General features: G+C 41.2%; 7 protein-coding genes and 3 long non-coding RNA genes across 30 annotated transcripts; 6 read left to right on the forward strand and 4 right to left on the reverse strand.

The window, feature by feature from the left end:
- The first annotated feature begins 4,671 nt into the window (after positions 1 to 4,671).
- On the forward strand, positions 4,672 to 22,763 carry C1H21orf62 (chromosome 1 C21orf62 homolog). 6 transcript variants are annotated; one of them, XM_054193777.1, is made up of 4 exons: positions 4,732 to 5,564; positions 13,638 to 13,807; positions 15,595 to 15,774; positions 18,945 to 22,763. In XM_054193777.1, the coding sequence occupies exon 4, from the start codon at positions 19,015 to 19,017 to the stop codon at positions 19,687 to 19,689; it is 675 nt and encodes a 224-aa protein (XP_054049752.1). In that variant the 5' UTR covers positions 4,732 to 5,564; positions 13,638 to 13,807; positions 15,595 to 15,774; positions 18,945 to 19,014; the 3' UTR covers positions 19,690 to 22,763. The 6 variants fall into 6 exon arrangements, with proteins under 6 accessions (XP_054049716.1, XP_054049752.1, XP_054049725.1 ...); XM_054193741.1 differs by having other exon boundaries at positions 4,672 to 13,807; positions 19,289 to 19,385; XM_054193750.1 differs by having other exon boundaries at positions 4,732 to 13,807.
- Positions 22,764 to 23,759: 996 nt separating this feature from the next.
- Positions 23,760 to 50,486, forward strand: PAXBP1 (PAX3 and PAX7 binding protein 1). 2 transcript variants are annotated; one of them, XM_054193722.1, is made up of 18 exons: positions 23,760 to 24,321; positions 26,027 to 26,155; positions 27,122 to 27,298; positions 28,608 to 28,829; positions 29,429 to 29,532; positions 30,385 to 30,605; positions 31,545 to 31,734; positions 36,523 to 36,646; positions 38,958 to 39,057; positions 39,508 to 39,623; positions 40,915 to 41,114; positions 43,208 to 43,352; positions 43,517 to 43,638; positions 44,161 to 44,237; positions 44,502 to 44,568; positions 46,162 to 46,308; positions 46,682 to 46,836; positions 48,964 to 50,486. In XM_054193722.1, the coding sequence occupies exons 1-18, from the start codon at positions 23,865 to 23,867 to the stop codon at positions 49,079 to 49,081; spliced, it is 2,871 nt and encodes a 956-aa protein (XP_054049697.1). In that variant the 5' UTR covers positions 23,760 to 23,864; the 3' UTR covers positions 49,082 to 50,486. The 2 variants fall into 2 exon arrangements, with proteins under 2 accessions (XP_054049697.1, XP_054049702.1); XM_054193727.1 differs by having other exon boundaries at positions 28,608 to 28,703.
- Positions 46,770 to 55,871, reverse strand: LOC128906538 (uncharacterized). Its single transcript, XR_008465205.1, has 3 exons — positions 55,712 to 55,871; positions 54,718 to 54,872; positions 46,770 to 47,588 (listed from the first exon to the last, which is right to left on the reverse strand). It is a non-coding gene; the product is annotated as an uncharacterized LOC128906538 (long non-coding RNA).
- A 61-nt stretch (positions 55,872 to 55,932) lies between these two features.
- Positions 55,933 to 126,093, forward strand: SYNJ1 (synaptojanin 1). Of its 12 annotated transcripts, none has more exons than XM_054193707.1 (32): positions 55,933 to 56,055; positions 57,421 to 57,566; positions 68,789 to 68,875; positions 69,270 to 69,537; positions 71,990 to 72,215; positions 73,951 to 74,034; positions 74,824 to 74,885; positions 75,472 to 75,568; positions 76,886 to 77,055; positions 79,271 to 79,352; positions 82,183 to 82,335; positions 85,511 to 85,676; positions 87,408 to 87,431; positions 91,786 to 91,977; positions 92,118 to 92,202; positions 93,399 to 93,539; positions 93,921 to 94,113; positions 95,416 to 95,574; positions 98,429 to 98,585; positions 98,935 to 99,052; positions 99,169 to 99,384; positions 100,224 to 100,302; positions 101,345 to 101,507; positions 104,151 to 104,357; positions 105,339 to 105,467; positions 106,087 to 106,125; positions 112,920 to 112,958; positions 113,053 to 113,123; positions 117,526 to 117,634; positions 118,342 to 118,562; positions 120,963 to 120,986; positions 123,095 to 123,219. In XM_054193707.1, exons 2-31 carry the CDS (start codon positions 57,443 to 57,445, stop codon positions 120,981 to 120,983), a joined length of 3,882 nt encoding a protein of 1,293 aa, XP_054049682.1. In that variant the 5' UTR covers positions 55,933 to 56,055; positions 57,421 to 57,442; the 3' UTR covers positions 120,984 to 120,986; positions 123,095 to 123,219. The 12 variants fall into 12 exon arrangements, with proteins under 12 accessions (XP_054049682.1, XP_054049650.1, XP_054049642.1 ...); XM_054193675.1 differs by lacking the exon at positions 106,087 to 106,125 and adding an exon at positions 111,186 to 111,233; XM_054193667.1 differs by lacking the exon at positions 120,963 to 120,986 and having other exon boundaries at positions 123,095 to 126,093.
- Positions 126,094 to 126,496: 403 nt separating this feature from the next.
- CFAP298 (cilia and flagella associated protein 298) lies at positions 126,497 to 137,675 on the forward strand. Its single transcript, XM_054193798.1, has 7 exons — positions 126,497 to 126,860; positions 128,732 to 128,899; positions 131,246 to 131,313; positions 134,423 to 134,581; positions 135,069 to 135,200; positions 137,057 to 137,152; positions 137,253 to 137,675. Exons 1-7 carry the CDS (start codon positions 126,722 to 126,724, stop codon positions 137,361 to 137,363), a joined length of 873 nt encoding a protein of 290 aa, XP_054049773.1. The 5' UTR covers positions 126,497 to 126,721; the 3' UTR covers positions 137,364 to 137,675.
- An 11,426-nt stretch (positions 137,676 to 149,101) lies between these two features.
- Positions 149,102 to 190,482, reverse strand: EVA1C (eva-1 homolog C). 2 transcript variants are annotated; one of them, XM_054184365.1, is made up of 8 exons: positions 190,029 to 190,482; positions 173,561 to 173,757; positions 170,049 to 170,172; positions 166,840 to 166,992; positions 156,266 to 156,409; positions 151,789 to 151,860; positions 150,938 to 151,027; positions 149,102 to 149,625 (listed from the first exon to the last, which is right to left on the reverse strand). In XM_054184365.1, exons 1-8 carry the CDS (start codon positions 190,153 to 190,155, stop codon positions 149,231 to 149,233), a joined length of 1,302 nt encoding a protein of 433 aa, XP_054040340.1. In that variant the 5' UTR covers positions 190,156 to 190,482; the 3' UTR covers positions 149,102 to 149,230. The 2 variants fall into 2 exon arrangements, with proteins under 2 accessions (XP_054040340.1, XP_054040346.1); XM_054184371.1 differs by lacking the exons at positions 170,049 to 170,172; positions 173,561 to 173,757.
- Positions 190,483 to 193,677: 3,195 nt separating this feature from the next.
- On the reverse strand, positions 193,678 to 200,045 carry LOC128907298 (uncharacterized). Of its 3 annotated transcripts, none has more exons than XR_008465559.1 (3): positions 199,677 to 200,045; positions 198,182 to 199,502; positions 193,678 to 195,925 (listed from the first exon to the last, which is right to left on the reverse strand). It is a non-coding gene; the product is annotated as an uncharacterized LOC128907298 (long non-coding RNA). The 3 variants fall into 3 exon arrangements; XR_008465553.1 differs by having other exon boundaries at positions 197,581 to 199,502; XR_008465558.1 differs by having other exon boundaries at positions 197,581 to 199,502; positions 199,607 to 200,045.
- Positions 200,046 to 200,097: 52 nt separating this feature from the next.
- Positions 200,098 to 254,198, forward strand: URB1 (URB1 ribosome biogenesis homolog). Its single transcript, XM_054195972.1, is given in 40 exon segments — positions 200,098 to 200,303; positions 200,625 to 200,764; positions 202,165 to 202,316; positions 204,359 to 204,491; positions 206,662 to 206,758; positions 207,917 to 208,002; positions 209,876 to 210,001; positions 211,792 to 211,922; positions 213,083 to 213,278; positions 214,558 to 214,695; positions 215,088 to 215,261; positions 215,904 to 216,054; positions 218,548 to 218,670; positions 220,779 to 220,891; positions 222,103 to 222,222; positions 225,558 to 225,674; positions 226,334 to 226,472; positions 227,557 to 227,727; positions 228,945 to 229,141; positions 229,690 to 229,914; positions 230,456 to 230,635; positions 231,670 to 232,525; positions 233,761 to 233,962; positions 234,169 to 234,346; positions 235,509 to 235,567; positions 236,324 to 236,520; positions 238,202 to 238,312; positions 238,406 to 238,469; positions 240,271 to 240,442; positions 241,003 to 241,105; positions 245,408 to 245,568; positions 245,948 to 246,059; positions 247,031 to 247,137; positions 247,599 to 247,742; positions 248,544 to 248,653; positions 249,541 to 249,717; positions 250,634 to 250,875; positions 252,560 to 253,162; positions 253,798 to 253,967; positions 253,969 to 254,198. Coding segments are annotated over 40 exon segments (6,873 nt in total). The 5' UTR covers positions 200,098 to 200,140; the 3' UTR covers positions 254,002 to 254,198.
- Positions 254,199 to 254,333: 135 nt separating this feature from the next.
- Positions 254,334 to 273,892, reverse strand: LOC128907291 (uncharacterized). Its single transcript, XR_008465550.1, has 3 exons — positions 273,592 to 273,892; positions 268,184 to 268,283; positions 254,334 to 260,127 (listed from the first exon to the last, which is right to left on the reverse strand). It is a non-coding gene; the product is annotated as an uncharacterized LOC128907291 (long non-coding RNA).
- A 952-nt stretch (positions 273,893 to 274,844) lies between these two features.
- On the forward strand, positions 274,845 to 279,552 carry MIS18A (MIS18 kinetochore protein A). The gene is made up of 5 exons (XM_054214256.1): positions 274,845 to 275,162; positions 275,244 to 275,310; positions 276,424 to 276,546; positions 277,802 to 277,895; positions 278,602 to 279,552. Exons 1-5 carry the CDS (start codon positions 274,856 to 274,858, stop codon positions 278,680 to 278,682), a joined length of 672 nt encoding a protein of 223 aa, XP_054070231.1. The 5' UTR covers positions 274,845 to 274,855; the 3' UTR covers positions 278,683 to 279,552.
- The last annotated feature ends 7,241 nt before the right edge of the window (positions 279,553 to 286,793 follow it).

The raw sequence follows: 286,793 nt of genomic DNA on the forward strand, positions 1-286,793 counted from the left end.
GGGATATTATAATATTCCATACTGTGGGATATATGCTCCGTTCCATAAAACCTCTCTGCTACTTATACTCTCGCAGAATTGCTGCTTATTTTTATTGACCTAAGGCTGCAGCATTTCTGATGCATTATAGGATTTATCTTCACATTCACAGGAGAAGAATGCACAGGACAAAGGGAAAATGCAGCCCAATCTCAAGCCTTCACATTCTCCCTGGAGGAATACTAAAACTCAGAATAATTTCCCAGTTCAAGAAGCTATACATATGCACACGTATGATCATACACAGAACAGCTAACAGCTGTATCTCTTTTCCTTCAAAGACAAGTGGGAAAAGGTATCAGTCATCTTATGCAAGGGCTTTTGTAGCAGTCCACTTTGTACACAGATGGGAACATGTTACCATTCCCCGTGATGACATCCTGAGAGATGCCGGACATAAGCAGGAGCACTGCCGGACAAAAGCCACTTGGCTCACTTCTGAGTCCATAAAACAGAGCTGAACCCAGGAAAAGCTGATATCCATCCCTCAGCCTGGCTCTGAACCCATTAGAGGTTGAGTCTGATCCTGCAGTGTTGTGAGAGCTGAAATGACAGAGATGGGAGTGCCTGGCATATTACAGAATGTGGCCCTCAGGGAAGTAACTATCAATTAAGAGAAGAAGAAACCACTGCCTAATGTACTATAGTACTAGAGTGATTGGTGGTTGCTTGTGGTAGCCCCGTGGCTGAGCACAAGTAGAAAAGAGGTCACGGTCCTGCTGCAGGGAGTCAGAGGGAAAAGGCTTAAGGAAGGCCAAAGGTTGGGCTGGATTTCAGCCATCATCTTGGCAATGTCAAGTCTAGCAACTCGGCTTAGGAGCACAAGGCAACAGAGCTGTTTGTTCTGGAAAAGGGAAGACTCAAAATTACCATTTTAAAAATTGTTTTTAAAATATGTGGTCTACTGAGAGTGAGGGGAAAAAAAAGAACTTACTTTATTTGCAGGTTATATACTCAGGAAAACTTTCTAATGATGAGTTTGATTAAATACTGAGTTAAACCGGAAGGCATTGGAATCTCTTTAAGTAGAGATTTTAAAAAGATGATCTGAAGTTGCTTTACAGCCTAGGGAATGGAGTATACAAGGTTTTCAGCTCTGCCTTTCTGGGTTTCTGTTATTCATTTTAATGTGCCCAGGAGAGTCAGCTAACCTCTCCAAAGCTAGAGGGCAGCAATGTGGGCAGTGTCTGTGGAGCAGGAAGGTACAACTGAACCAATGAACTCTTGACCAGTTTCATTGTTTTATTTTAGTTTTTATATAGTTCAGAGACTTAGTTGGAATAATGAGACTTTTCTCCAGTGTGGGCAGGAAAAGCTTGTCGTCAAGGATTATAGTGCAGGCAGACATGAAGGAAAAGATGTTGTCATTTAAATGGCAGAGCCCTCCAGTGTCCCCTCCACTCCACTGCGTGATTTCAGGAGCTCCTCTTGGGTCCCTGTCTCTTTCTGGACCCTTCAGGGCAGGGGCCTCCTCTCGGTTTGTACAGCAGCTTGTATAAGTAGCAGTGTGATCTTAGCTGGGCTCAGAAGATGTTACTCCAATTCAGATCTTAATAACTGGTACTAATAGATGTTCGAGACCCGGCTTGTGCCCTGCGGCAGCCCACGGGCAGGCTGCGTGCCACAGGATGGCAGCCGTGCACCTTGCACCGAGCCGTTCTGCAGCCACCATCTCTCCTCATCCCTCTCCCCCTGCGAGAAAAGCGGCTCGTAAAAAGGGTCTCTAGAGGGAAAGCACAGACGTTGAAAGCTGCATCCCCTGTGGAGCTATAGCCAGGTACTGAAATCTCACTTCATAGAAATTCTCGGTATTTTTAGCATAGACCTGAAGCTACCGGTGTTTTGTTTCACCGCGTTGCCCAAATGCTTGGGTTTGACAATTAACATTTCCAGAGATGAAGCTATACAGCAACCTGAGGCAAACAAACACTGTGCTGAGCTCAAAGACTGGGGTGAATAATTCAATACCAAACCAAGCAAACTGTAGGGATGAGTCAATATGCTCAAGGGCCAGGCTGTCACTCAGAGGGACCTCAACAGGCTGCAAGAAAGGGTGACAGGAACCTCAAGAAATTTAACATGGACAACTACCAAATCCTGCACCTGGGAGGGAATAGCCCCTTTCAGTGGTAAGGGCTGGGGACTGCCTGGTTGGGGACAGTTCTTCAGAAAAGGCCCTGGAGGTCTGGGCTGTCAGCAAGCTGAGCATGGGCCAGCAGCCAGCCCCAGCAGCAGAGAGGGCCATCAGCATCCTGGGATGTTTGAACAGGAGCACAGCCAGCAGGTCAAGGGAAAGGATTTTCCCCATTTACTCAGCATTTGTTAGACTACATCTGGAGTAATGCTTGTAGTTGTGGGATTTGCTGTACAAGAAAGGCATCAATAAACTGGGGCAAGGTTGGGAGAGGGCCACCAGGATGGTCAAGGCTGGAGCACTTGTCCTGTATAGAGAGGCAGAGGGAATGGGGCTTGTTCAGCCTTGAGAAAAGAAGGCTACGGGGGGACCTAATAGCCACCTCCCCATATCTATTGGGAAGTCATCGAAAAGATAGAAATAGGCTTGCTACTGAGGTGCACAATGGGAAAGCAAGAGACAGTGGGAAATACAGGAGGATGCAACTTGATAGAAGGGAAAAAAATTCTCCAACACTGGAACAGACTCCTGAGCAGTAATGGCTGAAGAGCTGGCGATGCAAAAGCTGGCTCTGTACCTCTTTAGGTGCATAGCTGGGAGTGAAGAAGATAAGCAAACTTTTTAAAAATGTCAAAAATCATATGTGCAGACACAAGTGTGTGAGAGACAAAGGAGTCCTGACCAGAGCTGCCCATTGCTCCCACCTATAATGTGAAGTTGCAATATCAACCTCTGTGCAGGTGATGTCTATTATGCAAGTTCTCAGCAGCAAGATGAAATCACTTGTAAGACTGTGGGCCTCATCTTGTTTTTCTTGAACATCGAACTCTTGAGCATTGCAATAAAAAACTTCTTTAGAAATCACTAGAGTAGAAAAAAACCCTATTTCATAGTTAACATGAGTGGCATGCACATTTTGTAGTGTATATGAAAGCAACAAACAAAAATCATGAGAAAAATCCAATAACCTTCAATAAACTGTGTTTTTATAATTGACAGCATCTTATATGTTCACAGCGAGGTCCTTCAACGGAAGGATCTTTTTTTGTCTTGTGCCACAACATGGCAGTAGCAACATAAACAAACAATGTGGTGTGTCAAGGTGGAAGAGAGAGAAGCTGGCAGTAACTCAACTTCAAATTCTCTCTCCATTTGCCCCAGGGACAACTCAGGAAGGATGACCCAGCCTTAACAACCTATCATTTTCTTCTACATTGCTTGTGCCAGATGATAATGTCTTGCAAGAAAAGATTACAGTCGGGTTAAGGGAAGGCTCTTCATTGGTTTACCCTTTTCTCATGTTTTGTGCTGTTGAATGACAAGGGCAAATAATGCTCTTTTTGAGGATGTTCATTCAGAGTTCCTCCAAACCTGTTGGTTCCTTGGAGTGGATGTGCATACAGGTGACAAAACCAGGTTCACTCAGTTTCTATAGCTGGGCTATTGAGCTGGCTGCCAGCCAAACCCTTTCTTAAATTACTTTACAACACCCAGTGGTCCAAAGGAAGACTGAAATTACCAGAAACAAAGGCACTTTATGTTAGCCCTAAAGGAAAACATAAAGCTAAAGATGGTTTGAAGCAAAGAGAGAATGAAGGTCTTCCCATATTAGATGCATCCAAGAAGGGCAAAATAGGTTTAAAGTGGAGTTTATCCTGAAATACAACAGACCGTGTGATAAGTGTACACAGTCAAATTTGCCACTACCTTACAAGTGATATAAGTAAGGCAAAGTGTCTCTTATTGTGTATCATTAACAACAGAGAAGAACTCTAGTGAACAGATCCTATACGCTCCTCATATTTGCCTGATGCCCAGCCCATGCCTTTATTACAAAACAGGGTTCCCCCGAACAGGAGCTATTGGGCATCTCCGTCAGGAGCTGAATGGGTATCTTGTGAATTCAAGCATCTGAACGGACTTCTGATGGGCAGAGAGCGAAATAGTGCTCTTTCAATTCTGAATAGGGGTGAGAGGGGACTGAAGTTTCTCACGCACCAGCTCTTCCAGGGAAAAAAAAAAAAAAAGTAAGGACACAAGTCCCAAATTCACAAATCAGACAACTTGCCTGAAATATCGATAGTATAAGTGGTTGGATTGTTTTCCTTTACATTTGCATACGCAATACAACTCATAAAGGAGTAAGGTAGGGCTTGAATCACAGCAACATTTTAGTGTCTGACTTCTGTTGGTTCAGTGATGATAAAATGCCCAAATACTTCTCTGGGTTGGACATAAATGACACTCTAATTCCTGGATTTGGCAAAATGCCCTTACTGAGGTAACAGCACTGGCAGTTCCCAGAGGGCTCTTGGGCATGTAAAGGCCAGGTGTTGTTTTTGGAAAAGCAGCAAATACCTTTTCATTTGAATCACAGCAATTCTTACTTTTCATTCCCCGCAGGTGCCCTGCCAGAATACCTTTGCCCCCAAAGCATGTTGCATCATTGTTTTTTTAGGATGCTCTTACTACTGCATTTCTGTGTGAAGCCGCTTATGACTGGCCTGTCGTTACAAATAGTCCCGCTGGTTATTCAGGCTAGTTAGTACCAGGCTAGCTGTAGAGATCCTAGCTTTTGGTAAGTATTCTTCTGTGGCAATAGCATTGTAAAACATGCCACAAAGATGATGTTTTCCATGCCGGATCACAGAGAAGCACCCACAGCATTTGAGGCACGGCTGAGAGCTGCATTGCTCTCAAACTCTGCTAAGGTTGAGCCTGTGTTTGAGCCTCTGCTAGGCTGTGAAATGAAAATTTCCAGTTACTCTTCCCAGTTGGGCGAGTAGGCTCTCAAACAGGACCTGGGTTTTTTGTTTTAAACCTACACACAAAGCCCCCGGAAAGCGGGCAGAGCAGAATCCACCCCATGGGGATGGTCACAAGGCTCCCCAAACGGAGGGCCAGTGCGGTGCCAGGAGGAGAGCACAGCACGCTGGAGGTCCCATCTCCCTCCCTACGCCCCAAGCTGACCATCCCCCTGCGAACACGGGCCACCAGCTCCCACCGCTCAGCTACACCCCAGCTTCCCTCCTAGAGCAAGCAGGGAGGCTGTTGGTCACCTCTGAGTGTTTCCAGGCGAGCTCTCTGTGTCTGACGGCGCACCCGGCGGCTTGGGAGCAACGGTAATAAAGACAGGTAGGGAGATCCTGCCGCCGTGGCGTTAATGATCTGGGGTAGACCTTGGACCGCTCTCCCGGTTGTCAGGGGAACAGCATGGGTTGCCGGCCTCTGAAGACATAAAAGAGCAGCAGCGGGTGGGAGAGGAGGCACTGCCGGCTGCCCCACAAGCTGACCCCGCTCCCAGCCGCAGCCGAGCATCCCGGACTCCGCAAGCTCGGCCAGGCGAGAAGCCAGGCAGTGACAAACCCATCCGCCGGCATCCGGAGAAAGAGTAAGTCGCTGTCTTTGTTTCGGCTCTGAAAGAGGTAGGGTAAATAACCAAAGTACGTTTAATAGCTGGTATTTTTATTAATAAGACTGTTTCTCTTCCAGCATAATTATTTCCTTGCCATTAACTCTGTTCCTGGCAGGTGTTTTGTTTCAGATTTGTTGTTTTGTAATCACGGTGAAATAACAGGTTCTGCAAAGTTTGTCTTTCATATGTTGCAATTGTTTATACGCTGTATCTGCATGCCTTAGGTAATAGTTAACAGCTCTATGAATAATAACCACAAAGCACGGTGGAATGATTTTGCTCCTTGTTGCAAATACTTCTTTAGGCAAATCTTTAAAGGTGACAGAAGTGTTGGTGGGAATTATTCCAGCTGACAGGAGTTGAGTCATTTTATTAAGTTAAAACTGCCTTGAGAAGAGCAGTGGAAGAGGAGGATGAGGGAAGGAGCAGCTAGGACCTGTGTTTTATTCTGCCATTTAATTTACCTGTGTTTTGTTTTGCCATTTAATCTGCAAATCAAGTCAGTGATACAGGAAGGACACAACAAAGTAAATATACCATCTCTCTATAGCTCTGGAGTCTCAATGGCAATGACAACCCAGTGAATGAACGGGAGCCAAGATACCCGGCACCAGGAGGCCCTACTCCAGAGTTTCAGTCTCCAGCTGCTTAGTCACCATTAACATTTCATAACAGCTTTCTACCCTGCAGCTTTCTCCTCTCACATCTTTATTTTTTCTTAGTTTAGGATTTGAACAATAGAAAACAAAGTATCGAAGTACGCTTTTTACACCATTTTCATTCATGAAGTAAGCATTATGTTTTGGGCTTGGCAGATCTTTAATTTGGTGTAATGCTTAACTTCAACTTTTATCCCGGTCAGGCTAGGAAGAGCACTGGGAAATAATAACAAAAAGTTGCAGTCAAGCTTTCTTTCCTGAAGTACACTCAGTGTAAGAACCCTTGCTCCAGGGAGTAGTTGGTTTGATGTTAAAAAAATGAGAATTTTAAAAAGTGGCTTTAAAATTAATTTTAGTACCTCAGTGTTCAAGTACTCAGCTTGAGCCACCCAGGATAACTCTGGTTTTCAGGCAGTGCTGACCACCCGTCCTCAGGACACCTGATTTCCCAGAAGGGGTCCCTTCCTGAGGACAGATGAATAAAGAGGGATTTGATTGCACATACCTTACAATTATTGTTGTATGAAAATGCGATGCACTCGTGCATTCGTGACCATACAAATTCAGGCTTTATGCATGTATATACTTTTTTTTTTTCCAATACTGAGACTTTAAATCACAGGAAGCACAACCCCCCTAACACTGTAGCTTACATACATTCAGTGCACTCAGAGTCAGCACCAGTACTGGAGGAAGTTTTATTTGCTGAGGCTTCTCTTTTACAAAAATAAATAAAATTAGCCTATTGGAAGGAAAAAGGCTAGATTGTTCAAGAAGCGAACAAGGAACTTATTGAAAAGTACTAATCTATAATTTAGAGTAGAAGTAAGATCTCTTCACAGTGTAACATATAACTGTATACTCTGGGCTTTCTCTTTAACAGAAAGGCAGGGCGTGATTTTGGATTCCTGACACCTTTTTGGTACAGGGTGCACTTATAAGCATCAGGACAAGAGTTCAAGCTGCTAGCACTTCTGTTGTTTGAAAGCTGCAGAAGGCACTGCAGGGAAATATCCAGCAGTCAACAGTCTGGAAGAGCTGCCTGGTTAGATATCAACAGGAAGAAACTTATTTTTCTGTAATGCCTTCCCTCTGAGACTTTTAAAGGGCTTCATAACCACTGAATAGAAAACTGGGACTTGTAGTCCTAGGTTGTACTAGCAGGCAGGATGGAGACACACTGCCATAAGGCACTGCTAGAAATAAAATTCTGATTTTCCATTGTATTAGGTCAGATTTATACCACTGATTTCAATCCCGTTGCACAGGTGTAATGAAAAATCCTGCCTATGTTGCTCGAGTGGGTAAGGTGTGTTTGAGCTGCTTTGTAAAGCTGTTGCAGGACAGTGCTCTTCTCCTGAGTTGGTAGAGATTTATACCGCTTTCGTCTCACTTTTCATTTGTGTAAATGCTTATCCTGATGCAATTTAAAGGTGAATACCCAGATCAGTGTGTGTCAGCCTTCCCAGACAGCATGTACTGTGCCCACCTCCAAGCTGGAATAGCTCCAGATCTGTTTTGGCAGAGCAAATCCTGCCACTCATCTTGGTCCCCCGCTCTTTATTAGGAAAAGCACAGACTGCATGTGTGAAGCAGGGCATGGAAATGAAGGCCTTACACATCCATCCTTTCTGCTCTCTCAGGGTTGGGAATAATCAGGCTGTGACCTGCCGAGGGTGACCTTCATCCATGGGGAAAAGGGAGGTACCACCACTCCCAATCCTTTGGGAGGACAGGACTTCTTCCTTTCCTTTGAGTTTTCTCCTATTAATCTGCCTCCCTGCAGTTACATGTCACAATCTTCCCTGCGGTAACATTTGCCCCCAGTATGGACAGAAGTTTTGCATGGGATAGACAGGATTGATGATTTTGCAGAGGTGTTTTTAGATGAATTGTCCGTCCCGGAGCCTGTGTATACCTGAATACCAAAATACCCATACGGGAACATTTTCAAGGGTCTGTGTGTTGTTCAAGTTCAATGAAACAGAGTTGCCTATTTTACCTTGCATTTTTATCATTGCTGGGAAGGAATTTGTTCCGCTACACTCGACGGCACCACCGCTACAGCACTGGCGGCTCAGCCAAATGACAGCAGCCCAGGCTTTTGCAGCACAATCAAAGGCAAATAAAATTTTCAAATTATTGACAACAAGCATGGATCACACTGCAGCCTGGAAGTCTGTAGAACAGCAGCTTTTATCACAGAAGTTATTTTTCTACCTTTATCTGTGGAGTAACTAAATATATACGGCAATTGTTTAAACAAAGAGATGGAAAAAAAATACCTCTCTTACTGCCATCAGCCCGCTTAGGGAACTCCTGAAACTCCCACAGAGTAAAAAGGTCAAATCTAGCACTTTGCTTCCCTCAAGGCTTGAGCCTCCCTGGGGCTTTCTGGTCAGATAATGTAGCTGTTTTGCAGCGAAGAGTCAGATTAGACTTATTACGGGACCGACTCTTTTTATTTTACATAGCCCTTTACATTTTCCTGTAATCTCGTATTTTAACACCTGCTTAGTTCAGTAGATGTTAAAAGCTAACCTCACCCTTCCTCATGTGCATGCCGCTCTGCAAACCAGAGGTGTTATTTTTTTCAGTTACAATTTAACAATAAAAGGTGTGTGTTTTTTTCCCAGAAGATCCGATAGGCTTTCAAGCAAATTGTTAGTATTATCTTTGAGGGAAAAAAAAAAAAAAAGGAAAAAAAGAAAACAAAAAGGAAGATTTCACTTTACTCTTTCAAATGCCAAAGGAATTGCACTTCAAAAACCTCCAGTTAGTCAGGATGCGTGCACAGCACAGCCACCCAATGGCAGCCCTGTGCAGCCTTTAAAAACCCCTTTTTCAACAAAGATTTTACAGGTTAGACTGGTATTAAATATAATTGAAAGACTACACAGATGAAGGCAAGCCTGGGGCGTGCTTTGCTCCTTAGAGTGATGGGAGCTTGTCTGGGTTCCTCTTCCCCTGCCTCCCTTTTGAGGTCTCTGTGCGGTGGGCGAGTAACGCATCGGCCCCGCTGAGGCCAGCCCAGTTAAGCTGCTGTACCCACTTCCTTCCTCCCACCTTCATGCCAAAATGCAATGTATTTTTTTTTACATATCCCTCTTTCCCTCCCTCCCATACCTGCATGCAAACAGGAAAAGAAAGAGGCAGTCTTCGTAGTTCTTCCAAATGCTTTTGGTCCAGCCTTTCATGCTATTTTGGTCTAAATTGGGTGGTTTTGGTATTCATCCTGTGTACATTACTCAAGCTGCACAAGATTATATGGATTTAAGCTGCTCTTTGCTTAATACAGCACTTTCACATAGGCACATGTTAACACAAGTGATCAATGAGGGGTTTTAATTAGGTTTTTTTCTGAATAGAGAATGGAAGAAAGCACCCTGTGAAGAAATTAATTGTATAGGCTTGGGACTTCCATTGAATAGGATTAACTTTCCTTGAGACAGTAGCATTCTCACACAACAGTCAAAGGCTTTTTATTGCTTTTTTGCAGTTTTCTTAATACACAGATCTGCAATTAGCAAAAAAAAAGAAAATAAAAAATAGTGATCAAAGCAAATTCAGAAACCTGAAATGACACTATTACTAAATAAGCATTGAAAATCTCCTTTAGCTATCAAAACCTGCAAAGAAAAAGGAGTGGGGACAGAATCTTGTGCTAGAAAACTTTTGGGATAACATGTAATAAAACAGGGGTTTCAATGCAGGAAAGAGGACACATATCTGAAAACACGCATGGCTGAAGCAATCAAACTGCAATCATTTTCTGCTGGTATCTATGTCTAGTCCGATTTTCACTTGAAAGATCCCCCACTTAGGACAAAAATGAGCAAATGATTTGCCAGATTTATATCACTCAAAAATATTTTTTCAGAAGCAGGTTATTGCTACCGGCAGCAAGTAAGATTTCCCTAAAATCATTAGGATTTTTGTTTGCTGCTAAGCAGGCAATGCAGCTGCTTCTTCTCCCTATCAGAGATTGCAGCTCCAAAGCGGTGGCTGCCTTCCCTCCTCCCCAGGCCAGCACTGCAGGCTGGAGGGACTGGAGGGGCTGGAGGGACTCCGAAGCAGCTGTTGGCATCTTGGTTTTCTCCAGTTTTTGCATGGAAGGAACAGCTCAATACTTAACAACGAATATTGGATCAGGTATAAACCACACAAATTAGGAGCCAAAGCAGAAGCAGAATGGGTGTCTCTTCTAGAGAAATGTTGTTCCTTTTCTTTTACTTTCTGTCAAGACATGCTTGTAAAGTTAGCAAAAAAACCCTGCCTCAGTTTTGTACTCTCTCTGTATGTTCTGCCCTATTAAAGAGCTTCCGGTTAGTCTCACCTTCGTCCCTGGGAAGGTAATGGAGCAACTCGTTCTGGATGTCATATCCAAGCACATTCAGGAGCAGGAAGTTATTGGAAGTGGTCAACATGGATTTACCAAGGGTAAATCATGCTTGACCAACCTCATAGCCTTCTATGATGTTATAACTTGTTGGCTGGATGAGGGCAGAGCAGCAGATGTCATCTACTTTGACTTCAGCAAGGCTTTTGACACTGTCTCTCATAACATCCTCCTTAGGAAACTGAGGAAGCGTGGACTAGACGAGGGGACAGCGAGGTGGATTGAGAGCTGGCTGTGTGACAGGACTCAGAGGGTTGTGATTAATGGAGCAGGGTCGAGTTGGAGGCCTGTAACCAGTGGTGTCCCCCAGGGGTCAATACTTGGACCAGTATTGTTTAACATTTTCATCAACGACTTGGATGAGGGGATAGAGCGTATGCTCAGCAAGTATGCTGATGATACCAAACTGGGAGGGGTGGCTGACACCCCAGAGGGCCGTGCTGCCACCCAGTGTGACCTAGACAGGCTGGAGAGCTGGGCAGAGAAGAACCTAATGAGGTTCAACAAGGACAAGTGTAGGGTTCTGCACCTGGGGAGGAAGAATGTCAGGCATCAATACGGGTTAGGGGTGGACCTGCTGGAAAGCAGCTCTGAAGAAAAGGATCTGGGGATCTTGGTAGACAGCAAACTATCCATGAGCCAGCAGTGTGCCCTTGTCGCCAAGAAGGCCAATGGAATTCTGGGCTGCATAGGGAAGAGCGTGGCCAGCAGGTCAAGGGAGGTCATTCTCCCCCTCTACTCTGCACTGGTGAGGCCACAACTGGAATACTGCATCCAGTTCTGGGCTCCCCAGTTCAAGAGAGACAGGGAACTACTGGAGAGAGTCCAGCATAGGGCAACAAATATGATTGAGGGATTGGAGCATCTCCCTTACGAGGAAAGGCTGAGAGAGCTGGGACTCTTTAGCCTGGAGAAGAGAAGGCTGAGGGGCGACCTTATTAATGTTTACAAGTATCTAAAGGGTGGGTTTAAGGAGGATGGAGCCAGACTCTTTTCAGTGGTTCCCAGTAACAGGATGAGAGGTAACAGGCACAAGCTGGAACATAGGAAGTTCTGATCAAATACACGGAAAAACTTCTTTACAGTGAGGGTGACAGAGCACTGGAACAGGCTGCCCAGGGAGGTTGTGGAGTCCCCTTCTCTGGAGACTTTCAAGACCCGCCTGGATGCAGTCCTGAGTAATATGCTCTGGGCAATCCTGCTGTAGCAGGGGAGTTGGACTAGAGATCTCTAGAGGTCCCTTCCAACTCTGAAAATTCTGTGATTCCTGATTTGCTGAGGAAGGCTTCCTCCTCCTCCCTTCTCCTTCATTCCTCCATCCCTCCATCTGGGCTGCACTTGACTCTCCTCCACCCAGCCCCTTCTCACCACCTTTCCCCCTTCTTCTCTCTACAGCTGTGTCCTTCATGCACAGCTACCTCCTTGTTCCACCATACAGGCTGCTGGGATTTCCTCCTCATCCACCTGCATCTGCTGAGTCTGTGCTCTGGGGTTTAGGTGCTGTGTCCAGGTACTCCTAGACATGCTTTACTATAGATTTATTTAGTTGTCATGGAATTGCTCTTCGTGCTTAGAGCTGATGTTTCTTCCCTGTTCTCCAAGTATTCAGCTAAACAGGTCTGGTTATAACAGAAAGCTCTCCAATTTGGGGTGAAGCAAGAGCTTCCCCTCAGTGTCAAGGAAGATTTTCTACAGGAGTCTATGAGGAAAACTGGGTGGTTGCTTTGGACTTCAGACAGCTTAAATGCCACGTGAAAATCAAGATGATACCAATCATCAAAGTCTTCTTGATGATTAACATCTTCAGGCCAGTTAAGAATCTCTTGATCTTGAACGTATCTCACTTCCACCTCCCCATTTCCCAGAAAGCCCTTGCAGTGGCAGAGTTTCTATCAGTATGCTTTTTGTAATGGCTGAATCTTTGCCTTCTGATACCTGAACTGAGGTATCTCTTCAATTCATAAAAACCAAAATCCACACTTCAAAACCATTCCAAGGTGTTTTAATGCTGTAATTGGCAGGTAACCACTGGAAAAACACTGTCAGCTGCTTGGAGGAGAACTGGAACAACTCTCAGTAATTCCCATGGGGTAGGGGTACTCTACCACTGCTCAGTGAAGTCGGGTGACTGCTTACCCAGGCATAAGAAAAAGCAGGCATAAGGAAAGACCTCTGGGGCAACACAGTCTAATTGCTACTCAAGGCACTGAGCCATTCTCATACACTTATTTAATTTTCCACTTCATTGTCAAACATTAAATGCTTACCACATTGTGACTCTGGACAGCAAGGTGGTGTGGGGGGCATGACCCAGCAGCTATTTAGCTACTAGCTTTACTCGCCCTTGTTTTTTTCACTTCTAATTGTATTTCCAAAACTGGACTATGTCAAGATGGAAAGGGAAGGAAAGAAGACTTTATCTCCGGTTTACCGGTGGATTTGTTGAAGGTTGCAGCTGTAACAAAAACTGACCAGTAACTGACAAAAGGAAAAGTTGCAATCACAGTGCATAATTTCAAAACACTGTGTAAGTGTTAGCTGACTGTATAAGACCAACTTAGAAAAAGTATCAGTGCAGTTGGGTGAAGGGCATGTTATTATATCCTACTTATGCCTCATTTGAAACATGGTTGGTTGGGATGTTGTTAGGAATAATACCATCATGAAGAGACCGTGTTGTTGGAATCAACCATCATCTGTTTGGACTAATTATTTCTTTGCTGCATTGGACAAAGAGATGACCCCAAAGTGGTATTACCTCTGCGGGAGGTCATCTTGCAGCCTGGTAGAGCTCTAGATTCTTTTACTCAAAAGCTCAAACCAAACCTTCAGCAACAGCACAAGACTCCCACAGCGCATACCATGTTTAGGCTACAGAGCCATTCTGTGTTTTAATCAAAATGTATTTGTTAATCAGCTCACTGCAACTGGTTAATGAACAAGTTCAATCATTTCTGGTATGAAAATGTGTTACCATTTTTATTACTGCAGACACTTTCAAGGACTGATGAACATTGGGTATAAGGTTGGACAAGAACAACTGTCTAAAACAGCTGAATTGAGCAATTATATGGAAGTAAAATGCAGACCAGCTCCTTCTTAGCTTGAGCTTCTGTAGACAATGGAGTTACTCTTTGCACCAGAACCATACACAAAGGCAGGTAGGTTTTGGTTACCCATCTGTGAGGGAAGAGCTAATTTGCCAAGTTCAGATTTGAAATACCATTCGCGTTTCTTGAGTTCAGCAATCTTCTAGTATAAACTGGGAAGCTGAAAAATGCTTACATTATTTTTATAGGACCGCCATACCTGCTATGCTATGTTATGCAAGGAAATATCAAATGGCTTACGGAAACAAGTTGTAAAATCCATTATGTCAGGTGGATGAATCTTTAAAAAGCCATAGATTTTTAAAGTTTTAAGTAGAAACAACACCCATAGCTGTTTTCTTCATAGCTGCATGACAAGCCTCCTTTTGCCAAAGTCGGTAGCATAGTACACGAGTAAGACATAGACTAAATCTGTTGGGTTGTTTTATCACTGAAATGCTGTCTCCTAGCCATAATCAAGGAAGAAGGCTGCAGAACTAGTTGTACACATGCATATTAAATGCATATGATATGACTGTTGCTTAGTCTCTGAATATGTACTGAGCACATTGGAAGCCTTGATTTGAAAATTAGGGAAGAAAAGGCGTCATACCCACCAATATTCCCTAGAAAACTGTATGGAAATTTGTAACATTTAGCACGATCTGACGAATTCTTTGGGTTTCTATAGGTTATATATAAAAATATTTTAGTGAGCTCAATGGATAAATTATCTCTGTTAAGGGGAGTGGGTAATCCTCAGAGAGGGAGCATGGTGGAAAGATGTATCCCACAGCCCAAATTCTCCAGTTTTATGAAGATGATCCGTCATTCTTTGTAAATTTGGAGATGATGGAGAACAGAGACCCAGATTAGGCATGAGAATCACCCCATATTTTCTTTAACTTTATGGCAGTATTACAACAAAGGGCTTTTGTGTATCTCCAAGAGCCCTACTGAAGGCATCTTTGCATTACAAGCAATCCAAAACATAAAGAATATCTGCGAAGGAGGAAGATTTTTTAAAATAACTCTGTTAGCTTTTGCAACTTCAAAAGCACTTCCTGAGAGACAAAAGGTTTATTCTTTGCGTAGCTCACCATGACATCAACACACCAAGTTAAAAAAACACCAACATTAACAAATCTGTGTTTCAGTCCTTTCAATGATTAAACTCAGATCACCTCAACCATTTTGCTTCATAATAACAAGATGTCGTCCTGCAGGTGCATATATTCAGGCCCTGGCCCTGTTTTTCAGACCCACGCTTGTCTTTGATCCTCTTTCTTTTCCCCAGATCTTTTACCCTGGCAAAGTCCTGTCCCTCAACTGCCATGTCTGTGACTATTGCTTCACATTCTTATCTTCCTTACTGAAACTCAGACTGTTTTGAGCCAGAGACAGAGCTAGAGAAGACAAGCTAAAGACCTCTCCCCAGACTTTTAGTGCAAAGAACCTCTTGCTAAATTGTGACCCCCTCCCTCCTAACAGTGCCTTGACAGCACTAATAATTCAAAAAGATACAATTCAGAGTCATCAAATTAGTGTGGTTAAGTTTTATCTATGATTTACCTCGCTTCTTCCTTGCAAGGCAGCTCCCCCCACCCCTAAAATTTGAAGCCAGCTTTTTCCCAAGCCTTAACCAGTGCAGACAGCAAAATAATTTGATTAAGAGCCATATAATGCACATTTTTCTGTAGATAATTGGTAGCTTAAGTAAAGGTGCATTGCAGATGACTTGGACATTTCATGGACAGACAATGTGCAACATATATTTTGCTGTTTGCATACCACTCACCAAAGCCACACAGAAACAAAATACCGAGAATGGAATTGATAGGAATGTTTCTGCGTTGCAGTGAGAAGAAGACGATAGCAAGTATTTCTGGAGATAACATTTCCTGGAATGCCAAGATTTAGGATTTTGTTTGTATTTTGATGGACGAAGCCCAAATGCTATCAGCTAAGCTAAACTTGAAAGAGAATTTTCTTTGGTTGGCTGCAAGACAGTAGAGAACTAAAGGATCTCCACTCTTCAGGTACTGAAAAAAAAATATGAAAAGGAATCAAGAGTTAAAACTAATGAGGATGCATCGAAGTATATTATTCTAATGTTTTATGACTATTAAGTCTCACATGTTATATGGAAAAAGCAGTATCACCCCTTTTGACGCAGGTGGGAGTCTGAAATGCAGAAGTTCTGAGTCTTCAATTAAAATCTCTTTTACTTAGTTCAAACTCATATTGTTAACATCATCTAGGAATTCTTCTTGCAAATATTACCTCCAAAACAGATAAATCCAAATAATTTCACTGAGTTGTGAAATAGAGGTGATATTACAGGTTTCTGATTCATCACAACTGTTAGCCATGGTTAACGGCTGAGAAAACAAGCACAGCATGGAGGTTTAGTAATAGGATTTTCATTGTGATGCATGATTAGATGCTTAGATACTGGAGACCAAATTAACCTAGCAGTAACAACACCAGAACAACTACAGCTTGGATGAGTCTGACCTTTGAAGTTAAACATTAGCTAACAGTTGGACTGGTATTTCTGGTATGTTCCACAACATGGCTTAAATATTTGATTTAAGCATTACAATGTCTGTATCCTCCATTTAGGAAAGCAACATAGTAAATTGAGGGAGTACCTACAGAATTAAATCACGTTTGAGTCAGTTTGCATGCATTTACACTATTTATTTGCATGCATTCTTATAGGTCTTATATATGACCATAATCTGTCAGACCACAGATCCATCTAGTCAAGTAGCCATCTCCATGTGCAGCCGTAAGAAGGTGCGTAGAAGAGATTTCACATAGGACAAGAACATGTGATACTTACCGCTATAACTTTCTTTGCATCCAACTATTTTCAGCACAGGGCCTTCTGTAGCCAGGTGTGGCACCTGTGTACATGATAACTGCCATGGACATCTCCTCACTGAACTTATCCAGTCCTGCTCTGAATTTGTGAAAACTTTTTGCACCCTCCACATGCTTTGCTAAGGACCAACGAGTCAGCTGTGACCCTCCTGGTTTTATTTGAGAAAAATAGTCTTGCTCTTGTTCTTGGAAAAACTGATTTTTACCCACCATCTCCATGTTATTAGTGCTGTTCTAGATCACCACCATATCCTGCCTCAACTGTCTCTTCCCACCTAGACTCCTACCCTTCCTAGTCCCACCTTACTTAAAGGAAGCCCTCCATCTCTCACCACTCTTGTTGCTCTTCTCTGAACTTCAGTCCTGTGATATCCTTTCTGAAATGGTGAGATCTGACCTGCACACAACAGGCAAGTGTCATCAAACAAGTGATTTATGCAGTAGCTCAACGGCACTGTCTCCTTTTTTCCATCATTTTCCTATTACATCTTAACAACTTAATTACTTTTCGACTGCTGTTAAGCAACGAGCTGATGTTTTCATGCAACTGTCTATCACAAGCTAAACATCTAATTCCTGGAAAAGATCTGGTGGTAATGTCTGGCCCAGAGTCCACCATTTCTTAGGTGCAGATTTTTCTCCCATGTTCACGTAACTCCCCTTTTTTATCCTTTTCCCATGGATGGCAAAGTCCTGGTCATTTACAAACCATCACAGTTTCTACAGATTCACTGACAAGAGACTGAATTTCAAAGAAAAAAGGCAGACTAGAGTACTATATCCTCTATAAGTGAGAAATATGGGAAGCGGGACACAAACTATTCTGTTAAGATGCAGTTTTGGGGTTGTTTTTTTTTAAATTTAGTATTAGTCAAAGGACATTGTCACTTGAATTTTCAGCAGGAACTGAGCTTAAAACATTTAGATCTAAATCACATACCTGGTAAGCTACCAGGCATATGATAGTGCTAATGATTACGAGAACCTTAGTGTGCTCCTAAAGACTCTTTCCTTTAATTGTCTGTTAAATGACCATGAAGTTTATAGCAGAGGACCCCACTGTCTAATGATGGAAGACTGACTGAATAACAGACAAAAACAAATTTTGTTTTTATTATTTTGCTTTTTATCTGGTATGTTTCTCCAAAACTGCAGTTGTATTGCCATGTTTTCTGAGGTGCTGGAGACATGCATCAATCTTTTCACATACCAAGGACCAAATTCTGCCCACTGCATGCCCTACTGCTGCCTTCACTAGGACCTGACACCTTTTGTCAAAATTTGGCTCTAGTGTCTCTCGGTGCTTCAAAACAATTACAATCAAATCAGACAAACTTTCCAACACCTTCTAATTTGTGTTGAGAAATTACATTCTGCATCGTTGCTTGTACCATCACCCAATAATATGCCAGGAGAACCCAGAAGCTCCTGCTAAGATCCAGCCCTGCTCTGAAAACCAAAGGGCTGGTAGCTGAGAATCCAAAAGTCCCCACCAAACATGCTCCCAGCCATTTGAGGTGGAGCATGGCTGGGATGGAAACTCGCTCCATTGTCATAAGCGTGCATGGAGGTGCTACTTTGCTTTGCCAGGTTAAATGAAGAGAGGAAGAGCAACCACCAAAGCCAGGATCTAACCTATGCTAGTTGCCATGCAGAGACACAGTGAGAGATGGTCCTTAGTCCCCAAAACTTACAGGCTAAGGCTGGAGCAGATGTAGCTTCATATGGATCAAAAGCAGGTTTTATTGGCATACCGCATAGCTCAGGATATGTACTGCATCTAGCAGTGCTTCTGCCCTTAGCCACCCTTTCTTTCCCTTTGCCCAGTATATCCCACACGCAGTTTAAAGGGAAGGTTATCACAACCCTTACTTAGTGATTCAGGTGTAAAACAAAACGCTTGTCTTTAGCCCTTCTCAGACTGCCTCACTCGGTGAAGTGGAGAACAGGGTCATTTGTCACCCCTATCTGTTGGAAAGCGGACAAAGAAAGCAGAAAGGAGAAATGAGCAGGAGGAGTCCTGCCCTTACCTTCACAGTGGGCAGGCTGAGGAGCTGCCTGGCTAGAGAAGAGGGCGTCCAAGCTGTCCCATAGGCAGATGAAACCATGTAGAGCAAAAGAGGAGTGAAAGAAGAATCCCAAACATGGATCACAATTCATTTTTCTTAATCAATGTAGCTGTGCTTCCCCTCTAACGCAGGGCAACCTGCAAAACTGCAATATGGTTCTGAATAGATGAGACAGATAACGAGTGGGAAAAGCAAAGTAATATGAACCGTTAAGTGGTCTTTAGTATAATAAAGAATTTGTTTTTCCTCAGTAGGTAAAGCCAAGTGATATAATTCACTGAGTAAAAGGAGGAGACACTTGGCAGCTTGGCACCAGTACTAATGAAGCCAATACCCTTCTCTGCTTTCTCCTTTTGGCTGGGTCTCATTTTGGCCGGCTTCCTTAGCATACACATCACTGGCAGTTTTGTGAGAAGTCAGAAGAACCACACGCTAATTTTCACCAAGGAAAACACAATTCGCAACTGCAGCTGCTCGGCGGATATCCGTGATTGTGATTACTGCCTGGCAAACTTGATGTGCAATTGCAAAACGGTGCTGCCTTCTACCATGGAAAAAACCACCTACAATAACCACCTGACCATTTGGTTCACAGACACCTCCCTGCTGGAGATGCTCCTCAACTTCACAAGGGTGTGGGATTTGAAGCTGTCCTTCTGTGGCACCAATCCTCTCCCAACAGAATACTTGGCCATTTGGGGACTTAGAAAGCTCCGGGTAAATAAGGTCAAGGGACGATTTCCAGAGCAGAGCGTAACCATCTCTAGCAGCAGCAACAACGAAAAAGAAGACTCACTTGCATTACACAACAAAGACAGGCAAATGCTTGCATATATTTCTTTTCTGGATACCTCGCTTTTCAATGGATATTCTTTGCTGAAGTCATACAGTGTGGAAAACGTCTCTAGTATCACGGAGCACTTTCCCAGCCTGTTGTACTCTGATGTTTTCTCAACCCCAGATAACAAGAGCTATGTTGTAACATTCATTTACTGAGTTATTTAACATATTCAGTAGTCGGAGGCACGGCAAACTGCTAAGAGAGAGATGGGACTTCTTTTAAGTCTGTTTGGTTTGGCCAGGAGAAGCTGTTATGGGATGAACAGTTCTGACTGCAATAGCACTCTACAAGGAGGTGCTTAAAGTAAGACAGACTCATCAGACTGATTCAGTAAATGCTTTCTTGAACAAAGAAAATGTGAAACAACTGTTTTAGAAAGCATCAGTACAAATTATTTTTATACATTGTAAGCTAAGAATTGAAATCTGCAGATAAATTTTGTTTCAAGCTTGTGCCTCAGACAGAAAAAGTCATAACCATGTACCGCCAGTTGTAGAAGAACCTGAGCCTCCTGGTGAATCACTCGGGTTAGTGGGCAGCCTGGGAGGTCTCCAGTCCAACCACCTGCCCCAAGCAGGACCACCTCTGGAATCAGACCAGGCAGCTCAGAGTTTTCTGCAGTCGGGTCCTGAAGACCCCCAAGGATGGAACCTGCACAACCTCATTGGGCAACCTGCTCCACTGCCTGCCTGTCCTCATGGGGAAACTTTTTTTCATGTATTAACCCCAGCCTTCCCTTCTCCAGGCTGACCAAACCCAGTTCCCTCACACTTTTCTCACAGCCACATGCGCCAGCCCCTGACCATCTTGGTGTCTCTCCACCAGACCACTTCAGTTGATCCATATCCTTCTTGCACTGGGGGGGCCAAAACTGCATGCAGTACTCCAAATGCAGTCTTGTAAGTGCCGCGACAAGGGGAATAATCTCTTCCCTCCGTCTACTGGCTATGTCCCTGCCCATACAGCCCACTGCTGTCAGGTTCAAGGGGTGCAAGGTGGTTACAGGTTACTCAGACTGGGAGTGCTGAGCTGTCCTTGTCCTCTGCTACTCAGTCAGAGCTGGGAACCCTCTGCTCAGGCTGGGTGACGCAGCCTCTTACAAAAGCAGGGACGGGCAATGCCGGCAGCCTCCAACCTAAGCGCAAAGTCAAAGGTGTGTTTGGGGATGACCAGGAAGCTGTGACCTCTGCCAAGCCACAGCACACATCATGGGAAAGCACTGGGCAAAGAGGCCACCTCACAGGTGAGACACCATACTCACAAAGGTGTTTTTTCCCAGGGACAGGCCTGTCTCTTGCACATTGAGTGTGCTGATGACTGCAATTTCCCCAAATGCAGGGAACCTGACTTCATCTTTTGTGATAATCTGCTCATGTTCTCCCCTGTGAGAGAGGAGAAAGACCCCATCCGAGACTCTTGTCTGATAAGGAAAGCAAGGCTTCTGGCAGACATGTCACAAACAATTTTCAGACACGTTGCGGGAGAAAGATTGCCACCCCCACATCGGGACTATTTATATAGCCCAAAGTCTGTTCCTTGCCCATGTCTGCAGGATTTGCATTCTATGAGATATGATTAAGGCCAGGATCCATCCATACAGTACAATAAAGGCTTCGGAACAGCAAGTCCTAGCAGTCTTGCACTGCCAGCAAAGGATTACATGAAATTGGGATAAAATACGTGTACTGAAGGGAACGGCTATCAAGATTCTAAGGAACCAGTGAATTTGCTTCAACAACTTTAAAGAAAGACTTTTTCTATAACTGCAATCAATGACAGATCAGTTTTGCTAGGAAGCAAAACTTAATTTTTCAGCATACTTAAATACATGCATACCTTCTATTACTGTGAGCTTTCCCACTGAAATCAACAATGCAGTAACTATTGAATTAATGGGGTCTATTTGCAATTGCAAATTAACAGATTTAAGCACGTGGATGTTTGAAGGCTAGGGAACTGAACTCAATTTAACTCAACCAGAGAGCTATTAAATCAGCTGCTGCAAAGACGCTGTTTCCTTTGTCAGCATCTTGGCAACAAACTGTAAGCCTCCTCTCCAAATCACAAATATTTCTAATGATACCTCTCACGATTGTGTCACAGGTTACAAAATGGTTAGGAACTGGAGCTGGGCTAACAGAGATTGGCAGGGGAGTGCGTGTGTGTGTGTGCGTGCGCGTTACATGCCTGGAAGGTATTACAGACACAGGCAAATAATTCATATTGTCTGTCCAATTGTCTGTGCAAAAGTACTAACCTTGCCTTCACAAACTGGCAAGTCACTAATCCTGCACAGCATAGTGTTGTAAAAAAAAAAATAAAAATACAGCTGTCACACACAAATGTATTGATTTCTAAATGTTACCAATCCTCTCTTTAAAATCTGGGAAAATCAAACCGAAATGATCTTCAGCGAATTCACTGAGGCTCTGCTGCCCTCTAGTAAAAAATGTGCTGAATAACACAGTACTTCCACATTGCCAAGACAACACCGGTTGGCTGCTGCTATCGCTCAAATTTCACACCTGCAGCAGTAACTGAGAATGTATGTATTCTGGCCTTGTTGGGAAGAAACCACGAAATTAATAAATCCATGGGCTTTCTAACACTGCAAATCACAGTTTTGGTTACTTTTGCCACTGTAGTGTTTTAAATAAGGCTGACGTAAAAGACCTTTTATTTCCATGCCCAAGTAAGCATGGCAGAGATTTTCCTGGAATCAGGCAAGAATTCTCCTCTTGATTACTGCACAGCAGAAATCCACAGCACCGATACTGAAGTGATCTTTTCAACTTTGATGTTCTTTTCTAGCAGATACCAAGAACCTGATTCTCCCAATTTCAATTTTATATGTCTTTGCCACATTAAAGCACTGCATTAGAACCTTGCAGAATTTCTTCAGAGCAATGCATACAAAATATATACCACATACATGGCACATTTTATTAGTTCTGTTGGTGGAACTTTGTTTTGTCTGCATATAAACTACACACAGTAGTACATTAAGCATCACTTTGCAGAAATAATTACGTGATTTTATGAATCTGTTTTAAATCACAGTGTAAGATACTCATGCTTAACCACACTCAAAACCCTACAGTATTTTATATTTACAGCAATTAATATTTACATACACAATGGTTTCACTCTCCACACATCAGGTTCAACCTGTGTTTGTCAGTCTTTAACCTGGATGCATGACTATTGCATGTGCCAATGAATGGAAACCGAGCTGGTTTTTTTGCATCAGAAAAAAAAATGGAAAGAAGAGCTGAAAATTTACAGTTTTCCTTTCTACTAATAACTCTGGTGTGTCTTTGGGAAGTCAATACAGATTGAGAACACGCACAAAAGTAATGCAATGCTTTCTATGGGAGATCTTGCCACAGTGAGAGGCTGCAGGAGACCAGCCAGGCCCCCTGCACGTCCTCCTGGGCAGACTACCAACGTGGCTGGCAAAGCCAGGCTGCAAGGGAGTCTGGTCCTCCTGATATGGCGGGAAGGCTGGAAAGAGGTCCTTCCAGCTCCCAACACTTGTACCTGGAAAGACTGTCTTTAAAAAGGCCACCAAACTAGCAGTTTTTCTTTCAGTCAACACAACAGCCACTAAGACCGGCTCGACTGACTTCTCAGGATGCTCCCAGCCTAAACCGAACCCCGAAGATGCCACATGAAAGATGCCACCGTTTATCACTAGCGAAGAGGACAACCACGTTACCTCCCCCCCTCCACGCCAGAAGCCAAGATTTCCTCAGCGAGGGCGCGGGGTCTTTCCCGCAGAGGCTGTGCTGAGCCGGGGAGCGAGACCCGGCTGAGGCGACCACCCTGGCCGCTGCCTGTGGAAAACAAGACCCCAGCGGCGGAGGTGGGGAGGCGGAAGCTCGGCACCCCCCTTTACCCCGTGTGGCACGACATCACCCGCTCTCCCGCCATGGCGCACTCCCCCAGGGGCCGCGCACACCACCTCCTCCCGCCCCGCTCCCCGTCTCGACACAAGATGGCGGCAGCGGCGGCCGCTGGGAAAGGAAGGGGAGGGGGAGGCGGGCGGCGCGGCGGGCCGCTCTAGCCCTGGCTCTCTACGCTCCCCGCCGCGCACTCTCTATCCCCCGCCCCCGCCGCCTCTCTATGGTCGGGCGGCCGCTCGCTGTTGGCGGGTGGGCGGCGGCGGGCGGGCGGCGGTAGGGGGCGCTGTGGCGGCGGGCGCGGCGGCGATCATGCTCGGGGAGCCGGGCCTGGGCCGCGGCGCGGGCTGGCGGGAGCGGGCGGCGCCGGGGCCGGAGCGGCGCGGCGCCACGGCTGGTTGTTTTCGTTGTCTGTGTCCGTTGGCGGGATGTTCCGCAAGGCGCGGAGGGTGAACGTACGGAAGCGGAACGACTCGGAGGAGGAGGACGAGGAGCGGGACGAAGAGCCTCCTCAGGAGCCGGCGGCGCCGGCGGCCGGGGGGGAAGGGCCCGGCGAGGCCTCCATGGCGCTGGCGGCGGGCTCCGGGCTCCTGCCGCTGCCCGCCGGCTGCGTGCCCCTCGCCCTGCCCGGCAGCCCCGCTGCCTTCGCCTGCGCCGCCGGCTACGGCGCGGCTCTGGGCTTAGGGCTGGGCTTGGTGGGAGGCGACAGGGCAGGCCTGGGGGCTCTGCCGGCGACCGCCCTCCTGCCCCCCCCGCCGCCGGCGCCGCAGCAGCAGCAGGGCAACGGGCTGCCGGCGGCCGGGCGGCCCAAGGAGAAGAAGCGGCCGCGGGAGAACAAAGAGGTGCCGCGGGCCAGCCTGCTCAGCTTCCAGGACGAGGAGGAGGGTGAGGAGAAGACGGGGGGGGGGGGGGACACGGCGGGGACGGGACTGCCTTCGCCTCGCTGCCTGCAGGGCTGGGAGGGACCGGGAGCCTGTGGGCCTGCACCGGGCCTCTACCTGTCGTCCCGAAGAGAGCCGGGAGCCTTGCTTTATTTTTTTGTTTTAAGGCAGTCGGTTTGCCCGGTGTGGCATGAGGGTGATGGGTCGCGTTAGAGACCGGGGCGGTGAGAGGGGACACGGGCAGGGAACGCCCCATCGGCAGACGCCTTGGTCCCTGGGCCCGACCCGGCTCCTTCGGGTGCTCCCGGCAGCGGGGGGTGGTGTCCCGCGGGTTTCATTCCGGTTTAACGGGGTAGATTTCTGCCTCTGCGTTGCTGGTGCCCGGCTCTTCCACCCGTGTCGCCCTGGCTGCAGCTGGGTCAGAGCGCAGGCTTCAGCCTGACCAGGGTCTGTGAGGCACCGGGCCCAGCCCCTGTGCAGCCCCCCTGATACCCCCCAGAACCCGCAGTGCTGGTCGAGGGGCATCTTCCCTGCGGCTTTGCGTGGAATTTGCCTTCATCCGAGGTGGCTGGTGTTCACAGGTGATGTTGGACTGCCTGTCGTCGTAGCAAACTCCATGTGAAGCTACTGGTGGTTTGGGGTTGTTTTTTTTTTTTCAGAGTTAGTTCATCTGGCCATCCACAAGGTTTATTAGATGAAGCTTCACAAATAGCGGAAAAAGTGGTTGAGAGGTTTCTGGGCCTCAGCTTTTGGGAAAATGGCATAGTGCGTTTGTGCAGTGTTTCAGATAATAGTTCTGCTGGACTCCAGCAGAATTAATCCAGGACTCATTAATCGGTCCATTCACACTCAGATAATCTAATTATGAATAATAGTTATTATGTATTAAAAATGATGAAAAAACACTCCTCAAACTCCAGAGAGTTCACTGCATCCTAGAAGTTTAGGGTGAACAAAATGAGGAGCTTATTTTTGTGTTATCTTTTGTCAGCAGGAGAATTAGTATGTATTTTGAATTGTCTTAGAAGGAATTCTCTTGTAATCACTGGAACTTGGATTCTAAGACTAGTGATTTGAAATCTTGACAGAAATACCAGAAACATGGAATTACACTAAAGACTTAAACAAACAACAACAAAAAACCCCAAACACTTGTGCATTTCCTACATCAAACTTTGATTTTATTTTTTTTCTGTGCTGTTTAGTTCTTTAACTTATTGCACAGCTTTTGGTAGGTTGTAGTGCTGCAGGCATTTGAACTGGTAATACAGTCAAAACCAGTTGTGTATACGTGTGGCTGTGAAAAGACTGTTGACCCAAAACGTTGGGGCTTCTTGTTGTTTTCTTCCAAATGCATAGTCACAGTGAAGGATCGGGTGGTTTTCCTTTGTTTGTTTGTTAAAAAAAAAAATTACTACAGTCAAATAAGATCAGGCCATGTGGGTACGTTTTTGTGTAACTTCTGCTTTGTTTTTCTGCGACCCTGCTGTGAGTGGGATGAATACGCTTGAAAATGAGCGCAAAAAAACAAGATAGACATGAATCCACATGAAAGCCTATGGGATTGGTTTTGTTGCAACAGTTGAAATGCAAAGTTGAATTAAGTTATGTTGTTAGTGTTAAATTCTAGGTACAAAATTAAGAGATTTAATAGGTAAGTATACTTCTTGGCAGGTCTAATGAAATGTTTCCCAACTTCTCTTTTAAAGAAACCGAAGAAGTTTTTAAAGTGAAGAAATCAAGTTACAGCAAAAAGATTGTAAAACAATTGAAGAAAGAATACAAAGAAGATCTTGAAAAATCAAAAGTTAGAACAGAGGTCAATTCTCCAACAGATGGTAACTGCAAAACCAACAGTAACTTTTGTAATGGCATAGATTAAGTGTTTTAAATGCAAACTAGTTGTTTTCAAAATTGTTAGTCTTTTTAGAGGATTTAGCATTTAGAACTGAAGTCAAGTATCCATTAAATGTGTTCATTTGAACCTCACAAATGCTGTTCTGAAGCTAATAGAGAGTTCTTTGATTCTCTGTCATGTGAAAGTGAATGTAGAAGGATGAAACTTCTCAGAGACGTATTCGGTTGTCAGTAGACCTCAGTAGTTTCTGTGTTTCAGCTGTTTATGTCAGATGAGTTTCTTCCTATTGAATTAGGAACGAATTAAATTAGTTTAGAACTGTGTCTGGTGCTTATCTGACAGGATGTGTCCTTGTAATGCATCTTCTTGAAAAGGAAGATTTTGGGGGTGAGCAGTGTGGTGTTCTTTGTTATTAAGTGTTATTCAATAGCTGCCTGTTTCAGGACTTGGACCTTAGAGCAGACTTGATGATTAAGATGACAGGACGAAAGCGTTGGAGCAGAAGGATCTTTTAACGACGTACAGTACTCTAGAGCTTGGAATAGAGCCTGGGATTTCAGTTTCATTCTACTTCTGCTGTTGGTTTTTGGGAAGCTCATTGCTTCATTCAAAGTGTAATGATTCCTTTTCCAGTTAGGTTTTTGTGTAATAACCTACAAAGCTATGAGCACAAGCTGAGAGATTGCAATGGTATAGCTGAAGTGCATGAGAGTTGAACGTGGTCCCATGCAGAAAATTGCCCTTAAGTTAATTAAATTAGTCTTTTAAAAATCTTAAAGATTTTAAAAAGGCTTTGTCTGCATTTAAAAAACCCACAAATTCTATCTTATTAGAATCTTTAAGTTGCCTATGCAGTGGTATGGGGCATTTTTACTTTTACCTTAAAAAAATATTTCCGAGTGATCTTTATAAAAAGAGTAAAATGTGGGCTTTGTTGTCTTACCAGTCGAACCACCACTAGAAAAGACAGGACAGATTAAGGATATAGGTCAAGAAGATGGGACTGCGAACAGTGAGCATGGTGAAGAAGAAATGGAAGTTGAAAGTGAGAAGGAAGAAGAAAAACCAAAAGCTGGGGGGGCTTTTTCAAGTGCTCTGTCATCACTGAATGTTCTCCGCCCAGGTTGGTTATTGTAATACATCTGATATGCTAACAAATGCTTTATGCAGCAATTACAGCAGACTAATGTATTTGAGAGATTAGGAAACATTTTCCAGCAGTATATCCAGCATCTGACAATTCAGGAAACTGCTGTTTGCCAGGGCTGTTGAATTTTACAAGAAAACGTTTTACTACAGAATGCTTCATCTTGATGTCAAAAGCAAGAATTTATCTCTCAAAGTGATGACAAACTGTAAGAAAATTTAGGTTTGGAAAAAGTGACTTTACGTTAATTTTAACTGCTTTCAATTAAAATTCTGTCTTTAGTTAGAATTTCTCAATTACAGGTCTGCAAGGTATCTCAGATGTTTTTCCTGTTTCATTTTGTCTAATGAGGTTCTAGTCGGGCCCCGAAGCCAAACAATTCAGTCTGAGAAAGTATTTTTGAAACTAGTTTATCAGTTGTTAGCTAACTTGTGGTAGCCTGCTCTCCAAATAGAAGATGGATGTCCTGGGTCCGCAGACTTGGACATATTTCAAGGGAAAAAGAATTTCTTAGTTGACTCCCAAATCATTTTTCTTTTTAGGGTTAATTGCAAAATGGTGAGATATGTACGCTATTGCATCTCCAAAGATATTGCTGCCTTGAATAGAGTATCTCATGTCAAGTATAAATTGAACCACGCCTAATCAAAGCAGTGATAAAAATTATTTACGTTTCAAAAATTGATTTTGGTGGACCATTCTTTATATGACTTATTTAAGTTGCATTAATTTTGTGCTAGGGATTTTAGATTTTTTAATTAGGTCTGCTTTTCTTGTCTCCCCTTGATTGTACAGTCTTCTCATATTAGCTTTGTCCGATTTGGTGTGCTCTTCATCTCTGAGCTGTCATCCCTGTCAAAATGGCCAGTGTTCTTATTTTGAGGGAACAAAAAAGAGTTGAGATTGATATCAGGACAGGAAGTGACACAGTCAAGAACCTAGTTTTCTCCCTCCCTTTACAATAGTCAGCTCTGTAAAGGGCTACCTCTTCTTTATGAATATTTCCCATAGGAATGTCAGGCTCCTGCTCTTATGGCACGTGAGTTGTTGGAAGTGGAGCCAGACATTTTGGGAAGGATCCCAACTTTGAGGGTTTTTGGTCAGAAAGTTTGCATGTGTAGCTTATAAGTTGCTTGCAAATGTTTCTGTGAGTATGGATTTTTTTTTCCTCTCATGTTTTTTTCTATTTGCAAAGATGGTTTGGTAGGGTGGCAGCGATGAGTAATAAGTCATAATACCTGTATTGTTGAAGTGGTTGTTTAACGGTGCAAACATCTATCTCTAGGAGAAATTCCAGATGCTGCTTTTATTCATGCCGCTAGGAAAAAGCGTCAAATGGCTCGTGAACTTGGAGACTTTACCCCCGTTGACAGTGAACCAGGTAAAGGCCGCCTTGTTCGAGAAGATGAAAATGATGCCAGTGATGATGAAGATGATGACGAGAAGAGGAGGATAGTTTTTGCAGTGAAGGAAAAATCCCAAAGGCAAAAGATTGCTGAGGAAATAGGTAAAACCTTTTTAGAAAGACAGCTGATAAACATTCACACTGTTTTCACTGCAAGTGCTCCCATTCACCATTTTTAAACAACACATTTTTTAAACAGGCATGAATATGGAGTTATATTCCATTTCTAAGGAAAAGTACTGCATAGTGGAATCTGTGTATAAAATTTTGAGCACAAACTATGTTCCTGTGCTTGGAAGCACACAGCTCAACTGAATCTGATAGAAACTTACATGAAGGATCAATTACTATTGTTCCTGTACTTTGTTTTTGAGGAAGTACATAGTTATGAAAAGAAAAACATTAGTTCTTTGGTTTCTTGCTGACAAGCAGGTAAAATAACCTTTTGGAAAAGGGCAATTAGTTATATATATAGGATTTCAACATTAGAGGGTTTTACCAGCAGCTAGTTGCAAATTTACCCATTGGATTTTTAAGTGGAACCTCTGTGATAATAATTCACAGGCTAGCGTCCTTAATTCCTTATGAAGAGGAAAGGAGGATGCACTGAGATGTTCCCACTGAAGCGTGGTCTCTCAGCCTCTTACTATGAATACATTATCTTCTCCTTTTTGTTGCTTGTCTGTTTTACTCATATTAAGGTATTGAGGGAAGCGATGATGAAGCACTGGTGGCAGGGGAGCAAGATGAAGAACTCAGTAGATGGGAGCAAGAACAGATACGGAAAGGAATCAACATACCTCAGGCATGTATTTTGTTGTGAACTCTTTCTGGTTTGTTTCTGCTTATATTGGCTATATCTATTACAAACTTGAATAGTTTACAGAAGGCTGTTTCATCTGAGAAGTTCAGCGTGTAACTTCTGATAGTCTTTAAATAGAAATGAGAGGTCAGATTTTAAGTATCCAGTGGTATCCGTTTCATTCGTCTCTCTATTCTGGGTAGATACTGATTGTTTGTGGTGGTGTTAACCAGCATTTATTTGCAGCCTAAAACAGAGCTAAAATAATGCCACTTTGAAGAGACTTCTGTTCTTGTTTATCATTGGGTTTGTAGAGTCTGTGTAAACAATGTGTGCTTCTTGGCTGTTTCTGTATCTTGTGTTGCAGCATGGAGTTTGAATTTGTAGCAGGTTGTACCATGTGTTGTCTGTGCATTCGTAGTGAAGTTGCCAGTCAGTTGAAGAGGATAGTTCGTTGGTTTTTTTAAAAAAAACATTTCAGCAAAATCACACTGACTCTAAGAACCCATGAAATTCTATTAAATAGTCTTAGCACAATTTAGTGTAGTCACAAACACTTGGTTATCGTAGGAGCTATAGGCTGGTTAAAATTGTCATTTAATAACTGTTATAAGAATAAATATTTAAAATCATAATGATACTAAGAGTTTGTCCATTTAAGAAAGTGCTTCTGAGGGAATTTGTTTCTTCCACCTAAGGTGTTGGGAGTTCTACACTTAAGTCCACTTGATAATTACATTTTGTAAATATACCTGCCTACATTTTTCACTTTATAACATTTGAGATGTGAAAGAGAATAAGTTTCTCCTTTCTTTAAAGTCTAATATAGTACAATTGCATTTTCTCTTCCATTAGGTTCAACCAAGTCAGCCTGCTGAAGTGAATAATCTGTACTACCAGAACACTTACCAGACACTATCTTATGGTTCATCATATGGCATTCCATACACTTACGCTGCATATGGATCATCGGAAACCAAGTCTCAAAAAACAGATAATACAGTTCCTTTCAAAACTCCCAGTAATGAGATGACTCCTGTTACTATTGATTTGGTAAAGAAACAGCTTAAAGACAGGTAGGACAGACCATCTTTTTAGACTTAAAGACCTGTTCCCTAGCTTTCTGTTCCTCAGGCGTCTTTTAGTCTCGGTGAGCAAACACAGAGTTTCATCGCTGGAAAAGTACTGACTGGCACATCAAAAAAAAAAAAGGCAAACAAAAAAAGCTCAAAGTGAAGATGACATTGACACTTTGTTCGAAAAATCTCCTTGGATTGCTTCTCTGGAAGTGAAGCTTTAAATATGAGGCCATTGATCTTGTTGAAGACAGGTCTGAGTTGCGTCTTCTGGACACTGCATAGTCTTATAGTCAAGAATTGAAAGGCCAGTGAGGTGTTTAGCTTGTCAAGTCGCATTAATTTAAACTGTGAATCAGATTTTTTTCCCCCTTCAGTAGATAAAGAATTTTAGTTTATATAGGGTTTTTTTGCTTTAAACACTGTAATCTGCTTGTCGGGTACGCAAAAGGTCCTACTGAATGAATAACCCAATTGCAGTGAGAAATCATTTGTAATGAACAACTTGCACTTTACATGTCTTCAAAATTGGTTTGTATGCCCCTTGTAGGGTTACAGCCTTTGACAGTGAATCAAGTTAGTAGAGGAATAAGACTGCTTTGTATAAACTATAGTTTCCCAACCCTGCCCCCACCGAAACCCTTCCTCCCAGTTTTGTTTTAGGGCCAGCCTTGTACTATTCTAAGTGCTATCGGCTCCTGTAAAAATCAGTAGGAGTGGCCAACGCAATGCACTCACCGTAGTCTAGCAAATTAATTTAAACCATTAGCCTTGCTGTTTACGTAGAGAGGGGAGAAACCGTCAAATGAAAGTTAGAGAATATCTTTGCAGTATTTCCCATATATAGACTTGGTACTTGCACTGTCTGTATAATTTCTCAACAGTCTGAAATACATAGACTTTTGGATATAAATTTGCTATTTATCCGTTGCCCTTCAGGTTGGACTCTATGAAAGAATTGCACAAAGCTAATCGGCAGCAATATGAGAAACATCAGCAAAGCCGAGAGGACTCTACCAAGGCAATTGAAAGATTAGAAGGGTCTTCTGGGGGTATTGGTGAACAGTATAAGTTTTTGCAAGAAATGCGAGGGTATGTCCAAGACTTGCTTGAGTGTTTCAGTGAAAAGGTAAGGATGCAAACGTGTTCATCTTTTTTTAAAAAAAAAAAAAAAAAAAAAAAAAAAAAAAAAAGAAAAATAGGGACTCCTAGTACATGCCAGACACCACATCTCCCCTCCCTCTGTTTCCGAAAAAAGTCCCCTGAGAACATATTCTTCTAAAGGTTTGGTTATTCGAAGGTTGAAAAGATAACTTCATCATCTTAAGTTGGTTATCAAAAACCTCTGTTTCACAGTGTAAGAGATCACTGACTTTAGATCACCTAAAAACACTTTTAGATTATATGTCTTTAGGATTTTGGTAGATACTCTGGCATTTCAGCTTTACTCAGATGCTGCTTTTTACTTGTGTTGGATATCAGGTTAACAAAAATAAGGGCTGAATTACAACATTGCTAGTTTCTGGAATGCTTTGTGAACACAGTAACAGAGACTTGTATTTTGTGTGAGGGTAAACTTCCTCCTGCCAGGCAGTTTCACATATTTGGTATTGTTCTAGTGACCGAAGGAGGAAAGTTTTAAAAAACTAGTGTAGCTGTCTGAAGACACACAAACTTAAAAATGTACTTCTTTCATGTAATGTGGTACTTACGTGTATGTCTAAGTTGAAAACTCGGTCTTTCTTTCTTATGTTATTAATTATGCTTTAATTACTTAATTTGTTGTAAATATAGTTATTTAGAGATATAGATAGATACATATATAACACACAAAGGAGCTATAAAATTCAGTTAGCAGTACATAGGCTATTTCTTCAGTGTCTTCTGACTTTAATACAATAGTATAGTATCTTCTTAGTACATTAGCTGTCAGAATTAGTTGACTATTTGAAGCTATTGCTTACCTAGCTTGCTAGGTGTGGGGGAGAAATATTAAAGCATTCTGGTTGCTAATCGGTTAGACATTAATTGTTCAGCATTAGTGATATTGGGAGAGTCCCATCTTCAGTCCTGTAAGTGGGAGAATAATTGTGTCGTCAGCAAACCCAGGAAGTGTGGACCAGTTAATTCACACAGCTAATTGATTATTTACAATAGATGTTGTTTACTGAAGAAGCAGTATTCCTGAGTCTGTATTGGCGTTAGCTATTGAGGGGTAGTAAAGGTACTTTCCTTTGCAGTGCTGTCTGTGCTGGTTGCCCAGATGCCTAAATTCTTACTTGAAGATAACTTTTTACATTCTTTCTCTGTGATAAATCTGTATTTCAGAAGACAAATTAAATACCTGTATCTCTATTTAGCATTCGCATTCAAAACACCTCTTGTTAAATTTCTTTTTGTGATAACTATAAGCCATGTCTGGAGGTTCTCTTTGATAGGCCATGCTGTCTTGTTCAAATATTTTCTTTAAGTGAATTGTTCTAGAATGTACCTTTCTGAGTATAAATCAGGTCCTATAGTCTCCCAGATTTTGTATAAACTAGGAGAGTTTCCTGTTAACTAACAGTGTAATGAGTTCAGTTCATAGGAAGGTTATTGACCTATCTAGCTATACTAGTAAATAAATCAATTCCAGCTGTTATACAGCAAATTAGCCGCTGATAATTTACCAAACAGCCTTGTTAAAGTTGCTTTCTTACAATATACCTTTGCTTTCCTGGTAGTTGGTCTTTTAAGGATTCTACACCTTGATACCTTCCTTCCCCTTCCCACCCTTCCCATACTCCACCTGCCATTACAGTCCATTGAACTTTTAAGATGTGGTTTTTATCATCTCATGCTTCTTAAGGGTATTCACAGTTTTGCTGTTTTCAGTTGGAGGCTGCTGCAGTACCTGTATGTACAACGAGTTGCAAAATTAGGAGGTGACATGATCACTTTAACAGGAGCATTACATTTATTATGATGTCCTATATAATCCTCAGTTCTTTGGCCAGATAATCTGTACTATCAAAGTACTATCAAGTTCAAAAACAGCAGTCCACAGGACACCACATGGTTTTGTAAAAAGGAGATGGGGGAGCAAACAAAATAAAGCAATAAAATCAGTATCAGTTTTTATTTACATGAAATAAGGAAATGCAGCAGGACAGTAAATTCTTCTTATTTTTTGAATGTAGGTATAAATTACTTTCAGCTTTTTTCTAGAACCTTTGGCCCTGAGTATTTTGTATTTAAAATGTGTGTGTCTTTATAATATATAATGTACATAGTTGTTACAATATACGTAAGCATATAAAATGTGTATCCGTATGTGTAATAACAATATTGTGTGTGTGTGTGTATATATATGTGCACACACATACATATATGAAGACATATCGTAAATAAGTATAAAGCTAGGTCCCTCGCTGTCCTTTCAAATAGGATGCTTTGATGCTTTCTCTTTATTTTATTAGGACTAGTCATGGTTATTAGTCAAACTCACATTGGTACTGATCTGCATGAGAAAGTGGTTTGTTGAAGAAGCACTTGTCCACTCCAAAAGAATCCATTCCCTAGAGTTTTCTTGTATGTCTATTGTCTTAGTTTTGGAGACCAGAAAATACCATAATGAATTAGGCTCTCTTCCCCCTACGATCTTACTTCTGCACCTATTCACCATGCTCAACCCTTTGTGACCCCCAATCACGCAAAATCATTTTGTTTGTAGTGTTAAAAGCACTCTACCTATTGGTAAGGTGCAGTGGAGAGTATAATAAGGCAGCTATTATGCAAATTTTAGAACCATCCAATAGAAATGAGAAATTCTCTATGATTTTTTTTTTCCCCCCCCATAAATGATAAAACCAATGGAGTGGAAGGTGCTTGTATGACATCCATCACAAGTAATTACTGTAAAAATTATGCCTTCTGAGAAGGCTAGAAAGTAGTAACGATGTCTGTACAATTTGAATGTAGGAATATGCAAGGGATACAGAAAGATTAAATTGTTCCAAGCCTATCTTTGACAGCACAGTTAGGTGAACTGTTATTTTTTACCTGCAAAAGCGAATTATCAAAATGCACTGTGAGTGTCAGAGAGGAGGACTGTAGGTTAAAATTATCCTTGTCATCTAAATGTTCAGAGAGCTTTCCACTTTTCCTCTTACACTGTTCACAGTGAAAGCGAAGGAAAAAAAACCCAAAACATTGAATATAAGGTATTGACTAAACAAAACACAATAAATGAACTGTAACTTTATAGTAGTCAGTGAATTTGTTAGTCATTCATGAACCACAGTATTGATTATAGAAGAATAATGGCTTCAAGTCTCTTGTGTTTTAAATAGGAAATATTTTGAGTGAATTCATGTATCTGAATACATAGCTGTTTTTTTTTTTTTTTAATCATGTGACAATTACAGGAAGAACCTCTATGGATGCTTTAAAAAATTTTCATTTAAGTTTTCAATTTTAGAATTCCCTTTACACACTTAAGAGAAGAAGCTATATTTTATATGGTAAACTGCAGTAAAACTAGTATCTTTTAGTTATTATTTCTGTTTTCAAGATTGTTTTAAATTCGAAATATACACTTCCAGCGCTGGGATATTCCTTCCTCCTATTTCTCGCTACTCTGTTTTCTCCAAAAGAAAGTTGTTCATATGTTGAGTTGGTGCAGAGTTGCTTTCATTTTAATCCCTGTAGCCCAGTTTATACCACAAAGAGTTAGTATGTCTTTCCTTTTAATATCTCATAGATTCATAGAATGGTTAGAGTTGGAAGGAACCTTGAAGACCATCTATCTGTGTGTCATTTTCAGATAGCTGAAATGGCCCGTTAGCTATAATCTCATGATCTTATATTGTACTGGAGGAGATTCTTTAATAGCTGCTGAGTCACATTCTAAATTACATCAGGAAACAAGCTCTGATTTTATCTTTTGTTTTGAAAAAACCCTTAATCCTGGACGGTAGGCAGCAGTGAAATATTTGAGCTAAAAGGCTGGAAGACTGTGGACTAAGCATATGTCTCGGAGGTAAGGAGGATATGGCTTAAGTGTTTATACCAAAAGGACTTGCCTTTCCAAATTAAGAGATTGTGAAAAGTTCTGGTTTGCATTTGAATATTTATAATAATCTAATTTTAACTTTAAAGTGAGCAGTGAATTAGTGAGCTCTTTAATGTCAGGAAATTCATAGCTGTTACAATATCATCTATTTTTGTTATAGTTGCCACTGAAAATTTCATCCACTTTACAAAAAAAAAAATAGTGGCAGGTCTGATCCAACTTAAGTCTGTATTGTTCAAAGGTTATATTTAATGCATAACTTACACATATTGTACAATTTTAATTCTAATGGTAGTCTAGAGTTGTTGGCATAACGTGCTTATGCACTGTTTTATTGCATTTCAGTAATAATATTTCAGCATATGTTAATAAGAGTTATAGCAAAACAATACCTGCTGGCTTCATGAGGTTAGGTTCACGCTTTGTTTTTTCACTGTATACAGTCAGGTTATTTTCTCAATGAAATGTAGAGTACTACTATGTTCTTGTTTAAAAATAGGGAGGAAACAGCGAGGTCTGTGAATTCTAAGCACTGTAACACAATATGTAACACACTTGGTAGAGAAGAGTACTTGAAATAACATTTCACGCTCTAAAATGGTTGTCTTACTGAGTAGACTCATTCAATCAACTGAAGTTATTTTCAGAATGCTATTGCTACAGTTGAAAGCTGTCAACGTTGTTAAATGCATGCTGCTTCTTCAAGTTGAAATATGTACTGGTCAAAATGAAACAAATGGGTAAAAGGAAACAGTTTGTGGTGCTAGAAGTAGAATGACAGAATTATGCTTCGGAATAGTATGGTACCCCAGAAACTAAGCACCTGAAGAATTTGATATTACGTAGTGTGTTATATTTTTGCAGGTGCCTCTGATTAACGAGCTTGAATCCGCAATGCACCAGCTGTACAAACAGCGAGCTTCCCGCCTTGTCCAAAGACGACAAGATGATATTAAAGATGAATCTTCGGAGTTTTCAAGCCATTCAAGTCAGTCCATCTTGAAGGTTTTTATTATTCATTAAACAACCTTGTTTACTTAGTATGGCTTAATTTAAATGTAAATGTTTAAAGTATGACTGTCTTAAAGTTTATCCTTACTCTTGAGATTGGTAGAAGGAAGTTTAGATTAAAAGCTCTCCAATCTATTTTGTTTTAAACTCAAAGCCACTCTAACTCATGACTTCATCTCTCTCTTCTGTTGCTCTTAACTATATTTTCTCTTTCCTAGCACTGAAAACGTACACACGGTGGCAGTGGTAGTAGTGGTAGTATGTGACTCCCAATTTTCCTCTTATGTCAGGACTTTTTTCTTTTTTTTGTTTTTAACCTCCTTGAATCTATAAATTTCCTATAACATCTACAGTTAACTCTGTACAAAGCTTTGAAGCACTGGGCTAGAGTTGACTTCTGTCTAATGCTTTAATTTGTAGGCAGCATACATATTTCATTTCAGACCCTTAACTGGTAAAGCTAAGGAACTGGAAGAGGCTGATGCCATTGTTAAAATTCAGACTAATACAAAGTGACCCCATATGAAATAAAGATTAAAATTAGCCAGTTAAAATACCTGCTGCTTACTGTGAGTGTGTGGATGGGGGATTCTCATTGAAGAGTTTTCTTCTGGTGATTACTCTTCAGTATGTAAAACTCTACAAAAGTACAAATGTTAACTTGGACGGAAGTATACGTTCCTTGGAGGAGGCTTTATTCAGCATGTTACAATGGGTAAATTATCTTATTAATAGCAGTTGTCCTTCTACTTCGGAGAGCTTCCCATTTTTAAAAATGGCTGTCTTGTCTGTTCTATTGCTGACCTAAAATCCTATAATAAAAGCCATTTCCTATTCTGTCACAGTGTGTTCAGAGATGAAGTTTTATTAATACCATTAGATAGAACTTACTGAGTGTGATAAAGCATTAGGACATCAGAGTTGGCCATCCCTTTACAGTGTGTTTAGCATACATGCTCCCTTCAGGACTTTATTTCGAGCCCCAGACATCACATGTAGGCCTTACAGTTTTACCATAAAAATGCTGTTATGAGAACTAGAAACCTAGTGTACTAGAAACATATTTCCTAAAAGAAGCTTAAATTGGAATCTTTTAGACTGGAGTTTAATGGCGGGATGGGAATAGTTGTCATTGTCAAAGCTGGGTTTTAAAGAGATCTTATTTAGTATCTGGGAGCCTTAAGGGTGAATTTCACTCTGTCTAGAAATAGTTCAGTTCTGTCCCTCAAATTGTCACAGAAACTAGGAATTGATGCCAGCCTTTGATTTGGTGTGTGTTGCAGGCGTAGACAATCTGCTTTTCTTCCCACCATTTCAGAACACTAAAGGGATGAATTTGTCTGACAACTTTTACTTAATTTCTACGTATAGACAAGTAGCTCAGCTTTGAGTAACATTTTAAAAAATTGGATAAATGATGGCTTCATCTGTATGTTAAGGCTCTTGGTAGTTCTGATATAGAATTGGAATACTGACATAGAACATCATTAATTTTTTCATTGATGGATTTGTAAAAAGTTTTAGTTAGAGCATGTAAATTTACTTCCAAAATTTAGGTAGGCTTTTGTTGAATCTTCCATGTTTATATTTTAGTGGGTGGACTTGAGCGTTGGCTAACATTCAGTCCACTTTTAAAAAATTTACCTGAAAAAGATGAACTGGAAACATTCTTGGGTCTGCCTGCTGGTGGCTGGTCAGCTTCACTGGTTAGCTGTGGTGTTTTCTATAATCGGGAACATCTATAATGAATCACAACTTAAAAAAAGAGGGGGAGCTGATTTATTTTCCTGTAGATTTTGATGTGTATTAAACTTTAGACAATCTAGAGCATAGAAACTTAGAAAGCACTATGACTAGAACTCTGAAATATATATTCCTGCTCCAGTCACTCTTCTCTGCCTTTCTTTCTGTTCATTTTCTTTTCAAAAGATAATGGTGAACGTGTTTATATAAGGAGCACTTTTTGTCTGGAAACATTCAATTCAAGCAATTTCTATTAAAGCTGTTGACTTTTATACAGTTGGACACTGTTGTGAGAGGGACAAGAGAGAAGTATTGTGAAAACTATTTGATGTTTAAGTGGAGATTTTTCCAAACTCCTCTACTTCCTCTTTTAACCTCTACACCTGTAAATTCAGGCTTCTGGGTGCATCTTTTTGAAAACTTCGACTTTCTAGTTCAAATTACACTTAGTTTAAAGTAGGTAAAAGGCTCTTACGAAACTGCCTACAACACGTTTATATAAATCTTAGATAAGCATTTTAATTTTCTTCAATGTAATTTTACAGATAAAGCACTGATGGCACCAAATCTTGAATCTTTTGGACGAGACAGAGTGATCTATCAAGAGCAAGTAAAGCGTCGGACTGCAGAAAGAGAAGCTAGAAGGTAGAGTACTGAGATTTCTTGTCCATTAGGAGTCTTTGCCTGCTTGCAGAATACAGTTGTCCTGTGTGATGTACTAACGTAAGTAGCAGTGGTTGCTCCTTTCCTGCAGAGGAAAGAAAACACTTTAGCTGGTATGCTGGGCAGGAGTATTCTTATATATCCCAACTCAGCGTGCAAGTGTACAAAACAAGGCACCATTACGCGATACTGATGTAAACATCACTAAAAGAAAGCATAGCAAATCCATTCCGTCTCTGCTGGTTTCTCTTTCTTCCATTGTTTGAGGCAGCGATATAGTGGATTGTTTGAGGTTGTGACATAGTGGAAGTTTTTTTTCAACCTGGATTTCCTTACTTCAAAAATCACGACAAGCTTAGGCAGTTCTTTTTTTGGCTGGGTGACGGGGTTGGGGGAAGTAATAGCTGTTTTTATACTGCCGATTGTTTTCAGAGCTCGTCGTAGACAAGCAAGAGAGCAAACTGGGAAGATGGCAGATCACCTTGAAGGCCTTTCCAGCGATGATGAGGAAACTTCAACGGATATTACAAACTTCAACATGGAGCGAGGTTAGAAAAGCTACTGAAGCTTTATGTAACAAAATATAGAACATTTGGCAGAAAAAAAAAAAATTGATCCAAGTGCAGCCCTGTCTGTATATTTGATCGTATTTTGGAGAAAGTTTAGAAACTGTTCCTTGATGGATCATCAATGTCTCTTACGCCAACCTGTTGTGCAGCTTGCAGCAAACTAAATACCCCATCCTTAGTGAGACTTTTTTTAATTTAATTCAAACATTATTTTGCTAACTTTGCGAAGTTAAATGATTTAGATTAAAAATTCAGTGTGGCTGAATTGCTCTTTGTAACTTGGCACTTTTATGTGTACAAAAGCGTTTTGTAGGAGTTTCAGCAGTTTCTGAGTAAGCATAGAATTTCTAAAGCTTTTTTTTTTTTTTTTTAATCATTCGTAGCTCTCATGTTAGTCCAGAATCAGCAGTGAGCTATATGGAACAGAGGGATGCAGTTTAGACCTGCGAACTTTATTTGTAGCATCTCTTCTTGACCCCAGTGTGAAAAGTCATATGTTTATATGACATAATCTCATGTTCCATCAGCTCTGTCTCTACCTGCTGTGTGTACTAGTTATGTTAGTTGTGTGCAGGTTACTGCTGTAACTGAACATTTAAAACTGTGGCTGTGGCAAAAAAGACTGATTAAAATGAAACTAATCCTGGGAAGTAGAAAAGATGAAAGGAAAATAATATAGAGAGAAGTTTTGGACTGCATAGAATATTGGTACTGTAAATACAAAAAAAACCTGAGGAAGGTGCTGAGGGATTGTAGCAGTTGCCCGGTGCTAACAGCATGTTATGTTCAGCAGTTTAGTATGGTGTCTGCCAGAACCCGCTCTGTCTGAAAGGCAGATTCGTATGGCTGATTTGAGATGCCCTTCTGTACTTGCACTTGGTTGAGCACAGTTGCAAAATAATTTGGCTTGGAAGGGACCCGGAGATCAGCTGTTCCAAACTCCCATGCAGAGCAAAGTCAGCTTTGAAGTTAGATCCGCAGTATTCTCTTACCTTTATGAGTATGGCCCAGTTCATCACCAGTCCAATGTCTGGTAACTGAAAATCATTGTATGAAATGTTTAAAGCAAGACCTATGATAAAACAGTATATTAGAGAGTACTCATGTTTTTTATTGCTTCATATATTTGAGGCAGAAGTAAGAGAACTTTTAAAGGTGATGCTTTTTTGGTTGTGTTCATAGGAGTTAGCTTAGGCCAGTGAGCATCAAAGTCCCTCTTGAAAGAGGTATTACGGGTGATTAATTTACTGCTATTTTCCTCCCCCACCAGATCGTATATTGAAAGAATCCAGCAAAGTTTTTGAAGATGTTCTGGAAAGCTTTTACTCAATTGATTGTATTAAGTCACAGTTTGAAGCTTGGCGCTCAAAGTATTTTGCTTCTTATAAAGATGCTTATATTGGTCTCTGTTTACCAAAGCTGTTTAACCCTTTGATCAGACTTCAGCTGCTTATCTGGACTCCTTTGGAGGTAAGGTCCTGTGCAAGTATCTTCTATGTAAGCTTCTGCATAGTAATTCTTTTGCTCTTCTGCAGAGCAAAGTGAATTGCGCCTTTGATGTATGCTTCTCATTAATGCGTATTCTAGGTATGAAGTTTAAAATGGGCACCTCTATTGGAGTGAAGCTTTTCTGTGCAGGAGTCTGGACTGTTGTCCTCTGTGTTGTCAGCAGGCTGAAGTTCAATTCAGCCCATGCCAGTACCTTCTCAGTGGGTGGTGTAGACCAAAAAGTCAAACAGCTTCTTAAATCACGCATTTAGGTTTTAAAATACATAAGAGAAAATCGTGATTAGTAGACCAAAAGGCCAAACAGCTTCTTAAATAACACATTTAGGTTTTAAAATACATAAGAGAAAATTGTGATTCTAGAGATGTTGTTTCTTCAGAAGTGGAGCTAAGAAGCTTGTTTTTTATTTTGATTTACAACCTATGTCTGTGCATTATATATCTTTCTCTCACCTATGCCTTCGTACCCTGTAGAACTCTGGTTTTCGATTTCCAAGTCTTCCTCATAGTACTCATTGCCCAGTTTCTAGGTAGGGAACATGGGAAAAGCAGGACAGCGTTGTTGCAGCCCAAGTATTCCTGGCACGTGTTCATTGTCCAGGCTGCATATGTGTGCTGACACGAGTAGCCAGCAGGACAAACAGTTCAGGTAGCTTTTGACTCCCACTGTTCTTCGTACCAGTGAAAGCTCCTGGAAGGTGTTTCTGCTGCAGTCAGGTGCTTGTTTTCACGGTACTGATAGGAAGTTAGCTTTTTTTTCTGCCATGTTGGCTTTTACTGGGGAATGGGAGTGGGTCAAGGCACGGAGTAAGTGCAATTGCATAAGCTTGTTTTTTTAGGAAACTAGGCTAATAAGGCAGACTGTCTTCTCCCATTTCAAAACTTAGCTAAGCTACAGCACGTTCTGCAGATGTGTCAGCCTGTCTCAGAAATGACTGAATCTCTCCATTTTTTCAGAAGTGGTTTTTTTTTCTTGACTACTAAGAGGATATTTGTCAAAGGAGATCTTCTGTTGCCTCTGCTCTGATTGCAGAGGAAGGGAAGGAAGAGTCAAGCTCTGGAGGGCATTCAGAGTATTAAATTTGAATAAATGATGGAAAATTTATGAAAGCTGTCCTCAATAAATTTAAAACTGTTTTTGTAAATTCTCCCTTTCCCCATGCTGTTTCTATGTGAGTTCCCAGGCTGGCAAAACAAAACTCAGATTAGTTGGAGACATGGTACAGAATTCTCAAATCTAATCTTTTTCACTACTTTGTGTTACTGGTCCTGTTAATTTTTCTAACTTAACAGAATGCTTATAAAGCATTCGTAAAAGGAGATTTTTTCATCCAGAAAACTTGATTTTTTTATTATGCAGCACAAATGAACTATACTTCTCACTTTGACCCTAATCTGTGGGGTTTTATTTGGCTTAGGTGTGATAAGAAGTTAAAAATCCGTAGGGCAACAGCTGCCAAAAAGCGCATCATTTTCGCTTTCATTAGATCTAGTGATTGTGTGGTTGTAGAATACATTGGTTCATTTGGCTGATTTATGGAAAATTGACCTTGTTCCCCATCCTCTCCCAGGTTTTAGTTGGGTTGAGTTGTCCATATATACACTAATCCAACTGTGATGGCAGGATTAGTAGTGTCCAGGCAAAGAGGCAGAACATTTTCTCCATTTCTCAGGAATCAAGCTTGCCTGTGTTTCTGAAGGAAGTAGTATATCACTGCTTCAGAAGTAGGGGAGCCAAAGCAGGAGGTGAAGTAACTTGCCTATCCTTGTGCGAGGTTAAGAGACTATTTGGTCTTGAGTCACAGTATATTGGGTTTTTTTTATTATTTCCAGTGCGGCTGAGTACCTGACACATAGACAAAAAGGACTAGATTTTTGAGTTGTTATTGTGCTCAATTGATGCTTACCCTGCCTGCTTAGCACACTTGGTAGACTGTTTTAAAGTAGTTTTGTTCTGGTTTGTGAGTGTATCACGCTCGCTTATATAATGTTTTTTTTTAAGTGTGTTGACTTCAAATCTTTGTTTAGGAATCTAACCTCAATTCTTTTTTTATTAGGGCAAGTGTCGAGATTTTGAGACTATGTTGTGGTTTGAATCATTGCTGTTTTATGGCTGTGAAGAACAGGAGCAAGTGAAAGATGATGCTGATATTTCACTATTACCTACCATTGTAGAAAGAGTTGTTCTTCCTAAATTAACAGGTATAGCCTTAGAAAGAAAAGGGGGGAAAAGGTGTGTATGTGTGTGTGGAAGCTGGTGCTTGCTTGTGCTTTCAGATTTTACTGTTTTGTGAATTACTGTCTGACTACTTAGTACCTGTATTTGAGTATTTGGAAAGTGGAGTAATTCTTTAATCTCTTAACAGTGATTTCTGAAAATATATGGGATCCTTTTTCTACAACGCAAACATCTAGAATGGTAGCAATTGTACAGAAATTAGTAGATGGATATCCTTCGGTGGTAAATGCAGAGAACAAAAATACACAAGTAAGTTGTTTGTTCTTAAATTTATCTTGGATAAGTTAAGGAATGTGAATGTTTTTAATACACTGTATTGGAGAACACAACATGCTTAGTGAGGAGCAAGAAAGAGAATTTAACAATTATTTGATGCTCTGCAGCTAGTTACAGAGTCAAGTACAGTGATAAATTAGGAGGAGGAACTCAGTGAAGTGTCCCCAAAATAGGTGCTAGAGATAAAGAGTTCCCAAATGTACTAAGACTTGTTGGTCTGCAGTTTTGCTTTAAGGGTCAGCTACAAATATTCAGGCTTTTCTTTTTTAGATCTTTGTAACCTTTTCAAATGCATTGCCTTGAAATGTGATTGTTTTACTTACCTTCTGTTAATTAAGTCTCCTTCAAGACTTTATTTATATGTGTACTGGAGTATGTATGCCTTTTACTATTAGGGTCACAGATGTTCTTTGTTGCTTTGAAAATCAATTTCTGAGTGGTTAAGTACTAATCAGTGTTTTGGATGCTTTTCAAAACAAAATTTTTCTGTTTCAGATGCTTTTAAAGGCATTATTGCTCAGAATGAGGAGAACGCTAGATGATGATGTATTCATGCCCTTATACCCAAAAAAGTAAGTTTGCTTTCAACCATGGTGTTAGACCTTTATTAGCAAGTTGGTGTCTTCTGTCCGTAGTTGATGGGGGGTTTTTTCCCAGTATTGTTCACTGGCTGGATACAGGAGATCTTTCATTAGCATGCTGTGAGGATTGAGCAGACACGTGCAGGATGGAAGGGAATATTTATAAAAATGAACTGTGTGTGGGAAGGAGAAAGCCAGCAAACTCCAGACAGAGGTGGTCTTGGTTGCTCATTAAAGAAATCTCTTACTTTCCAGCATCTTAGAAAACAAGAACTCTGGTCCATATTTGTTTTTCCAACGTCAGTTTTGGTCCTCTGTTAAGGTAAGTCAGTAAATACATCCGGTAAAACTTTGGTCTAGACAGTGTAGCAATAAAATCTTCTTCACATTTGTGAAAAATTAAATGGAAATTGCTTTAACTTTAGTTGAAAGAACTTTAAATTAGGATTCTTAGTCTTTGATAATGCACTGTGCCCTCTTCAAAAGATGGCCAAGTGAAAGCACCATCATTTTAACTTGGGCATTGTGGGTTTACTTAGCATACTCAATCTGTATTTTTTAATGTCATTGTTCTTGTCAGAATAAAATACGATGCTTTTATTTCATTTATGTGGAATGAGGGAGCTTGTTTTGTGGTGTTTTTTTTAATACATGTAGTGTGAGAATCTTCATGAAAATAACTTGGCCCCTTTCGGAAAGCTCACTGCTATTTGTAAAGTATAAGAGCATTTGTAATCTTAGTTTAATTGAAACGATAAAGAGCGTGACAGAAAAAATCTCTCGGTGTGGAGTGTGCCATGTAGAGTTTGCAATGGTCTGAGAAGCTATGAGTGATGTAGTTTATTTCCAGTAAAAGGCTATGAAGAAAACTAACTCCCAACTAAACAGGAAAGTAAAGTATGAGACCCACGTCAATTGGGCTGCTGATCTCCATGATCGTGCAAACAGAACTCTTATCTGGAATTTTTTATTTAAATTGCAGCAGTGAGGGAGACTGTATTCTGAATAGGTTTGCAATCACTTCACTTACTTAAAATACTTGGCACTGAATCCTTTCACTTTGAAATAAAAGTCAACGTCTTAAATGCTGTCTAGAGCAAAAAATGCACAAAGCTCGTTTATTAAACTACTGTTGTTAAAAGTGAAACAGATTGCTTGTTTAGGGCTTGTGTCTCTTTTAAAAGCGAGATTGCCTGCTTCTGCCAGTATCTGTAAGAGCCTGGGCAGTTTAGAGCTATGCATGCTGTTACCACTGTTTTATTTTAGGGAAGCATTAAAAATACAGCTCTCTTGCGCTAGTGAGTCAGTTATAGCATCACAGACGTGCAGAAATAGAAGCTGGGAGGCAGGCCCTCGTTTACTGTTTCCTGATGGTCTGCCTCAACAGTAGGCTGCTGGCTGCGTTCATTTGTACGAGGGTGGCAGCAATTCCCCACAGGCCATACGCTGGTGGGGAATAACAACTGTACTGCTGGCTTAGCCAGCACTCCCCCCTGACACTCTCTGTGTCTCTTGTGTCACCGTGCCTTGGAAACAAGGATATGCTGACAGCGTAGCTGGGGATTTCATTGACAAGCGGGCTGTGAGTTTGTCCCTGTGTGGCATATGCCAGCTCTGACTTGGCTTGACATTGACATCAAATTCTGAGAACAAGCCGGCTTAAAACTTTAATTCTTTTTTCTGATTTCTTGTGCAAAACATGAGCAAAGTTGTGGTGGGGGTGGTTGTACGAGAATTCGTAACACACTAAGCTGGTACTTCATGGATTCTGAATAGTTTTGAAACTAATAGAAGGCATATTTCCACTGCTTACCTTGGCCATGCTGTTGCATTTGAAGAGGCTGTAGAGTGTTTGATGAACTTCCTGGTTTCAGTAGACTTTTAAATACTTATTTTCCCTGTGTTGTATTTTCAGTTATTAGGAAACTTTCTCCAGTGGTATGGAATCCTTTCAAATAAAACTCTCCAGGAGCTGTCAATAGATGGTCTGCTAAATAGATATATTCTTATGGCTTTTCAAAACTCTGAGTATGGAGAGGACAGCATTAAGAAAGCTCAAAGTGTAAGTAAAATCAAACATTGTTTAAAATCACGTGAAATTTGTGAGTTAAGGAAAAATGTAGTTAAAACTTGAGGTTACCTATAAAATCTTGGCTTTGATATATCAATATTGTAATGTCAGTGAAAAAAATTAGATTTCTTTTTTTAATACGCAAACTAAAGAAAGGCGCTTCTCTGGCTCATACCTATAGATAGTTTAGGTATGGTGTAGGTTTCAGTGTTTTACTGCTTGAATTTTGGATCTCTTTGCCCACAGTTTCACTCAGTTGGACCTTGTCACTGCAGTCTTCCCTGGCAGACTGTGCAAATCATGTTAGATAACTTTTAAAATTTTGTTACGTTTTGTTTAACTTTCTTTTTCCTGTTATGTCTAGGTAATTGCTTGCTTTCCTAAACAGTGGTTCGCTAATCTAAAAGGAGACAAGACGATTTCTCAATTAGAAAACTTCTGTAGATACCTTGTTCATCTGGCTGATACAATTTATAGAAACAGCATTGGTTGCTCTGATGTAGAGAAGAGAAATGCAAGGTAACTGGAGTTAATGCAATTCTTGCACTGCAATTCTTGTGCTTTGTGTTATTTTGCTCATGCATGCAAACATAGGTAAATATCTCCAAAAAATACTATGGTATGGGGAGATTTTTTAAGGTGTCTGAAAACAGCAATTGCTGGAAATCTTCAACATTTGCAATGCATTTTGCGCTACTGCTTAGTGGCCCCGATTCCGGCAAATTTTGTTGTTACTGGATTTGGACTGTTCCACCTTGTGAGCCTGTGGCAAATTCCTGCATAATGACTTCTAAATTACAAATTGTGCTTTTGTATACAGTACAAAAGTTCTAGCTTTATTTACACAACCGACTAGATGAACCTGTTTTCCCCTAGATCGAAGAGTCATTTTACTTGTATCTGCTAACCAGCATAGTTAAAAGTTTGGATTAGATGCATAAATGTTACTGCTGGCCAAGTAACCTGCAGTGCTATGGGCGCATCATTTTAAGCAACGATAAACTTAAAAACCAAAATGTTGCACTCATACAGGGGAATATAACAAGACCGGAACATTGTTTACTCCTGTGCTGTTGCATAAGAAGGAGAGATTTCCAGGTCAATAGTTCAGTTGTTCCAGCAAACCTGAAACTTGGAAAGGCGAACCCTTGCTACCGGCATTAGTCATTCTTGATAGTTGAACTTGCTTGAGCCATTGTTGAGTTACTCTTCAATTATTGAGGCTCTCCAGGGGATTAGATCCTTCTCTCTTTTTGATCTTATGCATAGCACTGAAACACAGAGACAGAAATTTCCTTTAAACCATAGCAGAAAAATCTCGGTTAAGAGTTTTGGGTTCTTTTCTGGTATCAATATTTTTTACATTTACCATGTTGGTTGTTAGACACTTTCCTGTCTTTAGAGTCACTTTTGACTGCGGGATATGAATCATCTCATTTTAAGAGAACACCAGGCTTTGTGCCACGCTGGGTTGTGCTAAACAACTTTTTATCCACTCTCAGGTTATGGCTCAGAACTTTGTGTCCAAAGTATAATAGCAATGTCACATACCAATTTAAATTTCCCCATGATCCACATTCAAAGTAGACGTTACTTCTCTGAAACCAAAACGCCTAGCTCAGCATGATGCTGGAATTGAAATGAAGGAGTTGAGAGAGAATCCAGTAGAGATCAAACTTTCTCTCTTTCAGTAGCCTGTTTCTAAATTTGAAAGAACTTTCTTTACCAGATGAAATGATAACCCGGTAAAACTTTGTATTGGAGAAGAACCGTCCAATTAATTCTTTTTTTTCATAGTGAGTTCTAATTTAATTTCTATCTTCTGTCCTCCTGCTTTTTCCCAGCATTTAAAAAGATCCATTGCCATTGCCCCCATTAAGCAGATAAAATAAGTCTGCAGCAGAAATACTACTCTTTATAACTGAAGAATGCCATGTCTTTTCATATGAAACCTGGTACAGTTGTTTGAAACAAAAATGCGTTAATTTCTGCTGAGAGGGAAGTGTATCTTTACCCATGTCTGTTGGTGCTAGTTTTTCAAATGTTGGATGCTTTTTTATGGATCAGCTAGGTTCATTTTTAAGATTAATCTTGAACTTCTGGTATTTTTTGTGAGATTGGTCTAAATTTCATGTCCATCCTCCTAGCAAGATAGGAAAATTGTTCCGGATGGCTGAGGAAGTACAGTCTCCTAGCAGTTTGTTCACTCTAAGCTTCCTAGATTGACCTGAATTGTAATGCAATTCATTGGTGGCAAGCCTTATACCTTTTTAAGGCATGCATTAAAGCATACTTGCTGCCTTGATTTTATTTTTCTTCTTGGCTTACACATTAGTTACCAAGAGAGCTGTGACTCATTGCACAGTACCGTAAGTCATCCAAGACTTTTTCTTGAGATTATACCGCATCTAGTATTAAACCATAATGTATGATTAATTCCTACTCCCAAAATAAATTTTTCAATTTCACTACAAAGCTGATAACCAACTTGTTTTATCAGACTAAGCAAGTGGAGGAGAGAAGATGACGTGAAATTATCTGAAACTGATTTGCTATATGGATTCATAATGTAGTCTTCTGTTGAAATATTAATACTTGCACGTAAGTGTTCCGTTCCTGCACTGACTTCTCCTTTCTCGTTTCTAGGGAGCATATAAAGCAGATCATAAAGCTTCTAGCAAGTATTCGAGCACTGGATCATGCTGTGACAGTTGCGAATGATCACAACGTAAAAGAGTTAAAGATTTTAATAGAAGGAAAATAGACTTTTCCGACAAGTCATTTTGAGCTTTAAAACCATTCCTGATGTGTAATTTATGTACATATGTAAAGTTTCTTAAACTGTAAAGTATTGATCTTTGTTTTAATACAAAGTGCATTCTTATATACAGCATCCTTAAAAGAAAAAAAAAAAATTGACTGCTTTGAAAACAAAAACAGAATCCCAAGATTGTCATATTTCCAGAAATCAGATTTTCCTTAAAGTTTCTCAAAATCTTGTTTACAAAAATACTTTGTACCCATGATTAGTAGTCATCTACTCCTGTTAATTGTTCCATGGTTAACTGGAATGTGTATAATATATTATGTGTAATACAACGTATGCGTATATTTATACCACCATGTTGCTTTCACACTGGATATAGAGATCTTGTACTGTTGGAATAAGCTTTTCATTTGCTAAAAAATACTTATTTTGACAATAAAATGATCATATTATTGGTCAAAAGGGCTGGCAAAACATTTAAATATGTGAGTATCATTTGAGCTAAAGAATAGAGAGATTTTCAAATGGAACCTGACCTTTAAAAAGCAGCTCTGCTGCACTCAGATTGGAATAGCTAAAAAATTATTTGCCTTCAGAATATGGAACTCTTAAGACTGTTCCTAAAACAGAAAGGAAAACACAAATCAATGCTTAATTTTATTTTTATTTTTAATACAGGCATACAATGAGAACTTGTGATTATTGCACAAGTATACATGACAGCACTTCCTGAGCCCCAAACACCTTTCATTTTGGAGGAGTAAGAGTTTACCCGTGAACTCTGGACCCTCGTTCCTTGCAGAAGTTGGTTAAATTCACTGTTTTTTTCTTTTTTCTCTTTTTTCTTTTTTCTTTTTGTAACTTCATACATAGAACCCGTTTCTTCTGATTGGTATGGCTAAAGATGTCAAGGAAAATGAAGGTGAAGAAAATTTTGTATCCTATGATTTGAAGTATTTATATTGTAGTTAATATTGAGATGTTACACTTCCCACTAAATACCGTCTAAGAATAGTCTTGCAAAAGAGCATTTTATTTACATCTAAAATTAAAAGAAAACGCTTTAAATATCTGGTGATTTACATTGAAACACTAGCGACTTGATCTTAGGGTCCAAGGCGTGAGAACAGCCGTAATAGCCTTGGATTGAGAGCTATTTCCAGGTGTGCTCTACTTTTGGGGGGAACTGCAGCAATAAATTGGCATACTGAGTAACATTGGAAATCATTGTATTTTATGCTCATGTCATGTGGTATAGATGAGTATATAAAAAATGTACAATTTGTAACATGCACACTTCATTTGGACACTGAACAATTGTTTTTCCGAACTGTTGGGATTGATGGAGTATTCAGAAATATCTGCTTTTAAAAATTGTTTCAATAAACTGGTCTGTCAAGGAGCTGTTGCAGTGCAACTTGGTAAACTTTATTCCTTTAGGAAGGAATTCCTAAAGGAAATGATAGGTGTGCTGGTTGACTCTATTTCCATATATTAACGTAAGTGTGCATTGTGTACTGTCGAATTCGTTCAGAATCACTACCTCAAATGGCAAAGCTTTTCAACGGTTTTTCTACATCCAGAATTTTGACTGCCATCTAATACTGAAGCCGCAAGGTGGCAGATTCAAAGGTTTCAACACTGGAAAATAAGGAAAGTACTTGACCAGGAGGTGTCAGAGTTTGGATTTTCAATTACGAAATTTTTCAAACACTTGGGGGTAATAAAGCTAGAGAATGCAGGAAACAGGTTGGAAACAACTATTCTCTATTGGCGTGCCTCTGTCAGGTGCCACCTTTGACAGGTGCCTCTATCAAAAAAGGTGGCCCCTTCACAAAAGCTGGTCAACAGTAATCCATCGGCTCTGACAGCCCGCTTCAGCCTTGCTCTGCTGTACAGCCGGTCTCCCTGTGGTGGGGCTGGGCTGGGCTAATAAAACAACAGTAACTGGACTTGGTTTTGGAAATCATGTTTATTCACGCTCCCAGCTGCCTCACTGGGAAGGATGCTTGTGATGAGTCATTCCCTCACTCTCTCCCTGGCTGGAGTTCAGGGAGGAGAAAAGCTGTAGGTTCAAACCATCAGCTACCATCTCCAACTTTGCTTTTCTTCTAACAGTATATATATATGACACTACAAAACTTAACTGCAGTTTCAGTAGGTGTGCACGCTACTAATGGAGCTCCAGACCAGCAGAGCAGCAAAGCTCAAGATATTTATTATTAAAAATCCAGGCGTTTTGCTCCATTTTGGATTGTGACTAGGAGTGTAAGGGAGGGAATTAAGAAAGTATCTTCCTTGTAACCTCATTATAAATTATAGCTACAGAGAATCTTTTTTCAGGATAGCCTGTAGTAATTTTCCTAATTAACTGCTGCGGAAGACCAGCTATTCATATTGCACTTAGCCCATCCTCCCTCTACTACAATGACACCACGTGGCTACGGTGCCTAAGCCCTGGCACACTTGAGGAGCTTCTCCTTCCTGTCCCCATACAATGTCACATTTGGAGAATGATAACACGAAGAAATTTGCAGCAAAGTATACTTACGGGTGATAAATAATCTAACTTCTCCTTTTGGGCAGTGTGGTGCCTTTCTTATGTATAAATGGTTAGACTTGTATAGGCACTTAAAGATTTTATGTAAATAATGTTACACAACTTTATTTATAAACGAAATAACCACTTTCACTTCTACCATTTCACCTGTATCTCATTTACTGATGCAAATTAAATGCTGGTAGCAAAGTGGTCATACTTCATATGATGACCACTAAACAATGTTACACAACTGCCGCTTGGTTGAGGTATAATCCAAGGACAACTGCTTTAACATTATTCTCCCACAGTTTACTATGTGTATCTCACTGTTCACTATCAAAATTAAGAAATAATTAAAACATGTTAAGGGACTGATGCCCAAGATGATGAAATCCCACATGCAAAGGTACTAAGACATTAAGTGACATGGCAATCCTATTTCTGCTCAGAACACTCCAGGGACTCTTGAGAAAGTCTAATAACCTCTTTAGTTGTTAGCGTGGTTTAGGAAAAGGAAAGATGTAGAACATGTAAGAAAAAATTGCATGTAAAATTGTCAGTCTGACATTTTTATGAACAGGATAATATGTTACAGACTTATTACAGTTATTTAATTATTATAATTATTTTATTATGCAGTTATATATGATTACTTTTACCCCAGAGGTCACCAATAGCAAAGGGAAAAACTTGTCCTGTACTATAAAGGAAAACAAAATTAAATCTGAAAAGTGAAATGGAGAAGTTTGAGGAAAAAATGTGCAGATACAGGGAGCCACGTGATTCATCTTTCTCCTCCTTTCAGAAACATCTCATTTTCTGCAAAAGTTTGCTAATCACTGGTTCTGCTTTCAGTTCTCCCTAAGTTATTCTACAAAAACGGTGTTTTCTTTAGAAAGAACCTTTAGAAAGGGATATGCCCCCTGCAGTTTTGACATAGCTTTACTAGAAAGACTTTGTGAGGTTTATTTGAACAGGTTGAACTGTCCCATTACGCGTGGTGGTGCTTAAAAGCAGTATCCTTGTCATCTTAGTTGCCCAGTGAGAATTACATGTCCTGTGACCAGCGCTCTAAAAGGAAATGACAATTCCTGTGACCTGCCCGTTAGCTTTACCAGTGAAGTCACAAGCAAACCATTCCTGCAAGAGTTAGTAGTGGCCCACACAGAAAAGAGAACTCTGAGGAGGCTGCAAAAATGGTTGTTGCAAGGAGGGAGGATGGTTGTGGTTTTTTGAGAAGCTCACACACGACCAACAGGATGGATGAGAGTTGAGCAGTTTTGCCCTGCATGGGAGACTCCAAACATCAAACTTTGGCAGCCTTACAACTGCTAGTTGAATTAGTCTGTCTGCACCATGAAATAATGTAGGATTTTTTTTGTCCAAGAGTACTTAATTTCTGTATGTAACTAAAACTCTTGCTCTAAATATGCAGAAATAAATGAATGGGAATAAAATAGTTGCATGGAGACAAACTTAATAATACAAGGGCCGGCAGTTTAAGGCTCTGCTCCAAACAATGACTTAAGCATACAATTTTGTTCAAATATGTGAGCTGTCCCACTGGCATCACTTACATTACTTTTGTGCTTTATGTGCATAGTTAAATGTTTTCATAGAGCAGAGACCTGGAGTGAAGCACAGACATATCTCCAACATGTTTCTTATGTAGTAGTATTTTTCTTTGGACTTAAGCCCAAATTTTCATAGCCCAGGTGTCATACAAGTTCTTGAGCATTGTCTATTTACTGTCTTAAAACTTTTGTGATACCTAGCTAGTGGGAAACATTAAGTGGGATGTAGGTTCAGTGACTACGGGCCTCACACACTCTGGGGACACATGGCTTAAAATCATTGTATTGCACTTAAATTACATATTGCCATTTTACCCAAACACTCCAATCGGGGTGAGATGTTCATTGAACTAAAGATACTAAAATTATAATGTACACACTTGGTTACTATCTCAAGGGGGTAGCAGTTCAGAGAACAACCTGCACCTGCAACAAGTGGTGAGCAAGCTCAGCTTGAAAGATTTAATAAGCGGTAGGAGTTTGCAGGAGTAAGGCCTAAGATAAGTGCTGGAGAAGGATATGCAAACTAAATACAATTTCCAAACTTTCATTTATTTGCTGGTGATGTGCCAGTGTAGCGCTGCACAGCACCACAGATGGGCCTGAGAAAATGGTGGTTTGAACACTTGGTGGGAAGGGGTAAAACTGTGGGTGGCCTCACTGCCAGTGGTGCCTGTGCCCTGCTCTGCTCTGAAGCCCAGTGAAGTCATGGTGGGTTGACCTTAGGGTGCAGCCAGAGGCCCACCCAGACACTCCCTCACTCCCCTCCTCAACAGGGCAGGGCGAGAAAATGGGATGAAAAAAGCTAATGGGTCACAGTAAACATTGGGAGATCACTTAACAATTACCATCAGGGGAAACAGACTTGACTTGGGGAATTAATTTCATTTATTGCCAATTAAAATAGATTTGGATACTGAGAAACAAAGACAATTAACACAATACCTGCCCCCCTGCCCCTTTATCCCCATCTCAACTTCACTTCTTCATTCCTGACTCCTCTACCTCCTCCCTGCTCCCTGAGCTCCAGTCACAACGTTTCCATAGATTTAAGGTTAGTGAGATTCTGAAATTCAGTTGGCAGGTGGGGAAAAACTAGCCAAACCTTTTAATACACAAAATTTAAGAACAAATTAAACTTTGTAATATGTTTTGCTATATTATGTAGTATACTACACTGGAAATTAGAATCAAATATTCATTCTCCTTTTCCATTAACTTAAAACCAGCAGTATTTTCTGAAGTTAATAATAGCTTTATCAAAGCTTGCACTATTGGATAGCAATACATATTTTACATTCTCAGCTGATGTAAACTGATAGTGGTGGATGAAAAATGGGACATAAGCCAGAATGCATGCTTGCAGCCCAGGCAGACAGTTGTATCTGGGGCCACCTAACAAAAAACGTGGCCAGCAGGTGGAGGGAGGTGGTTCTCCCCCTCTGCCCCCCTCCATGAGATCCCACCTGGAGCACTGCGTCCAGCTCTGGGGCCCCCAACATAAGAAGAACACGGACCTGTTGAAGAGAGTCCAGAGGAGGGCCACGAAGATGATGAGAGGGCTGGAGCACCTCTCCTATGAAGAGAGGCTGAGAGAGCTGGGGCTGTTCAACCTGGAGAAGAGAAGGCTCCAGGGAGACCTTATAGCAGCCTTCCAGTATCTGAAGGGGGCCTACAAGACAGCGGGAGAGGGACTTTTTACCAAAGCCTGTTGTGACAGGACAAGGGGTAATGGTTTTAAACTGAAAGAGGGTAGGTTTCGATTGGACATAAGGACAGTTTCAGATTTTGGGTTTTTTTCTACTTCAGCTCTCCACTCATACTGCCCTCCTGGCCCCAGGTTACCTGAAGAGCAGCAAAGCCCACTTCTCTCTTGACTTCAGCATGTAGCTCTCAAGCCTGCCTTCTATAGTCTCCTCAGCAGCTTGCAATGTATCACCAACACAATACAGTGAAGCTGTACTCCTCCTCCACTTATAGCTTGCACAGGCTGAATGGAAATTTCTAAAGAGATGCTTACGGTCTGTCCCTAAAACTTTTGAAGCCTGTCAGGAAGAGGTAGGTTTTAGCTGTGATTGAATGCTCCCACCGAACCGGAGGCACCCAGTGAGCACCTGCACTGGCAGCTTCTCTGCCCATGGCACACTCACAGCAGGGTTTTTCAGTTTGCACCGCTATTTGTGAACCTACCCCTAAGATTTTTCTCCCTGCTGCACCTGCAATAAATACACAGCCAGGACTGGGGCTGACTGTGTTTTAACATAGCCTTTCTATGCACCCGTAGCACATTTTTCAACTTTGAAGCGTGCAACCCAGCACTGCCATAAGACAATACAAAACCAGAAGTTATTCTAAGGGCTCTCTTCTTATTTTTCCCCTAAGGGGGCGGGTTTCCTCAAGCTCTCCCCGACAGGCTTTTCCCTAAGGGGCGAGGTTTCCTCAAGCTGAACCCCACTCTCACAGCGGTGCCTGCCCGACGCGCTGGTTCAGCGTGTCCCTCACAGGGCCTACCCGAGGGTCGCCGCTCACAGGAACCGGGCTCTGGCAAAGCCTCCACCCAGCCCGCCGTCGCTGTCTGCCGCGGGCCAACACCTCCTTGTCCCGCACGCCCTGCCGATCAACCGCCCTCCCGCACCCCCGCGGGGCGGCCGGCAACCGCTCTAACGGCTGCTCCCCCGCGCGCACTACCCTGTCACCCTCCCCCCCGGCGGCGACTCCCGCCCTTCACGCCTTCTACCGACTTCCGGTGGCGGGAGGCGCAATGCGGAAGGGATGGAGGGGCCGGAACGGAAGTGAGGTCCCGCCGGCTCCCGCGGCGCGGAGCAGAGCGGAGCGGCCGTTGGCGGCAGCGGCCGGTGAGGGAGGCGCCGGTATCGCTGCGGCTGGGGGAGGCTGGAGTGGGGGGGGGGTGGCGGCGGTGGCAGCAGCAGCAGCAGCAGCAGCACCGGGGGGCGCTTGGCACCTGTCAGTACGCGGCAGAGCCGGCCCGGCTGTCGCCGTTGCGGGGTTCGGGCCGCGGGGGCGCCAGACAAGATGGAGGCTCTGTCAGCGTCGTGGGTACCGGCGGCACCGGGCTGTGAGGGGGGGCGGTGCGCGCCTGCCCCGGCCGGCAGGTGGTAGCGAGGCGGGTATCTGTTGGCCCGGTGCCGGCCCCGGGGCTGCCATTCGGCCGGGAGGCTTGGCGGCCTCTTTCCTCCTGCCCGGTAAGGGAGAGGGGCTTCGGGTGAAGAGCCGGGCTGGGGCCGCTGTTCCCCGGGCGGTGCTGGACCCGCAGGGGCTGCGCCCGAGGGTGGGGGCCGACGTGTTCCTTACGGGCGGTGTGAAGTCTGTGTCCGCCCTAGAGGTTACGACACGGAGTTGAAGGGAGGGGGGAGGGTAAAAAAAAAACCCTGCTCCGGGCTTTCGGGAATAATCTTCCCTCGCTGTATGTTTCCTGAGCTTAAGCCCTTAAAAATTTGGCTATTCTCGTGTTTGTTTATAGTTTCTTTTTGTTTGGTAGTTTGTTTGTTTGTTTTTTTATTGTTTTAAAGGAAGATCTTACCTCTATAGCTTACAGGCAGTTTCATTACTACAATGCTGCAATGTTTCAAGTCATCAGCTGCTGCAGGGGAGGGTTTAAATCCCAATAAAAACCTGCTTTCTTTTAAAAAGGGAAAACAAAATAGGCTAACGTTTTTGTACAATCTTTTGAAATGTCTTAACAGCTTTGCTGTCTAAAATTTGCTGTCCTTTTGTACAAGGTCAGAATCGGTAAATAGATCTAAAAATTGAAGCCTACTCAGGCTTCTGGTTGTCTGCATTTGGCATTAGTTCATGATTAAGATAGTTGCCACTCTTATGTATTTGTGGTGGCTAGAGAATATTATTTTAATTCTTTTTTTTTTTTCCCCTAAGAAGAAATCCTATTTATGAAGTGTTGTGAAAGAAATTCTTGTTGTCTCTCAGAAGCTTTCAAATAAATCATTTATATTGAAAGATGTTTCTCTGGGTAATTGTGTTTTTGAAACATTGTTATGTTGTCTTTAGATAGTCCCTATATTTGTTCTGGAACATGAGATAAAATAAGTCTCATGAGGGAGAAAGAGCGAGCAGGTCTTTTTGTGTCATTTGTTTTTGTAAAACGTACAAAATCCCTAGGAAAGGATGCAAGTCAGACCTGTTTTGCAGAAGGTATCTGGAAGCATAAGAAGGTTTCACTAACATCATCTTGTGTTGGACAGGACTGCCTCTGATAAAGGCAAAATGGCTTTCAGTAAAGGATACCGTGTCTATCACAAGCTGGATCCACTTCCATTCAGTGTAATAGTGGAAACCAGAAACAGAGAAGAATGTCTCATGTTTGAATCCGGAGCTGTGGCTGTCCTCTGTAAGTCGATATGTTTTGATAACTACAATATAAAAAGTCATCAGACTTGACATTGTGTAAGCTGTTTATTTATGGAATGTAAAGAAGCAACTGTTGTGTTTCCTTATTTGCTAATGGAGAGGCTTCTTATTTAAATGGGGGGGGAAGACATTTTCATATCCTCATCTGTTGAGAGAGAATTTTACACATTTAATTGCATTTCGTCATGCATGTATGTTTTCATGTATACTAAATTTTCTTCTTCTAATAGCTTCCAACAACATCTGCTTATTTCTTTGGTTCTGAACAACCTTCTCCTTTTGAATACATAACTCATTGAAATGCTAGTTCTCTGTGTTGTATTTCATAATAAAAAATTCTATATTCTTAAATGGTATATCATCTTAGTTTGGTTTTCATCTCATTTTGTATCATGATTTTTAATGGCTTTTTGATTTTTAGCTTTATTTTGTCCCTGTATTTTTAACCTATCTTGAGACTCTGTATTGATTTGTCTTGTAATAAAATGAGTAATATTTGGAGCAAGGTGTCTTGCATTGCAAAGTTATTTTTACATGTTTTCAGTGATAAATGCATTAAATGTTTCCCTTAAATTCTTTTTGCCCCTTCCCCCCCCCCTTTTTTTTTTTAAGTCATAGTTGAAGGAGGGCACTAAAATGAGAAGTGCAGAAGAGATCCATGAAGCCTACAGATAGGGTTTTAAAATATAGTTTGATTTGTATTCTTCAGAAAGTCTGAGCACCTGGTTCCACAGGGTTTCTAAGCTTGTTTTTGACTCTCTGATAGAAAGTTTTTATAAGGTGGAAGTAATTTTATTTTTTTTCAGTCAATAACTTTTTTGATAATTCTTTCTGGTACCTGTTTGTGGTTTTCTAGCCTAGCTATTCTGAGCACCCAGTCAGAAAATGGGAGATTTGATTCACTGTCTGAAGTCTGAGTGGACTCAAAAACCTGTCTTTCAGGAGGATGCTCTGGCTTTGAGATTGTGGAGTAGGCTGAATGGGGAGTGTGTTCTCTAACAAGACTCAGAGTTAGAAACATGATTTCCAAAGAAGAGTGGAACTTGAGATATGTTTCCTTTCTTCGGTATTTGCCGTTGGCTCTCCTGTACGTGAGCGTGCTCATTGGCAGTGGCATGGCCTCTTTCTGAGGGACCTGACTGTCCCTGTGTCCTGTGTAAGGTACTTAGCAGTCGGGCCATAGAACCATCTGTACTGGACAGGCTGTGTGAACAAGTGCTCTCTAGCACAAAGCTTAGTCCGCATCTTTAATGTGCGATTAGAACAAGCTGCCATTAACTGTTAGAGGCCTAGCAATGAGACATGCCAGCATGGTTGACATTATAGCTGCAATTGTATGATGATCCAGGTGAAAAACAATGAGTGCTTGCCTCCTATTTTTGAGATTATTTTTTTTTTCTGATACAGTTTCTTCTTACTATGTATGTAAGTAATCTCATTGATTTTGCCAGCAGTATTTGAAAGGCATTGTGTAGTGTGGATTGGGTTGGGAATAAGCATCCAGTCATAAAGCTAGTGAACAGGTTTAATGAAATCCGTAAAATGGGGAAAAATGCTTTGAAGATTTGTGGAAAACTTTATTTTAGCATGTATTTAGTAATTTTGAACGTGTTTAGGCTACTTAAGGAGCAATAATAATTTATTCCTGAAAGTTACGCTCAAAAAGGACAGTAAGTTAGTAGCTTTTTGTACGGCGATACACTGCAGGCATCTGGATAAACTTTCTTCTATAAAAATTAAAAACCATGTCAAAGTTTCTGCCCTCTTCTATGCCTCACGTTGTTAGCAAACAGAGGAAGTGGAACCCAAAGGAAGTTTGAAAGCCTCTCTCCTCTTGGATTCTGTACTTAGTAATAGCATGTTATTAATCTGTAAAGGTTTGTCCTTGGTATTCTAATTGGTAGGTTACAACATAGTAAACATTCATACTTAGCTAGAAGTAGTTACTCTGAATATTGTATTCAGTAACCTTAACCAGTAAACTGCTTACTCTTTTTCTATGTGGTAAATGGGCATATTTTCCTGATGCACAACTGTGGCATTTTGCTTTAATTCGCTTTTTGTACCTAAACTCTTTAGGTACTGAAACATGATTCTTTTGTTAATGGCTGAAAGATCACAATCATACCCTTGAACTGACAGGAGAAAAAGTGCTGGAGTTCCCTAGCTCAGGATGTTTTTTTTTTCCTCTTTCTCTGCTTGTGGTTTGCTTCTGTTATCTATTCTTTTTAATACATATTTAAAGGAGTACAATTATTAGTGCTTGGGGAAGATTGGTAAAGTACTACTTCTCCATCTCTCTAGTCATGCCACAGAAACCAGTCAGAAGATTCTAGGCTGTAGCCTTACAAACTTCTGGATATTGGTACAAATCTAAAAGCCAAAGTTAATGAAAGACTGGCCCTTGGGGAAGATTCCCCAGATGTTTGTAAACTCTGTGTGAATAGATAGAAAAATGGTCAGATCAAGTATATATAAATTTAAATCCGGAACAGCATCGCTTTAACTGTCAAAAACTTGTATTTTTTGCTGATGGTGCTAACACGTTTTAGACTCTACAAAAATTGACAATACTGATCTCAAACTGTTAGACATTTTTCAAAAGACTTTAATAAATACTGAAGATAAAATAAGGCGTTAACCTTATACCCAATCATAGTTCTTACCTGTGTGCAGAATGTATAATATAGGCACAACCTAGTGAAATACACTTTACTATTAAAAGAGATTCATGTGTTTCAGTTCTGAGAGCCTTAGTGAACTGCACCTTCTGGGGTCTCCATATATAGAAATTTGGATTTGAAATGGACTAAGAGAAAGGAATGAAAGCTTACTGATCCTTTAAATGTCATCTTAAAGGGAGCACATCTGTCGTTTTGCTGAGGGAAGGATAACGGTATTAACCTTCATCCCCTTTACATGCATTGAAGCATTGCAAGATGATTCAGAGGGTTTAGTTAGGCCTCTGTATGAAATGCTATACAACTCAGATATTGTGTGATTTGCAGTGCGTGTTGTATGTGCATGGAATCTGTTATTCAAGTCAACAAAATAAGATGGAAGAAAGGAAGAAAGGTCAAAGGGATAATTCACAGAGGTGGTTGTTGCACAATTATTCAGTCTGAACGTGGAAGCAGCCCAAGCCATGCTTCTGCTGGAAGTGTTCTATGTACTGCTTTTAAGGTGGATTAGCTAATGTTACTGTGACCAAAAAGTCTGATAAATACTTTGCATGCCTTTATATATTTAATACCTCTTTTATCGACTTACTCCTAGTATTGGGTTAGCCCAAGATACTGAAGTCTGAGGGGACCCTGCCAACTTGCTTCTCAAGGCCTTGTAAGAGCACTTAGTTTTAAATGTCATCAGCTTCATTACTGGTTTGTTTAGAATTTAGTGGGAGGATGTCATAAATCTATTTTTTCTTATTTGACATATAAAATAGACAGTATATTTATTCTTTGAAATAGGACTCTCTAATGACATATCTTACCTGTAAAGGTTTCATTGACTGAGCAGAAGGGTGTTCTCTCTCCTGTTCCTCTCTGGTGAGTCATAATGAAATGAGTGGGAAGCTATCTTTACTCCTGTCGCCTGTGATGAGTAAAGGAGAATGTTCTGTCGTCTGGGAATATACTGAGCCCCGAGCGGAGAGAGCAGAAGCTTCGTGCGCATCCTTTGACTTCAATCTTATGGTAAAGCTGAGAAGAGAGCAGGTGTGAACAGGAAGAGGCACGATGCCCACACTGAGCTTTCTGTAGAGTTTTCTGTAGAGCTAGATAAAGTAAGAGCTGTAATAACCTGTGTGCAACAGGCATCTTGGTATTCAGTTATGTTTAACAATGCTACTCTATCACCCATTCACATTCCACTTCTTTTTAAAAAGAAAATTCTTCCACATTGCATTCTTGTGGGGGTTGGGGGTGGGGGGGGGAGGGAAGGGGGAGTAGGTATGCTATTATCTATCCACAGTGGCAGGTGGGATATAATAATTTTGCAAGAGATTTTAAGTTGATGTGGTGCTTGATGAAACTTAGACACGCAGAAAAGAAGCATACTGACAGATACATTTGATGAGCACCTGCTATATGTACATAATTATTAAGGAGTCTATATTCTGTATGCTCCCAACCAGAGGTTTGTTTTCCTTTGGTGTTTGCTGCCACCAGTAATAAACTGCCACTGTGTGATTCTCTGCCCCCATCCCCCCAATAATTGTTTATACAGAGGTTTGAGTGGAACCACATTTCTTTAACTAGGGAAGGAGGAGATTTCAAAATGAATTACTACATTCTGCTTTTCATTATGGGATCCTATAAAATAAGCTTAATATAAATATTTTCCTATTTTATATACATATATAAAGGTATAAGAAGAAGAATTAAAATTCTTCAGGCAGTAATTTGTCCTCTGGGAAGAGTGTCTTTATGGTAGAGAGGAAAGGTCAAATACAGGCTGTATTTTGAATGTATTTCAGTGTAATACTATATTAATCTGAAGCCAATTTGAAGAGACCCATGTAAAGGGATTAGGATGCAAAGGCAAATAGGAATTTCATCTTCCCGTCTTATTACTGTTTTGGCTAAGTGTCATCTTCTGGGCTATGTCTTCCCATTAACAGTATCTTAAAACAGTTAAGAAGCTGCAGGGAAGCAACAGCTACAGTGGATGCTAAGGGCAGCCGTGCTGGTGGAGGAGGCTGTAAGCAGTCCTCCTGTCATCAGGTGCTTTTCCTAGGGTTCTGCTAGAATTCACCATCCTTTCAAATCAACTGGGAAGATGTTCCGCTCATTGCTTTCCAGGCATTTTCAACAAAATCACATGGTTTAACAAAGAACACGTCTGCTAGCCTAGCATACTTTGCAAAGTGTAAGAACTACAGTAAGAATCTTCCCCAGGAGGTCGGTGGAGGCAGTAACTCTTGCCTGGGAGGACTATGACCTCTTTGAATGGCGCAATGGATCTGCAAGAATTTGGTTCACAGTTCTGGAAATATTAAAAAGAAATTGCATACAACAGAATCTGAAGGCTTTTTGCCTCTTAAGGTAGACTAGCTTTACAGCAATAGTAAAGAGTATTCTGTATGTGTGCCACAGCCTTTTGCATGATTTTAACAAGGGATTTCACTGGCAACAAACAATTCTCTTTATGAATGTTCCCTTTTCAAGTCAGTAAGTTTTCATTTCTATGGTGGCACACCTGATAGTAAGAGTCTTGGTTTTGTTCTACTGGACATCTAGTGAATGATAGCCCTTTCTAATTAAAGGTCTGTAAGAAGCCTAGTTTGCATACTTATGGAATTACTCCAACATAATTTAGAGAAACTAACTAGCATTTCTACATTTCTGCTAATTTGGCAGCTTTTTTGCATACTAGCAGGTATTTAAATTGAAAATTTTGTAATTTTGTGAATTGACTTGTACGGGCAAAAATTGCAACAGTTGACTTTCATGTAAAATAACTATATTTTAATCAAAGCATTCAGTATTGGAGGAAAATCTCTGTAGATTATTGGTGCTATAAAGTTTTGTTTTCAATGGAGAATGTGTAACTAGGTCAGAAAGCCCAAATCTGATAGAAAGGAAGTGCTTGTAGGCTGTTGCATAGGTCAGCTTTGTTTTCACACTTCTATTTCTCAATTTGGTTTTTTCCCCCCCCATCAGTGTTAGCTGAAACAATAGATTTTGTGAAGTAAATTTGCATAGTATTGGAATATAGTGTTGAAGCAACCAAGCCTTTTATTTGCTCATCTGTTACAATTAATTTTTTTTGTTGTTGTTTGTAACTGTGGGTTTTTTTCTGCTGTGTAGTGCTTAAGTATAATTGCTCACATCTAGAGATGTCTGGGGTTTTTTTCATTGCTGGGTAGAGGTGATTTGTTATTTGGGGGTTCCTCCCCATAGTCATAAGATATGAATTGATTATAGTAACATATAAATGTCTTTGTGAAGTGAATAGTAGTACTTCATAATTTGAACTAGCAAATAGAGTGGGGAAAAATTGTCCTATTTATTCAAAACAAGCTTCATATGAATTATGGCAGATTTAAATATCAGTTGCCATCCAGTTTTCTGTGCGTCTATTCATGTCAGCAAACTGTCAAAAGTAGTAAAATGGTTCTTCAATTGGTTGATTTATAAATGTAAGTGGTGACTCCACTCTGATTTTAATGTCACCTACGTGGTAATATTAAAGTGTTAGCTTTAATTTAAATACCACAAGTTTAACTGTCCCAATTTGACAAAAAGCTTGAAAATATCAATCTTAAAAGCTCAAAACCAAACAGTGTAAGAATAGTTTATAAATTTTTCAGTTTTTAAGCTTTTTAAAGTGACAATAGCATGAGCTTTTTCTCACCTAACTTAAATGAGAAGTCTTGTTTCTGAAGGAACTGCATATAATTTCTTGAGCGTGTCTGTGTTCCCAACTCGGTGTCCCATGTTCCAGCTGGGAATTGTAGCCACTAACTTAACAATATGTCATCATGGCACCTTGTGAACCCACCAAGAAGAGAACATAACTGTAGAAAGCCTAAATGATAACGTTTAACGTGATCTTAGCTTTATAGTTGTTAAAATGGCAAAACTAATTTCTGATCTGCAATTAAGCAGAATACATGTTGAACCAAATTGTCCTGGAGGCAGGATTTTTTAATGCATTCCATTTGTGTAACAGTAAGCAGGCTGACATAATCCCTTTAAAATAGTGTAATCGGTCACCTTTCTTAAATGAGTCAGTGATTGATAAAGTGTGATTATTACAGATGCGCACTTGTGATTTAACTTGAAACAAATGAGATGTTAACATTTAAAAATACTATGACCTGATAATTTTTAGTAAAGCATGACTTAAAATTATTTTATTCTTTTTCTCTTGACACCGCAAATGAGGCTTTTTGGCTTTCTACAAGGATGCATTACAACTTGACCTGAAAACCACATTAAAAGTGTTGTGGTTTTGTTGGGGTTTTTTTTTGTATTGTTAAATAGCAAGTCATTATTTCTGTTTTAGAAATTAATAAACTTGAATCTAATTAATGCAGTCGGTTAAGCAGAAGCTGCTTTTAATTTCCTTTCTGCATAACATCTGAACTGACACAAAGTAATGGAAGAAATACTGCCTCATAATGTTTTGTGTCCATCTTTATACACAGACATATGTTTGCTTGCATTGTCTACTGTTTAGTGCTCTTCTACAGTATAATTTAAAATCTGTTAAGTCCAGTGGTATGGACAAAAGTTGTCATTCCAGCTGGCAGTTTCTGTCTTTAGAAGTTGCATGTCTTAATTCGTTCTTCTTGGTGAGTGACGGTGTTTTATATTTTTTTCAGACAGCCTTAATTGTGTTTGCTTACTTCCAGCTATTTAAAGATGAATAAACAGAAAAGTCAATTTTTCAAGAAGTAGGTTCATTAATTTGTAGGACTTTATGTTTTTCTGAGTGCATATTTATATTAGCTGCATTTTTTCAAGATACGGAGCTCATAAATCAAAGTCAAAAGGGTTCTCATGGCTGCAGGCCAACCCACCATTCTGGGAAGGGATGTTCTCATTCATTAAGAATGTTACAGAGGAAATGAGGAAATGCTCTTGGAAATGCTCTCTCCTTCTGTCAGGATTACCTTAGCCTTCCTGCGGTTTAACTTCTAAGCTGCAGTTCACCCCGTTGGTAATTTCATCTATTCATAGAGGAAACAGAAAGTTGGCTTTGCATACACTGAATATATGATATTATAGTGGTGGGGTGTTAGCCATATATTTTTGTACTTTCAGTGGCTTTTGCGAATCCAGCTGCATCCGATGACTTTGCATGCTGAATGAAGTGAGAGACCATAGATCTTCCTGAAGCTTACTGCTTCGGTGAAGAAGGAAGAGTTAAATGTGATACTTATGGGGACTGTCTGGGTGGTTCCAGAGCACTTACATTGTAATTCATACTGTTTGGTACGAAGTGATATGAAAACCTGTAAATTTAATTCTGGTATCTTCAGAAATGGGAAATGCCATGTGCAGTGACAGTCAGTCAGTAATAGATTACACGCTGGCCCACAGCCCAGGACACCATTTGAGTCCCCTCAGGGCTGTCAGTCCCTGCCCCAGCGATGCTGCAGCAAAGTGTTGGTCTCCAGCTCTCCCCAGCCCTGCCCAGCCTGGACATGGGCCCTGCCAAGCCGGGCTGATGTCCCAGCCCAGCCTTGGCCTGTCCCCATGGCCTGCCTGGCCATCCTGGGGCTGTATCTGGCCCCGGTTACCCTCATCAGGCCTGACCCTTGCCCGCAGACTGACATCCTGGCCTGTCCTCAGCCCATCCCCATGGAGATGCCTGATGTCCTGGGCTGGGGCTGCCCCCAGCCTGCCCTGCCTCCATGGGGGAGCCCCCAGGACTACCAGTGCCTTGGCCCCCAGGGAGATGCTGGTCCCCATGGTGTCCTAACAGTTCAAATGGAAGAAAATGGAAAGGAGTGTGGTGCAGCTGTGTCTTGTTCCTGATTTTGTTTTGGTTTTTGGAAAACTCAAGTGCCTTTCCTTAATATTGTAGCCGGTGGGAAGTCCCTCATTGTGCATTACGCCGAAAGCAGCCTGAGCACTGCTGCAGTCAACCACCCGAAACAACCCTGCGTGGCACGGGTTGGTGCTGCTGCAGTAGGGAAGAGGAAGCAGTGGGGTGCTGTGGAGTTGCTCCCTTTTCTGCTGTCAGTGCTACTTTGGTGACTGCTTTCATTTTAACTCTGTTTCTTAAGGAAAAGGAGGTTTATGTGATAACCATTTTTTATCCCTCTGTATTAGCTAATATCTGTCATCACCAAATCTCATAATTCTTTCAGGTTTCATGAATGCTGACTGATAGAGGCTCAAACAGGTGCCCTCAATGAAGGGGAATCTGGTTAAGAATTTCTGTTATGAAGTTGTAATTTGTAGTAGGTGTGATGTGCCTTATGGGAGGGTGGTAGGAGTGTGTTGCAGGTGATGTCTTCTGTGTCCTGGCTGCCTGCCGCGGGACCTGATAAATGTACCTTGCGCCTAGGCTCGGGCTCTGCAGAGGCGGTGGGTGAGGATGGGCCAGGGCGGGATGGATGAAGCGAACCTTCTGAGTTGTGTGATGTTTACTGTTTTTCCATGTGAATTTTGGCCTTAAAAAAAAAAAAAAAAGACGGGAAAAGTACAGGCAGTGCAAGATAGAAATACCTACACGCTCACTGTGGAAAAGCTTTGCTCAGACTTCACACTGTATTAGATCTAACGTAACTGAAAAACACGGCATGAAAGTCTTTTGGTTGGTGCTTGGGTGCTTTGTTAAGAAAATAATTGGCTAGCACCAGTAAGTTTTTCTGTTTCCATTTTTTGTTTGTTTGTTTTCGCAACCCTTTGCGGCTTTATTAGCTGGGACCTTTTTTGTTGATCTGAATTTGCAAAGCCCATGTTAACTTAATTTTCTTTGGGCATTTGCTTATTAAGGCTTAGCAAGGATAATGGGTGTTTTATGCAATGGAAAAAGAGAATAACTCCATAGGAGACAGAAAGGCCGCTGTTCTGAAATATCATTAAATACCGGCAGGCACTTTTAAAAAAAATCCTGCAAAAAGTTTGAAACTAAACCTCTTCTTTCATTAATAATTTGAAATGTGAAAGAAGAATGTAGCAGTTCTCTGGTTACCAAAAATTGAGTTTAGAAGAGCACGTTGACATCATTAAATGCTTGCTGGAAAAATGGATTGAAAGAACCAGTTTTTGAAGTTTAGAAGTTGTTCTTTCCATCCCGATGGTGATCTGGTTAAGAAAAACATGGTTTAGTGCTGCTGACAAAATCACTGTCCATAAACAATATATTTAGATTGGCTGCAAGTCTTAACACTTATTATGGGTGAGGACTCTGGAAATAATCATGCTGCTGTAACTCTCTTATCTTCAGCATCTGGATTACAGGAATACAGCGTATCGGTGCAAATAGTTAAAGAAGCTTTTTTAAAATGCATTTAATGAAACATTGAATAAGCTTAGATTTCAGGCTGAGGTTAAATAATTGTTTCATCTATATTGGAGTTTCTGATCCACTTTAATAATAGAGCTGGCGGAAATTTGGACAGAAGGGCTAGGCTTGTGCACAGGCAGGGCTATGCTAAGCTTAGGGAATACTCAGAAAGATTGACAACAGATATTCTGAAGAAAATATAGCTAATATCAGAGAGAGCATAGCAGAATGCTAGGGCAATAGGCATTTCAATTTATGGTTTTCTTTTTGTCGAATTCTGATTTTTTTTTTTTTTTTTTTAGTGTCAAAGTGAAAATTAATTAGCAGATAATTTCTGAGGAGGGAGAAGGTGCAAATCCTTGGTGACTCAGAAATCTCAGTCCCCATGGGTCCAGTGGCACAGCTGGAACTGTCGGTCTTTGCACTTCAGGTGCAGTCTCAGTCATGAGCAAAAGCTCGGGACGGGTGGGATCCTGTTTCTGCTCTGCAGTATTTCTGTCACCTGGCTCTGCAGTCAAGCTTGTGGGCCTGGTTTTTCAAGTGCTGATTAAAGTTCTAAAGTGTACGCTATCATTAACTCCTAGTTGAATAAGGGTAGATATACTTTAATTCCTTCTAAAATATTACAAATTTTCTTTTTTCAAAAACGCCTATGAAAATTGTGTTTTCCTTATCTAAGACATGGCTTTTAAATACCATTATCTTGTGGACCTACAAGAGTTTTGATTTGCTCGGAATATATCTAAAACTATTTAAAATGCACTTGTGGTAATCTTGTTTACTTATCTGGAAACGATACTGCCACATCACAGTTTTATTCTTGGAGAAAAGGGATAATTTTTTTCATGAAAAAAAAAGCAGCATTTAGCACTACTCTAATTTTAACTAATTACAGGAAAGCATTCTCATGCAACTCATTTGCCGGTGTTTTAGATGCTTTTTGTATTAGGAGATGATGATGTTAAAATGCCGACGTTCTCTTTTAATATCACTTGGAGTTTTTACAAGTCCTTTTTTTGTTGCATAAAAACATAGTGTGATCATACTTCGTTATAAAATCAAATACTCGTTTTCCGTTATAAAATGCCATATGCTCATACATTTTGGTTTCTTTCCAGAAGCTTCACGTAAGTGCTACTTTTGTAGTCGCTTGGATTTTCAGTTTAGAGTGGACTCATTCTCCCTGCCATAGTGGTCTTTTACATCATAAAATCTTATGTTTTCTCTCCATAGCTTCTGCAGAAAAAGACACAATCAAGAACACCTACTCCAAAGTAATGGATGCATATGGGCTCTTGGGTGTATTAAGATTAAACCTTGGTGAGTAAAATATGTACAACCTTAATTTTTCATTTGGGAAAGAAAATTGGGCTGCTTCTGTAAAACTGCGCAGCACAGGATCTTCGCAACAGGAACTGGGCTGGTTTTTTCTTTTTATTTTTTGGCTTTGCAGAGTAACTTGCGAGTTTGAGCGCTCCCAGAAATAAGGGAGTGGACAAAAATAACTTCCGTTTTCACAGTCCCTGTTATTTGCAGCAGTTTCTCCTGTTTGCGTTTCCCTTTCTTCTGTAGCACTTGAGAATGAGTTCTTGATCTTGGTTCTTTGTGTACTTTTTTCAGGCAAACTGGGGTCAGATTGCGTGCATTTAGGTCTATAAATACATCAACTCCACTAAGACACGTTCTGTTACCTGTGCCTTTTCTTGTTTTCCAGGAGACACGTTGTTACATTATCTGGTTCTAGTAACAGGATGCATGTCTGTGGGAAAGATTCAAGACTCTGAAGTTTTTCGAGTTACTTCCACTGAATTTGTATCGTTACGAATTGATTCAACAGATGAGGATCGTATTTCAGAAGTGCGCAAAGTTTTGAACTCGGGAAACTTTTATTTTGCATGGTCTGCGACTGGTGTCAGTTTAGATCTTAGTCTCAATGCTCACCGCAGCATGCAGGAGCACACCACTGACAATAGGTTTTTCTGGTGAGTTCATAATGCGTTTTATCAGACATTATATAGAATAATGCATGCCTGGACAAACTAATCTGTGGCAAGTTTTTATCCTTGTCTTTATCAGCTCTTAAAGGTACACCTTTGTCCCACAAATGTTGATGAGATACGATAGCATTATTTTAAGGACTTAAGTGTGTTATTAACGATACAATGTTTCCATGGCCACTTGGAGTTTCTTAATTGGAAGGCAGATTTTCGCTGCTTATGGTGTTACACTTTGATCTGAACAGTTGTGATGTTATGTTTCAGCTTAAGAGACACCATTCTCTTAATTCTTCATCAAATGTGTCAGTTTTTTTTTAAAATGAGTGTCGTAATGGAGCTTTAAAGAAAATTGTAATCTTTTGAACATTCTGGATTCTAAAATGGTGTGGTGTTTATGTACAGTTTCCAAGTGAGTTTCCAACACATGAAAGGGCTTTAAAAGTTTTATTACACAGACAATTGTCATGTTGCTGATTTCGTTGAAACAGACCAGGTAGGGTATGCTACAGTGCACATTGCTTGGATGCTGAACTCACTGTCTTTTTACAGAAAATGTTTGAATAAAGCATAGGTTTTCACATAGAGAATCCTTGGTAAAAGGAATACTGCTTTTTCTGCTAATAAGCAGCTTAAATAATGCCAGTGATGCATACTGTCATGTAAGAAATTCTGCTCTCATATTTTCAACCTTCGTTAAAAATGGTGTATGTGTCTGTGAACCTTAGAAGGGTCTGAAGACTTGGCAGTATGTTGCTAGAACAGGTGAAAAGCTGCGTCTGCCCCACTCTTCTGTCCAACATACAAGACACCAGATCAGCTCTGGCATGTGTGCCAGTGCTACTCTACTCTTGGCAGCTATTTTGGTGAGATAGAGGAATATGTTCAGATTGTTATATTAGAGAAAATATGTGTATTAAGAAAATAAGCTCTAGTTTTCAGAAACACATCTACCTTGATATAGGTTTACAGGAGTTATAGGAACCTAGTTGTTGTCTCTCTGCATCTGGAAAAATACTGTCTCTGTGTTGGTAAGTCAGTATTTCAAGGCTTGAGAAAGGAAGATACGTGTTGAGCCTGTCCAGATAAGCTTAGCTGATTTTGACGCCTGTCATAAAACTTCTTAAGTTACCTGGCTCTTTTTTTTTCAGTAAGAATCAGTCCTCGCAGGAGGTAGATGGAATGTCCTAGATTCCAAGATCTAGAAATGTAAATGCTAAAAGTCAATAACAGAAAGTATTCTGCTTATGCACTTGAGTAAGCTTTCTTGGGCCTTTTCTATTCAAAAGTTCCAGTCTCTGATTGCCCAGGGAAAGAATATTGTTTGCTTTCTCAGTCTTCTATTGTAATGCATCTATATACTTTTCTGTAAAGTGAATGCATACTTGATTCATGGGATTTGAATCTTCATTAGTGATTGAAGTGAAGTGTTTGCTAAGTTACAGATTTTTTTTGTTTTGAAATTGGAAATTTAGAATGAAAAGGCTAAAATAAAAGTGAATAGCTTCAACCTTTATGCCATATATGTTATTTGCAATTATGGTAGAATTTTCTGGGCGGTGACGAAACCAGCCGTCTTACTAGAGTTTACTTTTCTTTGCTATGCAGAAAACTTTACTTCCTTTTTATACAAGTGAATGTTTCCGAAGAAGATCAAAAGCCAGGCCCCACTAGAGTGAGGTAAAACAAAAAAAAAAAACATTCACAAAACCCAAACTTTAGTTGTATTTACTTACTACACTGTTGATTGGTACTACTTAATGCACAGGTGTATCCAAACTGTGGATCTTTCATTTGAGCAATAATTGGTATTAGAGAATGATATGTGCAGTATATAATGTACCAAGACTTAACCCTGAAATTGATATTTACAGAAATTTGAAAATCAGTTGGCTATGAATGTGTTCCTGGAAGCTTGTCTGGGCAAGTGATGTGTTATGGTGATGTATAATAGAAATAATCAATGTATATTGACAAGAATTTTTTTTTCTAGCTTTATTTTGTGATGTTGTGAAATTGAATGGTGCTTTACCCATGACAAAAAGTAACCCCATAATTGGAATTCTGGCTTGCTTTTCCCAGAGTCTGTAATCTTTGGCTTCTCAAAGCAAGGCTGAGTGGAGAAATATAAACAAGCTTGGAGTGTTGTTTTTTGCTGGGTGAAGAGCAGAGGCTATAAGGGTTATTTTTTTAAGGTCATTAAAATTCATGACTTCACCCCATATTCTTATTGTGTGAGCATTTAATCTGTTCTCTTGTAAACTTTGCTATTTCAAGTACGTTTAAATAAGAGTTATATCATAAAATTATAACATGAGTATTTTTCTTTTCTTATTCGTAGTAGTGGGTGTAGAATATAAGAAGTTAGTAGCTGGTGTAACAATTTGAGCTATGTTTTATTTCCTTCCAGTAATTATTTTATTTTTTTTTTCCCTGACAGGAACCAGTCACTGCATTTACATCTGAAGCACTATGGTGTGAACTGTGACGACTGGTTGTTACGTCTCATGTGTGGAGGAGTGGAGATAAGGACAATTTATGCGGCTCACAAGCAGGCAAAGGCTTGTCTCATTTCACGACTAAGCTGTGAACGGGCTGGCACCAGATTTAATGTCCGGGGGACAAATGATGATGGTCATGTTGCTAATTTTGTTGAAACAGAGCAGGTATGTTACACTAGAGTGCACATCGCTTGACTGATAGATAAGATATGTGTGTGGATAATTTTTTGCCCTAAATCAACAGATCACAACTCGAGTCTGTAACACACAGATATCGGAATAGTTCCTTTGCTGCTAAATAAGGAATCTAAGTCGCTTACATAATTTGATGATCTTGGTGTAGCTTAGGGTAAGAACATGGATGGGTCTTGAGTTTCAATAGCTTAAGAAGCTGTTATCCATCAGCTGAACTGTTGCAGGTGGCTGTACGTCCTTTTAGCCTCCTGAGCTGTAGGTGAGTGTGTACTTCTTTTGGCCTGAGCAAATAGCAAAGTGAAAGAGCTTAGAAACAAGCAAGAAATTTTTGGCAAATACACAGTACCATGTGGTTCAGGAAAGATAAAAGCATTCCTATGATTACTCAACACAGTTCCTCTGAAAGGTAGTTTTTAAAGCCACTGCAATTCCACTGCATTTCATCGCATATCTTTGCTCTTATTATAAAGAAATGCAAGAAGCTGTTAAATCACTCTGTGCTGGCCTTTCTTTGCTCACTTCTTACGATAATTTAGTTTCCAAGCTGTTGTTCCTGCAAAACTGTATTCACGTGAGTAGGTATCTTTGGTTGACTCACTGACTCATTGCAAAGCCTAGGTAGTTCAGTAGGATTTTATCCAGGAAGGGTTTTGCTTGTACACATCTGTCATGGTTTAACCTCAGCTGGCAACTAGAACCATGCAGCCACCGACTCTTCCCCCCAGGAAGGGTGAAGGGAAAGAGGGGAAAAAGGGAGGGGAAAGGGAGGAAAAAACCCCACCCTTCTGGGTTGAGATAAAGACAGTTTAATAGAAACAATAACAGAAAAGGAAAAATAACAATAATAATAACAATAACGGCAGGGGTCACTCTCACTGCCTGGTGAATTGGCACCGTCCCAAGCAGTGATCATGGCTTCCCACCCCCTGGCTAACCTCGATTTATATACTGAGCATGAGATCCATGGTATGGAATATTTCACTGGCCATTCCATCATTCTGTCTATTCTTCTATGTGAAACTGAAAACAGTCCTTGAATAGTGTAAACATCCCTTAGCCACAACTAAAACCAACAGGTATTATTGACATTCCTTTCACAGCAATCACTAGAAAGAAAATTAACTCTTTCCCAACTGAAACCAGGGCAACATCCCATTTCAGGAGTTTAGTCAGAACACTGTTACAGTTTCTCTGTCCAAGTTTCTTGGCAGGCTAATGCCACTAGATGACTGTGGCATATCATTCCATTTAAAGTTTCCTTTCCTGTATACTTAATAGACCATTGTATTTTGGATTCTGTTACATAAAATCTGTGCAGGTGTTCTGAGTATGCTGTATTTTTATTTTCTGTTCCTTGATGTACATTTTGACTGTTCCTACAGGAATGTCTTACCAAGTTATTTAAAACAAGTTACTCTTAGCACAGAAGTAATTCAGTCCCAAATAATAAAAGCCTGCTGTATTTTCTTAGATGTTGTGAATCATGATTCTGCAAGGAAGCATGGGAGTGACAGAACTTCTTTTATGAATTGTTCAGAGGGGATAGAGAGAAAAGTTTAGAGAATACAATATTTTAGCTTGTGGTGTAGAATATGTAATACGTAAATAAGTTTTCTTTCCTCTATATTTTGCTAAAGCTAAGAAACCTAAAACCTTACACTCTATAAAACCTATTAATACCATGCTTTTCTTTTTTTCTTAACAGGTCATATTTTTAGATGACTCTGTGTCATCGTTCATACAGATTCGAGGATCTGTTCCATTATTTTGGGAACAGCCAGGCTTGCAGGTAAGCAGGAGGTAGATTTAAATATACAGATAATTCTTATTCGTGTCTTTTTAAACATCTTACAGTTACTTTTAGGCTCTTCTGCACAGTTACTGTCAGGGTGATGTTATCCTTTGGAAGTGAGTTGGTGTTATTGTTTAATTCACCAAGCCTGCTACTCTCGAGTCTCTGAATGCTGTTTTGCACAATATTTGAACGTCCATTGCTTTTTAGATGTTTTCTCTTTGAAATTCTGAGGTTTTCTGTTTGAATTGCTATTTTAAAATAGGTTATCTAAGGGCACCCAAAGGCACTATTTTCTTCTGAATTGTTCTTGAGCATAAGTCTTTTCAAGAAGTCAATATGGATCAAGAGTTACTGTAATATAATTTTATCTCAGTTTTCTTGAAAGAGGGATTGTATCAGCAGCTAACACTGCGATACAATTTTTACAGGGAAGATAAAAAAGATTTCATGCCTCACAGTGACTCAAGGTTCTCTAAACTAGACATATAAGCATTTTGCAATAGAACTACTGAAACCTTTACGTGCCTTTTACTCAAAACAAAAAGTAATTAGATGATAGAACTAAGTATATTAAATGAAAAAAGTGTTTTTTAGAAAAAAGAAGAGGAATTTAAGAAAGCTTATAAAAAGAATGCACACTGTAGCAAGCAGAATTAATTTTGGAGATTTCATTTAGCAAATGAAGGGAATTCTCAGATCATATTTAGGATCAAAAGAAGTCTTTGAAGAATGATTAATCAAATGTGTAAAGACAAATAATTTAATGTGGTCTCCATGTCATAGGTGGGATCCCATCGTGTCAGAATGTCAAGGGGTTTTGAGGCGAATGCACCAGCTTTTGACAGGTGAAAGAATGTCTTAAATTTTGGTAATGCACTACAAACCTCTGATAAGTGATACATCAGAGGGATGGGATATATTATTCCAACTGGGAGTCTATAAAAATGTGTGATTCAGCAAAGCAACGGGCTGCTTGGGCAGCTTTTTCAAACTTCTACAGGATTGTTTATGCCTTTGAGTGCTTTGTTGAAAACATTGAAGAAAATTTAAAATAGTGAAATATTTTGTTAAATTGAAAACAAAAAATGTAGCATGTTTACATTGAATAACCTGTATTTGTCAGCTGCCGTATAAAAGTAAAGTTTATATTTTGATTTTATTCCTGCCATCACACTTCAGCTTCACAGCCTTATGGTTTTAACTAAACGTATGTTGTTAAATTGGTGCTGTTATGCTAATTAAATAGCAGTCAATGGTTGTATGCTATTATTGAGTTGCATTGATTTGTTTGGACGTGACATAATAAAAGGCTTGCGGCAATTATTAGAGTACCCAGTACACTTCTGCAGTGTCTCAGTCAAGTGTTGCAGGTGTTCATGTTAATTTTCTGCATGCCAGAAAATGAGTGTGGAATTTTTCTTTTGTTAACAGGCATTTCCAAACTCTTAAAAATTTATATGGCAAGCAAATTATTGTAAATTTACTGGGGGCAAAAGAAGGGGAGCACATGCTCAGCAAAGCTTTTCAGGTGAGTATGACAATTCTCTCTCTGTGCATATCATTGGAATTTGCCTGTTTGCGATGAAGCTTTTATGTAGATTTCAAAAAAGAAACAGCTTTGCTATGTTATGGAGCTATTACCACTTGTGGTTAAAATTGTATTTATCATAAAAGCACTGCTTAAGATATATAATGTGAAACGAATTTTTAAAAGCTCTCTATATAACTAGTGTTTGATTATGTTCAGATTGGTTACTTTGCTGAAAAATTGTAACAGCAACATAGACAATGTTGAGGGATTTTCAGTTATTTTCATATTTCATGCTTATTAGTGGCTTACTTGTAAAATAAATATTTTTTGCACTGTAAAATTGGTGAATAAATGAATGATTCTTTGTGGTGTTTAATACTGTGATGTTTCTTTTTAAAAATCTTTCCCTTGGGATTCCTGGATATATTCCTTAATATTTTTTTAAAAAATCACAAATTAATTTATCAATTTAAACATAAAAGCCGCTTCATGATTAAATAGAAATGTTTCTTCAGAAGATGTTAACTGTAAGTGGTCATTTTCATGAACTCCTGCTAGTTAGGTTAAAAATAGCTGTCACATTGTAGTCCATAAATACCGACAATTTGAGAAGTTCTGTCTGAAGCCAGAGAACATGTCAATAGCCATCTGTTGTTTGCCTTTCCCTTCTTCCTTTTCCCTTTGTATTGTAATGGTTGAATATCTTAGACCATTCACTGGTATTTTTTCTGTATCTACTTATCCTGGCGGGAGACGTTAGTGCTCCCAGATGCATGTCAGTGCCCAATGCGGATCATAGCTTTGCCAACAAAGATTGTGTGAGCACTTCAGGGTTTTTCAGGGAATATTAGGGAAAGTTTTGCTCAAGCCACCCTCCACAGCAACCCAAGTAATTTGTCTGTTTTTTTCAGTAGTATCTTATGGAGTGTTTACTCGGTCCCCGTTGCTGGCAGGTATATCTAAAATGGTGACTGTTAGTGAAAGGCGTTTCCACTGAAATAGCTCTCTGCAAATTGAAGTGTTTTAACAGTAGAAGAGGCTGCAGACTGTCTTAGTGACCCCTGGGATAGTAAGGAAAAAACTGACTTTGATCGTGACAAGAAAAACCACAGGCAAAATATGAATCAGTTCTGAGTGATTTGTTGAACAATAGTGGTAAAAATGGTTTAAGTTTACCTAAAAGAGAGCATGCAATAAACAAGATAGCTAATAAAACAGCTTTAAAAATATATGTAGCCTCTTATTTAGCTTATACTACTCTATATTCAGTTATTGGTATATTTATACTTTTTTCTTCTCTTTTTACAATGTCAGAGCCATTTGAAAGCATCTGAACATTCAGCTGATATCAAAATGGTGAACTTCGACTATCATCAAATGGTTAAAGGTGGAAAGGCAGAAAAACTACACAGTGTGCTTAAACCTCAAGTCCAGAAATTCTTAGAGTGTGGATTTTTTTATTTTGATGGAAAGGAAGTTAAAAGGTTTGTGTGCATAACTTCCGTAAATTTCTTCAAATTAAATTATGATTCCAGGATGTTTTTGACCCCTTAGCAAAAAGATAAGAGAAAAAATATTAGTTCTGTTATTGTGGTTTTATTGTATCCAAGATGACGCTCAGCCACCAAAAGAGAACTTACTTTTACTTTATTAAAATTTTGTCTCATTCTGTATATGCTCTTAAAATCTTAATGGAAAATCTCTTTGAGAAACTGATGGGGCATGACTTAATTTCAGGCATTTGACCTCACCATTTGGTGAAAATGGGTAATTGTCTTTTTTCAAGAGTGCACATGGGATTAAAGAATGAATATTTTTCCATCTCTCTGTATAATGCTATTCATGTTTTCCTCAGCAATGGAGCATACCATGTTCTGTCTGTTGTAAATGCTGGTGTTCAGTGCAATCTTTTTCTAAATCTGCTTGCACCTGGATCCTCATTTGTGAGATTCAATTCTCCACAAAATGTGAATGGAATGCGTGATTTCTGCCCTGCTCTGTACCTCCCAGTCCTGCTCTACTTGTACTTCTGTCCCTATTTCCTCACCCCGCTTCCTAGAGCAAAGCTTGTGCTTATCTCAACAGGAAAAGGGAAGCAGAGCTAGAAACAGGCAACATTCCTGCTCTTCTCCCTTCCACACCCTTCCTCCTTTTAAATTAATACCAGAGCAAACTGCTGAGTGAGGTTCTCCATGAGAAAGAGAATTGTTGAGTGAGGGGATTGTGCCACGTGCAGTGGGGTTTCATCTTCTAGTGCAGCGGGAGAGGAGGGGAGGATTCCAGTGCCACTCTCTGCTCTAACCTGGCTGTGGGATTAAATCCCACAGAGGCAGGTTGTGGTAGGCCTGAATAAGACTAGATTTAGTGGGAGGGTGCTTAGGTCCCACCTCCACCTCAAAACATCACTGACCATCCTCCAAAAAGCTTTAAAGTGGTGTTGACACTTTGTGTTGGGAGAACACCATTTGGTCTCAGTGGAGAACAGAACAAAAGCAAAACAGGCTGCGACTTGTGATAGCTTGAAGAATTGTGTTAATTAAAAATACAGTGACGATCAGTGGTGAGACACTGGAACAGGTTGCCCAGAGAAGGTGTAGATGCCCCATCCCTGGAGGTGTTCAAGGCCAGGCTGGATGGGGCTTTGAGCAGCCTGGTCTAGTGGAAGGTCTCCCTGCCCATGGCAAGGGGTTGGAACTAGATGATCTTTAAGGTCCCTTCCAACCCGAACCATTCTATGATTCTGTGATTTTGATAAGTTCATGGACCATCTCTGGAGAATGTCAGGGGTTTTCCCTGTTTTTTCACGATAGCAAGTTGCTTTGTATTTCAAATCCAATACGGAGATAGTAATATAAAAAATGGTCTTGGAAAAAGTTCTTCAAAACTTTCTACAGTTTATGGTTAGATCTCCAAGTAAATGTGATGAAGCATTACTGACTTAATTGGACAAAGTGTGTAGTGGGAATGATGAAAGTGAGGAATAAGTGTGTATGATTCGGAGAGGCATCAGAATTTTGTACTCCTAGCCAGGCAAGAAGAACGTGGATGTTGCCTAATACGGTCCTTCTTGAGAGCTTTATAGCATGAGTTAATGGCCTTCTCTCAAAGAAAGGGGAGCAGCTCAGAGTGCCTGAGGATCTCAAGCATCTGTCGAGCTGGGGGGAGAGGCTTATTTTTCATTTTTATTTGGGGAGGAAAGAGAAAGTAATGAGGGGTTGAAATTGGCTTTAGTTTTATCACAAATTCTTGTTACTTTTAGTTTAGTTAAACAAATCCTAGAACTGTCCTAATTTTTTTTCCATTTTTGTTTTAACTAAGTGTTGTTATTTCCCTCTGAGATTCTTGGGAAGTGTGTTAGTTGGATTGTTTGAAAAGAAAACATAATCCTGCATAACACTTTAACCAAGAAAGCAAGGAGAATTGAGAAAAACTGAAGAAGAAAGACCACGTTATTTACAGAAAATAAATTAGTTTTGTATAGCGAACACTGCTGCAAAATTCACTGCTGTTATTGGAGCTAAGCCTCTATTGCCGACGCCTTTATAAACATACTTGCGATGGCAGTAACGTTGCACTGACAATACCCTGATTTACTATTCTGATTCAGATCTTGATGTCCCTGTCTTTGTTGATGATATCTATGTTAAATGAGTTATTTCAGTTGTTTTCTCTCGCTGTCTCTCATTGTCCTTGGCACAGATCTCAAAGCGGTACTGTCAGAACAAACTGCTTGGACTGTCTGGATAGAACAAACAGCGTGCAGGCTTTCTTTGGCTTAGAGGTAGGAAAAACAGTGTCCAGATACACGACTGCTCCCAATGCTTCTGTGGCAATGTAAAAGTAGCATTACCTTCCCTATGAAAGATTAATTAAAATGTTTTGTTGATGGCAGTTTGATTTATAGCATGATACTTTCCTTGTCCCAGATCTCAGTAGCTGCAGAAGCAGTAATTGTGCAGTAGTTGTAATTAAACAGTAGTCATGCAGCATTATGAAAAATATTCATTCTTTTTTAGGTGTCAGTTTCTTATGTCAAGTTTCAGGCTTGCAATTCTAGAAGAGGTAGCAGCATTGTAGTCCTCACAAACCCACTTGCATTCACAGTTACTCTTAGATGAATTTCTTCAGCACACAGGATTACTGTTCTTAGCATCCGCCAGTGCTGTGTGTTCATATTTTCACAGCACTGTGCTGTGAATTCTGCATGGGAATTCATGGGATATCATGGTTGAGGCTTTGGCCCCCGCTCAGATTAAGTAGCTGGAAATTAACCGTGGGATTCGGCTCTCCTGCAGGGTTGTACTTCAGCATACTGGCTTGCTATTGAAACCAGGGTTCTGGCCTGCAGGCTTATGAAGTAGAGCTTGAACACATGAACCTGATCGAAATTGATGGAGTAAAATAGTACCAACTGGGCTAAAAGAGCAGCTCTGAAAAACTTTTGACAGCTCCACTCATCTTAATAAGCTGAGTTTGACTCCTAAAGATAAAATATTTGTCATGTTTAAAAATGAAAAATTATGGGTGCTGTAACATCAAAGTAAAAGGATTATTCTTTTGTTTTCTGAGTTTTATTTAATTAAAATGCTCTTGTTTTAGTGTCTATAGGAGGAATTTCTGTGAGAACTGCAATATCCATCGGCTGTAGAGCAAACATTTCTGATTCTGAAACGTGTAGTGATTTGCTGCTGCGTTTACCTAGTGAACACTGTTGCCAATTCATTGGTGTTTTAGTCAAATAGAATACTGAACTGTTTACCCTCATGCAAATACTCTGAAAATTTTTCTCTTAACATTCAACGTCAGTACACACTGTAGCAGATACAACACAGTTTGAGAGATCTAATGCCTTTTTTCTCCATTGTTTCAGCTCTGCATGTACCATGGGGGGGTCACACCTTTTAATTACTAAAATGAAGAAAAATAAGCACATCTCTTAGTACCTGCTAATTATACAAATTCTGGTGGAATTTAGGATTCTTATTATTTTCTTTAGTTCACTGTGTGTTGAGTAGTGGCATGTTTTGAAAAATCTCACAGCATTTTATTGCATTATGTAGTTTGTATAGCTGTCCGTCCTATATTGACTTTACCATGGGAGAGACAAATGATTACCTTAAAGCCTTTCCTGGCCCTAAATCTGTTTGCTGGAGTTTAACAGTTCACTGTAGATAGAGATGCAAGCTTTAAGTAAGTAATTAGGTTATCTTAAATAAGCCATGCGAAACATTGCCTCTTGTATTTTGACTGATAATACAGTAGTTTGCTATGGCATAAGAACAAATCTTTATACACTTTTAATGCGTATAGTACTTACATGGCAAACTTAGCTTTGCAGCCCTATGTTTTCCTTTCTTACTCTTTAAGAACTGGATTAAATATTGTCGTCTTTTTTTTTTTTTGGCCAGGTGTGCCAAATTTTCCTTGGTAAGAGCTGAATTATGATTTCAGCTAGAATATGAGAGCTAAAAGTATAAAACTAATTAACTAGAAGGAAAATGGTAAATTCTAATGAGCTGCTTGCTTAATTTTAAATTTCTATTTAAATGAGATATTTAAATTCTTACTTTTTTAACATGATAGGTACCTCATGTAACAAGTACTGAGCTCTGGATGACCACCTAAAATTATGAGATGAAGCACCCAATTTCTGAAGCTTATTTTCTTGTTTATTTCTGCTTAATTTTGGCTGCAAGTTTCCTTTTGTAACTTTTGTTAATTCCTGCCCAACCTTCAGAATTTTGTATTTATGTCATTTTATGCTCAGCTTTTTAGACTATTCCTTCTTGCCATTGGAAACCTCAAGGTTTTAAAGATTTTTTTAAAAGCTCTTGAAAATAGCTTTTTTTTATTTAGGTTTTTTTTAAATTTGTTTTCAGTATTATGTTGGTAGCCACAAACACTAGAAACTTACTAGACTTTTTAAAAATAATCGTGATTCCATAAACCACTATTTCAAACAAGGTCCAATGTCCCATTCTACTTCCGTGAGCATAATGCTACCTTTAAGTAATGTACCTAAATGTAAAATAATATGTTTATATATATTATATGTATACAATTTAAATGCATCTAATGTAGACTGGGCATCATGGAAAATTAATTCAGGTATATTGATTGGAAGGGTAAAAAGGTAAAGATTACAGTGTGTTACGCATGAAAACAGAGTGAGTGACAGAAGCTGTTGCCGTTTCACTGATCACAGAGCTCTATTGCTGCTGCATTTGGTAATAGAGGTCAGTGTGCTTGGTATTACACTTTTTTGGGAAGAATATGAATTGCCCTAATTATAAATTATGTAAATAGAAAAACTTGAGGACCAAAAATAGCTTACCTTGTAACTAGTAAATTTTTAGTTGAAAATATTTGCAATTCAACTACATAATTCTTTTCCTATATTACTACCTATCTTTAAAAGAATATGAAATACTGGTGCTAAAGTTACATGTACGATGCAGCCTTTCAAACATAGTGTCAGTTTGTTCAGAATGATACATATAAACCAAAGATTATTTTTTTTGTGTGCGTATATGCTGAAAAAATATGATGTACCTTTTAATGAATACATGTAAAGATTTTTCTTTTGCAAATGTCGTCTTCAACTGTTGCAGATGCTAACAAAACAACTGGAGGTATTAGGATTAGCTGAGAAACCTCAGTTGGTTACTCGCTTTCAGGAAGTTTTCCGATCCATGTGGTCTGTGAATGGTGATTCTGTCAGTAAAATTTATGCTGGAACTGGAGCCCTCGAAGGAAAAGCTAAGGTAAAGTACATTTTAATAAAAACTTTAGCAGTATTCACTATGGGTTTTTAAAAAATCTGTCATTAATATAACAACTATGAGATTTTATTTTTTAAAATATGCTTTTGTTGTAATCCTAAAAAAACCAACCAAACAAAAAAAATAGCATAAAAAGGTTGGTTATGTTGACAACCAGATCTTGTTTCAGTACATCCATTCTCAGCCATGTCCATGCCTCCCAGATAACACCATTCCGCAGGAAAGGATGAGACTCAAAACTTTTATTTCTTTAGATCATAGTTCAGAAAAATGTATATTCAAATCAGCTTTAGTTCCTTTGAATATTTTCATTTTTTGTCTCTGTACCTCTAGCTCCTATTGTTTCAGTTTCATTCACTATATCACCTTTCTTTTAAAATATGTTTCACTGGATGTTGTTGTTCATGCTTTTAGCATTTGTTAACAGTGTCAAAATCAAACAAGTGGCAGCTGGGTGGTTTTTGTTTGCATGTTTCTCCAGCTGGTTTTTTTTCTAGTTTTGTGATTACTGAAAAAAAACCAAATTCTGTTTCTACCTTGCTTTCTAATGTTGTGATAACAATTCCCTACTACATGACAGTGTAATGCTCTGTTTCTCATTGACTGGTTTTGTCTTTGTTGATGCCTGAGTTGTTCAGGTTTTTCTAATGCTGTCTTTTATTTTTTTTCTAACGATGTTGCTTTCTTTGTTTCCATAATTCTCTTTGTTTCCATAATTCTCTCTCTTATCAGGTGATACCTGTCAAGACAAACAAATGTTGAACCATCGCAACTTTTGCCCTTAGTTCCTTCAAGAATTTATTTTCGTACCATTCTTTTTATTTAATAATGCGCTGCTTCTCATTCCATATTATATACTATGTACTTCTAGTCGACTGTTTTGTTCTTCCATCACTTGTTCATTCAAACCATATCAGGGACCTTCTCTGCACATGCACAAGGCATTGCAGTAAGCTACATAAACAGAAAATAAGTAAAATAGATTTGTTGCTTATTCTACCCTTTGCTGATGCATACAAGACTTCTTCATTTGGAAATTGCTTGTATTTTGGTATAGAGTGGAATCTGGTTAAAGATGTTTAGTTTTATTTTCTTACAAAAGTATCACCCAGACCATCTGGAAAACTACAGTAAGTACTTAATGGGGTGTCTCCCCTTCTCCTGACCTTCTCATTCAACCTTAATTGTTTCTTTTCCTAAATTAATACTTTTCTGCCATTCATTTGGCTACCTAATTTTTTTCTCATTTGTCAAATGTATTTACTGTATTTACACTTCCTTTTTAAATCTGTAAAATACAGAGTAACGTTTACTCTGCTGTCTTTGTAATAATACAGAGTAGTCAATCATTGTCCCAGGCATCCCTGCCCTGGTACAACTATTAATGAGTACCACATCTCATAAATCAAACACAGCGTCCCTGATAGAAGTCCATCTATTTGAAGAGGGTCTTTAACGCTTGGAAAGCCATACGATAATTGCCATTCTGGCAATGAAGCTCGACCAGGTCACTACTCAATACCTTCTTGAGTACTCTGATAATATGTTTTAAAATGTGGCTTTTAAGTTGCATTTCTTATTCTCATTTCTCAAATGAAAAGTTTGATGTTTGAAACGTTTCCATTTCTTGTTCGTCACTTTGATTCTTCAGAGTCCAAGAGAACTTAGAAGTAAAAATAAGGAATGTAGGATAGGAGAAAAAATACTTTAACTTTAAATGTGTTAATGTACATTTCTATACTGAAAACCAGTCCTTTTTAAAGTATTATAATACTCGTTACATCTAACTCCTTACCTACTCTTTCTTTTGCTTTCTCTGGGTTCCTTTCAATTAATTGCCTGATATGTGAATGGTGAGTGTGGTTTTTTTTGGATCATGTCATAAGTTACACATTTTCTGACAGAAAGGGAGCAGCATCCTATTAAAATCCTATTGCAATAGTATGCTCCCCAACACCTCATCCACATTGTCTTCCGAAAATCATGGTGCCAGTTTACTACTACTTATGCTTGACAAAAGAGTAGTTTCTTTCTTGTTGTCTGGTACAATTCATAGAACTAAATGATGGGTTGGTTTTGTAGTTTTCTTAAGCTTTTGCCTTTTTTTCTTATGCATTCAAGAGACCTTCATGAACAATGCAAGCGGTGAACTTTGAGTATTTTTTTATAATAATATAATACCATGCAGCATCCCTGATGGGTTACAGTCTGTATTTCCTGTAAATGTAATAGCATGTGTTTACATACACCTCACAGGCAAAATACACATATAAGCACAGTAAGCCCTGTAATCAAGAAAATGTCTCTGTGTCTGTGAGGTCATTGTCAGTGCTGTGTACACAGATTAACGCTGCTGGGTTTTGAGTCAAGTATGAGACTGCAGGAGATGTTGATTACGTTACCCTGTAGGTGCCTGACCCACAGAGAGTATCTGTAGTAGGAATACATCTCTTGGAGATTCTTGTTTAGGTCAGGTAGTTGGACACTGTTCTTTTGGAGCACTGTTCAGTCGTGTCACTTGTGTGCAGTGTGTGCAATGACAGTGTCTTCGTACATATGGAGCTAGAGATTAGTGTACGTGTTCCTCCTGGGATACTGCATGAGACTTGCATGTTATTTTCAAAAAGGTAACGGGTCTTAGTAAGTTGAAGCTATCCCTTTTTTAACATGGATATTTCAGAACATAAATTCTGAACTAATATGCTCGTATGTGCATATACATACAAATTCACGTATCGTGACATTTGGACTCACGTGCTTGCTCATCTCTCACTATTTGGGGAAAAGCCCAAAATCCCGTATCACGGTCTAAACATGGCACTATACCAATTTAATTTTTGAAGACCAAGGGTTTAGGGGGAACAAAAAATTATTCCCCTTCCTGCAGTATTTTGTTAATTTAAAGAATTTAAACTGGAATAATCTGGTTGTTAGATATGCCTTGAAGGTATTTCTGTGTTGTTTATCATTTGTGGGTGGTGAGGGAAAGCACACCTAGTACAGTAGGCTTGGAAGACTTTATTTAACACTTAAAGAAGGAAATTGCCTTAGATTTTAAAATCATTAATGCAGTTTACAAATATGTTACTGAATATTGCTAATGTTATTGTAAGCAGTGTCCAACATAAAATATTTTATACGTGTTCCTCCCTAACAGGCTGGAAAGCTGAAGGATGGTGCTCGTTCTGTGACCAGAACGATTCAAAATAACTTTTTTGATAGCTCCAAGCAGGAGGCCATTGATGTTTTGTTATTGGGAAATACCCTAAATAGTGATTTAGCAGATAAAGCACGGGCTCTCTTAACCACCAGCAGTTTACGCGGTATGTGTCTTTCAGGATTTTAATCTGTCTGATAACTATTTGGTGTAAGAAAGCTGTATGGAGTCTGTTTTCAAAGCAATATTGGAAAGTATAAATGCTATCTTATGTTCTGTTGGCTTATTAAAAGATGAAAGTTACTTCTGCTTTACTAATATTACCAAACTAACATGCTGCTGTAATTTCTTTAATGTTTATATTTTGTTCATGTCTGGTGGTGTAATAGGTAAATATCTGTAGAGCATATTTGCCAGAACTTTACGGTAGATGTGTGTTAGATATGTTTTGTTCAGTTCTTCAAATCCATTTATAGCAAGTGTTAATCATGACAATTATGTGCTGAATTTGGGGGGGGAAATCCTGATTTATTAAAATACTAGGGCTTTTTATTGTTTGCTAAATGCCTTCCTTAATTGAATCTGTCATGTCAGTGAAGAACTTCTCACCATGGTGTTAAACTAGATAGAAAGCATTTAGTATTTTCTCAAGCTTAAGAATGTTGGTATTTATCTTCATTTTGGTTTCTAAGGTACTGAGTAACAAAAGGGGATTTGGTAATGGAAGAAAATTTAATATAACAGGAGCTATCAGAAGATTCCTGATGAATGATTTTCCATTGCAAAATGTCCTTTTCGTGAGAAGAAGTCTTCCCCAGGAACGTGCGCGCTACAAAAGCTTGTCAGGCTATGGGTGAAATTTTACCTCGAAATCAGAGAGATTTCAATAAGAAACCCTGCTTAGGCAGAGTAGCCATGTGGGACTTGAGTGGTCTGGTTACAGGAAGGTGGTTCACCTAATCAGAACTGGGAGCTCAACCACAGCATCCTGCGTCCCCAAAGAGAGGTGTAGCCTACATGGACCCCAGGACTACAGTTACGTCCCACCCTTCTGCAGGTCTGGTGGGCAGGGCAATAGTAAGTCGGCCGGGTTTAGGGCTGTGTTTAGACTACTCTCCTGGGATATAAAAAAATAGAGGAGCTGATTCTTGGGCAAAGAAGGAACTTAAATTTGAGTCATCTTTAGAAGATCCCAGGCAAGAGTGTCTTAAATGGGGGGTTATTGCCGTTTTTAGGGGTTAATAACATTCTTAATTTTTCTTTTTTTTTTTTCTTCCCCCCTTTCTCCTGGACATTTCTCAAGCTAGAATGAGAAAAATGTGTCAGTGCAAATCTGTAGCACAAGAAAAAAAATTCTTGCCCAATTGTAGTCTTCATCTTCTGGGTATTTATATATTTCCTATGTGGAACCTGAAAGACTTGTTTTCCTCTCATTTCTTTACCACAAGGTTTTGTGTTATTGTAACTTTACGTATCTGAAACCTGCTAAATCGGCCTTGCCTCAAAATTAGTTGAGAGTCGTTTTCATTTCTTCTCACTTTGTCTGTGAATGCAAGCTGTCCTTTCAGTATTTGCAGCTCCTGTCAGCTGAGGATTATTAATCCCTCTTCACTGAACATAACGTCTTTGCAGTGTCTGCTAGGTGGTGAATTAACTAGAGAGATACTTCATCATAAGTAAATCCATTATTAAAGAAGCAAGGAAAGAGAGTTTGTTAATACTGTTGTGGAATGTTTTAGATTTTGCAGCATAAAAGATGTGCTTTAACTGATGCAAATGGTTGTGTGTAATAAATGGTATGTTACAGCATGTTCTCTCACATATTGCTGGAAAATTTTAAAAAACAATTACTTACTTGACTAATTTTTTTCTTGTTTCCTTCTTACTGCATCCATAGTCTCAGAGCAATCGTTACAATCAGGTATAGTATAGTAAATTAAGCTGTAAATATCTGAGCAGCTATTGTTCTTCTCTGGCTTTTTTCTTGTGCCTGTTTGCATAGTATTTGGTTGTGGGCTCACATTTTCCTAGTAGTGTTTGGATCTGGCATTCCCGTGCCCTAAATTTCCTTAATCTAGGAAAAGCTCTGTAATACAAGAAAAGTTAAAATATAAGGGGTGAAAAATGTTGCAGTTGTGCTGGGGTGTGAGTTATGAAAAGAGACAACCAGTTCTTTGGGGTTTATTTTTGCAAATGCTTTATCCTAGCTGTAGAGGAATTTGCTTTTTTTTATCTGGTTTGGGAGCTTCTTTATTTTTATTTTGTCTAAATGTTTTGCTTAGGATAAGAGGTAAAATTCTTCAGCACAATTTGTAACTGCATCTTATTTGCCGTTAGAAGGCTCTACCGGCTTGTGTTCTTGTATGAAACAGACTGATTTTGTGATATCTCCCAGCAAAGGTTAATGTTGTACTGGAATGGTCTGAAATAACGTGCTGGCACTTGTGTTTTGTGGAGCAAAAGCACAGCCAAAACCGCTGAGGTACAGCTACCTCTGCACGTGACACAAAATTAAAGTATTAGAGCATCTATTTAGGTAAAACTCTTGGAGAATCGAAGGCCTGAAGAGGGAACTTTATAGTTAACTCCTAATCTTCTGCTTTGAGACATTGCCGTAATATCTTGACCAATGTCTGTGATGTTGATGCCTAAAATATGAAAGGCTGGCTTTGGAGGATTCAGCAATACTGTGAACATGAAGAAGTGTTACGTAGTAATAAGAATGTGTCAGCATGAGCCAGTTAGAGGAAAATGGCATGAAAGATCTCTTCAGTTTAAGAACCTTCTGAAAACTCTTAGTTATTATCATTGCAAGTTAGTAACCTAAGTGACATAATGCCTTTGAACTTTGTTTTCAAAATTCTCTAATTCTTAGTGGAAATTCTCCTTTTTCTTGTAATTTAAGCTGTAATTTAACATGAAGCTGCTCCATTTGGAGAGATGTGATATATACATATTCCATATTTTTAAAAGGCAGGGCTACGAGTACTTGTCAGCTGTGCAACACTGCATTATCTCCTTGTTCCCAGAAACCATTATTGAAAATAAAATATTCCTAATGCTCCTATGTTCAGATTTCACTATGTGTTGAGAAAATTTAAACGGCTGTTTCTGAGCCATTGCCTTAACAGGATTCATTGTGCTACCTCTTGGAAGCAGGTTCAGTAAAACCAGATCACATGCTTGGTTTCTGCGTGAGAAGAAAAAAGTACATTCTTGATAAGACAAAGGGAGAGGAGGAGGAGGGAAAGAAACAAGGAAGCTCTTAAAAATTGTTCAGATGAGTCTCCCATTTTAAGAGAATAGCAAAACTGTGCACAGTATCCCCTGAAACTGTGTGCTTGGGTAGTAGCCACTGGCCCCACGGACTGAAGATTGACAAGGGATGATCTTTAGAAGAAAGCATTAGGATTTGTTGTTGGCTAGATTGTTGTTGTTCAAATACATCTGAAGTGTTTAAAGCTTTTTATTTTTATCCCCCCCCCCCTTGCAAAACTATTTCATCTGTATTTTTGAGCTTTAAATGTTGGGGTTTTTTCCCTTTACATTCAGCTTAGCTTTGCTTTTGCTATTAGTGTTTTACTGCATATACTTAACTCTTACTGAGTACTTAAATAATGAAATCTGAGTCACAGGTAATATACACATGAAATAACTGCTTCACTGGCATTTTGTCGGTGTTAAAAACTGTTTATTGGAATAAACAGTCACATTGTCACTTACAGTGTTACCACCTGGACTATATCAGCCCAGCCCACAACTGATGAAGAGTCATACATGTCAGCTATTTTTTAACTTCCTGATGTAACATTTCGCTGTGGGTTCCATCTGGATACAAATTCCATATTTTGGAACATATCTACAGTAATTTGGATGATGTAGTAAAATAGTTCAATCAAGTTCAGTTGCACAGAATATCCCACCAAGAATTTTAAGTTAATGTTCCCTTTGTAGAATCAATTTCCAAGTGTCTGCCTGCCTAGTATGAACAGCAGTTACAGTATTTTTGCTGCAAAATAACAGAAAATGTAATGGATTGGATTTTTAACATTGTAGAGTGAGACACAATTTTCTTGAAAAGATAAAAAGCTAGAAATGTGTAGGAAAATAATGTATGTGGGAGGCTCAGGAGCTCGGAAAAACAATTGGCTCATTCAGTATTTTGGAAAACAGGTGAAAATTTCACTTTTAAAAAAATGTATTCTGATTTAGAAAAAAAGTCATTCTACAATTTAGAAAGCTTGCTAGTTTAAAGGTATGAATTTCGTGTTTGAAATAAGCATGTTGTCAGTTCATTTCTAAAGATAGATTCTATCCTAGTAAGATTTTTCCCATTAAGGGTTCATGACACTGTCAGGAGTTAAATAGGCAATAATTCAATTTTACCGCTTTTCTTAACAGCTGCTTCGTAGCAAATATGAATTATTTGGAGTAACTATTTAAAATTAATCTGAAAATTGCTAAATTTGCATAAGAAAGAGAAGGAACTCAAGTGGAGAGAATAAAAGTCCAAACTCTGCTTTTAAACTTGCTCAGAGTACTACGAAGGCTGATCTGTGCAGATCTTCAAAGCTCTCTGTGATGCTATTTTGGGTTCCTCGGGTTCAGCTAATCCTTTGGATGATTTGGGTCCTCGTATGTGTTGTGGCTACAGCATTTCATGGATTGGTTTCTCTTCAGTGGCCAGGTGCTTGGGTAGCTTCTGTCCTTGAATATTGGAGGCTTTTCTGGCATTTGGTGGACTTCTTGAATTGACTGTTATCTAGTGTGTAAATGCGTTCAGAAGTAGACTCAGTATTTGGCTCTCACCTGAAGGTGTAAAGTGTTCTGTTGGCTCCTTGCTCTTTTCTTGGCTTCACTTACCTGGATTATGATAAGGAAAGCACGATCCCAAGCGTGATCTGCTTGTTAGTACCCCTAGGAGACACTGGTCAGTTCATTGTCTTTTATGTGTGATTAGCCCGTGTATGGATATATGACCTGTTCAGCAGTCAAAGTGTTCACAAACAACAGATACAATATATTTTTTTCTTCTATTGTTTCCAGTTTGTTTCAAAACCATGAGGGCTAGAAAATCTCTGATTTTTGTTTTAATTGGGTAGCCAAGATTCTGTAGCAAATTTAAAGGTTGTAAACTTAAAAAGAATAACTAAAAAGACAACAACAGCTCACTAATCATCCTATTTGGGGGATTTGAATTAAAATATTGTGTGAATGAAAATAGCTGACCATTTTGCAAGATAGCACACAGTGAAGGGAAGAATTCTATCTGATACTGTTTATATGATTCTCACAGACCCGTAACCCTGAGAGTATTCAAAATAGGTAAATTAATATCACTTAGATAAAGTACAATGCAAACAATACAGTTTACACCTGATGCAATTTTTATTACGCTGAAATTAAAGAAAAAAAGGAGCGTAATTTATAAAAATATCAGATCTGCTCATTTGCATTAGGAAATACATCTGTGTGAGTATATTATGCAGCTGATTTATGAAGGGGCTTTAAAATCTCTGTAACTCTGGCGTCTGACCACTGAATAATCCTTTTTGTTTATTTGTTACTCACAATGCCCTTTACACATGGGTCATTACTCTCTCTCCTATCTGGCAGATAGAAACAAGACACAGAGGAAGGCTGGCGTTACAGAGAAATGAGTTTAATTGTTTTGAATCGTAGCTTACTTTCCTCACTAAAGCAGAATTTTAGGAATTCAACTGATCTAAAGAATAATTCAGATTTGTGGCTTAGACAGACATACTCTAATACGCTAAAATAATGTACCTTGTCTATTTTAGTAAATGTGGTATATCAGTCATTTTTACACTTCTAGAAATTAACGTATCTGTAAGTTGTTTTTGTAATGGAGATTGAATTTCGTAAATGTAATCTGTGAAAATGAGGTAGATATCTGTGTTGGCAGGTGTGACAAATAAAGGTTTCCATAGAGAATCACAGATAGGGCGAAAGAATGACAGATATTTATAAAACATAGAAATTATGTTTCTTTTATCTGCTATTTATTTTTATATATATTACTTTGAACAAATTACTGCCGTCTTTCATTCAGTCAGTATCCTACCCAGACAAGTAATATATCTGCAAATGTACTTTCCCTCATGAAAAGCTGCATTCATCTTGCTTTCACAGTTTAACTTTCTATATGTCTGTGCATGGATTTGTTGCCGCTATTTTAAGGGAAAGATCTCATTGCCAAGTTTTCTGAAGAAACATGCTATATAAAAATAACGTCTTTTCAAATGTTTTTGCAGCATCTGTAAAAGTGCTAAAGAGTATGTGTGAAAACTTTTATAAGTATGCAAAACCGAAAAAAATTAGAGTCTGCGTTGGGACATGGAACGTCAACGGGGGGAAGCAGTTTCGAAGTATTGCCTTTAGAAATCAGACCCTCACTGACTGGCTTCTAGATGCACCAAAGTTAGCTGGTATTCATGAATTCCAAGGTAAGATTTGTATTCTGTCAATTTTTTCTTGAAAACTCAGATTTTCATAATTAGATCATAAACATTAAAATAGAGATGTGAGGTCTTGGTTCTTAAGTTAATTATAGATGACAAATAGCTTTTTTAATATTTAAATGCAGATCGCAAAAGTAAGCCTGTAGACATATTTGCCATTGGATTTGAAGAAATGGTGGAGTTAAATGCAGGAAACATTGTGAATGCCAGGTAGGTGATACAACCTATACAGTACTGGTTTAGTTGATAATCACGTTTTCTGAGTGAATTTTTTTTTTCTCCTGTTTTGTAATGGTTGGGATTAGTCTGGATTAATTTTTGACTGTATTCCAGTTGTCTCTGGCCGGTTTCTGTGCCAGGATTGCAGGCTTGACTTAGCTTTCCCTAGCAAAGCTGTGATCACTTAGATCATGTCTAATGTAATCTCAAGAATCCAAACCGTCAGTACTTGACCGTATTTTGGATTGCACCTTCAGCAGCCCCTCAACTTTTTCTTTCGTTTAACACTTTAATTTACCTCCAATGCTTGTAGTGTCCTTCAGTGTCTGTCTTCCCACTGCTGGGAAGAGCGAGTCCTGCGAATTTCCTTCCAAAAGCATGTATTGTTGGTATGCCTTTATATAGTGTCTTGTATCAGATTTTGTTCTGTATAAAGCAAGGCTTCCTTCTGTACTGACAGTTTTCACTGTCGTGCCATGTATTACATGTATATATTATTGTGGAGTTTGGATTTTTCAACCCTAGCAAAGCAGGTTATGAAAATATATTTTTACCAGTGGTGGGTGATACCAGTGATGAAATCTTTATGTGTAGTCCTAGGATTGTATTCCCTTTGTCCATTGTTTTGTCTGCCTATTTTGCATATTTTCTGGTGTTTAGCAAGCTTTAACCCATTGGAAAAAGCATCTTCACACTATGTCTAGTTAACGCTGTTTCCAGGTCTGATATTTTTCATTTCTATCCAACGCTAGCTCTGAAAACTGTAGTCTGTTAGGTCTCCAAGGAAGTTTCTTCTTGATCTAAGACCGTGGAGATCTCTGTATTTTCCAATATTGACTGAACTATAGGCTAGGAAGTAACTCCTTAGAAAAATTCTTAGGTTTTGCTCCTCTAGTCTAGCCTGAGAAATACAGGAAAGGTAGCCCTGGGTCCTAACATTGTCTGTGGTGTTGAGAAAAGTGAGGCAGCATTTTATGAGGCTGATTGCAATGATAATGTCATGACAGCCTATAGCTTGTGTCTCTGCTAAAGAGAGGCATTTGAGCCCCATTCACAACTTGGCTTTGGCGTACTACCCCAATGTTTAGTTAAGATTATTGTATGATGTTTATTCAAGCAGATCAACAGTTTAGGTACCTGCTTAATTTAATTTATTTTAAAACTGGCATTTTTAATCTCACTACTAGCACAACCAATCAGAAGCTCTGGGCTGCTGAACTGCAGAAGACTATATCAAGAGATTACAAGTATGTGCTGCTGGCTTCTGAGCAGTTGGTGGGCGTCTGCCTTTTTGTGTTCATCAGGCCCCAGCATGCTCCTTTTATCAGGTCAGTGAACACACAGCTGTGCCCAAGCTGGGTCACCTTCAGTTTGCTTTATATTACAAGCTAACAGAACAAGTGTACTAGGAAGCGTGTGGGGCTCTAAAAGAGCTGTTCCATCTTCTGGGGAACTAGTTGCTTAAATTCTTTTATCTTAGTTTTTAAATGGTTCAGCAGTTGCCAAGAAAGCTTGAAAAGCTGAAGTGTTATGTTGTTACCTGCTGAATAGCTGTTGGCATTTTTTTTAAATATCCCAGTGGCCTTACTGCTGAAAAAACAATGTGAAAATGTTCTTCTACCAACATAATGTCATACTCAGACATAGTTAAAGCTGTTAATTTCTGTGCTATTGTATTTGAAGTTTTAATAGTTGTTTACCTCTTTTAGGGATGTTGCTGTTGATACTGTAAAGACTGGCATGGGAGGAGCCACTGGTAATAAAGGTGCAGTAGCAATTCGGATGTTGTTTCATACATCCAGTCTTTGCTTTGTCTGCAGTCATTTTGCTGCAGGGCAATCACAAGTTAAAGAGAGAAATGAAGACTTCGTAGAAATAGCTCGCAAACTCAGTTTTCCAATGGTAAGCAACAGTGTTCAAATTCCATAATGAATGAGAAGTTAAACCCTTTGAGCTCCAGCAATGTCATTCAAAAGCTCTGTTTATTTTTTTTCCCCTCCCCAGATTCCTGTGGAAATCAAATTTCCTTGGGTTAGAGGCCTCAGAGATAATTAAGTTCCCACAATTTTTATTAAAATAGATGACTGCAGAAATAATAAACCTTTCCAGTGCGATGACTGATAGAGATGATGAAGCGTAAATTCACTTGCATTAGGCATCAAGGATTTAGCATAGGAAAGAGACCATATAGATTCCTGACATGCAGTAGAACTTCTGTAGGCACCAGCATTAATCAACTATGAGAAAAAAATCCATGGGAATCCATGGGAAACAGCACTATTTTCAATACACAGGAACGATTTTAACTTCTTATTTACTCATTTTTGTCAATTGGATTGTAAAGTTCTGTACCATATTCTCAGAAAGGATTATCAAACACCAAGTAAATACTTGATAATTTTATCAGTGCAACAAAATGCTTCCTTGAGACTTAAAGCTGTCTTAAATTTTGTAGTCCAACTGTCATTTGTTTCTATGGCACTGTGCAAGAGTCTGACATCTGATTTTACAGGGTTTTTTAGTTTCTAAATTTGTCCCCATGGTCATGTCTCAGTTTTTCTTGAAAGTACTGTATTCTTATGATGCCCAGAAACAGTTTCCTAAACACCACTGTTTTAATCTCCCAGTGTATCTGCTTTGATTTACTTAAGGGCAATGGAAAAGTCAAAACAAAGGCGAAAGTAAAAGTTCTCACCTAAAACCCTAGGCTTCGTTTAAACTAACAACCCTTCTGTCTCTCCCTAGCATGAAAATTGTATGTAACTGAAAAGTCTTCAATTAAATATGAATAATAAAGCCCTTGATTTGCACTTTTTAAGGATATTGTGCCACAGGATCCCAGGGTAGTGTTTTGTTCTCCTTTGTAAGCTCTTTGTGACACAGGTAGCAGTCATCATCTTAGACTTCTAAAACAGGAGTAGAAAGATGAAGAATTTTAGAATCTAATTCAGAGGATTCATGTTTCTTTAGAAATGCAAACTATGTAAGAAACGTTACTACTTTCATATTCTATATGTGTGAATACCATACAGTTGGCTATGTTGTTCTAACCATCTGAGCACTAAATACTAACATGTATTTCAGTTGTCTTCATCAGCTAGAAATTATGCATATTTTTTAGTTATAAGCTGAACTTCTGCACCTGGAAGTAGTAAATTCGTCACTTGGTTGTTTTTAACTTCATTGCATGCTGCTGTTTTACAGGGAAGGATGCTCTTTTCCCATGACTATATCTTTTGGTGTGGTGACTTTAATTATCGAATAGATATTCCAAACGAGGAGGTTAAGGACCTAATACGACAACAGAACTGGGATGCCCTTATAGCAGGAGACCAACTTATCAATCAGAAAAATTCCGGACAGGTATCTAAAAGTGTCATCACACTTAAGAATACTTTATTTTTCTTTTTGGCTTTAGTAATTTTCTGTGGTGCTTGTAAATCTATATCCTCAGCACGTTTTACTTACCACTTTTTTCCAGGTAGTAGTATGGAAGGATGGGACATAGCAACATTTAGTAACTTAGCAACATTCAGTAACCTATTTGGAGTAACTGACCTGAAGAGGCAGTGATACAAATACAATGACTAGCTGAAGGATTGAGGGTTTTTTTTCTCTCCTGAGAAAAAAAAAAAAAAAAAGAAGCTCTATCATCTTTTTAGAACCTTGTGTTGGAGTTTACTAATTACAATATTTTTCTTTTTATCAGGTGCAACTATTTAAAAATACGTATAGAAGTAGTATAGAAGACCTATGGAAGTAATAGGTCTAATGCTGTTACTGTCAGTCTGTTGGAAAAAGGAATAGTCCAAACGGTAGCATTTTTACTTAAGAAGAAAAAGAGCACGGAATAACAAAATCTGAAGAAAGCTTCAGATTTTAGATTTTTAGGGTTTCTTGGGAGGCAGCATGTAGCCATTAAAGGAATATTTGTAATGAATCAAATTTTGTGTGAAAGTGTGTATTCTTTCTTTCCAGCTTTACGTGGGAATGCTCTGAGTAGCAAAATGAGAGTCAATCCTCTGGTTTTAGTTTTGTCTGCTTGCCGGTACTTTGATCATAAGCAGTGTTTTTTCTGAATTAGAGTTCTCTTCCATTTCTGCTGGTGTCTTGTGCATCAGAACATTTTATTTTTTTTTCTAGCTCAGTTCCTAGAGAAAAAGAGATGTATGTTCAAAAGGGCAGACAGCATGACTGACCAGTAATTTGACCAAAACAAGAGAGGTGTAGGGGACACTTACAACACTTGGGGACACTTACAGCAGTTGCGAAGCTGAAAACTACCAGAATAGAATCATAGAATCATAGAATGGTTTGGGTTGGAAGCGACCTTAAAGATCATCTAGTTCCAACCCCTCTGCCATGGGCAGGGACACCTCCCACTAGACCAGGTCCCTCAAAGCCCCATCCAGCCTGGTCTTGAACACTTCCAGGGATGGGGCAGCCACAGCTTCTCTGGGCAACCTGTTCCAGTGCCTCACCACCCTCACAGGAAAGAATTTCTTCCTGATATCCAATGTAAATCTACACCCTTTCAGTTTAAAACCGTTACCCCTCATCCTGTCACTACGCTCCCTGACAAAGAGTCCCTCCCCATCTTTCCTGTAGGCCCCTTCAGGTACTGGAAGGCTGCTATAAGGTCTCCCTGGAGCCTTCTCTTCTCCAGGCTGAACAGCCCCAGCTCTCTCAGCCTGTCTTCATAGGAGAGGTGCTCCAGCCCTCTGATCATCTTTGTGGCCCTCCTCTGGACCCGTTCCAAGAGGTCCATGTCCTTCTTATGCTGGGGACTCCAGAGCTGGACGCAGTGCTCCAGGTGGGGTCTCACCAGAGTGGACTAGAGAGGTAGAATCACCTCCCTCAACCTTCTGGCCATGCTTCTTTTGATACAGCCCAGGATGCGGTTGGCTTTCTGGGCTGCACGTGGGCATTGCTGGCAATGCAATATGAAAAAAACTCAAAGTAGTTTCCTGGCTGAGGAGAAGAAGGGGTGGTATTGCACTGTTGGGGTAATATTCCATTATTTGGAAGTGGCTGGCTGGGCAGCAGGGGGTATCAGCTGGCTAACCAAGGGTAGCTCCACAGTTGTTGCATGTGGCTATTAACTGATATATCTGCTGTCCAGGAAAGGTGTTTACATAGCAACTTTCCTTGTAAAAGTGGGTTAAGAAATAATTATTGAAGGCAAATAAATTAATTGTCTCAGAAGTTGCGGATCTTCTGACATTCTGACATTGATCTTCTGACATTGATTTTTTTTAAATTGACTGGATTTCAATTTATATTTCCAACAAGAAAAGCAGGCTAACCTGTGATTGATGCAGACTTGACTGTAAGATATAAGTTACATTTATATTTTACAGATCTCTGATGTGAAGTAAAACTGCCCATATGAGATTAAACTCAAGACTGGAGCTGGTTAAGTTAACTAAAGGGTTTTAGCTTATGTCTAATTTAAACATCTAATTTAAAAACTTAAGGAGTGAGCAAATCTCCTGGCCTTCTAGGGTGTTCTGTCAGCTGGCTGTATCTGTTTATATTGCAAAGTACCTAACGGATTTTTCATTCGTTTAAATTGACTCTGTATCTCTAAATACCATATGTACTCTTGGCAGATAATTTCACATAATATCTCTTTTTATTCTGTTTTCCTATTTGCTTGAGAAAAAATGGTGATGTTATGCCTCTAATCTTTCAGTTCATATTGAATGTATTAAGTACTCTTTATTTTTCTTCTCCACACACCCTCCCCCACCCCCTTAACTCCTATTTATTGGTGGGGCATCTTGTGTCAATTTGGGGGAATGCTGTGCATGTTCAGATAGGTACCTAAAATATAAACCGTATTTCCCAACTTTTGCTGACACATGAGCAACTAACCAACTAATTGAAGTGCCGTGGACATCATCTGTGTTCTGGATGACCTCAAGTTTTGAATGACACTGGAAGAACAGTAAGTTGCTCATGAGCCTGGGTCTAAAGATATATATGTTGACATACTTCTGTTTAACGCTGATCTGTCTGGGTCATTTTTAGTCTTAGGGGCAAATGCAGAATGTTTTCAGCGGATAAAATTTGGAGAAGGACTCATTGTCAAATGACTTTTTTTTTTCCTGAGATGTGTTTTCACTGTTAGAAAAGAGAATTCTGATTAGTTTCAAGCTGTTTCCCATCTGTTTCTGTCTTCTGGCATGACACGTAACTGCTTTGTTTCTTACAGATTTTTAGGGGATTTTTGGAAGGGAAAATAAATTTTGCTCCTACATACAAATATGATCTGTTTTCTGATGACTATGACACCAGTGAAAAATGTCGCACACCGGCATGGACAGATCGTGTTCTTTGGAGAAGAAGAAAATGGCCTTTTGACCGATCAGGTTTGAGTGCTTCCTTAAATTGTTTAAAATATTACTTTAACTGGCTTGTAGAATCCATTGAGTGACATTTACAGTGCCAGTGATTCTGAGCTTCTGTCCCTGACTTTGTGTGAGACAGAAAGCTTATAATAGCATCTGCAATAAATACAGTGATGCTGAACAGGATCAAGAATCAGATACCAGTTACTGATATTTCAGTAGTTCAAAAGGAATTTCTGTTGGTTTTTTTTTCTGTAAAACACTAGGTTTTGGGTTACTTTTTCTCTTTTTACAAATAGCTTGGTTTTTAAAGCATATTCTTGCAATCACTGTGGTTTTCCTCTTTTCTTTTCCTTAATACTGAATGTAGCTGAAGACTTGGATCTTCTGAACGCTAGTTTTCACGATGACAGTAATGTCCCTTATACATGGAATCCTGGTACTTTGTTGCACTACGGAAGAGCAGAGCTGAAAACATCTGATCATAGGTTTCAGTTTTATTTTATACATTACTTCCTGATAATGGAAGATTTAATATTCATGCTATATATTTTGTTGCTCAGATACTTTGCTTACAGGTTTTTCTCGTGTATTTTTTTCCAAGGCCTGTGGTTGCATTGATTGACATCGACATATTTGAAATTGAAGCAGAAGAGAGACAAAAAGTTTATAAGGAGGTGATTGCAATGCAAGGACCGCCTGATGGTACTGTAATGGTCTCCATCAGAAGTTCTTCAGCAGAAGAAAACTATTTTGATGATAACTTGATTGATGATCTTCTTCAAAAATTTGCAAGCTATGGTGAAGTCATACTTATAAGGTTAAAAAGAATTTTTACTTTTAATCTCTATTCCTCTTCATTTTTCCCACCTATTTCCTGAATATGGTTACTTTCTTAGCAGGCATTTCAGTTACGATCTGCTTCATTTTTAACATTTAGATTTCATCTTTAATGTCTTTACAGTTGAAAATTAGTTTTACATACCTGTTTGTGTCTCAGTTTTCAGACTTAATTTTTCCAGATACTCTTTATTTTTGAGATAGAGTATCATACTGACTTTGTCAGAAATCAGTCAGATTTAAAATTTGTTATTTATGCAATTTTATACAAATTTTGTATTCTAAAATTAGGTTGGTAGTTTTAAATGAACTGATGATGAGAGGATCCCTGAGACTGTTGCATTTTCACCAAGCTGTTAATTGAACTATAAGTGTTGTGGTATTTCACTTGGCATTTTTGTTTGGGTTTTTTTTTGGTTTGGTTTTCGTTTGTTTTTTTTTTTTTTTTTTTTTTTAGAAGACTAGGAGCATAGTCCCAAGTCCATAGTGTGATGTAACATGGAACACCTAAGACAAATATATAACCTGTAGCCACACAATTACTATTGAATGTATGTAACTGTAGTCACGTAATTTTTAAGAGGACAGTGCTTTTGCTGTGTGGTATTTACCTTGTTCTATTTTGCTTTTTTTTTTTTGTTTTTTTTTTTTCTTGCAATGATTCAGTTAAAGCTTATTAGCCAATTATATATGTTTTAATGAATTTAAAATAATTCTTCTCCATCAGGTGAAACATTGAAAAACCTTTAAGATAAGAGGCTTTAAAAGTTAGTAGGGAGGATAAAGTATTTTAATTATTGTTTCCAATGGACTTTGCAGGTTCGTGGAAGACAAGATGTGGGTAACATTTTTGGAAGGAAGCTCTGCTTTGAATGTTATGAATTTGAATGGCACTGAGGTAATGTAAAAATTACTGAACGTTTGTATAGCAAGAGAAAATCCAACTTTTTAAAGAATACTTGGGTGGGTTGGGTTTTTTGTTTGTTTCTTTGTTTTTAATTCTTAAAAGTTTTTCATGTTGAGTACTAGACTGTTGCATCTAGTCTTTTTTCTTTTTTCTTTTTTTTTAAATTTCGATAACTACATAGCATTATGCTGAGTTTCAAAAGCCAGCTGAGAGAAGTACCAAACAATTTATTTTCATGAGGAGGACTCTTAGAGACATGAAGATCCCATATTGAGGGGCGTCTTCATCAAATCAGGGATTTAAAATTTTTAAAAATTATTTAAAATGCAGAGCTTTTACCTTGAGTTTGTAGTATGAAAGAGTTTATCATATTTATAGCCTGTAGTTATTTAAAAATTAGCACTCCCGTACTGCAATCACATAAAAACATCAAAAATTCATCTCTCTCTGACTTCTGTAGGGCCAGTATTTAATCTTTGTAAAAGTTTTAATTTTCATGTTCAAATTTTTACTGATCTATGTTCCTGTTAAGACTTGGATTCTGTAATGTGATGTTTGCAGATGGATCCTTGCATCTGCTGAGAGTTTCACTGACAGTCCATGCAGGGTAGGGGCTCAGTGTCATGTGTCACTTTGCAGAATGAAGGCCTGCTGTTTTATTAGTATCTAAAAAATGACTTTACTAAGTCATTTATTAAGTCTTTCTCTTGACGAAGAGTAGTTTTTCTGTTGGAATAAAGAAACCAGAAGCTTTCCTATTAACTGAAAAGGAAAAGCTTATGAGACAAATTGTTAGTTTTTCTTTAGAAAAATATTAAATACTTGTAATTAACAGTTTAAACTACGTATATGTACTTAATTATCAAAATGAAGTGAAAACCGTAATTATTTTCCTTCTGTGTCACTGTCGTTGTTTAGTCCCAGGAATTCTGAAAACCTTATTTGTGATACTTTCAGTAATACTTTTTTCTTTTTAAATCTCGAGTGCTGAATTTTAATGTTCTGTTTTGTGCATACCTTTTTGGCAATTCAGATATTAGGAAGGATTATAAACATAAGCTTGAAAAATCCAGATTGGATCAGAAGTTTGGAAGATGAAATGAATCTAGAGAAGATTAATATTGGGCTGCCTTCATCAACAAGCTCCACTTTGCTTTGTGAAGATGCTGAGGTTACTGCAGACTACGATATGGAAGGTTTGTTGAAATAACGTATTCCTCATTTTGAAATGAGTCCTAAATAATGCAGTTAATTTAATGCATATATCAATATTTTAACTTAACAAGTTTATCTAAAACAGATAAGTTAGAAATCCTTTTATTTCCAGCAGTATCTTGACAACTTGTTGGGCAGTGTCGGTTTGCACTCTGTCTCTAGGTTTTACTAATTTCCTGGCACTCTCTTTATTCCTCTCACTTTTACCCTGTGACCTGCCTTCTCAGGGTCACTTAATTCAGGCAGCTTTTACTGTTCACGCTACAAGCAGGATATACACAACTTCAGAGTGCAAAACAATTATTTTTTTCCCAATAGTTTAAGAGGACTAATGAGCTCCCATGCTAAGCATTGATATGCGTACCACCCCCAAGAAGACACCTGGTGAGCCTTTGACAGGCAGGCACGTATGAGTCAGGCAAGGAAACCTTCAGCCTCTGTTGCTGCTTGGAACAGGCTGATCTTCGGCATTGATGAGTTGCTGTTTCCCGGTTCCCTGGTGTCATGGTTTAAGCCCAGCCGGCAGCTAAGCACCACGCAGCTGCTCACTCATGCCCCCCGCAGCGGGATTAGGAAGAGAATTGGAAGAGTAAAAGTGAGAAAACTTGTGGGGTGAGATAAAGAGAGTTTAATAAGTAAAGCAAAAACTGCTTGCACAAGCAAAGCAAACCAAAGAATTCATTCACTGCTTCCCATGGGCAGGCAGGTGTTCAGCCATCTCCAGGAAAGCAGGGCTCCATCATGCGTAATGGTTACTTGAGAAGACAAAACGCCATCACTCCAAATGTGTGTCCTCCACTTCCTTCTTCTTCCCCTAGTTTTATATTCCTGAGCATGACGTCATATGGCACGGAATATCCCTTTGCTCAGTTGGGGTCAGGTGTCCCGGCTGTGTCTCCTCCCAGCTTCTTGTGCCCGCCCCAGTCCACTCGCTGGTGGGGCGGTGTGGGAGCAGAAAAGGCCTTGACTCTGTGTGAGCACTGCTCAGCGGTAACTAACACATCCATGTATTATCAACGCTGTTTTCAGCAGAAACCCAAAACATAGCCCCATGCCTGCTACTATGAAGAAAATTAACTATCCCAGACAAAACCAGCACACCTGGGTTTTGTCAGTTTTGGTTTTTCCCTTAAGTGTTTTTATATCTTTTCATGTCATACTTTTCTAGCAGAATCCTCAAGTTGCTAAATATCACTGTTGCAGTAATTGTGCCTCTGCATTTTTGCTTTTCTTTACTTGAATATTTCTAATCTGTGTACTTTGTCACGGCTTATTTTTTAATCTAGTAATTAACTTTTATGAAAGGTGCGCTCCATTCTCTTTTACATTAAAATATGTTCTTCTTATCGTTGGCAAGTAAACCAGCTGTTTTTTGAACAGCAGCAAAAAAAACCAACCACACCTTACCTGCTGACACTTCCTGGGTGTATTGCATTTCCATATGTATTTTACAAGGTTGGGTTTTTATCATTTCTTGAACAGATGTACTTTCTAGATGTAGTCATTGTGTCTATATTGATTTATTCGAAGTTTGAGTAGCTCATTTGCTTTGAATTTCTGTCCAAGCTCCTTAGTGGCAAACATTACGTTGCAAAAGTTTCAAGAAAAGAGATGGCAGCTATGTTTACTGGAAGGAGTAGACTAAGGGGTTTTTTGTACAGGTATTTCATAAAGGAAGATACATTTTGGTAAGGGTACAGATATGGGAAACCTTTATGAAAAGTTGGAATTTGCGTTAGTCTGGGTGTCGTATGGTGCTTCATCTGTTTTCCAGTGCAGGTAGAAAACGGAACTTTAACAGTTTAGACACCTGTATGATTGGTTGTTTTTATTAATAGTCCTACATGAAATGGTATGATTCCCTTAAAATGTGACATCTCAAATCTCTTAAATTGAGAGCTAATGTCTAATTAGCAGCCTGGTTACTCTGTTACTGCTGAGCAGCGCAAAGTTGAAGCTGGAGCTTCTGTAGAACATTGTCTGTGGTTCACGTACCTCAAGAGAGAGAAGACTTGAAGTTATGGAACAAAGGATTACTATGGTCTTACTCTGGAGTGTGATGGAATAATTGTCTATTTAGGCATTTTGAATATAAACATAAAAATATTCTATATTGACTGTTTACTTTTCAAAGGCACGTCCATGTTGAACCTTTTATTTTAAAGATCCTTAGACCTTTTCAAACAGAAGGCATTATAAATAGCAGATATCTTGAAATCCCCTGCCCAGCCCTCTGCAGAATGATAAGTGAAGCTTGCCATCTATTGCAAACCAGGGAAATAATTTTTGCAAAGGTCTTCTTTGTAAGAGCTAATTGTTTCTTAGATTAAGCAACGTAGCAGTTGCCACACTATTATAATTACCTGTAATATTTATCTGTAATATATATTGTGCATCTGGAGTATTTCCAACCAGCTGGAATACATATGCATTCTTCATGGGTGATTTTATGATTTAAGGATCATACTTTTGTTGTTGAGCTAATTCCTTGGAACTTGAGGGCTTTTTGCAGAAAATCCCATGCCCAGAATCAGTTTATCATTTTCCCACTTTTAAAAATAAGTATCTATTGTTCTCTTTATTTTACATGCTTTTTCTTTTTTGGGGTGGGGTTTGTTATTTAGGAGACATTGATGACTATAGTGCTGAAGTAGAAGAAATCCTTCCTCAGCATCTACAGCCCACTTCAAGCTCTGGTCTTGGAACCTCCCCAAGCTCTTCACCGCGTTCCAGTCCCTGTCAATCCCCTACGCTGTCAGATGGACCTACGCTCCCGGTGAGACCAAGCCGAGCACCCACAAAAACTCCCGGACCACCAGTTTCCACACACGGTGTGTATTATATAGCTCGACTGCCTCTATTACTACTGTACAATCTGGCAGCTGTATGGCCCGGTGGTAGAATACTACCTTGTAGATTATTTTTAATAGAGCTTTTAGATTAATATAAAAGGCTATTCTTGTAATTATCTTAGCACTTTACGCGTAAGTGGCCTTGGGTAAATCACCTCATCCTTTGTGTCTCAGTTTTCCTAATAGGCAGTGGAAGCGCTTTGTTTCCTGAGTCTTATTTAGTACACTGTCCACTGATCTACGCCACTGCAAACTACATAACTTGCTGTAGTTTTTTAGTGCTTCATCATGAAAGAGACATCTCAAAGTTATGTGATTAATAGGATAAGTTGATTTGTTTGAAACCTTTGTTCAAGAATTCTGTTGCAATGTGTCAGTATAATCCTAGTTCACTTTAGTCATACTCTTCAAATACAGCCCATCTCAGTTAATGCTCCTGTCAGCTGCAATATGTAAATTGTAATCAGCAGATTTGTAGATTGGGTGTATAATATGAAAGCTTCTGTTTAAACACAACTTTATTTTAGTGACAAAGTGGACATTTAGAATTACAGTGTTTGGAATGGCTTCTAGAACAGTTTATTCCAATGTAATTTAGAGTAACTTTACAAAGACTGCTAAAATGCCTCCAGGATTTGCCTTGTAACGTTTCTTTCCAGAGCACTTAGTTCGCAGACTAGTGTCAAAATCAGCATTTGGAACTCTGCAATTTTTAAGAATGTTTAGGATTCCATGAAAAGCATATACTGATTAAAGCATATGAGACAAAAGTCTTGGTTTAGGAAATCTGCTTGTTTTCACCGTTGGTTTATTCCTCTCTCAAAACCTTTTATATCATTGTTTCCAGGGCTGGGGACTGACTGTCCTCTCTGTGAAAATAACTTGCTATTAGAAAAGCTTTATTGTGATTAGAATGTATAAGTGATTAATTTTTGCATTGTTTTCTGTCACATTCTCCAGGTGAATTTCAGCTTGGTACCCAGCAGAAAGAGTCTTCTCAGAGCTTGGAGCCTAAGCGTCCTCCGCCACCTCGCCCCGTTGCTCCTCCTGCACGCCCTGCTCCACCGCAGAGGCCACCTCCACCATCAGGTAATGCGGTGATGTATATCAGGAGGTCAGAAATATTTTGTTTCAAGTCTGTGAGATGAGCTTTGAAGTTCCACGCCCAAACTACGTATTATATTGTTGGTTTGGGGCTCAATGGAACATACCGGTTTTTCACTAAAATGTTTAGTTGGTACATTTAATAGCAATACCAGCATGGGAAATAACAGCATTTTCCAGTACCATTTAAATATTATTGGCTTTGCTTAGTGAGTAAGTTTTAAAATTTTTATAAACTTATTTTCACAGTTTAAAAATGTGGAGTTCCTACAGCAGCGTTTACTCCACATTTTCATTTTTATAACATCTTCATTTTTTAAACAAAAGATAAATAATCGTGTGCATTCATTGATTTATATTGCTTTAATTTTGGCATCAGTATGTATGCATTTTATCATGTCTGAGCTTTTAATGTAGAGTTCATCTGGATCATCTGAAAATATAAACAATTGAGCACTAAGAAACTGGATGTTCAGAAGCATATGGGCAACACAGTTACTAACAAACTGACCCTTGTCATTTTTAACTTTCTCATTCTTTTTCTTCCCTCTTACTGTACTGATATTTTTCATTATTGCTGCATTCATTTCTTAAATACTGTAAGGCGGTAGGAGTCCTGCACCTGCTAGAAAAGAATTTGGAGGTAATGATTTTAATTGTTTTCGATATGACTACATAGCAAAACTACTATGGTGGTCTGTTGTGACAGTACTTAATATGATTATGTCCAAAGGTATAAAAATCCGTAATTCTTAAAGATCAATGTAATTCTTTTCTCAGGGTTTGTATCCTCTTCTGAATTACATTTGACTTCTTAGTGAAAAAATATTTCTCCAGAAGTTTGTACATTATAGTCAGATAGATTAAAATTGTTCCAGGTTTTTATTACTTTGTGCTGGTCAAAATACACCCAGCTAATTTTTCTGTGAAAGTGGAATTTTGTCTTTAGTTGTGAAAAGGCTAGCTTTTTTCTCTCAGTCCATGACAAAGAGCATTGAAAAATGGGTTGTGATTGTAGCTACTTGCAGTGATTATCCATTAATTAATTGTTCAAGTTGAAACTACTGCTGGTCTTGGCCCAGTTTCCCCCAAACGATCACCACTTAACAGAGAGCTCCAAATCACTGAGCTGTATTAGTCTCATAGCTGAACACTAACATATGGATAGTTTATTTTCTGTTTCCAAGTCTGAAATGTGCTCCTAAGTCCTTCCTAGGGACACAAAACATCCTCCATAGTTCTTGGAACTGGCACATAATTCAGAAACATAAACTTAGCAAAAGAATTTACTCAGTTACTTTGAAGGCACTCGGGAGCTACAGGTCTTTACAAAATAGCAAAATCCTGAAATAATTCTCCCCTAATTCCTTCCCTTTTGATAATGCTGACGGCCTTATCAACCCTTAAGGCTAGTTCTGTTTTTTTCCAGCTTGACCTGCTTTTGCAGATATTACAGTATATATTGCATATAATGACTCACGTGTTCTCAAAAGTGCTTCTTCTTGAAACTAATCTTTGTCCTTCTTTGTCACACACTTCATAGCTGAGCTGTCCTGCTTGGATTTAAATCAGCTCATTAATACATGGGATAGAGTGAGAACAGTTAGTGGCTGTGAAATACTTTATTAATGGCTTTTCAGACACTGCCACTAGGTAGGAAAGAGCGTTTTTTGAGAAAATAATTCAAAAGTTTTGAGCAATCTCAGAAAATAAGTAGACTATTTTACGTAGTATATAAATATCGGCTAACTACTTCTGATGTCGCGCAGAGATGTGCATGGCTCTTAGATGCCGTTGAGGGGAGGAGGTTGTACCAAAGGCACAATATTTCCAATTAGTTAAAATGCTTAAGTTTTAGAAAATAGACAGTTTATACATAACGCACAACATATGTGGGATTTAATTCATTGTACTGCTTCAATCCTATATAGTTTTATGTGCACTGACACAATCCTGTTTGCCTAGTTTGTCTCAATTGTGCAAAGACCAGCCTTCTTTTTTTTGCCCTCTTTCCCAGCATAGCTTGCCATGGAGAATTGTAGTTGCATAAAAAGCAAGTTTTATGCAATCTTTTAAAAGAGATTGTAGTACATTTTTTTCATATGTTATTCTGACCCAAAGCTCATCCTGCTTTTTTCTCTCCTCTTCATTTTCCACTCATGGCGTCCGTTTATAAGGCATAATGCTTTGCTTTTCAGCGGTACCTGAGCTCAGCCCTGAGCAAGCTGGCACAGGACTGGAAGCAGTATAAATGTCACAGTGTGTCACTATGCTTGGGAAAATGGCATCTGTTTCTCTTACCTAGAATGAAGGCTCCTAAAGCACAGTGCAAATACCTCTGTGTCCTGTAGAAGCATATTAAACTTTGTTTTTAGACTTCTGTAGCACATGCAAAGTGACATTCGGTCATGTTAAAATGTTGTGCGTTTTAAATGTTACTTTCTTCTTCTTCCCCATGCGTCTTAACCTTTTTTTCTGGGTGCTTCACTCCCTTCAGTGCCCATAACATTTCTTCTAATGGCTCAGTATGCTTTGAAGATGGAAGCAGGATTTGGGCACCTAAGTTTGCTTTAGAGTTTGGTCATATTTTACATCAGAAGTAACTCACAATTCAAGGAAACAGGAGGTTGCAAAGTTTCCTTGTTTTCGCCTGCTAATACGAAAGATTTCCACTGAGGATTTTATAAGCTCTCAATTGTTTAAAGTTAAAAATGAAAACGTTGCACTCTGTTTAAAGATTATTTTTTTTTTAATACACTACAGAATAAATTCTTACACAACATTAAAAATTATAAACGCTACTAATTGTCAGTTACTTGCAGTTAAAAAATAATGTTTGTTTTCTTTTGTTTTTTTCTCCTTCAGTAATATTAGTCAGACTTTTCCTGATTGATGCAGGAAAGGCTGATAGTTGTCTTTTATCATTGGTTTAAACTGTTAAAATGGCGTTAAGATTGAGAGAATGCACAATATTTTCAGTATATGCAATAATTTGGGTAAAATGCACTAAATGAAATGTGATTATCCTCCAAATAAATAAAGTAAACCTAGAAAATACAGTAATAAAGTTGAAATTAAAAGAAATGCAAGCATGTTAAGCTATGGAAATACATGCACCCAAGCAGCAAGCACTTATTAGTGTATGCTAATATTTATTGTCAAACATTAAACTTAGCCTTGCAAGGGCCATTCAACATCTTTGGAGCTTTTGCAGGACGGAGTTCAGGTTGTTTGGGTGCTTTAGGATATGGCAGTCATTTCGAAAAAGCTTTTGTTATTGGTTGTGTTGGGTTTTTTTTTTCCTAATATGGGGAAGAGCACCTTTTTTTCTTTTCTTGCTGAAGAAAGAATGTTCAGTAATAGATGAAACAAGAAGCCTGAATGCTAAAACAGTAAATGCATTGTTCAAATGGCAAATGGCCTAGATTTTATATATATATGTGTGTGTATACACACACACACACGTGCGCATATATGCACATTTTACTTTATGAGAGGTTGGGGTTGCTTTATTTTCCCCTTAAGCTAATGTGTCAATGTAATCTTTGCAAAACATGCAGTTCTGTCTAAAAGATGTCACGGGATAAGTTACAGGTTGTTTCTGTATAAATCCAACCCCTTTCCTTAAAATACTATTTAAAACAAGTATGTGATATCTTTACTTACAAAATACTGTCTCAAACTGAAATAGAGATTTCAAGCTATATACAGATTACAGTAACAGTTTAAAATGATACTCAAAAATGTGTTTCAGGTTCAGATGTACATTTTTCACTGTCCTTAAGATTAAAATCTTCCTATAATGCCAATTGTAATAGCATTATCACAGCATCATGATTTTGTTTCATCACTGTTGAAGAGTATTGTTAGTAAGTAGAGTTTGGGGGATTTGACCTTTATGCCTTTTCCCATATAATGAAAACTTTTAAATTTGCAAAACCTTTTTAAATCCCGTACAGAAGTCTTCCTCTGTATGGTGCACCAACACAGGAACATGTCTATGTGCCGTGGGCCAAGAGGTTTTCTGCCTTCCTTCTCCTGAAAGGAGTTGACTTGATTAATAATCTTGCAAAAAAACCCATTTACTTAAAAAGAGCATCCTGAAAATACCTATTCAAAGTATGGGCTGAGTTGAGCTTTGGGAGGAGAAAGTGCAGGAGGTCTGAGAAATGAACAGGCTAGTTCCCTGCTCCTCGAGGGGTTTTATTGTGTCTATTTCCATTAATACGTTGAGACAAACAGCTTTATGTCTCTGTAACCACAGAGGGTTCAGAGGAGTGTCCTGTACTCTATTGGGCTGCTCTCCACCTCTGTTTTCCACCAGTTAGCAGGTAGGCCTCTCATAGCTAGGAGTTACCACTTTCTTTTCTCCCCCAGGGTTCCTCTGGGTTGCATGGGTGAAGGGCAGAGCTAGTACCTGAAAGCAATGAAACGTTCTCAGGCAGTGCTTTCCTCCTGTGCCTCCTCCTCACAAACGCTCTCTGTTCATCCCTCCTCAGTGCTGCTTCTCTCGTGGAGAAGTTCACTGTCAGAAACTTTTGCAATGGAAGTCTAAGGTTAATTGGCAGAGCCTGGAACTCACCCAGAATATGACATATGCCAGTATTTAACATCTTTGAACCAGATGTTCAGCCAAACCAGAGATTTGACATCTCTGGAGACAACCACATACCAGCCTCATGTGCAACCTTCACTCTTCCTACTCTGAGTGACACCTCCACCCATATCTGACAAAATTCACAGCACTCTTTCCAGATCATAGAGAGCTCCTGAGCAGATACCACACACTGGCACATGATGAGAAAGCATGAGGCTGTGTCATCGCTAAGGCAAAAGTTGCTTTTAAGGTAGGCTTCTTGAACGCTGGCTCCCTTTCCTTCCTCTATACTTGAGCCACTCCAGAGTTGCCAGATATTTCTGTTACTTATTCCTATGCGCATGCCTTAAGGATTTCTCCTTGCATACCGTCTAGTGCTATCTATGTCCTGCCATGTTTTTACCATACAATTTTATGGACCCAGCATATGCTTGATCACCTTGCAGAAATAAAATAATTCAGCATGGTTATGCATGATTGAAAATCTTCTTTCTCTCAATCTGAACTGTAACACCTACTACGCGCCAGTTCATACAGCATTCCCAAGTACAGAGTGCTGCTTGGAGATAACTTAATGATACAATTCTGTAGGATACAATACATTATATAAATTGGGAAATGTTTTTATTCCATAAACTTGTTTATTTACATGTAGTCTTGGCAGAAACATACTACATAGTATTCTCCTGAGTTACAGGAAGCAGACTTAATGTTGCAGGGTATAATTGATGTACATTTTCAAGTGTTTGAGTATAGATATGCGCTCTGCTTTAGAAGAGTTTCAAGACGGACTTTTAATATCATTCTGAATTTTTAAAAGTTTGTGGAGAGTGAATACTGAAGAAATGAAATTCTCTTTCAACTGTCATGTAAAATTGAAATAATAGTATGTTTCTAAACATGATCATGCTTGCTGATCTCTAATTTGTATCAGTCTGGTTTCCCCATGCTGCTGCAAACAGTTATCTCCTACAAGTAACTACAATCTAGCTAGGCCATTTTTAAATTATGTAAAGCTGTCTTGTGGCAGTGTTCTTGCTGGTTTTACTTTCTCAATCTACTGCTTTTCTTATGCAATGTACAGCTTCTCTTCTTTCTCTGAAAAGGTCTTGGAGCTCCTCCCAGTCCTGGGGTAGCTAGGAGAGAAGTAGAAGGTAACATAACAATTTTTGTATTCTAGAAATGGATTTCTAATTTAATACCTGAGTAATACTATTGCCCTTGTGATACTAAAGGTGGTTTCATGGAGGTATTTATTGTGTAGGAACTTTTTTCTTTTATTTAACATAGTTTTCAGACAGGCAAGCTGCTTGCTGCTTTTCACTGATAGTGTGAATTGTTATAGAAGGCAGTCTTCATTTATGAAAAACTAAGTGAAATCTTAGACTGCACTAATCAAGAAGAATACTTTGAAGACTGAATCTCACAGGAAGCTGTAACTGACTGATTGCTAGAGTAAATACTATTCCTGTAACTAAATCAGGAATCTAGGAAGCCTACTTTTTCTATAAAGAACTACATATGTTCATATAATTCAGGGAAATTTGCATTTAAATAATTTAGCCTAGAATTTAATATTTTTGTCACTTCCTGAAGAGATGTATGTACAAAATACAGTGTATGTATTTTCATGCTGGTGCCTAAATGTATGTGACATACATTTATGAGAAGCATCTCTCTTGCATTATTCTAGTTGGAGTATGTGCGTATAGCTCTGAATGGGTCCTGTTCTAGCCATGCCAGCGGAGTTGTGGTTTTGGGTTTCTTCTTAATGTGACCCTTTGTAGCAAATACAGGTACAGCAGTGAAAGTCCTAGTATAGTCACAGTCAAGATGCCCTCCTATATACTACAACTAATTTTGGCTATATTGCTGGTTCATTTTTCTAAATTGGCACAATCACTATATGCATAGGAATAGTTCAGGTTGGAAGGGACCTCTGGTGGTTATCTACTCCAACCCCCTGCTCTCAGTAGGGTAAACTGGTGCCAGCTTGCTCAGGGTATGAGTTGCATTTCTGAGAACTGTACTCAGAAACCCATTCTAACTCGTTCTAAGAAAGCAGGGCTGTCTGACAGCTGGAAGTCAACTTGATAAACTAAGTGTCTTATGTACCACAGAGTATTCCTTCCAGTTACTGTAACTGACACGGTGATTTTACCTTCCTGGGAAACAGGCAACAGAAACACGAGCCAGAATCGTAAACTTCTTTGCCTGTTAGAAATTGTGCACTTTTCTGAGGTAAAGGTAATTTTTTCATATCTTGCACTTCACAACTTGAATGTTGCGTACAAGGCTGTCATTAGCATCAGCATGTAAATGTTGAGGTTGGTGCTGTAATATATTTATCCCATAAACAAAGAGAGCAGGTTCAGGAACTGTGGTGTAAACTCTGTAGGTTGCTGAACCATGTATAATTACAGATGTACTCTTCCGATCGCATGATTTTTTGAATCAGCACGTTACATAAGTTCTCTGTGTTTTAAAGACTGCTATTAGAATATCTGCAGAATATACTACAAAAGAAAACAACTTCTTCTAGCACGATTGAGAACACAGCGTACCTGTACAAGTGGGCGTCTTTAGCTTGCAACAAATAGGTGATTTGACTTAATTTGTAATTAAAGGGTCGAATTACTACTTCATGTGTGCCATGGGATAAGAGTGTGCTAGAGTAACAGCTTAGTTGATGGATAGACTTTAATATGTAACAACTTAAAAAAAAATCACTAATGTCTTTTTGCTCCCATTTCCATTAGTGATAATGTACCATTACCGTATATTACCCATTTGTAGTTAATCTAACAAAGATAATCTAATTTTTTTTCCATGCTTCAAAGCACAAAAAAGCCCTGGAACACAAAGAAAAGATAACTTAGGTAATACAGATACATGCTTTGTACTAATTATAATACAGAAAGAAGTTGATTTTGAAATATGTTCTAAGTCAGCGATCTCTAATATCTGTTCCAGTTCGTAATCAGCCTCCACCTTCAACTGGAATTTCAAGCACAGGAACTGCTGGATATGGTACAACCAGACCGGTAGGTGTTCTGTCTTAAAATAACTTTCCTCCTAAGTTTCTACAGTTTATTACACCGTCAGTGGGTTTTCTTAAGTCATAACAGATGTAAGTAAACTGTAAAATTTACTAGTCACTTTACAGCTTATATGAGTTAATTCTCCCAGCAATTCTTGTCTCGACTAAAAATATTTCAGAATATATGTACCGGACATGACTTTATTAATAATTTTGCACTCTATGCAGTCACTTCATAGGCTTCCAAATAATAAAACATTTTATGTCCACTTTCAAATAACCACACTGTTATTCTTTGTATTACATGTTCCTGTTGACTACATTGCTGATTTGGTATGATGAAATGTATTATCTTCTGGGCTGAAATGCGTATCCTGGCGGCAGTGAATTGCTTGCAGGCAGTTAATGTATTATATAGGCAGTTGATTGCTGATTATTTGGTGTGTAATGGAATTTCATACCTTGTTTTAAAAATTTATAAGGGTCTTCATGTAAAAGTGAAACATTCAGCTATTTCAACAAAACATTCAACAAACATTAGTTGTGCATTTCATTCTTTATTTGTGGAACTGAACCGAAGGAACTGAATGAAGGATTTACGGGCACTTGAATGCTTCACTACAAGCAAGAAATCAAGAGATGGGAGACGTCTGCCTTATTAACAGCAGTAAATAGAAGCCTTGCATTAGGGAAGGAGAAAGCGTTTTAATGCCTTAAAGACTTACTAAGAAATGGTATTGTTTGTTGATAATGCTTTAGACTTTGCAGCATATTTCAGAGAGAATTTTTACAGCAGCATGAGGGACTCTTCGTTTCTTTCTATATCTACATCAACCACAGTATTTGTGCTTAATTTGTTCCCTCTGCTGTGGCATTTCCAGGCTCTTTAACTTAGATCATACCTCTTTATACCTGGATCTCTCATAGACTAAAAAGCAGCAAAAGTTGGCTCTTTCTTATTGGTTTCTTGGTCATTAGAGAACTCTGTGACCTCTCTTCTCATTGGGATAATGTTCACAATGACACTCACAGGATGGAGAGCACAGATACAAGTCTTTAGTAAGGCTTAAAAGCATTCTGCTTGCATCAATGTCAGTGGGATAGATACTGATGAGGTTTCTGAAATATCTATAAATACGGCACCTCTTCTTCGACGCCATATCATTCTTTCAGGTAAAGTGTTAGACCAGTTGTTGTGAATGAGAGAGCGTGTGAAGAAGCCATTAAAATAAAGATGCAGCTAACTAAAGAGTTTAAGTTAAATCCATATAAATTTGTTTTATAAAAGGTTCTAGAGTCCCTTTCCACCACTTAAATGAGCAAGAAACAAAAGAGCACTGCCAGCTGTGCATAGATATCACAGTTTTTGTAGAGCTTAAGAAGCTCTTAAGTGAGGCACTGGAACAGGTTGCCCAGAGAAGTGGTGGAGGCCCCATCCGTGGAGACATTCAAGGCCAGGCTTGATGAGGCTCTGAGCAATCTGATCTAGTTAAAGATGTCCCTGCTTACTGCAGGGCGGTTGGACTAGATGATGTTTAAAGGTCCCTTCCAACCCAACATATTCTATGATTAAAGGAGTTGTACGTTACTGCTATTGCTGTTTCTTTTGTACTCTTGTACAGTATTGAAACTACTGAAAACTATTGTTGAAAGCCACCATTGAAATAAGTTTTTGTTGATGTTGGTTTTCTCAAAGACGTTGATTCTCACAGTGAACAGTTCTTGATCTTTGCACTTTTTTGTTATTTTCCCAGAAATGTAAAATGCCATGTTCTAAAATCTGGGTAAAGAAAACTTGGTAAACACAGGAAAGAATGTATTCATTTATCACCATGCGCCTCACTTTTTTTTTTTTTTGGTAATCTGAAGCCAGCATAGGATTTGCCATTTCTAAATCAAAACAATTCAATAAAAAAAATCTGGTGTACAGAAGACACTCCACCAGTATCTTGGAACTGGCATAAGTGCAAGAATTTTTGTTCATATGAACAAGAAAGAAAAAAAAGTAGTACTGTTCTCTTGTGTTATGTTTCTCAGCACCCAGGCTGGACTACAGTTAGAGATGCTTACCCTTTTCCAGAAAGGACCGTGATACAGCAATTGCCACCATAATTTGACAAGACAAAGCTGACTGCATCTCTTCTTTCGCAGATGTTGAGATTTTCTTTAAAAAACAAAACAAAACAAACAAAACAAAACCACAAAAACCCAACCAAACAAATGCAATAGAAGGTCTGAAAAAAACATCTCCTAAGATCTGCTTGGCTTTTCAAGCCCTAGCTCAACGCCTGTTTGGATTTCCTAACTGACATTGCTGCTTCCTTTTTTCTCAGGTTGTTTTTTGGGCAGCATTTAATTTCAAGGATTTCAGGACCAGGGACAGTAGCCACAGCGGCCGCCGCTTCCCACTGAGCAGTCTCGAGGATTATTTTAGAATTCCTTTCTGTTTCTTTTTGATTTTTTTTTTTTAAATACATTTTGGCATTCAATCCAACCATCCTTTTCCCCACTTTCAGAATATTTAAAGAAATGACAAAATGCATCTTGGCAATTAAAGAGAAGACAGATATTTCAGAGGTTAGGTGGTTTAAAGCATTTAGAAAGTTGTTAAAGGGACTCAGCCAAGCATAATGAATCAGACGTTATACAGTCTTTGAAGTAGAGTACATACATCTAGTAAAAGTAAGATCAAGGATGATACTTATTTTGTAGTGGTGAAGTTTCTTTGCTTTTTTTTAAATCATGTTTGTGTAGAGAGTTGTGTAAATAGGGTTTGCTCTGAAACCCATTTCTAGACCATCCACTGTTACTAAGATTTTGTCAGAATATACCAAATACACAAAATTATAGAGGAAACAAATCTTACAAACTATAGAATCATAGAATGTGTTGGGTTGGAAGGGACCTTTAAAGGTCATCTAGTCCAACCCCCCTGCAGTAAGCAGGGACATCTTTGATTAGATCAGGTTGCTCAGAGCCTCATCAAGCCTGGCTTTGAATGTCTCCAGGGATGGGGCCTCCACCATTTCTCTGGGCAACCTGTTCCAGTGCCTCACCACCCTCACAGTAAAGAACTTCATCCTAATGTCTAATCTAAACCTACCCTGCTCTAGTTCAAAACCATTGCCCCTCATCCTATCACTACATACCCTTGCAAACAGCCCCTCCCCAGCTTTCTTGTAGGCCCCCTTCAGGTACTGGAAGGCTGCTTTAAGGTCTCCCCGGAGCCTTCTCTTCTCCAGGTTGAACATCCCCAACTCTCTCCGCCTGTCTTCATAGGAGAGGTGCTCCAGCCCTCTCATCATCTTCGTGGCCCTCCTCTGGACCTGCTCCGATAGATCCATGTCCTTCTTATGTTGGGGGCTCCAGAGCTGGATGCAGTATTCCAGGTGGGGTCTCACGAGAGCAGAGTAGAGGGGGAGAATTGCCTCTCTCGATCTGCTGGCCACAGTTCTTTTGATGCAGCCCAGGATGCAATTGGCTTTCTGGGCTGCAAGCACACATTGTTGGCTCATGTCCAGCTTTTCATCCACCAGTACCCCCAAGTCCTTTTCCTGTCTTGCCTCATGATCTTTTTTGGTTTGGTTGGTTTTTTCCTGAAATCTAGCATTTTTATTCTAACGCTTTACATTCAGCTTTCAAGTGTGGTGTTTGTAACTCACTCAGCTTCAGTTGTAATCTGGAACAGTTTTCTGTTTCTCTTTAAATACAGATGTAGACTTTTTAATTTTGTTTTATGAGAGCAATTCTCTTCCCAGCATATTAACTTCTATTCCAGCTAGTCTGGGAAGACTCCAGTCTTCAGATGAGGCAGAATGTATGTTTTATTAATCCTGTTCGCTGAGGAAGACGAGTAACTGCCTCACAATTAGCAAACATAAGCTTCAGAGAAAAGAACTAACCATTGTCTTTTATGCATATCTTGGACTTCCACTATATAAAAGTGACTGTGGCTGTTGGTTGCAAATGGCAGGCTATAATTATAGCCTAAAAGGTAGATAGTTTCTACAGTCTGCATTGATGGTGGGTTATCAATGTGTCCTTACAAGATCTGCAAATAAACTAGTTGCTGTTGTTGCTTTTGTTGCTTACAACAATTCACAGGCTTAGGTAAAATTAATTTTTTAATAGTAACAAAATAATAAGTGTTTCTAACATTGTTGCACAGGTAAATATTTATATAAAGTTGAAGACTGCTGTAAAAATCCTTTGCTTTGAATTGAACCTTCACCATGTTTTGAGAATATATTCTTTGCTTTTATATGTGCATAAAAAATTAGTTCAGCAATTGTTATCAAAGAATTTATTTTTCACAGAGTCCTAATTATCCTGAATTATTTAGCAGGAGATGACTACAGATCCAAAGCAAAAGTAAAATACTTTCTTTTTCCCAATTATTATGTCAGACTGTTCCACCTCGAGCTGGAGTTATTAGTGCACCACAAAGCCATGTCCGTCCCTCTGGGGGGAGACCAGCACCTGAAACTCAGACCAAACCAGCTGAACCACCAAGGGGTGAGTTTACTTTAGAAGTTAAATATAAATGTCACTATTCAGTCAAGAGGTACTGTCTCTGTTTTGAATGCTTTGCTTTCAACAGATGTCTTCGTTTTTCACTAGAAATTAAGTTTCTTGAACGTAGTAACATTTGACAGTTTCTGTTAACCATCCACATGTATTGTAAACCCTTATCAGATAATAGGCAGCAGTCGAATGAGATCTAGACCCATAGATTTCATGCTATCAAGAGAAACTTTGATCAGATTGCTGTGTTTCATTCTTGAGCACATTGGTGTGTCCTATCATCTGTGTTGACTGCTGGACTGTTCTCTGCGCTGGTCGCTCTGTAATCATATTTGGAATAATGTTTATGTTTAACTCTCAAAGACACTTCCTAAACTTAAATATTTTTTTTAATTGTGTTAATATCAAAATATGCATTTTATAATAGTGACTTCCAAAATCCTTTTAAATACAACTGAAGTACATTTAAGAATGACATGGTTTCTGGTTCTGTATTTTGTATCTGCGGCAATAATTCTTAATGGATATATGCTGAGCTTTCGATGACTTCTAATCTAATTGCCATGAACACCTGCTGGTCTTACAGCTCCTTCTTCTGCAGTTCTGGTGCTTCTGCAGTCACATGTTTTCATTCACTGCATTCTTAACATTTCTATTACAATTCTTTACAACAAGAAACACTGCAAATGTACTTGCAGGCTCACCATTGCTTCCTGAACCACTAAAGCCTCAGGCTGCTGGACCTGCTCAGCCCACCACTCAGCCACCGCCTGTGCTAAGGATGCAGGAGCCTCTGATACCTGTGGCATCACATCCATCTCAGACAAGTGCCCCACAAAGTCTGGAACCCCCACAACCGCCTCCTCGCAGCCGATCATCTCACAGTTTGCCTTCCGAATCTCCTCCTTCACAGCAGCAAGTAAGTAAAAAAACCCTTGTATATATGTTTTTTCATTAGGTAAATTAACACAGCTTGTACTGATTGCTATAGATTTTTGAGAAACTCCTAAAGCAAGCAAATAAACAAAAATAAAGATCAAAACATTGGATTCAAAGATCATCAGGCTCTAGTAGGATAATACTTAATTGCTTATGTATTGTCCATGAATAACTAACATCTTAAATACTAAACATTTAACTTAAGATTTCTTATGACAGACTTAAAACTTATGGACAGCTTGTTCTTAAAATTATGTCGTAATTTGATAACTTTGTATGGAAAAATTCTCAAGCTAAGATATTTAATTTTATAATGACACGTGCATGACTTATAGTAACTAGCTAGCACAGATTTTGCTTATAAAGTAAGCTTTATGGACCACATGATGTAGTGCTCTATGTTGATGATAATTGATTGCAGGAAGACAATACTGATAGATACGTAATAGAAATATATTTCTCCCCATTCCCCGGTGTCAATTAAAATGTAGAAACGTATCAAAATAATCTGAAAATTTAACACAGTAACATTAATATTCTGTTCTGTGGGATCGTTTAGAGTGTTGTTTTCAAAAAAAACCCCCATTTTTCTAGGAAAAGCCATAGTTTCTTCCTACTGTTTAAAAAAATGCAGAAGTAGGTTTTCAGTGTTGTTTATATATACATAAGGCTAAACTTTTTCACTAAAGGCCAGTGCTGTTAGTTTTTACATTATCAGGTGCTAGGCCAGATAATAATTCTACTTGAATAAAAGCACAAATTAATTGAAGCTGATGGGTTTGTGCTCACCTTTTACAAAGAGTAAATTTGTGGGTTTGTTTTCTGGTGTTTGTGGGTTTTTTTAAACATAAACTCACCTGTGGATATTTACAACTATGTAAGTTTTCATCAGTATTCTAGATTTTAGCTTATCTCTACATCTGTAGGCCACTTTCACTAAAGCAGTTAGTTAATACCTATTTTGTACCACAACGAAGCTGCCAAATTCAGTCCTCAGTGAGCTGATTTTGAATTCTAATTGAAAAATCTTTAAATGCTCTTCCTTTCTTTCTGCTGAACCTCTCTCTCTGCCTGTTAACTTTTTTTTTTGTTTGGAAACTTAGGCTAAAAAATGGAGGCTATTTTTGAATACACAGATAGAATATCAGGACTTTTTGTCATTTGTTAGAAAGCATTGTTGCCAGCAGAGAATATACATGGAGGCATAAGGTACTTGTGAATGTACCAATTTTGTGATTAGAAAGAGGTTGCATTGTGTCACTCTTGAAAGCCTTACACTTTCTAAACGTAGTTTTACCACTGATCATTTTGTGAAAGAGGTGCAAGCAGTTCTTTCAAAATCATTATGAAAATTACATTTATCTGTGTGTAGACACAGCAATCACAAATATGCTTACGAACACCGTGAACAGTTTTTTGAGCTGCGTAATGCTGTGGCTATATTGTTAACAATATCCAAAGCAGACAGTTTAAGACCAGTTCAGGGAGCTACAATTTTCTCTGCAATCAAATTCCTTTGATTAATGCAGGCTGTGCAATCACAAGGGAGGCTCACTTTGAGCTTCATTTATTGTCTCCAGCTTAGGTTTTTTATTTCTGTTTTCTGTTTTTTTTTCCTTTTTTATTTTTTAGTTTAGTTAAACGATGTTTATTTCATTTCTTGATTATCACTTGTAAATATGAAGTTTTCTGAGAAAAGGTCTTTAAATAAATACAAAAATCTTTTGAGAGGTAGTAGATTCCAAGCCCATCCTTTGATTCAAAATGTGACTGTGATATTTAAGAACGTAAATCTCTCCTTATAAAACTAATTTCTTATATACAATGGGAATATTCAGGATTCTATAATTACCAGGCAATACATTAAAACAGAAAAGTAGTTATCGTAAATAGATTTTATTTGTTGTAAATTAAGGAGATTTTGTTTTTTGATTGAATGAGAAGGCTTATGGGGTTTTTTCAGCTTGAAAAACTATTACTATAGATGGGTGATTATACCAACACAGTTCCCAGAATGAGGGCTATAGCGCATTTTGTGTTAATAGATGGTTCGAATTAGACTGTCAGTAACCCAATTCTTACAATCAGTCTTCAAAAAATAGCACAATCAGCTGCACAATGAATGTCTGTATGGAAATAACAGTAGAACTGGCTTGAGCTGGGTTTTTTGTCTCTTAATGGTAGCGCTTATAAGTCTTACGATAGAATGCAACAGAAATTTAAAATTTAGCAGAGTGTGTAGTAAGTATTTTTGGTTTGTATTCATATCTCAAAAAATGGCTTTGTGAAAACTTAAAAGTATTGTTAATATGAGGTTGCTTTGTTACTTGGATTTTCTTCCTAATTTTCTTTCCTTTGATGTCTGTTTCTCTTTCACAAGCAGGAGCAACCATCAGGGTAACAGGTATCTGACTATTTACCAGTCTTGTATGTGGTCTCCATCTATTCAAGCAGAAAAGATGTATGAATCTTGTTTTCATACATCTGCAGTCTCATCCACGTTAAAAATCACCTGTCCGCATTAATGAATTGACTGTCATACCATAGTTTGCTTTTCCCTTTCATAATGCAATTAAAAATGATACTGATAACTGTATTTATTAGCACCATAGCAAATATTTTGCCTCATCATCTTTTATGAAACAATTGGAACCTCACGTATGTCGCTTAGTCACTGCTGAACCTCCTGGTCTCAGTCTATTTGGAAAGAAATGAGTAGGTGCTGGAATTAACATTTCTCTATGATACAAATAAATCCTGATGCAATTGCACTGCCAAAGTTTTTTCGAAATAAAACCCGTATTTCACATTTCTCAAAGAACAGAGAACTTACTATTACTCAAAGTAAAATATACTGTTTGCTACAATTCTAAAAGCATGTGGTTACACAATTATTCAGAGCAAATTTTTACCTACAATAGAGAGCAATTGGGGTTCACAGTTTCCTTGGGATCTTGTACTTTTTGATTACTTGGTTAATGAACGCAGGACTTAACCAGCTGGTGCCAAGCTGCATTTGATTTATATTCTTTCTACAGTTCAGTCTTTCACATTTCCCCCCTCATTTACTCGATGCCTTTGTTTTAATATTATTTTCCAAAAAACTTAGTATTTACATAAAAAATACCAATGTTTAACTACTCTATTTATGGTTTGGTAACATTAGGCCTCATCTATTTTAGAAACTCTCTGAGGGAGTAGTACCAGGGAGGCATGTAACAGACATTATTGTTTCAAAAAAACCCACCAGAGCAAATGCATTGTTGTCCACATGCTTCTTTTTTCTTTCCAACCAATTCAAGCTACAACCGCAATTTTTAAAAGAAATTGCTATGCTGGATACATTGGGAGAAACCTACAATATTCTTATTATTCCTGAGAGTCTCTAAAGCCCGTAGACTAATTTTGCATAGCTGATTAGGCAGTGGATATGTGGAGACATGATTCAAACTATGCACGATAAATGCAGTAAAACCAAGACCTTTAAAGACTGAGGTTAGGCTATAATAATGTTGTATCTTAGTTGATAGTTTTAGCCAGCATCCTAGTTCAACAAAACATTAGTTAACAGAATTTTCGTGCTAAATATCCAAACTATTTGGGTATAATAAGGTGATGTGTTAAAATGACACATTTGTTTTTAAAATTTGGATTCTCAGAAGCTGGTTCTAACTTGAGCGTAATTCTTTGTATTCATTCAATAAGGGGAAGCTCCAAACTGTTCTGTCAGTGTGATGACTTGAACAAAGGTAGATATTCTACCTTTTTGGACAGTTGTTACGAGGTATAAAAGCTGCACTGTTGTTTGAAGAAAGGTATAAAAGCAGGAATAATTTGTTTTATTTAAAAGATGAGAAGTTCTGTGGAGAAAACTCTGTCTTCTCCATTTAGTATTATTCTAAACAATGATAACTTGCCATTTTAAAATATTACAAATGGATGACTGTACCTTCACATGTCAAGATGCACTGGAGATGCCTACGGATGCATATGTCTACATAGAAATATTTGAAGTGCATATACTAATTACACTAATTTTTCCTTTCATTGTGATGCTTAAATATCGCTTGTAACATCAGTGTTATAAACTCTCAAACAACGAAACGTAGAGCTTTTTATTTTGTATTTGTGCCAGGTTATCACTTGTTTAGAATATAGCATCATTTCCCAAGTTTCTTCAAGATTTTCTTACACAATGTCCACTAGTGCTTTTGGCTAGGATTCTGACCTGCATGAAGTAGATTCAAGCTGCATCAACCAACACGGGGGAAAACTATGTTTAACAGCTAGTAGGCTTTTGTCCAGAAAAGGGGGTTAAGGGTTATTGTTTTCCAGAAAAGAAGCAATCATTCTACTACAAGTGCATTGTGCAAGTTACAGCCAAATCGTATTGAAGTTTCAGTTTAAGCGCACGAGCTTCTTTTCTTCGCATAGGAGAGTAAGAAATGGGGAGTTAGTAGTAATCTTACAACAGAAGCTACGTGATTACTAAGCACCTTGTTTTCTTTCCAGATTAAAACAAATGGAACGTACGGCACTAAACTTGGAACACAGTTAAACAGTGACCCTTTTGAAGATTTGTCATTTAAGCTGCTTGTGTCCAAGATGCAGACATCTGTTCGAACATCACCCGTTACAACTTTAAACCAAAAGGAGTTGATACAGTTGCCTTCAGCAACACAAAGAAATGCTGATACTTTGAATACTGTAAGTTGCATGCCAGCAATGCCTCCTATTCCAACCTTTCACGCATCCCAGGAACATAAGCGCAGCTCTCCAAATCCATTTATCACTGGACTGAACTGCACAAATCCATTCACTGAAAGAACTCCTAATGCTGGAAATCCATTCAGAACGGAGACGCGAGAGTCTGAAATAACTCCACATTTACTAGAAGGACATGCCGCTTGCAATCCTTTCCCTTCTCTAAATCCCCCCAGTTGTAATACAAGCAAGCCTGTATTTTCTGTTGATGCACCTGAAAACACTTTTTGCTTGCGAAGTAAATCTCTCATGGTAAAAAATGTACAGCCAAAAGGATGGGTAACGTTTGACGATGAGGAGGAGAATTTCAACGTAAAGCTAAAGCCATCTAAAAGTGTTCCAGATTTTAAGCAAATCAGCTCCAGGAAGTCAGCTGGATCTCCAGATTTGCTGGGCACTGAACAAAATACTTTTCTTGGTTCAGACTTTGACTTCGATAATGACTGGAATAAAAGTTCTACTGATTGCTTCTATACAATGCCAGCAAGAAGACCACCTGCACCTCCTGTACCATCAAGAATAACCAGCAACAGCTCCCCCGCTGATCCTTTCACTTCTTTGGCACCTAAGGTGTCAGCAACGCAAGATTTTACAGAAAGATAGATGTTCAAAAATATAAGAGGTTATATTTGTTGCTACATTTATCCAGTAGAACAATTAGGCATTTGAGATTATTCTGTGTGCAATAATTAATTGTCAAGTGCACTGAAACTTAACTCTACTCATAAACAGCCACTATTGTTTGTGTATAAATTTTGAATATGTATATACGGTAGAGCACAAAAACCTATCTGAAATTTATTAAAATCCCGATGTAATAGTATTTGAATAGACAGAGAAAAAAAAGATGAGCTACTAATCTCATTAAAATACCCCAATCTTGCAAATAGTTTTGCTTAGGGAGCTCTCTCCTTTCTGTTCCCCTTTGTGGAATTTCAAAAAAAGAGGCTCCCTGCTGGTAGCCTCCCCGCTCCCTTTTTACTGTTTTGTTGATTGATATTTATCAGTATTTACCAAAGAGCTGCCAAAGTTTATTGAGATTTGAATGTTGACGAGTATTGTTTAGAAGTTGTTTAATTTATAACAGAGGCTATGGATATTTGTAAGGCTTATATTTGAACTTGAGGCACAACAAAAATAGTTTAATTTCAAGATACAAACAAAACTTTGCGTATTAATATATTCAATATTTGACTTTAATTTTCTGTGTCAGTACATTTCAGCTACTAAATCTTATTGTGACATATACTCACTAGCATTACTTCAGAACAATTGTTCCATATCTTCCATTTATGCATTACTATTTTAAAGATACTTTTTTTTCCACAAATTGGAAACAACTGATAGAACAAGCTTTCCCTCAACCTCAGGGAAAAAATTCCCCTTGGGTTTTGAGAAACAAAGCAGCCTTTACCAGTTGCAGACAACGTGTTGAAGCTGGCTCGTCCCAGTCTCCTCTTTTGCAGGCCAGGAAGGCTTTTTTTGTCCTATGGAAAGACCCAAGCGAGGGAGTCAGCAGCCACGTTACAACATCAAGAGGAGGAAGTTGTCTTGTGTGACTGGCCCGTCTGCCCAGCATCCTCCCCATCTACTAGTCTAGTTTTTAAAATCTTACTTTCAAAGTAAATGGGAGAACAGTAATTCTCTGAGCTGAACAATATCATTCTGTCGCTTTGGCAGTTCAAACCGAGTGACTCTTCCTCGCCCAGAGACAGGGACCCTCCTCTGTGTGGTGCTGCTCTGAGGCTAGTGAAGGCTAAGTCACGGTTCTACATATTATGCTATAAAAACAGCAACTCTTTGTGCTTTTATGATTTTCTAAAGCTCACGTGAGATTACATAAAATACAACACGTTGTCATCTTGAGGCAATTTAAAATAACTGATTTCCTTAGCTCCATTTATGTATGCTTATAAAACCCTGCGGTTCTTAAAATTCGCAGTGTCTGAAGACATAACTCGTAGAGGCAGCTGCGTGCTTTCATCCAGAGCTGAATTTGTCACAAGGTTGTCACCTGCCGGGGGACTGCAAATACACGCCTACACGCATTGGCTTTCTTGCGAACAAACTCTACTGGTTCTGCACAACCAGGGACTGCAACGCAACACACTAGCGTTATAGTAGCAAAAGACAGGATGACAGTACCTTTTTTTTTTTTTTCCCCCCCTTTAAATTCTCAAATGCTATCGAAACACTCTTCCTTTAAACAGTATATGCTTAGCCATGAGCTGCAGTTGGACGGAGGAGTGACGACAGTGAGTTTTATATTGTGCTTTTTTCCCCCGTTCAGGTCATTAAACAGTACTTGTACATTTTAAACAGCCGTGGTACTTACACGCTTTGTGCTTCGGTGTGTGAATGACCTTGTTTTAAAACTGTTGCTCTGCACATCCATGTGATTGGTGTTTTGGTATATTCTTACATTAGCAAAACAATTTGGGGGGGGGGGAGGGGGCCAGGGAACTTTTTTGCTAGTGGGAGTTACGTGATAAATATGTTCTTTGTTGAATATTTAATTACAGTGATGAAAAACTACTGTCTAAAATGTACCTGGTATACAGCACCTCTACACTTTACGGGATTACGGAGATCGACGGCAAATTACTGCAGAGATCACAAGAAACGTTCCCAAAAAAACATAGTGTGTATTTATATATCTATAGCTTAACCACTGTAACGTGTATTAAGGGAAATAATTACTAGCAGAAGTTCTGAAAGTACTAAGAATTAAAATTAGAATCGCTCGATGCCTATTTCATGAATTCTGTGTTCCCTGTGGTAGACGGCTCTGTGAAATGTGACCATTTTCTCGCTTTGCGGCGCACGGACACCCCCAGCACCCCCCGCTCCGTCCGTCCGTCCCGCAGCTGCACCACCGAGCCCCCGCCGTACCCACCCTGTCTGCGGAAGGCGGCGGTGTATTCATGAAAATAAACGTACCTGCCCTAAAGGAGTTTTACCTTTTTCTCTCTTTGTCTCTCGGGGTCCGCCGCGCCACCCACACACACACCCGCCCGGAGGGGTGGCGCGGGCCCTTTAAGCGGCTCTGATGACGACAGCGGGAGGGCCGGAAGCGGAAGCGCCGACGGAGAGGGCCGGCGCCGGGTGGTGGATACGGCCGCTGGCCGCTCCGGTGGGCGCTCGGGCGGCTGCGGTGGGCGCTCGGGCGGCAGCGGGGCGGGCGGCACCGCGCCCTCAGGGTGTCCGGGAAGCGCCGGGCGCCGCCTTTTCCCCTCTCTCTCCCTTCCCGCCGCCGGTATCCAGGGACGCGGTGCGGTTGCTGTGGGGGTGTAACGGTACTAACGGCTGCCGCCGCCGCCTCCTCCTCTTCTTCTCCCCGCGCAGAGCGGCGCCGCCGCCCGCCCCGGCCCCGCCATGGTGCGGCTGCACGTGAAGCGCGGCGACGAGAGCCAGTTCCTGCTGGAGGCGGCCGGCAGCGCCCGCCTGGCCGAGCTGGCGCCCCTCGTCGCCCGCATCTACAACGGGAGGCTGAAGGTGCAGCGCCTCTGCTCAGGTACCGGCCCGCCGGCCTCCTCCCACCCTAGCCCCGGCGGGCGCTGGCTTCTCCCCCTGCGCCCGAGCGGGCTCACCGCCCGGCCTGGCCTCCGGCGGGTGCGAAGCGCTGAGACGGGGGGACGGGCGGCCTTCGGAGCAGCGGGAAGCAGGGCTCAGGAGCTGCTCCGTCTCCCGGGTGTTCGTTGGCTCGCAGACCGGGAGCAGAGGGGGTGGCGCTGGGAGGTTACTTGGCTGCGGCCTGGCAGGAGTTCTACGCTGGCAGAAGTTAAGAAATACCTCTCAAATGCCAGCTTGGCAGCAGGCGAGCCATCCTCCCCTAAGTTTAAGAGAACAGTGAGTACCCACCAAAACCACCAAACCATGTGCAAATTCCCACCTTCTGGTATTTTTGTAGTCCTTATTTTTTGGAGCCCGTGCGGCTCCAAGCTTGCCACTGTACATGGCTGAAAACTCATCCATGGAATGACTGAACTGCAGTGTGTCCTGTCCCAGAGCAGCTGCATAAATCCTTTGTGACCAGCAGTGTACCCTACAAACGAAATGATTGTTGTCAATGTTGTCCTGTTGTCTACTGCATGCTTGGTGCAAGGCATCCACTTGCCACGTGATGGAGAATCACTGGATGTGTCTAAATGAGTGCTTTAGTTCAATTCACGAGGTGGCTTTTGAAAAACATTTACTGTTTGTCCCTGCTGACCCGCTTTGGTTTGTATTGTGTATCAGCCTGGTAACGCGTGAGTTCAGGTTCCCTTCAGATGAGACTGACCTGAAGGGTGCAGCCCGTCTACACCTGGTGTGCTCCAGCTGCAAATATGTATGCAGTGTATGAGGCTATACTGATGCGAATCCGAAATTAAAAAAAACTCCAAAGCCCAGACACTGTGATTACAATATTTTCAGCACTCACTTGTTCTGCAGATCTGCTGCTGTTGCTCCACAGTACTTGCTAATTTAGTTTTAGCCTGTATGTTTTCATGTGGGTGCCCGTATTCCCAGCCATGAGAACAAAATTGCCATATCTTGGGACTCGGGGTACTTTTGGTGTGTCTGTTGTGATATGGATGTGCTTTAATTAGTGTAGTGAAGGTAAAGAGGCTGGATGGCCTTCAAGGAAAGGATGCTATGAAGTGGGCGACAGCTGGATTAGTAGTTCTGGGGGAAAGTAATGAGCGTAGCTTGCAGGCCAAGGATCAGATGCTGTAGGCTAGATAACAGGGTTAGGAAACCGCATCCACACACTGCCTGTTCTCACTGCGTGGGACTGTGCATTGGTAACCAGCATTTACACCTCTCTATTGTCTCAGTTAGAATTATCCTGGACCGTTGCTACTTGATTAGACATAAATTACTATGGAGACTTTTCTTTATTTTTTGTTTCATACTCTGTGTGAATCTGACCCTTTGCGTCAGATGTGGTATGGACAAAGCTATAGGTAGTCCAGTTACATATTTTCTCAACTGCAAATAAATTAATTACTGTATAACAATAAAAAGTTTCCCCATTTTGAAAAAAGTTGCTTTCCCAAAAGTACTTAGAAAATGGAATATGCAGTCAGCTAAAGCTGACTAAGGAAATACCAAACAGAAAAAGTTTATGGCTAGCAAGTATGTGTAGGTTTGCGTACCTGCACTATGTCATTTGTTACATTGTTTCATATGTGTGAAATGTATGAATTGTAATGTAATTACAGCATATGTATCTACATACGTGTATTTATATACCTTATTAGTTATTCCATATACTTAGCTCTTTAAAAGCTGAAGGCTAGGAGTATGGTTTTCCCTGCATGTATGTATGTGAAAGGCTTTTGTAAATTGTATGTTCTCAATAACACAAAATTTTAATCTTGTTCTTTAAACCCTTTAAAGAGATGGAGGAGCTGGCAGAGCATGGTATTTTCTTGCCTTATAATATGCAAGGACTGACAGATGAGCAAATCGAAGAGCTGAAGTTAAAGGATGAGTGGGCAGAAAAGTGTGTGCCAAGTGGTGGAAGTGTCTTCAAGAAGGATGAAATTGGGCGAAGAAATGGACACGGTAAATCGACTGCAAATGTTTGTTTCTTTCCCTCCAGACACAGAAAACCTATTATATAATGAGGAACATAAAAAACATAATTCTGGACCTTTCACTTTTACCTCACTATCCTGGAAGAAGAAAAAACCCAAGTAGATACCAAGTATACGTTTGATTTCAGGCCAGTGTGTTAGCTGGCTCATGCTGATTTGCTAATGTGGTTTAACCCCAGCCGGCAGCTAGGATCACACAGCTGCTCGCACAGTTCTCCCCCTCCTTCCCCAGAATGGCAGGGAGAAGAGGGAGAAAACTAGGAGGAAGTAAAAGGGGGCGGGGGGGGAACTCGTGGGCTGAGATAAAGGCAGTTTAATAGGACAATAACAGAAAAAGGAAAATAATAATAATAATGGTAAAAGAATATACAAGATAAGGTAACACAACACAAATCACTCTCACCACCTGGTGAATTGGTTGCCCAGCTCCTCTTGGGCAGTGATCACTGATTTCCCCCCCCGGCCAACCCCCATTTATATACTGACCATGACGTCTACGGTGTGGAATATTCCACTGGCCATTCTGTTGTTCTGTCTGTGCTCCTTGGCTTCTATAGGAAGTTGGAAAAAGTTCTTGAATAGTATAAACATTGCCTAGCAACAACTAAACCAATATGCATTATTGACATTCCTTTCATACCAAATCTGAAAACACAGCAACGACTAGAAAGAAAATTAACTCTATCCCAGCTGAAACCAGGGCAGCTAATTATAAAAATCACCCTATAAATAAACTATATTAAAGGCAGTCATAGATTTGTTAAGAAGTAGCTATTTCAAGCGTCTGTTTTTACAATAGATCAGTTAAGCTGTCAGTTACATACATATGTCTTCTGTCTTGGATTAGGACCTGGTGTAATGGTGATTTAAAGCCAAAATAGTAGTATATCTCTTCAGCACATATGCTGTTTAACTTTGCAACTGTAGTACTTGAAAAGTGAACTCCAAAGATAAGTAAACAATTATCAGAAGCAAGTTTGACTGTTTCACTGTAATTTGTAAATGTATACCTGTGTACTGTTTTTCTCCAGAGGCTGCAAGATACGTTAACAGGTTGTTTTTCTACTATTTCTCCTTTTTTCTCATTCACTGTGGCTGAGACTTACTGAAGTCACTCCTGTCACTTTTTCTTGCTGCAGCTCCAGCCAAGTGGTTTTGCTTTAGCGCTTGGCGTGTGTATCGAGCACCACTGTACAGCCAGGCGCGTGAGGACTGATTGCACGGAAGAGACCGCGATTGTCTTCTTGCTGTCTGTCCCTGACACCACAGCAGCCCTTGTCGGGTTGACAGCCCTTTAGATGTTGATTGCAGGGCAGCTCCGTTAAGGAGGAATCTTCGACTAACTTAAATCTTAACTTGTCATGCACAAACAGCTTACTCCAGGTGTCTTATTTTGGGGAAAAAAATTCTTCTAACACAACACGTTGCCCAATAAAATTTAAGCCCTTGCTGAACTTGATCAAGAGCTTATAGCTAAACGTCTTCCCTCCTAATTGTGTTCTCAGAAATAGCTGAATGTCTCGAGCAAAGCCTGTCTTGTTTGGCATGGTTTTGAGCAGTGTTGGGCCTTACAGTAAAAATTTGCAAGCAACTTTAACGTCAGAACAGTACCGCTTTTACTTGTAGTTGTACTTGGGTATTTATTTGTTAGCAGGAGGACACCTTTGTAATATGAACAAAGTTACATATTGAACAGCATGTAAATGTGGGCCAAATGAAATACCATCAAATGGTGCATTTAAATATTCAGCTGTGAATGAATATGATTAAATTGGATTTTTGTTTTTGAGGAGAGGCGTTTTGTAACAAGTGAAATAGGTAATTATAATGTGAAATGCACGTTGTATTCACAAAACTGCATTTGGTGTTAGGTTGAAATCTTAATTGGAAAAAAGTCAGAAAACCCCAAGCTCTTGTCCCCTTTTATGCATGTCTGCCAGCACAGCCCACCATAGACCTAAGTATGGCATGGGAAAGAGAGTCTTGGTTTTGGTTGTGGCGATTATGAAATTATGGCTGTTGCTTTCTACTCAGTACTTTTATCCCAGATGAAGTTCCAAATACCAGTCAGATGTCTTTGTGCAAAAGTAAGTTTGTCTTTCCCAGGAGAAATACTCTTTTGTTTCTTAAGTTAGTAAGAAATATGGCAATGAACTATCAAACTGGTAAATGGACTGCAACTTAGTCGTGTCTCTCTTGCTTTGTGATTTAACAATGTTTCATTTGCTTACAGTAGAGGATAACCTGGACAGGTCATTTGCTTGGGTTTTTTGTCATAAGTGTAGACTATTAAATACGTGTCTCTTATTTTTAGCTCCAAATGAAAAAATGCAGCAAGTTATAAAGAAGACAATAGAGGAAGCCAAGGCATTAATCTCTAAGGTAAGTTTCCTGAAGTAGCACGTGGTATGTAGTACTGTCTTAATAGGTGCTATGTAGTTGGGCAGCTTAAGAAAAAATAGACTTTTTTCAGCGCAAGGGGTGAGAATTTTTGAGTAGTATCATGAAGTGATGTGAATAGTCTAATAAAAGCTGACATTTCTGTTAATGATTTTCTTAATGGCTTTTGGCAACTCGGTTCAACAAGTTAAGGAATCAGATATTAAACTCCAAGTGAATGCTGGCAACCGAGCCCACGTTGAATGATTAAATCACGTTTAATTTTATCCACAGGCTCTTAATTTGCTATTGATGCGTTCTTTAGGTGAATGCTTGTTGTGTTTTGTGGTGAAAAATTAACAGCGTTCTGTGATGTTCCTGGAAAAAAATACCTTCTGCTCCTTAACATAGTCTTTTGAGTTTCATGTGTAATTAATTGAAAAATATGTTCTAATCTCTTAGATTAGGCCTTGGTTTTACAAGCACTCGGACTCATGCTTAGTCCCAATGAGTTTGTGTGTTTAAAGATAAGTGTGAGGGTACGTCCTGATACTATGGTCTCAATTATTCAGCCTCACTTTACCAAATCTGTAGATGGTCTGTATTGTGTCTCAAATTTCATATGATTTTGAAACACAAATTAAGTAATATTTATTGTCAGGTTGCTTTTTTTTGTAAACATATGAAAGTAATTTTCTTCTCCCTACCCCTACAATTCCGGGAATTGGTGTGTGTGGAACTTTAAAACTGCTTTAAACCACTTATGCAAATAGATAGCATTACTGAATTTTTAGTGTTGCCTGTGCGCTTAAGTTGGCCTTCTTGGCTGTTTTGTTGCTGATAACAGTGTCATATCGGTGATTTAGAGTGAGCAGCTCAGTGTTTCCAAAGGCCTTGTGGAGGCAAGCAGAGGAGCTGCCCTGTCGCCTGGCAGTACTTCCAGTGTGCTGAGTTGCAGCAAACCTTTTCTGAATTGAGGCAGGATTTCAGCCAAACTGTTCTGAGTCGTAGCAAAATCTACACAAAATGAGAGATGTTTCAGATTAAAGCTTCTGGACTCGAAAGATTTTCTCCAGATGGACTTCTTTTTCTGTTGGATCGCATCTCATCAACTCTATTTCTAAACTTGGAGGAAATTAATAATATCTAGTTTTACTTCTTAAGTCGAAGATATCTTCAGATCTGGTCTCCACTTTTCAGGACTTCCTGGGTGAAACTTCTAACTATATGTTGTCATTTACAATAAAAAGTTGCAAAATTCACAGAATCATAGAATCGTTTTGGCTGGAAGAGACCTTTAAGATCGTCAAGGTCAACCGTTAACATAACACTGCCAAGTTACCACTAAACCATGTGCTTCAGTGCTACATCTGCATGCCTTTTAAATACCTCCAGGGATGGTGACTCCACCACTTCCCTGGGCAGCCCGTTCCAATGCTTGATAATAACCCTTTTAGTGAAGGAATTTTTCCTAATATCCAATCTAAACCTCCCCTGGCGCAGCTTGAGGCTGTTTCCTCTTGTCCTGTCATCTGTTACTTGGGAGAAAAGACTGACCCCATGTCACTACAGCCTTCTCCCAGGTAGTTGTAGAGATCAATAAGGTCTCCCCTCAGACTTCTCTTCTCCAGGCTAAACAACTCCTGTTCCCTCAGCCGCTCCTCACAGGACTTGTTCTCCAGACCCCTCACCAGCTTCGTTGCCCTTCTCTGGACCCGCTCCAGCACCTCAATGTCTTTCTTGTAGTGAGGAGCCCAAAACTGGACACAATATTCGAGGTGGGGCCTCAGCAGTGCCGAGTACAGGGGGACAATCACTTCCCTAGTCCTGCTGGCCACACTATTCCTGATACAGGCCAGGATGCTGTTGGCCACCTTGGCCACCTGGGCACACTGCTGGCTCATATTCAACCGGCTGTCAGCCAGCACCCCCAGGTCCTTTTCTGCCAGGCAGCTCTCCAGCCACTCCTCCCCGAGCCTGTAGCACTGCATGGGATTGTTGCGACCCAAGCTCAGGACCTGGCACTTGGCCTTGTTGAACCTCATGCAGCTCGCCTCGACCCATCGATCCAGCCTGTCCAGATCCCTCTGTAGACCCTTTCTACCCTGAAACAGGTCAACACTCCCACTCAACTTGTTGTTTGCAAATGTCCTGAGGGTGGACTCGATCCCCTCAATCAGATTGTTGATAAAGATATTAAAGAGAACAGGCCACACTGCAATGCGTGCTTACTTACTCCAGAAATTACAGCCGTTCACTGGTGAATGAAGTTAATGGTAGTTGGTGAAGTGGTTTGTTACGTTCATCACTTTATAATGATGAAAATGGAGAAATACACCTGTGTATTTAAAAAAAAAAAAAAAATGCTGATCATCTGAGATTAAGAAACCAATTGTACTTGCCAGTTAACTAGTTTAAGAATGTCCACAAGGAGGCAACATTCCCTTACTCTCTTTTTTATAAACCTTGTTGCTTAAAATATTGGAACTGTGAAATCCATAAGCAAAAACTTTTTCTTCTCTTCCAGACGCGTCATTTTTCCTCTATCCAAACCCTCTGTTGCAGTAGGGTTTGGAATGATGTCAAGTATTTGATCTTACAGATCTCTGCATAAGCCGTGCAATATGCCAAGTTTTACTCTTCTGCTCACATGTGCTCTATTTTTTTCCTGAAGTTTTAGGCCCCCCTCCTGCCCTCACTCGAATTCTACTGTTTTGAATCTTGTTCGTGAATCTTAAGTACTTGGAACAAAAAACTCCCCATCCAGTTTCTGTGGTCATACGCGTACTTGTTTGAATGCCTGTATCCCACAGACATCTGTTATTAAATACCTCCTGCACGATTTAGTGAAGATTTTTATTTTATTTTTTTGCCTTCCCCTCCCACCCCCCACCTCCCCCCGCCCCAGTGTAAGCAAGCTAAATGGAGGGGGCAAAAGTGTAGTGATGTATCCAGAAGTCAATATGCAATTGAGAAAATTTGTGCTCCTAATATCTTTGTGCAGCCAGTTAGCTTTGCTCAAATATCCCACTGTTACCTTTGAACTGACTACAAAGCAAAGTCTTTCTGCATGTGTTTTTTAAATTACCAATGATCCCTGCCTGTGTTTCAGAAACAAGTTCAGGCCAATGTGTGTGTTAACATGGAGATGGTGAAAGATGCATTGGACCAGCTCCGAGGGGCCGTGATGATTGTGTATCCAATGGGATTGCCTCCGCATGATCCAGTTCGGATGGAGTTTGAAGATAAAGAAGACTTGTCGGGAACTCATGTATGCAGTAATGTATTTGGATTATCTGTAGTGCCTGGGTTAAATATGTGTTATACTGTTCTCTGTTTTGTCAATGAAGGTTTTTTCATTTGCACGACAAATTTTGTTCAGTATTTTTGTCTGATAGTTTATGTAAAAGCACACCAATAGCTTAACTAGAAATAAGGTTAATGAAGTTTATTTCAAATGTTACAGAGTTGAGTTCAGCTAAGTTTTGGATCCATTTTAAATAGCTTGTAGTTTCTTTCTAATGCCAGTATTGAGAATTTATTGCCCAAAGTGTTTATGTTAGATGAAGATTGAATGGGATATAAATGAAAATGCTGTAGATTAATATGAGGAGAAAAATGTAGCAGAAGTATAGTGTAAAATCGGGTGAATTACATTGGCCTTTCTGTTAAGAATTCCAGAAAGATTTTCCCTGAAAATTTTTCAGGTTTTGAAAAAAAGGCAAAAAACCAACACCCTTTTTGTTTATTTGTCACAGGCTGGACTTGAAGTTATAGAAGAATCAGAAGCACAATTATGGTGGGCAGGAAAGGAGTTGAAAGAAACAAAGTTGCTCTCTGACTATGTAGGCAAAAATGAGAAAACAACCATCATTGTCAAGATACAGAAAGTAAGTATTGCTGGGAGATTTCTTTACAAGTTATTCACCTTTGGCGGTCTAATTCTCTGTGGAAGAGAATTGTCTGTAGGTGTATAAAATGGGTTAGATTAGTTCTGGCTTAAAACTACATCTATTTTAAGGTTTTCATTTATTATATTCTGTGTTTTTCTTTAGTAATTCCTTTGCCTGTCAGTTAAATACTGTAGTTGCTATTACTTGCTCCATAGCACTTTTCTGAAGTACAGCAATGAGATATTTAAAAATAGATGAAATAGCAACTGAAAAGTTTAAGAAACCTCAACTGGCTTTTCAGTTGGCTTCAGAGCCTGAATTTACACTCTCCCAAAGTGTTCAGTGAGAACTCACTGAGTGCTAGAAGGAAAAACCACCCAGTGGTGCTGTCAGCTGCGGCTCACCTAAAGCTTCCAGCTGAAAGAAACGAGACTTTCCAGTCATCAGATGTGATGAAACAGATAAGGCCTTCTGTATTAATTGTAAACATAGGTCTGATGAGTCATCCTATGGAGTAATGAGCTAAACTGAGGCCAAGACCTCCTGCTGCTCCTCTGTTATAGACCTGATGCTTCAGCAAAAGCCAGTCATCAAGTGTATACTGATGTCTGACACAACGGTCCTGTTCTGGCAATATCAGAATTAGCACCAAGCCACTGGGACTGTTGATTGTTTTTTGGACAAAATGATTTTGTACTAACTGTGCAGTTGTGTTCATTTCTGGTGAGAGTGCCATACTCAAGGGAAGAATGTTTGGTGTTTCAGTTCATTCTCAGAGCTTTGTCAGAAGGTGCTCACCGTGTTTGTGTGTGTATGTATCTGTCTCTCTGTATAAAATCACATTCAGAGGGTGCTTTTGTGAATGTCAAATGTCTCGGAGTACTTACCCCTAGCTCAGGATTACTCCGGAGCTGCATTTCACTTCCATGCCAGTGAGAGCTTCTCTGCAACAGAAAGCATTACTGGTTATGGCAGATCTTATTATCTGCAGATGTCTGTAATAGAATTACTCAAAGAGGAGTCAAGTGATTTATGTGTTTGTCATTTAGAAGACCAGAATTGCTTTCTCTTTCCTATCAGGTTGGCTGAGAAGTTGTGTGACAACTCAACAGCCATTAAGTGTAGGCTCCCAAGAAAGTTGTCTTACTGTCTAGTTAGATGATGGACTTCTTCAGAGAACGCAAAGTCGTACGGTGGTTTTCTATCTGACAAGAGGTGCCTGCATTCTTGTGTTGGAGAGCTAATTTAAACCACCTCAGACCCTTTTTGTTTCAGAGAGGATTCACCATCTCCATTCAAACTGTTATGTTTGCTATTGTTGACAATAGCTGTCATCAGCTGTTTTCTGCTGTGTGCGTCATTTCTTCCACGAGGACAGTTGCCTGGAAAAAAAAAGAAGTTCTTTTATTTGTAGTAACAAATAAAATTTCTTTTATTTTAGTGTTTTGTAACTGCTTTCCTTCCCTGCTTTACTAAGTCATATGCCATCTTGAGTCTGTATTAGCAGGGGAGCTAAAGATGGATGGGCCCATCCTGAGACATCTAGAACGGCCGTAAAGTAGAGAAATTTATTATGTCTTTTAGAGAGGAAACTTCAGTAAAATAGACTCAATCCTGTTTGCGGCTTCCATTGATGTCCACAAAATCGACAGCATGATTCAGATGCTGAGATGAAAAAATAATTCTTACTGAATGCAGCAGAAGTTTCTCAACATTTATTTTCCTGTCCTGAGGGACCTTATTAAATTTGAAAAATCCTATTGTCTGAAGAAAGATTTTGCTATCTTTGCGTAGCAGCGTCTCTTTTGTATCGCAAATGTCATCATAAATAAAATTTATGATTTCCCTTTCAGAAAGGACAAGGAGCTCCAGGGCGTGAACCTCTGATTAGTCACGAAGAGCAAAAACAGATGATGCTGTATTACTACAGAAAGCAGGAGGAACTTAAGGTAACAGTGTCTTTTTACTGTATGCGAGCTGTGCTGTTGTAGACGCTAGCCGCAGGTTACATTTGTTACCGCCTGCTTAACTTGTTCGTTCTGTTTACAGAAACTAGAAGAGGATGACGACGACTCATTTCTAAATGCTGAGTGGGCAGACAACCATGCTTTGAAAAGGCAATTTCATGGTGTAAAAGACATCAAATGGGGTCCAAGATGAAGCTCTGCAAACACCTTTTTGCCTCTGTAAGCTGTTTGGTTGATAGACTTGTTTGCAGTGAGGAGTTGTGTTGGGTGCAGTAGGTTCTTCTGACACAAGCTGGAATTGTCCCTTCCGTAGCAGGTGCCTGTTTCAGCCTTAGGTTTTCAATTAAAGTTTACATTTCTGTGTAACTGTAGCAGCACTTGTCTCTGCAAAGGGTGGAATCAATCCTGTTGAAGTTTGTTATTTTATTAGAAACTTGTAATTTGAATATTGAAATATTAAACTATTTCATAGATAATATAGCTAATAAATATGCAGTAGAATGTTTGGTATTGTTTTGAGTGGTCTTTATACTTTCTTCCTGATTTTTGCGTTTATTTTAGATGTTACAGTCTGTAGAAGGTAATTTATTTGATAAGAAATCAGTTTTCCCAGGCTAATCCAGTGAGTTAGTGATTGTTATGTGCTTGTTTGCATTTCAACATAGCTAATTCCAAACTATAATTTTTAAATGAGTTGACCTCGTAACAATTGTTTAAAGGAAATATTTTTATATAAACACAAATAACACAAAAATCCTTGTGGAATGCTTCATTTTCATTCCTTTGGTTTAGTTTGCACTGACATTGGAAGCCAACCTAGTGATCCCATTCCGTTTAACAAACTGTTAGCCATGATGCTTTTATCTGCAAAGCCACCTGCTTTTTTCTGTAAACAGAAACCTGATTACAAAGTAGCTCGGATACAGTGAAACCAAGTTTAATAGGGCAAGATCTCCAACACGGAAGTACTTCCAAGATTATGACTGGACTAGAAATGTTTAGTTTCTAACAAATCAGCATTTTAAAAGGAGAAATCATTACATTTATCGGAGAGAGTTTCCACTACATGCTTGATGTTTAGGATCCTGTCACTGGTTCTAAAATGTATCATCAGCCAGTTCTGGGTTCAAGACTAACAAAGGAAATGTGAGTAGGCTTGAAGTAATTGTGTCGGTTGTTGAAGAGAGGATTCTGATTTGGCATACTATATGACTAATGGATAATTAAATCTCTAGAATTATCTGGGTAGATATTAATGTTTAGAAGCAAGTTACTCAAGTTTTACATGTCTCGACTTCTGTCTGCTTAAAAGGAGATGCTTTTCTACGGAGGCAGCTGTGCATCCTTGTCAGCTTGCTGAGCAGTGGAAAAGCCAGGCTGCCCTGACAATTCTGTGTGAGGATCAACTGAGCATTTTAAAAAGAGGTGAACTGCGGGCGCGTACAGCCAGCAGTTAAAGTGATGTCTTCATTCATACCCCAAAGCAGTTGTCCCTAGGGCAGCAGGAGCTGAGACCGCCCACCTTTTCAGTTCTGCGGCGCAGAAAGGCAAGGCAGCTGAGGACCTTGGTTTTGGTGTTGGCAATGTACTTCTGGAGACCAGGTTGCCCCTGCACACGTCTGCTTCCTTTCCACTTGAGCCAAAGCAGATCATGGTCACAAACTCCACCAGTCTCGAGAACAGGCAGTTGCTCATCAGCACGTAGTTTGCATCAAATTTTAATGTGAAATATTTTTTGCAGGTGCCACGTTATGGCACTTACACCTGCATTTGACATTTTTCATTGATAGTTTTTTTGTCTTAATTCATGCCTTAATCCTCATGTCAGGAGGGCTTAGTGGCAGAGACATTTGAAAACACAGACATCTGAGATGCTATCAACCAGAAGCCTCCTGCCTTGCCAAACCTACCAGTGCGACGAGATGGAAGTAAATTCTGTGCTCGCCAGCTGTCGGCTAAAAATACCTGGCTGTGGCTCTCCAGATTCACAAATCTCAATACTGCTGGCTTTAAATATCTCTGCTTGTTTGAGTCACTGTAAAATAACAAAAAGAAAATGTTTTGCTTGCTGGTTTTTTCCATTGCAATTAAAAAAATCATTGTTTTCTTTAAGTAGTAGTATCGAAGTGACACTGATCAAGTTAAACTGAAGTGTTTGTTGAACCTGCGTCTGGAAGATTGAATATGGAAAAGAGAGTTTATGCCATTAACTATTAATGGTGGTTTTACTTCAATTGCTGATTCTTTTACTTATAGGAGGGTTTTGTATCTGGTTGTTTTTCTGAAATATCAACTTTACAGTAATATGTTTTTTACCAAAAAAGATCACCATGGGAGTTTTCTAAGTTGCGAAACTTCAAATATTTTATAAACTACTTGGAATTATTTCAATGTGTTAAGAAAACGGAGCATGTTTTAAAAGAATACCTTGTTCTACCATTCTGTCAGATGAAAATCAGCATCCTGTGCAATTCTTTGGAGGATTTTAACCATTTTTATAGCTGATGGCTTTTCTTCCTAGTGCTCTCCTTTGCTGTCATCAAAGGGTAGAGTGCAGAAAACCTGGAAATACTTAATTTCTTAATATCACTGGCATCATTGCAACCCACAGCACTGGGTTGTTGCACATATGTTTCCCTCTTTTCCAGCAATGTTCTAAAATACTCGCGTCCTTTTGGCAGCCAGAAAAAAATGTACCCCTGTTTATAAGGTTCTAAAGGGAGTTGTGTGGCAGCCTGGCACACGTTGTATCCAAGAGGCTGTTATAACCTGGCAGTTCCCAAACTAAATTCCGCTTTGTTTCCTCTGCTGCCTGTGACAATGCTTCCTGCACCCCAGAATCTCATCTTTTCTGCTTAAGATTCCATCTGAGGAGAGCCAGCGGTGCCATGTGGTTTTTGTCAGGCTGACCCAGGAGGTAGATCCCTGAAAGAGGGACTGCTCCGAAGCTACCGGAGGTGGAGATCCGCTGCGGGATCGGTGGTTGCGATGTGACCTCACCCAGTGGTGCTAATTTATTGGCATTTATGCAGCTCGGCACTTACTTGCCTGCTCCTTGTCATTCAAAAGTAGCCTTTTTTTCATTACTTTAGTTTAGTCATAACTGCATTGAGATTAGTGGCCTTGGCAGGAAGCTTCCCAGATGTTTTGGATCAGTTATAATGAATGCTTGAAAATATCCAACTGAATCCCTCTTACAAATAGAGCTTTCATCTTAGATTAGTATTATTTTGAAGAGTTTGTTCTGTGAGCTCCCGGTCCTGTAAATAACTGAAGTCAGCATTGGCTTTTGGCCATTCGATTTAATGTCCTTGATACCAGGAAAGTATTCAATAGCAGAGGAGACAAAATGAAAATAACATAAGCTGTAAAGTATCTATACGCCCCGGATCTCGCTCGTTTAAACCCCGCTGCACATCCATGACTGCAAGTAACTGGTTTTCCGTGACAAAACCCTGACGTGTTACTAGCGCCTTCCTCCCGGCAGAGTTCTCTCTGCAGCTGGCCTATGTGTCAAAGGAGCCCAAGAAGCTTTATTGTATTTCCAAGACTTGTCGAGAGTTACTGTTTCAGTGAAAAAGAGACGTCTAAATTGCCATTATATGGAGGACTCCGAGGGGGGGCTTTTGAACAGGACCTTTGATTATGGGGCTTACAATGTTGTCATTTCCTCTCTCAAAGCGAGGGAAAATCAGGCATAGGAAGTAATTAACACAGAAGGAAGTCCATTTTGTTCTATCTACCTTTGACTGCAGTTCTCTGCTGTAATTGGCCATTTTCTTCTTCAGCTGAGAAAACAGTCCGTAGGATCAATGCTCTTCTGAGTTCTCACAGCAGCGTCTGTGGATCCGCTGGCTTCATTTGTTGTGGCTGAGATGGAATGAACTTACTGGAGAAAGATTACAGGAACAAAGCAAAGCCTATAGGTATTTAAATATCTAAAGAGTTTGAGAATTATGAGATAGGAATACCACACGTAGGTTTGCAAATTTGCAAAAGGATTTTATCTTTCTTCTAAACTGTTCATTTCTGGAAGTTTGATAGCAGGCATGCCCTTCTAAAGGGAAAAATCCGCTTTCTATCAAGGAACACGCACAGCAGAACGTTGCTAAAATGTTTACTTTGTGGCCGTATCACCATCCCGATTAATGGACATTTATATTGTGTGTTGTGAGAATTGCTAATGCCGTTACAGCCCTTAACGTGCCATTGAGGTTTCCTTGAACAGGTGGGTGAGAGGAAGCGAGGTACGGGCACTGGGTGCTGCACGGACGTGGCTCCGGTGACGCTTTCTCCCCCCCGGGGCTTGGCTCTGCTCCCAGGGTGTGGGATGGGCGCTGCTCCGCAGCCTTGGGACGCTGATGCTGCTCCAGGGGTTGACCAGCCCCGCACCTGCTGTGTGTTCTCCTGACTCCACAAAGGTATTTTCCTGTTTCGTTTCACCGCGTGAGGGTCATGGGCAAAAGCCGCTGGAGAGCGGGAATTTGGCTGTTGTACTGGAAGGTCTTAGAGCAGGGTGAGCCTAACATACAGAGTGTTTTAAAACACTCCTGTGACATTTCCTGATTGTTTTCCCCCTCCATTCCCCTCTCCTCCACCCACAACCCCTTGTGCTCAGTTGGAGGTTTTGCAGATGTCGGGAGGGGACCACTGTCCACGTGACTGCGGGATGGGGGAAGCCCATGCAGCGCTACAGGCTCGGGGAGGAGTGGCTGGAGAACTGCCTGGCAGAAAAGGACCTGTGGGTGCTGGTCAACTGACAGCTGAATATGAGCCAGCAGTGTACCCAGGTGGCCAAGAAGGCCAACAGCATCCTGGCTTGTAGTCAGAAATAGTGTGGCCAGCAGGACTAGGGAAGTGATTGTCCCCCTGTACTTGGCACTGCTGAGGCACTTTGAATACTGTGGCCAGTTTTGGGCCCCTCACTACAGTAGGGATACTGAGGTGCTGGAGCAGGTCCAGAGAAGGGCAACGAAGCTGGTGAGGGGTCTGGAGAACAAGCCTTATGAGGAGCAGATGAGGGAGCTGGGGTTGTTTAGCCTGGAGAAAAGGAGGCTGAGGGGAGACCTTATTGCTCTCTACAGCTACCTGAAAGGAGGTTGTAGAGAGGTGGGGGTTGGTCTCTTCTCCCAAGTAACAGGCGATAGGACAAGAGGAAACAGCCTCAAGCTGTGCCAGGGGAGGTTTAGGTTGGATATTAGGAAAAGCTACTTCACTCAAAGGGTTACCAAGCATTGGAACGGGCTGCCCAGGGAAGTGGTGGAGTCACCATCCCTGGAGGTATTTAAAAGACGTGCAGATGTAGCACTGAAGGACATGACTTAGTGGTAGCTTGCCGGTGTTAGGTTAACGGTTGACCTTGGTGATCTCAAAGGTCTCTTCCAACCTAAATGATTCTACAGGGTGTCTGTGGTGGGCTGTCTCTGCTGCAGAGGTGACCCTGGGCTGGGGGTGATGAACACTCTGTTCCTGACTCCATGACAGAGGAGGGGGCCCAGTGTGTGCAGGGAGATGGAGCTGCTGCTTTTGTCAGCCGTGAAGTCCCGCTGGGTTGCAGCTCTTGTTCCTGCTCAGCACCAACAACTGTGTGAGCCAGGAACCTGCAAAGATCTGGCCCGATGGGGCCAGAAAGCAGAAGACACCTGTCACCACGGGCAGCAAGGTCTCACTGGCAGCAGATGGGAGGATTTGCTGTCTGCCAGTGACCTCCTAAGCCCGTGCTCTTTGGCACACCAGTCTTGGAGGAAGATGCAGTGAATTGCATCCTCCTGCCTGGTTATCCTTGGTGTGCGATTTGGGAGTCACCAAAAGCACGAGCTCACACCTTTCCTCTGGCTGGTCCCATCCTTTCCCACCATCTCAGGGTGCTGGGTGATGGCGGGGGGGGGGGTGGCCCCAGGTTACCTGCGGGCTGTCCCTTCCTTGCCACCCAGCCCCGGCTGCCCACACATGATGGGTACGTGACCGTGCGTCACCCAAACCCACCTGCCCGCCTGCGTCGAGGGCTGCATGTGTGCCCGTCCCGTGCTCCTTTGAGTACGGGCTGTACAGGAGCTGCAGCGGGGTTGCGTTGAGAATGAGGAAGTTCATAGCAAAAATAGGAAATCTGGCACTTCCTCAAGGAAAAAGAAAAGGTAATGATTGTTTTATTCCAAGGGTTGTGTTTGCGAGAGCAGCTCTCAGCAAAGGCTGAGTAGTAACAGCCAAGTACTCAGAATGTTGCAGCTAAAAATTGGTGGGTGGGGATTTTTTTTTTTTTTTGCCCTGCTAATCAGCATACGGCCGCCACTCCCGGTACCGTGCCAGGGTCTGGGGGCACCGCTGCGTAAGCGGCGTGCTCTTTCACACCACCTCTGCTTTGTCTCTCACCCAGTTTAAGGATTCAACCCGTAATTGTCCCCGGCGCAGTGGTCAGCTGTGAGTCTGCAGCTCTGTCTCTTCCTGCCTCGCCCACCCTCGGCAACGCTCTGCGGCCTCATTCAGAAAAGGACTTTTCCCCTCTTTCCCGAGGAGGGATTTTTTTTTGGAAACGTCGTTTTAAATTTTTTGCTGCGGAGTGGTGGAATTGCAATGTGACCAAAAGGCTGGAGAGCAGGGGTTGTTGCAGCTCGGAAGGCTGGCTTCCAGGTGTGGTTAGAGCTGGCCACAGGCTCATAAAACAATTTGGGTTGGGAAGATCTCTCGAGGGCTGCTGGTCCTACCACGCCCTTGGAGCGGAGCCTGGTTCTGAACTAGATCCAGCTTCAAAACTAGACCATGTTGCTCAGGGTCCTGATTTTTCAAAAGAAAACCAAAAAACAGGCAGCTCTGTTGTGACTGGACCTACCAAAGTTTCCTATGGATTTTTATCTCCCAGCTGGTTGACTCTGCTGCATGAAGGTGGTGTGAGCCCTGCCTGACACTTCCAAGCTCTCGCTACCCCAGGCGAAGAGCGACTGGGCATTGCCATCATGTCTTCAGGTCTTAAAAATATATGGTCTTAAAAATGCAACGGTCTTAAAAAAGATCCCGGGGAGTTGTATAGGGCTGGGTCAGCGCTTACCCCAGGGCCGGCACGCCAGTGATCCTCTACAGCTGTTATCACTCTGCAACAGGGATTGTTAATGGATAGTCACTAATGAACACACCCCCTCCGGATGCGTATTTCTCAGGTGTCCTGTGCGTTTGAAGGCACGTTCCTGGCATCTGATGCCTGCCCAGGCTGTAACTAGGTGTCATGGTTTTGGCTGGGATGGGGTTGACTTTCTTGCCAGCAGCTGGTGTAGTGCTATGTTTTGGATTTGGGATGGGAATAGTGTTGGTAGTGCACTAGTGGTTTTGGTTGTTGCCAAGCAGCCAAGGCCTTTTCTGCTCCTCACACCACCCCGACAGTGAGTGGACTGGGGGGGGCACAAGAAGCTGGGAGGAGACACAGCCGGGACAGCTGACCCCAACTGACTAAAGAAATATTCCATGCCATATGACGTCATGCTCAGTATATGCTCAGTATATAAAGCTGGGGAAGAAGAAGGAAGGGGAGGGCATTCGGAGTGACGGCATTTGTGTTCCCAAGTAACCATTAGCGCGTGCTGGAGCCCTGCTCTCCTGGAGATGGCTCAACACCTGCCTGCCCATGGGAAGTAGTGAATGAATCCCTTGGTTTGCTTTGCTTGTGTGTGAGGCTTTTGCTTTGCGTATTAAACTGCCTTTATCTCAACCCACAAGTTTTCCTCACTTTTCCAATTCTCTTCCCCATCCCACCAGGGGAAAGTGAGCGAGTGGGTGCATTGTCCTATTTGCTGGCTGGGGTTAAACCACGACACCAGGCAGTCACCAGAGCTGTTTGTAACATCAAGCTGGGAAGACCTTATTGCAGCCTTTCAGTACTTAAAGGGGGCCTACAGGAAAGATGGGTACAAACATTTTTAGCAGGGCCTGTTGCGGTAAGACAAGGGGTAATGGCTTTAAACTCAAAGAGGGAAGATTTAGACTAGATACAAGGAAAAAAAATTTTACAATGAGGGTGGTGACACTGGAACGGGTTGCCCAGAGAGGTGGTAGATGCCCCATCCCTGGAAACAGTCAAGGTCAAGTTTGACAGGGCTCTGAGCAACCTGATCTAGTTGAAGTTGTCCCTGCCCATTGCTGGAGGGTTGGACTACACCTTTAAAGACTATGACCTTTAAAGATCCCTTCCAACCCATTTTATGATTTGTCTCTTTCTCTCTGAGAAGCCACAAGTCCTGCCATTTTCTACAGTGCTGGAAAAGGAGTTTTTTACTACAGTACTGGGCCAACTACATGTTGGGGCTGTTGTTTTTTTTTTTCTTCCAGAAATGAGTAGATACCGGCCACGGCATTTCTGCTTCTTGGAGGTTTTTTCAGTTTATGCATCCCACTAATAACCAGCCAAATCCGATCGATTCTTACCCTTGCTCCTGTTCCAGTAAAGCAGACCTGCCGTCAAGACGAGCCCGGCTCACTGTAACCACTGATCCTCTTTAATGGGCAGATGCTGTGTTTTCACAGAAAATTGTGATTTGTGTGGGCTTGGGTCAGATAAGTACGTTCCCCATCAGTTTTCTGTGCCGGATGCTTTTTCTGCAGAAGGTGTCAATTCATAAAGAGTGAAATAATTCAGCGTCTGTTTCTCGGGTTTGTCCTTGTTTGTTTTCACTCCAACTTTCAGACTGCTGTGAACAGTGAACATTTGGGAACGAGGTGAACCACTAATTGATAGCTTGCCCCAACTAGACTTGGAAAACTTATGCAAAAAGTATAAAATAGCAACCCAAACTCAGACGATAAACAATTCATCCGAGGGAACAGCTCCTGAGTGAAGCTTGACCTCCCAGTGTGGAGCAAAAGCTGCTTTCCCTGCCGTAACGAGTTACTGCTGGTGCTGTGGCTCACAACAGGGCTCTGCCACCCTGTTTGAGGATACATTTAAACATTTAAAGCGTGCATTACTAAGCGCTTTTTTTTTTTTCTCAAAACATGTTCCCACAGGCTGTGAAATGTTCCATATTGGGAAGCAGGATCTTCTCTGGCACCCGTGGAAATCTTCTACTGCCCGTCTGCAGCCTGTGGCAGGCGCAGGCAGGGAGGGGAATCAGGTCTGTTAAGTCATTTACAGGCAAATGTGCAAAGGTAACAGAAAAATAAATTGCTAATTTTCACTTTAATACACGGGATTTTTTTCCTCCAGGGTCGAAGAAGTAGGTGAGAGAACTGGGAGTTGGGAAAAGTGAAGTATTTTGCAGTTTTGTTCCAAGGAAGGGACTAACCTCTAAGTTAGACTGGTTTCTGCTGATCTGCTGCCACTTTGGTGGCTTCATCACCAGGAATGAACACCCCTGGTTTCAGCTGGGTACCCCAAAGCAGGACTATCAAATGGAAGACGTGCATGGATGAAGTGAACAAAACAGGGAGGGGACCTGTGGTGCCCAGTGACAGGACCAGAGGCAATGGGCACAAACTGGAACACAGGAGTTTTCCTCTGAACATCAGGAAACACTTTTTCACTGTGAGGGTGACTGGCACAGGTTGCCCAGAGAGCCTGTGGAGTCTCCATCCTTGGAGATATTCAAAAGCCATCTGGACATGGTCCTGGGTAGACTACTCCGGATGGCTCTGCTTGAGCAAGGGGAGTTGGACCAGATGACTTCCAGAGGTGCCTTCCAACCTCAGCCAGTCTGTGATTCTGTGGCCACCCCCTAGGACACGCTAATTTTACCTAGGCATAAGCAAAGTGAAATTCTGGTGGGAAGACTAACTCCCGGGTTTTGTTGTGATGCCACCTTCAGGACTGAAACCTCACAGGGGCTTACAGTCAAAGAATGAGGAAAGATAATAAATTTCAGTGAGTATAAATATTGACTGCCAGACAGTTAACTTCCAAAAATAGATCAGCTGGAGATCAGCTGGTCTGTGGGTCCCAGTGTCTTCAGGAGGGAGTTTCATTGGGGCTCAGCATTTGGGGAGACAGTGGAGCAGAGCCCTGGGCCGGGGAAGGGGCAGGCCCTGGGAGCCCCAGCCCTCAGCCCTGCTCACCACACGTTGGAGCCCAGCCCACCCTCTGCAATCGAATGATGACCTCTTCGGAGGGTCCATAAGAGGAAGAAGATCCATTTCTTTCACTAGTACGGTCTGTCAGCAGGGGGAATTGTTGGGATGCAGATCAGTCCCCTTTCTTTCTGTCCGGGAAATGGGTGGCAACTGCCCCCATGAGTCAGGAGGAAGGAGCCAGCTCCTGACCAGGGCTGTCCCACACCTACCCACGGGGACGGCAAAAGGAAAACCTGATGCCTTCCACCCTCACGACAAAGGCGCGGGAGGGTTTTTCCAGCCCCAAACCTATTCATCAATATCGTGCAGTGGCACCGGCTACGATGACTTTATGCTGGAAAGGGGACGAGTCGAGTCAGGCTCCTGCGTTGGATGCAGTTTCCCAGTGTCACGGGTGACCTAAGCTCTCCGTCCATCTCTGCAGCCTCTCTTCCTTCCGCCGATAGGATGCTAATTGCTGCTAAGATTTTTCCAGTCGAGCACGGGATTGTGCGTTAGTCATCTGAGCAAGCCCCCTTCCTCTCTTTAAAGTTTTCCCATGCTTAATTCGACTTTATATCAGTAGGAAATGACAAGTCATGCCGCTTTTTTTCTTTCCAAGTGTTTCATACTACTTCGCTCTACCTAGACGCACAGCGTCTGAGCGGGAAAGCACAGTGAACTCATGAAGTATTACCAATAGGAAGTGACATTTTTCCTCCTTTTGTTCAGTAAATTCCCTATGGGCTGCAGTTAAAATATTGGAGACGTTTTATTTAAAGACAGGAAGGTTGTGTGTTCAGCTGAGATGATACATTTCTGATTTAAGTTTCTGTGCGCTGAAACCAAATCTGACTAGTCTGAACAATTTTCAAGTGAAGATTGCGAACTTATAGAAAAAAAATCCTGAGAATCTAACCTTCAATCAAGTGCCGGCTCTAAACCATGCTTTAATATCAGAAAAATTAACACAGCATTTCACCTAGGAAGTAAGTGTTCTTAGTATGTGTCAACTTCAAGAGTCTTTTACGAAAGCAGCCATTTTTCGAGCTTGTGCTTCTCAAATTCGCCAGCATGGGTAACAGCAGAATTACGTCTCGGGCAGGCACCTTCTGATGGCTGAAGGGTGACCTTGTCCTTAACAACAGGGCACTGAAGCTCTTGAATGCAGATTGATTTTTGCCCTTACGTCCATGCTCCACCAGTGCTTTTCTTCCTCGGGCGAGCCTTATCTGGTGGCTACGTGCTTTAAAAACGAAGGAACAGACTTGGAGAGCTGTTGTGAAATCTCTCTATGCCGAAGTGCGTGCCTGACTTCAGGTGCTGTTGCATTACAATCGAGAGGACTGCTATTAAGGAAACTAATTCCCAAGCCTTGAAAATTTTCACTGAAATACTGGGCACTTCTTTGCGGATGTGTTTCCAGACCTCCCAGCCCAGAGAGGGACCCGTCTTTCAAGCCTCTCGTCTAAGTAACTGCGTCAACAGGACTCCAAGCGAGCAGAACTTAACCTCCTTCTAATAGGATCACTGTCACCAGAGGAATGGGATTTATCAGGGAAAGGCTGGGTTAAGGAAACAGCAGAAAAGCTTTAAGAACCTGCGTTTAATTTTGTTTTGTCCTGCTCGTGCTATTAATACTCCTCATGTTTCTCATCAGTAGAGCACGTTCTCATGCAGTTTATGAGCTGCGGCAGGCTAACTGGCTACAAGAGCCATATCCAATAGGCAGAAGGTGTTTCTCCATATTATGCTGCCCAAATGATTTTTCTCCTTTTTTAATATTCCATAACCTGCATGTGGCAGTCGATTCCAAATTACAGTGAAAACGTAACATAACTTAAAACTATGAAAGCTTGAAAAAGCATTTTTCACAGAATGATTTCTAAACAGCCAAAGGTTTGAAACTCTCCTTTTATTGCATATATTTCTTATTTTACAAATAATTATATGCACTGATACAAATGTTCCTTCACAGAAGGTACATTTCTTTTTCAAAAAAAAAGGGCTAGGGTGTCGTCCAAAATAAGCCATTTATTGTTCGTTAATATAAAACGTATTCATATTTCTAGGAGGTGTCATATCCAAACCACTGTTCATCCAAATTTCTTGCATGATTTGCTCCCTGCGCTCTATCCTTTCGGCCAGTTCTGCCGCCTCTGTTGAATTATAACCTGAGTAAGAAGGTCTGTAAAGTCCCGCTACCTCATCCTGGACATCCGAATCGGAGGAATCTTCCTCCTCCTCCTCCTCCTCCTCATTTTCACTGTTCTCGTCCGCTCCGTCACTTTCTGGCACCAAGTGATCCTTCTTTCTGTGCAATTTCCTGAAGTCCTTCGAGCACGACACGCAGACCAAAGCACACACCGTGAAGAATAATCCCACACAAACGCTGGACACAAACAGGAGAGCAGCTCTTTCAGAGTGATCTGAAATCACAAAGCCAGTCCTTAAACACTGAACAAACTCTGCCAAAGACTAGCTACAAAAAAAATCAGCTGCCATCGTTTCTGAAGCCACTACGTAGCCATAATGGGTGGAGGGTGCTTGGCGGGGACGTGGGCTGTGAGGAGGCTTTTTCTGTCACGCGCCAAAACCACCCTGCACTTGCAGTCTGAGCGCTGCCGTCTCTGCCTCTTCAAGTTACTGTGCGAAAATCCCAGCCTCTTAATAACATTACAAAATAACAACATTATCCCATCTTTTTATTAGCAGCTTACTAGCATTCTCAACCAGCTAGAGGCAGCACACCCTTTTATTTTTTTTTTTTTCCAGCCATCCTGCCAAAATGGGCCTTACCCTCATGAAGAGGGGGCATGGGAAGAGCAACTCTGGGCTCCGCGGAGCCACGGCAGCATCTCCAGGCCGGGCTGAGTAGGGAGCATTTTTCTTCCTTGACATAGTCTGAGATCACTTCTCAGTATAGCAACAAGTGAGACGGATGTGGGAACAGCCTTTCTCAACAGGGTTGGTAAAATCCAACCCTGGCTGCTTGGGGCGCTGCTAGGAGGTCTCAAGGGTGGTGGGGTCTGGGGGTTTGAGGAGAGCTGCCGGCAGGGATGGTTTGTCTCGCCGTGCCAGCAGGCTGTGGCCGCCCTTCGTGCTGTGTCCTTGCAAAGGCTGTGGGATGATGCTCAACAGCTGCGTGGTTCTTGCCATTTTCTAGAAGAGCAGCAATCTTAGCTCCAGAATTGCTTCTCAACATCAGCCTTTGCTCACTTCCAAAGTTCATAACTTCTCCTGCGGTGTCAGAGATCTGGTGATCACTAATTTATTTGCCTCAAACAAAATTTGCCTTCGTGTTGCTAAGTCACAAAACCTGCCACGTCCCATACCAGAGATGGCTGGCTTTGGTGTTTGGTTATTTTTATTTTTTTTTCAATGCCCCTCGTTGATCCTTATATGTATGCAAACCAACAGTTCCAAAAATGGATGTCTCCAGTGCTGCTCCCAGACCAGGATCAGGTTTTCAAAAATACTGAACAACTGACAGTCCCCATTGAAAATATTCATTAAAAAAATCTTGGCTGCAGTCTCGAGAAGAGTTTGGATCCTTCAAGACGGAAAATATTCTATAAATATCAATTATGCTGTGATTGTCCCAGCCACAAGACTGTGATTATATTGTAATACCGTTACTATAAACGTGGGATTACCAGTTGTGACCTTCTGAGGTGATCCTCCCTTTTCCCAAAATGCCATGATCTAATGAACCAAACAATCTCAGCCTCATTTTCCTACCTCTAATGTACGCAAATGTAGCCAAGGAGTTGCTAACAATAATTCCATCTTTCTTTGGAAGTCTTGATTCCTTTGGATCAAGGTCGACACCTACAACACGAGGAGGGACAGCAGTTTCAGTCATGTCACGGATGATGAAGCTACTAAGCTGATACTCACCCAATAACTTTTGAACTAACAAGCCTGTCTAAAACACAGGCAGGCCGGCGCTGTGCCACAAGAAACTTGCAGCACATCAGACCAAACAATAAAAAACTACTGAAATAAAGTATAAATAATAAAGTATTCACAATACTGACCATCTAGAAAATGGCAAAGTTCTTTAAAAGAATCTATTACCAAGTGAAATCCCCTTGCCTATTCCCATTAAGTTTTCTGAAATAATTTATTTCCATTAAGTTTCACAGCTCTCAAATGGACTTCCCAGCCCAATCACTGCAGTACGCTCCCATTATTGATGACAGTAAATATACATCAGCCACATCATTAATTTGATTTGCCTTTAAGAAGAGCTGGTGTTGGCATAACTCTTAAAAGACTCTTCACAACTGCAGTTTCACTTCCACTCTTCCCCTGGTTCAATCAAAGTTAGGAGACAGCACGCTGCTTATGGGGAGGTCTGGACGGGTCACTTGTTTCGCAGCATTGCTGTGACAGCAGGACTGTGCTCACGCCGGTCCCATCCTGCTCCAGCCTGTCACGCTGACCTCCAAGGGGAAGGGCAGCAGTTTCAGCGGGGCTTCCATTACCTCGTCCCACCTCCCTCAGACCAAGCTCTGCAGTGGGAAAATGTCCTATTTCAATCAAAGACAAAGGAAAGCAGTAAACCGTATTTTTTTGATGGAACGTACCGTCATTCTGTTTGATGGAAGACTTGCTATCGGTGACCAGGGTGTTGACAGCTGTGAGGATAGATTTAGGAACTGAAAAGACAAAAAGACATTGTGTACTGTTAGTTTTCGGCACCAGATCGCCAGTTAATTATGCATCCCACTGCTAACCCTGGGTTTATTAATTGGGTGGCATTGAAGGGATCGGAGCAGGTGGCTCCGTCACTCAGAGATCAGAGCGGGTGGCTGTGTCCAGAGCCACTGCGGGCAAGTGCCAGCCCTGCTGGTGTGCAAGCCTGGCCCCGGCGCTGCAGCCAACCTGATCTTCCTTTGTGGCCCAAAGATGCTCCCTCACGCTCAGAGGACAGGAGCGTTTGCAGAGGTGGTGTGTGGTGCAGCCCCAGGCTGCTTATCCCCCCCGTACCAGCCCGGGCTGGGGCTGCTGCCACTGTGTTGCCTCGACTTTTACAAATCCAGTAATACTCTAACCCCAACAGCTGGCAAACGCAGGGCCCTGCATACGCGGGGGCCCCAGGAGAAGGGCCGTGCCCAGCGACACGTCCTCCTCCCTCCACCACCACCCACAAATCCAGGAGGCACGGCTCTGGGATGCTGTGGCATGGGATGGTGGCAAAGAGCATGCCGCTCACAGGGTTAGCGCAGGGGAGGAGGAAAATGAGGTGGGAAAGGGAATAAAGTAACTGGGAAGAAGACTGAAAGGAAGGTGGGTTGGGCAGGGAATGAAGAAAAGGGCAAGTGCAGCAGACAAAGCAAGCCTAGGGGATGGGATGCACAGGTAGACAGCCAATAATTTTCACCTAAAGATCAGTGAAACACCAAAGGCGACAGATAACGCTGCAATTTTTTGGTAGGGACTAGTAAGGGCAGCTCTGGACCTGTGACTGGATTCACATGCCAGCCCACATGGAGCTCCAGGAACATCAATGCAGCTGCATACAGCGCAAGGACCGACCCTCTTGTTTTCTGCCCCCTTGTTTTCTGCTCCACAAGGGGTGGTCCAACCAGTGGACAGGAGACAAAATTGGCCTACAAATTCAGGACTGGGCTACAGTCAGATGCGAAACTGCCTCTAGATACTGTTTTTTGATGAGTATAATTCACTGCAGTTCTCAGAGAAATGTTTAAAGTCTTGTGTGACATCCTCCGCAAAGCCTCTGAGATGAATGGTCACCGAGGAGGAAGGTGCTCAGGATGGGAAGGGTGGGAGTGGGCTGCGTCCTTCTCATTTCATTGGTTTTTTTTCCCTTGATAAGTTTTCACACTCTTCTGGAAATAAGTAAAAGAGCTAAAAGCAGGTGCATCATGCAGACACTGAGAGTTCACTTATTCTGTGTTAGATGAATGGGCCCTTCAGAAACCCAGAGCTTGGCACCTGTTCCCTGTACTATGTGAAGGCAGATTGACTGATGTTCAGACTGATGTGAAGGGGGCAATAAAAGTAAGAAATTTCAGGTATGAGGCTCACCTCTCTCCCACATAGAAACATTTGCCAATAAATAGTGTTAAGGAAAGTTAAACACAACAGAGGAGACTGAGGTTTGGGGCTTAGCATAGTTTTCATTTGAAAAACAACTAAAAATAGCACTTCTTTCTGAGCAGAACTTTTCTTTGTGTGTGGGCTCAAAGTCATAGCTGTTTCCTTTCCTGATGAAGGAATTTTTTTGGGACTCTCAGCTCCTGTTTGCAATAGAAGGCCAACAGAGATAGGGCAGAATGAGCTCATTTCTATTTTGGCTTGTACCTCATCGCAATTCTTAACTGTTCTCCAGCGGCAGAATATTTTTGTTGGTGCATGAGGCAGGCAGCGAGCAGGTCGGTTTGTTTTCAGGCTGCACTCCGAATTTGCAGGCCTGGCTGTTATGAACAATGTGCACGTGTTATGAACAACGTCCTGGGAGGACACACCCTCCCCAGCGCCTTTGTGTGACCTGAAACTCCCGTGGCATGGCCTGGTGCCCAGGCGGGGGCTCCTTCACCTGTGCTGATGTTCCTCCTGCTCTCTTCCCAAGGGGAACTTCCCAGGGCTTTGCTTGCTACAGGACTGAATCCTCTCCCCATGGCTTCCCATCGGGTTTGAATGGCTATTTAATATGCCGTTGGAGTAACTGTTGTAGGGGGATGCTTAATTCAAAATGGCATGGACAAAAAAAGCTCCTGGCTGCTTGCTTTGTTAATTTTCGTTATGGCTTCATTTCAGACACAAGGACTTGAACTAGGATAGGCCGCATCAGGTCGCTGAGCAGAATAACTGGTACTAGCACGAGGAATTTTTATCGAGATAATCACATCTATACTACAACTTGTGCCAGCACTACTTTGTCAAACAGGGTAGGAGTCAGTCACCTACCACAAGCTGCCAAAGGCAGCCCACACAAGGACTTAGAACGGCATCCAGGGAGTGCAGACACAAGGCAGGGCATCAGGAGCTGTGTTTCCTGAGAGGCTCCTCAAGTCTAGCCTCAGCAAGAGCCAGGAGACGTCACCCCATGCAGACACGAGATGATGCTCAGGTCACTGGGGACACCAAGACCGCGAGAAACCAGCACCTCCTGGCTCCTGCTAAGTTTTGGCTAGCAGGAATTAACTGCAAAAATAAAAATGCAGCCAAACACACTAGCCCTAAACAGTCGCTGATCCCTGAGGTGGGGAGGATGATTTTTTTCACATTCCTGACCATGATAGAAATACTTTCAAGTGTGGCACGGCCCTCAGAGAACATGGTCTGCTCTGTTGTGCTCCTGTCACTTCAGGGGGAGGCCTATTTACCTTATCTTGGGAAGCACCAGGTTAGCAGGGATCTTTTAGTGAGGGGAAAGTATGTAAAATGTCATTCTGGAATATGCCCAAACTCTTCCCATGTTCACTAGATGATCTGTAAAATAATTAGACCTGCAAATCATTGGCTAATGCTTCACATTGCACCGCTCAGTAGAATCTGGCAGAAGAAAAAGTCTTAAAATGTGCCAGGAACACACAACAACAATATTTATTACCCACATGTTTTTCCAAAACCACTTCACTAAATAACAGAATGCATATCCTCACTGCAAACAAACATACGCTGGTTTTCCAGTACACAGATGTGCAAGAAAGAACGATCTGTTATAATTATGCTTTACTCTAATTAAAGAGAATTCTGTTGACTCATTCATAAAGTTACTTCAGCATGAAGGCAACTGCACAATAATAAAATGTATTATTGCCAAGGCAGATCCCCAGCTCTCTTCAACAATATAAAGCTGAATTACTGCAATGCCTCTCACCTGACAACTAACTCACAACCGAAAATCTCTCATGCCAGCAAGGAAGCAGACGGGGCTCATTTTCCTCTGATCTTCAGGTACACGGTGATCTGGTAATCAATCCCACATTGCTGTTCCCAAAAGCACGTCTCAGATAACCTGTGCCCTTTGACCACTACTCAGTAGAGATGCAGCGAAAGGACTCTATGATATGTCCCCGTGGAGCTACTGCTGTGACTCCCTACAGACCAGAGCGAGCCAGAAAGGAGCAGGGCTGGCAGCTTTCCAAGCGGTGCACAGTAAGCAGAGCACTAACTTGGTGAAAAGGCTTTTACGCATCCTCTGGGTGAAGCAGAGGCACGTAAGAGACAATCACCCCTGACCCTCACACTGCCACCCCGCAGCTAGCCAGCAGCAGAAAACAAAGCCTGAGGAAATCTGTCCGAGGCTTAAGAAATATGCAGCCATTCCTAAGAACGAGCAATACCAAATTAAGGCACTACACTGAAGTTCTGCAACCAGTTTTCTCTCACCTTTATTGATATTACACGTTGTTATCCCACAGCCTTTGCTTTTGAGAAGAAGAACTGTAGGGATTTCTGCTTTCCCCTGATGTAAATATAGTAGTCTACAGTAAAGAGTATGGAAAACTGTTCCCTTTTGTCTGAGGAATGAGCTGAAGCAGGCTTCAGTCCTGCAAGGGATGCATAACCTCAGACCTTTACTTTTAGTGAGACTTTGTCCATGAGAAAGGAAATCCCTCTGCAAGGCTGAAGGCTGTAGGTGTGCTCATGTGAATCAGATTTCAGGACTGGGTTTGTGTATAGTGCTTCAATTATGCTGGACTGCTTTACCGGCACTGAAGGCAGGCAATGCCAGGTTATTTTTCCTAGCTCTGTTGCAGGTCCATTCTGTAGAACAGACTCTTATTTTGATAGTATTTCACAAAATATTAAAACACGTACTTTATATTTTACTGTTAATTGCATTTTTATAGGAAAAAAACCCTCAGTGCCCGAGTTTACATTAGGTGCACCTCTGCCCATGGGATTGTTCACATATTTTGGTTGTTCTTGTATGGCTATGTCACAAACTTCCTATGTTAAAAGTAAGAGGAGATTTAGGAAGCCTTTGTGTGCATGTGTGTGTGTCTCTCCATATGTGTGCACCATTTGGCATTGTTTTGCTTTGCAAGCAGAATGAGGGCTTTAAAATGATCATGCATTCGCTCTTACCACACGCATAGCTGACGTTAAGGTATTTTGTCACTCCAGGTAGGCACGGACTTCCAAAATCCCGGCTAGTGACAATGATTTTGCATCTCTGTTTCCCGTAACACCTTTTTGATACAACTTCTAGCGCCGTGTAAGACAAACAGTCTGAAAGAAAAATACAGACAATAAATACACAACCCCGGTGTTATCAGAAATGATAGCTGCCACATGCACTACTAGAGATACAAATGTGCTATTGATTTCAGGTATATGTTGGCCTAAGAAGGATGTCAGAATTAAATATTAATATTTGCCAATGCAAGGAAGTCAGCTGCAATGAAAAAGTGAACTTGCAGCAAGCTAACTACCTCATGCCGACTTCCAGGTGCCTACTAAGGTCGCAGTAAGATTCACGTCAAGCTCCAAACGAGGTGCCCAGTGTAAGACCTCTATGTTCCCTTCACAATGACTTGGAAAGATTAAGCACGTCCAAATAGCCCTCCACCTACTCCATCTCAAGATGAGTGTGCAAATAAAGGGAGATGCAATGCTGTTTGCAGGTCTTTCTCTTGGTCCCTGGGTCATTGAGATGATTTGACTGGATGTCTAATTTCAGTTCAAGTCAGGTGAGATCAATATTTGTGTGTCGCAACAGCTAGGCCTACAGTGAAGTTTGCTGTACTAAAGGTAGCTTTTGCTTTATGCTGCCTGTCACTGGTAGGAGCCATTCTGCCGTGGCGAAGAGGTCAAAATGGGCTCAATATTTAACTAGGGAAACATTTGGCTTTTTCCTCCCGTACCAAATTCCAGGCTGTTCTAGTAAGGCTGCCACCACAGGCCAAGTTTGCATGCCTAAAGCAACCTCAACGGCATCTACACTGCACTGCCTTCATGCCCTAATTACAGGAGGTAACCCACATCATTTTAAAGCAGCCTAAACTACCCCTGACTTTGCGCAGATGAAGAGAGTCCAGATTGCTGAACGTCCCCCTGTGGACTGAGGAAGAAGCATGCACCGTGTGTGAAAACCTGCCTTGCTAACATCTACACACAGAGCTGGGATCTCTTTATTCAAGACTCACGCCTTCTACCACAATTTATAAAAGAATAAAACTTGATAAGCAGGATTTTGCACTGAAGCTGAAATTATTTGAGTGGGAAAGTGCGTGTGTCAGACTAACTTTAAAAAATCTGCTTTAAAAACACAAAGAACGTCTCTAGATGTGATTAAATTCCCAGTATCTGCATGTGCTAAACTCTAAGCCACAAAGCAAAAACACCCCTTAGTTTTGGTTTCTAAACAGAAAGTACACAGAAATGACAAGTCTGGAATAAATAACACTTTCCTGAAACTGTCCGCTTCCAGTCAGTGTTACCTCACGCATTTTATGACTTTCTGTGGACGATAGATATTTCTCACTCTAGTCTTCCAAGCCACGGACACTCTAGAGGTCTGAGGACATATTTCTCTGGGCATTAAAACAGTCCTATAATAAAACTTAGACAAGGACGGCATCTTGTCACCTTCCAACTGCTGAAGCTCGTTTGCGCCTTCTCAGAGGAAGGAGAAACAGCGCCTGCGAAGACACCCCAAAGGTTCCCTTAATCAGTCTTGTTTGAAAAGAAAGAGGAGGTTTGAGACTGGAGTTCTTGACAAAGACGACTGGCATTTAATATGTGAAAATGGGACAGATTTGTGATTTTTAGAGTTAATCCCTTGACACCAGCACTAAGTCAGTCACATGCTTGAGCAGGGCCATGGGGAGACACTGGGCTGATCCATTTGTTTGGCAAAGGACTCGCGGGTTACCTTTGGACATGGATTTTTGGGAGAGCAACTCTTCCTTTGTCTTTTCAGAGACCTAAAATCCTAATGCCAGTGTGTCCTGGCCGGCTACTGGGCAGGCAGGGAAGGCTGACCTAAAACACTGGGTAGTTCTGATTCGGTACCTCAGACATTTTACTTGTCCTCCCTCGTGATTTCAGATGAGTAAGGATATATTTGGGTGGACATTTCAGGCAGCCAAGTAGCTTATTTTGGCAAGTACAAAAACAACTGAAGAATATCAGGAGGAATTATCAGATGATTCATAAATGAATGGATTGGGAGCACAACAGCAATCTGGCAAACTGAATTATGTTTTCTGCAGAATTTCCTGCCCTGGGAGCTACTCACAGTGTCTTAAAAAACAGGAGTCTGTTGTGCTGATGGTTTTCTACAAATTCGGTGATACAGTGAGTACGTGTTTCATTTTGCCTTTGGTAGATGTTTGCTCATGTTTTTGTGGGAGTTAATAGCTCCTTATCGTCTATATTCATGTTGGATTTGGCTCCTCTACCAGAGGAGCCAGTCGTCACATGCCTGCAGGCTCCTGGCAGGCTAGTTTCTGGAGGACTTCCCAAGGCTTGCCTGGTGTCACAGGTGAGTAAATGCAAACCAAGGCTGGCTTACTTTTGCAGGACACCACAGATGTTAACATACCTATAACAAAGCCTCCCTACTTAACAGCTTCCTGGGGTCTAACAAGATTTCGGCTTTTAGTGATTCAGTCAAAATACGTTCAATTTTTTTCTCTCTGATTTACGTGTGTCCTTGCTATCTCCGCACTAGCTCTCCTGGCAGCTACCATGCCAGCTGAGCAATGATTTCAGCTTGGAGGAATTCTGTGTACTCTGTACCGAAGGCCACTTTTCAATGCCTTCAGCTTTGCCTGTACAATCTCCCACGAGCAGACGTTACAGAAGCGTATCTGCACCGACGTCAGAGGAATCAGTGTGTGCTGAAGGGATGCTCCAGCCAGTTTCAACCAAGCTTGCTTGGGGTCTAATAGCAATCCACCTAAAGCAACGCAGAGCTCACGCTAGGAATAACTTATCCTCCTTCTGGTCAAACACCTTATTGCAGTGTCTGAACGAGAGGTGGATTCAGTCAGTGCTGCGTTTTGAGTAAACACGTGAATAGTCCCACTGAACGGGCCCGAAGAAATCACCAATCAGGAGATGAACACAAATATGCAATGTGTCTTTTTTCTGAATATCTAAGTAATGTCTGAGCTACACATATGTTCATGGGGCTTGCTAAATTGGTACCATACATTTAAAATAAACTGCCTCTTGAAAGGCACTTTCCCAGCATGCTAGAAGCCTGGTGGCACCCACCAGCAGTGGTGGAAAAGGCAGCCATGTGTGGCTGGGAAAACACTCCATTCTTCACGCCTTTCTCTCAAAGTTGCCCGCTACACACCAAGACTGTTGGTGGATCTTTTGAAACCGACACTTATATGGATGGCATGGAGATACGGGTGTCAAGAAGAGGTTCTTAATGCAGTAATCAACTATCAAATCTGACTGCAGCTATTTAACAGTTAGAGTAGAAAGCCTTGTTTCAGGAGGAAAGGCTCTTTCAGCTCCCTAATTAGCTTTGTTTAGGAAAGTTTTGGCATGCAAATGACATGCCATAAATCATGCAAGCTTTAATGAGAAGCAATTTGTCTTCTGGTTTCTTAAAGCTTCTCTCAATGCAGACAGGAGGAGCTTTCCTTTCCTTTCTTTCCACCCTGCCACACAAGACCTGCAGGTGATGGAGCAGCCAGAACTGGCCTGAGCATCTCGTGCCAAGCTCTGCCAACAGCCTCCTGTCACACCCTCTCCAGACACCACTAACCGCCGTCTTCTCCCACATCGCTATGCACAGGATGAGCCTCAGGACACGGTGGGCAGGGGACGTGTCTCAAATGTCCATCTGCATGACATAAAAAGTAACATGTTGGTGAAGGACCAGGGCACACAAAAAAGAAAGCCGTCCACAATTTGTCACTGCAATACCGGAGCCCAGTTGCTTCTTGCTTTCATCCCAAACTGCTGGCTTATGCTGCTTTATGCTTTCTGGGCTGTGCCTACCCGCAAAAGAATAAGGAGCTCGCTTTTAAAATCAACTGAAAGCAAAGATTTCACACTACCAAATCGGGATGGCTTGTGCTTTGTGGAGCCCAAATATCAGCTCTGGGAATAAGAACTGACAAGGGGAAACTATGGAGTTCAGAGTAAGCTAAGGCTGCAGGCTCCTAAAGAAAGTTACCATAACAATATGGTAATTTATGCAAGAGCATGGCACACAGGGCCCTGCCTATGCATCAGAAAAAGGCCATTTGAACTGCTGATTCTAGCAAAAACACACAATATGATCAGCAGCACTTATGAAAAGTGTTGCCGGTACCTTTATATTCCAGCCCAAGTATTGTCAGCAAACAAGGCAGTACGATACGCTAAAAATACTACTTACTGCCAGCACAGGCCATTCCTTAGAAGTGAATACAGCACCAAGGCTTTCTGAAAAGCTGCACCCTCTCTCTCCCTCTCACTGCGGTGCCTGTTGTGAGGCCCTTGTAGCCTGCATGAGATTAGCCCATTGCTTGGTTTAATTTACAAGCGTCTCCGAGTTCAGAATTCAGGCTTTAAGCACCTTGCACAAAAAAACCAACCCTGGTCTTTCTCTTGTGCATGCGCACAGAGTGGGGGATCCGTGTGCCAGCACCAACACCGAGGGCAAGAGACAAGTGGAGGCCCATGCTCACTGGTGGCAGCAGGAACCAGACACACACCCCCCCGCCCCCGCTCAGATGCTCGTTGCTTTGTCTTACACCATTTGGGTCTGCACGTACGCAGGCAGGAGCTCCCTGGCTTGTTTTAGACTCGACGGCCAAGTGTACTTTTCCAAACAGTTCAAAAATCTAAGCTAGAAAAAACTATACACATGAAAACCCCTGAATTGCTAGCCAAGAAAACATTAATGGATGAAGTGATGTGCGTCTTGAGTGCGCTCCAAGTAACTTCAAACAGCTGCTCAGCCAAATGTGACCTTCCCTGTTCATCTCAGCAGAAAGTTAACTGGACTCTAAAAACGGTGGCTGCTCTCTCCTCCCTTCAAACAATTGCTTCTCATCCTGCCACTGCTTTGAACACCTTTTCTTTTTGGGGAGCTTTGTCTTGACAAGATTTGTTGGGGTCAAGGGGTGCAATGGCTCTTACTGGCACCTTTTGGGGCCCAAAGCACCCACTAAGCTTCCTAGTTTGCTCAGGCTGACACGGACAAGGAACTTCTCATATCTGATGTCTTCACGCAGAGGGAGCTGACTTAAGGATTTCTGAACAATTTTATCCTTACTTTTGCACCCATAAAATTCAGTTGACTGTTGTCTCCCACATCCAAAGCGGCAAGGCACTAGTGGCAGAAGCTGCAAAGGGACATGTGGACCTACCCCATGTCCCTGAGCCCTGGTCCTGCTACAGAACAGTGCCTCTGCGTCTACCCCGCTCACACCATCCTGCTGCCTTCAGAGCTAGAGCACATTTGCTCTTTCACAGTGTCCCTGTTAAGAGGTCCTGTGTCGTGTAACTAAAATAACTGCAGCCTCAGGTTTCTTCCATTCAGGAGCCTGCCACTTGCATAAGTGCCCACAGGGCTTGTGTTTGAAATCAGCCCCACAGTTAGCTAGTAAATATATGCTAAGCAGATGATGCTCAGGAATGGAAGGGCATACTCAGGCCTTGAGCCAGTGACGCTTGTGGTCTAGAAAGGACTTTATCACCTTCTCTGTAGCAGCTCTGAGCTACAAGCTCTTGCTTCTTCCTCCAGCAGAGGCCTGGGCTCAGTGTTTTTGTTAATTGACTAAGTGCTCCTTGAAGTGCCTATACCTCAACATCCAGCGTTTCCTAAATTTTGCCCAACTCACATGGTTTGTGTTTTATGGCACCTAGAAGTCTACAGCTAGCATGAACCTAGTAACTTCAGAGTGTAAGCATTTCCAGATCTGCCTATAGCTGATTGTACCTTTACTCCATTTACATCTTCTTTCAAGAGACTGGTATAAGGGACTGGCTTACACTAGGAGGAATACATACCTCTTAGTAAGAGAAAGAAACCAAAAATTTTTTAATCACTGCTAATGATTGAAAAGAGAGGTGTAGGTCCTTTGAATTGTCCACAATACCAATACAGGGAAAAAAAAAAAAAAGGAATCACAGTATCACAAAATACTGTTATATAACAAAGTCATGACATATTGTTGGGCTGGAAGGAAGCAACTACAGGATTTTGGAAATCTCTCTTTCTTGCCTTGCTAACACTCCTTCTCCTTACCTGAATGCCATTTCACTGAGAAGAGGGGATTAGGACAAAACCCAGCCCCAGGGTATGTCATACCGTGGTAGAAGCTGTGATGAGAGCGCCTGAATTCTTCACTTCTCCTCTCAAACTCCCAAAAGTGGGAACAGGTGAAAGAGGGCTGTGCTGGAAAGGACCCTACCTTCCAGCAATGAAGATATGTAACTCGGGACTCTGCTGGTCATTAGTGCTTGAGGGAATGCACATCTGACCAGCCATTGCACATCCGTGTGAAATTTCCGGGAAGATCATTTTGGTATTCTACCTTGCAAGTTGCAGCTAGAGGTGACCCACTACCAAGCCTTCTTTCAAGTACTTTCATGTATTAACAATAATAATTTATGATTTGAGAAGTGTTTGTTGACCTGAATCTTCCCCACACTCTCTATGGTAACCTGTTCTGGCACAACTCTTTGACTTCTTTTGGCCAATAAATTTTCTCTTTCCTTATGCACATGTTAGTACAAATATAAAAGAGATAATATGTCAGAAAAGGCAGTAACTCACACAGGAACAAATTGCTACGGTTTCCCGCTTTGGTGCTGGGCACAATAGATTCGTCTAAGCAATCTGCTACAAAACTGCACCCAAAAAAGTTTTATTTTTCCTGTGAAGTTTTTGATAATCTTAGTAAAACAAGGCAGTGACTTTCTGTAAATTCTGTATAGTCTTAACAGTGCCAGTCATTTAAACAGCTGCAGAAGCAGGACACTGCTTGGAATTTTTTCTTTTCCTGCAATGATGCAGAGATCTTATAATGGAAATAATTCCCTGTGTTTCAATGAACTTTGCTACTTATGGTACGAGCTTACTTTGTAGAAGAAACTTTTCCTCAAGGCAAAATATCCTAAAATGCCTGGAGACAAGATTTTTTATACTGTTCTTCGAAGTGGGCAAAGGTGACTGCTCATAGGAATAAACGGCCCTGATGACAAGTCAGAGAGCAAGACCATGTAAAAATACCATATTTCAGTTTGATGGTGAAAGTTATAAAAAACAGGAAAAGTGTTTTATAGTGATCTTATATGGAAATTCCACATTCTTTGACAAACCTTTCCTCTCCCGCAAACTGCACTGAGCAAGATGAGTTGTTCTAAATGCAGGTTTTTATTTCTGGTCATTTTTAACAAAAGTAAAAGACATTTTGAAATGAAAGGTGCAAGTTACATATATAATTAGGTATCAATCTTGACTGAAAGTAGTGCTGTCTTACCAGCTACGGTACACGCTAGAGCATTTCTTGTACTCCGTAGTTCAAATCTTTACCCAGATTCAGATCTTCTCTTTACCTGAATCAGGGCAGGGACTTGAACATATGTTTCCCATAACCCACCCTGGGTGGGTATTTCAGTTGGCTTTGCTTTGTCCTAAACCTATTCCATTGCCTAGGGCAAGCAAGACTTAACCAGACCAGAGAACAACTCTACTGTAAAGGCTTTATCTAGCAGGGGTGACACCACGATACCATTGCTCTTCTTCCTCCTCTGTATTGAAAATGGCACCTAATTTACATTATTAAACTGGCTCAGAAAACTAGTTCCAAGAGGAGGCTGTCATGCTAAACGTTGAGCTGAAGCTCAGGATCCTACAAGAGCTCCAAGGCCACACAGATATCCCCAACACCAGAGATGGATTTATATACTGTTTCCTATACAGAGAAAAGCCTTTATGGTAAAGAAACTTTACGTTCTCCTGTGTTCCCTTTGAAGCAAAGCTCCGAAAATCTGTCAGGTGATTTGACAGACTGTCCACAGAAAAGCCATAGTTCAGAATGCACCCGTCTCAGTCCAAAGCTGCTGTCTGTCATTAATTGCTTATCAACTATATTACATGCAACATGAAGTCACCAAAATCTAGCTAAGTATCTAATTAATTCAATACCCAGTACTCCTAGCAGGACCATATCAAGTATGGATAGATGCAAAACTCCTGAGCTCAACAGAGACTTCCTGTACTTGTCATTGGGATCCACAGATGACTTCTCTTCTGCATAGTACTAAAAAAACGCCTCACAGTTTCCCTGTGATGCAGTGGAAGAAATGGAAAGGTTCAAGCATTGCCTTTAGGCTGAGATGCACAAACGTGGATATAAACAACAACGGATGTGTGTTGGAGCCGATTTAGCTTTTGGTGCAAACATATACAAGTACATGGGCTCTGCTTCAGGAATGAAGAGGGGCTGAAGTTAGTTTTCTAAATTGTCTTATATCGTTAAAATCACACTGACATTCAACTTACCATTGCTTTCCCCAAGAGAAAGGTACACAGACATTTAAAAAGTCTAATCATGCACCCACTCACATCTGCATGTGCTTAACTAACCACATAAATAAAATTTAAGCTTGAGACAGACCGATCTGGAGTCAATTGGATCTGATTCTTAAGTGCTGAGTCTTTTGTGATAACTGAATGTGTACTCCCAAGCCATATAGGTGCTTTTGAAAATTATTCTCACTGCAGAGGGTTACTGGTACCATGCAGAAAGAGGCCAAGCACTTCCATTAAGCACTGAGAAATCTATAAAAGGATCTACCTTCTATAGGTCTACCTTGCGTTTGTCTCATGTTTTATGCTTTCTCCTATTACTACAGTTTTAGGTTGCTTTATACAACATAAAACGAGCAACAGCCAGGGTGTTGCTCAAGAGGTGCTCGTATGCAGGGGGCCACAGCAGAGAGTTTGTTGCTATTGCAGATTCTCTCTCTATTTATACTGGGAAATTTTATCCAGTAAGAAAGGTTTGCAATATTCTGATCTGTGAACTCTAAGTGCTGACGTTAGAGGCAAGTGATTTCCAGAGGTGAATAGAGTGCAAGAAATAAGCATGGTGGCAGCCTTTCTCGATCAACTGAGCTATCTCTGCTCTGCCTTGTGTCATACACTAATGCCACCATCACAAAGGATGCATGGGTCTGTCAAAAATCCGTTAAAATGTTTCCTCCACAAAACAGACAGTCAGAGCTGAAGTCTGTGTGAAGGGCGACAGAAGATAGCCAGCGTGAAACACAGACCTGGCAATTTTAAATAGATTCTTGTCTAAGAACAGATTATGATTTTCAGCCAATACATTTTTAATAACATCTTTATAAATAAACAGAAACATTGGCTTGCAGAAAAATGGCTTTTAAGACTAATTATTGATCTCTTCTTGATGTTCAGAGATGCTTCTTATAGATTTCACTTGTAGCATGTTTCTTAGGAGTAAAGTTCAGCCTTTGCACAGGGCTGGCATTAGTCATATCAGTCCTTCCCTGTGTGGTATTAAGGGATTTGAACAGCACATAGATCTTTTGCTGGCCTTCTCCATGGCATGAAAATTTACCTTCATACCTTCAGTGTCAACCACTGACCATATTATTCATACAAGCATCAAGCACCCTCACGACCACATGCTACTACAAATTTAGATAATTTAGTGATAAAAAGTGAGTCCTAAGTCATTATTCATACCCCAGCTGAGACTACACAGTGAAGTCAATGACTGGTTATCGATGTAGACCATACAACTGCTTATGATGTTTTGGGTTCTTCTACCTATTCAAAAGGGAATGGTCCGTGCCTGAAAGTGTTCACAGTCTGACCAAAGCAATATTAATATTACAGTGACATTAATACTATGTATTTTATATATACTGGGATGCACCTGTGCTAGTAAATCAGCAGTGAGAGGGCATGTTTCTGGCACTGCAATGCAGCGCTCCACTCCGATAAGTATGGTCCCTGCACCCGTCTGGCCCAGGCCAACAGCATCCTCTCAGCAACTCGCCATCACAGCTGAGGAGCTAGCACAGGCCAGGGAGCCGCCTCAAGAAGCAGTCTGCATGCAGTCATCCTGCTTTGGAGGGTAAGAGTCACACTACATACATAGAACATTCCTGTCTGCTGGACTTGGTGCCAGAGAGAAATCCCAGGCACATTTAATTTTCTAGTATACTACTAGAGTCTTGGAGTCTGGTCATACAACAGCATCCAAAGCAAACCTATGGACCCTATCCTTACAGTCTGCATTTAAGGCAAGTAAGAGCTGGCAGAAACAGAGATCGAAGAAGAAGGTAGCAGTAAGACAAGGTGTCACGACACTTGGGCTGCCTAATCATTGTCAGAAGTTGGAGGAAGAAGAGAGGCAAACAGCTGATTTTTAGTATACGTCACCTAAGTTCAAGACAGCTAGCAGAACTAGAGTTTCTGATGTTAATCATACTAAGGACCGATTAACTATATGAAACTTTATTCCTTTGCTGCATTTCTTATTCCATGTTTCTTTCTCATACTGGGCAATTTGTTTGAGTTTCAGAAATAATCTCTATTATATTTCAACCACTGGCGCTTTCAAAACACCATTGCTCTTGCATCTAAAGTTTTCTCCCTGTATGTTTCCCCTCTCCTCTGTGCACCTGCTTGGAGAAGATCTATCAACAGTGTAAAAACATACCAAAGGGGGGGATGCGCTCCACTTCTGTCGAGCAGACGTTCTCCTCGTGTGCCCATCTGCCATAGGTGGCAGAGTAGATGATAAGGAACTTGGACTCCTGACAGTGGAGTTTCAGTTCCTGGTTTTCACATGCTGATTTGGTTTTGTATTCAGCTAAAATAGAAGCAAATAACAATATGGTAGCATGAGGCAATTTACTCGGCTGGACTGTTAATAGCAAATAGCAGCATGACAGAAAACAGCTTTTCTGCAAGTTCTGTTGCGAGTGATATGTGGCACTATTACAACCAGAGACAAAGCCAACAGCAAAGCGGAGTGTTTCCTCCAACTGAATTGCTCCCATATGACTATCTAAAGCCTCCGGCTCCTTTTTGAAAGGAACTGAAAAGTTAACTTTTGCCAATCTCCTCTCCCAGTGGAACAGCCTCCCCCCTTCCCGCCTGATTTCCTGGCTTGCTTTCCACCGCTGCTCAGTGGGAGAAGCCTCGTCCTTTCCTATTGTCTCTCCCAGGCACAATGTTGCATTCTTACGCCTACTTCAGATGCCCGCCTGAGTGCTGAGAGCCTCCGACCACTCATCAATCATGGGGACGGCTGGCATCACCCAGTGCCACCGTGCACAGCACTAAGCGAGCACCCAAGAATGGGAGGCACAAAGGCACGGGGACGGGCTACGTACCCTGAGCCAGACAGTGCTCTCAGCTACATTTGCATGGCTCCACCAAGGTCAGTGACTTTCCCTGGGCGTTGACTATCCAGCACGGGCTTATTTGAAAGTTTTGCTGACAAAGTATTGCTGTGAATCAGGAGGCTGAGAAAAATACACCCCCTCCCTTTCCCAGCTGGCACAGGCACACTGGCAGCGCTCTCAGCACAGAGGTGGGGAAAGCCAGTGAGATCGTCTTCCAGACAGCATGGTTCATCCCTCCTAGGGACTGGTTAAAATCTGCCGTCTGGCCAAGGAGGTCTCTTGCTGGCCTAAGCAGCCGCTCTGCTTGCAGCATTTTACTGCTCAAGTCTTGCTGGTCTAGGTATGGCGGCAAACCTTTTCAGTGCAGATAACGCCAGGGAGAAGAGTTTACTCTGCTCCATTTTTTTGTCTTTCAAAAATGTGAAAACAGGAAAAGGAGGTTCCTGAGCTAAGCAGGAGAAAAGGGAAACCTTATTGTTACTGAGTGGTATCCCAGCGAGTGGAGCGCAGCTGTTGGTGCTAGGGGAACTGGAGAGAGAAAAACCTCCTATCTCTTCAATAAAGAAAACATTATTGTTTCATTTAGAATAGAACAGATAAAAAAACGGGTTAATGTTCTCGGTAATAGTGCAGTTTCTTCCATTTGAGCTCATCAGCAGTCACAAGTTTAAGCGTAAAAAGTGTGATTTTTAAAAATTCTTGACCTGCTGCAGATTGTTACTTCTGCAGAAGCACCTGCCATACCGTACACCCATGAGGATCATGCCAAGAAAACAGAGGATCTGACCCAAGGGCTGACAGCCTAAAGAGGGGTTCTGTGTCTGTACAGCTGCACTCCGTGGCTGCTGGAGAAGCTATGGAAGTACAGACAACAGAAAAAAAAACACCCAAGAGGTGTTAAGACAAAGTAGGAATACAAGAGAGACCTCTGCAGGGATACAGCAATAACAGAGGAAAATACAGTATTTCTAAGTAGACGAAAAACCAAGGGAGTCAGGTAATTGCTTAAGTGCCTGCTTGAAGGCAAGGAGACTGTAAAATAAAGTTATACTCAAGTGACTTCTTCAGTAAGGATGTTTTCCACAGCCAAGCCTAAGAATATTGGTGTCTTACCTACAAGTAAAAATTTCCTGTCACATGAAATCACGTAATTTGCACTGAAACTGGACTATTCCTCAGTTCTGAAGGCAGCACTTGCTGTTAAATTCACTTTCCACAGGTTTTTGTAAAATCCAGATTACAGAGAATCTTATATATTCAAAGTAGCTCATTTCCAGTGGGAAAAATACTAAGCAGCTTATAAAAGTAACAAACAGGATCCCAATCCACTTTTGATTAGTAAAGGGAGATTTTGAATGATACAGACACAACTATGATCTTCAAATCCATCTACTATTAATAATGCAGTAACCGTAATATGTAAAAAAAAAAAAAATCTTTAAATGATAAAATAATAAAACAGATCATAAAAACGTTAAATTTCACATTTTTTTTCCCCCCTGATGATTGGCCCAGTAAATCTCCCTGGGAGTTCTTGTATCAATGCTTTGCCAAAGGTAACACCTGCCTACTCCATTCCGGTATCTCTGCTCTGACTTCAATACTTTGCCCTTCAGTTTGCTTGCCACCCCTGTTCCTATTCCACCAGTGATGTCTATCTTAATGCTCTGATTAAAGAAAATCTCTTTTGTGCTTCCTCCTTTAGTTGTGGGATGGTATTTCTGAGTTGGCTGGTAAACCTACCCATAAATCATCATTCAACTATTTTCTTTGGGACCCATTTCAGCCACACTGGGGATTAGCTGCCAACAAAAGCTGAGCCCCTGGGCTACTGAGGCTTGTTCTCATATACAATAGCAACAAGAAAAACAATTAAAAAATACAAATAAATGAAACCTCATGGTGATTGTCTTAATCTTTCTTACACTTTTCTCATATTTACAAAGTGCATTCTCTTTGAGGCAGGATTTGTCCCTTTACATACCAACGTCAATTACGTGCATCGAACACAGGTTGTACAATGAAATTCTGTAATAAAGTCAGCCATGCACGTGTATCCTCCAGCCATTATTCTATAAATGGGAGGTAGTAACAGAGGATCTTTGAAAGCTTTGGTCCTACCTCCTGAAGCGTTTTTGCATATTGCTTATTATGATATCTTCTTCATCATTTGGATCCTTAGCCCAACCACTTGTTTTTTGCTGTTCAGCTCTATATTTCTAATATGACATTATCGTTGCCATCTCTTTAAAAATAATTTCCAAAACATTTTTCCTTTCTAGTCTGATGTCTGACATCTGACTCTGCCAAACTACACTGGTCATTAAATTGGCAGCAAGCACACTGAAGTTGCAAACACAATAGAGAGCTAAGGCAAAGCAGAAAAAAACCAATTTGCTATTAATCTAAGCCTCAAAACTTCACACGGATTTATGCAAAGCCTTGTGCAGCAGCATTTTAACCAAAACGAACAACAAAACACACACAAAAACACATTTGCCTGATGTGGATTACTTACTAGGTTTGCATTTAAAGGAGACAAGGAGGAATTTAGTGGTCCCTGGACACAGATCAGGCCCAAAAACCCGACTATTGACAAGAAGCTGGCAGGATCTCAGGTTTTGGCATTCATCCAGTACTTTCTAGAACAACGGGCAAAAAGCATAGGCTTGAAAACAAGGCATGAAGCTATACAGCAATGAGAACACTTAGTTGTACTTTGTTCTATACAGGTGAAAATCACTCCTTCACAACTTTTTGACTATGAACATGTAAGAAACTTCCGTATCACTGGATTTAAGCCACATCTTTTGAGTCATGGCCAAGTTTATGGGAATGTATTCATCACAGCAATGCCCAAGGCAACTTAGGATGTTACCAATTTGCTGTTGTTTGTCACTTTTCCCTCTGCCCCCAGCCGGTCAGCCAGATCTTGCTCTGTGCCACCATAGCCTCTGTGGTGCTTGGGTCTCTCTGCAGAGCCCTGAGCAAATGGGAACACCCTCAGCCCCCAGCCTCTTCACCAATGTGCCTGAGGCTCTCACGCACTCCTCAGAGCATTTATGGGACTGCAATGTCCAGGTGAAGCATGATAACTCAAAAAGATGTCTTTTTAACCATTTCATCCCAATCTACTCAAGTTTACCTTATCATGGTCTGTAGTATCTTCACTCAAAAGAGTTCTAACTCATGACTTGGTGTGCTTAGTGATGCTTAAGTACACCCCAGCTTTAAGCCACGTGCAGGACCTCCTGCTTAAGGGGCCCTTACTTCTTGCTTGCATTTACACACATTATCAGGTATTTACTTGACTTGCCACTTGAACAAATTTCAGAATTGCTTTGATCGGATAGCCCAGATGTGCCTGTCTATCCTAAGCCTGCTTGTCTTTTTTTTTTTTTTTTTCCCCAAATGCTGTTCTAAGGCCATACCTACCCCAGATTTTTTGGCCCAGCCCTATACCATGGTTCTTACTCTGCAGCTTCACTGGGAGTGGCAACAGAGGAGGACAATAAAAAGGTCAGCAGTGTTAAACACAGAGGGTCACATGGGCCCTCACCAAGTTCAGCAGAAGGACTGAGTACTCCTAGTGCTCACATTAGTGTTCCCACTTCATCAGTGGTTTGGGAGCTGTATAGAAAATACGAAGACATTGCCCAAGAGGAGTCTGAGTCCAGTATTTAACACAGGCACAAGCCAAAGCACCTAAAAAAATCCAGTCTAAATGCAGCAGTATACTTATGAAATTCCTATTAATCTTCAAAGCCCAGTTTAGAGAGGGCTTTCTATACGGTATTTTTGAATAGTTTCTGTTGTTGTGCCCAGGATTCTTGATGTGTAAAATCAGAGCAGACTGTGATGAGGGCATTGTCTCCAGGTCACCCTGCTCTTAACAGCAGTAACTGTAAGATACCACTCTAATAATTTTAGGTACTCTCATAACATCTATGGGAAATTTTGCCTTGTTTCTCATCATAAGGGGTCTCAGTCATACCAAGAGGCCAAATCAGAAATTTACCACTGTGACAGCATAAGCTGCACTCTTGTTTCCAGGCTGAGAGAGTTGGCAGTGGCTGAATCCCTCCTGTCATCCCTGGAAGCCATCCCTCCCAAGCAGAAATGATATACATAGGCAGCACACCGCTGCAATCCTATAAAACTCTTGCCTTTTTGTTCCCGTTGGTAGAAGAAGAGGACTTGCGTCCAACACTTTTTGAGCATTAAGTGCACTCTAAAGAATTTAAAAGGGAAGGAAAAGCACAGCAGACTTAATTTTATCAGTCAATTTGTCTTTTACAGAGTTGGAAGTCAAACAAATAACTCCTCCTTAATTGGGATTGTTCTGGAACAGGCCAGTGCAATACAGTTACATCTTTAGCAAGTGGAGATAGCTGTACCCTACTGAGTCACCTTCTGTTTGCACCTGAGCTGAATCATCTCCTGTGCATCTGTTTGTATTTTCTCCTACTTAACGCAAACAGCAGTCGCATTTTCTATCATGTTGCTGTGCAAAAACACACTACCACAAAAGCAAACATGATACTCAAAATGACATAGCACTGGGCTGTTAATACTCAAGACAGATCTAACTTTGCAGTGATCCTTTTAATGGGAGGTCACTGTAAAAAATGCCTGTTATGCTTCCTCCCGACTGCAGGGTAGCATCACGCCCGATTATGCAGACTGCAGATGCGGTTCCAAAGGGAAGGGGAGGAGGGATGAGATCACTGGTGCTCTTTTCTAAGAAACCAGTTTACAGGATGTGTCTCTTCTCCTTGACAGAACCGGAACTCCCTGAGATGCAGAGCATTCGTATCTCTCATGCTTGTGGCCTCATCAAAATGCTTGCATGCCTTTGATCAGTGACAGTGCCTGAATGATGACGATAGTTTATACAACAGTTATCCCATGCTGTGTTTATTACATTCAAGGGAAAAAACTGCCCATGGAGACATCACAAAGGCACTCACAAGCCCAAAATAATCATTGGTGTCACTTCACTGTGGTCAGTAAAATGACATCAAGGATGCATCTGGCCTACTGTTTTTGGTGGAGAGATGTACTTTCACATGGCCTATAGGTCATGTCTGGAATGCCTTTTAGAAGTTGCAGTACAGCATGGGCAAGCCACACTTGTAAAACTGCCCTAATATTGTTTCTGGAGGGAGGATATTACCACCAAACCACTCCGTAAAACTCTTCAACTCACTAGTGGTGGGAACAGACATTCCCTGTTGTCAAGAAGCAATGTGTCGGCTGCAAGCACAAATGTTGCAAGCTTCATCAAAGTTTCTGTAAAGCATTTACAACAGCTTCACCAACAGAACATGTTCAGATTCCATGACTACTCATTTTTGCAATGATTTACTGAATTTGGCCTAACACTGGGCATTTTCACTATGATGAAACAAGTCTTTGACAGCAATGTAAGTCAGACCTTCTAACCCTTGTTACAAAAGCCTCCACAGCAGAAAGTAATTTATGAAGTATAAATCATTTCAAGCTACACTTAAGTGGGCCCAGCAAAAAAACCATAGGATATTACTGATACAAATCACGTATTCACAGAACTGCAGATACCTGCAGAAGTGCTTAGGATCTGCTGTTTAGCTGTAACGGTGCCTTTTCAGTGAGTTAAGACAGGCATGGAACAAGCCTAATGCCAACCAGAATGCCATCGTATTCAGTGGATTTGTAACCCAGCTCTGTCCGATGTTTTTATCCTCTCCTGGGGACAAGGAGGGCCTGTGTGATGGATTAAGACTGTCTTAGGCAACTTTGAGAAGGGGGTTTCCCGAGCAAGGCTCATCAAAATAGAAGGCAATCTACAAAGCTTTCACAATCCTATGGTAATATCCTGCTGGCCAGACAAATCCTTTCAGTTGTAATACTTTTGATGGTAAACTGACATAGACACGATGTCATTTCATTCAACATTGTGAACACTCGCCGTTTTCACACAGCATAGCTCACTGCATGGAAAGAGTCAAAAACATTCTGTGCATTAAGAGCCTTTACAACATGCGATACCTGCAAAGAGGTGGGCGCCACACAGTTTATGGGTTCTGTCATCCTGGTTTCAGGCTCCTGAGTACTACACATGTGGTAGTCTTGCCCGTAAAATGCTGACTGAACACTTATTGTTGAATGCCGAGGACAGTGCAGACTCAAATGTTCCCCATCGCAGGCATAGGCAGTATGATTTTGCAGGAGTTTGGTTAGGTAACCTAGAAAATATTCAGCTCTGTTACAACTAGTACAGGAAACGACAAGTTCGTTAGATAATAAGAAAACCACAGTCAGTCTCTGGAAAGGGCATTGTAGTCAAGGTTATACGTATGGCCCGCTGCCACACCACATGGTTCTGTGAATGGGTCAACCTTTACATGCTAGTAATGCTTGGGTCTGGAAAACAAGAGGTTGTGTGGCAGTGAGTCAGAGCCCTACCAGCACTCCAGCAGCGGCACTATGTCGGAGACGTCATTTCACAGACAATAAATGGGCTCAGGTCCTTGCCAGTCGTCGTTGCTAACAATCTCATGGCATGTTTGCAGAAGTCAGAAGGGCTACTACTTGGTTTCGCGGGCTAGACTCTTGCGTTCCAGCTGGCTAAGGTATTTCTTACACCTCGTCTTAAACTGATGCTGTGCACTTCTGGTCTCCTAGGCAGTCATGTTTCCCCACAGGTGATAATAAAAGTGATTCTCCCTGTATCACTGGATCAGATGCTACGACAACAGAGGCAAAGTGTCCATAAGTGCTGGACAGAAACACAAATGTAAGATACACAGAATTTTGTATTTGCTAAAAAGTTTGTCAGTGTTACCAGGAGAGGGAGAGGTAGGATCTGTACGCAGCTGTCCACTGCACCATCCATTTGCATCTTTTAATAAGTGAGTCCATGAGCAGCAGAGCTAATGACAGCAGTTTTTCCGATTTGTATTTCATTGCCTCTTTAGCCAAGATTTCTGTTATCACCGCAAATATTTACAAATCTAACCTCCTACTGCCCTTCTCTCTGTTCTGCAGAATACTTTAATGGAAACATGCAGGTTGCTACCTTTGACCATTACAAATTAGCCATTGTGATGGGAAACTATTGGAGGTAATCTAATTCAAAAACTTTCCTCACCTATACTTACATGGCTTTGATATCTCTACCACTCCGTCACTTGATTGAAATCTATCTTTAAGCAGAAAAGTCTTCTAAGTGAAGGGGAAGAATAGACATGAGGAACAGGAGAGATAAAGGATACAAAATACCAGTCTGCAACCAAAGCAATATCCTTTCTCTACTCTCATCCACAAACACATGGAAATTAGACCCAAACCCACTTTTTTCCCCATGAGTTTTATGACAACCCAATATACTACGATCAAAGCAAATCTGTTTTCTAATTCTTACACTATTAACCAAACTTTTTATTAATGTGCATACAATAACTATATTTGAATAGTTTCGTTATTTTTATACGTGCTTTAAATTCTGTATAAGTCTCTCTAAAATAAATTCCCAACTTCTAGAACACCAAGTTCATCCACATTCACGTCAAAAAACCTGAACAAAATTCTCCAAGGCCAACATACTAAGTAATGAGAAAGCACTAAGAGCCTCCATTGATTAATTTGAGAAAAGATTTGTAGAGGTTTTAAAACTGAGACCATGATTACATGCTGTTGTGATTTAACCCCAGCCGGCAGCTAGAATCATGGCACCGCTTGCTCACTCCCCCCAGTTCGGATGGGGGAGACAATGAGAAGAGTAAAAGTGAGGAAAACTCGTGGGTTGAGACAAAGACAGTTTAATACGCAAAGCAAAAGCCTCACACACAAGCAAAGCAAACCAAGGGATTCATTCACTGCTTCCCATAGGCAGGCAGGTGTTCAGCCATCTCCAGGAAAGCAGGGCTCCAGCACGCGCTAATGGTTACTTGGGAACACAAATGCCGTCACTCCGAATGTCCCCCCCTTCCTTCTTCTTCCCCAGCTTTATATACTGAGCATGACGTCATATGGCATGGAATATTTCTTTAGTCAGTTGGGGTCAGCTGTCCCGGCTGTGCCTCTTCGCAACTGTTTGTGCCCCCCCAAGTCCACTCACTGTCGGGGTGGTGTGAGGAGCAGAAAAGGCCTTGGCTGCTTGGCAACAACCAAAACCACTAGTGCACTACCAACGCTATTCCCATCCCAAATCCAAAACATAGCACTACACCAGCTGCTAGCAAAAAAAAATAAACTCCATCCCAGCTGAAACCATGGCACATATGTATCTTTTTAATTTCAAAAATTATAATTTTTGTCTCTTTTACAAACATATAATTGGTCTCATGAAAGACAAAAGCTAGTATCTTCTCCTCAGAAGCCTTGCTTACCCCCACCGTGGTGACATTATTACTGTTAAGTGTATCGAAAAAAACCAAAACCACACAAACCATATTTTCTTGTTTCAGTGACTGAATCAGAACTAGAATGACAAGTTTTTTGTATAATTAAAAAAAATCAGTTTTCTCAAAGAAAATATTGAAAAAGAGTTTGCTCATGCCATTTAATTTTCACGCCTTTTGCTCTTTTCAAACCTTTCACCAAAGACAAACAATTTAAAAAAAGGTTTTTAAAATAGAAATTTAAGTATTCCAAGTAAATTATATGAAAATAAAATATTTTGGTTCTCTGGCATCTTTCCCAGCACCAGCTGTGCAACTGGATAGGAAAATTCAGCTCCCCTATCAATTACTAAGTTTGGAGAAAGGGGAAGCCTGCTCTGCTATTGTCTTTGCTGTTCCTCATCCAGAGTCCAAGAGAGAACAGGAGTCAGCTAGATGCACCTTCCAGTGCAGCAAAGATGCAAGTGAATTCCTCACCTCATTGAATTCAATCTGAGCACTGGCACTAAAATCAGGATGGAGAGAATTTCATGCCCTGTATTTGCAGTCTAGATCTCAAGGAGACCAGCCAGCAGAAATCCCCATGGCGTCTCACAGGTTAAAAAAAAAAAAAACAACAAAAAAAACCCCAACAAAAAATCCAAACCAAATCCATCCCCTACATCTTCCGTGTAATTGAGATCACAAATAATTGAGCTTTCCTGCCGGAGCCACTCCTCTGTCAGCCTGCTCCTGAAAGGTGCTGAGTATTGCCAGGAAAATGGGCCGAATGCCCAATTGCACCCAAGCGATTTTGCTATGGTCCCCTACTGTAAAGGGGCCTCCGATGGCATTTACTGCTGCTGAATACCTTTGACGGTGCCATCATAGCATAAAGGGCCGCAGTGTAAAAGAGCATTCAGCCCAACGTGAGTTTTGGGCACTCAACACCTTGAAAGATTTAGCCCGATATTTGTAATCATTTCAATTCTTCAGGTTTTAAGTTACTTGGAGCCAAGAGTGCTGTATACAAAACAGCCCAGTATTCCCTAAAGAATATCAGCTATGTTGTGATTTGGATGAGTTCCCTGGCATCTTAACTGCTACTTTGATCCTGCAAATTCCTAATCCAGTATCTAAGCACCTTTCTCCAACAATTGCAACTATTCAATCCTTTAAAAAAATGCCTTTTTAAAAAACTTGCTCTGATTCTGTATAAGCAATATGCTTCACTTGTAAAAATAGCGTTAGACAGACTGGTGAAAATAAGACATCATGTTCTCCGGCCTTCCAAGACGCATTTAAAGTGACTCTGCTGTTATTAAAATCCTTGTGTATTTGCACACAATAAAGGATAAAAATAGTAATGGAAATTGGCTGAAACCTAATGTTCTCTGATAAGAGAAGTGGTGACGTACTAGTATCTAAATTGCTCGTTTCACATGGCAGACCACGTAAACCGGCATTTTTTATTACTATACACACAGACTATGCAGACACAGGTGGAGCAGTCAGCCCTTTGCGAAGAGTGTTGCCGACTGGGCAGATCACAGCCCATGCTGAGAAAGAATTCCCACTCGGAAAAGTCATGATTTCCTCTTGCTCTTCCCTGAAAAACTCCAGCTTCTTTCCTCTCCTCATGCTGGCCCATTTTCACATACCGGGGCACTGCCTGCCCTGTGGCCACCCAAACGATGGGGCTCAGCGAGGGCATAAAGTTTTCTTGGCAGCTGCCACCTCTCACCTCAGTCCCAGAGCAGTGCTTGCACAGGGGGGAGTAGCTTCCAGTTCATAGAATGATAGAATGGTTTGGGTTGGAAGGGACCTTAAAGATCATCTTGTGCCACCCACCCTGCCCTGGGCAGAGACACCTCCCACTAGACCAGGCTGCTCAAAGCCCCATCCAGCCTGGCCTTGAACACCTCCAGGGATGGGGCATCCACAACTTCCCTGGGAAACCTGTTCCAGTGCCTCACCACCCTCACAGGAAAGAATTTCTTCCTAATATCTCATCTGAATCTCCCCTCTTTCAGTTTGAAACCACTACCCCTTGTCCTATCACCACACTCCCTGATAAAGATCCCTCCCCACCTTTCCTGTAGGCCCCCTTCAGGTACTGTAAGGCCGCTATAAGGTCTCCCCGGAGCCTTCTCTTCTCCAGGCTGAACAACCCCAACTCCCTCAGCCTGTCCTCGTAGGAGAGGTGTTCCAGCCCTTTGAGCATCTTCGTGGCCCTCCTCTGGACTCACTTAGAACAGGTCCATGTCCTTCCTGCGCTGAGCAGCTGTTTTCCCTCCTTTCCTGGGCAGCATGGCCTTGTAGTCACCCCGGTAGAAAGCTTCATCTTCTTGAGACCATGAGTATCCTTATATTGTTTGCCAACTTCTGTACAAAACCACACTTCCCTTGAGGCAGCAAGTTTAGCCGAATGACAATGTAAGGTTAGGGGAAAAATATGTTCTTATCTCCACAATTAATAACAGCCATGATTATCAGGAGAGAGGGCATTGTAACAGCTGAATGGGTCTGTCAGTCTTTCTGAGGCATGCTTCCTTTTCTGCATTTCTCTCAGCTGGCACAGTTAAATCAGGTCATCCAAAATAGACAGTGGGGTTGTGTCACCGTCCAAATCAGACAGCAGGATTGTGTCACTTTCAGGCACCGTCCCAGCACATCACCCAAGCTACAGGCACTTCAGGGCACTATTTGTTGTTCAGAATCTCTCGTTTTGTATTTGTTTAATTAATCAATATCTGTTCGTTGTGAATTCTGAGAAAACTTTTTTTTTTTTTTAAATATCTAATAGGGGAGCTAGAGACTGTGCCTGGACTACAACACACCTCTAAGCCTGGGTTCCCTGCATGCCAGGGAACTACTCGCTAGCTTCTCTCCGGCCAGCACATGAGGAGATTCCCTTCCCTTGGAAAGCAAGGCACAGGGAGGCCTGGAGCACAACCACGGCGCACCCCAACGTGGATGGAGTCAGGTCATGGCTGTTCATGCCCCTGGACTGGGAAACCTGGACTTGTGAGTTATGGGGTTTCTTTCCCTGGGGAAACAGAATCTTAAGCAGACTCTATAAAAAACCTTAGATGACTTAATGTTTTAAACCTAATGTTGGGGTTTTTTCTCTTTGTTTTCTGGGTTGTTGGATGATGGAGGGGGAGGTGGTGTTTAGCTACAGCAGTCGCTTTTTCAAGCATTATTCTGAAAGAAGGAGGGCTATAGATTTCCTCTTTCTTTTTTCAAAAGTAATAAATGTCACTCTTCTTTAAAACAATATGAAACATTACTAAAAAAAAAAAGTCAACTGCTGTGAGAATTGTCTAAATTAGAAAAACTTGGCAATACTGCAGTGTCCCAATAACATCTCTATGCCTCTGTGTGAAAGCTCCACTAGGAGCTTTCCCATTTATCCAAGACACACATTCATAAGCAATGTATGGGGTGCTCTGCATACAAAATCCTGTACAAGCCAGTTACAGACTGGCTCAGAAGTTAAGCCTGAATCATATGGCAATAAACAGATCCCATTGATGTGAAGGCCAGAAGGTATCATCCCACCCAACTGTCTGCATAACCCAGACTACTCACTCATTGTAACTTTCTACTGAGACTCAAAACATCAATACAGAATTCAAGCATAATCCTTTCTTCCAGAATTAGCCAAATTAGTCACAGCATCCACTGTGTTGACAAAGAACTTCAACCAAAAAAAACATAGCACCAGAAAAACACACAAAACACTGCAGCTGAGCAGCTGAACAAAGCTTTAAGCCTTACCGATCATTTCTTGTTGCAAAGGAGGACTCATAAACCATAATAACAATGACAGACAAAAATAACTGGCCTGAAGGAGCAAAGGTAGTGAATAGATACCTCTGTGTGTGAAACAGGGCTCTTAAAAGCTTATAGTTTTTATACTCAACATTCGCAACTGGCATTATTGCTTTGAATAGCAACAATAATGGCAGTAATGAACCTGACGGAATGAAAATAGTGGAAAGATATTTTTTTTTCTCTTAAAAACACTGAAAAACTTGGAACTTAGAAAGTTTCAGTTTAAAAAAATACGACTACCAAAAAGCCTGGAAGCAGTCAGTCAAGAGATGTGACTCCCACACATGGCACAAGACAGTACAGGGTACTCTGATTTGCTGGATTCATTCCTGATGGCGGAGGATGCTAACACAAGGCTCTAAGGCCCTTTTTCAGTTGTCAGCATTAAAGAAGAAATGTGTATATTCTGTCCAGCCTCACTGCACTGGCATGAACCTCACCATATGGAAGCATCAAGGAGAACAGCATTTCAAGCTGTGAGTCGAATGCCTAGCGCATATTAAATGCAATCTCAGCGTTGACTGATGTAATGTCTTGTTGGCAAGCAAACAGCTTTGCAATGTAATATTTTTAGAGCCCAAAGCTGAGTAGCACACAGCCTACAAGGATTCTCAGAATCGGGCCTTCATATATAGATTTAGTAATATTAGTTCCTGTGCATTGTTCAATCTAGCTTAATTAGCACAGCAATTTGCTAGCTCGTTTTAAAGACATACAAATCCATTTTAGATCAAAATAGACTGAAATAGCACGCATATTGTTGTGGGAGTCCCAGAAGGCTAATCCATTCGGTAAATCTACATCAGCTCCCGCAGTTTTATGAAGAATTGTGCCAAGAGTCATTAAAAATGCACAAGCAAAATTGGCAAGGTTGAAGGAAGAGATCTCATGCGGTGATAACAGAATTGTTGATAAACTCTACTACAAACACCATTAGAAGCATCAATCTGATACTTATTGGTATTCGGGATCCAGCTGCAGTACTTCTCCAGCAATATTTTCTCCATTGGTTTGTGAAGGAAGCACTGAAGAGAAATCAACCCCTAAGTTTCCTCCCCCATCCCCTCTGCCATCCCCTCCACTGGTCTTTAGAGGCAGCTACACCACACGGTGCTGTTCAGGGCTTCTGCATAATCACTGCTTTCAGAGCCGGGCTGTGTGTGTGGATGTGACAGTGCTTATTTGGCTCCATTCACAGAAGCAAGGATCTGCCTCTTGTAATTCTCTTTAGTCTCTTACCTCGGTTGCCTGCAAGTTCTCTCTGTGGTAGCTCTCTTTTAGAACTAGTAATTGTGACACAGGGCAAAATGTTATCCAGGAAAGACACTGTTTCTAAAATTCACAACATTGTGTTTCTTGCCCCATCATTTTATTATTTTTCATCACAGTGCGTTGTAAGCATACTGTTTGAGTCACTCTAACCAGACTTGGTCTTTTATCAATAAGAAATACCCTTAGGCAGAAGCATTGTTTATTCTAATTACTGTTCAGAAAAGAGCATAACAGCTTCACTCAGCAGATACACATAAAAATGTATGCTTGCTTAATACATGCTTTTTTGCAGTCACTAATTTGACTTTATTTCCCTCCATTGCTTGTTTTCCTTCAGTATGCCTTTTTCTACTATTTCTCTCAACACTCATACTTTTTACTAGTGATTGCTACCCTACTAACTTTATCCTTTTGCTTTTACTGCAGGAGATGGTATGAAAAGCTGTTTTGCCATGCAAGGAAAATAATTTTTGCACAATCATTGTATTTTTGATGTTATCTAAACCTTTTTGACGTGGGGGTGGATGTTCACTTAGAAAAACTAGTGCTAATCCAGTTACGGTTATAAGCTAGCAACCATCAAAAAACTTTCCATTTCGGAACGTCTAGATTGGTTTCAGAGCATCCAAAGCTGTTACTTTTCTCAGGATCAGACCTTCAGAGTTTTCAGTTGACCATTTCTAAAGGAAATGAAGCTTATGAGATCATGACCTCAGTCCATCTGCCATTCCCTTACTGAACTCAACAACTTTTAAACTCAATGGCCAGTCTCAAACCTGAGGGGTACAGAACTCAAAGAAATAAACTTCCTACAAGTTTCATGAAAATTAAACACTGAGCTGACAGGTCAAAACAAGAGCTGTCACTTCCAACTCAACACCTTACTAATAATAAAAGTCCACTCGCTGCTGAAGAGACAGCATACATACGCTAGAGAGCTCATCAGACTGCTACTAATGGAGTAATTTGTTTTCACTGGCCTTACTGACAGATGAAGGATTAAGCCTTCAATAAAAAAATGCTTAAGTTAAAAGTGAAAATGCTTTTGAGATAGTATGGCAATCAAAGCAGGCATCAGTGATGAAGACCTCACTCAGGTTTTCCATGAGCTGCTTTATCAATGTGTGCACTTTCCTAAGGAAACTGTTTCACTTATTTTTTTTTCCATCATAGTCAAACCTCATGGATCCTAACTTGGATCATAACCATTTTATTGAACCTGACTCTCACTGTCTGCTAAATCTGAGGGTCAAATTAAGCAAGAGCTTGGTCACACTTAAGCCAGAGAAAGGACCCAGGTAACCAGCAGATAATTCAGCATGAAACCACATCAAACTCTAATATGCGAACAGGGTTTATTCAGTGAGTAGCAGCACACATAAGAAATCAAGCCATGAGCTCTTTTTAGAAAAACAGAACCAAGACATCATGAAGAAAATATAGACCTCCTGTAACTTTTTGGTTATGCCAAATGGACATTGTTTCTCCAGGAACCACATAACCTCTTCATATCCATGCAACTCAGCTCAGACTTGCAGTTATGTGTATTAAATTTCTGCAGAGTGGAAAAAATCCATGAATCCTGCACTCACAGACCAGATGCTTATTCTCTCTCATATCCTGAGGAGGCTGTTCTCTGTTTCCTTCAGCTCCACAGTTTCACATTCCCTTGTGTTTTCTCTTAGTGATGCGTATTTTCATTGTAGCCCAATGGCTTTATGAGGAAATCAGAGAGATCCCTATGCAATTCCTTTTTCTCACTCACTTTCTCTTTTTATTTCCCTTTTCCCTTCTCGTGTTAGGAAGAGGCAACTTATTACTGATCCCCAAAGATTTTGGTCTGTAGTAAACTCCACACTACAGTCAGTTATAGTTCTCTCAGCTATTCCATGAAGCCACTTGTCCTGGGACTTAATCTGGAACTATTACAGTAGAAAAGGAAGATTTCCTCCCTCCTATCCTAAGATGCTGACAGGAGGTACAACACTTTTAAGGAAGACTGTAAGGCTCTTTTTTGCCCTTGCCAATAAATTTTTCTTTTGATTACAGACAGAGTAGCATCTTCTAGCGTCATTAACACAAAGTAACAAGAGAAAGGCTCAACGGGCGGCAACTGCTTCTGGAGACAGAATGAGTGAATCATTATGCCCAAGAGACAGCAAAGTTATGACCTTCCCAAAGACTGCAAGTAGGAGAACCTCAGGGACTAGAGGAAAATACTTCTTTGAAAACTTGAATTTATGAACCTGAACCTCCATGCAAACTTGAGAGGGGCGGCTCTTCATTGCCAGCTCCTCAGAAAACACAATACAGGTTTCATTTGGAAACAGAACTCTGACTCAAACTCTGCATTTCTTTATATTCCCATTTATACTTGACACTCAAAAAATCAGATAAATTAGAGGTCAGGGAATTTGCCCATCCTCTGGCAGCTCACATATCTGCAGTGTTATGTTGCCTTATAGCACAGTGAGTCCAAGCCACAAAAGCAAAAAACCCCCCACCTTACCCTCATAGCCTGATGATTTCCTTTACGACAACATTTCATGGTCCCCAATTCAGTTTTAGCCTCAAGAAATGAAAAGACCAAAATTGCAAAATTATTCTGAAAAATTAATGCTTGTCTTCCCATCCAAGAATAAACACAATGAAGAAAAATAAACAGATATTTGTGGGTTGAGACCCTCATCCAAAGCCCAGTGAAATCCTTGGGAATCCTTCCAGTGACCTCCACATGCTTTCAATCAGGTCTTATATTATGAGTGATGCTTTAAAATTAATTCTAAATTAAGAGCCAAACATCACTGGTATTTAATTTGTTGCCAGAAGCCACACAATAGACCTTTGAAACAAAACTCCTAAAACGCATAGAAATTCAGATGAAATGACTCACCAAGGCTGAACAAATAAGGTGCAACCATGCCTCCTTCTGCTCTTCAGCTCCATTTAAGACACTATTTTCTCTGTGTTTGGTAATATATCAAAATATTTCAATTTTAATTGTAGATTATGGTTGGCAGATGACAGAATTCTGATAACTGGTGACTGGTCAAACAGTGCTTTCTCTGTCTGGGGACACTTCCATCAAAATCTGAGTATTTATTTGGAACAGGTCTGCAACTCCTTTCTCTAATAAAGCTGAGACTGTCTGGAAGCTCTGTCTTACTAAGAAGGGTATCAGTAGCAAATGGAATAGGAAAGGCAGCAGGGAGCTAATCTCTGCTATTTATTTTGAGTAAAAATAACATATGATGTGTCAGGTGCCAGCAATTTGCACAGTGAAAACAAAGGGAGTTCCTGCCCCAAAGGTACAGGAATCTGAAAGATAGACTCAACCATGTTGGTGTCTGAGCACTGGAATTCAGCAAGCCAAGTTTCCTACAGGTTTGTGTCTCATGCCTGAATTTCCCAACATCTGCTGTAGGGGCAAGGGCATCACACTACGCTTTAACTCACTTTGGGAGAGCTTCCGGAGCAGCATCCTTTCTTGAGGGGATGCCAGTAGGGCCTAGCTGCTTATGCTCACAAGACATGTAGGAACTTAATAGGACCAAAGCTTTAACTTCTCTAACAAGGATGATTAAATCTGATCAGTGGATTTAACAAAAATGTTAGGCAAAATACACACCTAAAATGGGATTTCATAAGCTACACTTCCTCAGGAAAGCAGCAAGAACTGCAGAGACAAGCCTGAAACAAAACCTTGGATCTCAGCAGCACGATCTAAACTAAAATCTCCCTTCTGACACACACCTCTCTTGTTCTGCAGAACAAATCCCAGATGCAAACCTGCTCCGGTTTAAAAAACCTTAAAGCAGACTTTGAGGTTTAACTCCCGTATTACTGAAACATGTTTTTAAAACAAAATGTTTTTCTTTAAACAAAGCAACCAAAATTTGCATTTGACATTTACAAGGCGGTATCAAGAAAAGGCATCATTGACATCACTCTTTTTAGCACTTCTTTAAATATCCTGGTCAAAGGACAAGCTCCACTTGCCACAGTGAGTCAACAGAACAGGCTCAAGAAAATTTATACAGGATTTTATCTGACCAACACAAAATCAACAAAAAAACCTCTGCATCATTGTGGTTGGTCATGATTGATCCTGCCACATTATTACAAACAAAGCATTTGCTTGAAGCATTTGTTTGCTTTCCTTTTGCCTGGGGGAATCGGGGATGGGCGAGTGCCACAGAACTTAATGGAAACTTTTAATGCAGAAAGGCCACAAGATCAGATTGTATTTCTTGGGTGAACTAGTTTGCTTTTTCATTAGATCCATTTGTTTTCCATTGTTGGGTCAGAAGATCAAGTCTATGGATTTAAAGCAATGCCGTCTGAACAGTTCTGGAAAAAGAAAGAAAAGTTGACACCTGCGGACAAAGATTAAAAGGTTCTACCTAAGCAGCAGGCTGCTTTTTCTGTTCACATCCAGAAAGTCATTCTTCAGCCCAGTTATGCAATCACAGAGTTAGTTCATTTTTGATCTTTGGTTACAGCCGCGTTTCTTAAAAGCTGCCCAGAAAACCTGGCTGGGACTCAGGTAAAGAAAGGGAGATTGACTGATGAAGTGAGCAAAGGAGGCCAGTTCAAGCAAAAGCCCTTAAGCTCCAAGTAGCATGGAAAAAAAGAGGAAGAAGTGAAAGGACGGATGCAAAATATCCACAAGTAAATATAAAAAAGGTAAATGAATGTTCTTCAGTGCTGCTTGTGAGAAGGAATTTGCTTCCAGAAGGATAAGAGGGCAGTTCACTTTTGCCACAGAGGAGGAAAAGGTGTGAGGCAGAGCAGGGGTAGGACAGACAGCCAAGGGGAAAACGCAGCCCTTTTCCCATTGCCAGCAAGGAGGGCAGAGGGATAAGATGAAGGAGCAGTGACTTCTGCTGTCGGGAAGCTACATGCTCCTAAGCAACAGCCACCACCCCCAGCAAAACCAACCCCCCTCAGGAGCAGTGGTAGCAGAGAACTAGGCTTTTTATAGCACTAAAAGAGGTATATAAGTACTAGTATTATAAGTTTGCAGGTCTTGCCAGCTCCTTATTTTGCCCGTGTTGGGAAACAGTCCTTGAATATAAGAGGAGCTGTGAGGAAATGGCTGTCCTGTGGCCTTCATTTCTTGAAAAACGTGTCCCCCTCCACTTCTGCCAGTGTCCTGGGAGCCCAGAGTATTTAGGATTTTGGCTCCCAGAGATTGGAGAATTAGCAAAATTCACAGCAGTCTTCAGTCTCCTGGTCTGGGACCTGATCTCAAATGTGAAAGCTGCAAGTGATCACTGAGAAAAACAACATGAGGATAGAGCTTTGTCAAGCAGGATTGAAACTGTGGACATAAATATTTAGGTAAAAAAGGATTTTAGATGTCTTTTGAAAAACAGGCATAAGGGGAAGAAAATTCTCTAGCTGTAGGATCAAACCAATATGCATGAAGATCTAAGGAAAGAACTGTGGATTAAGTCTCTATCTCTTCTTCCAAACCTTCAGTTTTCATTTTCAAATTTGGGCATATACACTTGGGATTCCACTTTAAAAAATTAATCACATAGAGGACTGCAAACCTCAGGGCAAACCTCCACTTTCAATAACCAATACAATTAATAAATATGTTCTTCGATGTCACCAAACTGCTGGAGAAGAATAGATTATGTGGATCTTCAAGTATCATGTGTATCAACACTACTTTACCTCAAATATCTCCTGCTATTAAAAGGAGAAACTAATTTTGCTCAGTAACGCTCAGTCCTCCCCACAGAGTTTGATTTAGAATTGCTGCTGGAATCTTGTTTCAGAACATTTTTCTCCCTAGAAAATACCAATTCACATCCCAATTCATAAAATGTTATTGTACAGTGAAGAAATGTCGGGGGGGGGGAAAAAAAAGCACCAACAGAATTTTTTTTCATTGTTAAAAGCTGGACTGAGAAACATATGAGAACAACAACCTGCAGCTCTATATCCTGTAAGGGCAGGAGTAATAAGAAGACCTCAATGGCAACTGACCTGCAATAAACAAATGAAGAGAGACTACTTCCAGCCAGAGCTGCCAACCTCTCTCTTATGAAAAGGGAGGGACAAATACTGTACTAGTTTCACTCCTCCTGTTCCGTGAAGTGATCCATAAAAATTGATCACAGTTTTCTGAATGGGGAAATAAATACGAGCCAAACATAAAAAGAAAAAAAAAACCCAAACAACCCTTCACTATCCACATACACTGTTCCCTGCTCCCCTTTCCAAAACATCAAACAAATTCCCAAGAGGGGTCATCTTTGTGTTGTTACAAGCAAGCAGCTAGGTCTTGTGATTAACAAATGGACTCTGGGCAGGTTAGAATTGCTAGCATGATTTAATACATACATAAAGAGAACAACAAAGATCACATGTGCAGTTGATGCAATCTGACAGCCATCTGGGAAGGTGGGGGGAGAAGGAAGAGGGGAAGAGAGTTTGGGCTGCTGAGGTAGAGATCTGATGCTGGAAACACACGGAGGGGAAAAGGCAATGACCCAAAAAAGCACACGTCTGATAATCAGAGTATAAAACCCTGAAATCTGTAAAAAGGAGGAAAAGTTTAAGCAACTGGCGTTCCAATTCTCTGTGCACTCCTAAATTCCCAGTGCCAGGTGAAACTGCGCAGGGCACATTCCAGGTGCAGATCTCAGCTCCTTTTGCTACGACACAGGCTGCACCTGGAAACCTATGACCTGCTGCCTGGAAGCTTTACCCTCATAAGGGCAGGGTTAGAGCCGACCCTTTCCAGAAGAGTGAAAGTGTGGGTGGCGGGTTAAGCAGGGGGAGAGCCAGCTCTCAGCTCCTCATCCCTTGGGATAATCCCCCGGGGGGCTGCCCGCACCTTGGCAGCTGCAGGACGCTGCCCCTTTAAATGGGGCAGATTTGTTTTCATGTAAATTCAGCAGAGCTTATGGAAAAAAAAAAAAAAAAAAAAAATCAAGTCGCTGTTCCTGCTGAGGGAGGGAGCAAATAAGGAAATTCAGCAGCTCTTAGAAGCTCAGCTTGAAGCTGCTGTTACGGACCTTGTCGTAATTCTTCAACAGGTATTAAACAGACTGGGGATGGCAGTATCATCCTACACCTAACAGTTCCTGGCCCACAGCACCTACTTTTGAAGTAGCTAAAAAACTTCTCCATGTGCTCTGGATACCTTTTTTTAAAAGGCTCCAGTAGCATTTCGGTCTTTTCTGTCATTCTGGATTAGATCTCCATGTTAAAATTAAAAAGAAAATGAGAGTAGAATTTGTTCAGGCCTGGAAACTTCCCAGTCTGGCAAGGATTTTGGAATCTGATTTTCTTTTCTACATCTTATTTACTGATTTGTCTGCATGACATTTTTAATACTGATCTCTGGGGTGAGACAGAGATTTTTCCTTGGTCATTCTACCTATTCAGAAACTTCAATGCACAATGAATACTGGATACAGCTGTACTTCTGAAATGTATCTTGGATAACCTTATCTAAATAACTTCATTTGAAGAGTGAATGGACTTCTGTGAGAGGAACTTTCCTAGATAAACTAGAGGGATATTTTTTTAACTCAGCGGCTATTTGAAAGGGGAAATTTGAACATTTATTTTATTTTCTTGTGGAGAACTACCATGTGATTCCAAAACTAACATCTACAAGCCAGCAGTTAAGCCAATAAAACACCAAAGAATGAGATAGCAAGCATTTAAAAGCCTTTTACATGTGAAAGGAATCCAATAGGAGAAACGTAGTTTATCCAAGTATGTAACTCTGGTCTTTATATTTGGTGGTTGCTTGCTTAGAAATGCTCAGGCTTAGAGTTGGACACAATAATAAAATAACAAACTGTATTCTCCTATTGCCGAGAAAATAGTTTCTACAGAACCATCACCAGCATTTCGAACTGTATTAACATGAGCTCTATTAATATACAAAACAACACATTTGGACTATTAATTATATACAAACTTTGTTCCGGTGCACTCAACTGGCTTTTGGAAAGTTCTGCTCTGTTCATTAAGGGTAAGGTTTGCTTTTTGCCCTCGAGGCAGTTCCTTAACCTTGCAACTGCCAGGAATATGCTGTGCTTACTGTTAAATATAGAAAGGAGAGAAACTGCTCTTCTAAGTAACTTTCTAATAGCAGGGAGATGTCCTGGGGCACAAGAAGAGTTACAAGAGCGTGGGTTTCCCAAGCAGAAAAGAAAGATCGCTTCTTCCTTCTGCTGGAAACAAGGATGCCTTCCCAGTTTTGACAGTCACTTCATTTTGCACTGGCGCAGCACCCCTGCAGCGATCACGGATGGGATTTCCCAATGACAGCTAGCGCCTCGGCTCTCGCCATCCCAGCGCTACCAGGCGAAACGCTCTCCCAGCGGAGAAAAGCACAGGGTTTGTTGGCTACTGGAGCTCAGGACGGCTCGGGCAGGGCCCGACTCCAAGTCTCCGGGAGAAAAGTGGGAATCTTTCCAGGGACTTCCACGCACTTTTTGGTCAGGCCCTGGCCTGATTCACGCACGGCTTTCCTAGCGCGTTAGCTGAGAAGAAGCCCACGGTTCAAGTCCTCACGCCCCTTCCCACCTAGCCCCCTTTTAACCCTCTCTTCCTTCCTCTCCTCCTTCACTCGCTGCCGCTGCTACGGCACATCTGAATCATGCCCCCCGGCTCCCCTGGGTCCAGGCCCGCTTCCCGGCCCCGGGACACGGCGTGCCTGCAGCTCCCCGGTCACTACGCAGCTCCCGCAGATGTTTCGGGCGGGGTCCGCCTCCGGGCCGGGGAGGACGGGGCGGCGGGCAGCCCCGGCACCTCACGCCCGCGCCCCTCCGGGGGTGCCCGGGGTACGGCTGCTCCCCTCCTGAGGCAGCCGGGAGGGAGAGCCGCCAGACCCCCCGCCCGCCTCCTCCTGCCCCGGCGGCCGCCGCCGAGCCCCACGGAGCCCCCTCACCCGCCGCGGCCGAGCCCCGCGGAGCCCCTCAGCCCCCCAGCGCCGGCCGCCGCCTCCCGGGTGACCGTTAGCCGGCCCCGGCCCTGCCGCCCCGTACCTGAGAAGTCGGCCAGCGCCGCCACCTCCGCGCCGCACACGAGGATCAGGCAGGAGAGGAGGCGGAGGAGCCGCCCGGGCTCTACCTGTCTGCGGCGTGGGTGCTGCCCCGCGTCCCCGTCCCTCATGGTGCGGGAGAGGGCAGCTCGGGGCGGGGGGCCAGACCCGCCGCCTCACATGATGGAGCCCGGCCCCGGCTGGCGGCACGGCCAACCCCCGGCCCGCCGGGCGCCCTCCGCCGCGGGGCAGCGCCGGCTGCCCCGGGACCGGGCGGGAGGAGGAGGAGGAGGAAGGCGGAGCAGCCCTGCCCGAGGCCGCAGCGCAGCCGCCCCCCGCCGCGGCGGGAGGAGGATGGAAGGGGTGGGGGGGAAGGTGTCCCGATGCGGGGCCCCGGGAGTCGAGTGGTCGCCGCGGCAGGGGAGCCCGCGGGGGCGGTGGGGAAAGGAAGAGGCTTCTCGGCGGCGCCGTGGCTGGCACTGCCCTCAAGGCACATCGTGCGGGCCGAGCTGACTCAGAGCCGGCTGCACCTCGCCCGCCCTCCCCCGGCTCTCTCCACCCCTCTCCGGGCAGCTGGAGGTCCCGGCACCTCCCTCTTGGCGCAGAGGCGCGATTTCGCCTTCGCACCCCGTGCGGAGGGCTTTGTTTTTAACTTATTTTTCCCCCCTCGTTTCTGCTTGGCGGTGGTTGGAGGGCCGTCACGGACTTACACACACACCCCCCCGGCTCCTGTGGCAGCATTTCCCTGCTTTTATTTTTCCCCGAGGCAGGTGCGAGGTGCTCCCCATCACTCCCTTCTTTCCCTCCTTCGGACCTCCTTGACCCCCATGGCAGACCTTGCCAAATCTGCTGCTCCAGCCCAGCTCCTGACCCTTATACATGGGTGTCACAGGTCTCCGGGGGAAACCCAGCTGGCAGCTGTGCCTGGCAGGATCTCTGGGTGAGGGATTTCAGTAGCTGTGTTAGGAAACGGCCCCGACTCTTCCATGTTGCAAAAGAAACTTTCCCTTTCTCTGTTTCCTCTCCTCGTGTGGTTGCCTGACGCCACCTTATCGCAGCCCTCAGCTTTAAGACTCGTTCAGCATAGCTGAGTTTGAAGTGTGTAGGCTTGCTTAAAGCTTTTTCACTGCAAAGTGAGAAAACATCTTAAGTTACTTTGAGAGAGTTCACATTGTTCTCGGAAATCTTTTGTAAGACTGAAAAGTAAACCAGCGGGAAGTTCAAACAAATTGTCGTTACAACCTGCTAAGCCATCTTCAAATATAATTTGGAGATATAATTTGGACTAAAGAGAATAAATAAAGACACTCATTTCCTAGTTCCTGTAAGAGCTGCCCTTGGGAAAGAAAGCCTAGAAGCAACACTGGAAACAGAGCATGAAAGCATCTTCTGCCCTGGGGTTGTGCTTGGGTATAAAGTGGGTAGGCAACATCTAGCTGTTTACATCCTGGCATGCATGTTCGCACTGATCTTTCTCCTGAAAAAAAAAACCCATGAGTGAGAGGTGACAGAACCAAACTAATTCTGTTAAATCCATTCCTCTCCTCCTGCTCCAACTGAAGTTGGGTGACATCCAGCTTTGAATTTCCAAATTTTGGAACCTCTTTCTGGAGGTTACACTGAACTTTGACCAGCTTGAACTTCATGTTTGAATCTGAATCCATTTTCTTTCCTCACCCTCTCTCTCTTTACACACAGAACAACAACTGGGTAACACATACATTATAGTCATGCTTCCTTACTCTTGGGCAGATAAGAGAAAAACCAGGTTTCACATGAACCTGCTTGAGGTCAGGGACGTTACATTAAGTTTTACCAAACTCTGATAAATGGGATCAAAGATGCCGAAGTAACAGGATAAAATGGAATAGCTCTGAAGCATCTGCAACTGCAAACACAGATGGGAAGAGAGAACGGTAACTCTGCCAGGTGTGTGAAGCTCTTTCTTCTGGCTACTTCAGATAAGGACAGTGTTTGCCTCTGAACTGAACCAGTTGCCCTGTGTCTCCCAACTGTGGAAGTCTTCTGCCTACTCTTCTCATTTATTCCTTGATCTTGCCATACCTGGTCATTTAATCTAATACTTCCCGCACTTGCTGGCACAGGTCAGTCCCACCAAAGGCAGAAATGAATGCCAGGGGAATGTTATAAGGAGCACAGATTTTTACCCCTCCATAAAAGAAAGCATTTGGGGGCCATACTCGTATCTTCTAGAAAATTGTTTAGATGACTACAGTGAACTTATTTGTCTGCCCTAACTTCATACCTGCCATGTCTACCATAGCTACATATCTACTGTAACTTCAGGTGAGTGCAGTCAGATGATCGATGGCTTCAAGATGCCAGACCCTCACTCCCTGTACAGTCAATGGAGAGATATCTCATATTCAGGCCACCTGCTATAGCTCTAACATGAAGTGTGCCACCTCCTCCTCTTTGAATTGATCCCTGGAACATAGATGTCAAGAATGGCAACTCAGTTTGCTGTGTGTGACTCCGAGCAGACAATGGATCTGTGACAAGTACACGATTAATGCAGAGGAATATATAAAATGTAAAAAATGACTGAGAAATATCCTGTACTCGTGCTTGAAAGGCTTTGAATCAGAAGATCCCGAAGGTCTGTTTGCCTAGTGAGAACTTGTGAATCTTCTCTTTTCAATGAGATAACATTGCTTTTTCTAGCCCTGTGGTGCTGTACGAAAAAGACCATCCAGTGGTGCAGGAATGAGTCTGGTATGCTTTTGGCACTGTGCAGGTATAACCCAAAGGCAAAGGCAGTTTTCAAGTGGAATGACTGAACTGGGAGAGGTTCAAAATGTTGTAGGTAACCTCCAGGGAGGTGAAGCAGTGAGGGCTGAATAACAACACAAGAAGGAGTTGGGTGCTCCTGTGTATAGATATCTGCCTTTTAGGGATGCCTTTCTATGGAGGAGGGCAACTTGGTTTTTTGGTTTTTTTTTTTCACCCGAATGGGGGCTACTTTTCTATTCAACATTAACCTAAAATCTGTAATGTTTTTGGTAATCCCTGCTATTCCCACTATTCCCTGCTAGAGGTAGTGCTTAAATAGTAAATTTAGAGAGATTGGTGTAAAACGCAAAGGTAGAAAGGGAGAAAGTATTATTTATCCTGATGTGCAAAATGTGGTTCTTTGCCATAGCCTTGAAAGCAGCTTCTACAGGCTGGCAATGCTCAATAGTTGGAAGACAATATAACTAATCCAGACATGTTCAGCATGTAGAATTACAGAATCTCTCAGCCTTAGCCTTTCCTTATGAGCAACAGGACTGAGATTCATTTTTTCCCCAAAGAAAAAATGAAAGCCTGTAAGTTAGAATCCAGGCTAGATATATGTCTGCTTCAAACAGTTTCTCTCTTTTGAACTTGGTGAGAAAAGAAATCATTTCACAGTGTCAAAAATACAGGAACTGTGTTGTTGCATGGAAGCTTTGCAAGAGCAAAGCCAAAACCTGAGCTCTTAATTTCTTTTTTCTCCGTATTATTCATTCTTCTCTGAACTTCAGCCAAACTGCCAATTTGAAACTCATATCATGGCTTAGTGTGGAAATTCAAATAAAATTAGTGCTGTCAGTTAGGAAATAAACAAACAATGTGAAATAATAGAAGACAGTTGAGTTAGATGGCCTAAAATTTTCTATTAGTAAAAAAATCACAACAAGATTTATAGCACAGTAACAAAAATTATCAGAAATATATAATCTCAGAAATACTTTTTCACGTATATATACACATCTCCCCACTATACCTCCTAGTGCTTCTTCTTCCTCTTTTCTCCCCAGTAAATTTATTAGGAGCTGATAGATGTCATTTTCACTCTCTTCTCCCAGAATAAAGTTTCTAAGAAGTTCTCTTTGGCTTTGGGGATAAAACAAAAAGTCTAAGTACAAAACCCCAGGCTTTTCCCACATCTTTAAATGCTTTATATTCCTGCATTCTGACACAGATGCAATCTACAAGACAGTTCAAACAAGTGGGCTGCTATCCTCTCTCTGTTTCTATGGAAATGAGTATCAGACCAGTTAAAACCAAGCACATGCTTTACAGTAATCACTATATGGCGATTATTTAAAATAACACAGCACATTTTTCCCAACACAACCTCTATTCCTATGGACACACAATGAAAATAGTGGTAGAGAAGCCTCTCTTGTATTTTTTCAATTCTAAATGTGTTTTAGATGCTGTAAGTTCTCACAGAGTGCTACAGATTTTAAGCTCTAACAAGATCTTCAAGTGTGCAGTAATTTGAACTGGAGAGGACCAAATCTGCAAGCTGTAGTTAGGAAACATTCTCATGTGTGTAAGCAGAAGTTTGAATGAATACAGAGCACAGTACTTCACTCAGCAGGTTTAGAAGGAGGGGAAATATTTGCTATTTGCTGCCATTTTTTTTTACTCACCTCAGAGGGAGCAAAGTTATTTAGCAAGTTTTGAGCCCAAACCACAACAGCGGTCATAAGCTGCTTCCTACATAGTCAGCTCTTGGCCGAACTAATCAGAACATCAGAGAGACCCTGTCCACTTCACAAAAAAACAGTAAGATGTAACATATGAAGTCTGTAAAACCAATCTCCTCATGTTTCATTCCATCTGAATGAAATCTTATTCCAACTTCCTCATCACACACAGCAGAAAGGTCACCACTCCTCATCCTTCTGAATGCTGACAGTTTTACTGGCACCTCTCCTTTATACAGATTATTTTTTTCTAGCAGTACACCTGGGCACTTGTATAGACATGAAGTAGGAGGCATGCCCCATCTCACACAGCTTACTGCTGGAAACAAGAAAAAAAAAAAAAGACCTAAGGTGGAGGAAGAATAAATGCATCAAGAAAAAAATGTCCTGACTTTGTTGTCCTTGCCCTCCTAAAGCACTTGAGTCATCCCTGGTCACTTCCTGACGTGCATCTTCAAAGACTGGAAGAAACTATGTGTCTTTCCTCCCAGTTTAGGAAGGACATCAGGACAGAGCTTCTGGGTGGACCACAATCTTGGAAATCAGCCTGTTTACTTGTGAAAGTGCCTTATGAAGGTTGGCTGGTTGTTGTCACTGTTTCTCCTTTAATATGTATCTAGGCTAAGATTTTCCAAAATGACTAATGATTTTGTGTACTCGAAATTCAAGACAGCAGCTTTTTAAAGCCACAGAATCAATGTCAAAGCACTGAAAAAGCAGTGGCTTTTCCAAAAGCCTTGGAAAATCAGGCCTCAAGGTCTCCTGAGTCAGGTATGCAAAGGCGTGCACAACTGGTAGTGTTTCAGAAAAGAGTAGCCTGTATCAATATCTATTCAGTGACAGTTAGTAGTTTTGAGATCCAGACCTCACACTAATTCAACCTGAACACCTCAAAATTAGGACCAAAGAACAAAATTTGAAAATAATATTGCATTGTTTCTAAGTGCTTGCTTTTCCCCTCAGGACCATAAGGCTTCCATGGTAAATTCTGAAGAGATGCTCAGTGATTATGTTAAATTAACTTGGGCTTGACGATGGCTGAAGATTATTCCACGTATAGAAGGCGGGAAGGATTTCAGTACGCACGGAAGATACCCTTTTTTCCGTCTCTGGGTGTAACTATCCCATAGTGCCAAAGGTCTCATTCTGTACATTAAACTAAAGGGTTTATTCAGTTCATAACAAGTAGATATGTGCTTTCATAGCTTATACGTCCCTTAGCTTTTCCCAGTCTGCTCACTGAGCTTCCCACTTTTCTGTCCTCTTCCCTTCTTTTCTGATCTTTCCATCCATCTTCAGCATCTGGGCAAGCAGCCTGATTCCCGATTCATACCATGCTCTGGCTCATAACCCTGGTGCTAATGCATGTTCGTACTGCTGACTCCGCAGGCAAGCTGGATCCTTTGGTATTGATAGGGCTCTAGTGGAACGGTAGGGAAGATAAACTGTCATTAGTCAGGTTTTAAAATGCACTCCTTTAGCTATTCAGAGAAGTGCTGCTCCAGCTGAAAACTAAGAGACTGAAGGAAGAGGGGTGATTTTGATTTTCAGCACCGAGAGCAAAAAAAAAGTGGTGGTTTTACTAGATTGCTGTAACTTTTACGCCAGAGCAGCATTGGCATTGCAGGGCAGTTTCACCAGGCCTCAGCCCAGCCTCCCCTCTCAGTTCCTGGGTCCATACACTGTTCTTGCCCGTCACCCAGACCCCTTGTTTCTAAGCTTCTGGAATTCAAGCTCTGCAGTGTCTGTGTGTCCAAGTGTGTGAGCGGGGCTGATCAGAGTGAGGATGGTGGAAGTATGGGGCACAGGGCATTTGGACATGTGATGATGGATAAGTGATGGTGTTGGGCTGTGTGGGGAATATTCCCTTTTTGCAAGGCTGTGTTGAGGAAGTGGTCCTGACACTTAGCCCATCTCTTGGCAGCATCCACCCTCTCTACCTCTGTGACCCCATGCCTCAGGTGTGAAAGGCTAGAAAGTGGAAACAGCTGTATCTCACACAGGAACTTGAAATTTTGGGAAAAACCGAAGCAAATGTTCTGGGAAATAATTCTGTAAACCATGAAAGAACACTGAGAACAGCAGTTTTAAACGTGATTTTTTGACGAAATTCAGTCCCTCTGAATGCTTTCTATAATTAATTTATACATCAAGTGAAAAATTCATTATAAGAAACCACTGCATTTCCTACATGCTCTGGACCAAAATTAGTGTGGAGCAGGGGATCACAGATCACGTATGGGCATCAAGTGATACCACCACTGAGAGCAATAGTAGTGCAGCGGTACTGTAACTGCTAGGGGCCCCGCTAAACCAAACATCAGTGGTTTTGAAGGTTAAGTCTGATCCAGGATTAGCATGGGCTGTATGGCTCTGTTTAGGTACGGGTCTGTCAGCAGCCCTACTCATAGGGACAGTCGCTCATCTGCAGTGTGAGGTTGCAGGCCAGGAGATGGGGCTGAGTTTAGTAAAGGTCACCAGAGCATGATTAGGGAATGATGTAAATTCGTATCAACAGACTTTAAGCTGGAGGGCTGGCATAGCGAGTATTGCAGAGCTATAGCTAAAGCCTAGAGATAGGGGCTGGGTGAGCAGGACCGGCGTGTTTATGTCGGAAATCAGAAGATAGGCCTTGATGAAGCTATTGGGCAAGAAGTGGCCTAATCTGCCAAAACAGATTTTGTCTTCAGGATTGCATGAGGGAGGATCCTAAAGCGAGGAATAATGTTCAAGTTTGGGAGGCAAAGGCAAATTAGGCAGGACTGCAGGGCTGGGTCTTGTTACTTTAGATACTGTTCAAGCCAGTAAAGGCTTCAGAGGTCAGATTATGGCTGGTGCAGGAAAGGGTCTCTTGGCTTGATTAGTTTTGTATCTGGAACTGTTCATTGAACAAGGGCAAGAGCTAAGGTTCATGTAAGGGACCAGAAATTATTTTTCAGACTTGCAAATGCCAAAGGGGCAATGTGTATCTTGGATATGATTATATGTTCATCTGGCAAGAATCACAGAAATGTATTTCAATTTACTGAAAGCTGTGCAGCTCACAAATTAATACTTGACTCATTCACTGCTTACATCTGTTAAACATGTAGGCACAGCTGAGCAGATGAACTTTGTCTGAGCTTGATGCCTCATTCTTGCATTGGGCCTCCAGGAATGGAGCTTGCCAAAAAACCAGACCTGGGGGAGGAAAATTGTCATAGATATAATAGAGAAAGAAAAGGACGTAGGCTTCAAAGTACACTACAGCAAGAACATGGAAATAATCTGGCTTGAAGTGAAACTAAGAGTCTTCCTCACCGTGGTCATTATAGCCTATGACAGCTACTCAGGCAGCAAGCAGAGAGAACAAACGAATTTAAAATTGAAATTAAAATAATTTTCGCTAGCATTTTGCAGTAATATTTTTATACTAGATATTCTATGAAATATGGTGTGATGATAGTGATCAGGCTTGTAAGTCTGACAACTATGACTTCTACCTGGAAAATATCAGTATGGGTGCTTTGAGCCTTCTAAAAGCTGTGCTAAATAATTTCTTTTCAGTTCTACTAGCTCTAGTCTTCCTTTTCATCCCCTTAAAACCAAAACAACTCAGTCTTTAGAATGTTATTTACTTTCCATATTATGTGCCCCCAATTTCTGGAATTGCAAATGTATCGGTATATCTGCATACCTTCAATTAATTTTCAAGAAAACTGTAAGGTTGAAACAAAGGATTCCCATCATTCAGAACAACTCATCAATAAGGTTTTACGGAAGAATCGAACGGTCTCTGCCCTTGCATAGAATTTCCGATACTATGGTGAATTCCAAATGAAACTGCCATCAAAACAAGCATAAAAATAGTTGAAATCTACTGAGTTAAAAATTAAGTATTTCTTGAAATATCATGAATGATGAGCAGAGTTTGGAGTATGATGTAACTGCAGCATTAAGATGCTTTTTAGCCTTGTTCTTCTAAGTTACTTTAAAAAAGCCCTTGGACCTACTTCCTAGAAATTCGTATTTTCACATTTCCTTTTTCCCCCAGTCTCATGTACTCCTTTTATTTTACCCTTTTGTGCCTTCTAACTTCACCTTCTTTTATTTTACTCCACCGTCTGTTCTCAAAATGTCGCAGCATCTTCCATGAACATTAAAGCATTTGTCCATACTAAGTCTTAGAATGGCTGTTAATATTGCCCTCTTCTGGACCACTTTTTTTTAACAGTATTTTGTTAAAAAAAACAGTTTTAACAAAAACTCATGTCAGGAAAAACAGAAAAATATTAATGTTGCTTTCATTTTTCACTTATAAATAGGAAAAAGAATCGATTTTGGGTAGATCAGTGACTTGATTTTCTTTTTCTTTAACTGACTTAATATAACAATCTCCTTTATCTTCCACTACTGTTTCAACTGTTGGCATTTCATATCTAACAGTTTGTTGGAACAAGACTTTTTCTATTCTTCCTTATCGCTGCGATTCGCCTGGGAAAACTCTTGCTGAAAGCAAAACCTCTGGTTTCAGTTTAAGTCTAAAGAACAATATATTTGGCCACCTTGAGTAAAGTGCTCCCCAGGCTTACAGGCGACCAGTGCCCTTGTATTATTTGTTCGTAATTGTCAGTGTTTATATAGGACATTTTAACGAGACAGATTTAAAAATGTAATGTAAACACGGACTATTGCTTTTGCAAATGGCAGTCGTTTTAGCTTTTCTCTAGTATCCAAAGCAATTTTCTCCCCTCCCTGCTTCCTGGCATCCTGTGCTTTCCCCTTCCACTCCAACGTTTGTGTCTCCTTAGTTCAGGGCCGCATGGGGCTGTAGTCCTGTGAAACTGTCATACCAGCGGAGACAAAAACCTGCCTGGCCTTGCGAGCAGCGATGGATGAGACCGTTGCAGGGTGCTGGAGATCTGCTTTCGAAGCCCCCCTGCTCCAGAAGCTTTCACCCCTCAGCAGTACCAGCCAGGCACGTACGGCTGCACTTCCAATGAGGCGACCGAAGCACCCTGAGACAGAAGCGGGAAGAAAGAAAAGGTGTGATAACTATTTTTTAACTCTTTTAAAAGTCCACTTGGGCACTGATCGCACTGTCAACCAAAGGCACGCTCACATTATGCGAAGGGTAGTTTATGCTTTGATGCACTGAACGCCCGCCCAGGAAGGCCGCTGACAAGCAATACCTGCACACACACCGGGCAGTTCTGGGCAAGGAAGCGTCAACCGAGATGTGTGAGAGGGCCAGGCCCGTCAGCAGGGAGGAGCGGCCCAGTGCCCGCGGCTGCCTCACAAAAACACGCCGGGGGGCATTTTCCACCGAGAAAGCCCCGAGGGGCTCCGTACGAGCCGCACGGCAGCTGGGGCAGAGACCGGAGGAGCAGCGAGGCCGCGAAACCTCAAGGAGGGAGATCGGCTCGGGGCGGGCGGGGGCTGGACGAGATGCCCTTACACGCTGCGGCCGGGCCTCGGTTCCTCACGGCGGGAGAGGTGCGGCCCCGCTGCTCTGAGGAGCCGGGCCCAGCCCCGCTCCCCTGCCTTCGCTGTCAGCGGGGCCGCGGCGTGGGGGGGGAGGCCGCTGCCGCCGGTGCTTCCTGCCGGGGCGCGGCGGCCGCTTCCGGGGCGGCTCTGGCGGTGCGGCGGCAGCGCCATGGCGGTGAAGCGCCGCGGCGTGCCCGCGGCCGGCCCGCCGGCGGCCAAGCGAGCCTGCCGCGAGGAGAAGAAGGAAAAGGAAAAAGAGAAAGAGGAGGAGGGGGAATTCAACGGCGCCCGCTTCAAGGCGCTGCTGCGGGACCCCGCCACCGCCAGGAAGGGTGAGGGGCCGGGCCGGGCGTGGGGTGGCGGCGGCCGGCGTGCTGGTGCGGTCCTGAGGTAAAGGCGTGCTCCGCCGGCGCACCAGGGGCTAGAGCGGCTCACCAGAGACTTGTCCTGTCTCTAGAGCGACGTCGTGGGGATGGCGATGATGGTGATGGTAATGAAGATGGTGATGGTTGCAGTTGCTATACCGTGGGCCCGCCGCAGAGGCCGGGCGGCCGCCCCGGCATGTCCCTGGGCCCGGGGAGCCGGGGTGGGGGGGCTCGTAGCGTGTCACGGGCGAGGCCGTGGGGTCCCCGGGTGAAACTGTGTCCCTGCAGGTCTGAATACCTTCGTCTCCGTTGCGAAGACGCTGCCGTCACCCGAAATATATGATGTCGTGGAGGGCTACATAAAAATTTCCATGGAGTGCGCTGAAATATTCAAACTCCTGGATGGAGAAAAGAAGTATGAAAGTGAAGTAAGTTGGGTGTAGGTGCCGTAGTTTAACGACTGGCAGCGTGTGTCTTGAGTGGGAGAGGAACCACTGAAAACCACTGAAGAAGTACTTTCTGGCATAAATAACTGAAAACTTGGTATTGGCATGGTTTTGTTTTTTTGTTGTTTTTTTTTCCTGGAAGTCACAGTGGCAGAAGCACTGATCGAGTGGGGAATGTCCTTCTCAGTGCAGAGGTGTTCCTGGATTTAATGATACACACAACCAGTAGTTCTGCGAAAATCAAGCTGTTAAGGTTCTTTAAATGTCATCAAAAGACCATTTATGAAATAAGGGAGTCAACAGAAGCAGTTAAGCAAAGGAAAAAAAAAAAAGTCCAGTGAAAGTAGTTGTTTTTAGATAACTAGACATCTCCCTGACACATCAGTATTTGTAGGAAGCCGCTGGTAAAGTTGACCTCATTTTTCTTATCTGAGCTGGACCCAATTTTTCCCCATCAGAATATAATGAATGAACTAAAGAATTAAAAAACTCTTTTCACTGCGAATACTGTGGCAGCATTATTAACTTAAGTCTGCTTACAACATAAAATTGCACAGTGTTCTTTTTAACCTCCACTTCTTGGTCTTTACCTTAGATTATAATTTTTGTCTGTATAATGTTGACCTGTGTCATGTCCAGTGACACAGTGTTCTTGCTTCCTGCAAGATCCTTTAACAAATAGACATTAATACTTGTAATGAGTACGGTCCCAGTGTTGTGTGGGCTCTGGCCTCATCTAGAAGGAGTTAATTGCAAGACTGGAGCAGTCTTAGATGGTTTTCTTCAGCATGTTTCATTGAGCACTTACTAGCAGTTGTCTCTTAAAGCATTGGTTCATTAGCCCTAGACCCCTGCCTCCAGCTTGTAAAGGGCCTTCAGATCAGTCAGCCTGTGCTGAGATTTGCACTGCAGTCCGTGCTTGCATCCCCAGAAGCTGTTGTGCATACGGAGATGAATCATGTATTTAGGTGTCAACTCACACATGAGGAGGGACCCTTTTTAACATTCAGTTTATTTGTCCAGGCCTTCAGTCAGCACGTTGGCTTAGGCTTCCAGCGGGGGTTGTCCTTCCCTACTACTGAATTCCATGAGTTTAGCAACTGAAAAAAAAGAGGAGTCGGCTGACCTACTGTGGTTCTCTGGTCTTTCGTTTAGTAGTTGTATAGGGGCTTCCTTGAAAATTTGCACTCTCAGAACTAATCCTTTAGAAGAGGAAGCATTAATTTGTGAGAGAATTCAGAATTTAACTTCATATGTGGAAGCTTTCATCTTGTGGTGGGGTTACTCTTTGTTTTAATGGTGTTTGTTACTGTTTGCTCAGCTAATCATTTCAAGCCATACTCGATATTGGCAGGTAATAACATATCTCTATTATCTTACAGATGCTATTAATCTTCCAAGCTCTAGAGGCCATTTTACTGAGGACAGCCAGCGACCTCTCCCATTTTTCTGTTGTGGGAATGAACATAGTCAAAAAGTTGATTCATTCCCATATGAAATCAGTCTACGCTGCTTTGTATTCTGAAAATCCCAGGTAAGTCTTCTCTGTACTGTTGTGGAGAATCTGTCAGTTGCTCTGAATTGATGCCGAGGGGCTGTCTGGGTCTTGCACATGTGTACAAGGCATGGCAAAATTCATCTTGGCTTATTTAATGATACTGTTCCACATTTCATAGAATAATTGCACGTGGAAGTCTTTGAAGGGTGGAAGCTCTGATATAATATACAATCTAATCTAATGCTATACGATACTTTCCTGAGGCTGTAGTTTTCACTGATTGTGCCTGTCCTGGTGAGAGGTGAAGTGCATAGTATCTTGAGTCCTGTTGTTTTAATGCTACTTGGTTTGTGAAGTGAAATGTACTGCATGGAACAGGGGGGAACAGGCTTTCTTCTAGTTCACAGAGGCTGAGCAGTCCATGTTGTTATGGCAAAAAGAGCTGCTCTTGAGTGTTTTATTTCCCTGTATGTTTTGTAGTCAGATTTCCATGTTTATAGTAGAATTTTTTCTTTCAGATTGGCTTTTCCTCTGTAACTTTTCCTGTCTCTTAAATCTAAGGCCATTTTAGGCCGATTGAAGCACTCATGTGTTATCTTGTCCAGTCTAAACAATAGTTTCTCATGTTCTGTGGACAGGGTGAGAAGTCCCAAGTGGCAGAGACATTTTTATACAAACCTGGGAGGGAGAGGAAGAGAGAGAAAAAAATAGAGACTGCAAATGACTTGTCCAAGGCCAATGACTTGTCTTTTGGTCTTTGGAGAGGCCAGAATTAGAAAAGCATTTTCTGCTTTCCAGTTCACGGACCCAACCATGCTTCCTGCACCACTCAGTTGGTCTTACTGTACATAGAATGCCAAATACAGATGGATAGGTACATTGTAAATAAATTTTGAAACTATGCAAGATCTACACTTCTTATTAGCATTGAAAGATTATGGCTTTTGACGAAATCCTTCTAGAACCTGCATAGAGGAGGCTGCAGATTTCTGATGGTATTTTGATAGTACGTGTACTGCTTTTTCAGTGCTACCTCTTTGATGTGCAAAGGGGTTTTATTGTGGTATGTCTAGGTGGGATCTCTGCTTTAATCATATGGCTTTCTTACAGATTGTCCATGAATGAGACATGATGGACAGATTCCAAAACCCTTAGGGGGTAGTGGCTATTCAGATGATGGAGGTCTGCAGATGTATACCTGGTGGCCAGGTCATGTTCCTATTGAAATAAATGTCAGACTCCCATGAATTTAGAAGTTCTTGGCACTTTCTTCCTTTTGTCATACTTTATAAAGTGAATATCCAGCCTCTCATTACAGCTTAATTTTTGGGAAGGATATGAATAGGCATTCCCTTTTCTCTTCTTCCCTCTCCCCTACTTCCCAGTTGCCATTATAATGGCTTTGGTTGTTTTAACTTCTGTTCTGTTTTCTCAGGCAAATTTTCCCAGTAGTCAGTGAGCAAGAATCAAAACTGAGTGTAGATCTTGGGATTTACTTCATGGCAAGACCACGCTGCATACTTAAACTGAAGAAAACCTCTGTCATTCAGCTAAAATACAAAAAATGCAGTCTTAACTTTGGCCTACACTCTGTGTGTCCTTAACTTTAGCATCAGCTGTGACTTCTGCGGATCTCCTTGTGGCAGTAAAGTGCATAAGCATGTGCAGGATTGGGGGGTCTGTCCAAGAAATATGCTTGTAGAAATAGGTTTTTCACAAAGAAGATCAAAGTTCTTTATGAATAACGGAATAATTTGTGTTTGGCCTAAATCTGTATTGTGATGGTCATTAAAGTGGTTGGTCACATATTCAATTAAAGCTCCCATCAACTGCAGCGAGAGCTTTGCTTGACCAGGGATACTTTCCTAACGGCTATCTTGATTGATTGTGTTGGGAGTGACTCAGAACTGCTTCGTGCCTGAAACTCCTGAAGGCTTGTGTGGATGCTGGAGATGGAGTGGCATAATTTCTTTTACAGGAAAAAGGTCTTTCTTTAAATTTTAATGTCTTTATTTGGTTGTTTGTGTAACTGTCATCCTGGAAATAACCTGTAGGTTTTCCCCTGCCTTTCATTTTAGGATGAACCAAGTGTGCCTTACCCTGTTATCAGCAATGGTGGCTCAGGGGCCAGATTCAGCAAGGGATGTGTATAGCCACTTTGATTTCAATAATAAGTTTCTGCCTGGATTATTGAAAAAAAGACGTAAGAAGGTAAATTAAGCTGCTGTGTGCCATGAAATGCTATGCCATAGCTTCATCAGTTCTCCTTTGCCGAGTATTTAAAACTAAGCTGTTGCCCAAGTCTCTGCTGTATTTTCATCTTCAAGATACATCTTCTTCCTTCATGTCCTGTGTCAGGCCGAAATGCTTCTTGATTGTTTCTAATTTGGAGCAGAACTGATCTATGGGGCAAGAGCTTTCCATCTACTTATATAGGAAATCCCCAGGGGTTGTTTCTGAATATCTGCAATAGTGGGAGAACTGGCCTGCACCCTTGACGTACAGCTTGCTTAATTTTCCTCCCCATGCTGGTCTTTCTCATCTTGTCAGGGTGCAGAGCTCCTCAGGATAACCTTGTCTTTACAATGCTTTGTAGAATTTACTGCAAAACATCGAAGTGCCTTGTCTGTTTCTAATAAGCTGTGGTGAAATATAAATGTATAGTTTCTGTGGGCTACCCTTTTCATGTCTAAAATGGAGTGAAAGTTGCTGTAAACTTCTGAAAACTATTCAGTGATGTGTTTGGGAAGAGCTCAGTCTTTTTTCCAATGTGTGGATTGCAGTTTGGCTCACTGAAGTAAATGGAGGTTCTTCAGTTGTAGAAATGGAGCAAGGATTTTCCCCAGTACTAGTACAGTCAGAATAATTGCATTTGAAAATATAACCAGGAGGTTTAAACAACCTCTTGGAGGAAATCCTTAAGGAGGATATGGAATTAAGTAGAAAAAATCACTCCTCTTTTTCCAAAAGGAACTATTTCTTGTTTCCTCTCAGTTTGCTAAAAATAATTAGGGTTGACCTGAACCACTGTTCCAGAACAAGAATATTTATATTTAATTCCAGATTTAAAGGTATAATAAATCCAGTATTATTTTCAATGCTGATAGATTGTTTCTAGTTTTTAAAGATGACTTGCAGAATAAACTTGAACATTTGTGTTGGGTTTTTGCCATCTGTGGTGACAAATGAGACTGTAAATAGTGGTTTCAGGGAGAAAGGCGTGTGTTTGTATTTTGCCTTCTACTTGATTGCCTTATATATAAACAATCTCAGGAATGTCAGATTTCACAGGTTTTGACCTTACTGCAGAAGTTGTCTCGAGGAGTACCTTCACTCCTTAAATTAAAATGCTTGGATGTAGGAGTCTTTTGACCACAAGCTTATTAGATAGGCAGGTAAGGTACAAGGAAAAAAGTTTCCAGAAACAGATTGAAGATCTTACTCTTGCTCAGCTTTCAGTGAAATTATTATGTCACAACTGGCTAACATAGGTGAATTTTCTAATACAAAAATATCAGGCCCAAAGCTTACAGCAAAATCTCATTTCTTTCTCTTTATTTGTTCTTTCAGCCCCTTCATAAGTCACCTCTGCCTCATGTTTAGCCTAGTTAGTGTCTACTTTCAAGCATTTTTACATGAAACTTAGTTTTGCACAGTAAGTTTCAAAAAAAATTAACAAATCATGTTCACATCCTGTGATGCTTTTCTAGGCAAAGCTTTCATTACTTACACTGTGCCTGAATCTGTAGTTTTATAATGTATTAGCCCCCTTTTTAAGAGCTCCTTTCTTTTTTTTAGCCAATCTGAGTTATGTGATCCGGGTAGCTGCATGAGCAGCTGTGATAGCTGAGGGATGGGTGTAATGCCCTGCAGCTTAGAAATGGCAATGAGCAGCGGGGGTCCCCAAGGCTGGCACTGCTCTGGAAGCCTATATAGTAAGAAATTGCAGCAGCACTACTGCCATTAGCGTTCTTGAGTATTTTTGTGAATTCACCAGTGTACCAAGTGGTGCAGAAGTGAGGATGTTCAGTGATGTGTATACAAGGGTTTGGCATGAAAATACTGTTAACATTGTCTTCTTTTTTTTATTTATGGCCTATCTCATATATCGAGAATGAGGAAAATATGCAAAACTATAAGACACCTTCCTTTTTGATTTTAACTTTAACAGACTGTGATCTGCTTAACGCAAGAAGCTTTTCGAATTAATATACTGTGGATGTATTGCATGTAAATACATGTGTATGGCTATATGCAACGTGGTTATAGAAGTTTTTTAATTTACCTGTTTATAGTACTTACGATGATAGTCAATTGTTGCAGCATTAATTTTGCAGTTCTGTACAGTCTGTATGCTAATAGTGCCTTTTATCTTTTCTAGGGGATAAGTGATGTCCGTATGGCTTATATTCAGTTTGCTGTCTCCTTTTTAATTGCTGGTGACAATGCAATCTTGACACAGGTGCTGGAATTAAAAGGTACTTCACAATTGCTTGGGTTTTTTTTTTTTTTTTTAAGGCAGAGTCTTTTATAGGTGATAAGAAATATGAGCTAAATCAGAATGTGAACCAGTTAAACAGCACTAATAAGATACAAAATATGTATTTTTCATCTTACTAGCTGTAAAGCTTTACACTTCTGCAGTATTCTAGTGAGTGTCTCTTCTGCTTGAGAATAATGTTTGCTGTCTGCAAAAACTGTCCAAAAATAGGAAGCCCTTGGTGACACAGATGCAAAAGAGGTAAATGTAATATAACTTTGAGACCATAGATTCAATAAGCAGAAAAAAAACTTCACGGCCTCCATCTGCTAATGACACAGTAATAGTGCATATGTTGCATTAAAAATATTTAAAAAGTGATAAAGACTGTGCATATTCTAGTATTCTTTTATTCCTCATGCCGGACAACTGTTGGGTACTCCGTTAGACCGCTTTTTGTCAGTGATCAGGAGACCAGGGTAACGTCCTTTGCATCCTTTATGGAGACATTACATGGAGTGCAGTCTGGGAGTATGTTACTTCCCTGTCTCTTAGAGGAGGCGGTCAAACTGGTCTGACAAAAAAGAGGATCCAGAAAGTTGAATCTTACATACACTTGATTAATACTTGATCTCTTACACGCTGAAGGTAATGTAAAACTCCTGTTGACTTTAATTGTTTGAAATCTACTGCTGATGTTTCTCAAGTTGTGAATTGCAACCCTTGGTAAGACAGGTGAGACAAAAGATGATGTATGTGGTTGAAAATGTAACCTCCAAACATCTGAGAATCAGTCAGTGAAACAGTTGTGAGTCCTTCAGTGAAAAGGATAGGCATTTACTCAAGTCGAAATACTGCATAGCACATTAGGGCGCAAAATATATTCGAAGTTGACAGATGCTGTTGCAATAAGTGTTAATAACCAAGTTGGCAAATTAGCTAGTTACGATGAGAGTGGATTTGGCAGCACTACTTGTTCATCCCTTCAGTTAGAGACACATTATCCTTCTGAACTCTGATTGCAGCCATTTGGTTCATCCATAAATATAACAGCAAGGTAAATAATATGACATTGAAGAGAAATGGGTATGAATTCCCTCAAGCATTTTAGTCTGAAATTAGCTTTCACATTTTCACATTTGAAATGTCTTCTTAGATTTCATTCCAGATATTCTTCGCTCGGAAATAAAGGAAGACAAAGTTTCTACTGTCAATCTTCTACTTTCCACACTGAGAACTAAGGTATGATATGCCCTTGATGCTGTGTTGTCTCTTGTTTTCTATTTTCTGTGTTGCTGTAAACAGTTTTGCAGTAATTTCTCATAAATTGTACTGCTCTTTAAGATGTTGGCACTGTGTTGCTGCTCAAAGTTTGTCAATGTGTCCTTTACCGATAATATTGAAGGTTGATAGCTTCGCCATTTTACTGTTTCAGGATTGAAGCTTGTTATGCTTTTCCAGTGTCCTCTTTTAAAGGAAGTAATTTCATAGCTTGTACTTGGATGCTAATTTCAGCGCATCGTTAGTGTGTGGTGTCCAGCAGATTCCCATTGTTTCATGGGTTGTGATTGCATCGGTGCCAAGCCTGAAGGTCAAAAGAACTGCAGTCTTTTTGGTTGTTCCAGTGACAGTAAGATTGGTCCTTCAATTAACACGTCTCATGCCAAAATGAAGAGGTCAGCTAGATTTGACTAGGGTTGTTACCTCTGAACTAGGTAATGACGTACAATTTTCTTTCCAGGAGAAAAAGGATTTTGTGTGTTTGTAGTATGGGGACTGTGCCATGAAATGGGTTCCTAGGAGCTGTCTGGTTGCAGCTGAAGGGTGTGTGTTACCATTCCCCTACCAGTCTTGGCAGGGCTCTGTTGAGGCCACATCCTGTGGTCCTGGTTAGCTGGTCTTTGGAGTTGCTTACCATTAGGATGGCGAAGTTTCTGCTTCAGGAGGTAAATTCAGTCAAAGGTGTTTCTTGGTGGGGTAGAGGAAAAGGTAAGTTTTATCATAAAATTGTCTTCCCAAAATCAAAGAAGTTTTTTTGAAAAAGGAAGGGTACGTACCACCTGCTGTCAGAAAGTACTGTTGGAGAGGTAAGTCAGCTCCTCTTTGAAGTTGTTTTTTCTGATTCTTTGAAAGCAGAAAGAAATAACCTCGTGATATAGCAGGGTTGAGAGAGAAAACTTGAAAGTAGGAATTGCTCAAAGGTGTGAGTGTTGGTTTAGTCTTGACTGACTTTCCTGTGCTCTGTTGTTCCTTAGTTTCTGAGCATGGCAGTGCCTATTTTACTGTGATGCATCAGCTTATTGCAGCTGTGGGTACAGCAACTGCACCAGATACTTGTTTCTATAAAAATGTTTTTAAAATGTTTTTATTTCCAGTATCTATGATTTTTTTGAATCTGTGTTTGGCATTACTGTAGGAAGTTGCAGTTGAGAAAAAGAAGAAAACATATTTTCAAATTTAGAGTGTAACCAAAGAGCCTGCCTCACACTCAGGCTTTTCACAACTGACAATTTAAAGCCAAAAATATTCTTTCATTTTTCTATTGCAATAACTCTGGAAGAAGAAGAAGAGAAACGCTAGCATTTAAATATAAAATAAACCTCCTTGAAGCTTTGTTTTCTAAATGAAGATTTTCCCATGTGGGAATTGTACATTGTGTACTGTTAGGTTATTGATGAAACCCAACACACTGTATGACTCCTTCAGTTTAGCAAGGAAAACGAGAATTTAAAAAATCCCTCTCATTCAAACTTTATTTGTAGTGAGTTCTACCACCTCTACCAGCAGGTTTCCATGATCCTAGTCTGTGGCTGTGCTACTCTAAATATGTTCTGTGCTCTTTAGTTGAACTTGAAAGTCTATCCTGTTAGCATGTGTAGTGTTTGCAGAAGTTGGTGTAGAGTCCTATGGCTTCAACTGCGTCAAGATGGGAGCAGGAACGTGTGAAAGAAGTGTTAACAGGACAGGCAGAACCTTTTAGTCTGCTCTAGTGAGGAGAGCGAACTGTGTGTGTACTAGAGGAATGACGTGTGTTGCTAATTTGCCATTATTTTGTGATAACTTGCAATAAACAGAGTTGTCTGTTTGTTTGGGTTTTTTTTCTCATTGTTTTCAGGTGGTCGAAAATAAAAGTATCACCAAAACCCAGAAGGTGCGCTTTTTTACTGCAGAAGTGTTGATTCGCATCGCTTCACTTTACCGGTGGAATGGGATTACTGATGTCAGCCCTGGGGATTTAAAGGTCTGGTAACTTACTTCTTTGTAACTTAGAGTCCTTATCTTGCTTTTTTCCACGCCACCCCCCATCCCCTTGCAGCCCACTGGTTTTGAAATAGCTCCTAGTAACTCTAACCTTGATCTCTCAAGAAGAGGGATCTGCTGAGGCTACATAAAAAGACACCCTGACTTTCTGCTGCTCCTCACTGCTCAAGGAGGAGGGCTCCTTTCCCCTCCCTGATTACCAGAACTGCAGTGCAAATCCGTTAACCAGGAAGAACTGGGGATTTTGGTTGTGAGTACTGTATTCCATTGCCTGGACGCGTTTGTGTCTGTATTGGAGAATATATCAGAAACAATGTTCGTACCATATGCCTCATTCCCATCCTACATGCTGATTAGCTTTAGATTAGTTTAGCTGAGAGCTAAACTCCCGAGGTGGTTGCTAGCCTTTTCAGCTTGCATTGCTTGAGGGGCTGACAGGGTTTCTGAGGGCTGAGCTGTTATTGGTTCTATTGGCCTGTGAAATGACATTCCTAAAGTCATAGATGAGGCAAGGATCAGGGCCGCAGCTGGTGGGTGTGTGTTAGTACTGCAGATATTTTGTCATCTTCTCATAAATCGGTTACTTTTTTGCTTTTTTTATTTTTCTTAATCATGTAATCTCTGTTTTCCCCCCTTTCACTGTGAGAATATCTAAGGCATGGCTATAAGGCCAATGCAAAGCAGTAGAAAGACTTCTATGCTTCCACTGGGTTTTGGCTGCAGATTCTTCATCTTTGTGTTGATTAACGCTTGATCTTTAGAAGCCCAACCATTCTTCAAAACTTGTAACACTGAACAACTGCCTTCTTATCCTTGCTCTACTGGATGTTTATGCCTATTCCATTCCAATCCTGACATATTGTAAATGCATTTTGGAGGAGATCTGTTTCTAGTAGGTGTCTGCTTGGAGCTGTGCAAATCTGTGACACTATTCATAAACACGCATTTCAGTTTTGAGTAATTTTAAATTCTTACAATTCCATGCAGTTCTTGTGAGTCATATGGTTTGTGATTTTCCCAACCACAGTTGTCAAGAGACTTCTCATTTGTAGGGGTCTAGAGTTGTGCTGGTTGTAAAAGGTTAATGGAACCTGGGTTCACTTTTTTTTAGTTTTTACTTGGCATGGATATTTGGTCATTTCTTCCATTTTTGGATGGTAACTGTAATGGCATTGATGTCTCACATTTTCCTGAAGCATTGGCATATTCAGTTTTTAGCTATCTATCTTTCTTGCCCCGTATTAAAGTTGTTCTGTCTTCTGCCAAATTGGTCCAACAAACGTACGCATGCTTGTTTTGCATGCTTTGTGCTGAAGATTTCAGTGATTTTTTTTTTTTTTTTGGTCTTTCTGAATTTTCCCATAGTGAACCTGTCCTGCAAGGTTGAAAGTTGGTTATTTCAGGTTAAATAGTAGGTCCTTGACTTCAAGGTCCCAGGATGGCTTGCCCAATTTATGGAAGTTTAATATCACTGCTTTTCTTTAGCTTGACTTCTCTCTATCTTCTTCTGTCTGACTTTGCAAAAAGCCCTAAGTACCTAAATTTGGGAGGTTTGCTTTCCTCGAAACAACAAAAAAATTCTAATATTTAATGTATTTAATACAGAAACTGAAATTTGTCTTGTTAATCTGAACGAAAGCTAAACTATCTTTTAGCATTTCTGTATAAAAGGAGCTTCATTAAATTTTGAGAAGAGTGAAAATGATGTAAGATTTTCTTCTGTGATACCAAAAATCATATTCCTTTTTTAATCCTTTCTGATTTTTATAGGTGACTCAAGGTTCTGAAGAGGCAGGAAAGATGATGGTACGGGAACTTGTTCATAATTTCTTAATGGAAGTCTGCTGCTCTTTGAAACATGGCATAACTTTCTATGATCCAAGTCTTGGAACTTCTGGCAAGTAAGTCACCAGACAGCTGCGGTTGTATGTGTGCTTTGTGCTGGGAACAAGAGACACCTCACTAGTTACCTTGTCTGCCCTTCCAGGCCTTTGCCAGTAACTTCACTGAATTCCGCTTCTGTCTCTCTTTCTTCGGTGTCAGAAGAAATAAATACGTTTGGGTTTTTATTGTTTTTGTTTTTAGCTTCCCAAGATCAAACTACTGGATCTCCTTATACTTCTATTTACTAGAGGAGAGAATGCTCTGCCCTATTCATAGGGGCTTAGGCAACGGTTGTGTTTCTCTGAACCGTCTCCATGAATAGCTAGATACCAAGTCCCTTACTGCAAGGTGTGATTTTTGGACCCTAGATTCTTTTGATATGACAGTAAAGTACCAAAGCTGCGGTGTTAAGCAGAGGGTGGTGAAATATCTAGTCTAATTTACATTTTGTAGAACCAGACATGGTTTATCCCAGATTTTGGCAAAATGCTGACATGGATTTCAGTAGTGCCAGAATTTTGCCTGCAACACCTAATCTGGAAGCACTTATTTGCCCTACTGTTTGCTTTTGCTAACTAGTTAAAATACATTTGCACTAAGGTTATGACTGATAGAGAAAATAATTGAGACTCTTGTAATTCCATGGAGGGGTTCTCCTCATAGGGTGAGTTTATGCTTCATCACATTAGCTGGGCAAGAAAGGTACTAGATTGTAATAGCAGGTACTAATACTGAGTGGTGCTGGAGCAGGTTGTTTATTGCTTTAAACAAAATTTTAACTGGTATTCATCTGGCATCTGCGGTATTCTCACTTTGTTTAGGGACATACAGAAGAAAACTTAAAAAAAAAAAAAAAAAGAACTGAAAGACCACAGAAAATGCTTCCAAGTTTAATATTAAATTTTAATTCTACGTTTTTAGCTTTGTGAAGTTTGGTTAGAATATTTCTGAAACATTGTGGTTTTAATTAAAAATAATTACTGTTTGTCATGCAGAAAACCTGGAGGTAAAGTCAGTTCTTACTTTTCTGAGTATAAACTCTGAAATTACGCAAGCAGTGTGAAAGGTCTTGTGTTGAATTTACCCCAGCAATGGTTAGAGGAGTTGCAGAGTTAGCATCACGTGTAAAGTATCGAAATAGGGATTTCTTTTTTAAAGTATTTTTTGTCTTCAATAGGGGAGGAAATGTGGTGCTTCTGCGCTTTCTGCTTGGTTTAAAAACTGCAACAGAAGACGAAATGGTTGCTGATCTCATGGTGAATATTTTTAAAGTATGCCCAGATTTATTGAATAGATACTTTAAGGAGACCCAGTATTCCTTTGTTCCTAGACTGAAGTCAGCTTGGATGGATAATCTGAAGTTACTCAAAAAGGTAAGAGTATGAATGATGCACACCACATCTCCACAGAAAAATACAATCCCAATACTCTTTTTCTCTTCCAAAAATTGTTTTTGATAAATAGTAGTGCAGAATTACACAAAATTGCAATAGTAATGGTAAAGTCAAATGTTCCTGACCTACAGAAAAGTTACCAAGCCAAGGAACTTGGTAGTAGATTGGTAAGCCTGCCTTTGATTGGTTTTATTACAGATAAATTACTTTTGCATTGGAATGGCATTATAATATCTCAGTTTGGGTACTGTGCAGTAGAGAGCCCAGCCAGCCTGTGATGGGGCCACGTTAGGTGTAAACTAACTCTGAATGAATGAATTTAGCCGACGTCTTCATAGTGACAAGGAACAAGATTTCATTGATTTTACAGGAACTGAGCTGAAGATCAGGGAGTGGGTTTTTTTGGTTTTGTTTCAGAAGCAGCTGTTCTGTATCAGAGGAAACTCGTGTATTGTCTTCGCAGCTGTAAATGCACAATGTGTTAGAGTTTATTAAAATCACTAAAAAGCAGACAGGCACAATATTTCATAAATAATTATTTTAAAAATAAACCAGTCCAGCAGCAGGGAAGTTAGGTGACTGAGGTTTAAGCGAGCTAAACAGGAAGGACTTAATGGTTCTGAAATAACACCATCAATTACTGTAGGTATGTTAGAAAAGCAGCAGCAGGATGCTGTTAAATGTCGAAGATGGTAAATGAAGGGGGGAAAACGGCATCCTGTTTTCTGTGGGTGCTGAGGAAAATGAGCCATGGCCCAGAGCCACAGCTGCTTTAAAAAGTGTAGATATAGAGTGAGTTGGAAGGTCATTTGGTAAAAAGCCATGCTCAGAGCAGGAGGCTGTATAAACATTTAACTGAACCAGCAAAGAAGGAATTGTCATAAGAAGCAGTGGGAGACATCATGTTGATGATACATTTTTTGAGATGCAGCAACATCGAAGCTCAGCTAGAAAATCCTTCTGTCCTTTTTGAGTGTTCCTCTGACTCTTTGCTTAAGCTTAAATTGGGCAAGTAGGATCTGTAGCCCTTTTTGTTAAAAAGGGGTGGCCTTTAGCAAGGGTGCAGGTCACATAACAGATATTCCATTTAGTTGAATAGAAGTCTGGAGGATGGGCTGTAGCATTTCTGCATAAAAATTGATATTTAGTGCTGTCATCACTTTTGACAAGTCAAAGCCCTTCTGTGAAATGCTCCGCCGAAGAAGCTATTATCTCCAGGACTATATCAATGTTGATTAAATTGTTATTTTTATTTCAGATCTATGAGGCCCAACGAGAGATTTCCAATTCTTTTAAGACTTCAGAGTTTATTCCTCTTCCCAGGTTGCTTTCTATGGTGATGGTAACAACAGTCCCTGCAGTGTGCAATAAAATAATGTTCACCCAAGGACTAAATGTAAGAGCAGTCTGTAGTATTTCAGTGGATTTTTCTGTCTGAGTTAATACTGTTTGATTTAAGTGTGTGATCATCCAAGAAGTTTCTTACGTTGGTTAATTACATATATTTTATATTTTCTGTCCCAGCATAAAGCTAGCTTGGGGAAGCCCTGGAAAATTAATTAACTCATTGATGCTGCTTCCAAGAGCCATTCATAGACACCAACTCTGCCAATGCTCACGAGTGGTTTAGGCTGGGAATCTGAAAACCTACACATACTTTCCTGCAAGCCAAGGTTTAGGAAGTAATTAATTTATTAACAAATTTTAACATATATTCAGAGTACAGGTTATGTGCAAAGCATAAGAAGAAGCACTGAAATGTCATATAATTCAACTTCTTTCTTTTAGTTACCCAGCGTAGTAGTGAAGCACAGCATACTGTCACTTGTATCAATGATTCTGAGAAGAGCCTTGAAGAATATTGAGTACTGTTTGAATGAAGAAACTTGGCAGAAGTCAGAAATCTACACACTGTCAATGATGCAGGAATTCGTACAGCTGTACAGAGAAGCCATCAGCAAGGTACAAAGTAAAAAGAAAATTGGGGTCTAACATGAGTTATTTTGCAGCAGGTGACTGTTCCTCTGCACTTTCTGCCGAAGTGGTTGTGGCCTGGGAGCCAGAAGGATAGTATCTTTGGGTGGTGGTGGTGTGGGAATACGGTGGGTTAAAAGGTTAATAACTGATGTAGTAGTAGACTACATTTCTTAACAAAGCTGTCTGATGGAAATGCAAATAAAATTTTGTTGTGAGATAAATTTGTGGCATTGGCAGCGATTGTGCTGCAAATGAATTCCAAGAGCAGGCTCAGAAGTGAATTATCCTTGTGGTTCAAGGAAATCGTAGCCAGCAAAGTTCATTCAGAGTTAGAAGTTACTAGGCAAGGTAGCACTTGGGTTGAAAATATACCATGAGGATAAAGAACCAAATGTTAAATTTTTCCCAGGAAACTTCTTGAATAAAATGTTTTTTCCAGTATTTATGTTCTGCAGAAGTGAAAGTACACTGCTTGATTTCAGATCTTTTTCTGATGGCATACAAGATCAGTTACTACCTTTGTGAAGAACAGCAACCAACTTCTTGTTGGTTGGTTGTGAATATTTTTATCACAGTAGCTTTGTCTCATGCAGGAGAGCTACTGCAATTTACTCATTTTGCTTCTAGGTTCTACCAGATATGAACAACATAGTGGCTGCCTGGCAGGCCCTTCTGAAGCAAGGGAAAGAACACCATGATGGCCAACAGGAGAAAAGGGAAAGCGATATCTCCACTGTGAAGGAGACGACTGAGACAGCAGAAGTTGCTGAACAGCATGGTAGGCAAATCAGGTGGAGTTACCCCTTCCTACATGTGTGTGAATGGATGTTGTGAAATCCTCATCCTGTGTAAGGTAGTTAACTTCAGCAGAGTCCAGATGTCACTTATGCATTTACTATTCATCTTTGCATTGTTCAGTTCTCTGGGCAGTTTAATTCTGACCAGTGTCAGAATTGCCTACGAACGCAGTTTGACAAATAGTCTGCCATTGCTACAAGGAAGTTAAGCAGTTTTCCTTTCTGCCATCGCAGAATCACAGAACGGTTGAGGTTGGAAGGGACCTCTGGAGGTCATGTTGTCCAACCCCCCTGCCTAAACCTGGTTGCCCAGGACCATGTCCAAACAGCTTTTTAACATCTCCAAGGATGGAGACTCCAACGGCGCCCCTGGGTAACCTGTGCCAGTGCTCAGTCACCCTCACAGTAGAAAAGTGTTTCCTGATGTTCAGAGGAAAACTCCTGTGTTTCAGTTTGTGTCTGTTGCCTCTGGTCCTGCCACTGGGCACCACTGAAAAGAGCCTGGTTCTGTCCTCTTTGCACCCCCCCTTCAGGTATTTCTATACGTTGGTGAGTTTCCCCCAAGCATTCTCTTCTCCAAGTTGAATGGTTCCAGCTCTCCCAGCCTTCCCTTGTAGGAGAGATGCTCCTTTTCTTTCATCATCTTTGTGGCCCTTTGTTGTACTCTCTCCAGTGTGTCCCTGTCTCTCTTGTACTGGGGAGCCCAGAACTGGACACAGCACTCCAGGTGTGGCCTCATCAGTGCTGAGTAGAGAGGAAGGCTCACCTGACTTGACCCGCTGGCAATGCTTTGCCTGTTGCAGTCCAGGATACTAGCAGCCTTCTCTGTGGCAAGGGCACATTGCTGGTTCATGTTCAACCTGGTGTCCACCAGAACCCCCAGGTCCTTGTCTGCCAGTCTGCTTTCCAGTTGGATGGCCCACAGCATGTACTGGCGAATGGAGTTGTTCCCCTTCTTGAACTTAATCCTCCTGTTCTTGACCCATTTATGCTAGTAGTAGTATTTTGCACACACAATAAAACAGGTAGGGAAACTGATATGTCTGAAAAATAATTTTTTGAGGGATTTTAGGTTGGCCAAGTTATTTTACCATGAGTTCATTTTTTTGAAGTAGTTAGTTACTGTGGCTACACAAATGCTTGTGTTGTTGTATCACAGGAGTAAAAGCATGCAAGTGTTGGAAGAGGGAGAGAGGGTTGGAGTGAAGGCTTCAGTTTTTCTCTCTTGAAACCAGGATCTGTCCTGAAGGACTTGCTTTCGTAGTCCCATTGCAGGGAACTGGAAGTTTTAGTACTCTCTGTAGCTTGGCTAGCAGCCTGCAATGTTTTACTTACAGAGGGAAGATAAATCTATAGCCAGTTCACAGGGCATATTACACAGTGAGACTTCCTGGAGCAGAGAGTTTTTCAGTGTATGACCTTCTATGTGAGGCTTTGGGCAGCAAAATAGTTATCAACACTGACACTCCAAGGCTCTTTATTGGTAGAATGCCTGCTGAAACCAACGGAGCAGCTCATCTCTAAAGTACTGTAGCTGTAGTTTCTCTGCATACTAGGGTGATGATACTGTATCACTTACTCTGGGCTCACCTTTTACAGCTTTGTTTGCACTGTGGCCACTAGAGAATTCTTTTGTAATGGGAGTTGAGACTCAGGCAAACAAAGACAAAAGTTTATGCATGGCATCCATCCAGTTCTTCATGGCTCCCTGAGGGAGACCCAGTTAACAGGCAAAAAGTAGGTGTTAAAAAAAAAGTTCTGGCTGCCCCTGCCCTTCATTTCTTTTGCTTCCTTTCATTAGTGACTGGATAACAAGTAGCTTTTATGCATCCTCATAAACTAAAAGAATGTTTAGCTGCTGAAATGGCTTTTCCTGAGAAGTAAACAGCTGCCTTAACTGGGGTTGGTGTTTCTCTTGTACAGATATTTGTTGTCTTCTTCTTGCCAAGAGGTCACGTTGAGAAAGTATTATTTTGAAAGAGGGAAGGCAAAGAAAGAAACCTTTAACTGAAATAAAAAATTAGTGTACTGTGTCCTGCACTTCCCCAGTCAAACCTACCTGGCATTAGGTAAAAATAGTGTCCCCGGAAACCAGCAGCCTGACCGTGTCCTTGCCTTCACTTTTTTCTGTTGCTCAGCCTTAAATTGAACAGCGGTGGGACTGATTGGATTCTTATAGTGAGAATCCAAATGTTGAGATTGTCTTTTATATATGTGAGCACTTTAAATGTCAGTTTAAGCACTGAATAAGCTAGTTTAGTTTTTAAAATATTCACACAGGAATGCTGGGGAGGGAAGCTGGGGATTCCATTTTTTTCCCCCCATTCTTGTTAATGAGGAAGGTAACTGATCATTTCATATGCAAGTCTATTGGAAATACAGTTAGTAATTCCCATGTTGGATAATGCTGGTGCTACACTTTGCTCTTTTGGTATGAAGGAAGAAGAAACTAATTATGTAAACACTTTGTTTAGGCTCAGATGATGCTGAGACACTGTTCCTGAAAGCTGCACTGCTTCAGGTCATATGCCTTTATCAGAAGGTTGTGCCCCACTTGGTAGCACGGAGCAACTTTGATTTTAGCAAGCTGCTAAAAGGTATGTGATAGGTATTTCTATTACCTTCATTTCTTTCTCTGGATATTTACAAAGTCCACAGCAGAAGAGAGTGTTTGCTCTTCTGTGTAGATAGAGGAAGAACTGTTATCTAAAAGTAACTCATTTTAGTTTCTTACTTGTGTTGGCATTTATTGTTGCTATTTTTGCAGTACTTTGGCACTCTGCCCTCTTAAATTCCATAGCTGCTCTGCTACACTCAGTTGTTGTAAGTGGTAGGTTGCCCTACAGTCTTCCTCTTTGTGTGTCATATTCTTGCAAAAATTTGGTCTTTATGGGGTTTTAATTCTAATGTTTCTGAGGAAGACTTATGTCGAAGTCTTAATGAGATTTGGGTGTGTAATTCTCCTAGACCTATGTCAACAATCCAACATAAGTAAGTTATTTCCAAACTCTTCTTAGCTGCAATGACAGAATTTTTTTTTAACAGTATAGTTCACAGAAGTTTGGGGTGGGGGAGAAGCACATACCAATTCATCTGTCTCCTCTGGAAAATGTTTTAATATTCAAGTATATTTTCCATTTGCTGTGTTTTGAATTACTTTATCACAGTTTGGCAGTGTGTGGGAAGAAGAACAGTATTCTGTATGGTGTTATCTCCTGTGGAAAATCTATATGAGGAAGCACTTTAGCAGCGTTGTTCTATTTTTGTCTCTGATGTCATGTTCACAGAGGGTATTCCTCTACATATGGCAGAAGTAAACAGAGACGTTCTGTACCTCCTTAATGCAGCAAGGATGATCAGCCACCAATTACGGGCTGTGGGCAAGATCCTCCAGTACTGCTTGTGGCACAATAAATACAGCCATTTAAAATTGGGACTGAAGGAGAAAGCAAAATGTTGTTTGGGCATCATTGCTGTCTGTGGGCCACTAGAGCTTGTAGGCCACCAGAGCAGAGCAACTATCTGTGTTTTAGGCAGGTCTGGCATGTATAAGAATGGGCGTTATGTAAATGCCTTGGTTGAAATTTGCCAGGGGGAAAAAACGGGCTTTAAATTAAAAAAACCCTGTGAATCAACTGTCTCATGCTTGAGGTTTTTTTCCCTCTGTCAAAGCATGTTTAATTGGCTTGTATACTTGGTGACTTACCAAGTCACATACCCCGTTTATCCCATGATTTTTAGCATTGGTCTGCTTTTTCAAAATGGACAAAAGGCAGGACACCTTTTTATGAGCCACGAGTCTCTTTGATGGTATGTTTTGTTACAGTATAAAATAATAAAATTAAAAAGTTGAATAGAGCAGAAAGTTTCTCAAACAAATGTGATGAAGTGAGCCTGTATATTAATTTTGATGCAGATGATATGGTAGAAAATGATGGTGTAAATTAATCTTGAAACTTTACTCTCTCAGATGCCAGCTTGAGAGTTCTGTCGTTCCTTCCTCTCACCCGATTGAAACATACACTCCAAAGGCAGCATATTCTTCTACCTTGTAGCAATATGTGCTTTACACAGCTGGTACAGTTTTATTGTTTGGTCTTACTATTGGCTAGACTGTGTAGTGATGCTGCGTTTTTAAAATTTATAGTTGTCTCTAACATGGACCACGAAGATACTACACAGACGATGAAAAGCACACTGAAACAAAAGCTTTATACAGTTGATCTCTGTATATAACTTAATTGTTAAAGGCTGTTAAAGTGTGGGCAGGACAGTTTTGGAGCACGTTGCAAGGGTCTCTGCACAGCTGTAAGGTGAATAATTCTGACCAATTATTGCTGTCCAGCAATTTATTCTCTGACTAGAGACCAATATTTTGGTCTCTAGTTTATCCATCCTCTTTACTTCCTGTGGGACACAGCTTTTCGGGGTCACTGGGACTGATAGAAGAGATTTTGTATTCCCATGTACCAGTAATGGCTTGTGCTGAGAACAGGTGTTAGTCTCTCCCCGCTGAGGGCTGGATTCCAGCCTTAAATTGGCCAAACATAACCATAGTGTGTCTGGGGATGTCATGGTATCAAAGTTTGTGGATTGCCAGCTTATCTCACAGTGGTGGTTTGAAACCCTAAATAATTTGTGTTCCTGAAGTCTCAGGAAAATATACCAAAATAAAGTTGATGACTGTATTGCTTTCAAACCTCAGGTATCGTCACTGAAAAAGGCCTCCGAGAGGAGGTTCCTCCTGTTCTGCAGCACCATATACTGAAAGTAGCTTTGGAACTTCCTGCAAATAAATTTGCCTGGTTCAGAGTACAGGTAGGAAACCGCAAGGCAGATTTATGTTTCTTTAGCCTCTTGTCCTCAAGTCTTTACATCTGTCACTGCCTAGTTTTAAACTAGTCCTAGTTGTAGGAGGTGATCCTTTTGTAAAACCAGTGAGAATTATAGTCTTAGCATTAGTGAAGAATCCTGTCTGAGCTGAAAAGTTGTTCTACAAGGACAGAAATTTTTGCCTCCCTGAAGAGGGCTGGACAATGGTTCCTTCAGCTCTTCCTCTCCTTATGGAGGGGCAAGAGTGGGAATTTGCTGGTTTCCACTTGTCTGTAAAGCCTGAGATTTCAGACCAAGGGAATGAGCTGCTGGTAGGAGCCATCCCACACAGTCCTGGGGAAGATTCTGTTGTTTAAGGCTGTCCTTCCTCTCCATGATTACAGGAAACCTTCAGGGCCCCTGCTCTCTTTTTTACTGCAGGCTTGTAAAGTAAGAGAGCTGTTGGCAGCCTGCTTCTCATGTCTGGAGAAAAGAGTGGGCCTAGCATTGGGGGGAAGCAGAGAGACGTGTGGGTGTTGTGACTGCGATCCTGCTTTGTAGGAGATTTTCTGTCGTTTCCAGTTGGCCATAAAGGAAGACTGAGGAGGGTTAAGAGCAAGCAAAGGAAAAACTGGAAACAGGCAAAGAAGTTAAAGTATTTTCTTTTGGCTTTGCCCTTCTAGTATAGACAGATTTTAACAGAAAAGTTACAAGCCAAATCTGGCGATGTTATAGAGGGTTACAGTTGTTAGACATCAAATGCAAGTCAGTGAGAAACGCAGGGGAGGTGGCTGAAGGATCGTCATTTGATGTTCAGACAGCATTCGACATCACTGTGACTTGCATTGTTTTCCTGTTCTTTGGAGATCAGTCTCTTAAATGATTATATTTCTTATTCAGACAGTACTTGTAGGAAATCTGAATTCTTGGGGAGAACAAAAATAGAAGTAGGGTGGATGGTTGTGGAGGAATGTGGCTTGGACCTTGGACCCTTTTATTGGTATTTTTGTTACTCCTCTCTTCTTCCACTTTCCAAAAAAACGTTGTACTCTATTTTCTGAAAGCAAAGTAGTATAAATGATGCCATTGATTTCTGGCCTTGGTATTTTTGGGCAGGTCTATAAAATAATATACTTTCATTACATATCTGCTTCAGTGCAACATAATTCTGTAAAGTGTTGCTGTACCAGGGGAATTTTAATATATTTTTCTTTTAGAATGTTTCTGAGACAGAGAAGGCATCTGGTGAAAAATCAGTATTCTATTTACTGATGAAAATGTTTGTTACAAGTAACCATTCTCATCTGAAAATTTCAACCAAAAAGCTGATCATCAAGGTAAGTGTTTGATCTGAAATATCGGGATATTCACTATATCTTATTAATCTAAAATTTCTGTGCTCCAAAATTTTTCTTAAAGCTGATACCTTTACGGCATACTTGTGTGGCCAACCATTGTCTTTCCTGTTTCTGAGGCTGTTCTTGGAAATTTCTGTAAGATAACTACCTGTTGGCTAAGTATTCTATGAAAGTAAATGCTGTCAACTGAATTTGCTGCAAGTTGATGAAATAGTAAGGAAAATGTCTTTAATGTTTACCCACCCTCTCTTGGCTGAATTGGTTTTGATACTGTAATAAACCGATGTAGTTTGTACCTGTAAAGGTCTTGACATTGATCAAGAAGAGATTTTTTTTTTTTTTGATCTTTCTCTTTTATCTTCATTTATTTAATCTACACTTCATCACTGCAACCTTCCTAAAGCCTTAGCTAGTTTGTTCTGGCCTTGCAAAAAAGTCCTGTTTGTTACAGTCTGATACAAGCTCTGATGCAAGGAGTACTGTTGCCTTAAAAATGAATTAAAATCCCCTTCTGTGCATTTAAATAAGTTATATGACTTTTCAGAAGTGCTGATCAACTACAGATCTCATGAGGGCACCAGTGGCTGTCGGTTCAAATATCTTTTTAAAACTGGGCATCTTCTGGTTATCGAAGCTGGGGTAGAGACCTACAATAAAAACAAACCCAACCAAACAACTGTCCCCGCTAAGAGAAGATCCAAAACGCTGTTCGAAGGCCTGAACAGAGCTCCTCATGCAATGTCCCATAGTAATAGTGGTATACAAGTCTGTATACAGCTTTTTGCATTTAATTTCTGCATTTAGTTTCAATCACAGGGTGCAATTGTAATGTCCAAACCACTGCACCAGAGTTACAGTGATTGAACTAGGTTCTAGTTGCCCTTGATCGCCATAAGGGATTAAAGGCAGGTTAACTTTGTCCCACAGTAATGAATATCTCAATCAGAAGCTACCCGGTACAGTTTTCCTAGTGTATTTGGATTCTTTTGCTGAGTGGAGACGTGGGCTGCCTGAGTCATTCTTGTTTCCTCTTTTAGATTCAGTCCATTTCATTTTCTCTGAAGAGAACACATGAGCAGTGAAGTTAGGGCAGTCGTGTCAGCAGAAAGGGTGCTAAGAATAGATGTTAATGAGTGTGTTTTGCTTATTTTTCAACACAGTGCCATATAATCGGAAGGCATGTTTTTGGATTTCACATTCTGTTCCTGCCTGTTTTCATGAGAGCTGCAAGTGTATTTCTATTTCAAGACTCTGCCAAAAATAGTTAATTATTTAAAAATGAATCCTTTTTTCTTTTTTTTTTTTCTTTCTTTAAATGAATTATCCTGTCAGATTCGTGTAAGCAGCGATGTTATTTTTATAGCTGATGGTGGTGTACACAGAGTAAATGTAGACCAAATGAACTGTGATAACTTCCTTTGTGTGTGGGGAAAAACAAAGGCACGGACAGATTCATCCCACATAATTACAGTCACTTAACATAGATTCCAGAGTTAGGAAGCTGGTCAAGGTTTCTTCTGTTGTTGAGAGTGAGGGGCAGGTGGTTCTACCACTGTGCTGTTCAAATTGCCTGTCATCTGGATTGTCCTTCAGACAGCCATTCCTCTTCCTCCTCTTTTCCCTCCTCCTCCTCTCTTTCTTTTACAGACGTAGCATAGGGTCACCAAGTTCCTAATTTGGGTGCCTCAAATAAGGGCATGAATTTAGATAGCATGAAAGTGGGCAAAAATTTCTAAATATTTTAATGCCTGTTACTTGACTGTGGTAAAATTGCATCTACCTCACCACCCACAGTAACTGTGAGTTTGCCTACGCTTCCTTCTGGACCTTGCTGTGGTCACAACCCACTGTTTGTTTATTTGACGGTTTACCTATCTGCCCAACTGTTTTAAGCACAAGTAGATTTATGTTTATTTTAGCAGTGATTTTCCTTTTGTATTACCTCAGTAGTTTTCAAAAGCCCCCCTACAGGCTGTTTTTAAGGGTATGGCACTCTTTGTTTCTTGCTATAATGGTATAAAGAAGTACAACCCTCTTAAAGCAGTATAGCCTGCTCCCCTGAATTTGTAAGATTTACTGCGGTGCAGGGATCGAACGCTCTGTGTCCAGACAACTTTGACCTCGGTAGGGCTTGTGCTGACTGACTGCTGACAACAGAAGGACTTGACCAAAGTCTCCTAGCCTTTATCCTGGCTTTTACCTTTGTCTGTGTCTTGGGGGGACCTTCCTTGCCAGTGTGTGAGACAGAGTTGTAGTAGCCCACATTGTAGGGAGCACATCTTTTGTTTCAGGCCACTTTGCTGAAGCTGTCTGACATATAAGGCTTTTTTGCAGGCTGGGACCAATGAGATGGATTGGCCCTGGCTGTGGCTCTGTACTGTAGCAGGCTCTCTTCCTCTCTGTCCCTGCACCGTAGGCCTCGAGCAGTGAAGCAGCAGAGACACTGCTGCAGTGAGCAGCCCTGCAGGTAGCACAACGGCCCCTGCATCCGGTACATGGTGCCCTGGCACGTGCTGAAGCAGGTTCCTGTGCCCTGAGTTCTTCTGGAAAAGTCTAGCGTTCCACATGCATGGGAATGAATGTTCATAGTGAGATCGCCATGTGCTCGCTGCCCAGCCTGGTGAATAGCTGTTGACAGCGTAACTTGAATGGGGTGCATATGGGATCTATCCCATACACATGGTCAGTGTGAGGGCAGGAACCAAGTGGAGTTTACTGGGTTTGTGCTGCAGACAGCAGGTGAGAGAGGGAGAGGCTCTGAGAAGACAGGAGCAGAAAGAAGTTGCTGTCAGCTGATTTTGCCAGTTTTGAGAGAGTAAGCCATGTTTTGTCTCTTAGTTTGGTAGTTCTTAAAGCCCTCCTTTCTCTGCCCTGGGACGGTTTCCTGCCCTTTTCCTACAGAGCCTGTGTGTCTCTGGCAGAGCTCAGGGGGTTTCACTCGTCAGCTGTAACATAGTCGTGCCTCACTTCTTACTGCTCTTGCTCAGAGACCAGTAAGCAAATAGCCGTGCTGAAGATACTAGGCCTTGGTCCTAGTTAGGCTGAGGTCAGACTATACAGTCTTGGGAGATTTTGTTTTAAAAAATGCATTCAGTTTTAGTAACTGTTGAACAGTTAGAATGGCCCTGGTGAGTGGGAGTAAGGCCTTTTGAACTGTGGGGGTGAGAATGACTGATATTTCTTTTCATCAGCCTGCTCTTCTTTTTTTCTTCCCAAGAAGAGGAAAACATAAAGTTGCTGTACAAAAAGATCTGTGCTTTTTTGGGGTTTTGTATTTAAATTGTTATGGGTTTTTTTTTTTGTTTTCTGGTCAGGTTTTACGTGACAGTGGAGTGTTTGAGTACACATGGAAGGAACTTTCAATTTGGCTGGAACACTTGGATAATACAAAAGAAGACAAAAAGGAAGCAGTGATTCAATTTTTGGAAAGGGTAACAACTGTTCAAATTAGCTGGATAAACAATGCCAAGAATAGCGTTAATGGAAACTAATTATTTTGTTGCTATTGTTGAGAAACCTGTCAAAGATCAGTGAATGAATTCTGAGAAAAGCAGTGTTTGTAATTCTTTATACAGAGCTGGCATCTTTCTTGTCTTGGGTGGGAGGACAGTGAAATGATTTGGAGGAAAATTAAATCCAGAAAGATAAATTGTTATTACAGCACTGTTGATAAAAGAGTAGAGTGTTCTGTATGTGGGTAGCTCTTATCTCCTCTTTATGTGGCAATACCTGCCAAAATTATTAGACCTGAATAAATTGTAATCTTTCACAAGAAAAGCTGACATTTCCTGTTTGCTTTTCAGGATGTTAAATGCCCAGTGCTTCCTTTTCGTTGCAGTTTCCCAGGGACTCAATGTGTGGTAGCACTTCAGGTGCAAAATTGCAGTGAACATTTCTTTTTCCAGCAGACCCAGCGTCCCATGTACAGCAGTAACCATAGGCAGATTCCTGCAGGAATATATGGAAGTTGTCCTCCTAAAATTTTCCCAGCTTCTAACCACTTTTAGAACATAGTCTTTCTTTACAAGATATGGATCCTGTAGACCTAATAGCTTGTGCGCTTTACTTTTCTCTCAACTTTTGTTAACAGATCCTGTTGAAACTGGTGACAAATCCCTATCCATATACAGATAAAGCAGCAGACCTTGTTCAGGAAGCCAGTATGCTCCAAGTTAATATGTTTAAACAAGACTCTGATAACGTCAGCATCCCCATCTCTCACATTGACGGTATGTGGTTATTCCCTGAACAACAGAGAGTTACAAGACCTTGTGCTAAATTTTCTAACCCTAATATGCAAACTGACGACTGCTAACTATGGAAATCCTGCTTAAGTAAGAACCTATTGGATTCAACCCTCCAGTTGTATTTAGTATCAGAAGTAGAAGTTTGAATTGCAAAGTTACCTCTTTACCCCCAGAAGTAATTTCTGATGCAGTTTTGCCATTTTAACAGTATTTTAAATTTCTCTCTTCAGGCTTGTGCAGCTGCATTTTCTAACTAAAACGAAAACTATTACAGTTCCTCTCCCTGGGGCTGCTCATCCAGGAGGAAGGGGCTGGGGTGCCCTGGGAACTTTATTACTCCCAGGCACACAACTGCAATTTTGCTGCTTCTGCTGTCTGGGACCAGTCACAGCCCTACAGCAGACAAACTAAAAAGTTTGCAGATGCTGACACTTGGACAGCTTACCATGTGCTAGCTGTTCTGCTGTAACAGTCCCTGCGTAGGATTTTGCAGTATGTAAATGTAAGATAATTGAGATAGTTTTACACTTGGTACCAGGTGGATCAGTTGCCTTGAGTTGACTGTATTACAGAGGTGTAATGTCAGCCACGGAATACATGGTATCTTCTTTGTATGTTAAAGCTGTCTTTGACTCTTTCATGACCAAGACTTGATTCTCTGGACATACAGAGCTGTGAAACTTTTCAAGGACTGCTCAGGATGTTCTTTTAATTGGGAAGTGGCTGCTTCCTTTGTACTTCCCTGTACACATTTCCTGTCACTTTTTCGCTCTGATCATCCTTACCTGCTGTCATGATAGCAGTAGCTGATGCACCTCTTTCCTTCCCTTACTTCTGTCAGCTGGACAGCAATGTTGAAAGGCAAAAAGTAAAGATAAAAACACAGTAAGAGACAGTGATTTTTACAGTTGTATTTAGCATTACATGCTAGGCAAATGTGTCTCTCATTCTTTTTTCTGCTTTAGGAATTCAGAAGCTGCCTTGTATTCCTGGAGTGTTGGATTCTGCCTCTGTTGTTTTCTAGTTAGTCTGAATCCTCTCCTTATGTTTTTTCTTCACTTAATAGATGTCCTGGATATGGTGGATGTCCTAATTGAGGGCAGTGATGACTTAGATGAAGAAATTGGTCTCACTTTAAATGAAGACATGATTATCCAAACATTTCCATTCAGTGCTGTTGTCCCTGCTGCATTAGAAGCCAGGAATATACTGTTGCTTCAGACTGAAAATGGAACGGGTACAGACTTTTTTGTTTCTATGTATCGTCTATGCTAGTGACGTGAAAGTGGGATCATTCTTACCCAATAAGCTCCTTGAGACGTTTTATTATCTTAATTGCAAGCAGAAGGAGGTGCAGATTTATGGTGCTCCCTGCTCAAGAGAGGCATTAAAGCTTATGAGGTGCTTCTGTCCTATTTTCCTGCCTTTAAAGAAGCTCGCTTATTGTTTCTGGATTAGGAAAAATAGATGTAAATGCAGGCACTCTATAAACTCCCATTTGACTCTGGGGAGCTCCTAGTGTGGGAAGATAAACTTGTCCAGGTTAGAAAAAGAGAGCCCACCTTTCCCCTATGAGATACAGGGAAGTGGAGGAGGAGGATGACCCCAGGCTCTGAGCACGGAGGGGACTGAGGAGCAGTGCAGAGACACTGTCCGTGCATGGGCAGTCTTGGCCTGGAAGCAGTTGTGCTTCAATAACAGTGTTGTAAGCTCAGAGTATGCATATTGTGAGAGGAAGGTGGTTTCAATGGCTGTAGGCAGCTACTCCACTGAGACCAGTCAGTAGGGAAGAGAAGACAGGACGTTGAATAGAAGATAGATGCGTTTTCCGAAGAAAAATTCTTCAGATATGAAGCTCCAGGGGGTGAATGTTCCAAAGTTCTACCGCCTCCTTGAGGAAAGGATTTTGTGCACCTCAGAGGAGGATTTGCCAACCACACAGCACCTCACTAAGTCCTATGTATATTTGGCTGTTGAGTAGCACCTAGAGTGGAACTGAAAGTCACAGTTCTGAAAGAAAATCCTCCATATTTAACCAGTGCATGTTAACCTAGGTGTGTTCTCCCCAGTACAAATCAGTTCTCCTATTAGGTGGTGCTTTGCTGGGGTCCTTATCCATCAAAATACAGACAAGTTTAGCATAACACAGTAAAAGCGGAGATAGTTTTATGCTTGTCGGGAAGGAAACAGGCCAACCTAAGCATATATCTTAAAGTGGGGTGATTATTTACTTCAGTGGTGACTACTGTATGGAGTATTTTTCCAGATACCTCAGTGGGTCAGGAGCACTTGCCTAGCTCATCACAAGCACCTTTTAATCCTATTTGGTAGTTTTCTAGATGATGCTATATGGCCTGTTGCCCAAGTCTTAAGGAAAGAGGGCTGCCCTAGTGTCTGTGCTCATGCAGATTACTTCTGTCAACGGGTTTCATTTTTTTTATTTTGCTTATGTAGGAGCACGCATCGTAGAATATCTTGTTGCTGTTTTCACTGACCTCCTGCACTCCCAGAGAGAACCCCTCGCCCTCTGCTTGATGTTCCAGCTCTATGATAAAGATCTACAGTCCCTGAAAGTTTCTAAGTATCCTCAGCTCTACCGATTTAACCAGTACTATAAACTCTGGATACCCCAGCAATCTCAGGAACCTGTGGTACGGAATACCTGAAGTCACTTGAATGCTTGAGCCAGTATTTCTATAAAACCTCACAGTGTATAAAGGTTACATTTCCATCAGAAAGTGCATTTACATTAAGCTAATTCTGTATTGCTTCTTGATGACATTGGGACACAAATTTGCTTAAGGGCTTTTCTCTAATGACACAAGAAGTCCGTGCTGTGGTTGGGAAGTGAAGCCAGGGCTCAAGGGTTGTACACGATCACCCAGACTACAGCTCCTCATCTGGAAGAGTGTGTGATGTGGCCCAAGGATCCAATTTACAGTGGCTGGAGTTCACCCAGGTGTGGGTTGGGAATGCATGGTCCGGCTGTGGTTTTCTGTTAGCCCAGCAGTGACCATATACAGATTTGCCATGGGACACCTTTGACTAGCTCTGTGATAGCAGGACTGTACACGTATGCTCCTGGAGCTTCAGTCCCACTTCCAGCACAGAACTAATTTCTAAACAGAGGTAGCTAAAGAAACTTTCGATTCATACTCATCTTTATTTATCTCTTATGTTTTTTTTCCATTTTGAACAGTTTAAAAAATGCAAAGATGTATGCAAAGAACCTGCTGTGGCCCTGGATTCTGTATTTACCACTTTGCTAAAGAAAGCCTATGAGAGAGGAAGCGATACCTTACTAGAAGATGATATCCAGACAAAATTGAGAGACCTGGCTTCCCAGCTCCCGCCTGAACAGCTTTTGTTAGGAGTAAAGCATGTGTTACTATACCTGAAATCCACAGTGGAGAACTTTGGCAGTGTAAGAGCAATATTGTGATGATATTGTGAGTTAGATTGTTTTATTTTAATGCAGCAAGTACAACTGACTTGGCTGTTAAAACTTAAGGATCCAGTTCTGCAGCTTTTTTACATACTCAGCTCTCACTGGGGCTATAGAGCACCAGACAAACCTGCACATAATTTGTAAACAAATATCCATCCTTGTAATTATTGAGGAGTCTTGGATTTACTTTGCATGGGTTATCTTACTGAATTATGTGTAGTGCAAATAGACTCCAGATTTTAGTCCAGCTCCTGGGTTTCCATAAGAAGCCTCCCCAGAGAGTGAAATTCATTGGCCTGTGTTACACCAAAAGTCACAGTGTAAATGAAAATCTATAAATATTTATTTGCCACCCTGAGACTTTTCTTAGAATCAGATTTCTATAGAGGGGAGTGATTCCTTGCCCCAGAAAAGGTTGTAATCTATGAAGTTCTAATTTCTGCTCCTGTTGGATAATTATCCTTCTGCTCCCATCCTTCTCTTTTCTCAACTTCCAAGATGTCTGTTATTTTCACAGCTTGGTAGAACTTTTGGTCCTCACCTTGTTGACCTTTATATGGACCTGCTGAGCAGCCTGTTGTGCCGGGGAAATCAGATAGAGTTGGATAGTCAGCAGAAACGAGAAGAGCATCAGACTGAATCAGATCTCTTTATGGATGAGGAATCTCTGATTACAGAGGAGTCTTCAAATGACAAGGTACCAAATCCCTTGATACACAGGCCAGAAGCTCACCTGTTAGTAAACTTTGGTTTTATTTATTCTCTAGGGAAATAGTCATAATTTTTGCTGAATTAAAGCAAATTATCTTAGACATGAACAATTTTTTGAGCACAAATTATGTCAATGTCTTTTCACCAACCACCAAAGCATGGAACTGTCTAAAGGTGACAGAGAACAGGGGGTCTAGCAGGGATCAGGCTTTGTGACTGCTATGACTTGATAATAGCCATGAGGATTTCTGGGATTTCGTTAGGATTGAAGTGTGTCTGTCATATGCTTGCTGTATAAGGGCTTGAGTAGGATTTTACTGCTTTGTAGAAGCATTACTATAGCATTTGCCAGGTCCTCAGAAGGGCAGGGAGTGAACAGGATATCATACACTCTGTTTTTCACAGAGTTGTATTGAATGAAAGCAGGTTGATGCAGAGAGATGCTGTTAAGGTCTAGGAGGAGGAATTCAGAACTTTGAACATGTGGTCCGGCAGTTATGAAACTACTGTCTGTAGATTTGACCAGACTCCATCATCCACAGTCTCACCCCTGAGCTGGAATACAGTCAAGAGAGGTCCTGACAGAGATCGCTCACCTTTGCAGAAGAAATTCTATTCCCTAAGCCCCGTATAAAGCCTGTTTATGAAAATGATGTACTTGAAGGAATGAATTGTTGCCCCCCTTTCATCTGTTCTGTGGATTTGTGAGTGGAAACTAGAATGGAATTGGATTGACAAACCTCAGAATATACAATTTTCCCCTGGAAATGTACTTAGACATGTGGAGAATATTGAGTGAAGGCGTGCCTCCCACATTATAAATGTTAGAAGAATGGTATTTACGTGCTTGTAGTTTGTTAATAATTTTATTCTCTGACCAGTTGATAGACAATTTCATGTTCAGTAATTGTAATAAACATGCTCTGGAAAATAGGCAGATGAACGATTTTTATTTTTTTTTTTTCCCCCTCCAAAGTATAATTATCCATTCAGTGATATTGTTACAACCATTTGTTACAGACATTAGAAGATACGCTCATGTTGATTTTCAGACATCCTACACTGGAGAGTTGGTTCCTGGCTTTAGAACAACGTTCTCTTCCTCAGCACAATTTAAACCCTGTCACTGTGAAGCTCCTGTCGGCTCACCTCAATTCCGGTGTGCTCCAGCTGCTGAAAACGGGTGCCCCGATGTTGCAGAGCATGGATCACAAGCATGTGTTATCGAAGTATTTTGAAGCTATCACAAAAAGTGTCTTGAAAGAGCTAAAGGCTGCGGGGAAAGACAGAAACCAGGTCTCTCCCAAGAAGTCTCACCAGCTGGAGGCTCTGGAGGAGCTGCACATATACATGGCTGCAGCTCAGCTGAAGGAGATCACTTTAACCATGCTGCGACTTCCTGAGACGAGCTTGACTACTCAGAAATCTGAAAAATCCCCTAAAAAAGGGAAACAACTAAGCTTCTATGGACAGATTGTGGTGCAGCTCCTCACAGAGAGCTACCAAAAGCAGCCCCAGCGAGGAGAACTACTGCTGTCTACAGACCACATTAAAGCTTTGGGGATATTGATGTCAGCATCAGTCAGCAAAGATTTGGAGAAAGTTTTCCTTCAGGCTCTCCAAAGCGAGCCAGTCCTTGCACACGCAGTCAGTGTAGAGGTGCATGTTCACTGCCTTAACCAGAGGTCAGAAACCTCCCTTGCCATTGTAGGCATGCTGATAAAACACTGTAGGACTCACCTGCTCCAGTTTGAGCTGTGGTGTCTCAGCAGTGCCACTGGAAGGTACCTCAGGGAAAACATGGAGAGCTTCCTTCCACTCATTTATGTGTATTTGCAATGCAGAGACCAGTTTGATTTCACCCGACCTTCCGCAGGTAAAGCCACAACTGATCCCTGTTTGTGATTCGGGAGGCCAAATTCTCAGTGTAGGCTCTGCTGGCCTTAAAGTCTTGGATCCTCTGCACAATAAGTAGAGGTGATAAAATTTACGTGTCTAACTTCTAATGATTCTCTTATAAGTACCTCTACAGCACAAAAGGTAAAGGACTGTTGTGAAGGGTGACTGTTAGACTGAAGCAAAATACTGTTACGGTAGTTGTTGCCCAGTTTTCTCTTTTGAAGCCCTTATTTAATACTTAGTGCATGTGGAAATCTGTCTTCATGCTTATCTTGGTTTAGTGTAGGAGGTAAAAACTTTTTCTCAGGCATAGATAGAACACTGTCTGGTGAGTGGAATGCCATAGCCATATGGTTTTGCAGAACGTGAGCTTTCACTTTTACAAGTGTAAGGGTCCGAAAGTTTCTTCTAAAATAAATCTCCAAGAATAGCTTCTTACAGTAATGCCTTCCTAAGCTGGCAGTCCAAAACTTTCCAATCCAACAGCAGCATTAAATTGACAAGACTGTTAAATTTTCTACTGGCAAAACTATGAGTTAGGATTCAACTCGACAGAACAGGATCACTTTGATTCCATTTCTCTTATTGTGTAGAAATGTGAATAGCAACAGAAACAGGCTGACTGTAACTGTTGGTGGAGAAGGCTTAGCTCTATCTAGGAGAAATTCAAGTAGTGAAAAGACCTTGTCAGCACACAGGAAAGTAGAGGATGGTTTAAAGAACTAAGCCTTTCTCTAGCACCTAATGCACACCAGTGGTTTCGTGCTTGAGCCCTAGAAGGGGAAACTGCTGTCCGACTGACTTGATTTATAAGGTATCTGTTAGCTGTCTGTTGATGTGAGAGAAAATTTCCTTTGAGCCAGGGTTAGAGAACTGGTACGGTTTCGTCCTTCCTGAGATGCAAGGACAAAGCCTTTTATCAGGAAGTTGTCCCTCTTTTGAAGGTCTGCATTGTTTGCTCATGTCTAATCGTTTCAGCTGTGTGCAAGTGGTTGTCTGGTACATATGCTAAATACTTCCTAATGGTGCTATGGAGCAACACAGAGTGCGCTCCTCTGTAGCAGCTTAGCAGCTACTGTAGTGTAATTTCCTAGAAACTAAGTAATCTGGAGCTTGATTAGAAAAGCAATTTTGGATTTTTGTAGTTATAAGTCTGTTGTGGCTTAACACACTTAGATGGTGAAACCTGTGTCCCCTGCTCTCTCCCAACAGTTGCCTCAGCTGTTATACCTGTCTTGAGGAAAGCTCTGTGGAAGGAGCTCTATGGTATATTTCAAGACACAGAAGCATTGCAGGAGACCACTGTGAAACTGCAAGTCCTTTCGAAGCTGTTGCCATCTTCAGAAAGCAAAGGGCTGCAAAAGCTTATTGACCGGCTTCCGGCTGCTCTTGAGAAAGCAGAAAATAACGAGAGGTAGGCAAATCCATTTGCCTTGTTTCAGGACTAGGTTTGTCCTGTGAAGCATTTTGATAGATATGCATGAATGCAAATACTGTGAACAACAATCATATCCTCTCCTCCAGATGGTCTGTCACTTCAAAGCTTTGGCAGCAAGACATCTTTAGGATATATACAAAGCATGTTATAACATTAAAAAATATATAAATATCTTTCTGCAGTTGGACAGTGGCAGATGCCATATCTAGGGTGCTTGAAAACTCTGAAGAGCTGCATTCCTGGAGGAGACGCCTGTTGTCAGCCTGCATGAAGGGGTTAGTTTTCATGTACAACAGCAGTAAAGAAGAAAGCAAGCAAGAAATGGAGAAGTCCATGCTGCTGAGGCTAGAAGAGTTGTTGGTGAGACTTCTTATCTGCACTGCCAGAATGTGACTTTGTGCATATATGTTTTTATGCTCTTGTATTTTGGGTAAACGTAGACTTTATTTTCTGTTTTATAGATTATGGCTTCTGTGGGCTTTTAACAGCTTTTATGGAGTTAACTTAGCCTTGCCTAATCCTTTATAAGAAGCAGTTTTGAGTTGTTCTTGATGATGGCTTTCTGTTAACAGTCCCCTTTGAAAAACAGTTTGAGGTATTCAAGAGTTAAAAATCAAAGGTTGCCAATGCATGTTTTTATTAAAAAAAAAAGAAGTGATACAGGTACTTCCAACAAGACCCATGCTTTCTGAAGTCTGTGGCAGAAATCAGGTTGATCATAGAAATCCAAACTTTAATCATAAAGAACACTACTTGATTATTCCCTCTGTACTACTGTTTCTTTTGTAGTTCAGTAAGGTAGGTGGATCCCTGTAAGACACAAAAATGAAGGTCTGCAGGCAGTGAATGCAGTTGACCTCTTGCTGGCTTCTGGTGACACTCTCTGTTAGTGCATGATTGGTTGTACAGGACAGGAGTCTTGCAGGACCTCAGGAGCTGCCTCATAATATTCGTCCTGATGGTGTTCGCAGGCCTGACAAGGTTAGCACCTGCCACTACTGGGACAGCTGGCAGTCTTCTTAAAACTTGTTGTTTATTGTGGTTTATAGCATTTCAGGGAAGATCATTTTTTGTAAGTAACACATACACCCAGCCACCCCTATTTGCCACATGCAAACGTTGCTTAGCTTATATACATTGTAGGTACATAAAAACCTTGTACCTGAGTCTTTTGCTTTGACTTGCTGGCTTTTTATTCCTTTCACACTTTGGGAGTGTGAAGAGTTTCAAGACGCTGGGTCTTTTGGTACCTACAGACCAGCTTGCTTTTTGATTGCATACAGTCCATATGCTCCCTTGATCCCAGGACCAACAAAACAAGACTTGCGGTTTCATTTGAATGAGGAGGTAGGATTGTTGTATCCAGGAGCTTTCTTCCCTGTTATCCGTTGATCATCCCACCTGGGTGTTTGTCTTGCATGTTGTTAGCATGTCTGTTGAATGGAAATGGCTGGCCTTCATGATCTGTAGAAGCTCTGTGCGCTAATTGTAAACAATGTGTTTTTACTTACGACATGCACAGCGCTTTGTCGAAGAAGTGGACCCAGATGACTGGTACAGCTTTGTGAAGACGGGACTCAAGTAAGTAATTTTGAGATGCACCAAAGGTGCTGTTGGGGGTGCAGTTCTCTTCACTTGGCGTTGTCCTGCATTTTATTGGAAAAACTCTGTCTCACTTGAATTCAGTCAGATTTGATGGTGCTCCTTGTTTGTCAGGGTGCACTTTATGTCGCATCTGCTGGCTTCATTGGAGCCTGAACCTGCACAACTGCAGGCAGATTTGGATTTTGTGCTCCAGTTAGCATAACTAACATAGCTAAGTGGATAGCTGGACTAGCTTCTTTTCAGCTGGCATAAAGAAGCTTTATGCTGGTATAACTTCTTTTCTTTTTATTTAAGATATTTCTTAAATACAATTCATGTGAAAACAGAATCAGATATTTCACTTTTCCATTTAAACCATTTAAATAAAGGAAATAAAAAATAGGTTAGGATAATCTTAGCTTCTGTGGAGGTGGAAGTGTTAATCTGAAGGGTTTCTTTCTGAAGGGTTAGTAAGCAAATTTTAATCCTTTATTAAGATCAGTGCAGCTACAAGTGTGACTGTGTGTTGATTCTCCTTTATTTTTTATGATTAAGATACCGGTATATCTTAAAAAGACTTAAATCGAAACAGCTCAGGAAAAGAGGTGCATGTGTTTTCATTTTCCTTAATTTGCTTTGGTTTTACTAAGTTTGCTTTCTCTGCAAGTTTTCATATCTTAAACAGATTTTTTTCAAGCAGATTTCCTTGGGTTTTGTTGGGGTCTGACTTTTCTGTGATCCTTGCTTCTAAAGGTACCGCTACAGAAATGAAGCATTTTTGAAAGTCCTGAACGTTGCTATTCAGTTATTATACAAAAAAGAATCCTCACTTAGTCAGAGATTACTCAAGCTCTCCAAACTTCACATGATGGTCACGCAGCACTCTCTATTTTTGTCAGCCATACTGAGGTCAAGAGAAGACGATGGCATGAACATCCAGACGACAAGAGGTATTTTTTTATCATCTTCTTCCTTTTAACTATATTTAGTAATCTTGTCTTCCTTGCGTTATAGTTTATCCATCCAGTAACCTATCCACCTACATGTACTTGCGGAGCTATTAAACAATTCCAGAATATTAGCATTTAGTTTTTAATTATAGCTCTACTTGGATCCAAATGTTGCATTTGGTTTATGGCTGCCAGTTTTAAAAACTTAGGTTTTCTAAATCTACTGAAAAGGTGGGTTTGGGTTTTTTTGTTTGGTCGGTTTTTAACCCTGTTGAAATCTTGAATTGATTCTTTTGGTTTCTGCAAGGTTGTTAGTGTAAGATCACTTGTAGGTGCAGATAGGTTCATTTAGAAACGTATGTGATGTTTAAACGTATTTTAAAATAGGTTGATGCAGAAGATTTTAAGTTGATTTTGCAAGTTGTATAAGAAATGTTAATTTAATCGATGTGTATTTCATACTGCAACCATTCATGAGGAGTATCCTTCCATGAGTAATATAAATTGAGTGCTAGTTCATGTGTAGGATTGGCTTTGTTTCTTCGTCTCTGCCAACTGAAATACTGCCTGACCTTGAACCAATCATTTAATCTACATATACCTCAGCTTTTTCCCCCTCTGCAGGGCTTTGAGATTCAGTGAATCTGTGAGCAACACGTAAACAAACTTTAAAGTTTTAAATCACCTAAGATGAGCAAAAAGCTCTTGTGAAGTCACAAATTTAGTGAAATTAAAAATAAGTAATAGATTTTGCTGCATACTGTTTGTGTTTTACCTTTTGAATGTATTTCTGTAGAGCAGCAAGATGGATTATTTGGGGCTAACTTCAGTAATTCAGAAACTTGGTGTCAAGAGTGCCTTTATTCAGGCTGTTGTCTTTATGATCTGTTTTCTTTTGACATACATTTTATATTCCTGTAGATATTAAGGGAAAAAGGCCATGCCTTTTCAGATACTGGGAGTAAAGAAATCTGAATTCAGGTCTTGAATCTGCCACAGATACCCTGTTTGCCTTTGAGTAACCTGATCGCTTAATTGATCTGTTTGCCAGCTAGTTATAAAATAAAGGTGGATAATTTTTGTATGCTCCAGGACAGAGTTGCTATAGCTTGCTAATGAATTGGATTCTGCCGTGATGATCCCTGTTTAAATGCACAGTGTAGAAGAATTTTTATAAGTTACTGCAGCTGGGGTGCAAACTTATGAGTTCTAGCTGTAACTTCTTGAGTAGCTTGGGGAGGTTGCTGGGACGTCTGTCTCCACTCTGTGCAACTCCTGAGTTAGTTTAAGGTGCCTTCTTGGGAGGGGAGGGAGCTGTGGTATGGTAGGATAGGGTATAGCACTTCTTTTTAACCTGAGAGCAAATGTGTACACGTGGAAAATTTCTGCAGGGTAATGTGCTACATTGTGGACCTCACCTCACAATAACATTTGTACATCCAGCTTGGAAATACTGTTTTAACTTCTTCATAAAAAGTTGTTCTACTTGCATGAAATGCATCGTAATCATCCTTTAGTGTAGTTGAGGAAATGGTTTTGGTATTATAGAGGTAGATCTTGATATAAAATGTACAGTACTGTGTATGCATCTATTTAGAGAGGGTATATGTGTGTAGGGGTATTTATATACGCACTATCTAACCGAGAGAGCAATGAAGGTAAAGCTGTGTGTTTATTTCAGAGGCCTTGGTGGATATATTGCTGACAGTTGTGAAACTCAGCCCTTCTCTCTGTGAGAGCAGTCACCTTGCCGTGTTGCTGGGTGCCTATGGGGCTACACTGAGTGCTGTAGGTAAGTGAGTTAGCCTGAGAAAGGTACTTCCTACTAGATCTTGGGTTTTCATCTTCATAGGTGCCTGACTTTGGGTTTCATCTTGTTTTTTAGATCAGAAGGTACTGCTACTGCTTCAGTTGTATGAGAAGAATAATCAAAGTCTTATAAGTTCCAGGTAAGCTGACCACCTTCCTTTGTTCAGCTAACTACATACAAACAAGCAGTCTCACAGCTGGCATTTTTCCAGGGTCTTATTTTTAACTGAGGTAAACAGCGAGCAAGGTTAAACCTAGAGGTGAATGTTGCTTTTGGGAACATTTTTCCTATGTATTTCCTACTCTTAATGCAATTCTCATGTGTTGCCCAAACTTCTGGGTATCTGTGGGTTGGGTGAGGGACTCTCTCATTTCAGTAGTCCCTCACTCTCCATAGTAAGAACCCATTATAGGGATTTTATCACAGATAAAGGCCAAAGCCCAGGTTGCTAGCGTAGCACACCTTCCCCTTTCCTTGTTCCCTTGGCATACAGGGTTTGCCACCCAGCACAGCCCTTGCCCTTTTCAATGATCTTTCCCCTGTATGCGTGATACTCAGCTCTGGCGCTTTGCTGGAGAGGAGAGGAATATGCCAGTGGATGACTGAGTGTATAACCTCTTGCATTAACACGTGTTGTTAGTTTTGGGATATTAACATGGTATCAATGCCTGCTTTGTCTTTCACCAGTCTGAACTGCATCTCTCCTTATAGCGCAGCCATGCACATCTACATCTTCATGCTTCATAAGAGAGAACCATGTATTGTATAAAATAAGCAAGTTTCTTTTCAGGCTCTGTGCCCAAGCAGTCCACAGGGAGGTCTGTTGTTGGTAACAGTTAGTTCTTACAGACACTGCTGGTTTTGCTCTGCCTTGCTCAAATGCACTTTTCTGTCTTTGAAGCATGGGCATAAATGTTAACAGCAATGCAAGAGTACCGGTTCAGGCATCTGGAGCAGGACAGGACTCTGAATTAAGAACCTCCTGTAGCTTTGTCTGAGAATGTAGATAATCCTTGCAGCCTGTGAAGGGGGACAGGAAATGAAGGTTCTTCTTAGCACGGAATTGAAGTAGTTTCCAGAAGCCAGGGCTCTGGTACTAGACACATCTTGCATAAATCTTTACTGAAAGCATTTGCAAATGAGAGGGTGTTATGCGAGGAAGAGGCTGATTTCAGAGGTAGTTAGGTCCCAAAACTTTTGTAGCCCTTTTAAAGGAAAAACAATTTCATACTATGCTCTGAAGTGAATTGGTAGCCAGACACTTGGTTATACTTGATGCCAGCACAGAAGAGTTTGAGTGAATATCCAGGAAAAGTGCTGTACATGTAACCCAGCAGAGCCCAAATTGTGTCACAAATGGGAGCCTTCAGGTTCTGGTTGATAAGAAGCCTAATACCGTTGCTCCAGCTGCCTCACTGACACTAAGGCGTGCTCCTGGCAGTACCCACATAATAAATGACGATATCAATAGCACTTAAAGCACAATAGCAAAGTAGGTGGGGTCTAAGGAGCAACTCGGGGGAGGAGAGTAAGGATTTATGTTTTATTGAACTACAGTGAAGCTGGTTTGAAATACTGATTGCATTTGAGACAACCATGTCTCACCAGGTCTTGATCACCATCTCTTCATGCAGCTGCTTATTGTATTTACCTGCATTTATAGCCTAAATAAAAAAAGTGTTCTTTCTGAGAAGGTAAGTTCTGATTTGGACTAACAGGGTAGCAAATAGTTAATGAGACACCCTCAGACTGAATTTGAAAAGCTTTTGGATGGATGAAAAAGGTGTTGCCAGGGAAACGAGTTCTAGTTTCAAGTTCCCACAGGATAATAAGTACAAGTGAAAGGAAAATTTAAATACTAATTTATATCCTCTGTAATTGCTTTTCACTCAGTGCTAGCAGTTTGTTGAGTAATGCCTTTACTTCTAACGATGTTTAAGAATGCTGCTATGGGGTCCAGCTGCTGTGGAGCATCACAAGACTTGCAAGAGTCTAGGGAAGTCACTATGGCAGCAACCAAGCATGGAGGAGATTCTGTGTCTGCTAGATCGTGAAAAGATGATGAAGACAATTCTGTCTTTCCCTCAGCATCGCCGTCTTCTGTCATCACAGGTGCTTGGGTTCAGACTGATGAACTGTCCTTCTTTTGATGTAGAAAAAAAGCCTTTTGCTTTAGTCATTTCTTTCTTGCATTCGTGTAACATATTGCAATTTATTTACATCAGGAGAGCAATTTAAATTCATAGGAGATCTGGGATTAATTATTTAGGAGCACTTTTCAGATGAATTGCAATGTATGGACCACATCTTGTTGGCAGGTGTGATTGTGCAGCATTGCAAAGATTGCCATGTATAAGTGAGACCAGAATTTGACTTTTAAACATTTGTTAAATTTGACTGTCCAGGGATCCACTAACAATGGGCTCTTCAGTCTTTCATACAGTTTACTAACATGCTTCTATATCTGTTTGTGCTAGTCAGAAGAAATAATTTTGGAACCCTGGTAGTGAAAGCCAGATTTAAACACAAGCATGTCTCACCCTGTGTTGCGTTATATTTTGCAAGGTTTAGTATTGGTTTCTTTATAATGGGATGAGGTCGTTGGGGAAGTTTGAAACCAAGCTGGAAATCGGTGTTGTTCTGTACAAATACTGGTTTGGATTTGGTTTCAGGAGACACAAGAGTCGCTGTATAGAGATGAAACTGTCGAGAATCTTGATGACTTCTACGATCCTTGTTTTCTACTTCAGCTCTTTAGTGAACTGACCAGACCAGGTAAAGTGAATGTTTATCTTTGATATTTAGTGTCATTTGCATGGCTCCATCTGTATCTCCATTAATCTCGATCTAAGAGCTAATACTACAAAGAAATTTGTGCCTGGCTTTGGAGAGAAGAAACATACATCATAAAGACTTTGGTTTTTTTTTTTTTTTTAAAGCACTTTTCCAAATAATGCAATGTATCTTGTGAGATTTGGCTACTCAGAAATAGAGCAATGTAGCAGCAGATAGATGTTCCTGCCAAGCTGCTCTTGTCCAGACGACTAAGTGCTTCCTCATAGTTCTTTCAAATGTAGTGGGTTAACCCTGTGTAGAGGGACTGATCTGCTTATGATGAGGAGAGGTTTTTAAACTGGAACTGGAAGCAGCTTGGAAGAGGCAAAAAGTAGACAAAGATTTATGTTCTGTAATCTGTCGAATAACATTCTGTATATCAAAAACCAGCACAATGTAATTACAAAATATATGAGGGATCACTAGTGAATATTCCCCACTGGAGGGTTGTATTTTTTCTGGTGAATGTGTAGAGCTGTATTCTGCATCAGCTATGGTGTCACAGCAATGTGATGAGCAAAACGGGTACGGGAGAGATGGTACCTTCTGCTGCTACATGCAGTGCCCCACCTGCAGCCGATAGGACTGCTCTGATCTGAGGCTGCTTTTGTGGCTGAGTTTTTGGGAGCAGTAATCGTCTCCTTTCAGCTATGCTCTCAGTGGGAGCTGCGCAGAGGTAGGGCAGGTTGGAGACTCCGTCCTGCAACGTTGGAGTTCTCTGGGCATAAACCAGAAGCCACCATTGCTGGGGAAGGGTGAAAGTTGTTTCCTGACCAGAGTGAATCTCTGCAGGGGTATTGATTTCTGTGAGGAACACTGAATTGACTGAAGATCTGGCCTACTACAGGCTGTGGTTATAGTATCGGGAAACTTCAGCCAACTCATTTTCCATCAGAGATGCATGGGGCCATTGTGTGTCATGAATAGGCCTGTGCTCAGAATTGTTGGAAAGTTTGACGAGATCTACATGGTGCTTGAAAACTAGCTGCTTAGACTCGCTTTTCTTGTTTGATATGACCCTGCTTTGCATATGCCTGTCCCTGCTGTACGTCAAAGGCACACTGGCTATTTAGAGAGCCCTTAAGGTAAAAGTGAAACAAGGATCATAAAGAATTTCCTAACCAGCTCCCTCCCTGTGTTGATGATGGTTAACCACTGTGCAGTTACAGCTGGATTTGGCTTTCTACAACAATGGCGTCCGAAGCAACTGGCAGGCTGATAACTGCCTTTCAGTGAAATCATACTTATGGTCCTTCTTTGTTCACCTGTACCCTTATAGTGCAGCACCTGTGTCTTTTGTGTGTTCTTAGCCTATACTTAGCTATAGTTGTAAACCACGCTGTATAATTTTGACAGCAGTAAAAAGAATTGTCTTTTAGTCTACTGAGGGGAAAAAAAAGGTACAAGAACTATTTGGTGTTTTGCAGTAGGGTAGATCTTAGACAATCCAGTTAATGCTGGGTCTTTGGGATTGTTATTGATGAAGAGCATGGACAGCCAGTGTCTTTTGAAACTGGGTGTAATAGTTGGAAAACACACTGCTGTCATGCACCTGTCAGCATCCCCTGGACGCCACCACCTTAACTGGTGGGAGGCATTCGGTAACTGTTGGTCAGCCTCGGCAACACTACAGTCAGCCAGCGAGGACAACCGCTTCTGTGGGAAGCAGTGGGGTTGAGGGATCTCTTGCACATCGTGCTCTTGTGGAGCTGTGGAGGCAGTGGCTATCCTGACATAGACTGACTCTGCTTTTCCCCTCTCCACTTTTAGTTTTCTGCTCCATGCCGAGTGAGAGTCTGCGTCCTAAGAGGGGCATTTTTAAAGGGCCGGAGTGATTTATGAGTTCAAGTCCCATGGTGCTCCTAAACCATGTCATCTGCTCTTGGAATTCTCAGTTCCTCTTTATTTATTTGCTCTGTGTGCTGGCTGCACAGTGCCCTGGGCACAGATGTTATATAACTGCTGAATTTATAAACATAGACTTATTGCATGGTGTTTAATGCTCGCTGAGTAAAAAGTGAGTCTGGAGCTGGGAAGATAGCAAGTTCTGTCTAACTTTAGCTCTGATAAGCATCTTGTGGAAATCTTTTCCATCGTGGTTCTCAATGTAAACAAACTGTATGTCAGACATAGAATTAACTTTTTTGTTTTAATAATAGCTTGTTATTTTATGTTAGTTGTTGAACGCATTCTCTAAGGTCAGCTGGATGGAAAATATTTCCACTGCATCTTTTCAGTGAAAGAAAGTTTTCCAAATAAATCTTTCTGTGACCAGCATGAACTTTACTGCTGAAGTGAGGACCTTGGATTTCACTATGTGGTGCCACCGCATAAAATTATCCACTTTGTCTAGTTGGTGTACATTAGTAGTTCTCAAGAACTGCAGTCTGAAGGAGAGCCATTTGGTGGCTTGCTGCGAAAGGGTGTACAACACATATCTGATCCCGTTCAGAACAGGGGTTGTATAGGCCAGGGCTATGTGTGATATGTCCATAGGTGATGGAGAATCCACTTCAGGGTTTTAGATCATCTTTGCATGTTCCCTTCGGATTCAACAGAAAGCATCCATTTCCCAGTGCTTACCTCGCACCCTTGCATCTTGCCTGAAGAGTGGGAAGTGCAGAATTGCTTTTCCACAGGCAGAAGGTAGCAGAAGGCATAGATTAGGTGTCTCTCTGGGCTCTGCTTCTGTTTCTCCTGCCCTGTTTTTGCTTCTCCTCTTTGACAGTCAGGTGGTGGCCTTACCCAGTGCCTGGAAGTAGAGGCGGGTAGAGCTGTATCTGTACAAACTCTGGTGATGTGAGAGGTATCCCGTTATAACAAACGAGGGATCTTTCCTGAGGAGTTTTGCATTACGCCAGTTAAACTTGATGTGTTTTGATGAGCAGTGGTGTAGGGAAGTGTACAGTAATTGCTAGTATTGAAATAACTTGTAAAACCACTCACTGAAAAGATCCGTTATTGCAATTCAGCAATGCCTTTTCTTTGGTCCCGTAGCAGTGGGCTGGTTGGGAGGCAGTGCTCGGAGGTGGAGACCCTGCTGTTGCCAGGCCCATAACTAGCAGAGCTGAGTGTGGAACTGCCAAGCATGAAATTGAAGTAGAAGTTCTGGCAGTTGAGGAAAAGCTGAGAGAAACAGCCCAGCTTCTCGTGCAGGGACATAAATAGTCTGTGATTTTTACATAAATATATGTATTTTAGTTGTGGGTGGGTGGTGGTGGGGGAGGAAATCAGTGGACCAAATATAAGTACTTGTCAGTAGGACTACAGCCTCTTCTTAAATAGGAATATTTGTTTCTCAGAAACTTCCTCCTGATTGTGAATTACAAGAAAATATGTGAATATTGTTGCTAAACTCAGAACCACAATGCATTTGCACTTTAGCTGGTAAAATACAACTGAGGTGCTGTTGTATTCCATTACTGGTGAATAGAATAGAAATAGCACAAGAGATACTCCAGAGGTTTTACATCAAGTCGTTTGTAGCCATCAGTGGGTAGAAATGGCACAAGCTCTTCAAAACATATGGCCCTTAAATGAGAAAGTCTAAATCCTGGTGGCAAAATGCTATGGAAGATAAATGTTAAGATTCAAGGGTGTGTTTTCTATTTGGCTACTTACTGTTAATTACTGGATTTTGTTTGTCCCAGAAGGGCATAGGATTACAGGTTACTACTTTGCTTGGGGCATACCTTACCGGCAGAATTGCTCATGCCTGCATGGTAACAACTGGTGGGGCTAATGGCTTATTCATATATTCTTCTGTCCAATCTATTACAGAAGCTCTTTAGTGCAGATAGGTTTTTCATTGGCAACACTTATCCTTCTTTCAGGCACAGACTAATCAAGTGCCCAGAAAATGTTTTGAGGAGGAGAATTTTCCCTCTTGTTCTTCTTTGTACTTGACTTTCCTGAAACAGTGAGACATGTAATGCCTTTACAGAATTTACTCCTAACTTTGCATGGTCTAGCAGGCAGAATCGTCTCTGTAAATGAGAATAACCACATTAATTTCAGCTCAGAATTCCTGTTCAGAGTGACTTGCAGAACGCCTTTGCTAGCTGAAGGAGCTTTCAGCACGTGGTGAAGTAATTGTAGCCTTCAGCGTGCAGTGAAGACCTAGAAGTTGGTGTTTATGAATAGAAGTTTTGCTAAGGATTATAAAGTATATAACAGCACTATGACGTGTCAATGTAATGCACTGGGTGTTTTTCTTTGTTTTTTTCCCCTCTTCCCACACAGAGTATGTAGTGGCATGTCACAAGTTTGTCGAGGTCAATGCCCTGGGTCTAACAGTAGCTGCCCTCAGCAGCTATGATTCCAACATGAGAGCGGCCGCGTATTTTGTCCTGGCTTCCTTTCGTTCTCATCTGGAAGGAGCTCGCTTTCGAGAGAAGAGTCAGGTAAGACTGAGCTCAGTTGATAGTTTGCCAGGTTAGACATTTTAGCTTGTGGAGACTTATGGGAGAGTTGCTGCTTTACCCATCCATCTACGTGCACATGGTGAGAGGGGTAAAAGAAGCTTTATATCCTCTATTCCATTGTTTCTACTCTATAGCTTTGTGTTTCCTCCTGTTTTAATCAATGGGCAGAAAAAGGAGGGAAAGTGCATTTTAGAAATTCTGAGGAATTTTATTTGTAGGAATGGAATTCCTGATGGGACTGGTATTTGATTTATGGCCTGTGACATATCCTAAAAGCTTATTTATGTATTCATGCTGTCCTGTTGTATTCGTTTGGGTTATGATTCAAGCTTTTCTCCCCTGGGCTCTTGTACTGTAGTTGGTGTATCTCTTGGATGCTGTGCAAAATGGAATCGGGCAGCCGAACCTCAGATTTACCTTCTCTTTGACCCTCTACATTGCTCGTGTGGCGCAGCAGATTCTGAAGCCAGGTACTGTAACATCCTGTGCCTGTTGAACCCCTGGAGTGAGTCGCTCTGCGTGTCCTTGACTGATAGTGGAAGATGAGATAGCTGTGACACTGGTAGGAGCTGTGAATTATGCTGTCCTGTGTTTCAAAGAAAAACTTTCAATGCTTGTGTAGACTGCTTTACTGGAGAAGTGGGAAGCGCCATTTTGCTTTGAGTACAAAACCAAGCTGATCCATGAGGGATAAAGCCACTGCGTCCTCATAATTTTGAGGTGGAGATGAGCAGAGGGCTAGATGAGCGAAACTAGATGAGTGTGTGGGTCCTGTTCAGAGTAGGTTGGCCCAAGTGACCTTTTGTCCTTAGACACTGAACCAATGTAAGTCACTGTTGCAAAGGAAAATCATAGCAACGGGGAGTAGTTCAGGTTGGACGGGATCTTGTGAGGTTAACTAAAACCCAAATCAGGGCCAGCTATGAGGGTAGACTACTTTGCTCAGGGCTTTATCCTAGAAAACCTCCAGACCTCTAGGCTGATCTAGAAAGCCTCCAAGCATTTGGGGACTGTACAGTCCCTCTGGACAACCTGATCCACTGCTCATGGGAGACATGTCTGGTCTGTAGGTTAAAAATTATGATTGGCTAACGTGAAGTGTTAGGCTTGATATGTGGAGAGATTTGCCTCTTACTTTACTGTAGATTTCTGTTTTGTCAATGAGGTACCATTGGATTGGCTGAAATCGGAGCCATGTTGAATGTTTATCTTCTCACCTGCTTTGTGCACGCTCTGAATAAGCTTTTCATTTTGGGGAGGAGAAGAGGAGGGACAGACAACAATATCATCAGCCTTAAAGCAGAAGGCCTCGCTGTATTTAAATGTGCTGTTCTGACAGCTAGCTGAAACACTGCAAAATACAGGTTCCATTTATTTTTCTGTATGGTTGTGTATTGTGGACATTGTTCTCCTCCGTAATAACCATTATTTCTCTTCACAGAGGAGCACATGTATATGAGGGTAAACAGGTTCCTTCTGTCACACCAGTATTTGGACCTGAGGAAAGTACCAGGGTTTTTCCAGCTTTTCTACAGTTTTGATTTGGAGGTAACGTTAGAATCCTATCTTAGGTATCCACTAATTCTTCAGAAAATAATAGAAAAAAAAGCTATAAAAGTGCAACAAAATCTTTTTCTTCTATAGGTAATTAATTAGAGGCATATTTGTTTTGTTTTATATTTGAATTAGAAATATTATTTCTGGGTTTCTTTGTTGCTTTTGGTTTTTTTTAATAGTAACGCATAATGAAATCATGAGTTGTGCTGTGTGTGCTCTGTAAGCACAACAAACAGAATGTTCTGAAGTTGCATTATCAGTGCGTATTTGGGCTGCAGAGTAACTTCCTGATGGTTGTTATTGATTAAATTTGATAGGGATGAAAAGTGAGAAGTCCAGAAAAAGCTGTTCAGGGCTGTGCTGGCACTCTCAGGGAACCATGTTTTTTGTTCTCTTATGAGCAGGCATTACTTTGCAATGCCTGATGGTGGTATTTTTCTTATGGCTTCTAGTACAAAACAGAGCGTGAATGGATTCTCAGACTTCTTGGAGAAGGGCTGCGTGATAAATATTGCTACGAGCTTTATGACTACCAGGGGATTTTCCATGTCATTCTTTCCTTTTTCAACAGTCCTTTGTGTGATGAGCGCTCCCAGGTAAGGAAAAAAACCAACCAACCAACCAAACAAAAAAACCCATGCCACCACCACCACACCCCACCCCCTCCCCCCCAAAAACCACAAAAGTTTGCATGGTTTGTAGATCTTAAACAACTACAAAGCAGATAGGAGCAGTTGCCTCTTCCCTTGCCCTCTTGAAAATCTGTTCTTTGTTCATTTTGTGTGTATGTGGAGGCGGAAATAATAGCTTATATCTAAACCAGAGTCACATTCTTGTCCCATGAAATTGGAACAGGTCCCTGCCATAATGGAACCTCACTCAGTTTCATCAGCTGGTGGTCTGGCTCTAGTCGTATTTCTGCTGCTTCATGGAAGATATTGCAGACACTGCAGTTTTGTTCTTACGGTCAGGGCATTTGCTTTTTTAGGTCTCCGTATTCCCTAATCAGCACGTTACCTGTACGGTGCTTTAGTAGGCAGAAAACTCACATGCCAGAAGCTCTCATGTTCATAAGCATCCACCCTGAGAAATGCAGTCTGTTACAAGCATCTCAGTTAGGTATCAAAATCTTGGACAAAAAGAGAAAATTGTCTTGCTACCTTAAGACTTCTTTTTAAGAGTGGTGTCTGTCTGTATGAAGCCTTGCAAAGAGAATGTCTTTTCTTCTCTGGGGTTGCTGAGAACATGCGGTGTTTGGTAATACATTTTAACTTTGAGCTGATCAGATCCCAGATACCAGTCAGATTGCTAATTATATCCTTCTGAAAGATTGATAATAATTAGATCCTGACTCTGTTCTAATTTTTTAAAAGAACAAATTATATTTTCTGTTTCAGAGTCGTATTCTGGAGATATTACAAAATGCTGCCCGTGTCACCAGAGCTGCCTATTTGCTGATACAAGATCATGGCCTCTTAACCTGGATAGTGCACATTTTAGAGAAAAGGTAACTAGGGAAATACTAGTGCAATGGGAACGATTTTACTGTCCACAGTAGAATAATTATGCAATTGAGTAGGAAAACAAGGGTGACAGATACGGAGATGGCCTGTCAGTGGATGTGACATTTGGCACCTGGGGCCATACTGGCAGGACTTGCTGAACTCTAAAGTGTTCCTTTGTGTTTCTAAAAATCAAGACGCTTCAAGGTTGTAGTAGGAGGGGTGATGCGGTGGGACTTAATGTTTTTGATAATGCTTTCTTGAAAAACTTAGAAAACAAAATGGCACTTTATTTTGTATATATGTGTGTGTGTGAGTATGACACTTTCATTTCAAATACCCACAGTTCACATCCTGCCGTAGGACCTCCTACGCAGTACTTGGTATGATAATGAATTTGAGCTGGCTATAACAGTCCTCCTCCCACATCTTCCTCCTCCCCTTCTCTCCCTCATATATGGTCAGGAACATAACTCATATATGTTTCTACGTCTCTCCTTCATATATGTCTTAGGAACATAACTGCTCTCAAGAAATGGTGGCAATGGTTGCAATGTTATGGAATATGTGGCAGGGCCGCGTAATGAAAGATGCGAGTCAGAAATCACTAGTCTCGTGGGGGGCCGCGATACACTGTAGTGTTTCCCCAGCTGCGGCGTGGCAGGAGGAGGTACTGGGTGTTCTCCTTGTCTGAGGAGGGCGGTAACCAGGGCCTCTGCGTGGCTGGGGCTTCAAAAGGGTGCGCTCTCAGGCCCTGATGGGGTCCTGGCTGAGAGGCACCTATTGCCATTCATGGCTCCAAAAGTGCACTAGAACGTGGTCCCTTCTAGGTGATGGATGGGTTCCTGGTCAGCATCTGCCTTCCAAATGCTTCTTTTATTTTGTTTTTCAGGTTTCTGGAAAACAAGCTGTTAAATAGAATTATTTCCTTACTCCATACTCTGTGGCTAACTAATTTAGGAAGCAAGAGAGAGAGCAAGAATCAGTCCCAGGACAACAGGAAGTTTCTTCCTATTCAGCTTGTGAATGAATTTCTCTATGTTTTAATTGCATTAATCAAGCACATTCGGTAAGTCTTTTTTTTTTTTTTTTTTTTTATGAAGTTCCATCTCATCTTCTGTCCAGTTTGAAATTTGTTAAGGCCAGAAGAATTTCTTGATCTTTGGTAGTTTAATGCTTTTTTTCCCCCCTTCACTTTGAATTTTGAGTAGTGAGTTTTGGTGAGATTTCTTTGATAGGAAGGTTTAGCTGTTTAAATACATGGGGAGTAAAATAGCAGCTGATGCACAGTTACTATCAAGTTCTACATCCTTAATTACTGGCCATTTTTAAGCTACTGTATAGTTTTGTCTTTTTCCTGCTGGATTAGAGCCTGCAGTTAGCCATGCTATTTGCTGCAAGGATCTTTCGTACTCTCCGAAGGTTTAGACTTTCTGTGTCTGTACCATGTCAGCAAATGGTACAAGGAGAAACTGTGCAAAGTTCTACACGACGATGTTAAGAAGGGGTCAGTCTCTTCTCTCCAGATCTTGTGCACTTTACCTGTCTAAGCACAGCAGTTGCAGCAGGGATAGTAGAAAGCAGATGGGTAACCAGTTCCGTTTGCATTCATATGAGCATCTGTAGCTCTTCATGCAGACAAGTATTGCCACAACCTGAAGCAGCTTTGTTTATTTCTGCAAAATTTTGGAAATTCATGCAAAATAAAGACATGTAGGTAAAGCTCCAGACCTCTGTCTTCTTCCTTGGGTGCCATCTGCTTTTGTTATTTACAGGCAGGAGGGCCAAGACTATGTTTCATGGTCTGTTCTGCCAAACACTAATGGAGCAAAGTACTGGGGATTCAGTGAAATGAAACAAAAGTATATGTCTAGAGAACTGCAGGAGAAAACTGTAGGAAGAAGACTGTAAGGAGAAAAAACTCGTACTTATTTTATTAATTAGCATTCGGAAAAATACATGGCTCTTTTGTTTTCTTTTCATAGGACTAATTTGGATCTAGCCAAACTGACTCAGATTTTCAGTACGCTCCATTCCGTGCTGGAATATCGCGCTATAGTTGTTGAGGCCTTCAAAGAAATGAGCCGGTTCACTGTGAACGACAGCGTTCTCTCAAATAAAGAGATCCTGCTGCTGCTGCATAAGTGGAGCGTCATCAAAAAGGACCTGGAACTGCAAGAGGATATGCAGACTCTTGCTCAGAAATACCAAATCAAGGAATTGCTTAGTAAGTACTAAAGTATTTCAGAAAAGTACTGTTGTTGAGGCTGTTACAAGCTAACCATGCAAGTGAGGCAAACTTCATGGAAAGAAGTATTAATAACTTTTGCCAGAAGATCTGATATATCTTGGGGGAGGAGGAATGGAAATGGAAAGCTGTTTTTCAGGTCTTCCTTGTAGTGATTTCTAACTTAAACACAATTTTGGAAACTTTGTAGAAATAGGGTTTTAAAAAGAGAGTGAGCTTTAAAATGAAACTTAGTTGCAGATCTGGCATCAGGCTTTGCAAAATTGTATTCTTAAAAGAAATCTTAAAAAGGTGGTGCTTGGAGGCTTTGTGCTTGAAGATTTGAACCGTTCCGAGTGTGGATGGGGGGATCTAAAAGTGAAAATTGAGTAAAAAAAATAGCAGCAAAGCAAGCGAAAATGAAATAGTTAATTTTTCTTATTGTCATCAGTGTTGGAAGAAAGCAGAAATACATTTGGACTTGTATGACTTCTCTCTTGTTATCTCCGTGAATAAAATGTAGAAGGAACTTTGTAGTGGGAGGTGTTAAACAACACTGATTTCTTGCAAATGCAACAAGTGCGTTTGGTGCATATTAAAACTTCTATAGGTTTCTTTAAACATTCTGTATCAGTTAAACTCATTTTTAAAGTATCACTGTATTTAAGGGATACCATAAAAGCTTTAGTTTTTCTAAAGTTTTTCCATACCCTTCTGATGTCTGTCTGAGGATTTTTAGAGAATTCTAGTGACATCTGCAACTTACTATATGTGAGGTTTAAAAAAAAAAATCTGCTGCTCCAAGCCCTAGCAGCTTATAGTCAGAAATATGGGTCCTTATCTGAATTTATTTTTTTTTTTTCCTGAGGTTGCATTTCAAGAGTTGTCCCCATCCCCCACAGCCCCTGGGAAAAAATGCTGAAATGCATTTAGTTGATTTTAAGCTGCAGAGTGCAACGTAATTGAAATCTCTGATGATTTTCTCAACAACTCCTTGAAGGCAGATAGCCACAAAACGCTTTGTGCAGTATGGTGGTGGCAAAGTGCCATCGCTGCTTGCGAGCTTTGCTGCTCCCGTGACACGGGCAGCATCTAACGGAGGGCAGCCCCCCATAACGAAGCGTGCCTGCCTGTCTCTTCTCTGGCGGTGTGAAAAATTCATGTGCCTTTGGTTGACATCACCTGGCCGGCCGGACGCTCAGCCAGGAGGCGGCTGTGCTGGAGGAGGGCAGATTTTGCTGCTTCAGCCTGTGTCATTCAAAAGCATCGTAGCTGTGCTGGTGTCTCCTTCCACGGGCAGGCGCGTGCTGTGCCTCCGCTAGCCCAGAAGATAGGATTTCTCCTGAGGTGGTGTAAATAATGTAGCCTTACTGGCAAAACTGTAGCTGGCGGACCTCTGAAGTACTGCCATGGCCTCGCTGGGCTTTGGGCCAGGGCCTGGGTAGCATTATTGCTCACCTCAAAGTTAGGCGATCCAGTTTGGAAAAGCGTTTCAGCCTGTGAATCACCGGGAACTGCCTGTAGCCCAATTGCATAGGCTCAATTAGGCTGCTAAATGAGGCTAGCGCTTATCCTTTTAGCAACTGAAACAACACATGATGCCGCCTTTCTTGCATAATTTTTATACCAAGAAAATCCTTTGGAATATCAGATGTTTGTTTTGGTGGTGTTTTTCTTCTCACAGGAAACATTAAAGAAAAGAACAAACCTCAAGCCTCGTCTCGTGCATATCATCACGTTCGAAAAAAGAATAAGATAGAAAGAGAAGACGACGATGCGGAAGCCCTGCAAGTCTCTGAGCTGGAGAAATGCAGAGATCATCTGAATTCCATATTTGCCCATTGGGAACCTGTTTTCCCAGCGTCACCTGCCAAACATCCAGGGGAACCCCTCAAATCTGCTGACCTTGCAGATGAAACGGTCAGTCTTACCTGTGCGTCCATTTACATGGTAACTAAATGGCTCATCAAGTCCATGGTTGAGCACAGCCTCAATACGCAAAATGTTTCATTAACTCTGCGGTGGCTGCAGAATTGTGTCTTGCCGCACCGGCTGGCAGTGCAGGAGATGCTCAGGGATGAGACGCTGAGAAACAACATCTTCAAGTTTTACAGCCGGATCTGTGAGGCCAGCAGTGGGACGGCGGGGCTCTTCCAAGAGCTCTGTTTGTTCAGTTCAATCATGCTGCACCTCATGGAGGCTCAGGGCCTGACCAACAACAGCTTTCATGAACACATGAAAACGTTGTGCCTGTCAGCAATGACGGAAGAGGATGCGAACAAGAAAGGTAACTAGTCCTTTCCTTTTCACTCACGTTACGAGGCGCGAATGGTAGAAAGTAGGTAGTTCGGTGTTATGTTTAATTCCTCAAAAGTCGGAAGTTGGCCTGTGTCTGTTGCGCTTGTCACTTCACAAAGTAAAAGCTGTGTCTTCAGTGGTACGGGTAACGGGTTGGTAGTGCAGAATAGGGTCAAGCTGTAGGGGTTTCTGATAGTACAGCAGGCATACTCCCCCAAAGAAACTGGCCTTTCGAGGATTAAATTGGAGTTTGGTGAGGTATATAAAATGTAATTCCAAGGGGAAAGATAGCCTGCAACAAATGAGCCCGTACGAGTATTGGGTTCTGATCCATACGCTGTTCAATGGTATCATTTGATTGCAAAAACCACAGGTCAGATTTCAGACCTTTTTTATTTATAAAGATATCAGAAGGGCGTGCTAACAAGAAACTGCCGCCTTCTGCTAGTGGGGGGAGGATCATTGGCTTTAGGTGAGCAAAAACCCCACAGATTTTCCATCTAGGAAGAGAATTAGGAAACTATTTTAAAACGTGGGTCTGGAAATAAAATGGTTTGGTTTTGTGTTACTGTGTGGAAATAGAAGAATCTGTGTTCTGATTTTTCTCTGATTTTTCTTCCGCAGCTGTTTGTGTATTCCTGACTTCTGTTTACGTTGGGGACATATGGCTTGGAGCGCAGGAGCCAGATATGTTAATAACCCACGTCAAATTGATCTGCAGTAGTACAGATGATGAATTGGAAACTCATAAACAAGGAGAAGAAACCATTATGCCTCTTTGTAAAACCCTTTACTCGGCTACATTGGGGCATTAATTCAGTGAACTGACACTTAATCTTTAATGTTATGTGCTCTGCCATCGTTGCTGCGAGCCATGAAACCCTGCTGAACTGTTCTCCGTACAAATCTAACTTGCTTTGTCATAAAGATCAATATTTTATTACTGTGTGCAAACTCGGAGGGGGGGAAATTGTATTCGTCATCTCTCAGTGGAACATTAAAGCCATAATTTCCCTTTTCTTGAACAGTATGGGACACTGAATGTTATTTATATCATTTTTATTACAAGCATTTTTAACTTTATGAAGAACCAAAAATGAGGGATTAGTGCATTGCCTCTGGACTGTATTTCAGTCCCCATGTAGTTAAAAATCCATCTTTTCTCCAATATAAGACGGGGAGAAAAACTGCAGAACTTCACCACAATGTGGTATAAGTGCAAAGAACGAGTAGTCAGAGGTTTAGCTGCGATAATTTACTACTTCTTGAAGAACCCACTTTCTTTCATGATATACGATACCAAAACCAGTATGAACAGAAGACTCTGAACACTGGAATCCTGATGGTCTGGGGTACTCCTTGTTTTTAAATTAAACTGCTTTTGAAAGCATTTGTATTGGAGCTGCTCTGTTTTTATTCTCCTTTCTATTTTGTGTGGGTTTTTTAATTAAAAAAAGCCCTGACCATCACCACTGCTGGGACTTGCAACAAAGGCCCATCTTCTCTCCACTCTGAAAAGATGAGAGATGGAACTACAACCCCAATGACTTGCTGCTCATTGATTATACAGGGGTTTTATTGGAAATTCTCTGTGAAATCTGATAAATTTTTTCTGGAGTGTGGCCTCGAGGGCAGTTGAACGTACCATTCCAGATACGCAAACACGCAGAGCCTGAACTTGAACCTTTGAAATGTAAAACAGGATTTATTAAATTGACTCACGAATAGGTGCTGTGCCTAGGTACCGCGTATAAACGCTGTACAGGGGAAAAAAAATATGAGAAATGCACACTCCTTGTGATGTTTATATAAAGTGCCTTTTTTTTTAAATAAAAAACCGTGAGATGCAAATAACGAGGATTGCTTCTACATGTAAATATTCTTGTCCTAAAGAAGCTATAACATCTATATCAAAACTTGATTTACAAGTAAAAAATATTTCTTGAAAAAGCTGTGAGTCTGTTCGAGGCTCAATTTTGTGTCATGTAAAATCTCTAGGGTGTGACAACAGGAAATTTTATTTGCTATGAAAAAACCCTGTATTTTCCTTAGTTAAAAAACAAAACAAAACAAAACAGGCACAATGAAACCAAAGGCATTCCAAAACTAAAGATGTCCTGCCATCTCATCTAACTGGAAAAGAAAATACTCATGACATGCAGGGAAAGAGTTTTTCATCTCTCTTGAGGGACGGAGCACATCTAACAGTGGTTTATAGTATTATTTTCTTGAGAGAATTAAAGAAATGAGGTGAGACCATTCAACCAACTAAGGCCAGTAATGCAGAAACACTTTCTCTACCCACATCTTTCTTAATTGGCAATAAATTAAATTAATTTTCCACAAGTTGAGTCTGGTTTGCCCTTGATGGTAACTGGCAAGCGATCTCCCTATCTTAATCCTGCCCCACCAGCTTTTTCCTCCCCTTTCCCTGCCCTGCGCTCCTGCTGAGGGGGGATGAGAGCGGCTGGGTAGGCACGTGGCAGCCACCCGAGGCCAGCCCACCACAATATGGCGTGTGGCGTAGCGCAGCCCTTCCCAGCCCTTAATAAATTCACAAAACCCAAAACCGAAACGCCACAGCCCTGTTGTTACGACAGTCTCCGACAAGTTGCAAGCCCAGAACGTTTTTGGGTGTGCACTTGCCTGCATTGAAATAGCCTTTCACATGCCCTTTGGCCAAGTTTGCTTAAAAAAAAAAATAAAAAATTGTGTAACGGTGGCACCTGCGGGAGCAGAATTCATGTGTTGAAGCTCAGCCAGTTGGAAGGCTGATTCTGGAGTGAGATCTGATTCTAGAGGTAGGTACAGCAGATGCAAGCAGGCGTTGCTAAATTACTTGCGCTTAAACAGCTGTTTGCAGACCTTGGTATTTCCCTCTGGATGGAAGTAGTGATTCCTGACCGCAGTTTTGTCACTGGTAAGATAGGGAAGATAACTTTCAAGCCTACAGCGGGCTTCAGCTAATGAGATGCACGGTGCTATAGGAGTGGAAAGTACTGTCAGGAGACCACGGCTACGGCTGGGGCCAGTCGCGTGTGTTGGTGCGCTTTCCTTACAGTACTGCATCTAATTCCTGACCACTTGCGCATGAATCCACGCCAGGGGTTCCTACTCAAGTGATGATTTTCTGACGGCCTGAAGTATTCAGAAAGGCCCAGGAGTGAGTACTTTCTCCCCAGCTTGCAACATTTAGTATCGCCACTACTGCTATTATCAAACTACTCAAGGTTGGAGGAGAGGATTGTTCATACACATTTATTTTCCTTTTTTTTTAAATGGTAGTTTTGGAAACAGAAAAATAATGCAAATGAACCGACGATTTAAAGCTACTAGCCTGTCACGTAAAAAGATACATAGCTTCTATGTGTTTATCGGTAAAGAGACTGTAGCTGTGCCTGTGGGAATGTTTAAAAATAAGGCTTAATCTCTCACTGCCTCTGAGCTTCAATATATTCCAGTAATGTGGCAATTAAAAGATAATTATGAAGTCCTCCTAGAAATAATGGTCAAGCATCTTTAAAAGCCATAGACGGTTAGCAGTTGAATGATCTGTATGTGTGAATTACCGCCAACGTGTTCAAGACGCGTTTTAATAAATTACATAGATGGAGAGTCATTATCTGAAGAAATTAAGCTTGATTAAAATAAACTGTGGAGCGCATTTGGAAATGGAAAACTTGCCCCAGATATGGCCCGATGTTTTAAAATGAGGAGTTTCTACAACTTAATGCAAGTTACTTGCTTTGATGCTGTGGTGATGAGGACTGTGTGGATGAAGCTCCAGTGTGCTCCAGCTGCAGCAGGCCCAGCGGTCTGGGCTGCCCCGGCCAAAGCCATTGCCAGGACAGGCCTTGGAAGCCTTTTACTCAAAATCCACAAAAATTCAGTGCAGTTAACAGCCCAGAAGAACGTATTGCTTCCTGTTGTACCTGGTGCACAGACCACGTACAGTTTGAGTTGCAGGTGGGACTCCTCAGGATCTGGACATCTGCCGCGGTGGCAGGAGAGGATGTCACACAGCACGAGCGACTGAGCAGAACGCAGTGGCTTTCAGGGGGGGCGGGCATGGTTCGGGGTAACATTTTTGGAGAAGTCAACTATGTCCTCGAAGCAGCAGCATGAGGTGATTTGGGTCCCACTTTGTTGATGCAATGCTGCAGGCCACGCAGGGAAGGCCTCTGCTAACGGAGGACTCTGGGGAAGGGGAAAAAGTGCTCACCAGGGAGAGCAAAGCGCTGGAAGGGCCTTGGGATGGGTACGTATGGAAATGTCACAGAATGAAATGCGTGTCTCTCCCCCCTCTCCCCTCCTCCCAAGTTAGGTGCTATAAGATAGGCTTGCATTTTGCATATTATTTATTACTGTTTATATACTTCATACTCAATGCCTTCCAGGTAATTTAAAAGGGCGGGCGGGGGGGGGGAAGTCTTTCCAGTGGTTATGTACTTTGAGTCATTATTTCCAGTGCAACTAATGAAAGAACACCAGAATGGGAGTATTCACCTGTTCCGGAAATCCTCTTGGAATCCATTTGTAGAGAAGCAGTTCTTGTAAAACAAGGTGAAACAAGTCTGCCACGAGTCAGGGAGGAGGACGCTGGAGCAGACGGCGCCGGCAGGAGAGATGTTCTAGCTCAGATTAGACACACGTGGCAGGAATGATCAAAGTGCAGTTGCTGCATCCTTGAGGAGGAAAATGGGTCTGGATGGCCAGGTCCTCTTCCGACAGCCTTTGATGATACAGTGTGATTGCAGTGGGGTTAAAGGTAACTCCCAATTTGCAGCAGGAGAGCTGGTGCCGACAAGTGGTTCATGTCTCCTGTGAGAACTACCTCAGCTCTAGCAAAAGGTCAGGCTACCTGAGGGGAGGGGAAGGCTGTTGCAGCCATCGGAATTGACTGGTGGAAATCTTTGGTTCTCTGATATATGTCTGTCTGCGTTGCACCGTCAGTTCCTGCAGCCTTTCCTTGTTTTCTCCATCTGCCCGTGACTCAGTCTGACTCAACAGACTTTACGCCTTGACAGGTTTCCAAGCCCAACACCAGTAGTAGTCAAAAAAGCAAACTGCAGAAGTGTTTATCTCGAAGATTAAAAAATTTGGAGATTCAAAAAAACAACGACAATACAAACATATGCCCGGTGGTTTGGTCTGTCTCGTGTGTTTAAGGCTTTTTTAACACAGCCCAACCCACCCACGCGCTGGCAACATCACAGCCCACGCTCCCCGTGTGCAGCATAAGGCTGCTCTGGCAGTGCTTCACTGTAGGAGTTTTTGCCGCCTGCTTGGGGACATGGAATTTCTAAGCTTCTCCTGAAGTTTCAAATGAATGTTGTGTTGTCCTCAGCCCACAACCAGCTCTGCGCTCTTACATCTATTCCAGCTCTCGCTGCCTTCCTTGGCCCGACTCTGCAGTCCCAGCTTCGTGCTTACTGGAGCTCTAAGGGTTCTTCACCCTCTCGTGGGCTTTCACCTGGTTCTGCCTGGGTTTGGTGGAGCTCCACAGGTGAGGAGGTGGAGAGAGCAGAGGCCACCAAAAGCGAGGGAGTGTGAGTGGCGCTTCCGACTCTGCTCCAGCTGAGTTTAACCCACCTCACCGAAAAGCTTCTGTGACCCTCAAGCAGGGCTGTAGCTTCTGCTACACTATTCGTCAGCCCCAGCTGAAAGAAGGCAACTCGTGCGGAAATGCGATGTTGCTTTTGTGGTTTTGCCAGCATTTTCCTGTGATACAAAATACGATAAACACACTTCTCTTTTTTTTTTCTAGTGCCTAGGTAACTGGCAGGTACCATTTCAAGACTGTTCAATGTTAACAGTTTCTTTTCCACCTACCATTTCAAAACGAAAGCAAAAAGCAATTGGTTATTGGTAGAAAAACTGTATTTCTGGGCAGCTGGTAAAACTAATGACTCAATTCTGTAAGACACTCACTCGAGCTAGTGCTGCCATTAGCGTTTTAAAGGCTGTTCTAGGTAAACAGTGTTTTAATAAATTTTAAATAACTCAAATATTTTTTGCAATAGAAAAGTAAATAAAAAGCATATTCTATCCTTGAGGGAACTGCTAAGCTTTAAGTTAGTGAAACAAGTTGTAACCCCTCTAGAAGCAGTTTTATTGCTGGTGTTGCACTGGACATTGTTGCTTATTTTTCAGCAGACAACCAAGTGGAGATGTCACAAACAGACAACTTGTGGCTCTCGTAATATCTATAAACAATTTTGGTTATGCTGCCAGTTAAGAAAGATCAATGGGCTGCTGCTTTTTTTTCACAGCAAGACAACCCAGTGAAAACTGATGCTGCACAGATCCCCCCGAGGATAACAGGACGCAGCGTGCACTCAGGTGAGCAAGGCAGAACTCTTCACAGGATGCGGGGTGTAACTGGTATAGGCTTTCTGCCGGAGAAGTAAATCTGCTCTCAGCCAAATGGGTCTTAATGAGAATCGCTCAACCGGCAGCACAGCCTTTGTGCTGTGTAATAGAGAGGAATTTTGGGTCTGAACCCTTAGGTAAACAAGGCAAGAGAAATTCTACAGTCAGCATCATCACCAGGTTCTAAATTGCTCCTCTAGCAGGCAACTCCAGCTACGTCGCTCAAATACGGCCGTTGTGATTTCCTTTTATGCATCCAGGACTTTTCAGGTTTGGCCTTTGTTGAAAGACATTTTTCTTTTTCTTCTCCTGAACTAATTCAGGTTCGTGGTATCAGTGTTTAATAGGCAGTCACAGCACTGAGCTTTTCTCTGCAGTCAGGAGGACTGAACTGCTGGTTTTGTTTAACCCGTTTCAGTTTTAACTCAGGCTCAGATCCTTCCGTGAATGCCAGTTTCATCCGTAAAGGAGGTAGATGTTTCAGAAGCAACTACATCTGAGTATGGGCTACTGAGATCATTGCAGGGAGGCTGGTCACTGCTGGAACTTCTTTCTTCTACCTGGTTCCCAACAATCACCTGTCTGTAATGTGTGGAGAGAAAAAAAAAAAAAAAGGTACAGTTAACAGGGACATCTGTTTGGAAAAGAGACAGCAGCAGTTTCATAAGGATGTACATTATCAAATTTTTACAAAGTATAGAAATTGGTTCTTCTAACACAAAGACACTGAATCCAGCATGAGCGATGCTTTGGACTTTATCCACCATGAAAATCACGTCCTTACCAAGAAATGGAGTATGATCAACAGCAAAACGGTGAGCTATGGGCGATATTTGGTGACTCCCCCCTTCCCCTTCAAGACGGGACCTTCACTCCAGCCCTTAAGCGTGGTTCTTTAGCTGCATTTGTAAAGAGGAAACTAGAAACTTTGTTACGACTTGCTCTGTACTGAGGGTGACGGGAACTGTCACGGCCACTTCTGAGGAAGAGAAGGGGAATAATGAGCTTCGTGTGGCTGTGAATGGGTGTACAAGGGACACGGCCACACTGGGGGCAAGAACAAGAGGGATGTGTGATATCTGGGGGAGACTCCTTGACACTGGGGTTGGGAAAAAGCAAGACACAGCTCTAAAGGGTGGTACAGATCAGAGCAAGAAAATGGAACAGACTAAAAAGGAGTGGGTAGGACTAGGGTAGCAAGAAATTTCCAGTGTACAAATAATAACAGCACAGAGGTGTATGGTTCTGTTGGAAAAAACAAGTTAGCGATGGGGTGGAGGGGGCAATGACACAAGAACAGCAGAGCGCACCCTGCCTCCTCCTCCCTGAGCCTTCCTTCCAGCAGCTTCCCAAACTTCACCCTTAAAAAATAAATAGCTGGCGAGTCCTGGCTTAGAAGCACTAAGTTCAATTCAATATGGCTAAATGCAGGATCCCAACAACTACAATTATCCTCAGGGCTTCAAAGGTGGGGAGGAAAACTACACTGGGAAGAAAAATGTAACCCAAAATTGAGAATGAAAATGGAATAATTTTGAAAAGTCTTATTAATGTCCTGGAGCCACGGCTTCCAAAGAAGACATCTTTGACTAAAACCCACATTTGTTTCAGTGGCTATACAAATGTAAGAAAATATAAAAACCAAGATAAATAGGATGAAAAGGAAAATACTTTTAATTATTTGGAGGAAGGAAATTATCAACTTTATAACTTCAAACTTATATTGATTAATTGCTAATGAAAGCTTAAAATATCTGTGCCTGACAAGACTAACACAGCAGGAATTTTGCTTAATGGTAATTAAAAAAAAATGAAACAAAACCCAAAAATCTCAGCCACAGGCCCACCACAGGACAGAGGCAGGCAGGTTTGGGGGTTTTCTTTGCTATGATGTAGGCACATTCAAGAGATCTCTCTTCTCTCTGTTTGACAGAAGCAAGGCAAAAATACTCTTACCAAAACAGGATGTTTTCTTTCCAGTCCATTATGTAGCTAAATACCATGAGCTAGCTATCCATATTTTAAAATCTGCTGGAGAACTTGCATCCCAGAGACCTGGAAACTGTTTGAGGAGAACTGCGTCTCGCTCTTGTTAATTGTTAACCATCCCTGGAACAGCAGGGAAGTTTGAGGAGGCTGGAAGAGCCCTAGTGTCCCAGTATTCAAAGAGAGCGAACTGGTCAAGCCAGGTCACCGTAAGGCAGTGCAACTGACCTCAGCGCCAGGCAAAATCATGGAATTAAAGCTAAGATAAGATACAACTGAAAAAGTATTTCAAAGGACAGAAAAACTAATTCCAGACAGTATGGTTTTATAGACAGATGGGTTGCATGTGGTTTAGTTTATGTCCTTTGAGAGTGAGCTGACATAATCTCAGACTGCCCAGACTGGGCATTCTGCACCCTCTGAGGAGATAATGTTGGATTTGATAATACGGTTGTTGACAGAACACTACTTCAATGCATGGCTCAAGAGTTATTTCACTCTTTTGATTGTCACTTGTCACTATTACAGGGAAGCCTTTTTGTGCCGTTTAAAACCATTTAACAGTTTGAAAACAAAAAGCCCCGTCATTTCAGGTTGTAGGAGAAAGGGCAAGAACTAGGAAGAACTTCAGAAAGCAACGGAGAGTGCCTTAATGCTAACACAGACAGCCCGCTTCCCAGCACCTGAGCAGTGCAGTCCCCGGCACAGCCCACCAGGATGGATGTTTGCCAGCTGGCACCAGACTTGGAGAATGTTTGATCAGCAGACGCAGAGGGCATGTTCTGACCTCAAGTTCAGCAGATGGTGTTCTCTCAACTGCAGAGTCTCAGTGCATGGGAGTTCTGTAAGGACACCGGCTGCTGGTAAGCAACCGCTATTCCTGGCCTTGAGTTCACACATACATTCATACAGTGGCTGGTGCTAAACGAAATCCCAGCCCTTTGGTTTTCACTTGGAGATCAGCTATCTCTGAACAACCTCAGCACCACCCTACCAAGTATGGTACCAATCCCAGGCCTCTCGCCAGTGGCATGCTACCTGCTAAAAGGTACGGAGCATGTTTCTTTAGGTGACAGGAGTGAGAATGCTTTCCTGTAAAAACACTGTAATTTGAGCTCTGGTGACTGAAGTCTTACAATAGGCTTTGACAGTTCATAGCTAACCACGTTCACAGCCTCTGCTCCTGTGGGTCTGACACCTGCTTACATCAAAGGGAGCTGGTTCTGTCAACATAAAAAGAGGAAGTTCTCATAATGATGGAGGTGTGAAAGACAGCTTCATCCCTTGAAACCAGAGGCTCGAGAATAGCAAGATTTTTTATCTGCTGTTTGAGATTAAATTCAGAAACCGTACTGGGGAGAAGCTGGGACAGATCCCCAGGAACACTGTATATGGGAAGCCAGCTGTAAAGACTTTGCTGTCTCAGCATCTTCTGATATAAGGAATGATGCTGTAATCCATGCAGACAAGCCATGTAGACCTCAAATACTGGTCTTGCGAGAGTCTCGACCATGAGATTTCAGTAGCATTGAGAAACCAGGTTCTTTCTGAGCTCTTAGCCAATCTTGGCTATGAAGTTCAGCATGCCTGCGTGTGAGAAAATATGATTACTGCTAGTGAGACACAGTAGATAGAGATCACAGTTGAGTATATATTAAGTGAGTTTATACACTAACAAATTACCTTGATTCCAGGAAACGGTCTATTGTGATAGGAAAGAGAGGGATGAAGAAAGTAGAGAACAGGAGCAGCTGCCTTAAGAAAGCAGAAAATAGGAGTGTGGTCTGCTTAGCCAGAGAAGTGCCTCTCATGAGGATCTTCTTACTATAGTATTAAAAAGGACTTCCTCTCCCCAAAGACAAGGTAGCATGCCCAGGTAGAGCTATGGAGCTATGACACAACTTACTGTCATCTGAAGGAACATGGTGCCTTGAGTGTCAGATTCATTGCCTTCGTATACAGGAATAGGTACTGGTACTTTTTTGTTATTGTAATACATGGTGGTTATATTGTTCACTAATGAATATTACAGACTCGAAGGTAAGCAAAAAAAAAAAACCCAACAAACTTCTGAAGACTATCTGCTCTCATGTGAGATCTACGGTATTGCTATAGATTTTTTTTTTCTGTCCTAGGAACCAAACCCCCTGAGCTGTCAAATATCCAAATTAGTTCCCCAGTTCCAGGAATGAAGCAGCTGTTGCAATTGATCTGGATGGAACAAAGAATTGAAAGAGCACATGAACAATGTACAGTTTGTCCACCAAACCAGTGGTTATCTGTCTGTCCATGAGGGAAACTCTCACCTGCGAATTGAGAAGAAAGCTGGCCACAGAACAAGTGTTTTCAAGTCAACTCACACATCTCTGTCAGGCAAGTAGTATCCTCAAACTATGTCACCATATGCCCCAGAAATGTTGGGTAAAAGTTGCTGGTAGTCAGGGGAAAAAAGTGTCTAAATGCTGAATTTGGTTTCTTATTGCAAGAAATCTGTCTGAAGCCAGCAAGGCTCATGCTGCCAAGGAGTCCAGAGTCCTTTGATTGAGCCTGAGGCTACTACGACAGCAAGAGATGTGGATAAAGGATGGGACATGCAGGTCTTCCAACTCTCTGGGTACCCAATTTTTTTTTCTACATTATACTGTGTGGCAGTAAGGTGATAGCCAGGAGATTTTGGATGCCCACAGTGGTCTCAATTACGGCTGTCAGGAATGCACAGTCTCCAGTGAAATGCATAGGAAACCGAGGTGTCCTTTGGAGAGGTCCACGAAGGAACTTTCCCTGCCCCCTTTCACCACATTTAGATCCGGCCTTGGCTGGGAACTGTGTCCCCTTCCTCTAACCTTAATTTTTCTGTATAATTTCGGCTGGTAAGAAACATAGTTGACGCAAATATTAATACTGGCTCTTGATTACAGCAGTGTGGTAATCAACTGCCTTGCCATGCTAATGCGTTTGAAATAATTGGTCCCATGCCCCAAACCTTTTTTTTATTTCTTTCTTTCTGTAGGGATAGTGTAACGGTGACAAAAGGGACTGGGACATGGATTCTTTGTGCAGCTCTCTTGCAAGCACCAACCCTCCCCCATCTCCCACACTCACTCATCTGACTTGGCACCAAATTACTTTGAATTGCAAAGAGCGTGGTGCAATCAGATCATGGATTCAGGTCCAGGACCTCTCAGTGTCTAAGGATTATGCTGTGGCATAACTAGATCTAGTTGTTGCATATGCCTTTCAGAAGACGCTGACTTCTTTTGTGTGTGGATATGCAGGCAAAAATCAGCAGACTATACTGTGATAGATGGCATGCCCTCGACAAAATAGGAAGGCCTTGATGTACACAGTGCTGGAAGAGAGATAATCACTCCATGTTATACGAGGCCAAAATGTCACCTTCAGGGACCCAGAGATCCAGCTGACACATGGCGGTGGGGGTTTGCTCAATGGTCGACTGAAGCAAGAAGGTACACTCTTATGAACTACCAGACTTGAAAGCACACTTGTGTCACCAGGCAGTTGAGCAAGCTGGAAGAGTACACGCTTCCCTGGATGCCCCTGGGCTTGACAGAGAGATGGATGAGGACAGAAACAGTGAAGGTAAAAGTTCTCCAGCCTTGACCAGTGACGTATCTGTACGTTTGTTAACTGAATATATCAGAATTATCATGGGAAAAGAGACAGGAGATTTCAATACAGAAATTAGATTACTGTCATGCCAAGGGTAATGGAAGGATTACATAAAAGGAAGATGACAGGGGAGGATGATGGAAGTTAACAGGAAGATCTTTCAGGCACCACACTTCGTTTTATTGCTGGAATTGAGAGAAGTGTAATTGGAGTGGGGGTTAAAAAACAAATGGAACCCAATCAAAAAGGGCAAGTTTGGGTTTTTCTGCGGGAGTGTGAACAGTCTCTTCAGACACCTAAAATTTTTTTCTTATATTACGTTTCAAGCCTAGAAAAATGGTAAGACAGAATGGTTTCAAAGCCTAAGCAAATGTCATCCAATACTGCTTTCCATTAATGAGTCATGGGCTCTCCACAAAACATTCCTAGACTTGCCTTGTTCACAACAGCTCTTTCGATGGACAAAAATAAATATATTAGAGATAAATATGGATATTCCTAAGCCAGGTATTTCACTCAGTAACATGACGCAAAAGTGAAAAATTTAAAAAAATTAATAGTTTTATTTAAATCTTCCAAACACTCTGAGATTTTCATGTATATAGACTTTTCCTGCCAGTTTTTTAGGAACAGTAAATTAATGGGAACATGCCTCTGTCACCCTATAATTTTATGTCCGTTTCCATGTGTTTCTTGTATTGTTAGCTTGTCTCCTGCTTTGTAGTTTATTTGGGCAAGTTGCCTTTTTTATTGTTGTTGTTACCTTTTGTGAGCATGCCAGAGGACTTAGGGTGCCAACAAATTAGAATATTAGTGCTCTTTTTTGCTGCCATACTATACGTATTTCCCTCTACTCATTTGTGACCTAATCTTGAACCTCTGCCTAATCTGCTGAGCTGAATTTTCTGGGTCCTGATCAGACTAGGAGGTGCAGTGGGCAAACGCATCCTTGTTTGCATAAAACGTGTTTGCCAGAAAAACTAGCAGCAAGCAAAGTAAACCAAATGTAGAAAGCTGCAAACAGACACCTGTCCTCAAACAAAGTTCAAAATCACAGGCGGCATTAAAACTACATTCCCATTCAACACATGGGTGCTGCATGTCAGCAGGCGTTGCGTCTCCATCAGGCACATCCACTACAGCTACTTTCACAGGACAGGTTCTATAATCTTTTAGGAGACTGGGGTCATGCCTGTCAACAGTGAGGTATTTATGTAGCCTCTCTTTTCAGTCACGGAGGTTACAGGTGGCAATATCCTACTAGAATAGATTAGCTATTCCATCTATCTGCCTCTGGAGGATGTCTCCCTGTTTTGTCAAGCCCAGCTGTAAAAAACAGTCTGGAAGACACGAACATAGGGCTCTGAGATCTCTGTCTGCAAAGTGAGATATGCTGCACACACTCTGAGCCTGAAGATGCTATTATGCTTTACTAGGGTACCCATGAGCTCAAACCCAACTCTGTCTCCCTAATTCTGAATAGTACTCTAGTGAAATTCAAATTAAGGTAGTCAGGTGAGAGGGACAGAATCAGACCTGTAAACTTTAATCACTAATGGAATGGCCTGAGGCTAATTCCAGGAGATTCTGCCCCAGCAGAAAACCCAGTTTGACCATGTTGTCTCACTCCTAAGCTGACCAGTACTGTGAATGCTACACATCCATGGTTGCCAGGTGTTTCAAGCCATTTCACAACCACATTTCCAACTGATTAATACTCAGTCTCTAAGTGTGTTTGTAGTTTTACTGTGGGCTTACTATGCTGAAGGACAGACGTTTACAGATATGGGCCATCTTTGTAAAGGAAGGTATTGTCATAATCCTGCCAGGACTTGCAAAACAAACCAACCAACCAAACAAAAACCAAACCAAAACCAAACAAACCAAAATCAAAAAAAAGAGAGGAAAATTTGACCAGATCTTCAGCCAATTATAAATCAACAATTTCACTGAGTTAATTTAACCTACAAGAACTTAAAATTGTTTAGGGACTGAGTCATACACTTATTTGAGGCAAGAGAGATACTTGACTAACCTTCTGCATAAAAGGCCAGAGAATGATAGACCATAGGCTCCTCACAGTAAGTTTTGGATGAATACAAATGCATGCTTTTCAGCTGTTCAGTCATCAAGTAAAAAAAGAATTAATCACAACCCATTTAATAGTCTACACTAAATTGTTCCAGTGAATCATTACCCTCACATAAAAATATGTGGTACATCTCAGTTTGTGTTGCGTGAGCTTCCAGCCATTGCATTTTAGTGCAGTATTTTACCATTTTATAGTTATCGTGGGTTTCTTGAATTGGACACTATTGTTCTAAAAGATGCAGACAGTTCACAAGGGGCATCTTCGAGCCACTGCTCCTTGAGAAATTAATTGATTTGAGTTGATTTCTCTCACTGTAGGATGTGTTTCTGGAACACAAATCAGTTTTTTCCTGATTCTTCCCAATTTCTTTAAAACCCTTTTTAAAGACTGCATTTTAACATAAGTACAACATTCTTGGGATGATCTAAGCAATGGCGCGCATGCTATTATCTTCCTGCTGTCACTAATTTTTCTCTCAATTTGATCAAGGTTTACAGAATTGCTTTGGGAGCTTGTGTTCACCTGCTTTACTACCATGATTCCAATTTCCTTTTCAGGTGTGGTTTACAAGAGGTACTTTCCCACTGTGTATGTAAAACAGACACTCTTACTTCCATAGTATGCAGCCTGGATATCTGGCATAAGTAAAATGCATGTTGTTTGCCAACATACCAAGCAGCCCAGACTGCTCTGCCTTCATGGTTTACTGTTCCCCCATCTTTCTGTCATCTGCAAACCTCATCAGTTATGAATTTATTTTTATCCAGATGATTAATACAAACAGTGAATAGCAGTGGGTTGAGAGACACTCAAACCAAATAACAACATAAAAAGTGTCATCTCTGAATCACTTGAAGCAGTGAATGAATGTTTCATGCAGATTATTTTATCACACTGATCTATACTTACGTTATCTCTGGTTGTACTTACTTTACTGGAGTAGATCCAGAGCGGGACATGTACAGTAAAATAAGGAAAAGAAACGTCACAAATGCAGCAAGCCCAACCCAAAAGGCTATGACAATAGAATCTGTGGATACAACACAGTAGTTCTGTCACTGGTACCGTAGCAAATATAAAACTCAGCAATACAATTTATGATCTCTAAGAAAGGCGTGTAATTTAATTATGTCAATTCAATTAAAAGAGGAATCTGAGTGCCAATTTGTTAAAACTCTTAAGATCCTCCTAACAGTTTATTGTAACAGTGCCTGGCCAGGGCTGGGGGAGAGGCTGAGAAAAAAAATCTCATGACTAGTACTGTACATATATTTAAAAGATAATACTGAGCTCTTAGGATAGTTTTCACAATTTCATCTCTTTGCAGGGGATACGGTTCCTTTTACAACATCACAGTGCAGTAAGCAGTGTGGTACTCAAAATTGAGCTGTTACTGCTCGGTGCGCAGCCAAATCCCACTCTTAGGGGAAAAAGTACAACAACCCATGATCCTTAAGACGAGGCTTTTAGGGAGGGAATTCTAGCCTTGAAAGCATTTTCTACCAAGATAAATACCAGGGAAAGCTTGTCGAAACATGCCTGTGACCCTCACAGCACATCAGTCCAGTGGAAGAGAATGTGAACCTTCCCCTATTCAACTGCAACACTTCTGTAATCATCATAAAACAGTTCCAAATGCAGTCTACTTTATCAGGACTAGTGGTTTCTTTAAGGAACAAGTAAGTGGATTCCTAGTGGTATTGATTCACAATTGGTTTAAAACAGCCTAAGAACCTGCCACTGCTGTTATCCCTGGTTCAGATGAAAACTTTTTTTTTTTTTAATTAATAAAAAAAAAAAAAAAGATTAACTGATCCCTGATCTGGGTGACCAGAGCTAATGAGAGTCTAAGGTGGTTGGGGGAGAAAAGGGAGTTGCTCTCCTATGAATGAAGGCTAGGGGGCTGCGCAAATTATTGTCTCAGTTATGGGCTCGCTGTTAGATGGGATGAATCTGCTCCTACCCCAGTAGCACATTCAGTCACTGTTTCAAAAATGCTCCTTCCTGGGATCAGCATGGTTGTGGTGAATGTCCCAATTAAAGCCTTGAAAATGTTGTGTGTTCTGTAGGGCACAAATTGAGAAATGCCCTGAATTCATAACCGGCTACTCACTTAGAGTGAGGTGAAAAAGAAGGGTCATTGACTCCAGAGACAAATATTGACCAAGTTAAAATAAATCTTCCATCTCAAAGGACAGAAAACATTGTGTTCTTTGAAACACATCCAATATATTTGATTAGGTGTTTCTTTGTGAAAAAGTTCAGAACGTGTTGTCACCAGAGCCACAAAGAGATTAGGAAGAATTATCCCAGCTCCTTTTAAACCTAAAACTAGAGCTGATCCAGCCAGAGTGTTATCAGAAAGATGAGTTTTGGCTGGGCTACTGAGAAACAAGAATGTGAAGGGTCAGCTTATTTTATTCTTCCTCTGTTAAAAAAGTTTTACTGAGCTTTAATTCAAAGGATGGCAAATGAACATGTGAGGGCCAATATTCTGACCTGCTCTTCCCAAACTTATTATGGGAAAAAATGACTGTGTGCTACTGGCCAACCTCAACTCCTCAAGGGAGAATGAGGGGACTTCTGTTAAAATAAAACCCCAAAACTAAACAAAAAAAAAAAAGCAAGCTCATGGTCCAGAGATATTTTGAAAAGCTCAAAGTTTTGAAGCATTCAAAGCCATCGGCACAGAAATGAAGAGTTTGGATTTATAGAATTCCCTATCCGAGCTATTTCGGTTTCATCCTTTAAAAGCATCTTTAATACCATTCATAGAATTCACTGAAGCTAATCAAATTTGCTTCAGGTCTCACGGGGAGTCTGAACTCTTGAGGGATAAACAGAAACTTCTTGACTGTTTTTAAAGTCCTGCAATTAGGTTTTGTTTTTTTTTTCAATGGGGATAACATATTTTAACAATATATAAAAAGCTTTTCTATTGCTAAATTTTACAGTCACCTTTTGTGTGCGTGTGCATATGTTTTTAAATAGCCTATTAGTTCACGGGCCAATTAAGCTTTTTATTATTTTCATACAAAATTGAGAAAGCTGCACAATGCTATTAATAGAAAGCAAGACCATGACTTTATAGCTGGATTTAGATTCATTTTCATGAGCCAAACATGGTCTCACAATGCTTCAGGGACAGGCCACATAACAGAGGAAAGAAGGTGCAGAGATTCAGATCTCTGTTTTACATTAAATTAAAAAAAAATTAAACTAATAAAAAAACCCCACAAAACAGGCAAAATTGAATTAGGGAGCTATAATCATAACCCAGGGGTTATGATGAATATATGATTCATTTGGACTGATTCAGCAGCGCACCTAAACAAACGCTGAGGTCCCATTGCAGTCAAACAGCAAAGGTCTTCTGGAACATCAATACAGTGGTTATTGTAATCCTGGAGGTATCCTACATTTTGACAAATTTGGAATGTTTGGGGGTATCTGAGGGGAAATCATCACATTTCATCTGCAGCACAAAGGGGAAGGACTTGCTGAACTTATTTCATCTACATAGTTCCAAGCACATGAAGACAATAATCCCAACAGTGGCTTTTGAAGGTATAAGAATGTAAATATTATGTAAAGACAGGAAAACCTACAAAGTGTATTCATTGCTTGACTAGTGCTTTTATTCAAAACAAACTAAAAACTGACCAACTGTGGAATTATTTCCCTTGGTGTTTTCTTTATAACTTGTAACTCACTGTTCTCCCACTGGTATTTGAAGAAGGAAGAATAAAAGTACCAAGATGACGCAGTCTCCATTCCTGCTAGACTGCTGACATGGAAAAATGTCTATTTTTATAGGAAGCATAAGGGAAAAAAAAAAAAAAAAGAAAAACAGTTTCACTTCCCTGGCTATCAGAAAACCAAACCCAACGCTTTTAGTTTAGAAATTGGTACAGCCAATGTGGGCTCTTTAACAGACACAAATCATGGAGAAAAACTCCATTTTGACAAGCTGCCTAGAAATATCTTACATAAACAGCCGCCCCAGGGAACTCAAATTGCCTTAACATTAACCTGCTGAGGGGGGAAAAAAGTACATCCCAAGCTTGCATCTTTCTCTTTCTTCTTTGCCGGGGAGCTGAGCAGCTGAAATACAGAAGCCTGGCTTCTTGCGGATTTGCTTCACAAAGCTGAACCCAAAGGTGATTTCCTTTGGTGTCCAACAGGGCATGATCCCACCCTGCAGCTTTTTTGTCAGTAAAGGTCTTCACTCACAATGTTCCTCCTCTATTATGTAGCTACCCACCATAGAAACTTGCAGATAGTTCGTATCTTTGAGGCTCCGCTCCTTTGTAACTAGACCAAGTTGGAGTTACTGTAGTAGCAGATGAGATGCATAAACACAAAGTATGATTGCATAAATTGTCTCCTTAGAATATAAAAGACCTGAAAGGTGGCAGACTCCTCTACTTCTTTAGGAGCAGAGAACAACTGAAAAAAATAGTAACAGTTCAGTTTACTCTGCTTTTTTAATGGAAATAAGGCTTATGAGATCACCCATCAGCACTCAGACACACGTGTGGTAATCTCCTACATGAAACTATCAACAAATTTAAATTAAATCTAACAGAAAGGGAGCATCTTCTCTCAAAAGCACAATTTTTACAAGTTTCAAGAGAACAGGCAGCTGGGTAAAGAGAAATATCCTATAAATTGCCACAGAGGGAAATGCTGTAACACAAACTTCACTTCTATTGTGTATTATGCAATCCAAACGTTAGAAAGATGTTATTAATGAGAAAAAAGGGGAAAGGTTAGATTCCTGATTTCTGTTTTTTGCTAAGCCAGACACATGCTGGGGACTTACAGCTAGCTTAACTCAGCCATTTGGGATTTCCTTGGTGGAATTTGGGGGTAATTATGTGCCCTAACTTTAAAATTAAGAGAATTGCAGAAGCTGACCATAATGTGCCTGATCCCAGCAGCACCAAATGTTGTTCTACAGTGCCATGGAGCAAGATTTTATATATGGAAGAATTTACACCCTTACTTTAAGGCACGATGCTCTAAGCTTGGAGGCAATAAACCCTAGGCTCATTAGAGTGGACAGAAAAGCTCTTCTAGAGGCAGTGCAGAATAAGAGTTTCTGCTCCCTTTTCTTATTCTTGCTCTCCTAAGGCAAGCGAAGGACATGAAACTCCTAGCATTGTCCAGTTCAATCTTCAATATTAGAAAGACAGTTTCTTGCATTGTTAATTAGACAGACATGAAAATATTTAGAAAGACTATCACGTTTTCCTTACATACCAGATCACTATAATAACCTTGGGGAAAGCAATTTTAGTCTCTGAAACCCTATCTGAACAGTCGTAGTTGTCTTCAGTAAACTAAATAGCAACCAGTAAATCCCACAGCTTTGTCACTCAAATGAGAATAAAACCATATGTAGAGACTTTGCAAAAATCGAAGAAAAACACTGCCTACAGCCTAAGTGACTCAAACATGCCTACCTGCTCTCCCTCGATCTTCATCAACCATCCAACTATGCTCAGTTAAGTTAATCCCTCATGACATAGCTTGTCGTTTTATCTTATCAAAATCTAACCAATGCAGCTACATTAGAAAAAAAATAAATTACTCGCCGCTTTAAGTAATCATAAAAAAGACATCGCTATCTCATTGTGCAAAAACCAAGCATGAAATGGAATTAACTGTCACAGGGTGAATTTGGTGAATGCTATTTCATATTATATACCTTGAAAATAAACTTCTAAATCCAGCAGAGTCAGCTTCCATGGCAATAAAGTATTTTGACAATAACGTATATTATTACTTTATCTTACAGTTCTGTAGCACTAAGTCAAAGGAGGAAAGGTAATAGAATATGTGTTCAGCTTGATGTTCCTGGCTAGCGGAAACATACGCTTCTTCTTTTACTAAGGTTTTGAATGTTTATCAGTGGTAATGTAAGTCTTACATGCCAAGACAACAACATGATAGTCTTATGAAAAAGTCTGCTCATTCATTCAACTTTTCTGATAGTAGCATGCAGGTAACTAACACTCCAAACTACAGATTTGCAAGTCATTAGGTTTCTACTTAGCAAAAGGCTAAAAAAAAATCTGTCGTTCTAAATAAGAGTTAGTATCAGCAGTCTTATAACTTCAAATACTGAAAGATAAAGCAAAGAGTTTCAGTATTAGTAAAAATTGCTATTAGAGCATAGTCAGTTGGGAAGGCAGACATCCATCCATACAAACCATGCACATATAACCCGGCATGGTCTCTATTGCAAGGAAAATAAAAAAATAAGCCAGCGAGACAAGGTATGCAACATTTTTCCTGTACTAGATTAGCACCTACTAGTCTACAATACTTACATTTATTAACCTTCAACTTGCTTCCGTCTACTGGAATTGGATCTATATAATCCCAATAATATTCATAGGACCAAAAATACTCAGAGGAGTTTGTTCTGTTAGCCATTTCAGTAGTGCATTTTAAACCAGCTCAGAACTCCAATCAAATACTTTTTCTCATTGTACTTCAGCGCCCTCAGAAAGAGATTGCATAACTGATGCCTATGTAAATCACTCTGGGGTCCTGCAGCTCAAGGACTGCCTTGGTACTAAAAAACATCTAGCAGCAATGAATATTTATGTCTGAGAGATACGAAACTGCAGACCTTAAAATGTAATCCTCGCTTCCTGGTGGGCAATTTAGTTATTCCTCAGTGTGTTTTAAACTGAGATGGATGTCAAGTGACCCAAGAATGGGCTGGACAAGGGCCAGCTGGGTCACAAACCCTTCCCTCTTAGAAACTTGCAGGAACGCAGCGCTCTCTGGAGCTGCTGAAAACAGCTGGCCTTAAAGACATTTCTGAATTTCTCTTGATGTAAAAACGTAAGCAAGACCAGACTTCATAAACAGTGGCCACACTTCATAAATAACGGCCATATTGGAATAACATGCATTTTGCTTTGCTACTTCTTCACTCCCTCCACCCCGAAGGCAATGGATGGGACGGCAGGCTCCCAATCAAGAGGAAGGCAGACCAGTGGAAGGCGTTTGGCTCACAGCAGCCTTGTGCCTAAGCAAACACACTCGTACATGCTTCACTGGGGTGCGCAGAACTCAAACTGCTCACGCTAAACGTGAAACAGACCCTCGGGCGCGTCTGTCGGATGAGTTTTGACTGCATCCCTGAAGCCCAGGGCTTACGTCGGAGCCGGGGAGGACAGGGCTGCTCGCTCAGGCGCCGGCCCGTGCCTCAGGGAGGGAAGGCGGGCCTGGCGGGACGCACGGCCGGGCAGCAAGATACATCAAACGCAGCACAAAAAGCGCCAGCTCGGTTCAAGGCAGCTTCCAAAACGCGTACCGCCATCTCTCCCCTGCCTCCCCACCGCTGGCAGCCCTCGAGCACCCCCCGAGATATCGCTGAGGGCGGCAAGAACAAGCCTCCGGCGGCCACGGCGACTGGGCAACACCGGCCGTTAACGTCCGTTAACGGCTGGGGGGCGGTGCCTCAGGGCGCTCGGCGGGCGGGGCCACGCGCAGTATTTCCCGCCCCCCCCCTTTCACATCCCCTCCTGCCCCGGCGGTCAGCGGGTCGGTATCACTTCCGCTTCCGGCGGTTTGAAGGCAATGGCGGGCAGCCCGTTCCCGCTCTCGCCGCCGGGCCTGGTGGCGGAGCTGGATTCCTCCCTGTTGCTGCTGGAGGCAGGCGCCGGCGGGCGGGCGCCGGCAGAGCAGCAGCCGGTAGAGCAGCAACAGCAGGCGCAACAACAGCAGGCGCAACAACAACAACAACAACAGCAGCAGCAGCAGCAGGCGGCGGAGAACGGAGACCTGCTGCCCATGGTGTTCCTCTGCGGCGGCTGCAAGCGGCCGGTGGGCGACACGCTGAGCTGGGTGACCAACGACGAGGAGGGGGGCTGCATCCTGCTGCGCAGTGAGTCCCGGCCCCTCACGTCCCGCCCTGCACTGTCCCGCCCGGCCGCCGTTGGTCATTTCCCTCCCCCGTTCTCCGCAGGTGCGGCCGACAACGTCTCGGTGGACCCGGAGCGGAAGCTCTCCAAGCGGCCCGGCGAGTGCGGATGGTGAGGCTCGGCCCCGGCGCCCCTCTTCTGCCCCCGAGGGTGTGTGTGGGGGTGTCCCCTCCTGCGCCCTGCCCTCCCTCTGCCGAGGGGCCGCGGGGAAGGCGCTGAGGAAAAGCCGGATAAACGTCCCGTCAGGTGCTGCCGGCCCCTGTTCCCCCGGGCAGGGCCGGGGAGCCTGGGCCCGCAACGCTTCTTAACGGGCAGTGTGTGCAAAATGCTTATTGTGTGTTAGTCTTGCTGGGGTCAGCCGGCCTGAGGAGCCACTGGGAATGCAGGCTGAAAAAATGAGTGCTCGTAATTACAGTATGTACGTCAGGAGTGAATGCTCTAAAAATAAAAAAAATCACGGAATCTTCAGAGTTGGAAGGGACCTCTAGAGATCATCTAGTCCAACTCCCCTGCTAGAGCAGGATTGCCTGAAGCACATCCCTCAGGGCTGCATCCAGGCGGGTCTTGAAAATCTCCAGAGAAGGGGACTCCACAACCTCCCTGGGCAGCCTGTTCCAGTGCTCTGTCACCCTCACTGTAAAGAAGTTTTTCCGTGTATTTGAATGGAACTTCCTATGTTCCAGCTTGTGCCTGTTACCTCTCATCCTGTTACTGGGAACCATTGAAAAAAGTCTGGCTCCTTAAACCCACCCTTTAGATACTTGTAAACACTAATCAGGTCCCCCCTCAACCTTCTCTTCTCCAGGCTAAAGAGTCCCAGCTCTTTCAGCCTTTCCTCATAAGGGAGGTGCTCCAGTCCCATAATCATCTTGGTTGCCCTACGCTGGACTCGCTCCAGTAGTTCCCTGTCCCTCTTGAACTGGGGAGCCCAAAACTGGACACAGTACTCCAGTTGTGGCCTCACCAGTGCAGAGTAGAGGGGGAGAATGACCTCCCTCGACCTACTGGCCACAGTCTTCCCTATGCAGCCCAGGATGCCATTGGCCTTCTTGGCGACAAGGGCACACTGCTGGCTCATGGATAATTTGCTGTCTACCAGGACCCCCAGGTCCTTCTCCTCAGAGCTGCAGCGGATTACTTTATTATTTTTTTTTTAGAATAGGGGTGTGGAGAGGTGCTGCTTCTTGTTTTCTCCTGAATAAATGTTACATGTTTTACTTACAGCATGGTTGAAACATTATCCTGCTCTGGCTGCTCAGTGACACTCGGCAACATCTATAGATGCACCCCAAAGCATCTTGACTACAAGAGGGATTTGTTCTGTTTCAATGTTGACTCAATTGAAAGGTAAAGGCAGGATTTTTATTGATAAGCCTGATAGCTATACCTTACCCACCATACATCTTACTGAGGAATGCTCTTAATGTTTGTGGCACACCTAAAGGTAGCTGTTACTGCTGCTTTGTTCCGGAGTGGTTTTCTCTATTACTGCTGTTAGGATCATAGTGCTGAAGCATGAGGAACATCATCTGTGTGACGTTAGACAAATCCTAGAAAAAAGAAAAGGGCTGAATTTTGTATGTGAAACTGCATACCACCCAAGAAAATAATAACACTAGGTAGATGGGTGTGTTCCTTCATGTTTGATCAGAAGAGGCTAAGTATGTGCTCTGCTTCAGACAAAATGAGCCTGTGGTCATTGGTACTACCAAATAGGCATGTTTGTATGATATTAGAAATAAATGTCAGCAGAGAAGATGGGGAAAGGAGCTTAAGCAGATCTGTAGTTGAGGTCTGACCTGTACTGGTCAAGTCTGCTTTTTCCTTGCTAAGGTAGGCAAAAGCAGATCTTAAAACTGATGTGTGCTTGAGGCACTCACTTAACTGTCTTACAGTTAAAACCTGTCTAGAAAGTGAAGATGTGCTATTGTATTGGTTTTAACTGGTTTATAGCACTTAAAAGTGGTCTTAAAATACTCTTCAATAACTATATCCTTAATTAAGTCTCCACACCAGAGTGCTTTTATCCAAACGTTACCCTAGTAAACAGAGATAGGTTACCTTTATTTCTGTCTGGGATAGGTTGAATGTTTCTGGTTTTTTTAAGTTATAGTTTATATTGCTGTATCTATGTGGATGTTCACCTTCCTAAACTGGACAGGTTTTTTTTCCTCTTTCCACAGCTATGATACTTTGATTTTTCCATGTCAGTAAAATTCTGTGAAACACTAACATGGTGACAAAATGGCATTTTCTTGGCTAGTAATGCTGATTACTGGCTCTCCCAGCTTGTGCTACAGTATTCTCAATGTCTGCGTAATTTTTCATCGTATCCTGTAGCACCAGAATTCCCGACTGTCTCTTGGAGTTCTAACTTTCATAAAGCAGTGGTGTCTTGGTAGTTCTGTGCTTAAAATTGTTTTCATTTCACTGTACAGTTTGTTTACAAGATTACCAAATATAGGTATTTTAATTGTTGCTGGAATCATGCTTCCACTTTGCTAGCTTATTAATTGTAATCATTGAGAACAATGGATGAGTCCTACATTTGTTTTTTTGCCTTCAGAGAGAAAAGTGCATGATCTAAACTGTAGCGTATCAGTTACATTCTAGGATCCTCAGAAAAGCAAGCTCTTACTGATGAGGAACCTTTAACTCTTGAAAGTCGAGCTGTCTTGGAAGAGTTGCTAAAAAGGGTAAGATTTAACCTTATACCATTCTTTGTTTAAATCACCTTTATGAAATCTTAATATCCTTAAATATTTTCTACAAAACAGCTTATTTAATCCAAATCAATTCTGTGGGTTTTAACATATGCTGTAATACTTCATGCTATTAATATTTTGTGTTATGCCAGATTTTCAGTAACTTTTCCTTCAATTTTAATGGTAATTCGCACTTTATGAAGCACAGCTTTAGATTCTTATCTATGTTTGTAATTAGAAATTTCGTTTCTAGTTCTGATGCATTTCTGCAGATTTTCACTCAACTTTTAGTCGTGTCTCTTCTGTCTTTCATGTAAACTGACAATGCTTTTTTTCTGTAACTTTATTATGTAGTATTTCAATACAAAGTTGACATTTTTCTCTATTGAAAACTTCTGATTGCAGGTAGCAATCAGTTGGGAGCAACACTGTCAGTGAAGTCAGGTCTCAAAGCTGATGCTTGTCTAGCAAAAGCTGAATGTGTGGAGCTGACACCAATGTTGAAGACAATTATAGATTTGAGAGTACGGAGAGTTAATATTAGAGTTGAGTGAACTTTCACACTATGAAAGTAGCAGGAGTAGAATCAAATAGGATTGGTGATGCAAGATCGAATTTGAGCACTCACATGTACGCTTGCTTTTTGTATTGGCAAGTTCTGTTTATAACCAGGTATCTTTCCCTGTTTACTTCACAGACAGAAACTGTATTAAAGGCTCTGGAGACAAGACTGACTACGGTTGAATCAAGTATAGCTTCTCTTCACAATAAAGCCTGAAAGAATTTACATGCAGTTACATTACAGTTTAACCACAGGAGAATGATCTGTGTGAAATTTGTGCTTGTAATCCTCTGGAATCTGTGGGAACATTGAAAAAGCTGTGCAAAGAACTGAAAGACATTGTTGGCTCATGCTGCAGTAGAACAATGCTGACTATGGGCCCTCACCATAGACAAGGAGTTCCTTTCTTTTCTGCTGAAAGGATATGCCAGAAAGAAATGGATTTTTTAAAATCAAATTTCTGTAGATTTTTGGTTTAAATGTAAATATTTATTTAAATTGTTATCTCTGGCAGTAAAGCATTTATCTCCTTACTTCCCTGCTACTCAGTATCTACTGAACTGGGTGTGCTTCTTTTTCCTAAACCAATAAAAATACACCTGTGATGTCTGAAGGAGCAACCCGTCATTTTTCTCATCTCCACAGCCTTTGCTTGACCTGCGCTCAGAGATGGGAATGGCACAGAAAGTGTATAGGGTGGTTTATTGGTTGTTTCTCTCTTTTTTTTTTTTTTTTTGCGACCTTGGGGCTAAAATGTAATGTGAAAGAAGGCTTTAAAAGCACTAGGTAAAATGGCTTTCCATGCAGTATTGAAGATCGTATGTATTACAGCTTCAAGGGGAGGAAAGTAAAGAAGGCTGGTAGCAGCACACCTTTAAGCAGAGCTTGGTGTGTATTTGAGCAATGAATAAAAATGCTGATTAAGAACACTTGTCACTATTTTGTTGTTCAATGCAGTTACTTCAGTTATTTGTCTTTGGTCTTTTGTGTATTTAATCAATTGTCAGTGTTTCTTATGTAGTTTAAGTGTCCAAAGTATTTTTTTTTTAAATAAAAGCAAGCAGTTGTAGTCTAAAGGAAGAATAATTTTGAAAAGGTCTTTTTTGTTACCTAGCACTACTTAATTTTACTGCTTCAAGTTTTCTACAAAAACCTAGAATGAATTTCCCACTGTTCTCCCCCATTGGTAGGTGCTGTTTCTCTCATAAAAGATTCTTCCCCCCCTCCTCTTCTCTTCTTCTCTATTTGCTGCTTTGTTTTGAAGTAGTATTCAAGTTTAACCTGTAGTGATGAGTCTTCTATTCTTTCATGTTTGGGTAACTAAAACATTTTGTTATTTGCATACCTGCCAAAGGAATTGTTAAAAGCACTAATCGTTCTAATCAAATTACTCCAGTGTAACTTTTGAGGCAGTTTCTTACCAATGTCCAAAAACTTGTTAGGGAAGTGACATAGTAGACTTCATCCTGGATGTCTGAAGAGAACCAGAGAACGCTCTGCCCTTCAGTTGAAGGTTGGTTGATGTTTTTCATTATATACAGAGTTTTTGTTGGTAATGTTAACAGCTGAGGGCTTGATAGACCTACCTTTTCAGATGTAATGCTTTTCCCAGATAGATACGTATTTTTTCTTTAACATGTGGCTTTCCTTTTCTGTTAAGGACAGCTATGGGAGCAGGGACAGAAGCCCATAAAGATTTCTGTAGACTTCTTTTTTTTTGAGATGAACATGTATTCAATTTCTTTAACCAAAGATTGAGACTGTATTGAGACAAGACAGCATAATCTTTTACATCTGTATTCTAACAAAGTAGCAGCAAGACGCAAAGGTGCAAAGATAAACTTGCGTGTTTTTCTGATGCTTCCCTATCCAAATTACTGGCATGTTAGAGGTGGAAGACTGAATAGGTTTATCAACCTGGAGGTAGTTTCTAAGTGGACTTTTGTATTTGTTCCATTATATTATGAAATAACTGTTTTGGATCTACCTTTGGAAAGAACCAGGTTTGCTGGCCTCAAGCACCACCTGTAGCTTTAAATATGTTCCTCAGTTAAACACAGAGGTCTGCTAGCTGTGGTTCAGAGCGAGTTCCCTAAGTAGATTCACCAGCTGAGTTCCTTCTGAGGCTCGTTTAGGTAGATTCCAAGCACCTGTCTCCTATATATCTTGCTACTATGTGTAACAAAAGTAAAATGTATATACGTAAGCAAGTAGTCAAAATAAGAAATGATTGCTTATCTTAAGGAAAGCATGCAAATTCCATAACTATCCCTCTTTTCTAGCTACTATGGGAAAAATACCTGCTGAAGAAGGAACCCAAAAACCAATCCCACCATTATGTCCCTGAACTCAAAGGCAGAATTGACTACAAATAATCTGGATTAAAGCGCGTGTTCCTGCGATGGAACAGACGTAGGTAACACATTTTAAAAGTGTGTGTTAAGTAACCATTTTTCGCCTTGGCTTAGTGTTAGGGTCTTCCATATCTTTATTAAATACCTGCTTTTGGCATCAATGTATATTTAGAACAATGTCTCTTAGCATATTGTAGGTGGGATCTCGAGTACATTAACACAACAGACTCTTAAAATAGTGTTTCCACACTCTCAAGGGTTGCCAGCTGCTGCTTTGCTAAGGTGTGTAATGAACAGTCTAAATTTAGAATAAATTTCATAAGGATGCAGAGATATTTATATCTGCATGGGGAAATGAGTCTATTCGGGTATGTACGTTGTTCCAAGAAGATGAAATAGGGTTTTTTTTACTGTGAAGTTCAACTGGGAGCTAGTATCTTGTGTAGTTAAGTGGGCTAAAGGTAATATAATAGAGAATTTTGTGTTTAAATGTATAAATGTGTATGATGGTACACTTGAGCAATTTTTAAACATTAAAGAAGCTGTAGTTGTTCCCCAGCCAAATATAGTGGCAAAGTTTTAGTGTGTCAGCAGGATGTACAGTTTATAGCCACATGTAAAAGGTATTGCTCCTTCTTCAAAAAGCAGTACCTGATGCTGGGTGACAGTTCCCTCTATACCCAGTTTCTTGGTTTCTGCTCTTGAAGGCAGAGTAAACAGGAAGGTTAATTCTCCTCTGGGGGAATCTGTGTGCTCAATGGTGCACTTCCTTCCACTTGTCCTAGGCACTTTGTGCATTCTGTGCTGGCAGGGGCGAAAATACCACTTCGTTTGAGTTCTGTAATTTTGTGTGTAGTTAACTATGGCAGGGGTTTAGTTCAAGTACAACAATACTTTGTAGCTCACTCCAATTTTGCCCTTTAGAGAGAGAAAGTGGTATAACATCAAATACGTATCTTCAGAGGATTAAAATTGAGGTTTCAGTATCCCCCGATTCAAACTTTAAAACACTTTCCTGTGTCTTGAAAACCACCCCAAAACTCTGATAAGAATTGCAAGCAAAACTTCACGTGTACAGAATCCACTAGCAGGGAAGGAATGAGGAAGACAATACGTGCCGCACAAAGAATGTATTTAAGGATGGATAATGCTGCATGTGTTCTCTGTAGCTTATTAATAAACACATCATGGAACTGTCAATTGAAGAAAAGTGGGAAACACACAAAAAATGTTACAGGTGTGCTAAAAAATCTGTATGTGTTTAGGAAAGATGAAAACTGGGAATTAACTTACATGAGAGCAGAGCTTTTACAAGCTGTTTTGGAGGGGGGGATGGACAGGTGTTGCGGAAGGAGTGATGCACTTCACTTGGAGAAGCAGCAATATATTGATACAAAGTAATGATTTAACAAAGTTTGATAGCTAACGTGAGAGTTTTAACAAGATTTGATGGGAAGGTACACTTGGTTATTTACTGCATAGAGGCAGACAGAACTGTCAGAGAGACCCTCCCGTTGAGTCATGAGGTTCAGAAATGACCCCCTTGCTTTCTAAACTCCTTCTCAGGGAGGAGTCTAGGTGCGGCTGGATCCAGTCCTAGTCCCAGACTTGGTCAATGGTTTGTGTCTAAAGGATTATATATGCACGATCAATCCTTTGTATCACTTAGCTGAGATTTCAAAGTTTAGCATGCTATTAGTCACTTACAGAGAATCTGTTGCGGCAAGGAATCTCTTTCTTAACTTTGAGGAGTAACCTTGAGCGGGCGTCCCTACTCAAGGGGAGATCCTGGTGTGCAGCCCACTGCTGTAGAGGAGAGCTCAAAGGGCTCTTGGGCTGTTCACTATTTATGGGGGTACGATAATTGCCCTATAGTCATATTTGCACGTCGACAACAGTACTGGTATTGTGGTTACGTGGGTGCCTTGCTCAAGTTAGCCCTTGGATATTGTATTTTCATCTGTCTCCCCGAAGCCACGTTGAGCCAGATGCTGCCATCAGGACTAGACGCAGCCATTACGACCACCATGGGTGGTTATCGCTTGGGCGGGGTTATGGGAGATAAACATCAGGTTGTCTGTGGAGCACACTGTCACGGCAGGTGAGCTAGACTTTAGGTTACATTCAAGAAGATGAGCAGGTTTTGAATGGTTTCTCATCTTAATGCTTTTTCAGAGTACCTAATTTCAGATTTTAATGTGTGACTCAGACTCTCGTTTGTCCTAGCGTTCCTTTTATGACAGTAGAGCGCTGTTTGCTAGAGTGTCAGTGTGTCTGAAATACTGGTTATATTCTGTAACTATTTAACTTAAAACCAAAAAAACCCCTCATCCTCCCCGCCCCCACATCTGTTTCTTTAGCCCCAGGTAATGCTGACAGGAACCTTCTCACCTAGCACCTGCTGAACTAGCTACTGGTGCAGGAAAAAAAAAGGGGGTTCTTTCTGGTTGAAAAAGCGATCATTTGTCTCCTTTCTTATATACTAGTATGGAGGAAGTTTGTATCTGTACTTTAAAACTGTCCCTAATGGCTTTCTTTCCCAAGCTGATATTTGACAGAAATGCTTCTATGACTTCAAAGGACATTGGTCAGAACTTCCATTGGTGGTAAATATCTTGTAAAATAGCAGCGCGTCAACTTTGACAATAGCCCTCTGAATAGCATGTGCTGGGAGCATAAATACGCACTATGCTTCCATTTTCCATGTGGGCAAAATCTAGCCTACTTCTTCTCAAGCTGGGGTAAAGCTGTTGCATTATAGTCATGTAGCTGTAGTAATGAATGGGCTGTAAAGCATTTAGCAGCACAGACATGTTTGTCCATAAAGGCCTAGGAAACCTGAGGGAACAAATATAAGGACAATCTCTCCTTCTTGCACAAGAACGTAGAGCATCCAACAACGATGGTTAGCAAGCTCCACGCTGAGTTTGGCACCTGGTGGCCTTTCCCAGCTGTCTTTACAGATGACACTGGTCAAGTTGCTGAGGTTAGGATTTCAAAGTTGCCAAGGTGACAGAGCCACAGACTGATCTTATTATTTTTTTTATTGCGCCAAAATTTCAGGTTAGGCTAAGATTTCTAAATTAGGTAGAGATTGGCTTTGTTAGTTTTCCAAACTTAGCACTGTAGCAGAGGCCAGACATACCTTTCTGGGAACATGTCCCAAACAGGCAATATTCTTTTAGGGAGTGTAGTAGTTCCTGCCTAATCCATATGATAATTATAGCTCTTGGTTTCAGGAGATGTCTAAAAGATGAGGGTCTCAAACTCTCCTGGCTGTTGTTCAACTTTTTGGTAATAAAACAGTAGAGATGAGTAGGAAATAAGCAACAACTAATGTTCTTATCTGGATGTGATTTCTGCTCTAAAAAAAGGCTTGCAAAAAAGCATAGGGAACAGCTAGGTTTGCACTGTATGGCAAGATGCAGTAGAGTAGAGGTCCAGCAGATAGCACTAGCAGTGGGCTGGAAATGTAATTGCTGTTGTTAATCTTAAAGCACCATGGATACAGCTGGGCCTTCCCAGAAAGAGACCAAGCAAGATGGCTGAAAAGACACAAGGAAAGGAAAGAAGTGCAAGTGCAAAACAGAACTGCTACTCGAGGTGGGATGGACTTGGAAGGGGAAGAGAATTGGGGGCAGGAGGGATTGAGATGAAGGTGGAGACAGTCTTATTGCTGTACTGAATGTCCTCAGAATGCTCACAAGAAAGGAGAACAACCCTTGAGTGAGGTTTCTAGATCAGGAGGTTAGGGTCCCCGTGTCCTTCACGGACAGGGAAAGAGGCTTCTTGCCTGACTAAAGGTGTCTGCCTCATTTAGAGACCTGAGGTACATGCGTAAAGTAGAGGTGAACTGTTTGGCGGGAACCCCTGGTGTCCATAGTGCACTGTAGTTTGTCCACACTTAGGCTTTGAGAATCCAGTAGCTGGAAAACTGCCTCCATCAATGCCTCTTTCCTTTCCAGCTGGTAAGATTGAGAAAAGCTGAAGAAGAGCCTGAACTGGAGAAAATGTACAGGAACAGAAGGTGAAAAGGAAACTGGCACATAATATCCTGACAGGAAAGCACGATACTGTGGGAGTAAGCATGAAGAAAATAGAAGTGTGATTCCAAAAAGAGTTAAGCACCTGAATCAGTTCTAGAGAGATCTGAACATCGGATTCCTTTAGGTCTTGTGTATGCAGGCAAACTGACAGATATAGTTACTGGAGAGTAAACTGACACAGCAGATTCTGGAATAAAATAACTTATTCTCACAAAATGAGTTTACATGGGGAGCGGGGACACCCACCAGAGCAGGCATTGTGGTGCAGATGCATGTCAAGTCCTCTATATGAACAAGGCAGCAGATTCTTTCAAAACTCTTCTCGCAAGTCTTCAGGGCAGGAAAGGATTGCAGAAAACGTTCCACAATTGAAAAGAGGAAGTCAATGAAAAACAGTTAATGAAAATTCCCAGTGAACAAAAAAAAAAAAAAAAAAAAAAAAAAAAAGAGAAGAAATAGCAAAAGGAGCTAAGTATGAGTAGGTTTTTTTTCTTCAATATCCATATGATCTACACACAAACTGATAATGTTACATTCAAAAGGACCCAAGTCTTCATTCCATATGGAGTGAAAAATTGGAATGCTTTGTTGGTGAAATTAATTGCTTTAGCAATCCAGTCAAAATAGTAGCAAGCAGCTATTATTAATCTATTTACAATGATATCAACACCTACTGTTCAAATTTTCCAATTATTGCTAATTCCCATTAATAATAAAATTAAGACCATTATATAGACTTTCTACCTTCTCCCCCCTCTTCTCTGTTGTGATGTTCACCTATGTGCCCTTGGCCTGCAGTGGAGGGCCTTTTTTATTCCTCAGATGGGATGGTGCAGCCACTTGTCAGTGTCCAGGTTCTTCAGAAGGTCATGTGCTGATGTTGGTAGTGGGTGGGTTTCTTGGGACAGCTTGGTGCTATTTATGCACATTTCCAAGTAGCTGACTGCTAACACATCTTTCTGATTGGTCTACAAATTCAGTAATATAATGTTAACAGGCTAGCAAAATCATAGAATCATAGGGTTGGAAGGGACCTCTGGAGATCATCTAGTTCAACCGCCCTGCCAGAGCAGGGTCACCTACAGCAGGTTGCACAGGAACGTGTCCAAGCGGGTTTTGAATGTCTCCAGAGATGGAGACTCCACCACCTCTCTGGGCAGCCTGTTCCAGTGCTCTGCCACCCTCAAAGTAAAGAAGTTCCTCCTCGTGTTTAGATGGATCTTCCTATGCTCAAGTTTGTGCCCATTACCTCTTGTCCTGTTGCCAGGCACCACTGAAAAGAGCCTGGTCCCATCCTCCTGACACCCACCCTTTAAGTATTTATAAGCGTTGGTAAGGTCCCCCCTCAGTCGTCTTTTTTCCAGACCGAAGAGGCTCAAATCCTTCAGCCTTTCTTCATAAGAGAGGTGTTCCAGTCCCCTAATCATCTTTGTAGCCCTTTGCTGCACCCTCTCCAGCAGTTCCCTGTCCCTCTTGAACCGGGGAGCCCAGAACTGGACACAGTACTCCAGGTGCAGCCTCACCAAGGCAGAGTAGAGGGGGAGGATGACCTCCCTCGACCTGCTGGCCACACTCTTCTTGATGCAGCCCAGGATGCCATTGGCCTTCTTGGCCACGAGGGCACATTGCTGGCTCATGGTCATCCTGTTGTCCACCAGGACTCCCAGGTGTCTTTCAGCTGAGCTGCTCTCCAGCACATCAGCCCCTGACCTGTACTGGTGCAGGGGGTTGTTCCTCCCCAGGTGCAGCACCCTACACTTGCCCTTGTTGAATTTCATAAGGTTCCTCTTTGCCCAAATCTCCAACCTGTCCAGGTCTCTCTGTATGGCGGCACAGTGTTCCGGTGTGTCAACCACCCCTCCCAGCTTTGTGTCATTGGCAATCTTGCTGAGGGTGCACTCTATCCCTTCATCTAGGTCATTGATGA

Source organism: Rissa tridactyla, chromosome 1, assembly GCF_028500815.1.
Source record: "Rissa tridactyla isolate bRisTri1 chromosome 1, bRisTri1.patW.cur.20221130, whole genome shotgun sequence".
NCBI classification, from domain to species: Eukaryota; Metazoa; Chordata; class Aves; order Charadriiformes; family Laridae; genus Rissa; species Rissa tridactyla.

Bases quoted from the DNA above. Each gene is read 5' to 3' on its own strand.
- C1H21orf62 (XM_054193741.1), top strand. From the start codon at position 10,546: ATGTTCTGCCCTATTAAAGAGCTTCCGGTTAGTCTCACCTTCGTCCCT.
- PAXBP1 (XM_054193722.1), top strand. From the start codon at position 23,865: ATGTTCCGCAAGGCGCGGAGGGTGAACGTACGGAAGCGGAACGACTCG. The intron at 39,624-40,914 runs GTTAGAAAAGCT...CTCCCCCACCAG, and splicing joins AAACTTCAACATGGAGCGAG to ATCGTATATTGAAAGAATCC. The intron at 41,115-43,207 runs GTAAGGTCCTGT...TTTTTTTATTAG, and splicing joins TTATCTGGACTCCTTTGGAG to GGCAAGTGTCGAGATTTTGA.
- SYNJ1 (XM_054193685.1), top strand. From the start codon at position 57,443: ATGGCTTTCAGTAAAGGATACCGTGTCTATCACAAGCTGGATCCACTT. The intron at 104,358-105,338 runs GTGTGTATTATA...CACATTCTCCAG, and splicing joins ACCACCAGTTTCCACACACG to GTGAATTTCAGCTTGGTACC. The intron at 113,124-117,525 runs GTAGGTGTTCTG...TTATTATGTCAG, and splicing joins GATATGGTACAACCAGACCG to ACTGTTCCACCTCGAGCTGG.
- CFAP298 (XM_054193798.1), top strand. From the start codon at position 126,722: ATGGTGCGGCTGCACGTGAAGCGCGGCGACGAGAGCCAGTTCCTGCTG. The intron at 131,314-134,422 runs GTAAGTTTCCTG...CCTGTGTTTCAG, and splicing joins CCAAGGCATTAATCTCTAAG to AAACAAGTTCAGGCCAATGT. The intron at 137,153-137,252 runs GTAACAGTGTCT...TTCTGTTTACAG, and splicing joins GAAAGCAGGAGGAACTTAAG to AAACTAGAAGAGGATGACGA.
- EVA1C (XM_054184365.1), bottom strand. From the start codon at position 190,155: ATGAGGGACGGGGACGCGGGGCAGCACCCACGCCGCAGACAGGTAGAG. The intron at 156,410-166,839 runs GTATGTTTTTAC...TTTTTCTTTCAG, and splicing joins GGAGCGCATCCCCCCCTTTG to ACTGTTTGTCTTACACGGCG. The intron at 151,028-151,788 runs GTACGTTCCATC...CTCGTGTTGTAG, and splicing joins TTCCATCAAACAGAATGACG to GTGTCGACCTTGATCCAAAG.
- MIS18A (XM_054214256.1), top strand. From the start codon at position 274,856: ATGGCGGGCAGCCCGTTCCCGCTCTCGCCGCCGGGCCTGGTGGCGGAG. The intron at 275,163-275,243 runs GTGAGTCCCGGC...CGTTCTCCGCAG, and splicing joins GGGCTGCATCCTGCTGCGCA to GTGCGGCCGACAACGTCTCG. The intron at 275,311-276,423 runs GTGAGGCTCGGC...TTTTACTTACAG, and splicing joins CGGCCCGGCGAGTGCGGATG to CATGGTTGAAACATTATCCT.